Here is a 271,513-nt window from a genome sequence, read left to right on the forward strand (position 1 = left end):
CCTAATGCTTATAACTCGTTCCACCCTGGGCAGCAACAACTCCCATCAAGTGTTTATAAACGGTAATAAGTCATACCCATTACTGTGGAGAAATTTAGCAGTAATAATCTTAATTCAGATACATTGAAAGACAAATCATTTTGTAGTCCCTTCTCCACAGGCTTGGCTTTAACCAGATCTGTCACAGTCAGCAATGGCCAGATTTGTAGATCCTGCCCGCAGTTCTAACTTCCTCCTCCACGTTTTAACCATTCCTGGTGTAGTACAAGCCAGACCAAGCTGATTATGAGTACCATTCTCCTTAACACTGATTTGCTGTAGCCCCTGCAGCAGAGAAAGACTGTAGATGTTAGATTATGTGGTAGTTCACACATGTCTAAGCAAAACCTTCCTAGAAAGGTTGCAGGTTGTTCAAAGTGGTTCTGCATGGCTTCTGTCAAAACCCCGTGTCCCAAATCTTAACACGTGGCTCCAATAGCGATGCAATTGCAGTGACTTTCGATTTGTTTTAGAGAAATTTAAGATTCTTTTCTCGACCTGAAGAACTCTTCTTGGACAGGCACCACACTCTATCAAATGGGGTTTGTGCCCGTGTGTTATAATAACGATGATAATACATCTAATTTGCATTGCACCTTTCAAAACAGAATTGCAAAGTCCTTTATATTACTTTGCAAAATCAAAACACACAAAATACACAAAAATAAACATGCAGAGAATCAACAGTTAAAAGCCAACCTATATCTGAGTTTTTAAGAGAGATATAAAGCAGGGCACTGAAGAGGGTAGTCTAATACTAAGTGGCAGGGCATTCCATTGAAGAAACGATCTGACCATAAAAACTCAATAACCCTTAGTCGATTACCTCTCTCAGCACAGAGAGTGCCTAGAGGGGTCAGATGACTTAAGAAAATGACTTAAAATCATTAATTGATTTAAAATCTAACTTTAAAACCTTAAAATAAGCTCTGGACATCACAGGTAACCAGTGCAAAAAGACAAGAGTTGAAGTCCCTCGTTCTCATGCGACATCACACTTCCAGGAACTTTGGAACTAACAGCCATCTTGGCAGTCAGCCATTTTCTTTTTGTTGGTCTTGAAACCATCAATCATCTAGGATGTACGCTGCACTTGCCTCCTAAGCAGGCATGAATCACTTCTGGTTCAGATGTGTAGGAACTATGTATGGGTTCTAGTGAGGACTCTATCTGCTGTGTTCTGTCCTAATTAGAGACAACTGAAGGCTTTTGTGCAAGACCAGTGAATAGAGAATTTGTAGTAATCAAAATGACATGAGATAAAAGAATGATACAGGGTTTGAGCATCAGAGATAATCGATCTTATATTGAAAATATTCCTAATAAAAAGCAGTTCTGTTGACATTTAAGTGTAATAATGGCAAAACAACAGTGGTTTAAAAGACTAAAAATCAACATAGTATCAGAATATAAAAATGTAAAGGGATCTTTACATTTTTATATAATGTAAAGAGACAGTTTATTAGATGTCTGTTAGATATCTAATAAACTGGGAGATGACTTTATGCCGTTAGTTATATAAATCAAATCATATTGTGAGAGGATGAAGTGAATCAAAGGGTTGTTTTGTCTCTAAACAGTGCATACAAACTGAACTCTATTTTTTGGAGATTTTGCTCAAACAACGAAGCAAAATGATTCACATTTTCCAGTAGATGATGTTTCATTCATAAGAACAAAACAAAAACAATTAGAAAATTGATAGTCTTAAAAAGCAGTTTTAGATTGTAGGGAGAGGAGGCAAGAACTGGTGAAAAATACATAGAACTTTCTTGGTTTTATTGTTCAAGTAAAAACTTTTTGGAAGGTTTTGCATGATAGAATAATCAGTGTGTAACTTTTCTAAAAAAATTTTTTTTAATATTTCTCTTGAAAGTGTCACTGTCTTTGTTTATAAACTTTTATAAAAATATATTTTTATATATCTCTTGAAAGTGTCACTGAAAAAAAATCTGTGAGAAAAATTGAGCTCCTCTGCATTCTCCCAGTGCTCCCTATGCTAACTATAAACAACCAATCAGAGTCAGGAGGAGGTTCTTAGTGCTATCCATCACCCTCCTGCTCATCTCCCCTCCCAATGACGCTCTGCTATGCTGCCTCTGGCCTGTTGTGAATGCTAAAGCTAGTTAGCATTACCCCCCATGATGACAGCTAACTGATTTTCAAGTAACTTAAGTTGCAAATTGTTTCTCCACCATTTACACATTTAGCAGCATATACACAAGACTGACTGACATATGTCACGACATGGTGACAATTATAACAAACATGTGAAAAACATATTTTTTATGTAAGTTACATACTGCCTGCGACAGACTGGCGACCTGTCCAGGGTGAACCCCGCCTCTCGCCCGGAACGTTTGCTGGGGATGAACCAGCAACCCTCCCGACCCCATTAGGGACAAAGGGTGAATAGAAAATGGATGGATGGATGGAAGTTACATACTGCACCTTTAAATGAGATCAAGAAACTGTGACGCAAGTCTGTTAAACTGATCATCAATATGGATTTTAAAACTACCTAATAGCAAAATGTTTTTATAGTTTTTTGTAATAATTGAAAGAAAGTGACAAATTCTGTTAAAAAGTCACCTTTAGAATATGGATGCAGCATAACAAGCCAATAAAAACGCTATGACTGGAAGAAAAAAAGGTCTAAAGTTCAAAACAAGTTAATTACCTCCAGAAACAAGAATATATTTATGTTTTATTAAAGGTAGAATAGAAATACCCCTCAGTGGGACAAAGGTTATGAAGAGACCACTGCACGGAACCCCATTGAAAACTGCCTGGCTATTCCAAAACATTAGTAATGTTGTTTCTGGTCAGGATTTTTTCTGGACGCCTCCCTGGTGAGGTTTTTCAGGCACATCCCACTGGGAGGAGACCCTGGGGAAGACCCAGGACACGCTGGAGGGATGATGTTTCTCAGCTGGACTGGGAACGCCTTGGGATTCCCCCAGAGGAGCTGGAACAAGTGGCTGGGAAGAGGGAAGCCTGGGTCTCCCTTCTTAGGCTGCTACCCCCGCGACCTGACCCTGGGTAAGTGGAAGAAAACGGACGGATGTTTCTTAATGACTATGAACTGGTTTTCTTTGCACTATTTGAGGTCTGAAAGCACTGCATCTCTTTCATTGTTTTGACCTTTTCTCATTTTCTGCAAATAAATATTACATTTTTGCTTGGAATTTTGGAGACATGTGTCAGTAGTTCCTAGAGAAAAACAAAAATAATAATAAGAATTTTACTTAAACATGTAGCTATAAAAACATCAGTCTCATAGTATAATTGCTTAAGCGCCATTTAAAAAAATTAGAACTAAGGTAATTATGCTATTAGGCTGATGAAAAGTAAAATTAGAAAAACTGACACTTTTAAGTGGTCTCTTAATTTTTTTTCCAGACTTGTATATATTTGCAAAACATATGACATTTTGTATTAAAATATCAGGCACAATAAATCTTGTGAAAAATTATCATAATTATATCAATCATAATAAATAGGGACATATTTTTAATAAAAATATGTGAAGCATGTTGAAAGAGATCACCAATACAAAAGTAACAAAAAAATCTGTTCATCTTCTGCAGTTCCCCCTCGGTGCCTCCCACCCTCCCGACTCCCAGTGGTCTGTTCGATTATTGGTACATCAAAGTTCACCTGTATGTGAACATGGCCTTGAAATGGGATCAAGAGTTGAGGGCAGAAAAGGGGAAAAAGAAGAGACAGCAGGGTGAGGGTTGCATGTCATTTGCACTGACAAAAACTCATCATTTTACATGTGGTTATTCACAGGGGAATCAACAATTTGCATCTTTGAATGAATGAAAACCTAAAAGAATTACAAAAGCAACAAAGCGATAAGAAATGTTCCCATGTTCAGGCTGTTATATCAGTCCTGCTTCACAAATAAATAACTAGAACAACATTGTTTAGGTCTGTTAATTTGAAAATAATATGCACCTCGGAGAAGTTGAAGAAGTTCTGCAGAGTTTGAGGAGTTTTGGTTTTACAGTTTCTCTTAGTTGCTTTGCTGCATTTCTCACATCACTGTTAACATTTGCACACAACTGGTTCAATTCTCAAAGTACTGGTAGTTGGTGCAAACTTCAAACCTCCAAAAGTGGGCCACTTGCTCAAAATTGATATTTCATATCTGACACCATGTCTGAGCAGCAGAGTCAAACAGCTTTGTCATGTTTTCATTATGACAGTTTACTCTGTACGTGTTTTACAATGCAGAAAGGTCCGGTCCAAACATTTTCAAGACAGTATTACAAAGTATTAGCACAGCTATTATAAAAAGTCAGGTCAGTGAGTAGCAGACATTGAATTTAATGTTTCATTATTTTACTGCTGATGGTCTTTGTAGTTCTAATTTGGTCACAGAATTTTGCAAAAGCAAAGTTCAAACTTTGATTTTACAATAACCATAAGAGTTTTGGATATGTATTGTATCTTGGTATTCATAAGTTTCATACTACAGGTTGAAAGATTTTGGTGAAATTACAAGGTAATATTTAACATGCAAATACACATTTATTATGTATTATGTGAGATTTGAATATATATGTATTTAACATTTGCAATCATCACTTTTACAATTCCTTACATGACAAAACACTTTTGATCATTATATAAGTCCATCTAATTTGCCTCTACAATTGAAGCCATGTAGCTAACCAGAACTGGTGAGTTTGCGCAAAAATTTTTTATGCTAAAACATTCTTTTCAATATACATTTTCTTAAAACTGTATGTTCACTGCAGTACCTTAAATTTGCCAAATGTGAAATAAATTTCATAATATTCCATGGACTTTATGATTGCATAAAACAGAATGGTGAAACTGGAAGGATTTAACTGCAATAAAATGCAGACAGATCCTTTAGTTGTAAAAACAGGTTGACACCAACAGAGAGGTGTGCATCCCTTTGCTCAGGTTCCACAGGTGGGCTCACTCCAGGAGAACAGCCTGTCCTGTCCTTGCCCTGTTCCTGACTGCTGGTTAAAGATTTTTCAGTGCAGTGGACAAGATTTCTCCTGGCACGTTTTGGGTCTGTCCAGCTAACCATATTAAACAGTGTACAAAAAACATGAGGTGAACCTTATACAGACATCTTATTAAGTATATCTGTTTTATTTTTTTTATTTATATGTAATTTTTTTTCAGTGTTTTGGGTTTGGAAGAGGCATGAGGGATAAGCTGCTCGCTCTCTGTAGCTGTTGAGTACTTTCCATTGGCTTACATTCATTTTATTCACTGCATTTATGCCTAATCCTCACCATTACTACCCCATTTCTAATCGTAACCTCAACCAAAACTCAATTCACATTATACCCAGGAGAAGACAGTGGAACTGCAAAAAATAAAAATAAAATTGAGGAGTGAGAAAAGATGCTCACTTTACACAGATGACCTTGCTTTGTTAGTTAATTGTGAAAGTGGTGCTCTACATGTAGATTTCTCATATAGCACACACCCACACATTATGTCTACCTTACATTGTCTTCCATTCAGTTTTATTTTTTTCTACAGCCTAACTCTGACATTACCCTAAACCTAGCCTAACTTTATTCACACCTTAGTCGTAAACCTAGTCTATAGTCAATCAGTCAATCATACTTTCTTAATCCCAAAGGAAAATTACATTGCATTCCTGCACAGTCCGTCTGAAGAAACGCAAAGAGACACATAAGATAAGGGTAGACAGGTGGATGAGGCTGCAGCCATTGTGACAGATGCCACCCTTGAGAAAATACAATACATTAGGTGAAGGCTGACTTATTCGTGACCCCAAAACTGCCATTCTTCTTAAGAGGTCCAGTCTTTGGGCCCCTTACAGAGTAGTTGGTCTCTACCACAACTTAGCAGCAACAGATAAGACTGACAAGATGCATGGAGGTGAAAGGGTGAAGCAAGACTGTGAAAATATTTTAAAATAAACATAAGAAATGTAAAATAGACCCTAAAAGGACGGCAGTCAGTTAAGTGATGCCAGTACAGAGGTTATGTCGTTTCTCCTTTAGTTCCTGTTAAGTCATGAATGGGTATTTTGAACAAGCTGTAGGTGCAACAGCAGTGACTTTCCCAAAGTGAGTTGCAGTAATCTAGATGAGATTAAATAAAAGCATGGATCATTGTTTCAAAAACGTCTGGAAGGAAGAGATTTCTCTGTTGCCAATTGGCCTAAATGATAAAAACTGGTCGTCACCGCTCTAATTTAGAGGTCCAATTGAAAATCACTTCCCACCTTAAAACAACGATCAGCAATGATCTCTCACTATGAACAAATTCATCAAACTGTGAAAGGGTAGATATTAAACTGTTGTGCTGTTAACATAGAACAGATTCTTTAGAAGTCATTACAGCATTTTCCTGTAATGATTTGCTTCAGTGAAATATTCTTTCGGGTTTGGCATACTCTGTAAAATTAAAGTTATAAGGAAATACTGCCATTTGTTCACACTAAATGCATGTCAGCACAAACCACAGGCTATGAAGATAAGTAGGTCTGTGGATTTTTTTTCACAAAGTTGAAAATTTAGTAATGACCTTATCACTATTTAATACCACATCAGATATGAAATCTGAGAACTGATCTGAAAGTAGAGTAAGGGCCTGGGGATCTACAGAAAAAAACAATCAGAAGTTTTAGCACATAGCAGTTTGGATGTCAAAAACCAAAGGCCAGATATTTAAAATCATGAGAACTATGATTTAAGTATGTGTATGAACATAGCCTTTGGTTCTCTAGTTTTAGCCTCTTTTCTGTTTGTTTTCATTCTGTCTATTCTAGCATCTTCCTAGGTGATTTACCCAATTAATTATTTTATTATAGATTTGTCAGATTTTGGGAAACTTCTTTAATTTGTATGTATACATTGGTTTTGTTGATGCCTAATATACTGTTGACATATTTAATGATACGAGACATTTCTCCCACTAAGTGAACTTTATAAAACTGAATGATGCCTAGAATAAAGTTCAAAAATGACTGGAAAGAATAAATAATGACTATACTTGAAAAATGTCTAATTAGTAGTTTTAATTTAAAGCAAATCACAGATTTAAAAAAGCTATATTATTTAAGTTTAGTTTAGTCACAAATTACAAATATCCATTAAGAAAACGCTGTCATTGTAATTACTGGTGCTCTTTTTATTTTTCCAGATCAAGCAAACTAAAAAAAACAAACAAAATCTAATCACTTAAGTTTGAGAACAATACGAAGGAATCATGTTATAATTTCTCTAAAAAATATATGCACTAGATGAGTCTGCAGTTAGAAGAAAGAGTTTACAGACTGTAATGAACTGTTGCACCTGGAGGACAGAGAGGAATCGAACCACCCAACAAGAGGGCTTTTGGCTGGAACAATGGAAGGGAATCCAAAGCTCCTTCAAGTCAGTAAATCAAAACCCACTTTGGCAAAATATGCTGGTTGTTTCCAGTCACTGAAGTCTAAAACTTGGAACAAAAACAAAAAGCCTGTAATGCTTCCATGTATTTTTTTTTTTTTTGTATTTGTTGCAGAATTATCTAGAAGCATGTGGCGTTCTGTCCATTGGGTTTATAAGGTCCCTCTGATGAACAAAGATAATAACGATGAATCTGACCCTAATAAATCAGAAATTAAAGAGGAGAAAACAAGGAAAATATCTGATTGTAGCATTTTGTCTTGTAGTAGTGAACTTTATATTCCATGAATTTGATTGATTTAGCGTCTTTGCCTGACCAGCTTGTTTAATGCATTGTTTATTGTGTAATATAAATAACTTATATCATAGCCCACACCCTCTGAAGCAGATGTAAGATGTGACTTTAAGTGACCGCATGCTGTGTGGTGCTTAGCATTTGTTAGTCATCAGATGTATTTTGCTTCCATGCCGTCTCCCATGCTGCCTCAGTCCAGTGTTCCCCTGGTCCATCCCAGGTTTTTTGTCGTCGCCTCCTCTCTGTCCTGTTGTCTCTCTCTCCATCTGTTTAGGACAAACCTCCAACCTTAAAGGTCTGGCTTCTGCTTTCGTCAACTCCATCCTGCCCACCGGACATTTTGGATTTGGAGATGGTAGCGGAAGAGGAAACCAAGATACCAGGTAGTTTCATCTTTAAGAATTTTGAGAGATAATTCTTGTCATTACTTTTTTCTTTCTCTTGGGTCACTAGAACATAAAGACCTCTAATTTTTTCTCCTACATTCATCGTCTGAAAACAAAGATCTGCAAAGAGCCTGAAAAGCCTTTGGCTCAGTATCTGCTTCTAAAGTGAAACAACATGAAGGTTTTATATGCTAAATTTTATATTTCAAACCATCCAAACATAATCAAATCTTCCTAAGGCTAGAGTAATTGTTCCTTTCAAAATATGGCTCTGACCAAAAGTTAGCTTAATGTGTTCTGGGTCCACCAGACGTCGGATTCAGAAGGCATTCTTCCCGTTCTTGTGGTCTGACTGAAGTGCCATCCAGCCATGGTGAAAATAAACAGTGATGCTATGGCAGCTGACCTGGTGAGCCCGTCTTTCTCTGATCTCTTCCACCTATAAATAAAGCATCTGTGTGCAGCTGAGTGCCCACTCCCTCCAGCTACTGGGGCATTTAGTTCTGGCAACTGTCAAGTAATGTTACAATCAACAACAAGACACCAGTGAACACACACAAAGTGTGGGACACACACATGAACACGCCGAGTCACATGAACATGTTGGTGAACAGGGACTAAGTGAGCTGAGGAAGGTTTGAGACCAATGCTGAGTACTTTGGCTGCTGTGTCATCACTGAGCTTAAGCAAATACTGAGTCAAAAAAAATGGAAAACAGAATGTTATAAAAAAAAACAACAACAAAGGAAGAACAGAACAATACATTTAGAAGTCAAATATGTTTGGTGGTTACAGATGAAAACATCCACTAATGTCATTCCTCATTTAAAAATTAGTTTGTTCACTAATACATATCAGCAAATAATAATAAGCAATTGTCAGTGACTGTTTTTTAACCTGGGCTCCCTCTCCCAGATTTCACCAAATCTACATTTAAACTCTGTTACTGATGCTGATTTTCTACAAAGAGGAACCCTGGTAACCCCAACAGCCCCTGTAGTCCTGATAGCTCCTCATACAAACAAACTTTTCAGTGCAAAACTCTTAAGAGGGGTTGTGAATGACTTAATGGATCAGCAATGTGTCATGATGTGCTGAAGGGGGAAATAACAGGAGCTTCTTAAAGAGGTAGAGGCCCATTGCCATGGCTTGAAATTGTGAAATCAAATGACTTTTAAGTCATGTTTGACATCTGTAGCATTTATTTGGGTTTGCTTGGTGAGAATGCTAGCATTTAGATACCTCCCAATGGTTGTTGTGGGAGATTAAAGGATTTCTCAAAAATGCATGAAAGAATCAAAGCTACACTCCAGGCATGTTTTTGAAGGAATAACATTATAACATGATGTAAAGCTCAAAAAGTAGATTTTTCGAGCCTCTTTTCCAATGTCAGCAGACATTTCATTCATTCCAAACCTACTTGCACTTTAACCTTGTATGTTGAAACATCACCTGAAGAAAGTTGGGCAGCTCAGTGGCTCCACTTTTCCTCGTCGGTGAGGAGGTGAGATTATACTTAATATACTTAAGTATATACTTGTCTAGATTGGGTATTATTTGAGTTTTGTAATTCTTTAGGATACTTAAATTCTGTCAATCTCAACTGTTTATAGGTTTTGGGTAACTTATTTCATTCGAAGGCTTAAAGAGACGGCTGGATTAAAAATAGAAGTTTAGTTTTTATGAGTACGATTTTAAGGGGAGAAAATTTGGAGGGAGGAGGAGACTCAGATCTGCTGTAGGGGAGGTAGTAGCCTCTCTTTGCCCCCCTTTAGATCCACTCATGCTTTGAACTAAACCTAAGTGCTAGACAGAAGACAATGAAACTTGTCTTTATCAGAATTTCAAATATTACTTGAATCCTACAGACAATAGGGTGCAAGCATGACCATGCTAACTGTGTTTCTCTTACAAATGTGCATCAATCCTTGCCTATATTCTGCTAATGTTGACAAACTGAAGTTTGCAGTTGTGGTGTTTCCATTAAAAGAGAAATTAAATTAAAATCACACCTGAATAACCTCGTTCACACAATAGGTCATAGGTCACAAAGGTAAATCGTTACATGAGATATATTCATTATTCATTCATGGTGTTATTATCATCTATCAGCCAATCAGAAGAGACGTCAGAGGTGTTGGAGCAACAAGCCCTTCCTACGTGGGAGTGGCTACATATGCAGCGTTTTAGGGAAATTGTAGTTGGTGATTTTACAGAGGAGTTATGGATTCAACATGTTGGAACAACACACAACCTTTTATGATCTGTGATGCTGTGAGAGCTCTGGTGGAGCCAGCTGGAAAAAAAGAAAAAAACCATCATCCTACTACTACTTCCTGTTGTCTTCTGCAGTTTTACAAAAGACGTCGCTCAGCAACTTCAAGTTTTGTTTTTTTTATTAAATTGGTGTGTTTTCACGAAGCATATTTATTATTATTTTTGCAATCTCAATTTGTGCAATTTTATGGTGAATAGAAACATGGCTAATTATGCAACAAGCATGGGAAGCAGCACTGATCAAACTGCACAGCAAAACAAAGCTGCACAATGAAAACTCACATGTCCTCTCAGCTATCATCTACAAGGGAAGCTCTTTATCCGAGAAAGACCAATACGGAATACAGGACAGTAAGGTCAAGACGTTCCATTTATAGTCAAATATTAAACTAAAGGTGTTTTTCATAGGATCCGTACCATGCTTAATCAGTAACTTTTGAGACAACAAGGAGCAGCAGCTGATATTAAGAAAAGATTTGCTGAACAGTCTGAATGGTAAGATGACACACTAAGCAAGAAGAGAGCAACGCAATTCACTGGAAATGATCTGTGGAGATGAGAAGATTAGACAGAAATGATACGGTTCATGGCTTGTGTTCTTACTTTGTATTAGCAGCATGGAGGAAATGCAGAGAATTGGGATGTGGTTACAGCAGGAGGAGGACAGAACATGGGGATGAGATCTGGGGAGGAACAGGCGAGAAAGGGGCTGAGCGCACGAGGGAATCCTGTGGATGAAGGTAGACCTTCTAGGTTTTGTGGGTGTGGTGGAAACATAGATTATTGCAATGTCATATGGACCCACTTGGTGGTGCTGTAGAGATCTGCTAGTCCACTTGTACTGTTGTGGAGAACAGACACCATTTTGGATCAAGATCACAAGAATCCCTTTAATCTGTTTGAGGATTTTGCTCTTTCCAAAAATGCTTCAATAAATCTGTGGGCAAATATAACTTTACAGAGACTTGCGCTAATTTGTTGATCATATGAGCTTTTTTTTTTTTATTCTATTTTTTATTGTGAGCTTTTCACCATGAGAGTCTAGAAACACCATGTGTTGTTTTGAACCTGGGTCTGCTTATGTGGAGTTTGAGTCTCAGCCGTGGCATCTGTCCCAGTTATTTCCTTAATGGTTCCAAGTTCAAATGCAGAGGCTGTAAACATGCCTGAAACAAAAACCAGGGTGTTATCCAACATCACACTGTAGCAACTCCACAAGTTAGAGTTCTGCTTGTTAAGAATGATTTGAATCCAGGCCCTCATTTTCTCCAGGTACAATTATATTCCTGCACTCTCAAGGTTGAGCATAAGTACTGATAATAGTGACTGGTTATCATCGATATTCTTTCAGAAAACAACATTACACAATTAAAAGAAGCATTAGTTTTATGTTTTTATCACACGGATTGAAAGTTTTGTGGTCCCAATGGGTAACAGAAAAACACCCACAGCCCACTGCTACCACCAAGTGGTTGTATGTTGGAACTGAAACTCCAACATGGTTAGAAAAAAGTGAACATTATAAGAGTTTTATATTTTTTGTTGCTCATTTCCGAAAGTCAAACTGATACTTCACATATATTAATTTTACAAAATGACATATTCCAAGTGTTTGTTTCTTGTAATTTTGATGGGGAAGGCTTATAGATAATGAAAATCTAAAATTCACTGTTTCAGAAAATAGGAATACTGCGGAAAAATGAAATAGTGTAAACTCATGTTGTACAACCCAACCAGCTTATTAACTTAAATTTGCAACAAAAATTTCTTGAGCACTTTCTGTGTACCTTCTGTGGCAGTGTAATAAGATGAGATCAGAACCACTCAGAGCTATGACTGAACAATACTCAAGGAGCACATTGGAGAAAGAGACATTACATGGCACCAATTCCCCTTGACTGCTAGAGCTGAAAGCTGACCACAAGCAATCTCCCAGAGCAGGTGTTAGACTGCACCACATCCTGGCATGATCCATACGAAGCTGACAGCTCTTCCTGAATGCCTGGCAGCATGATGAACCAGCTGTTCATCGATGCAAACAACCCAGAGTGGTTGACCCCAGGCCGGGCAGTGCTCATCTGAAACGGGCCTTCTATCCAACAACCAACCAATGACATGACTCTGGGGCATGTCACTGGTCCTGTTCTGTTGGGCCTTATAGCAAAGATGAACCAGCATGTGAGTCAATACATGATCGACATGTAAAAGGAAACCAGCAGTGCTACCAGAAGAGCCAACCTACTGTTTGACAGATCGGTCAGCTAGGAATACAACACCAGATGTACTGCCAGAATTAACTACAAGAAAGCCTATGATTCTTTCACATCAGACAAGACTCACAATCCAAGCAGTGCAGAAATGCCTCTAAAATAGTCCAACACGTATTTGCAGGGTAAATGATTCTAACAGATATGTGTTCATGTGAACCGATCACCAACCGTCTAGTGAGGAGGTGGTGATTGGTTTACCCCACCGATCCAAACAAACTTCTCTTCTGAATAATTGATAAACTAAGATTCTGCCCCAGCAGCAGGGCTAGAATCCTAGTTTAAACCAAGAGAATACTAGTTTTGTTTTAAACTAGGATTCTACACCTGCTGATGGCAGAACTGCTTTGTTCATTGATCCAGAACTGTAAAAGTAACAGGCCGTTTATTTTCTCCTTATTGCTATAGTTCTTTGGTCTAGTAACTTTCTTTGTTTTTCCTCTTGAGCCTTATAAACACTTGGTTGGCAGGCATTGAGGGTTTTTATGTGAAATTTGCATTTACAATATCTCAATCTGAGGTTTCTTGACATGAGAATGTTCCATCTTTGATGGAATCGCCTCTGTTGTTTAACCACTAGAGGGAGTAGTTGTTCAAATTTCTGTAACAGGATTCCCCCCACCCAATATCCAAGCCATTTTCAGGAGACCCTGCTGTATTGTGTCGTTGTCTTTCCTGTGTTATTGTTTCCCATGCTGCCCTCAGTTTGACCTCCACAGCAAACCCAGATGGATTGTAAACCCAGTGAGCTCACACCAGCGACTGCTGACAGAGATAAGAAATCACACTCCATAGGCCCAGCCCCGACAATCATCCATCTACACAGAGAGGTGTTGTTCTCAGCAAAAAGCTTTGAACAATATCATTTACCTGGATCATTGTGGAAGGTGAGCAAGGAGCTCAGGTAAAGCTAAAATCATCTCAGAGGGGAAGGAAATGGATGATCCGCCTGAATCTGACGCTGAATGAGGAATGTGGACGGTTGAGATAAACTACCTCAGTCTTTTCAGGTTTATCTGCAGAGATTCATTCAAGGATCACAGCTTAACAGCTTTTCCCTTGACCCGTCCTGCCAGCCATCGCTCATAATAACAAAAGTTCACAATGTTTTCCACCTTGCCTCAAGATGCCATGTTCATTTCTGTATGATCAAGTTAAAAAGGGAAAAAAAGTTTTCCTCTTTTTTTGATACTGAGGACTGAATTCTCAGGAACAAAAGAGGGAGTCAGAAATCTGTTACAAGTTCTGAGGAATGGAAAATTGAACACAATCAACAACAACAGTTTAAAAGGAAGGGTGAGAGCATCTTGGTGTGTACAGGAACTGAGGTGGCTGTGTTTGTAGAAACAATCGACGTTCACATCATGGCAAGTTCAGACAAACGAGCTGTCCCAAAGACCGAGATCTCAATTCGCTTTTTCTGATGAGGTCATCCATGGCCTTCAGTATCAGATCTGAACATGATACAGATTATATGTGCTTAATTGTTTAACACTGTCAGCCCGGACATATGGGGGAAAGAACACACTAACACACATTGGACTGTCCAGTAAATATAGATGGTTTAATTTACTTCTGGTAAACTGACTCAACTTTGATAACTAGGCACAGACAAGAGTATCTGAAGATAGATTAGAGCAAACCTACTGATTAAACAGCTCCTAAAGCAATAAACCTGGAGATGTAATGAAGACCCAAATCATTGCCTAGTTGCCTTTATTAGAAGAAAAAGATCAATCTGGATACTCTTTAATCACACATTTGGTGAATGTTTTGTCTAGATTGGGTATTATTTGAGTTTTGTAATTCTTTAGGATGCTTAAATACTGTTAATCTCAACTGTTTATAGCCTGTTTTATTTCCACATTAAGGCACAAAACAAAACTGGACAGATAAGAGAGTTTTACAGATAAATAACTGATAATTAGTCACATTTGTGTATTCATTTTTGGCAAATGTGATGGAAGTTTTTTTTTCTTCTTCTTTTTTTTTTTTTACATCATCTTTGTATTTATTTCCAAATGGATGCAGCCATTTTCTTCAAGCCCTTGCTTTTCTCTTATTTCAAGAGGGTCTTTCTACAACATGTATGACTATTACTTTACAAATTATTTTTATATGTTTTTAATTAATGTTGTTATATTATAGATATTGTTATATTTTATCTAGAAAATATAACAATGCAGTAACCTATTAGGTTCTAGAATATAAAAAATAAAAAATAAAAAATTAAATATGTGAAACACTTAATTCCCCATGAACAGAGAGATGTAAAAAGATAGAGTAACATTTAAGTTAAGGATTAAGCTCTTTGTTGTCCAGCCAGTCCCAACAATCAGTGGTGAGAGCGATACGTTGTGCTTTCAGTTCAGCTACCGTCTGAGTACAGTGCCTCTAAACAGGTGGTTATATTTGCTCTCAAAAAATAAAAAGTTAAAACTTGGCCCCATGAAATCCATTAACTCCCAACAGCTTTCACTACGCTTATTAGCATCCTGTATTTCTTTAATCATGTTACAATTTTTCTGTGTTATCCCCTCCAGTTTTCTGTGTTCACATTCTCACCTTTGTAACAAATCAGTCAGGTTTGGTTGAGAAGTTGACGCTGCTAACTAGCCTGAGCCTTCATGACAGGCTCTGCTATTGGGGTAAAGCTTCACCATAGCAGAGAGCAAAGGTGGTGGAGGTTGAGAAACACATATTCAAGGATGATTGACAGCACAAAGACCCTTCTCTTGGCTCTGATTGGTTGTTTCTAGTCATCATTATGATCACTGGGAGAAGAAAGAGGAATTTGATTTTTGTCATAGATTATCTGCATCATTCTATACTTTCATGACATAGTGACACTTTTAACAAATATGTAAAAAGTAAAATAAAATTCATAAAAGTTATAAAACTCAGTTTTAAGGAGCCTGTCAAATATACTCCAAAACTGAACCACATAAAGAACATTTTGAATCCCACATCTGGATGGAGGCCAGACTAAAAGAAGATCCATCTAAGTCAGAGGTGGGCAACTCCAGGCCTCGAGGGCCGGTCTCCTGCAGCTTTTAGATGTATCTCTACTTCAACACACCTGAGTCAAATAATAAGGTCAATAGTGACAGTGACAGTGGACTGCACTTAGGAGGTGATTCAGCCATTAGATTCAAGTGTGTTGGACCAGGGATCTAAAAGGTGCAGGACACCGGCCCTCGAGGACCAGGATTGTCCTCCCTTGATCTAAGTTATTAGTCAAGTGAATGGAATACATTTTACTCCAATAAAAGCATATATCCCTAACTTAAAGGCAATTTTCAAATTATAACCTGTCTTTGTTGATCTTGATTTAATTTATGACATCTTCCTCTCTTCTAGGATTGTTTTAAATATTGCAACCAGAACTCAGAACTCCTTTCCTTCCTGATCAGTATGATGTTGGAGGTCCGGTTATTTTCCTGAGATTCTGGCTGACTCTCAGGAATCAATTTCCCAAAATCAAACAACAGGTTTGAGGTGTTGCCTTGAAATACATCCGCAGGTAAACATTCAGTTGAGACAACCACGCTGACTCCTCTGCTATTTTTAATACCAGAGAGGCTAAACTTTTGAATTTGAAGGAAAAATAGAAAAACTCATCAGTTTGACCAAATTATTTAGATCAGTGGTGCCCAAAGTGGGTCCTGGAGGGCTGGTATCCTACGTGTTTTAGTTCTCTCTCTGGTTTAACACACCTTCATCAAATGATAGCTCATTAGAAGGTCTAACAGGAATGTTGACATGCTGAAAAGATTATTACCACCAGGGAGAGAACTAAACCATGTAGGATGCCGGACCTCAACGATCCTAAATGATCTAAAACAGAAAAGATTTAATCTGGTTTGATGTTTTTATGCTACACAAGCTGTTATCTGGGGCTAAAGGCCAGAAGTGGGTTTTTCTTACAACTCTTGTGAATTTTCTGGGTCAGCTTCTCTGTGTCTCTGAGTACTGAGTGCTAACAGAGTGAGGAGGAGTGTGAGAATAATTGAGTGACTGAGCTGCAAGAATAAAGGCAGCCTGGTAATCGTCTGGCTCAGCAGCAAATAGAAGCGATAAGGAGCACTCAGTTGATATGGTGTCAAAAAGAGGAGTTTCCTTCCTCCTTACTGCCATCACTCTTCTCTTTCTCTGACTGTCTGCTGAGAAAGACACAGATAATATCTTCAGGAAGAAGAATGCCCACTCAGCCCTTAGTGCTGATAACATCATAATCTTTCTCCCACTGAATGAGAAGAGTGTGGCATGGACTACATTAGGATGTCACAAGGTAGCAGTATAATGGCTGGCCCGTCTGCTTGTCTTTCAGCACAAAGAAAACAACAGTTTGAAGTAGAGTTGAGGGAATTGATCTAAAATATCAATACCAAATCAGTATCAGTGTCAGATTGTTGTAATTTTATTTTATTTTGAATGGTAGTTTCTCAACCTTAAAACAGATATTGTTTTGATTTGCTCTCAAATGAAAAGTTTATGCACTTTGTTTATTTAGGAAAATGCACACCATACATGTTATTATTTTATGAAAGTATTTTGTAGATAGCTATAAACTTTATCTGAATTCTATCCTAGATTTGAATAAAAATAATTCTAAGAAAACAATGAACCTGGAGGTCAGGAGTTTGATGATACATCAGTCTTAGTTGAAAAGTATCAGTATCCGTATCAGTATCAGTATTGGTGTTACTGGCCTGATTTTTGTAGTGCATCAGATTGATACCAAAAAAATGCACCATTACTCACCTCTGGTTTGGCCTTTGAAACTTAGAGGGACTGATCTGAGAAAAACAGTATTACTATCACATGTTACCTCATTATTCCAATAGAAACAATGTTTAAGCTTGTTGAAGAGCATAACATTTTCATCAGAAAAAAAAAAAAAAACATTATTTGGCCACAAGTGTTTCATATAAATCAAATATCCACATCATGACTCTCTCATCCAAGACAGTTTCGACATTGTTTTGATCTATTAAATCCTGAAAAACTTTGAAATGAGACCTCCAGGGATTGGACTTGTTTGACCTGTAAACACAGTTTTTTTTTTCCTTAATATATGAACTAATTTTATAGGAGTTTTTTGTCTTATATTAAAATGGGCCTAATGGAAAATTAAAGTGTGACAAAACAGATTAGAACAGAAGTAGACTGTAAGGGGGAAAATATATTTTTACAGCACTGTATTATAACAACAAGTCATATAATTATTACCAAAGTCAAAAGATATGTCATAATGTTATCCTCCATCTGGGAGGCTAGTGACAGTAAATGATGAGTCTGGATGTATCTGATCTGGAGAGGAGGAAATATTTGTTAGACTGTAAACAGGTTGACCACGTATAAGCTCCCTGTATACCAGGAATTATATCAATGTTATTCCCCCACAATCATTTCTGAAAAGGAACATTTTCAGAAGTACTTCTGGTGGCCAATTCTACAAAAATCTCCACAGCAGTTCTGGAGAACTCCATTTTTAGAAGCATCCCAGAAGAACACAGGTTTTCTCATTGTTTGTGACTCAAAGTGTACTTTCATAACTGCACCAATCTCACTTTCTGATACTCAGGCTGACTTTGCTTGAATATCAATGTGATACTGATAAAATATTTTACCAATAAAATGTTATAAGTTGAATTTGTAAGGTTCTTGGGGTGTTCTGGACCCCAGGCAGAAACATTTTTGTTTTGGGTCTGTTAAACAATCTTTACTGACCAAAATCATGAGAATTTGTCAGCAGGAATGGGGCTGCTGCTTTCAGGTCACAATCTGGAGTTTTGACAGAGAGAGACAGAGAAGAACGTGTCAGTTTATTGGGGATTGTTTTACTCCGGCCGCCAGTTCAGCTTGTAACACTAACTGCTGCAATGATCTGACTTTACCAGTGGAATGGTGCAAACAGTCCAGGTTGAACACAGGACAGGAAGAGCAGGCAGAAACATCCAATATGCGAGGAGCAACGACCTGAATTCAAAGACTTGAAGCAGGCGTTGAAATCGAGTCAGAGAGCAGGCAAAGGCTGACGATCAGGAGGCAGAAATCATATCAGGTACACTATCACAATATCAGACATGAACCCTCAAAGGCTGTGATAGAGGTTCACAACAGAGAAGTGAGTGAGTGCAGGAGTTTGTACAGGGCAGCAGCACAGGTGACAGGAATGGAGAGGATCAAGAGTGAATTGTTTTAGCTGAAGGTACATTAAAAACAAATATCATTTATCGTCCTGCAGTGGGAGCATTTCTGTACAGCAGCAGCAAAGGCAATCAAAGCATGTAGACTCTCACAAATATAGAATATAAGAGCTGAATAAAAACACTGTACAGTAAAAGCAAGATCTTAACATGAATAGATGTGTACTCCAGTCCAATAGAATGTGCAACTTAGTTGGTTAATTTAAAAAATGTACTCAATATTCATGTCTGAGTGTAAAGACAGAGTATTTACAATTAGTGACAATATAAACTGTGCTACAGCAGAGATGGACAGATGACAGCAGAAATGTTATTCAGAATCAAATGAGTGAAGTGGTACAGATAACCGCATTGACGGTGTACAGGCCACGACACACTTCACCAGGCTGCATCCTCCTTTGTCTTTAGGGAACACGCCGCACTTCAAACAATCCAACATGGGGAGTATCTCCAGTTTGAAGTTGGAGCGGTCCTGATGTCCTTTGGAGCAGAGTAGATCAATCCTAACACACCACAGGAATGTTTCCATCAGGATAATCAGAGCATCCTTAAGATTGTTGGAAAGGGAAGGTTGGGTCAAAAATCAACATCAAAATATTATAATGTGATGCAGGCAAAAGACAAACTGGTCCATATTGTATAGGCAGAATCTTGGTCAACTGAACCAGCCAACTACTAATAAAGTCAACAGATGATAGATAACCGTCTGTCTGTCTGTCTGTCTGTCTGTCTTTTGCTCGCCCTAATCAGTCTTGCGGCGGATGAGCAGCGCGCGTGCGTGTGAGTGTGTGTATAGGCTGGTGTCATGCGGTTAACGGTGTCAGTTTAACCCGCGCTCCCATCACGCTGGGTGAGACCCTGTGTTCACCACGCTGCGGTAACGCGCCCGTTAGGAATACAATCTCCGTCTTTGAGCTGCGGCTGCGGCTCGGTCCGCCGGTAACTGAAGGACTTCACCTCTGCCTCGGCTGCCTGCATGGGAGGACCTAACAGCTGCTCTCCTGTCCTCTCCACTCGCTCTCATGCTGGGGGAAAAAAGACATTTGTCTCCCGAAAAGTAACCTCCAAAAACGACTCACGTCTCAAACACGGACGTCAGGACCAAGTCGTAGGTAAGTTTTCTGCATGCTTTCAGATGTTTATGAAATTCTGACGTCAGTTGTAGCATTATTGATGTGTGCAATTTAGGAAAAAAAAGAAGAGAGAAAACCTTCAGAAAGTTGTGTAAAATTTGCAGCATGTGAGCCTGAGATAATAAAGACTGGTTTCATACATTCTGGCGTTTTAGTTGAGTTTTGGTGGAAAAGAATCAGTGAGGATGGATCAGTGGCTCAGTGTGTCTGATGATGGTTGTTACTGTTTGTGATGACCCCTGTCAGGCTACCTGTTGCAGCCAGAGCTGACCAGTGTGCCAGCTGTTGTCAGATATTGATGCTTCTTTGATTCATGTAGAATCCGGATGAGCAGATCTGACACCATCCAGCTCAGAGCATCTCACTGTGGTGGAAACATTCTTATTCCTCACATGGAAAATAGTTTCATTTCTAAAAAAATACATTCATGTCAGCTGCAGCTGCAGCTCTGAAAGTAAAGCTGCATTATTAGTCAGTCTGCAAGCTGTAAGATGCAGAGAGAGGACAACAAAGGACAAGCACTGAGTGTTTGAGGTCTTCTTCCTCATGCTGCTGGAGGGAATCTGAAGTCTACCTGAGAGGCAGCGAGTCCTTCCTCCACCCCCACCTCCTCCTGCAGCCTCTTCCTTCTCAAAGCTCATTTCCCATGCTTTTCATGCCTGCAGTTTAAACCCCTTTGATGTTTTCTCACTCTGAACCCTTCACAGTGAAAGAGATCCCTGGTATGTAAATGTTCTCTGATTGACTCTTGAGTCTTTTTAATTAACCCACTTGTATGCACGCTGCAGCTTTGTCCTCTGTGAAATGCCATCAGGGCTGGAGGTGGAGCCGTGATGGAAGAACATTGCTGTCAGTGGGATCTTCAAAGTTAGCGGCAGGTTGTGTTTCAGATGATGCCCGGTTTGATATTTTCTGTGACTTACTTCTGCGTGAAATCCTTGGCGATGATGTTAAAAGCAACACTTTGCACAGCGGCGGTGCTGCAGCTGGCAAAAAGGACTGCAGCTACATGATTTAATATTAATGACTTCGAAGATATCAAAAAGGAAGATCTGAGACGCAATATCCTGAAGGGAACTTATATTGATAAAAAGCTTAACTCTAATTGCAATATTTCTCCAGAACCTTCATGTTGAACCTTTTGCTCAAAGTAAAGTGCTTTATTAAATCCATATTTTTCTTTTGTTTTATCAGGTGTGAAAGTTATAAGATTTGTGCTATTTTCTACTATTGTAAAAACTATTTCTGCAAAAAAAAAAAAAAAAAAACAAAGAATAACAAAACAAAACAAAACAAAAAAAAACAAACAAACAAAAAAACAACTTTCCAATCATAGAGGACTTTGTTCCACCGTACAGAAACGAGAAGCTGAGGATGGATGCGCCCAGCGACTAGCCATGTGATTTCCACTTTCTGTCAGTAGGTGGCAAAATGCTCTCAGGGATCAGGAGAGACCCTCCCACCTGCTCCTGGAGGGGCAGCTTCAGCAGACACATCGCTGCTTCTCTGCCTCACCTTGGAGATTTCTCTGTAAAATATATCAAAGTAACATTCAGCCTGACCCCAATGCTCAGATTTAAAAAAATTTTTTACCGAAAGTGACAGTTTTACTCTTTACATGGTCAGACCAATCTTCTGAAGAAGTTTTTTGGCATGGGGACCAGAGTTGGATTCCTTCACACCTCCCCAAGCAAACAAGCCAGAGTTTGATTAAAGCAGATCGAACAGGGCTGCTGTGGATCAGCCTTAAAGGACATGAGAAAAATAAAACATAAATATCTTCTCCTGAGAAGGAAGGCTGGCCTGGTGACTTCACACATATTTGTCATATTTTTAAGCTATTGTGGCAGAACGTATCAGTGCTCATAAAGCTGAGTTCTCCTGCTCTGGAGTCAGTTTGGCCCCAGAGACTCATTTACATCTTGAACATCCTTATTTCTGAACCAGATCAGCCCAACGCTGTGAGACGTTGAATAACAAGAGATGGACTGAGTGAACCTGAGCTCAACGTTGAACTCCTGAATGTCTAAGTTCTGAGTTTGGTTCGAAAGGTGAACCTGTGGCATGTTGCGTCCCGTCCTCTGGGTCGTCCTGCTTACACTGCAGACTGGTGTGACTGTCTCGCAGAAGACCTTGTGAAGCATCTCGAGAGCTGTTTGTGTTGTCAATGTTATAATTATTGTAACATTATATTCTAATGTTATGATTATTTAATGTTGGTGTCACTGAAGTCCTGTGTAGCATAGGGAATTAGTTTTCTAACAGAAACAAATTACGATTTTATAACTTGTTTTAAAAAAGAAACCATTTATTAAATTCAATATCCCACTTCAATAACTCAGACTTAAAAATTCTATTGTGTATGCTACTCAAAAAGGTTGGGGATATTTGACGTTTGGGTGAAATTTATTGGAAGTGTGAAAAGTTCATGTTTGTTCATGTTTCTAACCTTGTTACAACTCAATGTTCAGTTGTAACAACAGTGGAGCTGTCATGAAACGGTGTGGGGGAAGTGATGAGGTAAATGCTGCAGACCTAGGTTGAAGTGAAGTGGTGGTTTTTAATGGTGAGAATATCCAGAACGGTCCAAAACAGCCAGGCAGCACGGCTGAGCGGAAGCCAGGGCTCAACTGGGGAAACAAATGGACACAGTGCAACACCTAGACAGAACTGAACACAAACAAACGACAAAGACCCGACGGAGACGCTGAGACACAGGTGACATTAAATACACAGGAGGTAATCAGGGAACGAGACACACCTGGGAACAATCAAGGGGAAGACAGGACAACACAGAAACTCAAACACACAGAAAAACTCAAATCAAAACAGAGAAAAACCAGTTCCTAACAGGAGCAGGTCGTGTTGTCCTTCAACATTAATTGCAGCTTTACACAGTTACCAAGGTGACTGATAGGCTGCAAGTGTTTCTCCTTCCAGCTCTCAATCCAACATGAAGAACTGCTCTGAAGAAAAGCAACCCCTCAGCATGATTCTGCCTGCACCATGTTTCATGGAAGAGATGATGTGTACAGAAGATTAATTGCTATGGATGCACAGATATGAACATTTGTGTCTATTGCTGATATCAATACTGCTGTTATGGCAGAATTTATCAATATTTTATTTCATCAACATTTTTATGTGATTAATTGTCAGAATAATCTGTAGATTACTCAATTACTAAAATAATTACAACAGCACCATAGCCACTGCATTGTAATGAATTGTAATGACTTGAACTGAAACAGTCTGCTTTGTGAATGAATATGGATGTATATAGATTACACTACTGGTTGTGTTTTGTCGTTCTTGGTAGTCGGTGTTGTAATGGATGTCAGCAGCAGTCAGAATCATTTTTTGTTGGGCAAATACTAGAAGAATTCTTCTTCTGTTGAGGTTTTTACCCATTAAAACAACTCAAACATGGGTCAGGTATGGAGAACCTTCACCCCCGCTAATGCCCAGGACCTGCTGCAGTCCTGCTGTGTTTCACTCTGTTTTCACAGCCTGCTCCTCAGACTAACAGTTCTACATTGTAAGTTTATGTCTGCTGCAGAAATTGCTGTTAGAGCTTCTGAAACGCTGAAGCTTCTGAGCACTGAAACCCTGTTTCATAGTACGAATGCATTAAGACTGAATTAGATCTTTGTTGGTTGAAAATCTAAAATACCCAGAGGAGTCAAACCTGAACTGTTTACACTGGGCATACAGTTAGGACCAAAATTAGTCATTGCCCCAGCAGCGTTAGGTTCATAGCAATATTGACGCAATATTGACTAATTGACCAATATGTTCCTTGATGTGATATTGCCTTTTCGTTGAGGCCCAACCAGAGTTCAAACTTGGAACTGATGGAGAATCTGTAGAGAGAGTGAGAGATCGTTGTGATGGCAGAGAATCCTTCAACCTGAAGGGTTTGGAGTCAACGATGAGTCATCACAGGAACAAAGATTTATACGCTGTGAGACCATTAAAGAGTTTTCCATTGATTACTTAGATTACATTGATTAATATGACGAGAATAAAACAAAGATTACTAAAAAATGTGACAGAGCAAAAACTTGTTTATTTCATTACTGCTGATTTATCTGCTTCAGCTACACCCTCTCTTACAGCCTCACTCCTCTTAAAACACACTTTACTATTTCAGTTGCTTAATTGTGGTTTTGGGTCAGATGGAGTGAACAGTATGTCCAATGAAATCAGATGTTTTTTGTTTGTATTATTATTCAGGATAATATCGTTTTTAAGACATCCCAAAATGAAGCTGTTGATTTTTCCATGCTGCTATCAGGATACCACAATTAAACAGATACAGTGAAGGAAACAGTAAATGAGAAAGATGGAGCATGTAATGTGGAACGTTGGGGAGCGATGGGGTGAGAAAAAGAGAAGACACGATTACAGGGAAGGCTTTGAAGTGGAGTTTGGCTATGGGAATCCTAGTGTGCCTTCAGGGGAAAGCTCCTCTCACACAACATCAATAATGAATGAAAGATATCTTGTTCAGTAGAAGATTCAACCTAACTGGCATACTGATTTGTTGCCATGGACCTTATGTAAAAATTGCATCAGTGTGTTTGTTATGCCTCATTAGTTAGATTAGACTAAAGACAATGAAGGAGAATTGATGAGGTTTGAAAGCAAACCAAAGAAAAATATGGCGACATTTTCACCAAATCCATAGTATGTCTACAGAGTGGCCATGTTGTTTTATTTACAAACAGCATCTGGACTCATTTCTCCTCAAGACACTTAGAACACTCATGATGAAAAACACTTTTGTGCATAGTTAGCTTTATTCAAACAAAAACCACATTGCTGACGGTTATACATGCAGTGTCTTCATTGTGTCTGAACACAGCATGCACAATGAATGAGCATAATATGAACAAAAGCATTCATACCTGTGTGATTATTTTCAGATTTTGTTTCATTACAGTCTAAAACTTTTATGTGTTTGACTGGATTTCTGACAGACTAACCTAAAGCAGTTGCAAAACGATTTACCCTGGACTCAATGTTGACCCTAGTGACTGAGATCAACGCTTAGTTGATTTTTATTTATTTTTTAATTTCATTTTTAAAAATTTAATAAAATCTATTATTCTTTTAAATTTAATAGACTGTTTTTTTGTTTCATTTCTACAATTTCCCTGAGGGAAAATCCCAAGGTTAAATAAATAGATAGATAAGATATCTATCTATGTTAGTAAGACATAGTTTATTAATGTCTGGGCTTAAATAAGATGATGTGGTCGTCTTTCTTTTATGTGTTTGTTTAGTGTTGATGCTCTCTTGATGCTGCGATCTGTTTGAAGAAGTTGAATCTCTACTCCAGCTTCAGGTCTTCTGCAGCCTCTAACAGGTTTCCCTCCAGGATTATCCTGGATTAGCTCCATCCTTCTTCTAATCAACTCTGACCTCCTTCCCTGTTTCTGCTGAAGAAAAGCAACCCCACAGCACGATGCTATAAATAAGATGTTTCACTGAACATTAAATTCAAATAAATTCTAAAATATTTTGTTTATCCTGAGGCAAAACTAAATGTTGTTATATCTCATACTCATATCTTGTTATGGATGGTGGTGCTGTGAGCAGGAAGAACAGTTTCCCAGTTGCACCAGAACAAGTTTTTCATTTTTTTGTCTACTCATCATTTTTCCTGACCCCTGGACATGGTGTTGACCTGACCGACAGAGATCAAGGCAGAGTAAGACTTAACTTTATTGGTATCTGGGATCAAATAGGAAGTTAATTAAGACAATTATTCATCTTTCTTTTATGTGTCTGTTTAATGCTGTGAGATTTTCTTGACGTAATGCAATGCAATCTGTTTGAAGTGATTTGTGTCTAAGGCAGAGTTTGAAAAGCTCGCTAAAATCAAGCTGGGCGTTCATATCTCCGCCTCTCTCCCTCTTCTTCTCTCTATCCTTTTTCTCTTCTTTCCTCATCCACATTCCCTCCATTGCTCTCCAGAGCCCAAATTCTCGATCCTGTGTCCAGCTTAAGATCCAGCAGTGGCAAAAATGTGAATTCTTGACAATTTCCAACCCACCTTAAGATTTTGATCAGGAATTCTTATTCTTACTATGTATAGTTGGGAGTTGAACATTCTGATCCATAATCTGCTCCAATATGGTTTTTTTTTTTCTTGGTTTAGTTTTTTTTCTAGATCTACTCCTACTTTGATGACTGTCAAGTCAGAAGTCGGTTTGTTAAAGAGAATGGGCCGAACAAACTAAGTTTTAATTTAACAAATGAAAAAGCAAACATTGATTATGATGATGCAGTGATTTACAGTGACAAACTAAATGCTTCATGGGTTTGTTTGATTTTCAGTCTGTGTGGGCAGTTTTTGTTTGTTTTCTTTTGTGCTTTTGTGTCACAGGAAATTGGTAGACAAGACAGGATTGGGAATGAACCTTTGGACAGCTGCATCAAGAATGGAGTATAAAAATAATTTATTGTCCCACAATGGGACAATGAATCAAACACCAGAAGCAAATTAAAGAGAAGTGAAAGCATGCGTTTTCAACACGAATGTGAAAATAACAAATAAGAGACTGTAAATAAGATAATAATACGATGCAGTTATTAAAAATAGATTATAAACATATTCAACTAGAAGAAGGTAAAAGATGTGTATTTTTATTCATAACCTTGTTAGAGTGGAGGCTGTTTTCACACAGTAACTTAGATGAATGACAGACGTCTTTGTGAAGTGAGGCAACTAATTTCTGCATGATTTTAATCTTTTTTTGAAGCTGAATTTCTATTGGTTGGTTTCCACTTATCAAGCAACCAGAACAAAACATGTCAGCAGGTGGTAATATTTACACTCTAACAAAGATGGACATTATAACAGGTATGAGGCAACATTCAGATTTTCAGATTGTCGTGTGAAAATTGACCAGGATAGAACTGCATGCCGCGGTTTATGACCCATGACCTGTCGCTGTCTTCACTCTTTCAGAAAGTTTGCAGTGAACGATAGCGTAGCGTTACCCTGGGCTCCTTTAATGCCATACATGGGGATAGTTTTGCGTCAGGCTCATCATTTTAAATCAGTGACTTTCTGCTATTTGAGGCAGGAAAGCAGTGAATCTCTCAGGTCCATGTTCATCGTCTCCAGTCTGTTTCCCAGTTGTTTTGCTTCAGTTAGCCTAGCACCTTGATTACCAACGTCCTTACGGACCTCCTCCAGCTTCTTGTTCTCTTCACTCTTAAAGCTGCTCACACCCTGCATGATCTTGTTTTTCATTGAGATAATGTCATTTTGAATTCTGTTCATACTGTAGTTTATAAATTCTTATTCTTACTAAACATGGGGAACCAATAAGTAGTTCTATACTTCTACCTTTTTATAAACTTTTTATACTTTTCTTGCTTTTTGTTGCTGAAAATGTGCTCTATAAATAAAATGACCTTACCTTGTTGCATATATTTTGGGTAGCCTTAGCTGTCGTTAGCTCGCTCTCCTGCATCATGCTGGCTTTGTTTTTGGTGTTTGTTGGATCTTCCCTCATCTCGTTGTAACTGTTAGTACACCGGGTCTCTTTTTCAATCTGACTCCAGGGATAGTTGTCATTATGAAGACAAACTGAATCAGTTTATCGAGTTTTGTAGCGTTTTCTTGTCTCTGATCAGGACGGCTAAAAGTTTTAAACTACCATCTTGGAAATGCGCCAGGAAATAAAAAACATAAAAGCCCAAAAAGCAAATAAGCATTCTAAGTCTCTTTAAGTTAAAGACAGCCTGAATGAATAAACTTAAGCTGTCAACTGATTCAATACAATCTATTGAAAATAGACTAACTGTTCTTTGTATTTATTTACAGTCTCCAACTATCCAAGCAGTTTGAACATATGACCGTCCAGGTTCCGCCCTGCAGCTCTCCATCAGGTTCAGAAACATGCTTTTTGTTCAAAGGAATTATTTCTTTCTGTCAACTTTTCAGCCAGCAGGAGGAACAGAGTGATTTCAATTAATTAAACACGTGTTCAATTCCCCTACAAAACTCACCATGAAATAATTATGACACAGTCTGCCGCAGTCTTGGGGACACAGCTGAGATAATGTAGTCTGATGGTGATGGTAAGCATAGAGGAGCAGACTCTTTCATGTTCTCAGCATCCGGCCTTCTGACTATTTATAGGGCCAAGAACAGGGATTTCTCTGGAGAAGAAGTTACTTGAAGGGCAGCTGACTTCGATTTAATTACCATTTTAATAAGCATTGTAAATTACATTATTCTCATGTGTATAATCCTATTTCTTACCAATATTCTTGGATCCTCATGTGTCAGTCTGTTAAGGCTTTGTGACAGTTCAATAGGTGAAGCTGTTCTTCATCATACTGAACTTACAGTAAAAACTTGTGTCATTTAAAGACTTGATATGTACTAGTGTGATGCATGCCAGTCACACAGCACAGCAATTAAAAGAGTTTTTCCAGGAACTTGTGTGGTTTCCAGGGGTAGACCCCATCAGATTTGTTTTTATGCCTAGATAGCCAAAGGCCGTCGTTTTTTTTTATTTAGCGCTGAAGTTACCAACTCATCAAGGCAGAGGCCACAACACACTTAGTCACAGCAAAGCTAATCAGACCAGGTCTCTAATCGTTCTTGGTTATTAATGGGGTATTATTATGTATTTTTAGGTAGGGATGTGCGATACGACATAAAATTCATGTCCCTACATCTATGGTAATGGGTGGCAGTAACAATCTATCACAATGACTTTGGCATAAAACTAAAAATATATAAAAAATCCCATACTAATTGGAATGTATTTATTTATAGTGTTAAAAAGTTTTTTAGGTTGTTTTTGTGGATTCATTTTTTGCAATGTTTTGTTTTCTTTAAAATGACATTTTTTGAAGTGAGAAAGGCAGTGAAAGTGTCAATGGAAGGCAGGAGCATCTCAATGGTGACTACCTGGTTAAATCAAAGCTAAATAAGTAAAATAAGTGAAAAACATACCTCTATTTAGAAATCATCAGAACTCTTGCTGCAGCGTTTTGGATCAGCTGAAGGTTTTAACGGCATTCCTGGACTTTCTGATAGTAAAGAATCACAGTTGTCCAGCCTTGAAGTAACAAATGCATGGACTGGTTTTTCAGCTTCACTCATGGACAGGATAATTTCAATTTTGGTAATGTTCCAGAGATGAAAAATGAAATCTCATAAACCCATTTAATATGAGATTTAAATGACACAGATGTTCTTAACTTCATTATTGCAGGCCAATTAATGCTATGTAAATTAGATGGCTGTCTAAGCAGTATCTTTTTTTAAAGACTGGTTCAGAGACATTTATATTGTCTGAATTCAAAAGAAAATAAAAAGAAATTAATAAAAACATCTAAGTTTTCATTTAGGGTGTACTGATTTCCTTAATTTTGGGAGATTGGTGATCGGCCAATACTTACAAGTGAAGCAGATCTTATCCACTGATCTTATCTACCTTGGATAGTCACTCCACTGTTACAAACTCAGTGACTTTACCAACATTTCAGAAAAAAAATTGGTATCAACCAAAAGTGGAATCGATAGGTCAGGCTTTTTAAAGATTGGTATTATGCGACCAGCCAGAAAACTGCAATCAGTGCACCCTAGTTTTTATATCTTCAAAACATGCCTGTAACCTATCTAATTGATTTGATTCATCATCATTTTATGGATAAATACAGCTGGATATAATCAGCATAACAGTGGAAACTTATCCCATGCTGACTGATAATATGAAACATAACTAGCAAGGGGAATTGGCCCAGGAACTGAATGGAACCATTGGGTGTAAAGAAGATTTATGCATGAACAAATTCTAGAATCTGCCAGAATTGAAATCCCTTCAATTCTAGGGATATTGAAGGGATTTTTGATTGCTGTAGGAAGTAGAAGGTCTTCCAAAAGCAAATTATTCTGAACAAGTAAGATTTCAACCAGCCTAGTGCTGTTCCGCTGATACTTAAAGGATGTTGAGTTTATTGTGACTGTATTAAAAGCAAAAACAAACACAACTGAGCTTTGAAACCTGCAGGAATCTCTTCAAACATCCCTGTTTGAAGAGTCATTGCTGTTCTCACACAATTGATTAGCTTCAATTTTTCAAGAAATCTGGATAAAAAAGGTGAGATTTAGATATAGGTCTGAAATTCGCTTAGTCAGAATGGATCCAATGCAAGTTGGATGTAATGTACTTTGAGCTGTATCAAGGCAGCAGTAACTTCAAGCATGTCAATATTTCACTAAAGTGCTCGCTCTCAGTGACTTCAGCAACAGGTGACAGAAAAATATAAGTGCTTACAAGGCAGCAGATGCCTCAGCTAAAAAACTCAGAAGATGCTGTGAATGCAACATCTGCCCTTAAACCTTTTCACTGGACCTGCTGGAGTGGCTGTTTGACACCGGCACAGACCACTTCTTATCCAGCTTCATCTGATTGTAATCCTCTCAAATTTGCTTTGCAGGCTGTCCTGATTGCAAAGAACAGCCACACGCCACAGAAAAGCTGCAAGCCTTCAGAAGCCTCACTCCATTTCTGTCACATTGGGGAATGCTTAGCACTGCAAGTTAAAGTTTACCAAAGTGACAAACTTTTGTCAAGCTTGTCACTTGCTCCGTCTCAGCAAGAGGAGCACAGGGAGGGGTTCTCCTTCAACAGTCGCAAAATCACAATCAAACACCTATAATAAATAAAAGCAAACAAACTAATAACATTTTTGTTTAATCTTCTTAAAGAGGCAGCAACATGTATTTTCTTGGCATATAGTGCCAATTGTTTAGCATAAACAAGTAACTGTTAAATTCAATGAATGGAACTTAATTTTTTTTTGCATTTTCACACCTCAAAATTGGGCCTCTGTCTCTTTAAACACTTCACCTCTTTCTGAAACTCCACCTGCATTAAGTCTTCACAACATGGCTCCTCTGTTAACCCTTTAACAACATTTTTACTGAGAAGGAGCTTGTTTACTGAGCAAACCAGTGAACAAGCTACTGGTTGTTTACTGTAGCTTGTTTAGTGCTACAGTAAACCAGCTACTGCTGCTGGCTAGTCTGAAGGAGCTGAGTGGGGAGATTATGGAGGAGGGCTGCTATGTGAGTTGAAAGCTCAGAAGCTCAGAGGAGGAGCTGCGTCTGGAAGGCGGGGCTAGGTTGGGAGAGACAAACCCTAAAGACTAGCATCTGGAATTGGAGCAGAAGATGGTTCCACATAGTATTGACTCAGGGAGGCAGCAATCCAGCGTCTCATGTTTTGCACATCAAACTTTTCAGTTTTATATCAATAAAAGTTTTAGAGGCGCATAGTGTTCTTTACACTTCACAACTGTATACTGCTTTATGTTAGTTTTCCATATTAAATTCCAATAAAATATATTTATATTAGTGGTTGTGACAAAATATGTAAATGGGGTATGAATACTTTTGCTTCTGTAAAATAAAGAAAACTTGAAGGTTGCACAATATGGACTCCTGCAGCTTATAGACAAGTGCACCTTCTATGTGTATTTTTCTTCTTTTTTTTTTAAAGCTTGCTGGTGCAGCGTGTATTTCAGAGTCACTCAATAGTCTGGAAATTACAGTAACTGGTTGGGCCATCCTTCGCAACAGTAATTGCAATCCAGCGTCTTCTTTGCAACGCATTTTGTGTGTCATCATCATAAACATGGCGAGAAATGCTGATTGAGTCTCCTTCCAGCCGGCCCGCTGCAGCCCGGGGCCGATCAGTCCAGTCACGTCTGCCGGCCCTCAGAGCTGTCTTAAACACCACACAGATCAGCTTGTCTCAGCCGCTTTGATCTCTTTCAGATAGCGGGAGTTCTCAGAGGGAAAATCCATAGTAAAGCTTTTGGATTTCACAGTGCTGAAGCAATCTAGTAAAAATGATGCTGGTATATGAGGCGCCTTCTAAAAGGAGGTCTGATTTTCACCCAGTGAGACAGACTCTGCAGGGGCGTCCCAGGAGGACAGAAACAATAAAATGAGAATATCTTCGCATGGCAAACAGAATACAAATAATTCTTTTAGATTTGCTCATGAAGAATTGAACTGCTCATGTACATCAAAGCCACAGTGATTTGTGGCGTGCTACACAGAGGAGCTTTTGACTTTAGACACCAGCTTCTTGTTTGGTCAATAGCTCTTAGAATGAGTTCTAGGGATATTGAAGGGATTTTTGATTGCTGTGGGAAGTAGAAGTTCTTCTAAAAGCAAATTATTCTGAACAAGCAATTACTTAAAGGGCCAGGATTATGTGCTTTCCATGCACATTGTGCAATTTTATAGCACAACCAAGTTACTATGTCAACTTGAGTTGTTATAAAATATTTTATAAATATCAAATATGACTTAAAATCAATTTGACTTTGTAGTTTAATGCCTTGAAATTGGGCCTCTATGTCTTTAAAAGCACCTGCTCTGTCTGAAACTCCTCCTTCAGGAGCCATGTTGTGTTAATAGAGCACAGCATGGCTCTATTAACCCTTTAACAATGTTTTTACCAGTGTTGCCCTGAGAAGTAGCTCAGTGCAATACTTGTAACTGTTGATGAGCAGTTCCACGAGATGTTTGCTAATTGCTGCTGGCTAGTCTGAAGGAGTGGAGTGGAGGAGTCGACAAGAAGGGTTGCTCTGTGAGGAAGAAACTTGGAAACTGCAGCTCTGAGAAGGTTCTGCGTCATGAAGGCGTTGGTTGCCATGGGAGAATATTATAGTCATGCATGAAAGAATTAAAGGTCTAGTGTTATGCAAAGTTCACTTTTCTGTAATACCACCGACTGCTTCTAAAAAAACCACCCAGCTGTTTTTTGGGAATAAGTATTTTTTTTGTTTTTGTCTAAATGCTGAGTCAGGAGGGCGTGGCCAGTAGCAGCTCATTTGCATAATCATGACATAACCCTAACACAGTGCATTCCTTGATGAGCTCAGAACTGGTTGGGTGAAATCTCAATATCTGAAAATGATTTTATGTCTCAAATCTAATAAACATGTTTTGTATAGACCACAGACCTAACCGAGCTTGTTCAAGGAAGAAGCATAATAGTGGATCTTTAACACTTTACCTACATTCTTGATGAGGGGATAACATTATACCATTATGTCAGGCTCTACAAACTTGATTTTACTTCACACTGCCCCATTAAAAACAAATGGCTGAGGGTTTTAAAATTACTGTTATTTATAAGTTATAATTCTGACTGAACTAGGAAAGATTCCACACTTGTGAATTTTGCCACTCCTTGTTAGAGATCAGCAAGTTGTGGAAAATTACTGGAACATTGAACAGTTGGACATGTGGATTCAGATACGTAGAGAAGGTCACTTTAAGGTCATCTGTAAAGGTCATAGTGCCTTTTAGGTTCATCCTGACATGTTACCTGAAAGCTAAATATCCTTTACTTTTAGTTCCCAAAAACAAACATCTTCTCAGGACGAATACAAATGGCAAATGGTCTGGATTAATATTTCCAATTATTTTCACCACTCAAAGCGTTTTAAACTATAGTCACATTCACCCATTCACACTCACAAATGCTCACACCTTCATATACCAATACGCAGATTGGTAGGCAATTGAACCTACAACCTTCTGATCGCAAGACAACCACTCTACCCACAGAGCAACAGTCGCCTAAAAACAAGTTAACTCAATAAAGGCAGATTCATGATTATTTACATATTTGATATTTGTCATTAAACAACACATTCAAACTTAGTTTGCTTTTTCAAATTGGCTAAAACTTCTCTGTAGAAGGAAACCTGGCAGATTGCATTCAGTCACTGAGTTCCAACAACCCCTGCACTGTGCATGCATGTAGCGACAGTGGAGAGAAAAACTCCTTCAAGGTGAAGACTGAGGAACACAGCAGAGCGGTCAGACCAGCAGAGAGATTTAAATCAGGGTTAGGTTTAAAAAACATTTTCCCATCATCTGAAATATGGAAACAGGAAGATAAAACTAAACGGACCAGCTGGGCTGGGAAGCAGAGAGGACGACCATGGAGGAGATGCAGAGATCCACAGCTCAGGTGGGAACATCTGTTGACATGGAAACACACAACCACATTCAGCATACAGCTTGAGTCATGAGCATGAGCTTCAGTTTTAGTCTGTAGATGTTGTTTCTGTGCAGCTCTACAAAAATTTACCAACTTCTGGCAGTTTGAAGATAAAACTGCAGATAAGTGAGAAGCAGAGAAGAGCACTCTTGTGAACACACCCTTGTGTGTGTGAAGCACATCAGAGCGTGGAGCACTGTATGCCTTTAATTAGAGAGTAGCTGTTACAGTATGTACTTGTAAAAAGGCTGTGAAGCAGCCTGTTTTATAAAAAATACATGGAAGTGTTTGTTGTGGAGCTCTCCTGTGGAGGATCTGTCGGTGTGTATTTCACAGAGTGTGTGTGTTGTGAGAGGGAGCTCTTTTGACCTTGCTGTCGTTCCTTTCGATTTTTACCACTCACACACTGTCAGGCAAATTTAATGCAGTGCATTGATCAACTTCATATTGAAACCAACTATTTCTGCCTCCCCCATCACTCAACAGGTTTCTACCCCGCTCACACACAAGCGCTAACTAAAATTGCTGATTGATTACATGTTGCTATGGATAATAGATGGTGACCTCCAGTTTGCCTTTGCTGCTGCTGCTGCTGTTGTCTCAGCTTGAAGAATAGCCACAGGATCCCAAACCAATGATCTTTTCCCCATCCTGCCCTAAAGCCTCTAAGTCTGAATAATTCAATTTGTATCCACTAAAGCTGCATTTGTCAAACTGGGTTTGCGCTTGCAGCTCCTTTAACCAGCCTGCTGCACTCCACACATTTTGATTCACAAAATTCCAAAGACATTTGAAGTGACTGTGTATGGAGGAGGAGCAGGAGAACTTCTCCAACATCCTGAAAATTCATTATGTTCAGTTCTAGACAGCATAAATTGTGAATGCAATTTCAAGCATGTTTCCTCCAATTAAAAGGGATTTCAGTGGCATTGAACACCATTGAATGTTGCTTTGTTCCAAAGGTACCTCTGCTTTATTTGGGCTTTTTAGTACAACTATAACTCCGTATAAAATTCTTATTTATTGAAAAATTAAAAGGCTTCTTTTAAAGTGTGGCAGAAAAGTCATTATTAAAGAATTTCCTCTAAAACTCTGGGGAGCTTTAACAAAGATGAACGTCCATGACACACAGTTGAAAGCAGATGTTTACATTTACTTTATGAAAAGAAAAGGTTGATAGAAAAAGCAACATTTGAAAGAAAAACTTCCTGCGTTATACTAGAAAGTTTTTATTGTTGCTTTGGTGGTTTTTGGTTATTCAGTAGCCACTCCTCCGTTACTGTGCTACAGAAGAGATTGCTACATCAGTACTTATTCTGCATCAGCATTTATTCAGCAAATGTGTTTCAAACTCTCCCATCCACCCGTGGCTCTGTCTGTAAAACCTGGAAAATTTTCAAAGTCCAAACTTCCAGTATTGATGGGAGGACTGAGAGGCCTCAGCAGTCACATTAACCAAATATTTTCAGTCTGGTGACAGAAAAATCAGATAGCCATCCATCATTGACTTGGTGGGTTTATGATGAGTTAAATTTCACAAGGTTGCCTTGCAGTGAACGGGCCATCTGTCCGGGGTGTACCTCACCTCTCATCCCCCTCGCTCCTAGATGATAAGTGTGTTACATAATGGATGGATGGATGTAACATTGGGGCTGCACATTTGCACAGTTGGTAGCACTGTTGCCTTGCAATAAGAAGGTCCTGGGTTCGATTCCCGGCCCAAGGTCTTTCTGCTTGGAGTTTGCATGTTCTCCCTGTGCATGGTGGGTTCTCTACAGGTTCTCCAGGTTCCTCCCACAGTCCAAAAACATGACTGTCAGGTTAATTGGTCTCTCCAACGTCTCCCTAGGTGTGAGTCTGTGTGTGTGTGTGCATGGTTGTTTCTCCTGTCTGTTTTTGTGCCTGTGACAGACTGGTGACCTGTTCAGGGTGACCCCGCCTCTCGCCCGGAACGTTAGCTGGAGATAGACACCAGGACCTCCCGACCCCACTAGGGACAAGAAAATGGATGGATGTAACATTGAGGCGTACGTCTGGATATATTTTTAGACATCTCAAACACACTGCTTTCTTGTCTGATATCATGAGAGAATAAAACATCTCAGCCAATAACTGAAGAGAACTCTGGACCCCCACCAGCCTGGTTCATCAATGGGTTCACATTCAGTTGTTGAAAGAATAATATGCAAACAGCATGGGGATGTGGTGCTGCTCAGGAAGGAGACGGGAAATGCTGTAAAGACTGGCCCTAATGTCCCGTCATCATTAGGACTACACTGCCTTCGCCACATGAAATGCATCTAGACAGTTCAGCTAAACTCTTCCCTAATACAAAACTCTGAGGAAAGTTGACCTTTTGTCCACAGGTTTATTGAATCCAATGAAGTGTGAAATTAAAAGACACAAAAGAGGATACATCACTTTACATTCTTTTTTATAAACATGTACATGTAATTTTAGTGTAACATAATTAAATACTGTCCCAAATGAATTAGCGAAGTAGTGCAAACTTACAATAAACATGCAAAAATATTTAACATCACACTCAACAAACCAGAGATTCTGCAAAAAATAATGATGTACAATAATGTATTAAACATAAGTTACCCAAAAGGCTTCATCAGGACAAAGATGTATGCAGATGGGACTGGACTGACTAAATACATGGGTGATTTATACAATCTAACTCTCAGCCTGGCTTCCTGGCTGAAGCCACATGACATGCAGGTTGGCTGCACCTCTTAAAGGGAAAGCCCCCACATATGGACACACCCACAAAAATCCCCAACAACACATGGATTAGGGGTAGGAGTTGTGGTGTAAATGAAGCTTAAGTCAATGTTAAAAATATACAAGTAATTATTAAAGTTAGGAACAAGTTGAGTTTCTAAAATAAACTGAAATAGAAATATGGAGCTGGATAGAGTGTGATTTCAAAATAAAATTCTCATTTCTTTGTGTTTACATTATTGGGTTTTTTGGGGTGAGGGTTTGAACAATGGGAGCATATGTAAGCAGACAGGCAGTTGTAGAGTCGAGTACCTCCCCGGTGTGACAAGCCAATAAATATGTCACTTACATTTCAGGAAGTCTCTAAGGAGCAAAGCACACATCTGTTAACAGTACCTCTAAAATCCTCCCTGCAGACATCATCAAAACTGTGTGGGAGGAAGGGAAAGATGAGTCCTCCACAAAGTCTGCTGAAAGAAGAGCTCACAATATCCAGATCACCCAGAGAGCTCACTCTTATTTACTGTGTAAAGTGCCAGCAGTGATAGCTGTGATGTGTCCTCAGGGTGAGACTTTATGTATCATTTAGCACCTTAAAGCCAATTGTCAGTCTTATCTAGACTGAATTATTGACTCTCACAACAACTCCTGCAGCTGGCTTTTGAACTGAACTCTCGATCGTTTCCGTCACTCTTTGACTTTTATAGCACTGGCAATAACATTGAAGCAATTGTAATGTACACTTAGAGGTATAAATAGCTTGGAACTGAGTGGGGTAGTATATTCTCCAGCTTTACAAGGGCTAGATGTCTCATATCCCCAGGGGTAACTGTGTATACAGCTTGGTTAATTGAGAAAACAGCCAGTTGCTCATTGGCAGGATTTAGGAGCTCAGTTACTTAGAGCCATAACGGCGGCAAATTGGTTTGGTTTTTCTTTGAGAGAAGCTGGAAAACCTGATTGCAAGAGTTGCCAACAATTTGTGAAAAATGTTCCAGTTTTGCCTTAACCTAAATATACAGATGAATTTGAAGGTCAAATATTTTACTTGACAAGCATATTGAAAAGAAAAACAATGCTTTTTGATGAAAAAAATTGTATTTGTTGAATTTTTATTTAAAATCCAGAGAAAATATTTGTGATAGTCCCTCCAGCTGTTGGTGACCTTAACCCTCCACCTGAGTGGTTGTAGTTGCCATTCAAGATGAATTCACACCACCTCTGTTTAGTCCATTTGAATCCAACTCCGGTTCATTTGCAAGTCCTCTTTGTTTGTGTAGGTGTGAACATGTAATCGAACTCTGATGCAGATTCAAAAATTGAACTCTGGCTCACCTACATACCTTGGCCTGGGTTTGGTTGAAGTGATCCAACCAAAGTGACCAGAGCGGTCTCCGGTCACCGCTCCACAAGTAGGAAGCAGTATAGTGCAAGGCATTTTGGGTAAATACAACCAAAACAAACATGCCTATCAAGTCTAGTGCTAGCTGGAGCAATGACTTGGTCTTTTACCAACATCAAAAGAGAAATCCTTCAACTGCTAAAATCTGACATCACTCATTTTACAAAGACTTATATAAAGATAGTAACATTGCATTTTACAAAGAAGGAAGCTGTGCTCAGTGTCTTCAGAGGTTTTCATGTGATTTCCTTTAGTAGATTGTTTCTCTCTTACCATTCTGCCAATAAGCACATTGAAGTAACTTTGATAATTCCAACCAACATAAAACAGGAAGGGTTTGCTCTCATTTAGTGTTAGACAGTGAGAATAAAAAGGTTGTGTATTTTCATACCGAGCGTGTTAACTCATGTTTTCAGCTATTTATTTCCCCTCCAGCCAGGGAACATGAACCTTCTGACCCCTGGGAGAAGGTGGAGGGTGCCTGAGTTTAGTTTAAATGAACGCATCTTTTTACATTGTTTTATTATCTTTAGAGTTTAGACACTTGCCTATGTATGAATAATTTTGAGCTTAGTTACATTTTCTATAAAGAAACTCTGAGCCTCTTTATGTCTCCATCTCCAAAGATCTGCTTTATTTCTCTGTTGATTTTCTGCGAAGCTTCAACTCTTATCAGTCAGCGAGGCTCTGATGAAACGTTGGGTCTAAACAGGCCATTTCTCTTAGATGATGATTTGTGTCCCATTTAAATGAGCATTAAGGCGTGAGGTTTGCTCAGAGGCTCGGGGTGGGAGACAGATGACACCCCAGAGGGGGCAGGAACACTGCCTGGATTCATCAATGTGAGGGGAGCTGTCAAACTGAATCAATAGGGGGAGGAGGGATCGAGGTTGCAACACACTCCTAGCACCATCATTTCACATGTTCTCATTTTTCCTTCAAAATACCAGCACTAGACTTATCTTTAGGTCAGAATCCATTTTTAATTTTGCATAGTAATGATGAACAAATTACTGAATTGCATTATTCTTCAAAGTTACGTTTCACAAAAAAAAAAAAAGAAGAAAATGAATGTACTTTTAGAGCAGGCATCAGAGCTCTTAGCAGAGACTTTGTCACATACGGCAGACAGAAGAGTAAAACTGTTGATGTATGGATGTCAGTAACTAAACATAAACTTACTTAGAAATTCAAACAAACCCAGAGGTCATTTGGTTTTCTGAACTCACTGATTTCATTTGTGGTTTTACTGAGGAGAGAAAGAAGTCCAGTTAGTGAGCCCACTGGGTCTTCTGTTCCCGTCCAGAACCACAAGTGGTGCTAATGCTGCTTCACCTGCAAGCAGATACTCAAATAGATTTAGTGCTGTGACCAATAATAAGGCAGGTGGAGGTAAATCTGTGTATTTATGGAGGTTCAGTTTTAATCCAGTCCATGTTTGGGGAACCCAATGTTACTTTCGTAACATATGCTGCCTATAAAATAGTTTTTTTTCAGTTAATAAATGTTGTTTCTCTTCCCTGATGGAGGGTGAGATGCAGTTACAGCAAACACTGTATATGACTAAAACAATTTTCAACATCAGTTTATGGTTTTTGTTACTTTGAGAACATCTTAAGGTAATATGTTGATAATGACCTAATAGTGAGAGTTTATCCTCTCAAAAAAAGAGTAAAAAGGTTTTATTTTGTAAAGATTACTTAACACTGGAACTGGAAGATATCTTAAATATCCAAAAACACGACAACCCGAAAGAATGAATAAAATGGAAATAAAAACCACATTCAACAGAGACCATAAATAAAATGCATCATGATGTTTCTGGAAACGCAATAGGCCTTCAGAAAATATTAATCATAGCAATGGAAATGATCAAATTAATTTTAATTTATCATGCGATTAATTGATTCATTGCTTATTGTGACAAGCTTACTTATCGGGCCTTTCCTGAACCATTCCAACATCACCCCACCCCTCTCATCTCCTTTTTCTCTTCTTAAAGCAGGCTCTATGTTGCAGCCTAAGATTTCTTCGAGTGTGCAAAAACTGTAGAAGTACAATTTATGCTGACTCTGACTTTAAACTTATTTCCCCAACTTGGATTCAGAAGAAAAGTTTCCCAGTCGTTAAACATGGTTTATTGATGCCTGTGTTTTGATAGTGATGGCTGTGGGGGAACATTTCCCTGTCATTAGAATTGATAATAGGAGGACAAATATTTGTTGCATCAGTTAAGATGGAGAGATGTTGCAAATTTTATACAATGCTCTGCAGACTGTAAATAAAAATGCCATATGTTCTCACTCTTCCTTGTTTCTACATTTTCTCCTTCTTTTTCTGAGCCAAGTATTCTGAGACATGGTGGTACATGTTAGATAGTATTAATAAATACATTAATTTTCATGCATTGTTTGATATAATTGATTATGACCTCAAAGAAGAGTTACGATTATTCCACACAGTTGAGAATGATTTATGTGTGGATTGTAAAATGAGAAAACATTCACATTAAATAATAATAATTATGCTGCTGTTTAAGAATGAAAATTTGTAGAATCTCAGCTGCTGTTTTTCTGACTGGATGTTTCCTGCAGGTCTCCCTGCATCCATGCAAAGGTTCAGACACGTCATAAGCTCATTTTGGTTTGTGTGGTCAGAAGAGAAACAGAGAAAAGAAACACGGGAGAAAAATTACTGAAATATATTAGAATATAAAAAGCTGGAGAAAACGTGTCAACGTGTTCTGTTTGTATGTCTGGGTTTGTATGCCGTTTTTATTTCTAGGTAACATATTACTATGGCGCTCAAAATCAATCATTTTCAATAAAATATCCCAACCAAGATGTGAACGATGTAGTTCATGTTGAAAATACTCCAAAAAAACACATAAATAGCTCAAAAAAGTTTGACATGAGGAAAGTAGCATTCCCAGAGCAGGGATTGGCTTGAACTGGATTTCCTGAATTTCTAACTCTTATCAAATCAGAAAGAATTTGGGACTTAACACATAAAAACATCAGTGGAAGCAAGCAAACTGTTTATATTCAGGGATTTCTTAAAAGGTTGCATGTAGCCTCACAAGGCTGCATGCAAATATTCAGACTTCTGACTGAATAATCTCATTTGAAACAAGAGAAGTCTACAGGGGCTAAAACCTTAGAAAACCCCCAATATGCAGTTATTGTGGGTTTTAAACCTACATCTCTGTTTTGGAAATGTTTTTATGTTGCTTCAATGTAATATTCTAGTTTTACATATAATGCTTTAATTTACTGGAGCAGAAAATGATCTTCATTAGTAACAGAAATAAAGTCTTGAAAACATCAGTGGTGGGTTTACTGCAGTAACAAACTCAATGATATTCCGATGTGTTGAATCAGACTGACCTTTGATGAACAACAGATATATGCTCTGTGTTGATTGGGGTGATTTTCCTCTTCATATTATCATGATTTTTCTCTGATTTCTAATAAATGATATTACAGAGAAACAATGGGAAGGTAAAAAGTTCACTCAGAAATAGTCTATGACATTGGTTCATAGTTGTGGAAAAATATAAAAGTTTACTTTTAATCTGTGTGGAGAATTATCCTTTCTCCATTTAGGCTCTTGATTGAACAAGAGTCAGTGAGTTGAATTCATGAATTTCATTTATTAAGACTAAAATGCAGCGGTGGTCCATTTTCCATGCTAACCTTATGGGCTAACACAGCAAAATGGCCTCTAACAGTTTCTAGTTCTTTTAGCTGGCTTCTATCTAAGCCAGCGGTGGGCACTCCTGGTCCTGGAGGGCCGGTCTCCTGCAACCTTTAGATGTATCTCTACTTCAACACACCTGAGTCAAATAATGAGGTCATTAGCAGGACTCTGGAGAACCTGACTGCACTTGGGAGGTGAGTCAGCTGTTGGATTCAGGTGTGTTGGACCAGGGAGACTCTAAGAGTTGCAGGACACCGGCCCTCCAGGACCAGGAGTGCCCATCCCTGTTCTAAGTTATGCCTTAAAGGAGGCGTTCCCTAGCGTGTCATTTCCTTAGACATTAGCTTTGTGCGCGTGCTCACTGTGTGTGTGTACAAACATGCAGATAGCTAAAAGAGACAGAGGCAAACACAGAATTATTTTTCCCAACATTTGCTATTTTGTCAATTAGTATTTAGTCAGCTGCACATTTTATTGTTCATAATATTAGAATATTTTTTCTATTCCTCCAAAGAGGTCAAACCAAAACTGGTTTTATTCTGTCTAATATGGAGCATTAAACGCCCCAGACCCAAACAGCCTGGTGAATGTGAAGTCTTGACTCCTTCCTTCCCGCCTACATCCTGCTGTTAATGTGTTGACTCTGTAACACCTTGGAAGTGACACTAATGACGAACGCTGTCATCAGCCGCGCGGTTAATGACCTCAGTCATCAGAGCCGTGGATTAGGCCATGCAGTTTCATCACAGTTGAGTTGTAAATGTTGTGTATAAATATGCACTGGGAGGAATATTAGCTTCTCTCGGCACTGTCGTTCTGATTTCATAAAAAGGTAATGAATTGTTAATAGCATGATTACGCTGAAAATAGAATAAGTGGAAAATGGAGTTGGCATTGTGGCTCCCACTGGTTTCCCTCCACCTCGTGAAATGAGAGCCTGTTCATTATGTGTCAATACTTGATAGTCCTTTTGTCTAGCTGTGATCAAATGAATAATCTCATTACTAATATGAGACCCAATTGCTCCAGTTTAGGGAGACGCTCAGGTCATTTATCACTGTTCAAAAGTATTTTCTCTCCCTTTATGTCACAGATGGATTTGACTTTAAGCATCTCAGTGACACACTGTTAAACCAGTTTATTCACCTTTGTTCACGGCTTTGTTAATTAAATTCCCATAATGAAAGAGCTGCTTGTAAAATGACTTTATTTTACTTTTTAATAACATGACACATTCATATCTGTTCTTACTGTGCAGTACACGACCCAATGTAGGTTCTGAACATTATCTAGCTCTCTAATCACATCAAATATTGTGGCATTCAGAAAGCTAAATGGTAAAAGCAGAGACGTTTTAGAATAAAAAAGTTTAAATTAAACTAGTACTAAAACATTTCTCTGTGTATCATCAGTCATACAGGGAGTCATTCAAAATGGTTTAAAAGAAAAACAAAAGAAAAGAGATAAAACAATTACACTGAAATTCAAAACACATGTGCACATAAAAAGAAACATCAAATGCAGGTTTAGACAAATAAAAATTTAATTAAATACAAAAATGAAAAGTCTTTAATTAAAAAATAAAGAGACAAATTAAAAGTTGAAATCCAGTCATCCCCAGAACAGAAGCAGCCTTCTTTGATTCCAGGTCTGGTTCTGATGCTGCTGCCACAACAGATGATAACAGAAGAGATGAGTCTCTTAACAGACTGATAGAAGATCTGCAGCAGCTTGCAGGTCCAAACTTTGATGGACCTTAAGCTTCCTCAGAAAGTACAGTCTGCTCTGTCTCTACTAGACGATTTATTGTTGTGAGTCGTTGCAGTGACAAACAAACTGGTTCTGATTGATCTGTCTTCCTGGTGTTGGTCAGAACTCTGGCAGCAGCATATGGGATGAGCTGCAGCTGATAATTGTGATAGAAAGTTGATTTAGTAATAGAATGCATGTGGATGTTAATACTGAGGTCTGGGTCAGTGAACACATCATAGGATGGACTGTGCTCTGTATCATCATCGTCCAGCTGAGTGCTGATGTCCTGGTCTGGGGGTGACATGCATCTGGATTATGCTGATTGATTTAGAACACAATTTGTCCCTCCAGATTTTATTCAGGAATACTGAAGTAAAAGGTCTGAATATAAAATCCCCAGGTGTTCTGATATTTAATCATAGTAACATTCGTAAAACTATGTATCATTTTATGTATGCTGCAAAGGTTTGAGCTATTCGTGTTTATGCACTTCCCATAATGCAAGTTGGAAGATTATGGTTGTTATGACAATATCCATAAACATTCAAGTGTGTAAGTACTTTTGCAACATGCTGTATGCAATGCTAGAGCAAACATCTTGGGTCTTCTCTTGTAGGAAAGAGTTTAAATATTTAGAGATAAATGATTGTCAGACGAGCAGAGAGCGAGCTGCTGATCAGAGGGATTTTATTCCACTGCTGCTACGTACGGGATGGAGGTTTGTGGAATGTGTTGAAGGTTCATTGTTGAGCATAAGGTGTGTTTGTATATCCAAAATATCTTTTTTCCCTTTCAAATTTTCTATATAGTGTTTATATATGGATTTATTTGTTTGTAAAATAGTCTATTAGGCAAAAATAAAGAGTCTAATATCAAGATGGCGCTACTTGTTTGGAAAATATTGTTATCGTCTCTTCAAAACCCCCTCTGGTTGAAACCCAGTCGAGACTCTTCAGGTTTTCCAGCAGTGTTGGGATAAACGTTCTAACAGGCAGTAATGGAAGCCAATCTGAGAGCCGACAGCAGAATGTCTCCATTTCTCTACGCATCTTAATATTTCAGCAGCTTCCCCAGCAGTTTCTGCAGGTTCCTCACTGCAGGCAGCTCCTTCCAGCATGGGCTGACTGGCTTTAATTAGAGGGGGAGGGATCTTATCACAAGAACAGCTGCAGCCGTTGCTGCAGCAGCAGCAGGAGCAGCACTGGGCTGGGAGATCCTGCTCTGAATGTTTTACCAGACCTTGGGCTGGCCGCCTGGGTAGACGCGTCAAACAGAATGTGAAAAAGTCTGGAGATGTTTCTATCAGCAATGGAAGATGTTTTTACTCCTGGATGTATTTATGCAGCCTGACATGCTTCCAGTTACACAAAATGTACATTTATCCACTGAGCTGTTCAAGGCCCATGTGTACATGTTCAAAGTTGGGTCAGTACAGAATTCTTAAAAAACTAAATTCACTTTAAGCCTCCAACTCTTTGGAACTTATTCATCTTTGGAACAGAAATGGAAACATATCTGCCTGTGTGCTGCAAGCGTAATGAGCGCTGGTGCTTAAATATGACCTGAACGTAGCCTTGAGGGGAAAAACAGTGTTTTCAGAAACAAAACTGAGTGGTGTTAAGTCTTGCGACTGCATGGATAACAGTTATTGCACATTTATCTGATTGTATTTATAATGACACAAGCTATAAGTCTGCCATCACTGGCAGAAATTTAACAGGAAACATTATGGACAAAGGAGGACTGAATCAATTATTTAGGCTAAAACTGAAATCACAAAAGGAGCCATATCACCGCCTGCAGCAAGCTGGGAAATTAGGTCAGTTTCATAATGTTGTGGTAGAAGCTCTGCAGCTGCGGCAGAGCCTGGAAACAGAAACACGTCCAGGATGGATGTCGGTGAAAATCCTGCGATTGGCAACATGAATCGTGTTTAGGAGCTCCAGAAGACTCAGTGGAGAACTTCAGCTTATTCTTAGACACATTTAAAAGGTGAGCAAAATGCATCAGAGTTAAAGACAGAGGAGTTTTAACATTTAGACTTTTCTTCATTGTGTTTTGATAATAAATTATTCAAAGGATTATAACCTGCTCAGAGCATCAAACTTTAAACATGGCCACCAGTTTTCATGTTCTAAACACATTCAACCCAAATTCAAACCTGATTTTCATTGTTTTGGACAATAATATTGTTGATGCCAAAGAAAATATGGCAGAAATGAAACCAGGGCTCATAACTGCACACTGCTACACTACATACAGTTTTATATTCATTTATCTTCATTGTCAAGAACCTACAAAAGCTTTTAGCATTTGATTTGAACTGACTGAATGTTCTAAGTGTCAGCTAATATTTTTAATATTTTCATATTTCACAAAAGAAATTGTGACAAATGCAAATGTTTGAGAGAGTCTTCAGCCTTTAGTTCTAGTTTTGACCAGTCAATAATTTTGCTTTTCCAAGTATTTTTACTTTGTGACAGTAGAGTTATCTTGTTAGAATGTGATATAATACTTCTTTAGTTTACCTGTAAAGCTAATTATTCAGTTGTGGAATTCTACAGAAACACATCTAACAAATTAAACCTAATGTTGAATCCATAAAAAGAGATCTATTTGAATGATTTTGTAACTCCGTCTGTCAACATGACAGAGAGCTGAGCTCTGTGAAACCAGGTAACGCCAGGTACGGGAGCTGCAGAGGCCAAAACACGACTGAAGCTACTGAAACTGGTCAGCTGAAAACCATTTATGCCCTGACCCGTTAATCTCTAATCTTAAATCTGGGAATAACATCAGCCCGTATCCATGGATGCAGGCTGCTTGACCCTCGTACAGACATACACACATTCCAGTTTTTACATCAGCTGAATGTTTCACTTAAAGACATGCAGTTTTCATCACCAAGGTGGTGATAATGTGCTGGTTTATAGATGCTCATAGGAGAAGATGGAAAAATTAAGTGCTATTTTTGATAGAGTCTGTGGTTCATGGGACAAGAGAGTTAATGAATTAGTCTGAAAATGTTTTTGTTCCTTGTTTGGAAAACCTTGGTAACCAGACTGCATACTTCTATTAGCAATACAAGGTAGAAATTACCTTCAAACATTAGCTAGCCTTATGTTTACTAAGGCAATGTGTGAAGGAAAATGCAGCTAAGCAGTTTATTAACAATATGTTTTGAAATGGTTTGAATTCATGTTGTAAGCTACCGCTTACGTAGAGAGACAAGAGAAGTTCTTGGATTTAACAGAGCCTCAGAAAGGAATCTTCAAGGCGTACCGAGATGCTTGCTTTATCTTTGTGATCCAACATCACAAAACTCGGCCGATAAGTCTTAATCTCTGCCAGTTTCCCACCGTGGTTTGTCTCTGTGTACTGTGAGGAAAGGACACAGTGTGCCAGGGCCTGTCTGGACTCTCGGCTGGGGTTTTAATGAGGGCTCTTGGACTGGATAAAGGCCCTGGGGCTGCTATCAAAGTGGAGAGGGATTGGAAGCTGATTATCCTGCCATCAAAAGCTGGATCTTCAGTCAAACACTCAACAGCACGTTGTGCCGAACTCAACTCCTCACACTGTGTCAGCTCGATAAAGACTGGGTCTCCACTGAGTCACGGTGGTACATCCATTACTGGGATTAAGATGTTTAATTAACAGCATTTCCTGAATGGAATCTTGTTTACATTGGTTGAACATTGCAGCAAGGCAGCGGAAAGAACAGTTTTAAATTCTGTGTTATCTTCTACGTGTGCTGCTAAAAGGAGACGTGCTTTCAGACCAACACTCAGGAACTAAATGACAACCTGGTGGCAAACAGGAAACACAGCCCAGTTTTTCTCACCTCTTTACATATTTAACAAGAGGAAGAAAACTGAAGGTACCAGAGAAAATCCAGAACACTAACCTGGAGGGCAGCATGAAATCATCTGGGGCTTCATGCATAAGAGAGTGTGCAACTGCCAATAAAACCTTAAGGAAAAAAAAAGGGTGCACAGCTTTCACACTAGAAGTTGGCAGTAGAGGCAAATACTGAAACATTTGGTGGACAAAAAATTCAGACATATAAAAGCCTTGCAGACTCATGTGGCAGGACTCCTTTTCTTCATGCATCCACATTTGCAGGTGCTGCATGCAGCGCCCGGCCCCGGCACATAAATATATGTTATGCAGATTTGCATAAATCAAATGCAGACTTCCAGCTTCTGTCCAAATAACTGTGACAATGGCCCCTCCTTGTTTGCTTCCAACAATGCCAATAACAAGAGTAATGACAATGTATTTTATTTAAAAGGCACCTTTTAGGGTACACCAAGATACACCAAAAAATACAGCAAAAAAAGTGAAGTTAAACATTTAAAATAAAAACAAAAGAAAACTAAAATGATGTAAAATGAAGGGATGTGTTGATGAATCATAGTGGAAACGACTGAACAAAGGAGCTTCCAGCTAGAGAATGAGATGGACATTTACATCTACATGTGAGAAAAACTGAAGAAGTTTAGTATCTACATTTGATCATTGATGTGTTTATGTTACTGTAGGGGCTAAATGTGGTTTAGATTCATCATTTAGATTCATGATAAGAGAATAAAATTACACAAAAGCATTGGATTTGATTAGTTAAATAACAATGAATGAGTTAGTACAGTAGAAGAAACCAGAGACACTATGTGCTGAGTTTCCTTAGATAGGAAACGTTCTTGAATAAACTGAACTTCACTGCATCGGTATCGATGCTTGACAACTTGTATCGGTTTGGATTGTGTGCTCTTGACTTGGAATCTGTCAGCTACAGATTCCAAATCTGTACCTAATATGATTTGATTGAACTCATGCTTTTTTGCTATGTGTTGTGAACTTGTATTACACAAATAATCAATCAATAATAAGTAGATCAAGTAATAATTATGGCTATGTTCACACTGCAGCCTGTTGTGACCCAAATCCAATTTTTATTTTTTGCCTTGATGTGACCTGTATGTGATCTTTTAATGACTGTCTGAACAACACAGATCAGATGTGTTTGTATTATGCAACCCAGGATATCAGATCCAATCTTTGGAAATGTGACCTAAATCTGAACGGCCAGGTCACATCCATCCAGCCTGACCGTCATTGATACTCGATATTCTGTATCGAGTATCTGATATGCAGAAGTGGGACGAAAAACAACAACAAACAACAAACAATAATGAGGATTAAATTGTTAACGTTCTGGCTCTAGTCAGACAATAACTTCAAAACTGTAAGCTATGCGCCGCTGTTAGCATCCATGTTTACGTCCCCAAACACTGAGCACACTCTCTATGTGTGACGTTATTGCGCCCTCTACATTTTCAGGTCATTTGCAGTTCACACTGGAGATCGCATACAGATCCAATATAAATTCAGAATTGTGACTGACCACGGCAAAAAAGTATGATTTGACCAAAAAAAAAATCAGAATTGGGTCACTTCAGTCTGCAGTGTGAACACAGGCTGAGAGAGATATGGATGATGAGCCTCTACACTCAGAGTTTCAATGATAAAGTCACAATAAGTTTCTCTGAGCTCTTTAACCTTCTGAAATCATCTAACATAAAAGGAGCCAATGGGGTTGAAGAAGGAAATAAAAGCAGGTTTGGGTTATAATAGTGTTGGTGACATCATCACACACTTCATACTCATCACTTCAACCCACTGTGTCCTGCTCCTTACGCAAGTCAGATCCAGCTCAAAGGTTTCTTGTCGAAGGGATTGCTGATGCTTCATGCAGTGATTCTGTGTGGTTCATGCCTCTCACAGCTGGGATCTGCCTCCATTGAATTATCCCAAGTTCCATCTGCTACATTAATGCAAATGTACTGTCACTGGCTCTGTTTTCTTTCACAGTCAGTGTGTATACAGTTTTTGAAGATAGTCAAGGGCAGAACTGACAATAACTGGTTAGTGAAGTGAAATAAAAACAGACATTTTTGTACCATCCAGCAGATAACTAGTAGTAAAATAAACTTCTATCAAAGCATCACTCATTGAGTTTCACTAACAGACTTTGTACTGTGAATAGATTAGGGTGCCAGTCTAATTTGCTTCCCTGTCATTGCTAGAGAAAAGAAAGCGAAATATGCTGAATGAATGTTATAGTTAATAACTAACTAATAAGGAACATGTTCTTGTCAGATTTCTCCCTATGTTCTGGTGTTAAGAAGTTTGACACTGCAATTACCATCAACACAAATTACATCTGTAATATCAGCTCATGTCGTCTGCAGAAAGAGAGCAGATGAATAAGGACTTTAGAGTTTAACTTTGACAAAAAAAAAAAAAAAAAAAAAAAAAGCTACTCAGGGAAGCCAGTAAGAGGATTAAAGCAAAATAAATCTCTGCTTTTCTGAGGATCCAACATGATAGTTAGCTGTTTTAGCCCCGGTTGATGCAGCTTTTTGAAACACCGAGAGTGAAAAAATGGAAATGAATTTGTGGTTCACAGAATGCTGTTGCCACTGTTAGATCTCTGCAGCATTTTAGCACGACCACCACAATAACAGCAGCAGAAAGAATTCCTGATTCCAGCTGCATTTCGTTTTAGCTTTTTAAAGTCTATCAAAGCAGAGCATGCCTCTTCAATACGTTGCAGAAATGGTGGCAAACATTCAGGAATGAGGCCCTTCAGATGGCACCAGCTCAGTTTATAGATTTCTTTTACAAATCAAAAAACAACCAATACCAAACTGACACAAACACTTGATGAGTGTGTTTGTGTTAGCATGCTATTACTGCTCAGGAAGTGGGAGCAGTTTGTCTTGTTTTACATCAGATAACAGCCGTTCCTGCGCAACGATGACTTTTTACCAAAAGACAGTAATAATTCAGTGTAACACTGCAGAGCCTGTTCAGACGGGGCCTCCGCAGGCCGAGGGTTCCAATGCTGGAATGGACGGCTCATTCATGGTGCCATAATGAGAACTCGTCAGTTCCTCGAACCCTTTGTGGTGTTGACCGCTATTAAAACAAACAAATAGCTGAAGTTGTAGCTTGTGGGGCGACGTTGGCTGAGGGGGATAGGAGTTCATTCTGGAACCGGATGAACCGGGGAGGTGATGGTGTGAACCCTCACTCCATCTGTCTCTGTTGTTGTGTCCATGAGCAAGAACATTTCACCTGCCTTACCTGCTGCTGGTGGTCAAAGCACCCAGGAGCCTCACCTCTGTCAGTCTGCCCCAGGAAGGTGAATGAATGAATGTAGAGCAAAACACTCTGGAGTTCTTTGACTTGATAAAATGCTATTCAACTGCAGACCATGCACCATACAGTTTATTTATTTGTTTAATCTTTATTTTACCTGTAAGTTGGTTGAAACTAATTTGTATTTCCAATGCCAACCGAACCGGGAAGGGAGAAAACATCATAGAGCAGAACATGTATACCTGAGCATATGATGCAACAGACTGCATCCCAACCACAGGTTGTGGACATGAAGAAGTCAAAAGGAGACAACACTCTCTACTTTTCTATCTGCATTATATACTGACAAAACCAAACAGGATGTCCAATCAGAGGCCCAAACAGATCAGTACCAGAACTTTCCTCCACACACAAAATACATGGTTTTATGTTTTACTTTTATTTTTCTTTCATCTGAATTTTCTAACAGTTCTTAAACATTCTTAATAAAACCTATGTCCTTAGCTTGAATCGTACCCCACTTTGAACTAACTGAACAGAACCAGAATCTGCCAGGGCTGACCTGGAAGCCTGGACTTCATGTCCAAGGCCAGAGGATCCCAGGACTCTGCAAGCTGCAGCTTTGGCAGAGGAAATTCTCATCTTTGTTTTTTGTTTGCTGTTTCCATTTGGACTCCACAAATCAGTCACATATTCCCAAAAGCTCCTTAAAAACATCAACACTACATACACAACAGCTCCCCTCACACTCTGTGGGACAATGCCTGGTATTGTTTGGATGTTATTGTAGAAAGACCTTGGTAGACAAAGAAACATTCATTAACTGCAGGGGAAGTCATTAACAGATTACTCCTCTTATTGCCTTTTAATGAAGGATTGCACAATAGAGCCCCATCAGTGTTTGTCCTTAAATAGCATGCCTAAATTACACTGCGCTGAGCTGTCACACGGCTGCTGCTGATTACACACTGTACTGTTTACATCAAGGCATGAAGGATTTTCTGAGCTGCTGCTCCAGTGTGCTGCACAGCAGTTCTAACATCTTATTTTTACACGAGTTATGTTCTGCAGCTTTCTCTCTTTGTCCATTTTCACCATGCATTGATTTCTCCCCCGAGCCTCGACACAGCTCATAACGAGTGTCAGCGCCCGGCCTGATCCACATTATGTTAAATGGTCCGACTGAACTATGTTATTGATAATCTCTCAGCAGACCGCCTGGCCTGTCATGACTTTCCCTTTTGGCATTTTATGCTTCAGTTAAAGCAGTCAGCACTTTAGAAATCTCCAGAAGAGAGATGTGCGTAGCTGCACTGCAGAGAAAGGCTGTCATCTGTTTGTGAGGCGGAGCACCGAGGCGGCAGCAGCCAGAGACAGACTGGAAACATCGCTGTTCACTTTCAGGAATTTAAAGGAAATAAATATCATTACCTTTCAAAGTAACGGCCTATGTCATTTTTTATGCCAAAAGTGATTTTGGAAAAACTTAATCACCACTTTCTACTGACAGAAGATGATTTAGAAAAAGAAATTGAATTTTTAGCAAGACTTGGGGCTCAGGGCATTATTTTAGGAAGGTGATAAAGTGAAACCGTTAAAGAAATAATTTTAAGCGTTTCAGTTATATTCTGTGTTTTTGTTAAATACACAAAAACTCAATTAAATATGCACAATTCATTTGCAATGTTTTCTATGTACCTGTTCAACAATAGACTAAACACAATGTGTTAATGAAATAATTTATTTTTAGAAAAGGGGCTCTATAAATCAGATCTAAACACAATGAAAATCTGTCCTTGAATCACTTTGTAAACGTAAAGACAAATCCCACATTTTTTAGATTGTTTGTTTTTTACTTGATCTAAACAAATGTTCTCAGCAAATATTCATGATACTGAAAAGGTAGAAAGATATGTGATCAATAAAAGACAGATACTGTGTTTTGCAACTTGTGTTTTCTATTTGAGATGGTTTTCATTTGTCAGCGAAAAGGTCACACAAAAAGAAACACAATTTTCCCTCATTGAGATAAAAAGTCATGTGTTAATCAACTGACTGCATTCACACAGCAGGCAAATGATGCCTGACTGAAGATTAAGGTGATGAAGAAAACCAGTTGAGCAAAAAGGCTTTGAAAACATTCTGTGTTCAGACTGCATCTGATCAGTCAGTTAAAGAATTACTCAATAAATACCAGGTAGTAACACATTTGACAGCTGCAGCCCATGTATCAAACTTAATGCATCCTGGAGTCACAGTTGATAAGAGTGTTGTCATAAATTAATGAGTTGGACTTCTGAAATGATGCTGGAAATTAGAACAGCCTGACAAGAATCACTGATTACTGTGGTGTTACATTTTACAACTATACTTTAATCAAACTCCTTCAAAATATTTAGATTTTTTTACACTAGGGCTAAAGCTAAAAACCAACACCAGTGTTAATGTTCTACCACATAGAAATAACTCCACTCACCAACAGTTCTTTTATGAGTTACACCAATATATTTGTATTAAACACTTATTTACACCCAAAATGTATTTGGTCATTTACAGTAAATGCAATGGTGAGGCAGTCTGTTATTTCTACATTAAACAGTTCAAAAGTGTTTAAAGTCTGTCAGGACACGTTACCTGTTTTGTACAAAACGAATGATCAGGAAATCATTCAGATTCCTCCAAGTCACCATCAGTTAAAGTTCCCTGACCTGTACAGACAGGTGTTGTGATGACTTAGAGATCCTCGGAATGGTGGAATGCTAACAAATAGCCTTTTTGAATTGATTTTTGCAATCTTAAGGAACTCCAACTGTAAGTGTCTATCTGCTGGCAGATATTAAAGCTATTAAACACTCAAGAGAAAGCTTTTCTCAGCCCAGCGGCGTCCATGTAGCTGCTCTACAGAAACACTGGTTGATGCTGCCGGCTGTATTGATCTGCCTCTTCAGGTGCAACCAATCAGTCTGATCAGAGCGGGTTTAAAGTCTTTATTACCGCGGCTGCATCAAACACCGTATAACTCTATGCTTTTCCCAGCCTGTTGCTGTTGGAAGTGATTCACAATGAGCAGATCAGGTGAGTCAGGTCCAGCAGGGTTAACCAGAGAGACTGTAGTATAATTACACAGAAGTTGGCTGAAAAATATTGATGAGTCTACATTAGTCTGTAATACGGCTCATGTGAAATACAGTTGTATCCATAAGATGTAGAAACAATCATGTGCAAAATATACTTTGTGCCTTAATAAGCTGTTCTTCACTGTCAGCTCTCTGTTTATGGTATTAAACAACTGCTGTTGGTTCAGTTTGATGTGTTTGATATTTTCCACCACATTCTATCCCAGTGTTTTGGAGGAGGTGCCTCTGTATTACTGCCAGAGGTTGTTTTTGACATCCGTCCCCCTCCTGACATGTCAGGTTCATTTCTCACGTCTTCTCTCTGCAGTGCAGTCATCAGATCAACAAAGTGAAGTATGAAGCATGAGAAGAAAGCAAAAATGAAGCCAGGTTTTTTTTATTTTTTATTTTATCTAATATCCTTCTTGCAGGATTTTATTGCTTCTAACTCTCTGGCACAAATCAGATGTTTCTAATAAAGTTTGTGAACTGGGTGGTATTACAATCCAAAAAAAAAGAAAAAAGAAACATTGGGAATGACACAAACTCAGCTGCTCCTCCTCAGTCCTGACTCTGTATCTGAATCCCAATGGGAGCAGAGACTTCAGTGAGGAGCGTCTCACAGGTTTTTATAAAGTCCATAAAGTTCATATGACAACCACGTGTTCGTCTGTATGAAAGTAACTACAAGCAAATCTCCCATTTTTTTTAATCATAATTACATCATACTGTTAATGGTTAAATCAAAGCTTAATGTGTCACACTGGGTCCAAAAGAACAGACCAGTGCTGTGGATACAAATGTTTATGGTTTCTTGGAAAGAAGTAACTTTTCAGGCATGTGGTACAAATATTCATACACGGGCTGACATGCGTGATCAAAATATTGTTACAATTTTGTTTAAGACAAGTTCGTTTATGATTAAAGATTTTAAACAAACAGCAATTCCTCATTCTGAGCATGTAGTCAACACGTTGCTTTTTATTGTTGCTGCTGTGTTGATCAGCAAAATGAAAATGAGCTGTTTGTCTTATAAAGGTACATAAAAAAGCTGATATAAAAGTGGTTCATTTCAATCAATGAACACATTGAGCCCAACATTTAAAGTCATAATATTTCCCATGCTTTAAGAATATCCACGAGATATTCTTAAAATAATTCGCTCCTCTTCTAGAAACTGTTCAGCCCATTTATCCATTTTTCAGTTCTCACAGGAACAAGTCAGGCTGCGATAAGCCGATATCTATATTTAAATTTCTGCCTCCCTTCTCCTCTCAGAAGTGGCCTAATAAGTCACTCATCCTCTGATTCCTATCTGCCTGTCAGACTGCGGCCCGGTCCAATCAACAGGGCGGCGTGAGGAAGGGAGAAGGCGAGGCGCATCGAAGTGAGTCAGGTGGATACGGCTGAGCCTGTAGGGCTCACAGGAATCTGTATGCTGCATGTCAGAATGAAATTTTAATGATGGCGACTGGTTGGGCATGTGTGCTGAAACGTCTGTATTAGGAGCTTCAGCGCTTGGCAGACTGAGAGTCCTTGGAGAGACAGATGAGGAGCTCATCCAGAGGGGGAGAGCTTTGATCAGCTCCTCTCATTTCCATATCGCTATTCGCCAACTGCTCTTCCAGCTAAATGAAAAGCGACATGGATTATGAGTCAGTTGGCTCAAGCAGCAGAGCTGCTCGCTTCTCGGACGAGGATAAGAATGATGATGTGAAGTATCTTATTTGTTTTTGATTTGACTTTATGAAACTTGTTTGTGCTTCAAATCCGGTAACTCCTTACAAACATTTGTTGTGACTTTGGCCGCTGTTTAAACCTGATCTTTTTTATTCATCATTTACTAATCAAAGATGTTTATTTCTATACATTTTATTATTTTCTAAAACAAACAGAAAATTAAGTCTTTATCGTCTCCATCTAGCGAACTGTTTGCATCAGTAATACTGAGTGGGGGTGGGAATTTATCATATCATTTGTCATTTGTTGTGATAAATTTCTTGTCATGATAAAAATTTTTGATTTATCGCTATGACAATACCTACCAATTAATTATGTTTAAAACTCCCCAAACTCACACACAGGTGAGACGTCTGTATTAGGAGCGTTTAATCGCTCCATGTAATCGCTGTTTGAACATTTAATCCCTGTTGGTTAAAGAGCAACATTTGTGTTTATACAGTTACCTAAAACAGAAGCGATTAATAGTTTTTATTGTTAACCACAAAATATCGCGATATAACTTTAAATCCTTTGAGTCCCAGCCACAGTACTGACTGAAACAAAGACAGACCGATTTTTGAAATCTGACCTTCTAATTTTCTCAGTCATTTTGATACAGATACAAAATCTTCAAGTTACTTCTGTACTTTTATTGATATTTATTTATATTTATTATATATATATATCTGGAAACTGACAAGCCAAAGTTGAGAATTAATCAGAGGAGCAGGCAAGTCCTGGTAACACTGGAGGAGCTGCAGAGAGCCACGGCTCAGGTGGAGAATCGGCTGAGCTGGTGTGAGGTTTGCAGAGTAGGACAGCAGCCATCATGTGGAAGGACGAACTCTATTTCACCGTGGTTCACTTTGTGTTGCATATAACATGAGATCTTCATGAAACTTATTGAAGTTTGAGGTTTTAATGTGACAGAATGTGAATAAATTAAAGTTGTGAGAATAATTAAAGCACCGTATTTATCTATTTTTATTCTTCACATCTGGTTTTGGGAAATATTCTGAATTAAAATAAATATTTGTAGCAACATAGCAAAAAACTGACAGAAAATATTTGACATCAGTATTTTTTTTTCATCCATATCTTGAACCATCCTGCATTATTCCATACAGACCAGTCAAAGCAAGCCTGGAGCCAAACCTGCTCTCAGACATGATGTTAGTGTGCTTGAATTAATAACACACACCCACCCGGACCATCATGTTGGGGGGGAAAGTGTTTTTTTATTGCGTTTGGAATCACATATCCCCCATTTCCAGGAGTGAGCTTCTTCCCTGAACACACTCTTGTGTCTTCGGCGTAAACAAATGCTTCGGCTCTTTCTGCTGTCTACAGTAAACACCCAGCTGTACAGAATGCATGTCGGCATCTTTACTGCAGCGAGCTCAGAGTGTTTTGATGAATGAATTCCTTTATTCCTTTCAATGCTATGCTAATCCCCTTCCCACTGCCTCGTTATTGTTTCAGTTCCATCTTTCCTTGTGCTGTGGTGTTGAGCTGGTGCTCTGTTCCTTGGGGCTGCAGCATGCATTGTGCGCCCCTAGCACTGGAAGACTGGGGGTGGGGATTCCAAAAAGCAGCAGTGAGGGGGAAGAAGAAGAACTGTGACAGTTGTACGACCCCCAGATTTCTTTCTTTCTTTCTTTTTTTTTTTTTTTTTTTTTTTTTTTTTTGCAGAAGCTGCAGTAACAGAAATGTTTCCAATAGCCTCTTTACTTTGGTGCAATCCATCCACTCCCCCGTTCCCTTTCTCTACTTTGTTCTGAGTGTGACACCTTGAACGGATATTTCTCCTGCTGCCACATCACACCATCTCTGTCCCTCCAACCCAAATTTCACAGCTCCACTTGGCCTACTTTTCTTGGCCATCTAATCCTGGAAGCTGCAGTGTTTGCTTTTTGTCCTATAATGATGGCCACAATGATCACCAAAGCATGTTGTCAAGTCACTGTGAGCTACTCACTTCGAAAATGAAGAGACTAAAGAGGCTTAGCTGCTTGTTTTTAAATCATAAATTCACCATGAAAATGAGTCAACAAACTTGACTTGAGATGACAAAGTGTTCTAATGAGTTCCCCTGACACTCAGTGTCTGTGTCAGTTTTACCAATGTGTGTTTATGCATCCGTGCAGATCACACTGGTAAACAACCAGAACATTGTCTGGGGTTTTTCATCTGTTTTAGGCTCATGTTGATGAGCTGAATCCACAAATCACAATCAGGTCAAGTTTCTGAACTATGGAGCAACATGAGCATCAAAATGCAGGACTTGTTCTCACATCTGGATCAGTTTCCTGAGAATCTGATCAATGAGTGCCGAGCAGGAGGAGAGATTCCATCAGGACAGGAAAGAGGCGGAGAATTTTACACAAGGAAGACGTGATGTTCAATTTACATGTACTTACCTTTATCAGTGTTTATTATTTAATTTACAGTTTTTCTGAAGTCCAGCCTACTAAGAAGCTCCAGAGCGCTTCCTGCTTCCCTCTGTTAACAAGCTGGATGGACCTGCTGATCTGATTTTCCACACTGCCAATGGTACCAACAGCTGCTTCAGTGACCATGGAGTTCCTGTTTCTGATTGGCCAGCAGACTCCCCTGACCTTTAACCCTTAGAAAATCTCTAGGCTGTTGCCAAAAAGAAGATGAGAGACATCAGACCCACCAAGGCAGATGACCTGAAGGCAGCTGTCAGAGGAATCTGAGCTTCCAGAACCACAAGCTGCTGTCCTCCATGCCACGCTGCATCGATGCAGTAATTATTGCAAAAATCTGAGTGAATATTGAGTTTATTCTTTTCAGATGGTTGACAGATGAGCTTAAAGCATCTGTTTTGATTTGGTCTAAAGTGTTGTTCTAATGCTCTGACAGATTTTAGGTTTTCTTGACTATAATCACTAAAACTGCAAAACAGATAAAAGCTTGAAATATTTTATTCTGTGAATGGCGACAGTCTCACTTTCTGAGAAGACTTGCAAGAAGTATCACTCATTTACACAATACAATTTTTTTTTTCAGATGTACTAGTTATGTTCAAAAAGTCATTCTGGTCAGCAGTGACTGGCAGAAAATATGGTGCATAACCAGAGATTGCTCTCTTTCAGTTAAAGTATGATTTATTAAAGGTTTGAGCATCAGTGCTGTGCAGCAAGAAGGTTCTGGGTTCAGATTGTGACCTTTAGTGTTCTAGAATGTATAAGTTATCCTTGTGCATGTGTTGTTTCTCTACAGCTTCCTCCTACAGTCGAAAATCATGACTTTTCTCTTAACTAGTCTCTCAAACTGGTCGTGGTCATGTGCATGTTTGTGTGTCCTTTTTCTGTGTGTGTTGGTGTGTGTGCGTGTGTGTGTGTTGCCCTGCCATTGAGTGGCAACCTGTCCAGGGTTCCTCCTCCTGCCCCACTGTCTTGATTAAACGTTTCTGTTGGTGCAAATCACAGCTTCATGCTGGACTTGACGGGTCGGTTTGCTGCTGCATGTATTTAACTCAAGTTCTTATTTTTCAGTCATAAAAAATGCAGCAGGAGGAAATCGGTTGCAAAAATCGGTGTAGATTAAAGTCAATTTAGTGAATTCCCCCCTGAGATCAATCATAGTGACTTATACTCAGTAAATGGAGACAGTGCCTTGTTTTACCTTTAACTGGTTCAGTTATCTATGAAAAACTTGAAGTTATTGAGATCAAGGTAAGGTTCATATTCTGTGTGATGTGCAGAGGGAGAGTTTAGCTGGACGAAGCAGATCTGAGCTGACAGCAGGATGGAGAGAGAAACAGGAAACCAAAGACAGAGCCTGGTGACTGTTCCCAGATCTGTTCATACAACCAAGCTGATGAGATGAGTTGCTTGATTCCCTCAGAGAATAAACATGGCTGTCCTGACCTAACCACAAGTATTGATTCAAGTCAGAAAGCAAGTCTACAGACAGCGAAATGTAGCTGGGTGCACTTATAGCTACGTATTAGTATAAAAAATATAGATAAAGAGCTGAGTCTGGACATCTGTGAGTACGAATGAGGAGAAAGGTTTCTTTCCTCTGAAACCTCGGTGAGAAATGAAACAATATTGTAGCCGGCTTGGCTCCAGGCGCGGTGAGGGAACAGACATCTCAGGGTGGCTGAAAGTTTATGAAAACAGCAACGGATGTGGCGGTGATTTAACGCCTCTGAGGGATTTCCCTCGGACCTCCTTCATCCCTCTTGATAAGTGGTGCATGCCCCTTCACTCTCACATACTCCAACTGGCTCTGAGCTTTTCACAATCGGCTTTTACATGTAAACATAATCATGAGTATTATTAAATGAACCAATGAATTGATACATAAAGGACTCACTAGCTCTTTATGTCCTTGCTTTTCAAGCCGCTTTTAAATAAATGTTAGTTATGTGTTTGTTATTTAGCACACTGAATGGAGTTTTTGTCCCAGTTTGTGAATGAGGTAAGGCTGACAAGCACTTCCAAATGCAAAGTAAGATTTCTGTGATTAGACGCTGTTTCAAATAAACCAAAGCTTTGAATGTTTCACAGTAAATGTTGGATAATATTATTAATTGCATATGCTTTTAGATTTTATGTATATCCACATATTTTGATTTCCACTGTTTAATCCAACACTGGTATATTTGTCATTTTACCACAACTAAAAAGTACATATTTCTTGTGACTTTTCACTTGTGAAGTCTAAATAAGATTCTGAAGAGCATTACTCCAGTACAGTTGGATGGAAGCTCAGCTTGTCTGGATGTTTTTGGGACAGAGGAGTAACAGTAATGAACAGGAAGTCTCCATATGACGGACAGGAAATGATGAAACGAATGAGACAATCCAGCTGCCATCCATAGATACAATGAGATGGTTTACACCAGCATAGATTTATGGGATAGAATGGCCTAGTCAAAGTTCAGACTTAAATATGAAATATGGAGCAGTAAAATTAAGATGTATTTTTTACAGTTCTTCTCCATCCAACCTGACTGAGCATGAACTGTTTAGTAGAGATGAACTGACAGAAATGAAAGTCTCTTCATAAAGCTGGTAACCTGCTCCAAAAGAGCTGCAGGCCTAAGTGCACTGAAAAAGTTTTGTCTTAGTGGAATTGAATAAACTAATAACAAAAACACACCACACCATTGAGCTTTTTATTTGTAAGTAAATCTGGAACCCACATTTCATTTTCTTTCCATTTCATAGTCACTCACTGCTTCATGTTGGTCAATTCTAATTCCAAGAAAATACATTTTAGTTGAAAAATTAAAGTTCCAGTGCACTGCACTTCTGACTATGTTGGTGAGAGACAAACTAGGATATATGCCCACATCATATAGCATAAGGTATCAAGGCTCATTATTACAAGCAAATGTTTAATTGTAAATGAGCAACATCTTAGAAACCTCAATACGCAGTATGTTTTAGTATTTTGTGACTTACAGAAGGAAACGTTTGATCAAAACAAAGAAATAAAAGCCATGTTTGCCCAGGATGGAAGTTTCACAAACTGCAGGATGAAATGAGTCGTGAGTGAATCCTTTCTGTTTGGGATTCTCACATGTGAAGCATTCTGCTATCATTCACTTCCTGCTGTGATTGCTGCTCAGTCTCACCTGCACTTTGTGTTGTCTTCTACTAAAAGGGCTTCAGGAAAAAACAGACCACATGAGAAATTCTGAGATGTGTGTGTGTACTGTCTTGTTATGCATGTTGGTGTGTGTGCGTTAACAAGGCATACCTCATGCTTCCAAATATCTGACGCTCAGGAGAAGTCCCATGGCTCCTGCTGCTGCAGCCCGCTGCAGCCCGCTGCAGCCTGCTCCAGCACTCTGAAGAACTCCTCTTCATGTCGCATGATGAATAATGTACATAATGAAAGGGGGCAGAAGGTGATGCAGCTCCACAGCTCTTCTATGAATAATGAAAATTGTTTTTGTGCTGTCGAGCTGATTAGGTGAGAGGATGTCATTTATCTCATCCCTTTAGGGAGAATAAACTCCCTCTGATTGGCCTGAAAATGATGCAGCTGAAAATGATGCAGAATGGATTCTGTAATTGATCCTGGTATGACTGATGTGCAGTTGGTTGATGTCGGAGCCCCTCCAGCCCCAGACGGATGGCGCTGTCAATGCACGTTCCTCCATTCAGGTCTATTGACCTTTCTGCGAGGCATGTTAGCACCACTTGGTCTCGTCATTACAGCTATGATCTAGACGCAGAGGGGTCAGCATCTGAGGGACCCTCATCCGTCAGAAAGATACCAAACAAATAGGAAGGAAAGACGAGGGGAAATGTACAAGAGAAGAAGAATAATCCGACCGGGGCAGATAACTAGAGAATGTTCAGCAGCTGTAAATCTCTCACTGCGTGATAACCTGCAGCAATAAATGCCAGTTTTGGTAAGATAAAACAAAGTATAGCACATGAATGATCACTTATTGGTGGAATTACAGTAAACAGCAGTAATTATTCCCACTGTTTGTCTGTAACTTGTAGCTTATAGATCTTTTAAAAACATTTTTTAATCTTTCTTTTTCTTAGTTTTAAAAGTCATACTTTAGTGGGAGTGAGGGATGATGCTCCTTTAGCTTTCACACCATAACTGTCCACGGTTTTTGTAAATGGAATAATTTCCAAAGTTGTCTTCTATATAAGGAAGGAAGAAGTGTGGAAGTCTTGTTTCAGCTGACTGCAGTGTGCAGCAAGCTGAGCTGCAGTGTGCAGCAGGCTAGAGTCAACAATCTTTTTGTATCTCCGTTGGGAGAAATTCTTCCTGGATCGAGGAAAGCTGCTACAGCAACAATACCATCAGACTATAAGAAACTATAAAATAAATGAATAGAATAAATAAATGAAAAAAATGATTCTTCAAACAATTATCCCAGAATCGTTTACCATCTTCCCTCACAGTCTACTGACTCACAATCAGTCTTATTCATTAATCCTAAACATCAATGCAAAATAATTCATCAGCAGGCGCTCAAAGGCTTCCTGGATTCCAGATCTGGTTGATTTGGGTCATTAATTAGGTTGACAGAACAAGGCATAAATTAGTTTTTATATTGTGTTTGCAAAGTGGAAACTTAAACCATCTTCTTGATTTTAAATATATTCAGCTTGTGGTCCATGCGGCTGTAAAGCCTCCAGTCATCCTGGCAACTTGATAAAAGTATTTTAAACTTCAGCCCAAAGTTTTGCAGTGAAACTGAAACTATTTAAAGCGGGTCCAAACCCACTGCTCAGTTAATGCTGCAAGTCAGTGACTCCATGGAATCTACTGGGTTTTCAAACAGAAAACTTTGTAACCAAGTAGACTAATAAACTCAACCTGATTGTTGGATTAATCAGAATTGATGTGATTGATTTGGAATCTGTCTGTCTGAACTCATGGTGAAAAGGCCATTCAGTCTGACCCGACCCAATGAGGATCTCTGATTTTTTTTTTTTGCACCTTTATTTTTCGCATCTTAGTGCTGTCAACCCATCCGTGTACATGCTGCTCACATCCTTTTAATAAAACTGATATGAACCAAAGAAGTGACCTCTAGTCTGTCTGGGTTCGGTTAGAGTGAACTTTGATGAGGTTCAAGTCCAGAAGTTGACCAGGTTCTGCTCCAGAAGCAGGAAGTGGACTACAGGTCAAAGCATGCTGGGTAAAAACAGCCCAAACAGATACGTGAGTCTGGCTGTCATCAGCTGAAAATGGAGCAAGTGTTGCAGTTTTGGACTCCAGTTGAACCGAGTCATCAGGTGTGAAAACAGCCTCAGGAGCTGCGAGGAGTTTGAGGGATTCCTGAGTGAGGAGGAGCAGGCTGGTGGTCGGTTTGGAACCCAGAGTCAGAAACAGAGAAACATGTGGGGTTCTCTCTGCCTCCATCTTTCTACGCTGATGAGCCTTCATGATGGTTGAGCCTCTCAGCTGTCATTGACACACACACTGACACACACTCAGTTCTGCGGTCAGACTGGCACATATATAAAACCTCATGCTGTCTCTCAGGTTCTATTTAAGTGACTCCTTCTTTCTATCCAGACCCAGACAGGTCTGGATAGACAAACTGACACTGCAGTGTAAAAAAACCCCTCCTAACCAGTTAATCCGTGATGTAACTGACATGTGGGCGGGGTTACTCCCTCACCACCAGGTTGGATTGGACAATTTATCTTTGATTTGTTTGAAGTGAAACATTTAAGAGTGACAAAAAATGTCAGAAGAAATCTGTTTAGGGGTAAATGTTGTGAGGATTTGGTTTTTCTGTGTGTTCATTTAGTTTCTGTGTCGTTCGTGTTCCCTGATTCCCTATTGTGTATTTCCAATCTGAACTGATTGACAGCTATACGATCAGTTTGAATATATGCATGATTTCTGTAAATTGCCTTGAAATAACATGTTGGGAATAGGTGCTGTGCACAGAAATATCTATTTATTTTATCTTTTTATGATTAATGAAATAAATCATTTTAATCAGTCTTGTAACAAAAATATGGAGTGTTCAATAAGACTGATTAATCCTTTAATATTATACAGAATATTTTGCTCTTTAATATTAAGGGGGATGGCTGATTGAGCACATCAGGAATTATTATTATTACTATTTATTAAGTATCTTGGGCTTCTGAGGAAAACAGAATAATTCCACAAATTCTGTATCTGCAGTTTTGCTGTCTTAATATTCTAAGAAGCCTCTGCTTTTGACATTGGCCCTGAAACGAGTACTTCTTTGGAACAAGTAGTTTTTCTTTGAATGACTTGATGGCCTCTCTCTGTGCTCCTTGTCTTTTGAATGATGATCATTAGAGCCGTACTATTCATGCAGGCATCCGTTTTGTTTTTATCTTCCGGTAGCATCTTTAAGAGTCTTTGTTCAGATCCACATTATATTGTGATAATGACTGGAAAAGCATTAGCAGGGTCCTAATATTTTTGATTATTTTGAAATGCTAAGTTTTGGTGAACACGTCATCCTGTCAATGCAAAACTCCAGTGAAGTCTCTCATCCAGAAGACTTCGCCTGCGTCTGAATGTTTACTTCCTTTAAAAAAGCCCTCAGTATTTTCTTTGAAGTGATTATGTCTAATTTTATCTCAAAAGTATGTCTGTTTATACTAATGAGTGCACTTATTTATATAACCTGCAGGATATTGCTATAGCAACAAGTTTTTAAGAAGCAGAAGAATATTTTATTGATGCTTGTCTGCTGCAGCCTCTGCTGACGGAGCAGGGTTTTTTTCTTTCAGCAAAAAATAAGGAACAAAACCTCTAAAAGTTTCACATTCGATTTTAGCGTTATAGTTTTATCAGTAACTTTTATTTGGCTTTTAAAGCTGGTACACTGTGTGACTGCCAGCTTTTTGTTTGAATAAGTTAGAGAGAAGTTACTGAAGATAAACTCTTGAAATGGGACAAATGGTTGATGGGTCACAATATAAAAAAAAAATAAAACTAAGATTCAAGGAGCATGAATACTTTCATTGTTAATGTAAAAGGATGTGGTCCCCACCAGGCTCTGAAACAGTTTAATTCTACCCTCATGTAGCATGGCACTGAAAAGCTCAGATGTTTATGTCAGTCTGCAGTTCATGGAAGTGAGTCTGTATACTGTAAATATGCTGCAGTTGAAAGGTGTGAATGAAGGAAAATCATAATCTTACCAGAACAGCTGACCTTTATTGATGTAATTAATTATTAGAGTTCTCTGACTGATGACTGAATCCGATGTGAACTCAGAGAAACTGAATAAAGATGAGCTTTAATAAGTTGCCAGTTTAAGCTCTATGAAGCCACTAGTTTATTTCAGGTTTTTAAAAACGTGTCTTGTCTCTTTGTATTGGATTTTTCAGAGTATATTTTTGATTAATCAGATGGAGGGAGTCGTCAGCTGAGATGATGCTGTAAACAGCTAATTGCTCTCCTTCTCTTCTCTTCTGCTAACATTTTGCTTTTCATTGACATAGAAAATAATCCTACATGAGTTGATTTGTTTCTTCCTGTACATTCTGCTCTGTCTTATCAAACAAGTTCTGGTTCAGCTTTGGGTTTCTTCCTGTTTAGAGACTTTTTTCTCTCCACTGTCACTCCATGCAAGTTCAGTGAGAGGGAATACTGGAAAGGCAAACACAGCGCAAGTGGTGGCTACATTGTCATTCAGGAGTGAAAGACTGGATGCTCTGCTGGGTTTGTTTAGACAGAAACTTTTTGGACTGATCTGAACGGTGAACTGAACTTAATGTACTGACAACAAGGATCAGTTGGGATGTATGTTTGGTTAAATAGGAATGAATTGTTTATAAAGTTTCTTAATGTGTCATTTATTCTGAAATTGTGAATTTCAGCTGGATGAAGTTCAGAACAGTTTTTCGTTTAAAATTTTTCCGTCCACTGTATCTTACATTTGGTTCTGTTCCATAGATTTCTCTTTGACGTTATCTTTGTGTGACGGAAAATGAAACCAATCAGAGATGCACCAATGAGTCTCTTTGCTCCTGTTACATATTTCAGTTTTTTTAATCTGCTGTCTGACCTGCTGACCCTAATTTTGACTCATTTGTTTCCTGAGGACTGTAACTGAAGAGAGAAAATGTGTTTGTGTTGCAGGACTAACAGAAGGAAACCTGTAAGCCACCCTGCAGGACACAGCCCCCTGCCCCCTACCACCACACCCCGTCCCGCCACCAGGCAGTGTTGAAGTGCTGAGGTTGTACCGAACATTTCCTGACACAGTGACTGCAACCAGGAGGTCACCTGATGGCCTCCCCGGTCACCTGCTCAGAGCTCAGTGTGCCCTCTGCCTGTTGCTGTGATGAAGACCGCCAGCCGTGCCCAGTCCCAGAGCAGTCCTCCTCTGGTCCAGATGAGGCACTACGCACCGAGGGTTTACCCCTTCCTGTTCCCCTCCGTCATCAGCTCCCTGCCTCAGCTGCCACCAGTATTGCCTCACAGGCTGCAGATCCAGCAGCCGTCCAGCAGCACACCTTCACCAGTTGGTGAGTTCAGCTTTCATTCCAGTAAATGCTCCTGTGAAGAAGAGGCTTTCAGCTTCAGGAGAAGTTGTGTGTTAATTAGTCCAAACTATGTAGCTGTTTTGGTGTTAACAGTGATTAGCTGGATCAGCATAATGTGTAAAGATGCAAACCTTTATCTGAGGACATTTACTCAGTCGGCAAAACATGCTAAGAAATAATTAAACCTCAGGAGGAATAATTATTGACACCCAACAATTTCTATCTAGCACAGTGGCTTGCAGAAGTATTCATACTCCTTGAACTTTCCCATATTTTATCACATTATAACCACAAACATAAATAGCAAACTGCAAAAGGATTCAACCCACGCTGAGTGAATTGGTGTGGAATCACCTTGTGCTGCTATTGCAGCCACTAGTCTTTAGGGTTTGAAACTCTAGTGACTCTATTTTTTGCTCATTCTTTTCTACCAAACAGCTCAAGTTCAGTCAGACTAGAAAGATTGTGAACAGCAGTTTTCTGATTTGCCACAGATTATAGATATATCCGGACTTTGACTGGGCCATCCTAACACATGATTATGTTTTATTGAAACCAGTCCGTTGTAGCCCGGGGTTTATGTTTAGACTGGTTGTCCTGCTGTAAGCTGAAGCTCTGCTCTAGTATCAAGTCTTTTTCAGACAGCTTTTCTTCCCACATTGCTCTGTATTTCTTGCTATCCATCTTCCATCATCTATGACCATCTGAAGTGAAGCACTCCCATAGCATGATGCTGCCACCGCCATATTATTGGCCTAAAAGTTGACCTTTGTTCTGGTCTGACCAGAACTCTTTCTTTCACACGTTTGCTGTGTCCAACATGACTTCTGGGAAACTGCTGATGAGATATCTGATGTTTTGTTTTGTTTTTTAACACTGGCTTTCTTCTCACTGCTCTTCCATTAAAGCACATTTGTGCTGTGATGACCAATAGTTGTCCCGTGGACAGATTCCCCTCAGAGCCGTGGATCATCTGGTCCAGACTCACCACGGGCTTCTTGGCTGCATCTCTGACCACTGAGCTCACATCTAAATTTACTCAACACACTAGCAGTAAAGAGGATTTTGAACAGAAAATGTTCCACTTGCACGTTGAGCATCTTTTCACAGTCAGTGTACAGATAAAAACTGCTTTGATTTGCGAAACTATTATTTAACCTCAAAACATATTATGTTGAAAGTTCTTGAAATAAGAATACACAAAAAGTCATGGCGGTCTGGATTTGGCCCCGGGGCCTTCAGTTTGACATGTGATCTCAGCCTGTGTGCTGCAGCCTGGTGATGTGTTACAGTCATACTGTTGTCCTATCAGTATGAAACATTACCAGCAGACACCAGAAACCACAACATGTCACTGGTGATTTTATTAAAAATGTAAATGCTTGAAAACAGAATTTCAGCTCCCATTAAAAGATTCACCTATTTGAAGGTTTTCACCATCTTTACCTGGAGAGAAGGCTCCGTAGACACCAGGTTAGGCAAGGCTGCTGCATCATTCATACATCAGGTAATATAATGGGATTGGGTGAGTTCCCTCAACTCTTCCTCAGCAGTGTGTGTGTGTGTGGGGGGGTGGGGGTGTGTGTGTGCGCGTGTGTGTTTGTAAACTCGTAAACCACATCCGCAAGGTGTCCCTACAGTAAAATCCCCATTTCTGAGCTGAACAGGAGCAGGTTGCCATGGGAACAGACGCACACTGCCTCACAACACTTCCCACACAGTCAAGTTTTTCCCAGAATTTTTCTAACTGCTGTTGAAATCTTTTGACACGGTTTGGTTTCAGTTGCCTAAACCTGAGCTCAGCTGTTTTCAACCTTCAGCTCCACAAGTTTACTCTCAGCTTTTTTTTTTTTCTTGCTGCCTGAAAACGGCTCCTGATGTAAAAACCACAGGAGCCGTTTCCTCCTGGGAGCAGCTCCAGTCAGCGGCTCCCTCTGCTTCTCAGCTCTTTGGGGTTTTTAAACTTCCATGGATGTGAGGAATTAAGCAACATTTATTTCATGAAGACCTTAGAGCATGTTTTTCTGCAGTTTGGGCAGGAAAATCATTTCCTTAAACTCATTGTTTGCATTAATAATATTTCTTAATTTTGCAATAATATCAACCAACTTGAGGAAACTTTCATTCAGAAGTCATTTTCTGTTATTTGACATTAAACCCTCCAGTATTAAGCTCTTCTTCAATATTTCAGTGTTTGTTGTTTAAATATTTGTTGACTTTTTCAGACACGTTTTCCTAGCATTGTGTGTTATTAAAATGATGACTAAAATGATGTAAAATGATAATTCTTTCTCCTTTACTGACTTTATTCTGATGTAACATATTGGGACCACAGAGAGAAATTCATTTGTAACAATTTTCTTCTTTCCCAATATTAGTGCAGTTGAAGCTGTTTATGGTAGCTTCACTGCTTAAAGTCAACACTTTGGAAGAAGACTGTGATATTTGGAGAGCTGAAATTTTGTTCAACCTCCAACTTTAGTATGTTATTAGCATATTGTGATGGACCAACAGAATAAATGCAAAGTATTAGAAAAGTGTGGCCGGTGTCTGATCCAATACCTTTTAGAACCACATGTCTGAGACTGAGTGTACTGATGGAAGGCATCTTGTGAGATCAGACAGGTTATGGTCCTCTGTTAGAACCTTTTCACTGGCTGCCTGAATATGGGTGGGTATTTATCATATTTAATTTTATGATGAGAATTTTGATTTATTGTTGTCATGATAAATTCCAATTAATAACATCTAAAGAATAAAGACACAACTCTCCATATTGTCGGGATTTACATAGTGTGTTCAGTGAGAACATCAATTAATGTTCTCACTGAACATACTTAGTCAAATATGACTAAATGTAGTGACTGTGCAGTTTAGTGACACATAGCACACTTCTTTATGTGACTGGTGTTCCGAAGAAACATATTACAAATGGGAATGTTTTTCAAGAGATATATTTCAGTTTGTGGAGCTTTGAATGCTCCGTCATGCAGTCGCAGCTGTACAGTTACCTAAAAAAAATTCACATCGTCACTTTTCTCATTATTACAATAGTACCACAAAATAATGATAAAACCTTAAGTCCATTTCATCCCACCCTTAAGCCTGACACATGAGAGGGATTTTCATGTCACTGTTGCAGGTTGAGTTTTCCATTCTCCCTCTATTCTGATCCAAAGTTTTCTTCTGTATCTGATCCATCGTCAGTGAGACTTTAAGACTTTATGAAGCCCATTGAGATTCAGTTCTTTTACATTTTCTCTCCATGGCCTTAAACCCTCTGAATAAAAACATTAAATTAGTCTAAAATGCTTTTATTTTCACAGCAGACCAGGGCCTAATGAGGAAATCAAACATGAACCAACTTAAAGGGTGTTTCTAACACAGATTTAGCGGTCATGTCTAATGTTTAATTTCTACTTTGTTAGTTGAAAAAAAAGATCTACTGCCCAAAGGGAGGTTCTGTGAGAATTTCACCTTCCTGACTGGTTTAGCGCAAAGTTTAGGCATGAAATATGCAGCAGCATCCACGCAGAAAAAGATGAAAGAACAACTGCTATCTCTGTTTTGATCGTCCTTTGAAAAGTAAAAACAGACCAAATCTGACACAGTCTTCTTAACTTAATTATACACAAAAAGACAAAAGTGTGTGTTTGCTTAAGGGAGAGACATGTCTGCACACATCTGAACTTTGGACATTAAACATGCACAAAGACATCAAAACAACTGAAACACACTCAGAGGTAATGAGCGGAGTGCTGTGTGTGTGTGAATTACATTTACATGAATGACAACTGCGCCAGCGGCCCCTGGGGAACGCATGCAGACACACACATGCTACTGAGGTCAGGGGTCAAATTTGCTTCTACCTCCGCTGGGGTGTTCACAAAAGGAGCTGAACTCTGCTGCATACATCACACACCTCCTGGGAGGCACTGTGGGCCCCATCAGGACTGCTGGGTTTGTCTGCATGTTGCTGAGTGTTGCTGTATATTCATTAGAGATACTGACAGAGAGACAAAGGAAGCCTTAGAATATACCTTAATAAATTAATTTCAGATATGACACCAACATTCCCTTTTTCAACATGAAAACAGCTCAACAGATGAAATTGTTTTGATAAAAAAGTGGCAGCATTAAAAGCTTTGGACTGAAAGAGCCTGTTGTGTTCATTATGATCCATCACAAACTTCCTTTTAAAGTTGCAGTATGTACATTTTATAAACAATGTTTTTTTTAGTTGCTTTTATTTAACATACTACTTACTAAAACTGTCACTATGCCAGCATAATATGAGACATATAATCTGTCAAAAAGGCTCCTCTGCCTCCTTCCTTTGCTGCTACTGCAGAAATACATCAACCAATCAGAACCAGGAGGCAGGACTTAGCGCTGTCAATCATCCTCATGATTGCTGCCCAATTAACTAACTAGCCTAGCATTCAGGACAGACTCCATTTGCGGGGAACTAGCTGCACAGAGAAAGGCGGTTGGGTATGAGAAGTGCATACATGAAGTGATTGACATCTCTAAGACCCTCCTCCTGCCTCTGATTGGTTGTTTCAGACTGAGCAGTGTGTTCCTGGAGATAGCAGATTATCTGTCTCATGTGGGAAACATGGGAGCCTCATGCAGAATAACCTCAGGAAGCAGAAATCTTAACTTTGCTCCTTGTGTGTAACCAAAGAAGGCTTATGAATCAAATTCAGAGCACAGTACACATCAAGTTGTCAAACAGAAGAGCAGGCGTCATTAAAAAAATCTGCTCATAACAACAAAGCAACACATTTTCATGTCAAAAAGTTGGTGGATGGAGCATGTCAGTCAGACTTTGCCAGCCTCTCCCCATCTGTCATTCCTTTTGCTTGTGTTCTCTTCCTCTCTGGCCTTTAGGGGCGGGGGAGGGGATACCTGTCTGAGCCCTACCTGTTTCTGATCCCAGCGAATTATCAAGGCTTTCATCTGACAGGGGAACGTGGGCACACTCCTCGCTGTGCGCAGAGATGACTACGCTCATCAGCCAGGAAATGTTTTGTTTTTCTCTCTTCTTCCAAAGCATTACTTGTCTGCCATTGTGAGAGCATATAATTTGCATTTAAGAGAAGCGTAAGTAAAACCCAACTGGATAAAAGGAGAGAAGAAGAAAACAGGGTGACTGATAGCTCTGTAACATGGTGATCCGGTGAATGTCCTCTTTGTAATGCTGCTGCAAAGTATTTTTAGCTAAAGGTTCAGAGCAACATGTTTCAACATATCAAATGTTGTTGACATCTTGTACGTAACACATACTGTGAAAAGAATAAAAGACCAATAAATATTCAGCTGTTTTGCTGAAAAAGTTAAAATAAAATAATAGAATCTTACCAAGAATGTCTACTCTAGTTTCTACACCATGTTCCAAATTACTATACAAATTGGATTTAAGTGTCATAAAGATTACATTTTTTGTTGTGCTATTACATTTCTAGATGGTATTGTGTGTCAGGGCTCTTTGAATCTCTATAATTAATTTCAGAGAGCTGGTTGATTAGTTTGTCTGGTGAGCTCAATTAAAGGAAATCTACTTAAGAAGGATGTTCCACATTATTAAGCAGGCCACAGGTTTCAAGCAATATTGGAAAGAGAAAGGATCTCTGCTGATGAAACTCATCAGATAGTGTAGTGCCGTATAACAAGGTATGAAAACTTTAGATATTTAACAAAAATCTTCGTCTCATCCTGGGTCTGCTGCGTTTCCCTCACCATCTTCCACCACCACTTCCTGACAGTGCAGGTGATATCAAAGAAGGTCCTATGTTAACATGGGACTGGGTCTGTTAAGATGTTTTTGATTAAAATAGCTTTTGATTTTAGTACATGTGAACACTAAATCCTGCACATTCAAAGAATGACCATTTGGAGTTCTTTATAATCCATAAAATGTCTAGAAAATATGCTGTGCATAATAATTTGGAACACGGTGTAGTTGGTATATTTTAGTACAGTAAGACGAAACTAACATATAAGACACTTTCAGCATGATAAGCTAGTTTTAAGTCAATAATTCGCTAATATTGATGAAAAAGTAATTCTTCCATTGGCAGATTATTTCACTTATAAAAATGCCTTGTCATATTGTTAGATTTTTATCAATAATAAGGAAAGACTGTCTTAATATAATGACCCATATCTTGCTGAAAAGTTACTTGTAAGTTAGTTTTGTCTTATTTCAAGTGTATCAAAACATTTTCACATAAAAAACAGTCAAAACATGTACATAATATTTTGTAGTTTTGCTGTGTTATTGAAAATGCTGACATTTGGCTTGGGTCGTTCTTGGTCTCCACGGTTTCATCGGATTGAAAGACATGATTCCAGAATTCACAGTCCTTCTAATCTTAAAGTCCTTTGTTCTGGCTTGAAGGCATTTCTTCTGCAGAAGTGAAGTTTTTCTTTGTCTGGAGACCTGTGCAGAGTTTTACTAAGAGTCCTCTCAGAAGCAACAATTCCTGACTTGGCCAAGTCATTCCTCTGCATCTCGGCAGCTCTGGGGCCTTTGCAGATATCTCTGACTAGTTTTCTTTTCAGTGTCTTTGAAAATGTTCTTCTTGTGGCAGGCTTCTTTTGTGTCATGTGGGTCATTGTGAGTTTCTTGATGATGCTTCTTTCCCCAGTTAGTAACACTGTGATTGGCTTGGTTTCTCCTTTTGCTGCTTTGTGAGCCACTGCCATTCTTTTTCACAAGTCTAAATGATTGATTTTGGTTCTGCTGTAATGTTTTCTCAGTAGACGGTTCCAACCTTTAGAGCAGTTTTTATACTATGCAAATTCGGAGAAAAACACCCAACTGTGATTCATGCCAAACACGTACAATTTTTTCTATTACAAATACAAATGTAATCTTGTTTGTCCTTCATCATATTGACTAGTTTTTCAGTTGGCAAAACAGACAGTACGGGTTGATGCTAGAGCTAGAGGGAGAAAATGCTTGTGGTCTTTTGCTAAAGCCAAAAGAGAAATCTGACAAATAATAAAATGGGGTGTGTGGTGTCAGGGCAACAGCTGGTGCATATTTATTGATAGAATGTAGCATGATGCACCAGATGTTCCCTTTAATAAAGACATGAAATCTAGAGTAGACTGGATTGTAAGCGTCATGTTTAGAAATTAACTTGGTTTTCTAAGCTTTCTTTGTTGACGAGAAGAGAATCTTCGATGGCCAATGTATTTTTATGTTGTGTTAATTTTAAAAGTCAAAGTGGATGGCTGGAAATACATATTTAATAAAAAAAAGTCCCCACCTCCTCCCTGGAAGACGAGGCTAAAGAGGCCTTCAGTGTTTCGCCCACCAGTGTTGGTCAAGTCACATTGAAATAGTAACTTAACTAAATTACTAATTTCTGATAACTTCCCCAAGAAAGTGATCTAGTTAGTTTATTAATTGCTTGTTTTCTGGAGAAATTAGTTACTTAATTACTTGTGACATGACAGAGTAATTAAACCGCCACAGGATGTTTAATCACGTGAGCGTTGGAGTTCCCCAGCAGATCGAGGCAGAGCCCAGCATGGGCTTTCATGGGCACCTTTCAAGGGCACCAAAATAGGAGGTAATCTGAACAACCATTTGGTTCATAGGCACAGACACACACACACGCCTACCCGCACCCACACACACCACAAGTAGGCAAGGGAGGCTACCCACCTGTTCACCAGTGTAAACCCCAACATACAGACACCAAGATGGGGACAATGAAGATGCCCACTCTGCTTGGTTTCTGAGCGTTGAGGTGAGTGTGACTGCAGCCAGAACCTCTCAGCCTCACACTCCAGCTCAGGCTCCTTCCCACCAGAAAGGTGCCATTCCACGTCCCAAAAGTCTACTTCTGTATCCGAGGATCACACTGATCCAACTCCTTTGGCTCCTCCCACAAATAGCGTGTCCATGGAGCCGGACCCCATGAGTGAAAGCCTGACCAACAGGTCCTCGCCCCCCGGTGTCCCACCAGCAGGGAAGGCTCCATAGGGGGTCCCCAGTGATCCGGGTCAAGACAAGCGAACACTGCTTCTACTGTAATGTCTCATCATAAGCCTCCTCAGGCTGAACTTTGTCTGATCTGCCACGCAGAACCTGTTTGCCATGACTGTGTAGCTCCAGGACCATCAGGTCACCCAGACCCCTCCACCGTGATGAGGGGGACGAACAGAACGTCACAACAAAACAACATCTGCTTTGGACCACAGGAAGAGAAAACACTGTTTGTCCTCAATTAAACATTTATTATTTTAAAACAATACTTAATCATTTATTCTAAATCCAATTACAAAAGGAGATTTCAATTTTTTAACGAAAATCTTTTAATTAAAAAAAAATAAAAGATCTTCAGCATTATCTAATATTTATTTAGCCCTGAAGTATCATAAACTCATTCTCTCACCTGTTTTGCTGCCCATTCAGAGGTCAGTGGGAACAGACCATCTCTATTTTCAGTTAAATCTATAAACACCATTTGCAGTTCCAGTATACACGCCATCGATTTTTGTTTCTATTGCCATGTGGTGTTAATAAATACTGCCTGAAATGTCCTGTGCTTCATAAGAATGGTCTGAGTGGTGTTCAAACTATTTTGAAATAAATACGGTGTTATTAGGACGTTGATTTGTAAGGATGGCGAGACAAAAACTGATTTGCATCAGGAAACTCTTTTCCAGTAATTAAGATTACATCAAGTACCGCCTGGACCAAATGTTTTTAGAAAGACAACATGACAGAAATGGTTCTCTGTTTGTGGAAAATCAGACCTGTTCTGAGCTGTTTCTTTTTTTTTCTCACACCTACACATCCATCTATTTTTTTTTCACAGCCCCCTCCTATTCTATTCTCTTCCTTTGTGTCGCTGCCTGACTGTCTGTCAGGGTTTCCTGTTGTTATTTTAGAATCCAGAGTATTTAGGTCACATGTATTTTTTTATTATTATTTTTTGAATAATGCTGATTTCTCTCGTAACACCGTGTATCTCAGTGGGCCCTCAAGCAGCTGGCAGAAGATTGAAGCTGAATTTCCGGCCCTGCTGCAGAGAGAGAAGTAAAGAGGAGCAAGACATGCTTCTACCAGAACAACCAAGGGCCTAACTGCATCTCTATTTCTGCATTTGCCAAGTTTTATCAAATATAATATGCTTTTCATCTGCCGTCTGGCACATCTTTTATTCACAGAGGCATCATGTGATGTAGTAAAAGGCTCGTGTAACAAAAAAAAAAAATCTCGCACAAAGAAGTCTGGTCATCGACTATTCATAGAAGAATGTCTAAAAAAACCCGACCGTTGTATGAGCGATCGAAAAAAGGGGGCCGGGAGATTTTCTTACCCCCACTGTTTTTCATTCTTTGAATGCGTTCCCTCCGACAGTTCAACCACAGTTCACAGAGTCTGTCTCAAAGTACCATATGCAGCGCTGGGAGAATCCCAGGAAAACACGGAAGCATATACATCACACAGAGGCTGGAAGCGCTATGTATGACAAAATCCCAACCCGTCTCCTGCTTGGAAATGTGCCCACTCTACTACAAGTTATGCTAACAACCCGCTGCCATCACATCGACCGCTGAGGATTTTTTTAATGGTGTTTTCCTTTTTCTTTTTTTATGAGAAAGACCCCTAACATCTGGTCCACATCTGGAGCTCTTTAATGAGCGGCTCAGTCTGCCACAGCTCTTTACTCCGAGCCGACCACCAATCTGATGGTTCTCAAGGCGCCGAGAGGCTTCAGCCATCACGTCCTTCCAGCCAAAAGCTGCACTATTTGGATTCATGAATGTTAACGGCATTCGTGTGAAAAAAAAAAGATGAATAAACTGAGTAAAACTAATTGGGGAAAAGCTTCAGTTTAAATGCAGCTTCTTTTATTTATTTTCCAGGCTGTGTGATGTGTCCTGTGATGATGGTAGAACTTGCTGGGTTTTATTTATTCATATTATTTTAAATTAGTAAATGTATTTTATGTTCAAGGGCAGATCTGCTGCTGCTTGCATCTGAAAACCATAAATAGCGGTTTGTAACAGCAATGAAAAATAATCTTTTTCCACAAAGGTATCGCTCTTAAATAAGTACAATGAGAAAAGTCATTTAAAATTGCATGAGAAAATGTTGATGTTACAGAGGTTGAATAGTTCTTAATAACTGATAAGACTGAGAGGCTGACAGCAGAGCTGAAGATGCTCCAGAAATATCTACCAACACCGTCTGTGTTCCACATGTGACACTGAGTTCATCTCCTCCATGTTCATGGACTATTCAGTGGCTTCCAACAGGAAGCATCCAAGCCTGGCCCAATTTCAAGGCATCTAATTGCCATGTCAAATTTTGTTTAAGTCATGTTTGATCTATACATTATTTTCTCAACAAATACTGTGTTCGCACTGCAGCCTGAAATTCTGGTGTTTTTGTCAAATCTGATTTTTTTTCTGCGCAACTGTTCACACATCCAAATATATGTGACCTACATGTGTTCTCCAGTATGAACTGCAAACAACCTGAAAGTGTCCCACATGCGCAGTAGAGGGTGCAATGATGTCGCACATAGAGAGCGTGCTCAGTGTTTGTGGAAGTAAACATGGATGCTAACGGTGGAGCACAGCTTATGCTTTTGAAGTCATTTTGAAGTCGACCAGAGCCACAACTTAATCCTCATCCGTCATGAGGATGGATGAGGATTATCAGTCCTCAAAGCCCAAGCAGGTTTTTCTTTCCGCCTGGGGGTATTGGTGCACAGAATAGTGACATTTGTCGAGTATCAATGACATTCCAGTCATTGATGCGACCTGGACATTAGGTCACATTTGAATCAGATACATATCGGATATCCAATTGGTCTGGGTTGCATTAAAAAATAATCTGACCTGTGTTGTTTAGACCGTCATGAAAAGATCAGGTGCAGGTTTTATTAAGGCAAAACAAATTGGAATTGGGAAAAGTCCGGTTGCAATGTGAACCCAGCCATGGTTACTTGAGTGTGCTATAAAATGCCACTATGTGCTTTGAAAACACATAATACCGCACCTTAAGAGTTTTGGAATGGACTAGTCAAAGTCCACATTCGAATCTGACTGTATGGCAGTCTGTCGTAATTTGATATATTTGGAGAATGTTTTTCTAGGAGAGTGGACAAATAATGCCAAGTCAAAATGGTGGATGCTGACAGAATCCTGCAACTTAGGGCCGTGCACTTAGGCAGCTTGCATGTAGCAGCTTCCCTCCTTTCTGTGTCCTTTTTTGTTTATTTTCTTCCTTCTGTCAACATTCTGATGGAGAAACACCATATACACAGTGTGTTCACTCACCAGCTGATGTTTGGATTCATATTCTCTATTTTTTCATAATCCAAACATACCATTTTGTCAGAAATACCTTTTTGAAAGTTACTGTAGTTTTAAACACTGGATACAAACTCATGTTTACGTCTAATTTTTCTAGCCAAACCTTCTGTCATTTTTTTGAATTAAGTTCTCTTCCTGTGGTCTCGGTGCATTGACCTCTGCAACAATTCATGAATCAAGAAATAATCTATTTTTATGTTCATTATTAGGCAGAACAAGTGTTTATACAAAACCACAACTGCTCTCTGAATAGACTTTGATTGAAAGCCAGCCCTTTTAGTAATAACAACTTACCAGCTTCTCCCAGCAGGGGGAGAGTCAGAGGAACCAGGAGTCGGTCAGAACAATGAGAACTTTCTGGTGCTACACGTTTCTCAGAAGATTCTCTCCATTCAGGTTCTTGCCCATCAGAACAACCACCATGCAGCTGAAGTTGAAGATTTGAATGATCAAGTGAGTCCATGCTAACGTAGCAACAGTGAGGTGGTGATGGAAATACAGCCTAATGGTTTTAGCAAAAGTCCAGTTTTCACACTGTTTCCCTGCATTTGATCTGGACTCAGAAATGGAGGCTGCGGATGGGAATCACTGGCGATTCCTAAGCTTCACACAAAGAAGCGATTTACTGTGTGTCTGAGAGTCGTGTGTATTAACCTGCAATTATCAGGCAAAGAGCCCAAGTCTGCATTCAGAGATAAGTTGGATGGATGTTTGCTCTAATTCATGGAGAGCCAATGCGCTTTACTCTGCACAATGGACTACAGGGACGGCCCACAACAGGCAGCCTGACTCTGGAACACACACACACACACACACACACACACACAGCAAAACATGAGGAGATGTGTAAAAACCGCCTGCAGTGTGTTCACACTCATATTCCTGTTTTTAATTTTTAGATACCAGCTGCATTCTGACATTCTAGAAATACTAAATTGAAAGAGTCAAGCTTACAACAGCATGGATCTTGTGTATATAAATACATACAATATTCCTCTCTATCTGCAACATGGTTCAGGGTTTTTATTGCGTTCAATGAATAAGTTGCAGCTGCACAGTGGCACAGTTGGTAGCACTGTTGCCTTACAGCAAGAAGGTTCTGGGTTTGATTCCAGGCGCAGGGTCTTTCTGCATGTTCTTCCTGTGGGATCTCTCTGGGTCATCTGGCTTCTTCTCACAGTTCAAAGACATTCATGGTAGGTGAATTTGCCACCTTTTGCCTGTTGACAGCTAGAGAGAGGCACCGACCCTTCTCAGGAGTGGCCAACCCACCAAATCTAGAGCAAATCAAATACTCACCCAGGGGGCCACAAAAGACCTCTAAGAAACATCTAAACTCTCCCACAGAGTCAGAGAATAGGCAAAAATGGCCTCCAATGGAAAGATCTAAGGACAAAACTTTTCTTCTGCTGTCATCTGTTGGGGCAGCAGCATCAGAACCAGTGAAAGAAGGCTGGCTCTGCTTCTGGTTCCCTACTGGTTCTGGTTTTGTTCTGGGGATGTCTATGGAACCTCTGAAGGTGATGATGAAAAGAAGGATTTTACATAAAAATCAAGAAAATTATGAGCTACTCTGATCATTCTCTTCATGAGACTGTCTTGGGAAACCAGAGTTTCTTCAGTCAGAAGCATTTTCAGATTCACTGTAATACAGACTGCTACAGGAGAACCTGCCAACAGCCATCACTTTCCACAATAACTCTTTAACGAACTGGAATCAATAGGATTTACAACATTTCATTTTCCTTTAGGATCAATAAGAAGTTTTTGAATTTGAATTTGAAACCAGTGCTGGAAAAATGGAAACCAGCAAAGAGAGGAAATGCTCTCCTCTGTTTTAGGAGAGCATTTTTGAAAAGAAGCAGATCTATTGATGTGTCTCACATTTAGCAAAGAAAAAAATGATGCTCTTCAAGACTTTTGTGAAAATATTCTGTGGACTGATGAGATAAAAGTGAAACTGATAAAAGTGACCATAAAACTGCCACTTATGCTTAAAAACCCTTTAGATACTTTTTCATGCCATTGTTGATGCTGAAAAATCACACCTTTCAATCTTTTTTTTTACACCGATACTGGCAGAGCTGAACAAGGTCAGTATGCACACTGGATACGTTTTTCAGTCTGATGTAAAAGTCCAGCTGGCAGCAACACGGCAGTGGGATTTATTTATGAGTAAACTCAAACAAGCTTCAACTTCTGATAGTTTATTTCAAATATTTCCTGTTGTTTGCTCTCTTCAGTAAATATGGCAACATGGAATACTGTTGTCATGGCAAAAGATGAATACAAGATGAGTACTTGTGCACTGAACATGGATATGATGATATGAGCCTTCAGTGTTGATTCCTGGACGCTGCTCTTGGCTAACTAACAGGTAAATGGGATCACATTAGTAGTGAACGTTGCTGTGAGCCCTGCTGTCTCTGCTGTGATCCGTCACGCTGCGCCACACACACTCAGCTGTTGCGTTTGCAGCGTGTCAGAGTCGGTTCACCTCTTTTGTTCAACCCCGAGACTATATTTAGCCTCTTCTCAGAAATACTGTCCTCAAACATGAGTTGTGTTCGTTTTTTTCAGCATTTCTGAATGATTACTTGATGGTACATAGAAAGGATTAGGATGTCGGATTATTGGGACTTTAAAGAAATTGTATATTTGCTAAGCTCCTTCCTCCAGCCCACTCCTCTTTGGCTGCTGGCTCTTGGTCTTCCCCAGTACACACAACCCATGAAAGGATCCCTTTACTTGAGAGAGTTTCTCTTGGGGGAAAAAGCCAGCAGACTGGAGCTTTTTTGGGAGGTTTGAATGGTAAATGGTTGTTTATACGGAGAAGCTGTTCTTTCTTAAAGAGTACTGGATTTGTTGTACCTGTTTATTTTGATTCAGGTACTCATTCTTTGAAAAGGTGCAAGGCCCCACTCAGTACTCTTGAGTTCTGCAACGCAGGAGCTCAAGACAATAAACTTGAGCATGAGGCCTGCAATGATAAACTCCATTCAACGTATTTAAGACAATAAAGAGTGAAACTGAATGCCAGGAAGACTATCATGTTCCTTGTGTCTTCTTTAGCTCTGAGCATTGGTATAAATACTTCATGTTAGAGCTGGAACCCAGTGCTTTTACTAGGCTGATGCCTGGGAAGCTCTACGATCATCACTGTCTGCTTTTATTATGTTCTGATTACAAAAAACAGAGCTCAGCTTGTACAAATATATTTTTGTACATTCTTCATGCACAAAAATATATATTTGTACATGTTATCAAATATTTGCTTCTTCTGTACAGTTACGGTAGAAGAAGACTTCTTTCTTTTTGTGTTGTCCACATTAAAAACAAATCCATCCTTCGTCAAGATGAAAAGTTAATTTTGAAGTAGATGGAGGCCACTTGAGTATAAACTCATCTGCCCTGCATGTGATGAAGGCCTTAAAGGTTTGATGGAGAACCCTGGAAAACAACCAGCATCATAAAGACCAGGGAACACAGCAGACAGGGAAACTGTGGAGAAGTTTCCAAGCAGAGTTAGGTTCTAAAACATATTCTCAAGCTTTGGACATCTCCCACAATTCTGTTCTCATCTAATCATGGAAACAGGCTTGACCAACTGCAGATCTAACAAAAGGCATGGACATCCACCTGAACTGACAGGAATAATGTCACCAGCTATTAACACAAAGGGTCCCATCTGGGATCTGAAAGAGTCCTGTTGCCTGCCTTCCTCCTTCAGAAACACTCAGCCCCGCTGTGAAGGCCATGGTTCTAGAATCCTTTGCCAGACAGAGAGAACAAGATGGGTTGGAGCAATCTCCCACCTTGCATAAGATCCTGAGATCAATAAGGCCATACAGGTTGAGTGGATTGATGTGTCATTATGACTCGTCTCCAGGTCTGTAGACAGTGTGTTCTTATCTCCAGTTGAAAAATCCTTACAGTGCTGGGAAACAGATTCAACACAAAGATTCAATACAAATTCAAGGCTTAATGGGAATGGAAAATAACTTAATTTATAATTTAATTAATGTTGGACTATATGACACAGATAAACTTATTGCAGTAGTTAAATTGAACAGCTAATATAAGATCAACCAACAAACCTCTGAGGTTTTCACTAAACAGCTGTAATTATACTGAGATGAAATTATTCACATTTGGGCTCTAACAGGTAGGTGACGTTTGAAGACAAGTGGCAAAAGTTTTTATTTTATTCCATGTAATATTTTATTTGTTTTGATATTTTTGATTTAGTCAATCATATTAAATTCCAATCAAATAAACTAAAAGTTGTGGCTGTAAGGTCACTAAATGTAGAAAAGATCAAGGAGTATTGATACTTTTGCAAGGCTCTGTAAATAGAACAGAACAGAGAACATTGAGATGATTAGTCCGTGACATGTTTCATGTGAACTTGCCAGAGTACGTATTTTTTTATTTTTCTATTGTGGTTCGCAGTTAACAAACACTAACATTACTATTCCCACGTCACACAGACAGACAGACATACACACACACACATGTAGCATTCAATGCTTGGGAGTTATTTTCTTTAAACACAAAAGGAGGAAACTGCTACAAGGGAGCTCAACTGAAGAGTATTGATTTTCTGGCACCGCCTCGCCTCGATCAAGAAATGCCAATACGAGGATTCCTCCCCGACTCTCTGGTTCATGTTGAGTTCACTTGTCATTTTCTATAATTCTGACAAAATCAAGATGCTTAACCGGGATGTAGTTAGACATGCTGGGCCGCCCTCAGGCTTTCTAATTGAATTAGGTGTCTGCGTTCTGCCATTTGGTACCAGTCTAAAGTATCCCCATGATTCAATCGGGACAGAAGTTTAGTGTTTAAAGAGGAGATTGGGGAACAAGAACAATGCTGCGGTTCATAAATCCAGTAATTCGATGTATCTAAGCTTTTCCACAGCTAACATATCACTTTTATAGATATTTAATTAATAAATAATTACTGGGAGAAGCTGCTGGTCAGGTCAGATAAGATGAAAGCTGAACATCTGGATGTGGATGCACACATCCTGACAGAGGGTGGATTGTTCTGTCAGAATCTCTGTCTGATTATTTGCACTTTTTGCTCCTTTGTTCTTGTTTGTGTTGCGGGTCGGATTTTCTTAGGTCTCTCCGATAGATCTCATAATATAGATCTAACAAAGTATTCATATTTTCATGACTCTTTATTTGCCTCTCATTAAATTATGATAGGCCTTTAACTATACCATTAAGAGCTGAGTTAATTGACCCAATTTGGTAGCTGATGGGCAGCTTTCAGTCACAAGGTTGCAGCCTCCTCCAACTAACAAGTTTGAGAACTTTGTCAATTTTGCAGCAGAACCTTCCAGAGGAAAACTTCTGTCAAACTCCAACAAGAGCTGCAAATCCAGTCTGATGTGTCGACTGGATTTCTGTTTTCCTGTGGACTTGTCATTTGTTTAGAGTGAATGCTTGATGCTATGCTGGGTTTCCTTAGATAGGAACTTTTAAAATTATTAGGAACATTTGCTTGAGCACACTGTACTGTTTGATAACTAGGGTCACTTGTGAGATTGAATTGAAATGATTTAGTGTAAAGTGTCTTGAGTTGACAGTTGTTGTGAAGTGGTGCAACATAAATAAGCTGAACTGAACTGAACTGAACTAAATATGTTCTGGCATCTACCTGTGCTTCTGTTATGATGTCACCACCAAACTTACTACTGCTTTCCTGTTGCAAATCAATATTTTTACACCCCTTGGTGTCATTAAGTTTATTAACTCCATAAAGAAAATATTGTACTTTTTTATGGTTATTGTTTGCATTGGGTTTCTTTTGCTGACCTTGCAATATAAAACACTTGTAAACGTTCATTTATACAGCACCAATTCACAACACATGCAGTCTCAGGGTACATACATTGTTTGTATTTTTAATTAGTTTTGTTTCAGAGCAGAACCTTCAAACTGATAAATCCAAACACGTTTCATAGTTAATTGTGCTGTCTTCCAGAGATAATCGGTGTTCTGAAAAAGCGATCATAAAACACTGGACAGTCATTTTCTTTGCCGTTTGTGTTTTATCACACTCCCCGGCCATCATATTCATGTTTAAGATGGCTATCGATGCAACAAGAGTGGAGGGAGAGATTAGCTGACTTTATGTGCTAATCCCTGTGAAATGACAGGCCCTGGAGGTCTTTCTGATCAGACGGACTGTGCCTCACCGTGTGAAGCCCCCTCAATGCCCATTAATCCCCCCTCAAGCCACAGAGAAGTCTGCCTGACTGATGGGCAGCTCCCTTCAGTGCACACACCAGAATCTGCCTTTCAAACTGTTGATCATGGGCAGGACTGGGGAGACGGCTGCTGGGTTAAGGGGCTGAGGGGCTGAGGTGATGGTTTAGTGGGGATAGCTGAAGAGAAAGCTGATTTCACACAGAAATGCTCCTTCAACTTTCTGAAAACTTTCTTTCTTTATGGCTAAATTCATTTAAAAACAAAACTCTGTTTCATATTTGCGCAACGCAATATTGACTAAACCATCAGACTGATCTCTGTAAATGCCCATTAAAAAATAATAAATTAAATGAATGCTCAATAGAAAAGCTAACTGTTAGAAGAGTGGCTATATTCTAGCAACCATAGATTTACCTCCTGAACATGGCAGTCACTTTGGTTTCAGGAAACACTGAGTGCACCAGGCAGGCAGGCAGCCTGCACAGGCAGTAAACCTCTGTAAGCCGTCCAAACAGGCAGCACAGTTTGAGATGGAGGAAAGTGCTGCATCAAGATGTGTTTGGGTTTGTACCCTGATCCTGGCTGAGGTTTGGCTTGGAGAACTAAGCCTCTCCACAAAACCCTGCTGTCCCCGGTGAGAGGGAGAAGTTAGAAGACTACACCGCAAAGTAGGGATAGGCAACCATCCTGTAGTTAAATAAATACATTTTGTGATTTATGTATTTATTTTATGTTGTTGTCCAGCAGTTCAGCAATCAGAATTTTTCTCAGAGTGTCTAAAGCATTACAGCTTTCATCACTTGATATTTAAACTTTATTATTATCTGCTTTAGGTTTATTTCAATTGCAACAAACACGGAAAACAAAATGGAAAGAAGAAAAGAAGTGGGGAAGAGATTCAATGTGATGAAAATAAACGTATCAAATGTTAGCAAACCCCAAATCTGTCAGTGTTACTGATAGTACTGTTCAAGGAGTCCTCTCAATTTTTTAGTTTTCTGTCATTTTCACTGACAGTATCAAAATTTAAGGTTAATTGGTTGCTCTAACTGTTTGTATTCTTCCTCTCACTCAGTGACTGCTGGAGATCAGTTGCTGCCCCAGTCGACCCTCTACCAGGGGTGGACAACTCCAGGCCTGGAGGGCCGGTCTCCTGCAACCTTTAGATGTGTCTCTATTGCAACACACCTGAGTCAAATAGTGAGGGCATCAGCAGGACTCTGGAGAACCTGACTGCACTTGGGAGGAGATTCAGCTGTTTGATTGACGTGTGTTGGACCAGGGTCACATTTAAGAGCTGCAGGACATGGGCCCTGGAGGACCAGGATGGCCCCCACCTGCTCTAGTTGGTCATGACTGCTCACATTGAACCAGGTTCTGGTTCTGCTCAAGGTGTTAAAGGGGAGTTTTTCCTCCCCGCTGTTGCAACATTCATGCTCAAAGTCGGTATGAAGAATTGCTGTAAGGAATGGTTACATTCTGGTCCAGAAGGAGTCAGTGACTCGATGCAGTCTGCTGTCTTTCCAAAGACACGAAACGTTTTAACCTAATTGCATAATAAACTGAACGTGACTGCATTGTTTGATAACCAGCATCATTTGGAGTGAATGTACTGGATTTTGATTCTGTCTGTATGATTGGATTGAATTAAGAACCTGAACAGCTGCTCTGATCTTAAAGGAAACTGTAAATTAGCTGACTGATGCATCGCTGGCTGAAAGGCTGTGAAGGTTTATCAGTGATCTGTAAAAATTCAGTTCACCTAGCAGGGCTTCTGTTTTTCCACTGGGTTATTTCCAAGGCCAGACCCTTCAAGTTCTTATGTGTCCGTTGTCTTGGTGACCCATCTCAGTTCGTTTTGCTCAAAAATAACTCAACATATTATCATGTTAGACGTATTATCAGCATAAGACTTTTGTTTAGGAGTTAAGAAGTATGTCGATTTAGGACAAGATGTCACACATCTCCAAACACAGATCTGACTGGAAATGAAAACCTGCCAGTGTTTCACAGGAGACACTAAGACAGAAGTGCAACTTACTGCTTCTCCATCGACCCACATTGTGCTGAAGATGATTTCCTTCTGTTCACCTGTTTTGAGGTGGAGCAGAGTTTGCTTTTTGGTTCCCATCAGAGTTCGATTATCCATTCACATCTCCCCAAACAAACCGGATTTTCTAGACAAATAAACTGGAGTTTGATCTCAGCAGACTAAACAGGTCTGCTGTGAATACATCCTAAACGTCCCAGTTGTTCCCTAGCTAGGCGCTGACCTCATATAGGCTTGTTTGTCCTGTTCCCTGCATCATCAATTGCTCATTATTTCTTGTATTTGCTCATTAAAGAGATAATTAGCATTTGAATTTAGTAAGTCAGAGAGCTGGCAGCAGTTTGAACCGCTAGAAGCAGCTGAAAATGGAAATCACTTATCTCCATGCAGATGACTGCAGGAACTTACTGGCATCAATTCAAATTACTGAACAACATTGTTCAAAACAGATGAGATTTTTTACCCTAAACTTTAAACTCTTACACTGACACTGTGCATTGGTATTTGACAGGGAATGAAAAGAAAACTTAATTTTAAGATTTTTCTGAATAAAAACTTCAAGTGTGGAGAGCATTTGTATTTGTACTGATCATTCAGTTCAAATAGGCGAACTAAAGGATGAAACCACTAGTCTGTCATGATGGTTCTCAGCCACGTGTTTCTTTTAATTAATATTCCTTCAAGAACAGGCTCAATATCAAAACTAATAAATCACATAATATCCTCTTCATTACTGCAAACATTTATTTTAAGACATAAGGCCCTTTTGTAATGGTGTCAATAGTACAAAATCAACAAGCAGTAGGCATGTAGCAACTATTCAGAAAAAATCGACAATTCAAGTGCAGCACAACAGAAGATAGTACTGGTTGAAGTGTGAAGTATGAATATTTAATTTAAACAATCAAGTCTGGTTGGAAGTTAATACATAAAATCCCAATAAAATGAATTCAAGTTTGTTGTTGCAACCGGTCTGAAATGTGAAAAAACTGAAGGGCTGTGAATACTTCTGAAAAGTACTGCTTGTCCTAAATCTGAATGGGTTTTATTCTAAAAGGATTTCAATTTTTTTGAAAAGGAAATGTATTAAAACCCATAATAGGTCCATTCCTCTTACAAAACTAAGAATTTGTGCTGAGGATTTATGCCAAAATTAATCCTAATCTCCTGTTTCACTGTGTATCCTGTTACAACACAAAGGCTGATTCCAATACACATTTTGGCATGATACTCAACCTGAGTGGAAAATACGGCTGCTTCTGCCACGCGGCTTCAATTAAGTTACCAATAGCATAAGTGCAAGTGTAACTAAATATAGCAGTCTGAACAGGGTTTGACCCAGTGATGAACTGAGAGCACCAAATTCAGATGTGCTCATAAATATGCCATGAAATCCAGCTTTCTTGTGCAAAAAGAAATTGTAATCAAAAAGTTTCCCCGATCCTCCTGCTGCTGTTTTGGTTTAAGCTGTTAGCTTCCTGGTCGGGTTAAAGCGCAACAAAAACAGGAGCCTGGACACGTGTGCATTCCTCAGAGCTGCTGGGCTTTACCTGGCCTTATTAACTGCTCATCTACGGCATGTACTGTCACAGACTGCTGAGTGTTGGCCTCGGCTGCCACGGCCACTGAGGCATGGATGCCAAAAAAGCAGCTTATCTTGATGGATGGATTCATTATCACCTTCTAATTACAGGTGGATTTTCAGGTGTATTCATTACGTGGGCTGAATAGTGCGGTGTGTATGTGTTTATCCAGGGGTTACTGTTACATCGGTGAAACTGCAGGGGGTCAGCTGGTGTGTGTCGGGGGGTCCAGAGGTTCCTATTTCAGCTCTGCTGTTGGCTCCTTACAATATTCATTAGCTCTGTGGGGATTGGTGTGCTGTGCAGTCAGCTTGGTTCTGCTCTCAAATCAACTTGTTCACTCCAGTATTGATATCAGAGAGAGGCTGTGCATGGATAGAGTGGATATCTTCATACACACATAAAAAGATAAAACCCAGCACTTAGACATATGCTAAATGCAACATGAAATGATCAACAATATCAGGTATGTTACTCTGCACAATCATATAACACACAAATACACACACCTCCACTAATTTTTTAAAGAAAAAAGTAAATGGCAGATCTCTTTTATTTATTCAGAACCTGATTACTTTAAGGAATGCTAAACATTCTTGGATCCCCTGCATCTAAAAAGCTGCAGAAACTGACAAAATCTAATTTTAACTCTAATTGCAGAGGATTTGTGACAGTTGGTGGGACGTCTACTCTAATGGAGCTTTCTTTTAATGCAGGCCACCATCTCAAATAAGTTTCACAGACACAACAATCCCTACTCTCTACAGTGAGTCCTAAACAAAGTGACAAGGTCACAAAAAGCAGGTAGATTAGCTCCATATGGGCATCTCATCTGTGCCAGTTTTGGATGTGTGGTTGCCAGGGGGTTGGATGAACCACATGAGTCACACCGATACAAAAATAAATAATCTCTGGTAGCATATAGAGCAGATCACTAAGAAGGACTTATTATTAGTTACTGATGAAGTGACAGATACTGGAATCATTATTTACTATTCAGCTGGAATTATTACGTTCAAGAGATGTGTGGGCACACACGCACATGCGTGGGTGGGCGTGATGGTGTGCGTGTGAGAGAGGTGTATGTAGCATGATGTGTTAACAATCAATCGATAATCGCTGTTGATAATCAACAGTTTGGCTATGAACAACCATAAATAATTGCTTTAAAGGGTTGGTATTAATGATCTTACAGGTACATGAAGCCATATATATATATATATATATATATATATATATATATATATATGTATATATATATATATATATACAGTACAAACCAAAAGTTTGGACACAACTGTGGACACACACAGTTGTGTCCAAACGTTTGGTCTCTACTGTACATATATATATATGGATTACCATACTTTATTTATATGGTAATATTCTTTGGTTGGCAGATTTTCACCACATTTATGAGGTAAAATTCTGGCAACCACAGCTGCCGACATTTTACCATAAATTACAGATGTTTTTTTTTTTTTTTTTACAGTGTAATAAAACAATTTCTCATTAAATTGCTGACTCAGATATTGCTGACTCCCTCCCCTCATTTATGCAATGTGGAGGTAACAGCTGAAAATCTTTTTAGAAATAATCAATTTTATCCCGATATTTGTGTTCAGCTGTGACTCTGGAGGAGCTGCAGAGAGCCTCAGCTCAGGAAAAGGCTTGGCCAACATGATAGCTATCAGTCATAAACTCTGGTCAGAACTTTTTGTCCTACCTGTATTGCTGGAAACGAACACATGAACAGTCATGAACACACTATCCTCACTGTTCTTTTTATCTTCCTGAATAATGAGGCTTAAGATAGCAAAGTAGGGATTGGTTTGCATTGAAACGTTCGTTGACTGTATTCAGCTTGCCCATAGCAAATTATTTCAAATCCAGGTTGCACGGTTCGAAATGACTTCCAATTCAGTGTGACGGCTTACTTGTTGAAGATACCAAGAAGGTCAGCTGTCCAATTACATTTCAGATTCTGAAACATTTCTGTCCTACTAAATTAACGCTGAGACAGTATGCATCATGGACAGATTTCTTTGGCAGCCAAAGTCTCAAGAAACACAATTTCTGTACACAAACATAACTCTGAGTCCATTTAGGAATCATTATAACGAAGCAGAGATATCAAAGCCATGAGAGGAGCCATTTCCCATAAACTCATTAATGAGAGATTATGTTTGCTGCTAATTGTAATTCTCTTGTTAGTCCTCATTCTGTCCTTACAGTGTAATGCCAAACTGGTGCCATTAGAAGAGTCATTTCTTATGAAAAGTTCCTGTTTTTAATGGAGCCAAGGATGTGCAGAAAGTCTTTATATACATAATATTCATTGCTACTTTTGTCACTACAATAAATCAGTTCTGCTCTGATTATGCAATGTTTTTAGACAAATAAAATCACAACATTTTGTGACGCTATTACAAACAAAATCTTTCCTCATGAGATTTCAATATAGAGGTGGTGTGTGTGTGGTGGTGGTGGTGGGGGGGAGGGGGGGGGGTTGGGGTGGAGGGTTGGCCATGTGGTTTATGTTCACTTAGGTTTCATTGATAGTGAAGCAGCGGGATTGTGGGGTGTTTAACTGAAGCAGAGCAGCAATAGGTGATGTGGCAACTTTTGCATCCTATCTAAATACATGCATACAAATTTGATAAACATTGGTTATCAGTTATAACAACAGCACTAGTATCAGATATTGATATCAGCCCAAATTTTTATAGAATTCCATCCCTAATTATCATTGTCATTTTTATGTCCTTAAACGTTGAAGAGCAGGAGACAGAGCAGGAAGCAAGCAGGTGATCAAAACAATTTCACTCAAAAAAGGAAAATCAAAAAATATAATCCTGTGGAAATTCAAAGTACGAAATCACAAGAGGAGCAAAAGGAAACAGGCTGGTGGGGATGACAAAGGGAGCTGACCAAGACCTGGCAGACTGCTGGACAGCAACCTGCAGCTGTGAGGGAAGGCCTGGAACTGAAGCTGGACTGAGGAAATGGGAGAAATGGCTGACAGAACACACAGAGAAAATTAGAAATACACAGTAAATACTAAAGCACAGTGTAAAAGCACCAGGACTGTTAAGATAATGAGGAATAAAGGAATGAAATGAATATGATAAAATCCTAAATTAAGTGAAAACAAAAAATTAACTTTCCAAAACTTCTTAAATTTTATGCATATATTCAAACACCAGCTTATGAACTCAGATAGCCATTGGATTAAAGCATATCCACTAATCTGTATTTATTTAATAAGATCAACAACCTTTATCAAAGTATGCATATGTTTGGCTGCTTCGATTCATCACACAAAATGTGCCAAAAATGAAGAGCCCCACCGATACGATGGTAACAGGAAACATGTCGAGAATATTAATATGTAAGTTAACGACTAAATATTAGACACAAACCAAACATCAACCAGGAACTGATTTTCCTCCAGCACTGTGACAAATACAACTGCAATGTAGTTGGAGAGTCCATAAATACAAGGTACGATTGGTGTGCTCCACAAAACAGATTGAATTATATTGAAATAATATATTTTGGTTGTATAACTGTACTACATAAACAGATGAGCTCAATGTGTTTTGTGTCACCTGATTGTCAGCTCTGTAATAAAAAGCAAATATAAATAAATCCTTTTTTACAACAACATTCATGCACAGAGCAGACCAATGTGCTTCTCTGGAAGTCAAAAGAAAGGAAAATGGAAAATAAAGCCTTATGCTGGCAGTTCATTAGCTGCTGTAAACAAAACTGTGATTTAATGGAACCAAGAGTTTCTGCACATTTTACAGACAGTTTGTTCCAGAGCAGAGGAGCATAGAAACTTACAGATTTTTGTTTTGTTTTACAGAGATCAGTGAAGACATTGCTGCACTAATCTAACCTAATGAAAATAGATATTTACAATATGAAGCTAAATTTAATAGATTCAAACCTGCAGTGAATCCAGAATTTTTTCATAGCTCTTCAGTTTTCCACATTTTGCAACCTCATTCAAAATTGTATTAAATTAATCTCTGTCCTCAAAACATTCTACACACAAGTACCACATTATGACAATGTGGTACATTTATAGAAGTATTTACTTCACCTTTACGTCACCTTTACTTCACCTTTACTTCACCTTTACTTTACCTTTACCAGTAAAACTCAAAACTGAACTGTTTCCTCTGATCATCCTTGAGATGTTTCTACAGGTAAAATGGAGCCACCTGTGGTAAACTCAGTTGACTGGATTGATTTGGAAAGGATCACATCCATCTATGTAAGGTCCCACAGTTGCCCGTGCAGGTCAAAGGTCAAACACCAACCATGAAATCAAAGGAATTGTCTGTAGACCTCATTCACTGGATTGTCTTGAGGCAGAAATCCAGAGCAGGATCCAGAAACATCCCTGCTGCGTGGAGGTCCCAGTGAGCTGAACGGCCTCCATCGTTGGTCAGAGGAGAAAGTCTGGAGGAAAATGTTGAAACATAAAATGTGGATAAAATTAAGAGCTCTGAATACTTCCCAGATCTGAATGAAATCAAACATTACAGAGTTTTTAACTGTTTCTTCTGTCATCAGCTTTTTCTTATGATTGATTTTTATTTGTCTGATAAGAACTGAGAAAAATATTCAACATATTAAAAAGTCAATCACAGCGGTTGGTGTAAATGTAAAATACATTAGATAGAGAAATATTTGCTCATTTTTATACTCTTTATAGATGATCAACAGGAATTTCATGCCCAACATTTTGTAGTTCAAACTATAAATTTCCGACATTATTTGAAAATTAAATAATTAAATTAAATTAAATTTAAAATTTATTAACAGGGAAAATAATTTTGTGTCAGAGAGCATTTGGAAGTGCAGCGTGTTCATATTTATTTCCTTGAGTGGTTTTCTTAACATCTAATGTTTCAATGCCTGTTTGATGTCCTTCATCAAAATCCTCCCCTACAGGAAACAGGAAGGCATGATGTTTTACCTCCTGTCTTCAGTCCCACACTGAACCCCAAACACCAACATGTTGGCGTTAAACAAGGAAGGTCCTTCTTGTTGCCAAAGTTTAGAAGGTCTCCAGATTTTTCAGCCTTTATTTGTACTTCCTGTATGGGGGAGAAACAACATAAAACTGACCATATTTGTGTTTATACATTAGATTAGGGAATTCTTTAAAAGCCTTTATGAATCTTATCCCAACAATCTGCAGATGAACAGTTTAGTTGACATTGCCCCTTTTTTTTGTTAGATACTTGATGATGAGTAAGTTTAGGTTCAAACTGGAACTATTCAGAGGAATACTGTCGCCTCCTCTCTGCATTATTATTCTTCTCACCAGCAGCTCCAAACATATCTGCACTGCATCTACCATATACTGCATAATGCATTACAGTCTCTGAAGGCAGCAGCACAATGCAAACTCCTTTCAGATTTCCAAACACTCATTAATATTACACAATGATCAATGTGAAAAAAGTTCCTTTTATTCTGTTATTGATGTGATTACATTGTTATATTTTAGAGGCTTCAGGATTTGTTTCCTCCTCTTTTGTCTCTTTCTTTGACATAATGTTTCTGAATTGCTCTCGATCATCTATTGGCAGAAATGAAGCAACATGCTTCACTTGATCGTTACGACCAGGTTCTTTGTTCGCTAAAAAATGTTTTAAATATAAAAAACACTGTATGCACATCGAACAACAACAAACTACTGCAGTTATTCACAAGATCCCTTCAGTATGTGAGTTTTGTATTTCTTTTCCGCCCATACCTTCATAAGCAGAAACATAAAGAAATCAGAGACAACATGGAGCTTCATGTCTCACCCACGAACATGTGAACATCTTGAATTGGGAAGTTGAGGTGATACCACTGGTCTTCAACCTCTGAGATCATTTCCTACAATGCTGCTGTCCTAACTTGGTAAAAAGCAGCTCCTGGTTCCACACTTTGCTTCTGGACCCTCACTTAATGAGAAGCCATTGGCTTCTGGAGGAATGGACTCTGTTGAAGTTTTAAATGACTGGATCTGATTTTAATCAATCTCTAACATGTGGCTGTGACTTACGTAATGCACCGTTTTGATCATGAGGGAAGTTACGTCATAAGATTTCCCAGGGTTCGTGTGCCAAGCCAAAAAGGGCCACAGTGTATTTGTTATCATAAAATAACTTAGACATTTCTTTTGCTTTGACTTTAATGTCTCAAGCGCGACCGACACAGACTGAATGGCTTCCTTTGCTGAAACAGGCGGACTAAAATGATAAAACAGAGCAGAAAATCAACGCCATCGTTCACGACCCCTTCTTCTGTTCACTGACAGGCCAGAATCCTGAAAAACCAAACTGAGTGGGACAAATCCCAAACATTTCATGAGATAAAACTGGTCCTAACAGTTCAGCCAAGCCATACGAACACATGATCCAAATACATTTCAATGGGAGAAGAAAAGATAAACATGTCACCCGTATAAAGAGTGGCTTGTGCTCACTGTCTCTGTCCTCACACACAGCTACTTGAGCCAGAAGAGCACGCCACACTTTTCAGATTTTTGCTTTGAAAAACAATTTAAAAAAAACAATATCTCAGTTTGGTTTCACTTCGCAGATCTATTCTAATTAATTTTGGTTTACCATAAAATCTATAAAATACGTTGAAATCTTCAGTTGTAACACAACGTGGGTCAAAGTTCACAGGGTGCAAATACTTGTGTAAAATCAGAACATGGTGCATCACAGTGCATGTTGCTGATGGCTCAGTTTCCAGACAGAACATGATGAGAGTTCTACAGTTTTACTGCATTCAGGGACTAAAGAAAAAATTAATAAATAAATAAAATTGGCTTTCCAATTACGAGCCAGATGAACAGATCAACAAAAAAACGAGCCAGTAGCAACTTTTGGTTAACTGACAGATGCGCTTGCATATTTCTTCACTGTACAGAAAACAAATGATAACTATTATAACTGTCATCAATAATAGTTAACTGATTAATCGACTAATTTGTTTATTTGTCAAATGACCAAATGTAAGTGAATGAACTGTTTCCTGTAAATTTACTTTATCACAAAATTATTTTAAATTTGACATCAAATTATTTTTCAACAACATATAATTTTGCGATTACTTATTTACAATTTCCTGTATATTAAATGTTTTCTCTCTTTTTTTAAGCATTAAATGTCCGGAGAAAATAGGAACTCTTTTCTGCGTAAAGGACACAAACAGGAAAAGGAAAGAAAGTAAGAAAGAAAGAAAAAGAAAGAACCCGCACAGAATCGTTGTGGTGGTTTGGTATGAATTCCAAAAACATGGTTTCATATTTTGGAAGTCGCTCTGTTTTTCAAAAGAAAAAGGGAAAAAAAAAATCTTTCTTCTTCCCCCATGCGCTTCTTCTCGCCGCCTTCCTCTGCGCTGCAGAGCTGCAGTGATGTCAGCCTGCCTGGGTCATTTGAAGGTCAGCAGCCTCGGAAGGGTTCACCCAAAGTTCACTCGCATACATTAGGCAATTCAATCTTTCATTCTCGGTGGCAAAACTAGTTGGAAATGAGCAGCACTGGTGGGACGGATAACCCATTCGTCATCGCGGAGGGGAACGGCTGCTTTTTAAACACCGTTCGTGATTATTTTCTGCTCTTAGAATAATAAAGAAGCTCCGCTCCGAGCAGGCGGCAGCGCGAGCGCTTCAGCCGAGAGCCGGGACGGGGAGATCCGCTGCGAACACGGCGGAGCGGCGCTGGCTATGGAGGAACCCCGTCCGGAGGTCCGCTGCAGCGCGCTGACCGCTCCCGGTGCCAGAGACCCGAGCAGGGGCATCTAGGACAAGCTGCGGGACCAACGTAATTCATGATTCCGGTGCGGGACGGAGGAGAAGAAGAGGAGAGAAATCCGTTGCGCCGAGAAGAAGAAGAAGAAGACGAGAGGGGGAGGGAAAAAAGAGGAGGAGGGGTGAAGAAGAGGAGTTTGATGGAGTTGTGTGCGTCTATGCCGGCGATTTTCCTGCAGAACGCACACGAGTGAGTGGACAAAGTGGTCATGTTTGACTGCATGGACATGCTGGCCGTGAGTCCCGGGCAGATGCTGGACTTCTACACGTCCAGCCCGTCGTCCTGCATGCTGCAGGAGAAAGCTCTGAAAGCCTGCATCAGCGGACTGGCGCACAGAGAGTGGCAGCACCGGCGGAGCGCACACTGTAGGTCCAACTTCTCATCCTCTCTTCCTGTTGCTGCTGTTGTTGCTTCTGTGACTTAAAGTGAGGGTGAGCTCTTAATGCTGGTGTACCAGTGAACCCTGACTGAGTCATCCAGATGACCAACATGTTGCTGTTCATGGCCTGCTGGTGGGAGAACCAGGGAATGCTTAAAAAGCAAATTGCTCTTTAGCTCATTTCTAACCCCTTAAAAAAAGAAGAACGAAAAAAAAACCTCAGTTTATAACCAAACTCACTAAAAGTCATAAGAGCAACATTAGCTTACTTGTCGGAGGAAAGTTTAGCATGCTGCTCTGACTCTGAGTCATTTTTCAAGCCTCCATAAATCCCCGGCAGCGGAAGCAGCTCCCTCCCAGCCGCTGATGGATGTCTGGTCTCGGATGAGCTGATCTGTGAGAGCTCCATGCTGGCTGCAGGAATGCAGAGAGTAAACACGTCCAGAGGCCGGTGGGCCTGCGCGCATGGCAGGGTGGTGGTGGTGGTGGGGAGCCGCGACCTGCGCCCACTGACACTGATTTAGATAAATGACGCCGCGGACTCCTCAACAAGATTAGTGGCCTGTTATCGGAACAGGAATTGGACAAGGATGATCGATGGGCGGCTGCTTGTTGCTTGGATGCGTCAAGGCCAGTGACATTTGAGGGGAAATCGGGTATTTTTCTATTAAAACCCTCCTGAAACATTTCTATTCAGTAACATTTTGAATTAAAAAAAAATCATAGAAGCGATGCAGTTATTTTAGGAGAAAACACGACAATATGTGACATGAATCCCAGCGTCATGCTGACAATGTCATTGCGCTTCAGAACCACTTTGCGGTGTTTACTTTGGGCTGACAGCTGCTGCTTCTGGTTTGGGATTTATCCCCATTTGATGACGACTGGCCTCTGGCCGTTGTTCCTCTACCAGCCTCCACCCAGAGGGCTCTGCGGCGGAGGGGCCGCTTATCTGGGCTGGGAAAGTGCGAAAGTTCCTGCTGCGACCTTTAACCCGCAGCGGTTAGAGGTCAGACTCAGAGGGTGAACAGGGAGCCCCTTGGAAAGAGGGGCGACTGTGTCCTCTGGTGACGCTGTCTTTGGTTTAGATATGACTTTATTTTAACAATAAAATAAAATAATGTAAACCCCACCAATAATAATAAGAAAAGCTATGCTAACAGAACATCCAAAAATAATTGTGGTTAAGAAGAAAAGTAAAAAATAAATTATATTAAAAAAAAATAATTATATATATCAGAAGAAGAAATTTTTTTTGGACCTTTAAAAATAAGCTGATCTCCACGCAGACTGCTCTGTAGTTTTACTTCCTCTCCATCTTACAGCCGTTTGAGCTCTTGGTTCAGGTTGGAGTCTCCTGTCTGGTCTCTGGAAATGATTTAATGCATGCTTTATTTTTTTACATGGTTTGCCAAATTTCACATTGAACCAAATATACACATTTGGAAGTGTTAGACATATTTATACATTTTGAAGTCTGCATTATGGTTGCAGTGTTTTGTGGGTGTGCGCGTATGGGCGGGTGCATGTGTGTGTGTGTGTTACCCACAGCAATTCAGTAATTAGTGAGGAACACAATGTTTGGATGGAAAAAATGACTTTTACTCACAAATTAAATATTTTCTGATATTTTAGTTTTCTATTTGTGAATTTTAGATGATTCCGTTTTGTCACATTTTCATTTTTATTTCCTGCATAGATTTTTAGCGCGTTAGAGAGGCCACTCTCTCCTAGCAGAGGACGATTACTTTTCGACATTACGCCTTATCTAGCTGTTTTAGAGATTTAAATAATATTTCCACAGATCTTTTAATCATTTATTAATGTAGCAATTGATACTTCAAAGCTCAGTATTAATTATTGTTATTTTACTGTTCTTTATGGAAACTTTTTTAGAGTTCATGTCTTGCAAATGCACCATATGCAGATTTTTTTTAGGATGTAAACTATTATCACAGCAGATATTTCCTCTTAATCTAACTGAACCATAAATTTCACAAATATTCTGACAGTGAAAATACGTAGCGGTGGAGGCTGTTCAGAATTTTGTACACATTGAGATCAATTTCCAGGATAAAACTATTAGTTTCTAAAATAAATATGTTGACATTTATTGTTTTATTTTTTAAACACTAATTATAAAAATGAAACAATTATTTTCAAAAAGTGACAAATAGAATTCAGATATTTTTGGTAAAATTTCCCAAACACACCATGTCTTCAAAAAAGCGTCTTCAAAAAGATTCATGTTTGTCGTTTTTTTCTTTTTTTCACACAGCATTTCTAAACAGATCAGAAAAAATGTTTGTGGAAAAGAATAATTGTAAATTTGTAGTTAAAAATAAATTCATGACTCCTTTCAGTAGTAAAGCCGTTACTTTAAACGCTGCCTGAAAAATAAAATCGCAACTAAAAATAACCACTGTGGCATCTTTCCCTTTATCTGTGAGACTACCAGTCAGGAAAAAATCGAACCAACATTCTTTCCATTTCATTTCTCCTACAATCTGATTGGATCACAAAGTGAAGCCTTTGTCGCCATGCAGACCAGTTAGCATAACATTTAGTTACAGTTCTGTAGTGACGATATATTAGTTCCATCCTTCATTCCTAATCCTGTGCAGCACACCGATCAGCTTATCTGTTTAATTAGTGACTCGTCTTTTTTCACTTATGTCCACAGTTTTAAAAAGGCAGGACTCAGGAAGAGCTGAAGAGGACAGAAGGAGACGCCGCTGCTCTATTTCTAAAATGACAAAAGCTCATTAGGTCCCTGCAAGCTGTGGTTTGACCCACTGACCTGTCCGACTGGAGAACATTAAACTCCTTTTTGTGTTGTTGGAGTGCGCTCTGTTTTTAACCAGGACTCAGATTGAGAAGCCTCTCAGGGTCACAGGATTGTTGGTTTCTTCGTTTATTTATTAGGGATAATGGAATCCTCCTGGGTGTTAATTAGCAGTCTGACAACAAGCCCACCATTAATGCATTTCCTCATCCAGTTTGGATGTTAATTAAGAATGATCAAGGACCTCCTTAACGTAGATGAAATGGGCTTAGCGGGCTGAAGAATGGCTGCGTCTGATGCTCACACCGTAGCAAGGAGGATGAATGCGATTTAATTGCATCAAAATATAACTAAAGATAACGCTAAATAAATCAGAGCAGTGCTGTCTGTGATGCTGCATGGGGATGAGTATAGTACAAGTGAGATGTGTGATGGGATAATTGGAGCTTTTTTTTTTGTCTTCGAGGCTTAAGCGTCTCTGATGTGGACATGAGAGACCATTAGCACAGCTTGCTCACCACGATAATTTAGTGGGTGTGTGAAATGAAAGGCGGACGGGGAGAAATAAAAGTCGTGTTCTGCGGTGAAATGAAACGAGAGCTGTCTAGTGCTGGCCGTGTTTAATCAACATGATTAGGATGGCGTTGGGGTCCCACCAGGGTTATGTACTGATACTGTGTATCGCATCTAGATTCCAGCCTTTTATCGTATATCAAACACCAACAGGCTTTAGATAAATGCATATCTTCAAAGTTCAGAACAATCACAGAGATTCATCTATGAACTTCTCGCTGCCTTTCATGTCACAGAAACCTTAAATAATAGCCCGGTGTGAACTTCTCCTGTACTTTAACAGGGCTGCCTTGATGGGAACAGTTCCTGCTTTCAAAATGTACGTTTTGATATGGATTCAAGTCCAGGGCGTCCTTACATTAATAGTGTCACAAACACGCATAAAAACAAACATCTGTCAATTAAACACCAAGCAACATCTGTGTCACTTGCTTTCATGCGTAGTTACTGCGAAATGTAAGTTAGCCTATTAGTGAAGCTATTCAAACCTAAAATAGCATCTGAAAGCTAAACCTGCAGCAGCTAACGCTAATGTCAGCATTTACACTCCACATTTCTAAAGACGTTCCATGAGTGATCAGCCTTTCCTGAAACTCTGGAAAGATGAATGGACAGAATAACATTTTTATCAAATGTGATGGTTGAAGAACGTGGAGAACAGCCTAAAACAATAAATATCTTTGTTGTTGAGCTATATCTATTTCTTCTATGATTCAGTCCGGAAAGACTCAGACGGAGAAAGAAAGCGATTAGGAAAGTTTATTGACATTCTTTGGCTCTCGGGCCCCGGCTGAGGACATCGAGCTGTGATTTGTAAAGCTTGGATGAGCATTCCGATGCTGATCAGGAATGTCATGGGCGTGCTGTGGTGGCGTAGGGGATAGTGCAACCCACATTTGGAGGCCTTGAGTCCTCGACGCGGCCGTCGCGGGTTCGATTCCCGAACTCAACTGACGTTTGCCGCATGTCTTTCCCCCTCTCCTTCCCCCTTTCCTGCCAGCCTACTGTCATATAAGGGACACTAGAGCCCACTAAAGACCCCCGGGAGGGGGAAAAAAAAAAAAAAGGAATGTCATCCCCCGGGACCCGACACTGGGTCTGAGCCTGAAGAGCCGGGAGAGAGGAGGTGGAGAAGGGGTGGAGGTGGGTTGAGCGTGGCTGGAAAGGATGGAGGTCCTTATCATCTGGGGCTTGTTTGGTGATTGGACGTGACGTGGCTTGGTTAGGCGTTGATAGGTCGTCGATGATGAGTAGGACACACCCATTGGATGATGCGGGTGGGGCTAAAGAGTCTTCCAGTTTGAATTTACGCCCAGGCTTCATTTTAGCAGCAAAAAGCTTTTTTGAACCGTCGATGTATAGTTTTTGATTAAAATGTGATTAATTAATTGCAGACCTGGCAATGAACTCAATTAAAAATTTTAGATCTCTAAAAGTAATTGTTAATCTTCTATGCAGTTTTAATCTTGATTAATCATATTTTATTGTATGAAAATAATTTTTTCATGAAAATGGATTTTAGTGGATGACTGAATCAAACAATAGACAAGGCATTGACTATTGTAAAGCAGAGCTCTAATAATCTTTGGAAAGAAAATGCATTTAATTGCTTTTAAGTTCAAAACAGTAGGAAAAACCTGGCCAAAACTGAACAAACCTAAAAATTATAGTGTATAGTAAATTATATATATATATATATATATATATATATATATATATATATATATATATATATATATATATATATATATATATATATATATATATATATATATATGTACTTTGAGTTTTTATATATAATAAAAACAAAGTACAATTTCTACTTCTTTACTTTTCCGAAATTTAACCAGATGCATAAATAGTCATTTGACAGAACACCTAGTCCCAGCAATCAATAGAGGGGAGAAGGAAAGCAGGCGAAACCAGAATGATCAGTGTATGTATTTAAGCCACATACATTGTCAAGTCGAATGCTATCATAATTAAGAAAAGTGAAGAAAAATGATCCCTCACTGACACCACTCAGAACAAAAATATGAAATTAGGATTTCTCCCAAATACCTTTCTGCTGTACCCAAAGCGCCCAGCTTAGAGAGAGAAGATGTTCTTTATGCTCTAAAGAATCAACTTCATTTCAGCAGTCGGATTCTTTGTACTTCTCCTGAACTGCCCACCTCTTCATCTTCTGCTGGTTTCACCATTTGAACTTCCTGGTCACCTTTTTGAAAACACCTGAGGTGGTTTCACCTGATGAGCTGGATGCAGACTGTTGGCTTAACCCTGATGTTGCAGTTGCTGCTGACTTGCTCCAGTGTTAAACTATGGCTTGACCTTGAATCTGATAACTGAATGCAGGTACATTTTTTAACCTGAATAACTTGTCAGATTTTCTCCTTCAGGTAAATCTTGACTGGAATTGTGTAAAAATGATGTGAAACATATATTTTTTTTCTTGGACAAATCCAATGAATGTATCATTAACTCTGTGGACTTTTTTTCCCATAGAAGTGATCCTAAGCCAGTCTCCTGTGGGTTTTTTTTAACGTTTGCCTTCTGTCTTCTTAAACCCCCAGTCTGTCATGGCAAACAGACTCTCACAAGGAGTTGCATTAACCAAATATTTTCTATTTTTGACAATTGGTTTTGAAAATTGGTAATGAAAAAAAATCTGAAAGCCATCCGCCATTTTTGACAGATTACAATTAACACAGCAGACCACTTGGTGCAGATGTGCAGACATTTTCAACTTTACACAGAATGCATCGCAGAGGTCACGAAATCAATCAATCAATCAATCAATTAGACAAAAAAATCCCACCTGAGTAAATTCTCTGATCTGAAGTCAATGCATCTCGCTATCCAGGTGCTAACAGTGTGTTGAAGAGTTATGGGCAGGAACGTTTGAAAGCATGTCTGGTCAGTTTGACCACTGCTGTAGGATTTCTTCCTTAGAGGGGCCGGGAGAGTTGCTGGTTCCTCTCCAGCTGCGTTCCGGGCGAGAGGCGGGGTCACTCTGGACAGGTCGCCAGTCTGTCGCAGGGCAACACAGAGACATACAGGACACACAACCATCCACACACACACTCACACCTGAGGAGAATTTATAGACCAATTAACCTGACAGTCATGCTTTTGGGAGGAAGCCGGAGAACCCGGAGAGAACCCACACATGGACAGGGAGAACATGCAAACTCCATGCAGAAAGACCCCGGGCCGGGAATCGAACCCAGGACCTTCTTGCTGTAAGGCAACAGCTCTACCAACTGCACCACTGTGCAGCCCCGCAGCCTGTGTTGAATATTAATTAAACCAAATGTAAATTAAAAGCACTTGAAAATGTCGTTATTTATCATTTAAAAAATTGTTGGGTAAAAATAGATTATGACAAGATATTAGTGACCCAATCGAAATGACCAGTATGAGTGTGTCACTCACAGTCATACTGGTTCCTGCTTCCTGTCACCACATGCTCACTCTGGAGGAAGGATTGCTGTCAATGACTTAATGCTAGTCTCAGCTTTCTTACATTGATCAAATGTTTGCATGATTAACTAAATTATTCTGTCATCTGTTGCATTTACAGTCAGCTTAGTGTCACTGATTCTAATCATAGTGGTATGAATTTGATTTATTGTGTATTTATATATAATTGGAAGTAAATTGAACCCATTTTTTTCTGTGAATTAGTGCTACTTCAGTAAACTGATCTGAATTAAACCAGATTTTCTTTTTGTCCCAATTTTTGCTCCCCTCATTTCATGAGATCAAATGACTCTTAGCTCTTCATTATTTCCGTGTTGTGAGAGCTTGAATGTTAAATCCTCCCTCTCTGTGAAATGTGTTTGCGGAGTAAAGCTGGTTGTAATTTGGTGTGCTTCGGAGGAACTTTGACCGTTTCCTTTGACTGTGACTACTGGATGTGAGCGGCGCTCCTGCAGAGAAGACACTTGTAAACTGAACCAAGTGTCAGCTACAGGGAGAACAAGGTGCACTGACTGGGAGTAATATTCCTCTAATCCTCTCTGGCTATGCCCACCAGTTCACACTCAGATTACCAAAGCTCTCTGCTCAACACAAACCAAATAAACAGATACCCTGAGGAGCTTCAGGAAAGGCCTCCCTTCCTCTTTTCATCAACACCCCCCCCTAAATCCATACACACTCTCTCCTTTTTCTCTCCTGCTTCTGGCAATCTGTTAATTTGTCAGGTTTAACTCAATCATGTGATGTATAATTCCTTTGAATTTCTATTTTATTTAAATTAAAGTCAGTGTTGGATTTAAAGCACACTTGTCCTGCCATTATCTGCAGCAGAAGAGCAGCTTTGTCCTAATTTGCGAAGTGGCGTCGTTGTGTTAAATTGCCTGTGTGCAGCGACAGACTTCGCTTCAGGTTCTTTGCCATCTGTTGGTCATGTGGAGCATGTGGGCACAGCTTTACATGTCACTGGTTTTCTGACTTGGAGAATGAGATACAGTAGAAGCACACAGAGGACAAAGAGAGGACAGCGTAGGATAACCGACAACTTTCATGTACGTTAGTGTTGAAACTATTTTATGTAGTTTAGTAAAAAGAGAGCACAGGAAAAACGGAAAAGTTACCAGACTGTCAGTGTTCGAATCACCTACTGCACAGGTGTCAAACTCCAGTCCTCAAGGGCCGCTGTCCTGCAAATTTTAGATGTGTCTCTGTTGCATCACACCTGAATAGAATAATTAGGTCATTAGCAAGACTGTGGAGATCTGATCTACACAAGAGGAAGTAATTAAACCATTTCATTCCAGTGTTTCGTACTTATGGTACATCTAAAAACTGCAGGACAGCGACTGGAAGACTGGAGTTTGAGACCCCTGACCTACTAGGATGAAGCTTGAATACTTTGACTCACTGATGACATTCTTCGGCTTAAAACAGTTTAGAAAATCCACAATGCAAAATAAATAAATAAATAAAGGAATTAGACAATACAGAACAATATTTAAACTATCTCTGCCTAGACAAAAAGCCTCATTTTTTTAAAGCAAAACATTTTCTCTGAGGAACAAAAGAGGATTTTTGTGGTGGCAGTGGAGGCAAAAGAAGAAAAAGGTTATTGCAGTAGATGGGAACAATGTGAGCCTTTGCAGTGTTTGCTGGTTGAATAAATCACAGGGGAAACCAACTGCGGCTGCCGCTCTGCTAGCGGTGGGCAGAGGTTTGTCTTCTCTGAGCTCCAGGGCCGCTCTCCGGCCCGGACCGAGTGCAGTCAGAGGGGCTCTTGCAGGGGAAGTGTTGGAGGTGTGTAGTGCTGCAGTGCTTCTCTGAGAACAATGGCAGCAGCATCGGTTCAGTGACTGAAAATGTAATGCAAAGCAGGAGGTAGGCAAGGAGGCCTGTTTGGTTAACCGTGTCATGTGACACTCCAACTCTTCCTCCAGGAAACTGAAAGGAGGTTAATGCAGTGTATTCTGGGATTAATAATTTCTATTCCAGTCTCTTTTTTTCTCTGTATTTATTTCAGACCTTCATGGCTGGTCCCAACAGTTTCCACTCAGGAATTTGTAGCTGTGGCTTTTTTAAAGTCATGGTATCTCACGGTCCACGGCAGGCGTAGATGCTGCTGCTGCTCTGCAGATTATTCCTACATTGGAAGATAATCTCTCACTGCTGTTTTTCAAACATATAGGACCTGCAAAATTGTTATGAAAAATCCACAGGAGTTTGTTGACTAGAGTTTTAACTAAACTTTTCCTATTCCTTCACAAAACTCAATCCAATTTTTAATGTAGTATGAAAGTTTGTGTCATTAGTTTTAAGCTGTTATTTATTTTTGTTTCATTGTACCAATTTAGTGTACAATAAAATGCAATACTTCATGTGACAGCTCACAGTCTGCAATGACATGCTGTGGATGTCACTGCATGTCGCATGTCACTGCTTGTCACTGAACGGCATGCAGTGACACAATATGTCACTTCACGGCATATTGTGGCATATGAAACTGCATGCTGTGAAGTTTCACGTGCAGTGACACAATATGTCGCTGCACGGCATGCAGTGACATGCGACATGCACATCTCTGTATGCCATGCGGTGACGTGCATGTCACATGTCACTGCTTGTCACTGCACGGCATACAGTAACATGCAATGACATGATTGTCACTTCATGTCAATCTGGTGTGTACAGTAACATGCATGTTAAACTGTTGGGCACATTGAACCATCGCTCTCACAGGATTTCAGACAACTGCTACTCCTGGAAAAATTGACAGCTGTCTTTAATGTTTTTTATTAATCCATAATCATTCTGACTGGAGAGTGATGGACTTCAATATTCATGAATAGTTTTATTGGCCTTCCCAGCTTGATGAATACCACCAGTTGTTTTGCTAGCGTTTGTGTTGAAACATCGGTATCCACCTGACCAGCCAGCTGCCCAAACGCCTGCTTTATAGAGGTGAAATATGTTTAGTGAAATATTTCCCAAGAGGAATCTGGTGTGTGTTTTTGCACCATTGAGGTTAACTTTACATCATACACCCCAATATGTCAAACATCTGAAATAAAAGAAGGTCCACATCCTTTCGACTATCATATATGCACAACAAAAGCCAGTGTCTGCAGTGGATCACCAAACAGCTGGTGCTCCAGTGGATTGACCAATCAGGATAGCTGCTTTCTCTAGGCTAGTGTGTGCTTTCCTGTCCGACCCCACTGGAAGGTTCACACAGAGGCTACAAGAACCGCTGCAGCCACACATTTTTCTCTGCCTGCTCCAAAAAAAAAAAAAAGAAAAGCCATACTAGTTGCTCATGCTTGTCTGTCACCAGTCTTTCTTTGTCTGATACAGCTTTCTGTGTGTGTTAACATGCAGCGAAGTCAACTCAAAGTTTAATCACCCAGAAAATGGAAAAAGGCTCCTTTCTCCTGATATAGCCCATACAGGTACCCAATGACCATACACACACACACACACGCACCCCTGCGCACACGCACTCATACACACACTCACTCATACACACACTCACCCACGCACACATACCTGCATACGCATGTCCACCCACGCACACAACATACTTGTGTGACCCGTCTGTCTGCAGGTGGCCATGCTGCCTTTTAGAGGCAGCCATCAGCTTCAAATAGGCAGCCCGTCTTTATTGTTGCCCTGCCTTTCGTCAGCGTGGAGCCACCCAGCCGTTACAAATGCACCAGAGGAATATCAGCAGCCAAAAGTATTTTTCCTCTGGATGTGTGTTAAAGTGCCTGCACCACCTGGTGAAGGCTAATGCATGTTGCTGATGTGTGCTGTTGGCCATTCATCATCACCACCATATGTTCACACCCTGTTACATTTACATGTCTGAAAGGAGATAAACTTTGGATCTAAGTTTGTGAAGAGCTTACACTTTTCTGTCTCCTGCTTGTCTTAAACCTTGATTAGACGATAGCCTAACAAGAGGAAATGTGTGACTGCAAAACAGTTATTAAGTTGTGCCTTTTGAGACCCTTTGTGTGTGCATTAACCTGCACTTAACCCAATTTCCTTTTTAAAACATACTTGCAAAATAGCTTGATGATTAGAAATTTGTCTTTTCATGTGGTGGTATGTATGTTTAGCTTTGGCTTGGGTTCCAAGGGAAGTCTCTGATTTGATTTTTGTTTCATTTTCTTACTCTGTGGGACTGTGGGACAATTACACACTGAAATTGGGACTACACAAATAGTTGTGTACTTCTACACAACTACCCTAAAAGTTTTGGATTATTTTGAGCAAATTCATTGTTTTTAAGTCTTATACAAACTTTGTTCAGATGGTTGTCAAACAGGATCGTACTGTAATCTCTAGGAAGACTAGAGTTTGCTTTTTGGTCCGTACCAGACTTTGATTACGCATTCATACCTCCTCAAGCAAACCAGACTTTCTAGGCAAATGAACTGGAGTTGGATTATAGTGGACCAAACAGAGTTGGTGTGAAAGCATCCTGATTTAGTTCTGGGAGTTTATGTGAATTCTTGCCTCAATTTCCTGTTCTTAACTGGCGTAATTTGCACCAGTTATGCAAATGGGATGGTATTCAGCTCAAAGGCCCTGCATGCTGTGAAGTCAGAGATGTTATTCTGCATAGCATGGTGGTTATTTGATCTAGTTGAATAATGCTGTTCTACCATTGGGAACAAGTTCATTCCTTCTCTTCTGTTCTCTGACATCATCAAGGTGTTTTGGACCATTCCTCTGGTGCTCATGTGTTTTAGCTAACTGAACATTGTTAGGCAGTGTTCAGTTGAGTAGGCTTTAGCTATATTTGGTTATTACCAAGCATCAAATGGCTTATTATTAAAAATAACATTTAATCCGGGCATGCAGAGGGTGAATGCACGGCCCATGTGTGACAGTAAACTAACATCAGTCTGTTTTCATCTGAATGTCACAGAACAGTTTTTGAAACAATGTATTATGCCCATTATGTAATTCTGACAATATTTATTCTCAGGTTTGTATCACTTTGAAGTCAGAGCAGCAAATTTGTGAAACGCTGATCTCCACTGCGTCAGTTTTCTGAAAGTCTGCAAATTCACGGAGCTTTTTCTGCAGCTGCTTCAGAAAAATGTCATTAATCGGACCCTGCAGATGAATGACATTTTACATGTCATTTTTCAACACTTCTCTCAAAGCAAGTGTTGAGAAAGACCTAGGTGCCATTTAACTCCATCACAGTAGTTAACTTACTTCTCAGTATTTTTACCATAGGACAGCATTCAGACTCCCAGTTAAACCGATGTGCTGCTGACTTTTTAGAGCTTCTCTTGTTCCAAAGTTGTATAATTGACACACACAGAGTGAATGTGTAATCCAGGTTAACATGTTTTCCTGCTGAAAAAACAGTGGATTCAGAGAAACGGGATTAACCCTTTAGGATCACCAGAGAGAAAAAACATTGATTTGAAGTTATTTGGTCTTTTGCTGGATTGTTTCTGTTGTGTTTTCTTGTTTTTTTTTTTTTCTCGAACCACATTCAATATCCATTGTTAGTGTGTGGAATGTAAAATTGTTTGTTGGGTTATAATAGAAACAAGAAAAGGTTAAAACAGGAAATTAAAGAACCGTAACTTCTTAAAAGAATTCTAAATAACTAAAATAGATTTTAAAAACATAAAATCAACCAAACTGTAAATTAAATAGATTAACAGCATCAACTTGAACTTAAATAGGACTATAACCTAGGTTTAAATAAATAGTATCCTTTAATACCTAACATTAGGTAGCAAGCAGAGAGTAAGAGAGAGGGGGGCTGGGGTGCACAAGCTTGATTGACAGCACTAAGACCCTCCCCCAAGCTCTGAGTGGTTGTTTCTAGTTAGCACTGGGAGGCAGAGAAGCTTGATCTTTGATTTTCTTGACACAGTGACATATTTAACAAGTACTCTCTAAGTGATACTTTGAAGAAATATTGAAACCGATTTCAGAACATTTTCGCTGCTATTCTTTAAAGATGATCAAATCAACAATAAGAAAGTTATTTATTTAGATGTGGTGGCATGTAGGACATATTCAGACATCCATACATGAAATCATGTGGTCCTGATATGCCCACTAGTATTGTTTCTGAAATAAAATAACTTGAAAGCTACAAGTTGGTTTTGGTGCTTAGACTATTCCGATTCACATAACTCTACACTTCAGTGGAGTGGAACTACTGAGACAGGAGGAAGCGTAACGGCCTTTTTATGTCTTCACATAAAAAATACAATGTACTGGGACAAGAGCACACTGGAGCAACATAGTCAATCCACAGATGAACTGCAAAGTTGTCCTAACACGTGCTGCGCGACACGTTTTGTAAAATACCACACAGAGAATTTATTTTTCATCCCATTTGTGTTGTATGAAGAGAAAACAATTTTGTCAACAAAGTCTTGTTTTGCCTTCAGGTGAAAATGAAAAGGTCCGTTTTTAGTTTCTAGAAGCCTAACTGAGTTATTTAGTCATTTGAGCAGAATCCTTTTCATCCTCCTCTCGTTTGCTCTCCCTGCAGCCATCGAAACGCAGAGCACCAGTTCTGAGGAGTTGGTCCCCAGCCCGCCGTCGCCACCACCTCCACCCAGAGTCTACAAGCCCTGTTTCGTCTGCCAGGACAAATCCTCTGGATATCACTATGGAGTCAGTGCGTGTGAGGGCTGTAAGGTAGGACTGGCCTGCTGCAACACACATCAACAAGCTGTGTGTGTTCAAAGCCTGTGTTGTCTTTTCATTACCATGCTGACATAATGCAGACATGAAGAGCTGTAGAGTTGTCGCTTCATCTTAACCCAAATAGTTTTGTAAAACCTGCTCATACTGTCTAGGGAGGGTTGTAAATTACCCTCAGAAGTGTGTGTATGTGTGTGGGTGTGTGTGTTTGTGTGTGTACACGCATGTGGCTTTTATGTTTCTTACTTTGTAAGGTTTATTTTTCCAACAATTACGTTGTGAGGATCAGTGAAGTCCTGATGTTATCCCCTTATCATAAACACACCTGGAGTCTTACTTTAATTCTTTGATGCATGTTTGAGAAATCCTTGAGTTTTCCATGGCAACCATTCAGGATTGCATAAGCACTTCCTTTCACAAAGTTCTGCCTAGTTCCACAAAGCTCCTCTTCAGACCTGCATTCTCCAGGTTTGAGAATCCACGTCTGAATGCAGGACTCTCCAGCTGAGCTGGAAGCTCAGCTTCCACCCCACAGAGCAGCTCTCCCCTGGCTTCTCCACTCAACTCCTTCAGACTAGCCAGCAGCAATCAGCAAACACCTGTTGGAACTGAGCATCTGTTGAGCTCATTATACGTCTCTGTGTAAAACTCCGAAGAAGAGTTGTAAGCGGCATAACAACTGAGTCAGATGTAAACCAGCATTCTCAGTTTACATCTGACTCGCTCTGCGATCTGCCACATCTCTCAAATAACATAGGATTTAATCTTTCAAACAAACAGAATCATTACTTTTGGTACTAACAATTAAACTTTTAACAAAACACAGATAAGATATTTGAATTACCGGTACATGTGAATTATACTTAGAATGTATAAAACTTTCTTAAATGTGCCAGCATATGACCGTGTCTTTTTTTTAACAAATCTGTTTACACGGTTTTTATTTTTAGAGAAGGCTTGCTTTACTTTTAAATTTGATCCAGAAAATCTGATTCATTTTGATACTTTAGTTCCAACCCTCACTGCAGTTCCTTCAAAGCAATTACCCATCTACTCCTACTTTCAGAAGTTGTTGCTAGGAAACTGTATATTTAAACATCCCCTTAAAAAATATTCATGCAACTTGGCCTTGTCCCATTTTGTCACATTACAAATAGAAACTTCACATTTTGTTGGCATTTTTGTAACTGACCAACACACGGCCGTACACAGAAGGATAATCAGTTATTTTCACCAGTTTTACATGTAAACATTTTAAAAAGTGGGTTTGTATTTTTGTGTAATTCCAGAATCAGTACAACAACCTTTTAGCACACCTATCAAAAAATGTACTAGTTCCATTGGCAGATAGTTTTTTTACTTATGACATGGAAAGTTTTGTTAAAAGTGAAAAAAAAAACTGCTAGCTGAACTAGTACTAAAAGATACATATTACAGAATCATGGACTTAAAACAGGCTCTTGTATTTTGCTGAAAAATTACTTGTAAGTTAGTTTTGTAGAATCTAGAAAAAGAAAACTTGGCAAGGTTTTCTGTTTTTTCAGTGTTGACTTGAAATCTGGGTGTATGACTGGATTGAAAAGGAAGTTTACTGTGGATTGGAGTTAAATAAATGAACTGAGTTGAATTGAAAATGATAAGGGAACATGTCTGATTTGTGTGTACAGAAAGTGAGTGGTCTATTCCAGGTGCTTAGTTCCTGGATGGTTGGCTGCTGCTGTTCTCCTGTGCAGTCGGACTCAGATGTGTGTAAGTGAAGCAGAGGAATGTCAGGAATCCTCCGGAGGTTTTGGCCCAGTGGCAGGTGGTGATCTGCTCACTCATCGCTCTCTGGGTCAAACTAAGCTTTTGGTGTTCCGTTAGAAGCCAGCAACAGTTACAAAGGTCTACCATGACCTCTGACCTCGCGGAATTGTTCAGGGTCAGTGACAAACAGCACGCTGGACACACTCTGTGCAGATACGTACATAATCATCACATGGCTGTGGTCGAGTCCATTTTATGGCAGATAGTGAATCCAGTTCATCTAATGGAAAGTTTCTGATGGAACAAACATGCTGCTGGATGATGCTGATGTGGAAAAAAAAAAGCATACATAAAATATCTTGGATTGATTTATGTGACACTCTGTTGCAAAAGGAGAATGTTTTCATCTCTGTGTCTCCCTGGTGAAGCCATTGTTGTGTGTTGTGCCGGGGCCGAGGCCTTTCTGTTGAGCAGAGGCAGCCGAGCGTTCTGCACAGCTGTAGGCTTTTACACAACAAGAGGAGCCTTTTACTCCCTGCTGAATGTGCCAATTAAAGCCAGATATAGACTAAAGGCAGAGTGGGGGCTTCATCTGTGTGCATGTGGAGGACTTGTTGAAGAAAGCTCAGACACATATCGTGATATCTGCCAAGCTGTGGATTAAACTCCTCCACTGATCAGTGTTCAAACATTACATCATGTTCTGTACATTCATTGTGGAAGGTCAGGCAAAGAGCCACTTAAGTTCTTCCTAAAATGCTCTGAATCACTTGAATGAGGGAAGTCTTCTGCTCCAAGGATGCACATATTTATGTTTTGACTTGGATTCCTCTCATATTTATGTACATTTATATTTTAATCTCTATTGATATTCACTCAATCACTCATTCAGGTTTGATCAGTCTTATTGCTTATTCAAGCCATGAAAATGACCACAAGCTTTAATAAAATAGTGTTTATGATCATAACATTGAATAAATGAAAACATTGTAAAGATACACTAACAGGCCTCGGCCCCCGGCACAACACACTCTTTTCTTAAGAGGAGTTCCTCTTTAAAACGTGTTTTTATTTAGGACCTTAAACTTTTGTAGAGGTGTAGCAGAGATTGGATCAGTAAGACTGAACAAAACTTGTTTTTAAGCAACATTTGAATTTTAGCTTTACTTCTCAACAGTTTGCTTACTGAAAAAAACATGTTTGATGTGCATTACTAGTCATTTTTGGTCCTGTAGCCGGAATTTGGTTTAAGAACTTTTTAAATCACATTTTATGTTACATTTCACTGTAACTTTGCCAACCCCCCTGTCCCCCCCCCCCCCCCACCCCACCCCCATAATAAAAAATAATTGCTCTTGAGAAATTTTTCTGTTTATTGTCCCTCCCAATAATGTGATGCGATTTACTGCCTTGTTTACGCCACATCAGGCTAGAGCATCTCCATCAGATGTTCAGATGACTTCTGATCATTCTCCTGTATCTCCTGATGATCTCCTCTTTTAGTGCTGTGTTATTGTTTTTAATACTCTTTTTACCTAGTGGGTTTTCCATGTTATTGTTTATACGAATGGGAGTGATGAATTGCCACAAGACTTTCTTCTTGATCAGTAAAGTATGTGTTTATCTATCTGCTGTATAAATCTAGGGTGTTGGTTGAGCAGTGATAGCCACACATTTTCCCTTCAAGATTTTCTGCTACATTTTCTGTTACAAACATGTTGTTACCTCATGATGATCTGCTGAAGTACCAGAAGTACAAGTACCAAAGTAAACGTTCTGTGATGAACAATACAGTGTGTGTTTGTGATATAAATGTATTGTAAATATATTTTTGAATTAATTTTGTTTTTTGATTTATCTAAACTGTGACAGACTGGCGACCTGTCCAGGGTGAACCCCGCCTCTCGCCCAGAACGTAGCTGGAGATAGACACCAGCAAAACTCCCGACCCCATTAGGGACAAGGGTGAACAGAAAATGGATGGATGGATGGATGGATGGATGGATGGATTTATCTAAGATCATGAAACCAAGAACCGTTCATTATAAAAACTGTTACTTCTGAGATGTTGAGATTGATCAGATTCACTGATGACAGAAAACGGAAGAGAAAACAGTTGCATAGTTGCATTTCTGTTATTACACATCAAAAATACATGCAGCCATACACATGTTGCATGTATATGTACATGCATGTTTCTGCATCTTGCATGAAAACTTGTATGCATACAGAGACACCACTGGTTCATTCTGGTTATGGGATTTCTTGATTCTCTTGGTTTGACAGAAATTTCCCACAAAAAGACAACTTTGTCTTTTTGCAGGATATGGGTGCTTTGTACTCTGAGCCCCCATATCTTGGAAATTTGAGCCCCCTACAGCACATCAAAAGAATACCAGGCCTGCTGATGGATTTGTGAGTGAGACTCTGGTGGTTCTTGTCAAAGTCACTCCAACTGTTGAGAACAACTGAAGGAAATCATGGGTGGTTGAGCAGACATGCCCAGAGCCACTGAACTGCTCTCTAAATTCTGAACGGACTCATAAGCACTGTAAAATGTCTGTCTTTTTCATCCTGGCAAGTGTCGTTTAGTGTGTTTCCCATCCTGAGCTGATGTGTTTTGTTGGACAGAGCTCATTTGAATTGTTAAAACAGAGCCGTGGCATATGGACCTCCAGAAGCACATGCATATGCAAAAGATGACAGTCTCATCTGTGTTGACCCAAAGTCAAGCAAATCTTACAAAGTCAAGACAGACTTCAAATTGTTTCCAACCCTCACACTTAGTTCTGACAAGAGACAGAACTTCCTTTGGAAAACCACAAAATTCTTTTAACAGAGTGGAACAGTCTATTCAGCCTTTCCTGTTATCAGGTGCCCTCTCTCTCTCTCTCTCTGGCCACCTGACTGAGCCACACACACACACACACACACACGCACGCACACGCCCACACACACACACACACACACGCACACACACACAAACACACCTATCTTGGCATGTTGTAGAAAACACTTCCTTTTTCTTTTTCTATGTGCTTCCTCTGACTTGCTTCTTAAGCAGTTCACAGAAGTTGAACATTTCTAACTTTTCTCGTTTTCCCTCAGTAACACCAAAGACTGTTATGATGAGCCCAACCTGGTTATACTTAGAGATGATATTCTACAGCAGCATTACCTGGATGACACCATCAGTTGTTGGCTAACTAATCCACCTTATTTGCTTGTGCCACCCCTATTTCAATCTATGTCTGTCTACGACGCCCAGCAGGGTTAATTCTCTTTACCCACATTGAACAGTAAAAGTGAGAAAGCTTCTGCTATTTTCTCAATGGAAAATTGGCATACATAAGGGGCTCAGACAGAAAACCCAGCTCATCTCTGGAGCCTTTCTATAGAGAGCAATGCAAGCTGCAGCTGAATCTCCAAAAAATATTTTAAAACGCAGCACCGGCAGCGGCTGCTTAGCATGGATTTCATCACAATAATTCTCCTGGCAGAAAGAAAAGCAAACCTAAGCATTCCTTTCACCTTTCAGTTAGCAAGCAGGACGTTTGTAGTGTAGGGGCAAAGCTTCACATTGCTTTCCTGCTCTTTTCTGCTAAACTAAGTAATAGAAACCAGAGCAGGTATACGTCTCCAGTAAATCTGTCTTCGTTAGTGGAGCAGTATGGGCAGTGACGTCGTGGGACTAGTTTGCATAAGATGTCCAGAGAGGAGGGCGTGATTCGGCACGCGTGTCGCTCGCGCTGACAGCTCTGAAAGCATGAAGACAAAACTCTGAGCCGTGAATACTCCTCCCCTCTCTCTCCTCTTCTTGTTGGGTCCCGAGGTGTCGACTCAGTGGGATTAGCTTGATGGAACTGGTTTGACAAGCGAGGGACCCCAACCCCTGTGAATGAGCGGAGCATTCTGAACGCTCACACTGGCTGACATACTGTTGTGTTTCTGAACTCTCGGCGCTGTCTGCTCCTCTTTTCTCCCCAAAGCCACACACCGGGATGGAATGTTGGGGGAAGTTTAACAGTTCAGATCGCTTCAGCGGCTGTATTAAGTTGTTGCGTAGATATTTTTTCATGCTGCTATAGAAACTCATTTCTATTGTTTCACTGTTTTGGTTTGACCTGAGCATGACGTTCCCTTTACTTGTAGAGTTGTGGATGCTCAAGCTTGACCCTGTCCATTAAATGTTGCATTGCACAGGCTGTAGAGCATTTTGTCATACTGGCTGCAATTGCCCATGCATTTCTAAGGCAAGAATAAAAATAGAGACTTTAGGAGGAATGATGAAGAAAACTTCTTACTTAATTTTTGGTTCTTTTCATTTTTTTTCAACGTTTTTCCACAGCCTCCCACTCTTAGCTTTCACTGCAGCTCTGTCAGTGTCATGGCTCCCAGTTTAAGGATGGATTCACACCAGCCCAGTTTAGTTCACTTTAACCCAACTCCAGTCCATTTGCCCAGAAAGTCCATGAAGATCTGGTTCACCTAAAAGTCTGCGTCTCATTCTGGTCCTTTCTTTGTAAGAGGAGCATGACACACACCCCACCCTCAAACACACACACACACACACACACACGACCTCCATCCTTGTCACAGGGTATTTTGCAGATTGCATGTTATTTTAGGTCTCTTGCTGACTAACACAAAAACAATGCTAAAAATATATTCCAATTGGTGAAACAATGAATAATGCATGACATTTTGGAGGCGATAGGAAGACTGCTTCTGCAAGATGTTTCTTCTGTACCACATAGTTTATTAGAATTAGTCATTAATCACAAATGAATATCTTCTGTTGTGCTTGTTTGTGGCTGAGTGATCACATGCAGCAGCCTCTGTGTCCCTATACCCTCCTCATATCCTTGTTTCCTTCCTGCCACCAGCTGGTGGCACAGAGTGCTGATGACAGAGATCCTGCTTCAGCTGACAGTTTAGTACAGAGAAAGAAAAATGTCGCTCCATATTTCTCATCCTGCGACCATAATCTATACGGCTCTCCTCGGTGCTCACTTCATGGTGGGATTTGTCATCTCTGTGCAACAAAAAAGGCCTGGACTAACAGAGGAAAATCTAACGTAGAAGGTCAGTCTGGCAGAGGCTCGGGGGGAGGGGGATTATTACAAAGGGATATTCTTCTACTCTCTCTAGGCTGCTGTTTGCTGCTCCAATGATGAACTTACTTCATATTTCAGTTCATTGGTTAATGAAGAGAAGAAATCATACAGCTTTACTTAACTCAGACAAGGTCAATGAAAAGGGGAAGAAAAAGGAGGACAGAGTATAAAACAAACATATTCAGTCTGACTTGGGGCTTGTAGTTATACAAGCTCAGTGTTTCCATCTTATTGAATAAATTTGTTCTAAATATACCAGGAAGATTATTTAGAAATGTAATTATTCAGACACATCTCATTAAATTAGAAAATCTATTGTAATGACGCTCAGATTTAAAGTACCTTTTGCAAATAAAACCTTTCAGAAGGTAATAAATATACTTTTCACTAAGCCCACAATTCTGTATAAAAAGTGTTTTTTATTTTTTCTGATAATATTCTAACGACTGGCGTAACCCAAATCTTAACCACTTTTTCATTACTGTAGTCTATAAATAGTTTGTAGAAAAATAATATTAATCATCAAAGCAAACATAAAAATGTCCCCAGAGCAACAATGAATCAACAAGGGTGAAAAATGTTTTGTGGCAAAAGGCTCCTGGGTCATGCCCCAAAACGGGACACAGTCACAACAACAAAGGTACTAAATGGTCAACTATGGTGTGTGTGTGTGCGTGTGCGTGTGTGTGTGTGTGTGTGTTTCTATGTGCCGCAGTGAGGAGGAGAGCATAGTTTCTTTCACAAAACCCTTAATTCTCCCTCTTTGCATGACAGCAGCAGGCTGACACAGCGTGGGGGTTGAGCTGTTGACCTACTGCTGTTAGTCCTTACTGCAGCGAAACAGATAGTCAGAACAATGCTGAGAGCTGACTGCAGAGCTCCACTCTGGTCCTGTCAGGTTAGGGATGTCAGCCTCATTAATGGAAGCATGTCTTTATGGGATGTGTTCTGCCTTTTTACCAGAAGGTTCCATCATATAACCGCAAAGAGGAGCCACTTCAGGCCTTTACGTATTACTTGGATTTTGAATGTATTTGCAAACCAGCAGCAGAACAAACCATGCTATGCTTAGATGGAGGGGAAGAGAAAAAACACAAGGATGGAATAATTAATAAATAACTTTTCTGCGAGACACAGAAATTTGTTTTAAAATGGATTTATCATGGTTTTAAATCCTTCCTTTTCACATGTAAATCATTCACTTGTGATCTCTATAAAGTAGAACTGCAATGCGTTGGTCTGAATTTCTGATTATTGTAGCTCCACAGACCCTGGTTTACCTCTGATCTGAGGCTCTTTCCAGAGCAACTTGTTTTGTTGATATTTTTTAAATGTTAATGAGACATTTCATTGTTTACCAGTTAGATTTTAGGATTTATTTTGTATAGCACCGCAGCAGTGGAAATAATATCACAATGTACTGCAGTGAAAGAAATATAAACGAGTTAAAAAGCACATTTTTCCACAGGACCTCTGGAGACGGGCACCAGCACCTGAGTGAGGTGTTGGTTGGTTGGATGGTTGGTTGGTTGGTTGGATGGTTGGTTGGTTGGTTGGTTGGTTGGTTGAATGGATTTTTCCATCAAAGTGACTTATATTTGCGTAAGATTTCCCCTTATAATTACCTAACTAAGTAATAATTTTGGCCTTTAAAATATATAAATGACTAATTGTTTACTTGCATATTTAGATATTTCTAATTTTAGATGTCATTTTCAGACTTCCACAGCAAGAAAATCATCTACAACCTGTTCTGAAGAGAAATATTTTTAAAAAATCTGTAAATATAATATGAAACAGACATGAGGGGGAGGAAAGTAAGAAAGGATGACCAGCCTCCTCCTTTCTTCTTCTCTCACACCACTGAAAAAAAAATCACAATAAAGATCATAAAGCATATCTTACATGCTGGTTAACTTTGTTCACCCTAGGTAACATTGAAAACAATTTAACCAAATTTGTTTTCTTCCTCTACTGAATCAAATGAACGTAGATTAATGAAGAAACTGTTTCAGTGTGGGATTGTGCTGCTGCAATAAAATATAAATCCATTAAGATGCTTTTTAAACACCCAGTAGGTCAGCAGCAGGTCTGACTACAGAGGAAACAAGCAGACTGTCTCTTTTTTTTTGTTGATTTGTTATCAAGCAGAATCTCAGTGGGGAGCAAGGGACCCTTGTCAGGTTTGGGCCATACAGACCTACAGAATGGAGAGAAGATTGATGAAACAGTGGAGCATCTGTGTTGTGGTTGTGATCTGAAACCTTCTCATTCTCTTCTCTGTTGCCTTTCTGCCTCTCTCTTCGTCTCCAGTTCTCTGTGTGTAGTTATTCAGAGCGGGCCGGGGTGAGTCCCACCGCTCCTTCTACTTTCCCCTTATTCACTGCTCAGGGCCTGCAGTATCTGCTGCTCCATCTGGGCTCCTCAGGTGCTTGGATGGTCGGGTTGGGACTGATTGGGTTTCAGGGGATATTTTGCAGCGAGGAACACAACAGATGACTGGGAGTCAGAGAGTTGTTTTGTTTTCCAAGTTGTAGCTGTTGACTGCTGTTTGTGCCTTATCTGTTAAGGTTTCATGTTTGCCACGGTAACAGAGCAGGCCTTTGTGCAGCCACTGCCTCTTTTTGTCTAATTGTCCCGTGTGTTCTGTTGCTACAGCATGTGAACCACACCGTCACCGCTGACCCCATTCTCAAAAATCTACTTTTTCTTTCAGGAGACCTGGCACCCTCAGTCCATGACGTGTTCACTAGTTTGTCTGTTCATGCAGGATTCAGCATGAAAATCTTGTCTGGTTGGAAAGTTATAACATTTAACAGTTGGAACCCAACGCTTTTTCCCTTTGAATTTATTCCAATTCAGTTTATCTGTATAGCACCAATTTATGACTAACACCATTTTAAGGCACTGTACAAAGAACAAGAACAACAAAAATATCTAATATAGAATAGAATTCAACTTTATATACAGAAATAAAATTGTGCTCATAAGGTTTCATATCCTATGTTTTTTTTAATGTTTTGGCCATTTATCAGAGAATATGAATGATAAAACCTTTTTTCTCTCTCATGGTTAGTGGTTGGATGAAGCCATTTACTGTCAAACAACCGTTTACTCTTTTGAAATCATAATGACAACAAAAACGTGGTATGATGAACTGGGGGTATGTAAACTTTTGATCTGGGTCAGTTTGGTGTTTTCTGAGTCGTTATAGTTTACGTTATAGTGAACTCAAAAAGGGTATGTAAACTTATGAGCACAACTGTATCAAGGTAGCTTCAGTTGAGGGACAGCATTAGTGACATAAGGCTTGGAATGGTTCAGATACGTATAAAGGATGGATAACGGATATATTGGACACATGCAATACAGGACTGCAGGAGGAAAAGAAGAGACCATCAGAAGGTTTATGGAAGGTGTGTGTGTGACAGGAAAAGATGCAGGCATAGAGTGATGCAAGTGGATTGTCTTGCTGTGAACATAGTCAATCAGAGAACATTCAACTTGCAGTGAATGGTAGATTTTAGAATAACCAATAGTTCAGTCATTTTCTGCACTATCACTGAGCGTTTGCACAGTCTGCCCTCAGGGTGAACTGACTGAGACGGCCACTTCTAAGAAGATTGGCGGCCGTCTTCAGGGTTGTCAGCTATGGATCAGTGATGTAGTGTCGCCTTTCATTTGGAAGCTTCAGGGTGTAATACCCAGCCAAGTGTTTGCTTTAATGAGAAGCACATTATAAATGCTTAGTGTAAGTTACCTGAGGGTAAAAAAGTCCTATGTAAGTCTGGCCTAATTACATTTTCTTATACGCATCATTCTCACTGCATAAGAGTTGACTATTGATTCACTTGAGGTTGTACTTAAAATGTGTAGCACATATACTGTTTTTCCTGGCTCTGCATGTAAAAATGAGAACATTTTAGAAATGGACCAATCACAATTTCCTGGCTGATTGACGATCTCAGAATTTTTTTGAACTTTTATAGTAAAATGAAGGAACTGACATGCAAGTAGTCAAGTTCACATCCTAAGCTGGTTGATTGTGGATCTCTGCCATATTAATTAGCTGAACTGAATTAAAATTTAAACTGGTGTTAGCATCTGTGGCTGCCCAGTGCCACAGGTGGCCTGGGTTTGAATCCCAGCCTGAGAGATTTCTGCATGGAGTTTGTGTGTCTCTCCAGATTATCTGTAGATATGAGTGTGTGTCCCTGGTTGCTTGTCCTCTGTGTGTCTGTGTTGCCCTGTGATGACCTGTCCAGGTCCAGGGTGGACCCCACCGCTAGGGAGAATAGATGATGGATGAACGGATGGTGTAGTTAGCATTACTTACAAACTGTGTGTATTTCTTAATTAATTTACAACTCTGAGATTACTTAAAGCTGTGTAATATTTCTAAGTCAAGGAGTTCCCATAAAGAATTAAGATTAAAAGGCCAAAAGGATAAAAAAAAACTTTTGTGTTCTGTTTAGCCTTTTTAACTGCTGAATGTCCTGATCACTTTCCGTTTTTCACAGCCTTATTGAAATGTATTTACAAAATAGTTAGATTATGATAATAGAGGTTTTGACTTCCTTTTCAACTCCCTGCTGATGATGAAATTTTTTCTTTCAGTAAATCCTTCCCCACTGAAGATTGTTAAAATGCTTCAAAAGCTGTTCTTAAATGGTATAAAGTAGTTTTTCGAGGGGAAAAACTACTTTATTATTTGACAGGTCAAAAATGTATATATGCCACTTTAAGAAATATTTGTATATATTTTTGGATTCCAATCCAGAAATATATATACAAATATTTGTGTTCATATACATATTGACCAATTCCAATCCGGAAATTGGTCAAAAATGTGATTACGTTGTTATATAAAATGCAAAATCTAGTCTGAAATGTGAGCTCCGTAAATATGTTGCCTTAATTTTAATCACTGGTAACACTTTGCTGTACAGAAATTTATACCACTATAGGATTTATTAAAACGAAATAAAAATTTGTCAAGATTGGTTATGTTTTGTTCTAAACACTTCTCACATTTCTTTGCTTCTTTTCAAACACTTTACTGATATGAAAAAGAGCTATCTTTGAGTTTTTTCCAGATCAGAGAGTGTTGTTGTCAGCGCAGCCAGGTATCACTTAGCATGCTGTGTTCACTGACAGGGAAAAAAAATCTGACTTTTGAGTTTGCTTTTGTTCAACTCTTGTTCCACTTAGGGCTAATAAGAGCTAAAATTAAAATTTTTGGTAACCAGTTAATTTCTCTGTACATATAGAAAAGTAATGTAAGCTTGGAATGAAACCTGTATTTTGATGATTGTTTTGTGACGATAGCCAGTGGCATTTTTCTGATAAACATCTTCAGAGGTAACGAAGACGTTCCAGGAAGCATGTGCCTCCTCTCTCCTCCCTCTCACCCGCACGCTGCGAGTCCTTTTGCTGAACTTTGAGGTGTTTTTCACCAGCGAACCCGAGGTGTAAGTAATAGCCTGCACTGGATAAACTGGATAAATATCATCCCTCTTTTACACACACATGCACACACACCTCTCCTGTTCCAGGTCCCCACTCTACCTGTGCTCGTTTTACTGGAACCCCCCCTCCCTGCCTCTCCCCCAGGGTCTCCAGTGTCCTCTCCACTTTCCACGGCAGTGATAAGATGTCAACACGATTAAGAGCGAAAGCTAATCCACCACCAACCCACCGTCCCCCAACACCCACGCACACACGCATACATGTGCACACGCACACACACGCACGCACACACACACCCACACCCACACACACCACCATGGCTGTGCTGAATGCTTAAGCAACCCAAAACAGCGTGGTCCCGGCCTCAGAGCCGGGCCCGGAGCGGCAGGCCGCCAGCTGATGTCAGGAGCACAGAGAGGGTGGGAGAGAGAGCGAGAAAGAGGAGGAGGCCAGGTGGACAAGGAGTTGGATTGTAGCTGAATAATTCATGGGCCGCACTTTCGTTTTTTAATCTGTAAATGAGAAGGCCTAAGATAGCAGCGCTGCGGCTCTGTTATCCAATCCCCCGCCCATTAAGATAACAAGATGTTGGATAATGATCTCGGTAAAGGTGCAGTTTATCAGTCCAGAGGGAAGTGGCCTCGTTTCCCAGGTGGCTGTGGCTGTGTCCGCTACTTCAGGTGTTTGTATTGCTAACCAGCATTAATAAAGAGCTCCATATGAAGAGGGCTCTATCTGTCACAAGATCTGGGACTTTTACCTGGTGTTTGCTGTTCGGGAGCTACAGCAGCAAGCTTAACACATTATTTACCTTTGCTCTGGCTTGGTCCGCACTTCGGATTTAGCATTCTTCTTCTGTTCTTTGTGGCTGCATTTAGGCTATATGCATTCACCCGTCAGTCATCAACGACTCTAGACCTGTTTGCCTGACTTCTAACATCATGGAGGTCCTGGAGAACCCCTGTTGGCACACCTGAGTAAGCAGCCAAGCACAGATCAGAACCCCCTGAAGTTTGTTTATCACCATGGAGTTGGAGTTGATGATGCTGCTACCTCACTAACTGACTACAGTGTGTGAGATTGAAGAATTGAGTGTCTAACTGCTGCAGATCTTCTGTAGCTCTGTTGTTGAGAGTGTCATCTCATCTGCAGTCATCTGGACCAGGGACCTTAAAACAACCTGATAAAGAAGACTGGTTCTGTTCTGGTTCTGTTCTGGGAATGACTGTGAATCCTCTGGAGAAGATGACACAAAGAAGGATTCTTCATAAAGTCAATAAAAGTACAGTACAGGCAACTCTGACCATCCTCTTTGTGAGACTGTCTTGAGTCAGAGGTTTCTTGAAACTCACTGTAATAGAGACTGCTACAGGAGAGCTCTCCTACCAACAGCCATCTCTATCTGCAATAACTTTTTGAAGAATTTTAATGAATATGAATTACAACATTTAATTTCTTTTTCTCTTCAATAAAGTATTTTTGAATTTTGAATTTTTTCACTTGACTGATTTTTTTGTAAACTTTTGCCTCAATAATTGACATTTTTGAGTCCATTGCTGTAGTTTGTGTGCAACTTTTATTTAAAGTTAATTTCCTTTAAATAAAAGGTTCACTATTAAAGGTTCTTCTTGTCCTGTTTTCCCAGTGGTTTTTAGGTGGTAGAGAAACATAAACACCTCTGTTAATACTATTTCAGATAGTAGAACCTGTCTGAAATCCTGCCAAACTGGAGACATGACCATTCATGTTTTATCCACAGTTACTCCAAACCACTCTTTTTTAATTTTGAAGCCGTCATGAGGCACCGTGGCAAAACCTGAAACTGTTGCTGCGCAAGATACTCAACAAGTTGTTGCTAGGTAAACACAAGTTACTCGACGGGTTGTTGCTAGGCGATCAAAGAGTGAGGGCGTTAGTTGATGCCGAGTGTGACCGACAGAGGTTGAGTGGCTAAGCCTTTCCTCTGCCTACATCCCCCAGAATGCTGTGCGCTTCTAGGTAGGAGTTCAGAGAGTAATGTATTGAACATTCTATCAGATGTAATATTTATTGATATTGACAAGTCTACTGCTGCATATATAGTTATTGACTTATTATCCAGCTCTACTCCACCACATACAAAATTCTGCTGCTCACCTGCTCACACACACTTGCTCCTGTGACCAAATCATCCTGAATCTCCAGAAGCTCCCTTGGGTCCCTTTCTCTCAGCACATACCTCCTTCTTACCTACAGAGCCCTCCATAACCAATCCCCATGCTACCTCACCAACCTGCTCTACCATTACACTCCTTCCCTCTGATGCTAACTTCCTGTCTCCAGCAGTCAGACCCCAGCTTTGGCCCTGGGGTGACAGAGTCGTCTCCATGACAGCCTCCACCCTCTGGAAGCCTCTTCCTAAACACATGTACAACTGTAAACACCTATCAACATTCAAATCACATCTTATAAGAGAACTTTTCTGAACAGCTTTTAATTTATGATTATTGTCCTGCTTTATGCTTGTCTTGTGTTTTTCAATGTCCATTGTTATGTTACTCTTATTGTTATAGACTTTAGGTGTTTTCCTTTTAGTGTTCTGGTTGTAGTTTTGTTTCCTGTAACGTTCTTGAGGGATTTTTAAGTAAGTGCTACATAAATAAAATGTATAACTACCATTTTATTTATGGTATGGTATGGATCCTCCATGTGGCAGGAAGGATATATTGCAACTAGATCCTGGTAACATGACAATATGTGAAAAGAGAAACTGTTCCATTTGAACTGATTTCCTGTAGCAGGTATAATACTTTCCAGAAGTCCCTCCCTGAATAAAACATTGTGAGTTGTGAGTGCACAGCTATATTGTCACTTAGCAACAGTTTTGGCTCAGTTTAAGCATTACAGTGGAGTAAGCAGCGTTCCCGTCTCTTTACTTCCTGGCGTATGAAGTGGGATTCATCCTCAGCTTGTCCCCACAGCGCAAACCTCTGATCCTGTCATTTATGTAGCGCTGCAGCTGCCTCCCAAATCCCTCACTGCACTTTACCGAGGTAAACACCTTTGTACAACAAGGAGCTCAAGGGTGTTTTTTGTTTGCACATTCTTAAGCCTCCAACGAGTAAACCCGCAGGACGCACACTGGTAAATATCAGAGCAGTCTGCTGTCTTAGTTCAGCACTCGTGTCATCTGTCCACTGGAGGGAACTACGAGACTGCAGGTCAACAAAAGAGGAAGAGAAGAAGAGGAAGAAACAAGAAAAGGACAAATGAAAAGACCTTAAAGGAGACACGGTGGTTGTGGATGATTGTGTGTCTCTCGTGATTGGTGATGCCCTAATGAGGGAATAACATTTTAACATAATGTACAGCTCAAAAAAGTCACATAGTAATCTCCCGGCCTTTAAAGTCAGCACAGGCTTCAGCCATTAAGCCTTTTTTAAGAAATTTTAAATGATAAAAGTCAGAGTATTTTACTGCGATATCATTTGTCATTCAGTTCTAATATTCTCGCTCTTGAGATGTAAAAATAAGTTTAAAATAGGACCTATAAGGACATTCTACAACATGAATAACTGGTAACACTGAAGAGGTTTGTAAAGTTCTTTCTGCTCTGGTTGGAGGCAACAATCTGTGTGTCTGTGGCAACGGAATAAAAGCCGTAGTATTTGTCACTCTGGATTTTGTAATGACGCTTTATGGAGATCCAAAACTGTTTGTTAAAAAAGTACTTATTACTATTTTATGGTCTTTACCCTTTCAGTCAGGATTTATTCTTGCTTAGTTGTCACTCTAACAGTAAAACCTGGACCTCATACTGCCAGTAAATCTTTTTGTCTTGAACACTTCAGCCTCACACAGAGAATTAGTCTTGGAACTGATTCTTTTTCAGGAGCACAACACAGCAGCTCCTCAGTCCGACCCTTCGCCTTCAACATCGTATCTTATCCCCCACACGGAGATTTCTGAGACTAAGTGACCTGCATCCTCTCAGCTCTGAATGACATAAGTACCAGAGTAGCCTTGGTTCCTCCAGCCGACCTGAACACACTTCTATAGCAGCTGATGGGAATGCAGGATGCTTCTATTCATCCATCAGAGCTCACGGGGAGTTTCTACCAACACACTCAGCCTGCATCTCCCAAGATAAAGGCCTCTATTAAAAAAATGAGTAATATCAGCTGATGGTGGGGTGGAGTTGTGTGTGTGTGGAGGGTGGGGGTTGACCTCGGTTTGGTCATATGCCACAGCGGGACACAAAAGGCTGCATCTGACTAGCGCCTGTGTTGCTGGGAGGTTGGTGTCACTGTTGACAGATGCTTTAGGCCGATGGAAGATGGGCTTCAGAGTCAGCCATTTCAGTCTTGTGATCTAATCTGTTACCCATCATGCATCCTGGCTCACTAATGAAAAGGCAAGGTCCTATCCATCATAGACAGCTATGGTAAATGGAGTTTTAACCCTCCCATGGCCTCATAGGTGTGAACTCCTCTGAACATGTGCAAAAAGGCCTGAATGATGGACGGTGATTTCAGTAGACCTCACAGTAATGGCAAATGAATACAAAGTGAGGAACAAAAATCTGCCAAGGCTCAGCTTCCTGTGTGAGGCCTTGACAGTAAATGATCATGTGTTGTTCCTCTGTTTCTGAGACCCAGTAATTTTAACTACAATGTCTTCATTATTGATCTCCAGCAACATACTAAGGATGAGTCTCAAGGGCTCACGTCTGAATATGCCGTTTATCTCTCAGGGTTAGCTTTGACTAACACTGATAGAATGATTGTTTCTTCAATAGAAACGTCAGGATCATTCAGGAGAATGCAACAGCTCCTTTCAGTTTGCTTACTGACAAAAGTTGTTATACATCAGCTTGAAATTACAAAGTTTATTACTGTCATTACATGTCATGTCTGTCTTCTTTTATGGTAGCTGGAAAATGTACATTTGAAACCAGAAGTTTACATACACCATGTACAAATACACATTCATCTTTTTTTTCACCTTTTGTTTCTTCATTATTTCAAGACAATGTTCTTTACTCATGATGCCATCTATTATAGAAGGTGCACCAGTCATTCCTGCAGCAAAGTAGACCCACATGATGCTGCCATACTTCACAGTTTGGTTTGGATGGTAAAACAAATCCACATTTTAGACCAAAACACGTTAATCTCTGGGACACCAAACATGTCTAATTCCTGGGCATTATGATAGTTGGACATTCCCATCATGTCTCAACTTGCATATAATGGACAGATGAACATGTCATTCCACAGGATGACCCAGACTGGAGCAGCTCAACAAATCTCTTCCTGATTTCTGCTGACTTTACCCAGAAAGCAGTGTGTTCCAGGTGTGGCCTCTAAATACATCCACAGGTGATAGGGTTTTTGTTTGTCATGTAAAGCAAGGACAAACAATTAAAACAATTAACACAATAGAAAGTGCTCAATGTCTTATATAACATCTGAAGATGTAAAATGTATGAAGGGAGTATGGTAAAGTGGTAAAGCTGCCACTATATTGCTTTCTATGCAGACAGATGTCAGTTTAGACAAGGCCCAGGATCTGCCAAGCAGTGTTTCAGTCATGTGAGACTAGATAGATATTGCTGCTATAACATTTGTACAGAGTGATAACCTGAAGGAGCAGTATGACAGAAAACTGGTGTGTGTTATTTTAATCTGTTTTGAAAACCATGGATGTCAGTAACAGTGGCAAAGTTACACCTCCTAAAGGAGAGTGTGTGCAGAAAGGGAACCCTGAGCTTAGACCTGTCACAGGATGTGATGTAAGAGTTCACCCTGCAATTAGAGGGTTGCTGGTTCAATCCCCGCTCCACCCTCCTCTGTCATTGTGTCCCTGGGTAAGTCATTTCAGCCACCTTGCCTGCTGGTGGTGGTCAGAGGGCCCAACAGGCCCAACAAAAAATGATTCTGAGTAAAAACCTCCAACCCACAAGGGATGACTCTGTCTACTTGTCTGAGTTGTGTGATCCTTGCTAGTTTGAGACATCTGCAGCTTGTTTATTACAGCCACATCTGATGAAATTATGCTCTCCGCAACATGGCTGATTCACTCCAAACCAGTAGATGAAAATCCGTCTAATTTGTTTTTTATCTTTGCTGCACCATTTCAAAAATTTGCCCAACATTTGCGTGTTAGTTGGATGCAAACAAGACTCAGAGCTATTGTCATGCCCATGTAGGTAATGAAACCCCTGAGCTACATCTGAACCCCCGAGGCAAAGTTACAGAATCTGTTAAGAGTCCTACCAACACAAGCTCTGCTCTAATGGATTTCTTGTCTAAGCCACCAATAACTCTTAACTAGGGTTCAGTTAAGATCTTTAACTTCTCTGCTGTTTCACTGAATTACAATGACAGCATTCACTTGGAAGGGGAGAAGCTTTGGTCTTTCACAGAACTCAATGTCACCTTGTCAAGTTCAGAAGTGGTGCGTCCCAGCGCAGCTAAACCAAAGTCCTTGGTTAATCTCCCAAACAGCGCCAGCAGCCTTTCTGTCTGATACTCCAAGGTTCTTCCTCTCTGTTCCCACCAGCTCTCTGTGTCTGAGCTTAAATCCAACATTAGAGGCTCTGCAGAGCTCCCAGCAGGACTCTCTGAGCAACAATGGCAGCGAAAGACAAAACAGGCGGCACATGGTTATCCAGACTGCTGTGACATTATGTTCATTGGAAGGAGAATACTTTGTAATTGCGGAAATTTATGAATAAAAACAGGCATCTTTGAAAGATTAAAAGAGCATTGATGTTCAGAGGGGCTACTTCACATGAAACTTCTTACTCACCTCGCCATTCCCCTTGGTGTGTTTCCTCAGGGCTTTTTCCGTCGAAGCATTCAGAAGAACATGGTGTACACATGTCACCGGGACAAGAACTGCATCATCAACAAAGTGACGAGGAACCGCTGCCAGTACTGTCGCCTGCAGAAGTGCTTCGCTGTGGGAATGTCCAAAGAGTGTAAGTCTCTGATGCAGCTGCCTTGTGACACAAGATTTTTGTCTTCTGAAAATTCCAGCACATATTGCATGATGGTGTATATTTGTGAAAACTAGCTTTAACTAGTTTATATTACAAATATTACTTGGAAGCAAAATTGAACCTCAAATATGATGGAAAATGGGAAGAGGAGCAGTTATGTGGAACCAGTATGTGATTTGATTATATATTATACCTGGACCAAATTATCAACGCCCTTGGGTGTATGTGTGGACTAAAAAAAATAAATCCCATTTCATGTTCAGCTTCCTGGCAGACACCGGAAGGTATTTGGAGTTATTCATCATTTCATCCACCTTGACGAAACCTCCAGTTCCATATGAAGAAAAACAACCTTAGACAGAGGTGGCTAGAGTAGCTAGGAATGGTGCTCTAGTAAAAGTAGCAGAACTTAAGCATATTTTTAATCAAGTACAGTAAAAAGTGACAGGAAAGAACAAAGTACAAAAAAACTGAACAACTGCTCAGATTACACTTGGCTTAGAAGCAATGATGATAGTTTTGATGATAGTTTGTGAAGTATTTTTAAGCAAGAAACAAAAAACTATACAAATAGTATTGTGATGGTGTAAGTCACTCACTGTAGGCTGACAGGCGATGTCCTACCCTGTAATATATATCAGTGAAGTCAAGTATGGCAAAAAAAACAAACTGACACAATGTCTACAGTATTCTCCTGTGGTGAAATACGGAACATGTTGATGGCAGAGTTTATACTGCATAAAGATATATTTTTTTAAATATCATTTTCTCTCAGCTTGTGTTTGTGTATTTCACTAAATCCCAGTGAAATACATTAAAATGTTTGAGCCTAATGTGACAAAACATGTGGCTAAATGCAAATATTTTTTATGGACCTGCACTGTTGATGGAAGTAGGACAAGTTGATTTATTTGAATGATAATGTATCACTCATGCTGGTTTTGATGACATCCAGAATGATAATGGGACAGCCTTTAGATCTGACTTCTGTTTGCTAGTGTGGTCTGAGATCTGCACACCAACAGGTTCTGGAGACATTAAACAGTATAAATACTGGAATGAATTGTGGTTTAATTTGATTTGGCTGACTCCAGTTGTGGGGTCCTGGTGTTGCTCTGTCTGCCACATGCTGAAGGCTGACTGAAAACAGCCACTGTGGATGTTTTTCTGAAGCTGACAATTAAAACTGTCTGCTGTGAAAAAGCAGCTAAAGATGTGCCCTCATGCATTAGAATGATGGGACGTTTCTCGCTGAATGAAAATAGACTCGGTACTGTTTAAAACACACAAACACACACACTTCTACTTATATACTGAGGAAAGAGAACAGGGTAATAAATGCAAATGAAGTGCAAAATGTTATGTAGCTTTTCATAGCAATGAAACAACGTGTACAGTACACTTCAAATTATGTTCTATTTTTGAAGGTGGTGGCCTAGATTTGTTCTCTGCTTCTCCATTGTCCTGTTTTTTTGCACTACAGTGACTTTATCAGATAAAATATCGAACAGTGAATGTGAGTGGATTACCAGCAGTATCAGTGCATCGCTATCAGTCTTACAGGTTCTGACTCCTGCAGGACTTCACACTCTAGCAGCAACACTCATGTTTCATTCACTTCTGTTTTCATTCTCTGTCTGGTATTTCAACCAGTCTGGAGGAGTTGCATCAGCCACAGAGGTGTGTTGGACATCCTGTTGGTTTCAGCTGAGAAAGTCAGACCCTGTGGACCAACGATGACCGTGTTCCACCGTTTCTCAGTCCTGATCCCGTGCATGTGTTTACTTACAACTAAGCAAAGAGCCACATTTACAATGCAGCACAAACATGCAAGTCAAGTGAGCAAAATATTTTATTTGAGCTTTACCTTGCAGTTGTCTTGGCACATAACTAAATGTGACCTTTGGCCCCAAGATTGGCAGACACATCATGGGTTGAGTGAATAAGTAAAGTAAACTTTAAAAAATGAACCTTAAACTAAAGTATTGATCATACATCCTAGTAATGATCCAATACTGATACTAACTTGCCGTCAATATTATCAACATTTCATATCAGTGTACTATTCACAAACCTCATGCTAAACAGATGTTAGCATTAGGTTCAGTGCCATGCTAACATTTGATAGCAGGAAGCTGGAATCAAACCCACAACCTTACAATTCCTCTTTAACAATATTAATAAAGTTGTTAGAACAATATTTAAGATTATTTTTCCAGTTTTGTTGAAAACATAAACTGTACATTTGGAGCAGAGGTCACCACACTGCATGAGAGCAAGCAGTCACTGTACAGTTTTCATTAATATTTTGAATATTAGATTAAGGAGTTTATATTTCAAACTGTGTAGCATAGCTTATTAGCATAAACGGTTGCTTTTGGAATTTTTCTGTAAGTTCTTTTGCAAAATCTGGAATTAATATCTACCATCAAACTATTTTTTTTTTTTGTTTTCCATGTTTAGAAAGAAACACAAATTATTTTTCTTTTGTAAAGGATGATTCATTTTGTTCTAAAATTTGGAAATGGATAGATTTTAATTTATTTTCTTAGCTGGCATAAAACATTTTATTTAGTACATATTTAGAAAACAGAGGTGAGTTTTACTTTGTGTGGTGTAGCATCTGTTGGCTATTAGCTTGATTAATACAGGTAGCTGTAAGAATCAGTTTAAATTCTACCCTTTATGAAAGAGTTGAGTTTTTTTTTCTTTTTGGATTATGATTATTAAAAAAGTAAATAAATCCGTGGAGTGGCAGAAGACTCACAAGCCAGTAAATGCATGCTTCATCAGTCCTCTTCATCAGCTGATTTGACAGACCCACAGTCTCATTCTACTAGTGAAAACACAAGTCCCCTATTAGAGAAATTCTCTGTAAGTGTTTACTAGGTATTCTAATGATCTTCACTATTTTCAGTCACTGTCAGATATTAAAATCATGTATTTTCACATTTGATGTTACTCAAGATGAGCAAATCAAGTTATTCACAAACGTTTTTACCGGACCGTCTGTTTCAGTCATTCTACTAATCTCTTTTTAAAAAGCTACAATTACACTAAATGTTAGATTCCATTTACAAACTAAACCCACTCAGACTTTCAAAGCTTCTTCTCATTTGATTTTGACACATTCTTTGAAATTTGAATAAACTGTCAGTTTTCCTGTCAGTTTTCCTGTCAGTTCTGCTCCCTCTGCTATATTGTCATCTATTAAGAGAATGGCACAGTGACAACAGTTTGCATTTCACAGGTTATTGGCATCCTTTGATTGCATCAGCATTTATAGCTCAGGCCCACTTCATGCTTCATTAGTCCTGGTGGGAGGTGTCACTCCTTTCATTTATGCTGTTTCACACCTCAGTGGCGGCATCATAGAAAAGATGATATCTATATATCCTCAGGCTAAACCTCCCACAGGGCCGCTGATGAGAAAGGAGACTTTTCTCCTTGACTGCTGTAGAAGATCAACACCAACTGGATGCCCACTTCAAGGCCTTCTTTCATTCGACTGTTTTTATCGCAAAGAGGAGATCACCTCCAGAGCTGACTGTTACTGTCTCCTGCAAAACTTTGTAGCATTTCAAGCGCAGTCTGTGTTTCCTATCTGCTCAAGGCCTGGCAGCAGTCATTGACAGACGGGAAAAGTGGAATTTGGACAATTAAGAATTTTGATATGCTGATCCCAAGCTCAGCTGATTTTGGTTCGTTTACTGCACAAATTACAAGATATTAAAAATAATTACATCAATTAATCACTTATTTTTGTAGTTTTCTATACAAATATCCAGAGACAGATGCTCTCAATTGTATAAACAACCAAACTAAATCTGACCAATAAAAAATCTAATGAACTGTACTTCAGTCTCAGTGCTGGGGTGTTCTCTGTAGTAACAGAATCATTGTAACATTTTTTGCATTTTGCAGTTTAATCTTTGGTGTGTTCTTCAGGTTAAAACGCTGAGGCCTTTTTCTTTTTTCTATTTTGAGGATGTGGTTCTCCTTGTGAACTGGATTCAATTTGCCTTCCTTGTTTCACAGGTTTGAGTTTCACAACTCGTTAGAGATTTGCTTCCTTCTCTCCCTTCTTCCAGCTGTGCTCTGCTGTTTTTGTTTGCCTGTGGATTTTCTTTTCCTTTCAGTGTACCCTCAGTTTTTTATTTATATCCCTGCTTTCTGTCATAGTTCCCTTCCACTTTTTCATCCAAATGTTTTTATGCTAATAGTCAGTCTCCACAGCGTTTTAAGCCTCCAGTTTCATCTCCTTGTCAGATTGTGTCCTTTACCCAGCCTTTGTTTCCTGCATGCAGCTTTGAATCATCATTTCATTCAGCTTGTGTTGCTACAAGTCTTTCTTAACTGTTTCCTTAAGATATAATTGAATGTAAATGATAATTAGTTCTCAGTTGATCCACCTGGATGAACATTGTTTTGTCTCTTTGTTTGGGTCAGCAGCAGTCGGTCAGAGCCAGAACAGTCTGCTGGCCCAGTTAACAGTTTAATGGATGATTGTGTAGATCTTCACATGGCCATGACTAAACAATTCTGTAATCATCTTTGATTAATTCTCCTCTTCTAAGAAAGTGAATGTTGGGTTTCCTTACTGTAACCCTGAACCACCAAATGTAAAGAAATATGGTTCATTCATCATCACTGAGTCATTTTTATAAAATCGAGCTATTGAAATAAATTAAGATTTCTATTATTTCTCTAATTTATTGAGTTTCTGTTTAATAAATGAAACAAGGAATAGGTCCAATATGGATATGAAATCAATAAAACAAATTGTTCAGATTTGGTTATCTTGGCATTATTATTTCAGTACATTCCATACTGAACAACATCATCATAGAAAATGAACGGCAGCACCTTTAGGTTGGACTTCCTGCAGCAACTCTCTGCTGGGCCTTCTGCCAAAATGTGTCTTTGGTTCAGACTGGAGGCTGTTGAAGCTGCCAGAGGAGATCAGCACAGTATTATGCAAAGGCTGTGAATTTCCTGGTTTTCTACTTTTAATAAATATGCAAAACACTCCAAAGGTTTTACCCGCATTTTCATAACAGAGTGTTTGTGTGTTGATTCATTTAATACAACTTGGAATAAGGCTGGAACACAAAATGCGGAAAAAGTGAAGCGCTGTGAATCCCTTTCAGGCACTCTGTAGGTTTGCTGCACAGCTTCAGATGATCTGTTATAGCAGGTGTTCTCACTGTGGGAGTGGGCACACTGTGACACACTGTGACACACTGCATAGGGCTTCCACATATTGAGAGTTGGGGCCACTTCGCAGTGCAATAGGTCCTGGCTACATCAGCCTATCTGCTGTACAGTTCAGACTTCTTTCACACCTCTGAATGTCTCTCAGTCTTCCCCATTTGCAGTTGCTATGGTACATCTTCTCCGTAGTAGATTATAAAATGGTGTCTCCCACGCTCTCCTTTGCTTTCCCCTAAGTACCATTAAGCTTAATCTCAACGTTGCGCTGGCAGCAAAGACTTATTGTCATTCCTCGACACCCACCTGGTTGCTGTTGGTGAGCTGCCATGTTAAGTGCTGTGGCAAGCAGCCCGGGTGCCGCAGCACTCCAGATAGATGGTGTTTATTTACCGCTGCATCTGTTTACTTGCCCTGTGCAGAGCTTGGCAGCAGGCAGATGGCTGCCAGCAGCTCCTCACAACGACCACCAGCCATGCAGCAAGCGGAGAGGAAACAAAGTCACTCCAACAGCCATAAAAACTGCAACAAAGAGATGAACAAAAAACAGGGAGCAACCTACAACACTGGAGGAGAACAGAGACGACGCTCCTGAAAAGCTGAGGGACATTAGGTTGTTGTTAGGCACTTCTGTGTTTAGCATCTTGTCAGAAGGCCGGTCGATGATCCTTCATCCCCTCATGAGAACTCTCCAGAAACACCTGACACTCTCCCATTCACAGCTCTGGATCAGAACCTGGCAGCAAACAGCAACATCCTTCAACTGTCATCTAACAGCTGAAATCACAACCTGTAATCCTGAACTCATCCTGCTTACAACTAAACTGGTTTTAGCTAATGTAACAGCAGATAAAATGGATGTTTAACTACGAGACCCAGATCAAATCTTTCCCAAAGCTTAACTCATTGAAACTTTCACTTCCCCTGACCATCTCCTCTGTAGAACATGATGCTGAGTGGTAACTCCTGCTGCAGCAGTGTGGCTCTCAGACAAATACTCTGATTGGGAAATTATAAGCTGTGATCTTCACCACTAAGAATGTGTCTCCGGATTGGAAGTAATATTAACATCTTGGAGCGGCTCAGTCCTGACGTTCACCTGATGGAGAGATGAGGAGGAAGCTAAAGATTAGGGGAATGGTAGGGAGTCCTTCCATCCTCAAAGACAGGGAAATCATCATCAAGGGTAAATAAATCATCAAAATAGTAAACATGCAAAAAGCTGCTCAGCAACTGCAGCAAGGATTTGACTGACATGCCAGTTTTTGCACAAAATGTAAAACAAGACAGTTAAATAATTGATCTGAAAATTGATTCTTGTTTTCTTTTGGGAGCTGCAAAAACGATGCAAACAGTGCAGCAGCAGCTTCAAGTTTCTTAAAAATCTTTTTAAAAAATAATCATCTGCAAGGATTCAGTTGATTTTATTTCAACCCCTCCATCTACTGATATTAGTGTAATTATATCTGAGCTGACTGACTTGTATTGTTGAAAAAATTCAACCAATTCAATATCATTCATCTCCGTATCATTCCAGCACATTCCTGCTAAATGAAGATGTTCGACGTCACTATGAGGAGTCTTGAGGTTAAACATAATCTGATCGTTTCTTTTACTGCAGGAAAGGCAACAGAAAACAACTCTGTTTCCTGAGAAAGTTTCTGAAAAAAGGTTATCCAGTATTCAAAGTAATCTTGACAGAGAGTTCAGTTCTACATTTATTATGTTCCAACCTCAAAGTGAAGTGGAAAACTGCATTGGTAGAGAAAGAACTTCACTGTCCAAAGTCCTTCTGTGGCCTTTAGGATCAGATTTACTCACTGGTGTGAAATATTCAGTACATACAAAATGTACACACAGATTCCTACACTTCAACATCTAATCTGTCAATTTCTCATTGCTTTAATATTTTTTACTTATATTATTAAAAGTGTGGTGTGCATATCTGTTCAGCATTCTCTACTGGAATTAATAAATTGGAACTAGATTAGAATTAATCAAGGATCCAGTTATTATTAGCTAAATGTAACTTTAAGCAAATGGGTTTTTAGCCTTGATTTAATATTCTTCTCTGTGCTGCAGTCATTAATTCCACTTTTACTGTTCTTTCTGAGTTTGGTTGTGATCTTAATTCACTTCAAGTTTTATTGTTTCTGGTTTGCACAGTTTCCAGGTTTCTGTGTCATAGTTTCTTTTGTTCATTGTATATTTTGTTTATTAGGGTAATTAGGTTGTACTTTGAGTTTAGTTTCCTAATTTCAGCTAATTTGAGGTTTATTTTTAGAAGGTGGTTTATTAAGCACTTTTTTTCATCCATCCATCCATTTTCTGCCACTTTATCTGGGGTCGGGTCTCGGGGGTAGCACTTGTTCCTGCTCCTCTGGGGGAATCTCAAGGCGTTCCCAGGCCAGCTGAGAGACATAATCCCTCCAGCGTGTCCTGGGTCTTCCCCGGGGCCTCCTCCTGGTGGGACGTGCCCAGAACACCTCATCAGGAAGGCGACCAGAAGGCATCCTGACCAGATGCCAGAGCCACCTCAACTGGCTCCTCTTGATGTGAAGGAGCAGTGGCTCTACTCTGAGTTCCTCCGGGATGACAGAGGTTCTCACCCTTTCTCTAAGGGAGAGCCCAGACACCCTACAGAGAAAACTCATTTTGGCCGCTTGTATCCGAGATCTCGTTCTTTCGGTCATGACCCAAAGCTCATGACTAAAGATGAGGGAAGGAACCTCATCTGTAGATCGACCAGTAAATCGAGAGCTTCACTTCTCGGCTCAGCTCTCTCTTCACCACGACGGACCGGTACAGCACCAGCTTCACTGCAGATGCTGCTCCAATCCGCCTGTCAATCTCCATGTTGCCCTCAGTTGTGAGCAAGATCCTGGGATACTTAAACTCTTCCACTTGGGGTATGACACCCCCCAGAACCAGGGAAGGCACTTTGCAATTCTTTAAATACAAAAGTAAAATTCTAACAAACAAGAATACCAACATTTAAAATTTTCCCTAAAAAATATCTTAGATAACAGAAGTTCTAATTGATTTGAACATATTTCTCAGTCTGTTCTTAGCTGTGATTATTTTATGTGATGAGACAGTTGAATGTTGAGCTCAGCTGCCATGTGGGTTTATGGTGTCACTGCGGGCTCAGGGAAGGCTGTGCTGATTAGAACAGCAGAGTTGGGGGGTCTGTAGAGAAAAGCTGCTACCACTGAATGAAGTCAGAGAAGGCAGTAGAGGGATTTGAACTACAGAAGAAAATCACTGCACAAACTCTGCTACATAACAAGTGCTTCTTCTCAGAAAAAGAGGAATGTGAGAAAATCTTTTCAATGTGTAATTGTATGAAGTTAAACTGAAAAACAAGTTGAACTAAAGTAGCCTTTATATTATCTACAACAGAAAATAATCTAATTTAAATGTAGTTTCAATGTTTACAGGATAGCTTTTGCTGTACTCTCTTGGATGGTAGTTGTTTTGAGATGATAGATGTCAGGTTTTGCCTTACCACCATAACTACACATTACCTTTGACCTCTAGAAAAATGTAACTTGGATAATTTAGTCTGTCTCACTGAAATAAACATGTTTTTACTCTGATATTGCTTGCATGTTGAAAGTGTCCTTACGACGGGACGTCCTCAAACCAACATGCATGCCGAATACAGAATAATGCAAAAATCGGGATGGTCCCCCATCTGAGTATGGAAGTGTCTGGGTGTAACAGAGTAGAGACGAAATGTGACTGACTGGAGGGTTGCAGTGTTAACACGAGCTGGCGAGCCACGAGATGTGATTTACGAAGACAGCAGCTTGGTAAATACATCTCACCCCAAGCTGAGGAAATCAATTACCACTGCACTTGAAGCAAATTACTGGCAGCATGAGCAGATACATCCAAATGATGCATTAAACAAGAGGCCATGGAAATATATAGCTTTTTAACACCTTGTACTGGGTGCAGAGGGAAGCAGTGGAGCACCAGGCCTGATGTAGAGCCTCTAATCACTGCTTCTGACTTCCGATTAAGATAATACTTAAATGTTTAAGTATTAGATTTATCACAGTTATAAAAAAACAATAAAAAAAACAACAACAATCGTGTTTAATTTCCATCTATTCAGAACCGATGCTAGATCCAATCAAACCAAAGGTGAAGAAAATGACTGAATTCTACTAACTAAGGCATATAAGCTTAGAAGAAATCAAGCTCCTCCTCCTTCAATGTCTATGCTCCCAATCTATATGCTCCCACTGGCTCGAGTTGTAATAGGAAATATGATTTTGCTGCTGATAGTTATCTACATTATGATGTCACGAGGTGACTCTGAATCATCCAATCACTGAATAAATGTGTGGATGTGCCAAAACTTTCTCCAGATGAACAGAAACAAAACTGAAGTTATTATCTTTGGACCCAAAGAGGAACGACAGAGTCAACACTCAGCTTCAGTTTTACAGATAGAAACTAAAAATCAGGCTGAAATCTGGGTGTAGTGATGAACTCTGACCTGAACATTCAGAGACACATAAAGACAGTTACAAAGTCGGCCATCTATCACCTGAAGAACAAACAACCTTAAAGTGTCCCACATGCACAGTAGAGGGCGCAATAACGTCACACATAGAGAGCGTGCTCAGTGTTTGGGGAAGTAAACATGGATGCTAACAGCAGAGCATAGCTTATGATTTTGAAGTTACTGTCTGACCAGAGCCAGGACGTTAGCAATTTAATCCTCGTTATAGGCGGCCATGATTGTTGTTTTTCTTCCTGCTTGGGCAGGATACGGACATTTATCGAGTATCGATGTTCCGGTCAGTTGGTTGCGGCCTGGACGTTAGATCACATTTGAATCAGATACGTATCGGATATCCAAATGGCCTGGGTCGCATAAAAAAAAAAATCTGACTGGTGTTATTCAGATTGTCATGAAAAGATCAGATACAGGTCGCTTTATGGCAAAAATAAATAAATGAAGAAAAAATGGGTCGCTTCAGGCTATGGTGTGAACTCAGCCATGATTACAATTTTTTTCTTAAATTATTATTATTAAGATATATTTCAAAATTTCTGACATGTTAGTGACACAATACATCTTAAATATAAAGTGAGCGTCAGGGATGTCAGCTTTGGAGTCTGCCTTGCTAAACAATATCTGTCTCCATTTTTATCTACACTGTGCTCAGTTTCTTCTTCTGTGGTTTTTGCGCCATTTCCTTCCATGGTTCTTGGTGCAGCACCACCACACGTGAGGGGGGAACAGGTTTTCCAAAGGGTTTGGTTGGTTCAACACAGTGCAGCGTGAACGCGAACTGCACCATCTGAACAAATGTTGTAATTTTGGTCCCCAATGGAACTGAGTCTACTGGACCATGTTGGATGTGCTTGATCCTCTCAGGAGATGTTTTACCGTCTCCACTTCCTAAGCTGCACTGTCAGTGTAAAAGTCTCAGGATTAACCTGAAAGATGTGATTTGTTCTCCTCCAGCTGTTCGGAACGACCGGAATAAGAAGAAGAAGGAAAGTCCGAAGCCAGAACTGGCAGAGAGCTACGAGCTGACGGCGGAGCTGGAGACCATCATCGAGAAGATCCGTAAGGCCCATCAAGAAACCTTCCCCTCCCTTTGCCAGCTTGGCAAATACACCACGGTGAGTGCTTGGCTGGTAGAGAGACACACATTCCTCTTTACTGTTGGATCAATGGGGACCTGGGTGTTTTCATTTGTTTACAGTGTGTTATCTGACTCATGGAATTGTGCTTCTTGGATCCTGGCTGACAAATTTGCCATCAGCATATTGATAATCAATTTCTTGCAGTTCGTTCTTAATCCCCATTTAATTCAGCTTGAGCTCCCAGTTGTAAGGTTATTACTGTCTGGACAAATCCTCCACAGAACTTTTTATTCTGTGCCATTAGGAATTGATTGGACATCAAGTGTGATGGAAGGCCAGTGGACAGGATTTTTACATAACTGTAAACATTTTGACCTCAGGGTTTGTTCCTCCCACTACGGAGCAATAATTTAACTTTTCTTTGAACCCAGAACTTACTGAGACGCAAAAAAGAAAAAAAATATAGTGTAGCAAAATAGTATTTTCAGATCCTCTTCAACTCCTCTTCAACTTTTGACAAGTTGGAAAAGTTTGACTGATGCATGAAACCCAGCTTTCATTATTACCAGCTTATATAAATGTGCATCAGAGCAAAGCTGGATGTCAAAAATGCTTGTCAATGCTGGAAATGGCTTTATATTCCACTGATGTGAAACCCCCTAAACATGAGTCCCACCAATGAGTGATGGAAAGGCCTGATAGCGAGGTGAAACCAGGGTCTTATAGAAAGATCTCATCAGGGTCTGATTGTCTCTCAGTGTCAAACTGTATAGAGGAAATATCCAACAATGCCCTATGTGGATCTGCTTTCCTTGTCCACCCTGAGGGGCGGCGCTGTGCTGGGTAGAACTGTGAAAAAGATTGAGGTCATGAAACTAACAGCCTCAACACCTTGTTATGCCTTGACAGGAAAATGTTTGGAGCTCTAAGATGGCTGACAGCTGGAGAGAAAGTGGCGAGCAGCCGCTGACTGAGACGCAGACGCAGCAGCATTGAGACGGAGCCGACAGTCTAATATGCTTGTTTTCCAGCTGACTTACATATAGATTACAAGTGACGGCTGTGAGCCATGATTGGCACCCCGCTCTGCAGTGGGATGGGCTGTGGGGCGTCTGGGGACTGATTTGGTGATGTTAGTTTGTGAGAAAGCTCACACACCTGTCAGTCATTAGGGCTGGTTGGCCTACTAACCCCACCCTAAACATGTTTATATGAAAGTAATCAAACGCAACAGAGGCCCTAATGAGCAATAATGTGTCTCTTATTACAGTGATGAGATCCATTCAGTCAGTGACAATAGGTTTCACGGCAGAGCGGTGGAAGTGATGCTAAAGTAGGGCAGTCAGCATCTTTTAGCTCTCTGCTGCGCGCAGCTGTACGTCGTCTCAGCGACAGTCAGCTTCCATCTTCATAATCACGTATTCCCCCTTCTCAGTACAAACACAAAGCTCTAATCACTGTAACCCTTCTTTGCTCCACCCTCATCCGTCTCTCATGAGACGTTTCTTCCATTTAGCCACGTAAACAGCCTGCATTGAGCTAAACTCCAAGGCTGAAAATAGTCAAACAAAAGAGAAAATATTGCTTTCCAGTCATGATACATAAGCCGGTGTTTGTTGTTTATTGGAGTCGGCAGTCGGGCCTCCGATAACGCTGTAATCTGGATCAGTGGTAATTATGCTTGCTCTCAGGCGTCGAGGAGTTCCTCATTATTTCAAGGGATTGGATCCTGATGCAGCTTTTGACTTCTCCTCAACAGAAACAGAGGAGGAGCTCCGGCTTTTCCGTAGATTAGGTTAAAGCTCCAATTATGTGGTGAAATATTCAAATCCTAGTCTGCGGTGATTTAGGAGTTCACTGGCGGGTTAGCAGAGTTAGCTCCACAATGAATAACCCTCCGCTGACAGTGATGGTGATGAAAAACGAGCCTGGCACTTTCAAAGACAAACTAAAGCATTAGTCGTCAGCGAGGAGGCCGAGCGCCCGCCGCTGCAGAACACGCCTCGGCCTGCAGATATTAGCCACATTACGCTTTGTCTGCTGTCTCCATCCATCTCAGGTGGCGGCTGCCTCCACAGCCGTCCCCCTTTCTGCATGTGTGCACTGGAGCCTGCTGATGTACCTCTTGGTGCTCGTTTCTACACTGCTAGGCTTTTTTTAATGCAGCAACTTGTCTAATTTGTTTGGAGAAATGAACTTAAATCAAATTAGGATTCCCCGGTAACGTCCTTGTTTCCCTCTATTGAATTATGGGACTGGTGTAATTGACTGAGATTGCAGGGTGGGGGGAAGAAGGTTGGAGGAGGTTTTTAAAAAAGCCTAATGGTAACACCTCGTCCCGCCCGGCTCAGCCCTGTTTTTCATTGGGCTTTCCCTCCTCAGCCAGAGGGCACAACAAGATAAGTTGCTTTAATATCTGCCACTGTCACGTTCTTCACCCTGTCCATTGAGAAACAAACACTCTGTTACCCACATCGCATCTCCACCTCCTCCCTTCCCATCAAACCGGACGTCAATCAGTGGAATGGGCTGTTGTGTCGACTGCAGCTCGTTGTCTGTGATTTAACACAGCCCTAATGTGGCTCTCACTTAAACCCTATCATACTTAATGATCTTTTTCTCTCTTAACTGTCTGCTGCCGCCCTTTTTCTTCCATTGTCTCCATGGTGGCCTAACAGTAGATTCTTTGAGTGTGACCGTGTCCAGCAGCTGCCTCAGGGGGCTGATGTATGCAGCTGTCTGTCTCTGCAGTCACTTCACTGGCTGCTGTCCTCAAGCCCCCAGATTCCTCCATGGGCTGGACCCCACATGCTGGTTACACATTGGATGTTATTTGAGTTTGTCGCTTTTTCCAGTTGCTTCTTCTTCAGTAATATATTTATGATGAACAAAAACAGTTTCAGAGCAACCCTGGCTTGTGGGAGAATGTTCCTGAGGTCATTTTAGTTTGTAGAGGAAAGGGGGCAGTGTTATGTAAAGTCCTTTTTTTGGGGGGGGGGGGGGTTAGTTATGTAATTCCCTCATCAAAGCTTTCATGCATGTTTGAGGAATCATTTAATCACCTATGGCAACCATTGAGCTAATCATTGAGCTGTTCAAAACGCCTGGCTGCACCTAGCTCCGCCTCCGGGGTGCAGCTCCTCCTCAGAGCTGCAGGTTCCAAGTTTTCAAGCTTACGAGCTGCCGCCTCACTGAGCTGCCCTCCCACACTAAGCTCTTACAGACTAGCCAGCAGAAATTAGCCAACATGTAGTGGAACTGTACCTCTGCTGAGCTCATCATATATGAGCTGCTTCTCAAGGTTACACTGGTAAAAATGTTAGACGGTTGAAAGAGGAATGATGTTGTGATGACTTCCAGACTGCAGAGTAATAAAAAGAGCAGGAGCTTTGTAAAGTGACAGAGGCCTCATTTCAAGACGTTAATTTACTAAATCAAACACAATAATAATAATAATAATAATAATAATAATAATAATAATAATAATAATAATAATAATAATAATAATAATAATAATAATAATAATAATAATAATTCCCAAAAAATCCATGAAAGAATCAATATAACACTCCTGGTATGTTTTTGGTCAAGGAATGACATTATAACCTGATGTAAAGCTGAATCAAGTTTATTTTTCTGCCCCTTTAAAAGCTTACCTTCCCTCTCTCATCCCCTGTTTTTTCTCACTGAACTGCCTGAAAACATTTAGCTTCCACTTTTTTCATTTTCTTCACTGTAGCTTCGTCATCTCCAGCCTCCGTAGTTCCACTCCTGTACTTATGTCGATTCTGTGCTGCATAGCTGTGCTAATGGCAGTCCCAGCTCACTGCTACCTGTCATTGCCGTGTCTCTGTATCCCGCCCCTGCTCACTGACACTGTTACCCTCATTACCGCAGGGCGCTGCCACCCGGCTCAGTGTTTCTGAGAGCTCAGGTCATATGGAACCTCTTGACTGTATATTACTATGATGTGAAGCAGAGGCATGAGGGCGCAGTGAGCAGATCGTTAGCGGCAGCTCCTCGTCTTGACTCCCTGTGTTTGTATGTTGCAGAACTCGAGTGCAGACCACCGTGTGAGGCTGGACCTGGGCCTGTGGGACAAGTTCAGCGAGCTGGCCACCAAGTGCATTATCAAGATCGTGGAGTTTGCCAAACGAGTGCCTGGCTTTACAGGGCTGACCATCGCTGATCAGATCACACTTCTGAAAGCTGCCTGCCTGGACATACTGGTGTGTGTTTGAACATATTTATACACAAATTGGCAACTAACAGTAAAAATTTTGCATCAACATAATATTGTTACATTTTGTTTTGGTGCAAAGGGACAGGTCAGAGATTTGAAGGTGGGTTCTATGTTAAGGTTATCTGGTTATGACCAATAAATATGGTTCATGCAGCCATATTTACCCGTAGCAACCTCCATTTGATGAATCTAAGCGGGTCAGACATCCATCGTCTGTACTTGCTTGTCCTTGCAGGGTTGTGGGGGGCTGGTGTTAATCTTCAGCTGTCATTGGGCGAGAGGCGGGGCCCACCCTGGACAGGTCACCGGTCCATCAACACAGAGATACACAAGACAAACGTCCATGCTCACTATTTAGAGAGACCAGTTAACCTAACAGTCATGTTTATGGACTGTGGGAGGAAGACGGAGTACCAGGAGAGAAGAAAGACCACAGGCTGGGTTTCAAACCTAGGACCTTCGTCCTGGAAGAAAAACAGTAGGACCGACTGCACCACCATCTAGACTCAAACTTTCAGTTGGTGGGTGATAGACTGTTGACAGGCAAGGTCTTCAGTGTAGATAACCATGAAAAAGAAAATACAAAGTTGTTTGTTGATATAAAGAGCATTTACACGAACTGCTGTGACATCTTGTAGGACTTTGCTCCTGGTTCTGCTCTGAATCTTGTATCTGGAATCTAATCAGTGCACTTGAAGTAAAGACTCTACAGCTTTATTTATACTAGAGCACCTGGAAACTGCTCATATTTTCACTTTTGCACAGTGCCACCATGTGTGAGCTGTATTGTTATGCCAGACCACTATGTGGCGCTGTGATTTTAGCATGTCATTGAATGAACATGCACTTCTGATTCTCAGCTTCCACCTCACAGTAAACTGTAACCCATTTCTGTCTCACAGGAACCAAGTGCTCATGTAGCAAATTCCTCATCAGAAACTGAACAGGTTCAGTAAGAACAATGCAGCACTATGAGATCCTCCATGTGTAGAATAAACCCCACGGCCGTGTGTAGGGTCACACCTGCGGAGTGCTTCACACCTTTATGGGAGGTTTTACAGAAAGGTTTCACTCAGACCTGATGTAAAAAATGCTGATGTGAGAGAATCCAGTCGCTGGCGTAAACAAGCCACTGGGTCTCAACTAAAATGTTGTTCAGCTGAAGAGCAGCTCCATGTAAACTGTTAGCTATCGATGGTCAATACTTCTCAACAAAACTACTATTCTGGATGCACCATTTGTCTGATTGCTTGGTTAAAACAGACAACAGTTTGCTTGACTGTTAGAAAGTCGTTTTTTCTGCCCTCATCCGTTTCCTCATCTATCTGTGTTTCCTGATTGGATCAGACTGACAAAAAGCCCAAATAGCTTTTAATGATGCAACTAATCTGGAAAAGTGGAAATCTCCCTCAAATGTCACTTCACAAAAATGAAAACATTTTTTCTTTTCATAACAGAACAAGATAAACTTACTTTAATGATAATTATTAGTACATTAGCAAGTTTAAACTGCACTTCACAGGGGATAGCACTGCAACGAATTGGACTGTATAGAATCAGACTGAGTTTCTTTGTGAGTAATGGGATCTAAACTAGATGGCTCTGGTTTTAGTGCGATGCCCTGAGGTGACCTTTGCAGGGAACTGCCTCTGTCTGACTGAACTTAACTGAACTGATTAGGGTTCTTGTTCTCCCTCAATTTGAAACAATCTTTTCATTTCTTCAAATAGCGTTCTAAGTTAATTGCTTAGCTCTCCAGAGGAAAGGCCATTTATCATCCAACTCAGCTCCCATCAGGCCGTCCTGATTTGGGGTTTGTCTGGGCTGACCAGCCAGAGTCAGACATGTCAGATTACTCACCACGTCTGTCAATTCAAAGCTTTATGGAGAGTAGACGTCTGTAGTGAGCATTTTCTCTGTCTAAACTGATTTAATATTTAAGATGGTTTGCGTGTGCGTGTGTGTTTCTTACATTGTCACTGATGACCAGTCAGTGGCTCTGTGTTTGTTAATGAAAGTGTGTTCTTTATTGAGCACAGATGCGGAAATGTCTGCAGGCTGCTGGATGATTGTTTGCCATTTAGCAGTTGTTAAGTGAAGCGACATGCTGTTGTAATGGAGCTGCAATAATGAGATGGAAAACGGCAAATGGCTGATTCTCTTCCCCTCTTGCTTCTGTCATGCATACTGGAGTGGGAGGCGGATGGGGGGTGGTTGGTGGGGTATTTAACAGTCACTGCACAGACAGGGTGAGGGGGGGAAACACTGATGACAGGTTTGATATGGATTTTACATTTTTGACCTCTAGGGCTCTATTCTATTTTATTCTATCTTCCGCTAAAAGAGAATGTGTCTGCCATATGACAGTATGTTTAGTTTTGCTTCTGCTCAAAGCGAAATGCAAATGTTGGTGAGATTTGTTGAAAAAAGAAATGCTTAAGACTTCAAGGTGACGCTTTCAGAAGCTCAGAAACAGGTGGATGTCTAGAAGAGGTGAGATAGAGGTGTAAACGTATCTGACCTTTTGAACACTGTGCTTCCTGTGATGTGGGGAAGTGCATTATGCAGTTTAACTGTATAAACATAACTGTGGCTTTAAAAAAGAAGAATGCCTCCCTTTTCAAGATAAAGCCAGCGAAAGACTTTGAAAGAAAGAATAAAATCTCCTGGCCTCTTTGAAGATGTCTGTTGGTTTTAAGTCTCCACTCCCTGATTGTTGAGGACAGTGGAGGCCTCTGGTTCAGAGAGGAAGGTTAAAATAGAAAGTAACAATATGCAGCATCGTATATCCAAGGAGCAAATTGGTGTTTCATGAGAATGTTTCACTATAAATGTTATGGCCAAGAGAGAGGAGGACAGAGATGAAGAGGAAGGCAAAGGCAGACAACTGGTTGGCCGACAGGAGTGACCGGGTCAGAAAAGGTCTGAGTTCATGGCCTCATCCTTCAGCTGCATTCAGCAAAATTTATTTACTGTTTTTGTGACTCTGAACACAAGTGGTTCTAGTGGATTCTGTTTGTAGGTTGTAATTTTTCAGATTTTTGTTTGTGTTCCCCTTTTCACCTTGCAGTAATACAATACTTTGTGTTGCTCTGTCACGTAAGATCCCAAAAATATCACAGAATGTTGTAAAATGACAAAATGTGAAAAAACTGAGGATAGTTTTGTGCGGCTCTGTACTGACGCCATCTTTTTTCAAGCATTGTGGTTCATTTCTCACTACAGTCTGAACAGCTGGTGCATTTCTCCAAACAACTAACACAAACTGGATGGATGGATGGATGGATGGATGGATGGATGGATGGATGGATGGATGGATGGATGGATGGATGGATGGATGGATGGATGGATGGATGGATGGATGGATGGATGGATGGATGGATGGATGGATGGATGGATGGATGGATGGATGGATGGATGTTCATAGTTTTGGGTAGGGTTGGGCAGAGCTGCAAACTGGAATTAAATTGGAGCAAATAACACAGAAAACTGTAAATCATTCTTACACATCTAAACTGAAATGGTCACTTAGAGCTAAAGTCATGGGATTCATCTCTATCATTGCTTACAAGCTAATGCTTCACACACTCCTCCTGATCAGTGAAAGGTGAGATTCACCTGAAAGGAATTCTTCAAACTGGGACACCTTTTCTGGAAAGGCTGCTAATGAAACACATAGAATTACCTTGACAGATTTTTACCTGTTTTTTTATTTTTGTGTGTGAGAACTAAACCAATGTAATGAGGACTTTATAGCATTTACAGTAGATAATACAGATGTGCGGAAGCTCTGGAAATTTCTTGGAATAAACGAGAAGCTGATGAGTAAATGTTGTGCAGGTTGAACTAATAGTTATGAGAATTGAACTTCTGCTCAGCGAAATGCACCAAACGTCTGAAAAGAACCGTAAATAACACCGCATGTGTTTTGAAAGGATGTCAACCCAGTCTGCTTCAGACTGCTGTAAGAGAGCTGTGAAATGGCTGACAATAAAATCTATAAATTATTCACAAAGATGTTTATTAATAACAACTGGAAATGCAAACAGATGAGCCCAGTCTGGACAAAACTGGCAGCACATGCAGAGAACATTATTCTGAAAATGGATTTTTATTGACCTGTTCTGGTCGTCCAGGCAGTGGCATGTTGACGGATGGTGTGGGAGCTAACACTGACCTGGTCCTACTGTCTGATGAGACAAGCAGTGGTGGAGGGAAGAACTGGGAAGCGGGGTTGAGAAGTTGAAGGCCGACTGTGATGGCTTTCTGGCTGTCGCTCAGCCATCATCATCTGTTCAGCAGCACATTTCCATGGTGAAGGATGCAGCCATTGTGCTGGGTGGGGGGCGTATCAGAGGAGAGATCAAACACAACGTGTATGGATGTATATGTGTGGGACAGAGCCGGAGTGTGTCTGGGAGCAGGCCTGGCCAGCCGGTGAGAGCCACCGCCAGCAGCCATGTTTTATTCTGTTTCATGTTGCAGACACGCCTGCCACTCACTGTCAGAGGCAGCCCACTCAAACCGCTTCAAAGGCTCCACGCTCACAATCAGCTGCATTATTGGGTGCACACACACACACATATACACACAAACACAAGCACACATTCAGAGCAAGGTGATTCTGCAGGGGTCAGTGGAAGGTCACTGTTTTGCTTCTCTGAGGTTTTCTGGTTGCTAAAGCAGCTAGCGGCAGGCTATGCTACATGCTCAATGAGAACATTATTGGTTGCACATGGGAGATAGGGGAGTGCTGTCTTCTGCTTTGCCTTTCTAGGAAAGTGTGTGTGTGGGGGTGGGGGGGTGCCACCCTATGGGTATGGTGCTAATATAATATGCTATTATATTGATTTATTATATATTCCTCTAAATGTTCTTGTATGCTTAAGGGACAGAAACCGATAAAACCAACTGAACCTGCTTCATATTCGTGTGAGCTAACTGAAGGTTTGCCCAGAGCCTGGCTCAGCTACAGAAAGTGTTTGTTCAGATTTTCCTACCACATAATTTTCCTCCCCTAAACTTTCCATTGCTGTCCTTGGATGCAGCCAGCTGCTTTATCATTGACCTCTTGTTGCTCCTAGTGACTGATTATATTCTGTGGTTCCTGTTTATTGAGGTTGTTCTGACCATTTCCTTGCCCCTCCCTTCCTTTGCTCTCAGATCCTGCGTATCTGCACACGGTACACTCCTGACCAGGATACCATGACCTTTTCAGACGGACTGACCCTAAATCGGACACAGATGCACAACGCTGGCTTCGGCCCGCTCACCGACTTGGTGTTCACGTTTGCCAACCAGCTGCTGCCCATTGAGATGGACGACACAGAGACGGGTCTTCTCAGCGCCATCTGTCTCATCTCAGGAGGTTTGTAGACCAGAACTCAATGCCTCTTACCAAACCTCTCTAGTTTTGATTTGATGCAGTAAAGGGTTTAATAAATGCTGTAGCCAGAGTCCTGACCAACACCAGGAAACTGGCTCACATTACATGAGTCTACTGGCTCCCAGGCTGGTGTTTCTGGTTCTGTATGAGCCATAGAGAACCGGGAGGTCAGACATGTTTTCACTCCCTGATCCCAGAACCTGAACTAAAGACGAGGCTCCGTTTGGTTCCTGGGCTCAGCAGCTCTGGTGGAAACCATTTCTTCCTTCAAAGCAGTTTAACCAGAAACACAGATTTGTCACTTCTGTTCAGTTGTAGCTTTTTTGCTTGCTGAAATCTTGTCATTTTAAAATGTCTCAGGTTTTAACCACTTCTTTATGAATCTTTTTTTTTCTCTCTGTTGATTTGTTCTTCCTATAAAACACTTTGAAGTATTTTGTGAGCGAGTGGGCCTTTAGTAGGTATGCAAATTATTTATGACTTAATCAAAAATTGATTGATCTTATCAATTGACTAGCAATTAATTGATAAATGGACATTTTTTTGAAAGCTTGAGTTCTCTCATGTGTCAGGAGGGTCGACTGTCTTTCCAGAACTCGAAGGGATGCATTTTGTATAAAATGCTGACTTTAAAAAAATGAAGCACATCATTATAGTTCTATAACTTTTTGGTGTAAGCTGTATTAAAAACTGACTGAATAAACAGAAAAGTGTGGCTTTTATCACATTATAAGACTCAGACATATTTGTAGATAAGTTTATTAGAACCTGAACAGAAAAATAAATTAATAAAATACATGGAACACGTAATCAGCCATGGTGATTTGGACGGCAGCGTGTGCTGTCCATCCTGATCCAGCTCTCTGCTGTCAGGTCAGGCTACAGTCAGAGGTCAGAGCCACACTTTCTGCTGTTAGTCTTGGTTCCAGTTCAGATTCCTTCTCGTTGGTCGTCATGGTTGCTCCAGAAGGAATGTTACAACTTTGCGCATTAACTCACAACAGACAGAACTCAAAATCAGCCAGGCTTATTGGCATCAAGTTTCTTTTCCAACGCGTTCTAATTTTCCACTTTTCTGTCATCACATCCTCGTCTCAATGATGTTTAGTTGAGAACCAGACGCTGCTCCGCCATGGAGCTCTGCTGAGTGAGTGTTACTAAGGTGACACATAAGGAACTTGTCAAGTGTGTACATTTTAGAACAGGACGGCATAAAGAACGTTTTCAATCCCACAATATAGTCTGCTTAGACTATATTACTTTACCGTTCTGGGATCTCGCAACATCTTTGTTTCTGTATCAAGTGAATCAATATAAGAATGACCAGCGGCGCTCTCTTCTGGTGGACCTTATTAGTTAATCCAGTGGAACTCATTTTGCTCAAATAAACATTAATCAACAAGTAAGTACAACATCTGTGACTGTCGGAAGCTTCGTAACAGTGGAACCAGTCTGGTGGGAAATGTCTGAGATTTATGTTCAAATCAGACTCTTGGCTGCTGGGGTGGAGGAAGGTGGAGGAACAGGGGCTGTGGGTGAGGGTTTGGGTTTGACTGCTTTCCCACCTGTCAGATTAACTTAGTTCAGTCTGAGACAAACTTTAAACAGTCTGGAGCCTGATTAAACCACATCATTAGCAAAAACCTGATTTGAGGACAATAAGTAAATCTTCAAAGATTGAGCTAATTCACAGCCAACTCAAAGTGCTGGACTGCCCTTTATTTAACTCAGAGGAAGCCTCTATCGATTCCTCCATTTACTACAGAGTAAAGCTGCAGCCACGTTTTGGATACAGTGAACTAGAATCAGCTGCTGTTACTTAGAGGAGAAGGGAGGTGGAGAGGATGAGCAGGTATGAGACAGCTGAGCTGCATCAGTCAGCTGGCTGCAGGAGAGGAGTCTGAGGAGGAAAACCAGAGCTCGAGTCCTTCCATCACGTCAGGATGCACAGGCCTTAATGTTGAAGTAGAAGTCCTTCTCCTTCAGTCGCATAAAGTTTCACTGGAGAGTTGAACACGTTTGTGTCTCATTATTCCTCCGTCTGTCCCTCCCGCCTGTCAGTTTGTTAGGAGATCCGTCTCACTCTCTGCTGGGCTCACTCCGCTTAGCACGCTTTTACTCAGGCCTGGGAAAACATTACAGGCTCTTGCATAATCCATGAAAAGTAAACCACACCTCTGACTGCACCGTCTGAGAGCGGGTCCAACACTCTCAGATTCCAGAGTACACACTGCCACCTCCTGGCCAGCTGAGGTACAGCTTAGGTCCAGTCTGTGGGAGGGATGGAAAAATAGATCTTACACTTCTCTAAAATAGTTGAACCCAACAGGACCTCGCTGTTTCAACAGGATGACCACAGCGCCACCAGGTTTTGTTTATATATTATTGTAAAGCCTGATTCCTCCAGAAGTCAGACATTCGCATCACTTCACATTATTTCATTTTGTCAGCTGTAACAGTTGTAAAAACATTTAGTGCAAACTTTTGGGGGAAAAAAGGCTGAAATTTCTATTGAAAAATGAATGTTGAAAATCATTCTGATCAGATCTCTTCTGTACTATGACTAACCCCAATCATTAGCCTGGTAAAAATCTCTTTTGATCACATAGTAGACTTTAACCTGTCATACAGGTTGACCGTGTGTGTGTGTTTGTGTGTATCAGACCGTCAAGATCTGGAGGAGCCCTCCAAGGTGGATCAGCTCCAGGAGCCACTGCTGGAGGCTCTGAAGATCTACGTGAGGAAGCGCCGACCAAGCAAGCCACACATGTTCCCCAAAACCCTTATGAAGATCACGGACCTGCGCAGCATCAGCGCTAAAGGTAGGAAGGCCATCAACATCTGGTGGACGATGAGAGGATCAGGCCTAGAAATGCAGCAGAAATGGTTAATAGTCCAATAACAGTCTGTAGAGGTAGACATGTTTGGATTCACATCCAACTGTATGAGCTCAAATTGAATGTACCAATCAATCAAGTTTATTTGCACAGCACGTTTCATCAACAAAGCAGTTCAAAGTGTTTTAGATCATGAAAACATAAAAACGTCATAAATGCGTCATGTAATCAATAATTGTGAAAACCAGTAACAGACTCTGCATTTTGTCAAGGAAATGTTCTTCAGGTGATAGAAGGCCGACTTTGTAACTGTCTTCATGTGTCTCTTAAAGTTCAGGTCAGAGTGGTGAACTCTGACCTGAGAGATCAGATTCCAGTCTGATCTCTAGTTTCTATCTGTAAAACTGAAGCTGAGTGTTGACTCTATCGTTCCTCTCTGGGTCCAAAAATAATAACTTCAGTTTTGTTTCTGTTCATCTGGAGAAAGTTTTGGCACTTCCACACATTTATCTTTTCTAATATGGAAGCTAATCTTATTTCCTGTTATAACCTGAGCCAGTAGGAGCATATAGATATTAAGAGGCGTCCTAGGATTGAACCTCAGGGTATTGAACCTCAAACGTTTCCTGTTGAAACAAAGAAATCTCTGTTCTTTCTGTAAGACTCAAACCAGCTGAGTTCTGGACCGGAGAGTCTGGCCCAGCTCTCCAGTGGTTCCAGTAATATGTCATGGTCAATACTGAGGTCCAACAGAACCAGCACTGTGGTTCTTCCACAGTTTGTGTTTATGCAGTGCAACTACAATGACATTCAGCCACTAAACTGTAAACTCCGCTTAGCTGAACTGGTGTTTACAGTCTTAAAGTGGTCTTGTTCTGCTTGCTGTCCTCCAGGAGCCGAGCGAGTCATTTCTCTGAAGATGGAGATTCCAGGTTCCATGCCTCCTCTCATCCAGGAGATGCTGGAAAACTCAGAAGGACAGGACAGTCAGATCAGCAGCAGCAGCAGCAGCAGCAGCAGCAGCAGCACGTCCACTGAGGCCGGGGCCAGTCCCAGTACCAAGGACAACGAGTCGCCAGAGTCCTCGGACCCCGACGAGGCCACGCCCCCCCCGCCCAGCACCGAGCCCTAGGAGGCACCAGGTGTCTCTCTAACTCGTTCAGACATTCCTTTGCACAAAAAGATCAGCCAACAAGGAGCTGACCCTCTATAACCTCTTTATTCCTTCTCTTTTGCTTGGTGTAACATTAACTTTAAATCCTTCTATTTTTCTCTCCAATTTACTCAAAATTTTTTCTCCTCAAAAAGAAAACAACACGGAGGCCTCAAAGGATGAGTGCTCTGCGTTTGGCTGTGGGTGGAGCTGTAGTTTGGGGTCAGGACTCAGGAGGAGGGCCCTTGGGGGCCTCCCCAAACACCACAGATGATACTCCTCAGGTCTCCTGTGTAAATTCGTATCTGCATGACAGGAGTTTGATAACGATTTCTCTCTCTGTGTTTCTCCGTCATCTCTGTCCATCAGTGGTACTGCTGGCATACACACACTGTACATACCATGATATGGTCAGGCCTCTGTTTGTAGGATGAGTTTTGTGGTGCTTGTCCCATCATGTTGATTATTTTCAAGGTTTAAAGCAGAACTAATTTTAAGTTCTTTTTTAAAAAAAAATATCTAGAATGTTATTGCACATAGATATGACTGAGGTCAGACATTTTCCATCTGTTTGTATATTTAAAACTGCTCTTCAGTCTTACGTGACGTGTGTGTTGTTCATGGATGTGTGTGCATCCACACCGGCAGAATGCAGCGCTTCCCTCCATACCTGCAGCTGAGTCCGTTCAGCTGTTTCCTCAGGGAGGGAAGCTAACAGCAGAGGCTTTGATACACACTCATCAGACTGACCGGGTCAGACCTGAGCGAGCAGATTCACATACACACATGCCTGCGGACGCACACACACATGCACAAACAGAGAGGCTGTCTGCCCAGAAAAACAGCCGAGACAAGAGGCTAAAACGCCATCAGCCTCATCAAAATCTGACACAATTCTTGCACTTTATGTTTTGTTACTGACTGCACAAAAAACCAAAATCTACTTTTTTGTAAAGTTTGACCTGTTGAAAAAAGTTGCTAATGATTCCAAACACTGTTTGAGAACTATAAGAGGAACAGAAATGTTTTGCTAGCGCAGCAGCAGACGCACTTATCTTTACCATAGGAAAATGCAATTAAGGCAGCTAGCATGATTAGCATTAGAAATGAAGCCCTCTATGTGTTCCCTTGGAAGTCAGACATAAACTTTCTGAAATCCTACCAACATTCACAGATCCAACATGTTCCTTGACAACAGACTGGAAGCGAAAGAGGACAAAGCCTTTGTTCAGCCTTCCTGTTATCTGCTGAAAGTCTTTCTCTGTCTTAGATCCTAATAGAACTGCAGACTTAATCCTATTAGGGCTGCATCGATTGCAGTTATTTTTAAAAATCCTCACCTCCCGATTCCAATTTTGACTAATACCAATATTTTTGTCTGAAGAGTCACTAAATATAGAGACAAAGTTTCTAAGTTGTCAACAGTGGAGTGAGTACTGCTAACCGCTAACGTACAGATGTGACCCCTTTGGCTGACAGCAGCTGCTCAGATTGTCAGTCATCCGATTTATCAACCGGCCAGTTTATTAGTTCAGCTCTAGTCACTACCTCTCTGCCCGGAGAGCAACGTTTCATATTTATGGAGCGTCATACAAGTCTTCTGACTTAATCTGAAACTAACTGAAAATGTTTGAGTGTTCTCCAAGTAGAAACATCCACACCATATGGAGTACAGATGGATTTCTAAGAGGCACACCACAACCCATCAATCTGAAGACCATCTGGTTCTGGTTACCAGCTGATGTATCGATGATTCTCTGGGATAAAACCTTTCATATCAGGGCTGAATGATTCAACTATGTTCATCTGGAAGGATTCAGCTATCTCATCTGTAAAAATGAGATAGCTTCTTTTTTTTATTGCAAAACAAAGAAATCAGGTGAGATTTAGGACTATTCCTAATCTAGGTCATTGTTCCTGGCAGATCCAACCCAAAACCCTGGTCTGCCTTCATAGTAAATGTTTCTGCCTCAGTGATCGAACTGTTTGTTTTTTTTTCCTTCCATTCTGACATCAGCCTGTAGCTGGTTTATATTTCCCAGAATGAAGTCGGCCTAATGAGTGTGTATCTGCTGCTGTCGACGGCGCCGGAGCTCTGCTGTGGCCTTATGAACAGAGCTCTGCATCTCACCTTCCTCCTCCCTCATTAAGTGTCTTGTTTGAACCAGTGAAACACGGGGGGCAATGCAATCCTTAAACACACTAAACACCGGAACACCGGGCCGCATGGGTCCGGATGATTGTAGCTAACGCAGAAAGCACACTGTGGGGTGGGATCTGTAGCTCTGCTCCAAATGTTTGCCTTGCTCTTCTGACCTGACTGTGTAAGCTTTACCTAACGATGCAAAAGGAGATTCCAGATGACCTCTGACCCCTCCAGACGGCCAGCTGAGTAAACGCTTCCTTTGGGAGGCGAATCCGGCTGAGCTGGTATGGAGGCGTTAGGAGGTTCCTCTGAAACTAAAATCCTGGAGAGCTGCCTTTCTTCACAGCCAAGGTCACATGTGAAGCTGAACCTTAAGAGAAAAGACACTGTTATGTCTTCCTGAAGGACCCAGAGCCTCCACTGCCTCAGGGTCCATCAGCTCTGGTGTGGTAATTCATATCTCAGCACAGATTATATTTTTTAACGCATTAACTAAAAGCAATACTTTTTCATGTTGAAAAGAGTCATATTCACTTCTTTGTTGACAGTAAAGTGACTGAATCTCGTTTTAAAGTCTGTTTTGCTGAAGGAAACGTTTTTTTTAAGCAAAATTCCCACTGAAGATCTATAAGGAAAACATCGACTTAGCTGCAAAAAATTAACAAGAAAGAAACTTCCACACTACTACATCTCAGAGTTAAAGGAATGGATTGGATTTTGGGAAGTGGGGTTATGTTGAGAGGTTGTGGGTAGAAAATATCTCACCTGAAGTTGATGGTTATATTAGCGCCTACGCTTCAGTGAAGCAGAGCCTCATTTTAGAGCTAAACAGAGCTAGTCAGGTCTGATCCAAAACACCAGGACATAAGTGCCTTCAAACAACTCCAGTCTCTAAATGTGACTGCAGGGCTTAAAATGAATTTCATTTACCTCTAAAGAGTAGAACAGACTTTATTGATCCTAAAAAGGGAAATTGCTTATTTGTTGTTGACTCCATCCAAAAGTGTTAAATATTACACTTCAGATGCTTATGGTTATACACACATGACCATAAGCATCTGAAGTGTAATAGTGTGATATTATGTTGGTAAAAAAAAAAAAAAAATACCACAGTTTCATAGTAATAAAAATTTAAACCAGAAAAGCAATAATAATTCCTATTGTTGCTTAATCAGTCTATGACACTGAACACAGTGGAGCCCCAGTATTGGTGGAGGTTAAGGACCACGACCGCCCCATCTGAACATAACTTTCTATTTCAATAAGCAGTTATGTTTATTACTGTTATCTCATAAATGTAACTCAATATGCGCTATATTGGAAACCGTCTTAGCACTACAGCAGAAGCTAACTTTCATCATCTTCCTAATCTTCACTCTTAGGGGTTCAGCCAACCAGTACCAAATGACATAAATGGCCCTCCTGGATTGGCTGCTTTGTAAACTCCAGCCAGTAGAGTTTCAAGTAGCATTTCGCCAGTGTATTTTCTTTCGAATATTTCAGATAAGCTCTACAAAAATCTCTGTGAATAGGTACATTTTCCACAAATGACAGGAAATTTTGTTCTACAGAAAAATGTACATATAGGGGTCTTCTGTTTTAACTTGGTATTAATGTTATAACATAGATTTATTTTTTATTTTGGCATTTAAACAAGCAAACAAACACCTAGAATGTGTAGCTCTGTTCCCTTCACTGCAAAACCACTAAATCTAATCCAGTATTTTTGTTGTGTTTTTAGAGTAAATATTTTAAACTCATTAGACAAAATGAACCTACCAGTAACTTTTCAGCAAGATACTGGAGCTTTTTTAAGTCAAAATATTTCCTTAATCTGCCAGTGGAACATTAGTTCCACTGGCAGGTTTTTTCCATTTATAACAAGTTATAAGTTTAAACTTGTTATAAGTTCAAAAATCTGGCAGTGGAACTAGAACATTTTCATCAATACTAAAAAATTAGTGATTTTAACCAAGCTCTTATATCCTCCCTATTGTTTTCCTATTGTTAAAAGCTTTAGCTAGGATCTGTAATCATTGCAATAAAGACACTAAAAGCTTTTTTCTATTTGCTGGTCAGAACCTCTACAGAACCCCACTTCAGAAGACCTGAGCGAATCCTTTAACTTGGTCTGCTTCAGTTTTAATACAGGGTGATGATATACTCTTTAATTTTATGACAGTTATTTAAATATGAACATGATTTCAAAATCCAAATTGAACTATCGAAGTGTTTTTCCCTATACATCGCCTCTGCTGATTCATTCTTGTATTTGATGGGAAGCAGCAAAGCGAGTCGACTCTAAGGCAGCGACGGGTTCTGGGTCTCCAAGGCGCATAACAAACATCCATCTGCATTCCTTCCATCCCGGCTCAGAAATACATATCATAAGGGAAGCCAGAGCAGTTTCAGCTTTTTGATTTTTTTTTTCTTTTCTTTTTTGCTTGTTTGAATGTGAATAATAACACGGAGTGTCAGAAGAATGATATGCAGTGTTGAGTACTTACACTTATGTCTTTGAAACAGAGGAAATTCTCTCTCTCTCTCTCTCTCTTTCTTTCTCTTTCTCTCTCCTGGTGAGAGATGAAGGGAGAGGTGCTGGTTTTTGTGTTTGGCTAGTTTTTATCTTCTGTAAGCTGGTAAACTTTAACAGCTGAAGAATGTCCACAGCTGCCCCTGAAGCGTCAAGCGGCCCTGAGGCATTGGGACTGATCGCTGCTTCCTTTAGGACTCAACTCCACCGTCTGGATTCCTCGTCCTGTTCTGCTGAATGTCGTACTGCCGTAACTGTAAGACTCTACTATCTAGCTCACTGCAGAGATGTTATATAAATGCTGTGTGCTTTGCATTCCAATTGGCAGCTCTGTGGGAAAAGACGCTCACTCGTCCTTGGAAACACGAACTCTCACTGAAGGAAAGGAAGCAACTGGAACGTGGAGAGCTGATCTGAACGCAGGTGTGACATGAATAGGACAAATGGACCAACACTCTATACCACTGACTTGTTCTGTTTGAGGCACTGTTGCCCCAAGATTTCAAACTGCTGTCATCAAACAATCAACCCAATCAGCTGACAGCTGTTTGATCAGAGGGTTACCTTCTGCAGGGCGTGGTCGGTGTGTGGCTTCGTTAGCAGAGTTCAGACATCAGACATCTCCTCCACACACATCTTCCCCTCAGAAGAGATTCTATAGATGATTGTTCAAACTTTTAAGTGTTGAGGCTGGCTGGTCACAAAAGCAACAGAATATCATTAAAATAATAATTTATTTCAGTAACTGAATTTTTTAAAAAAATGGAAGATTGTATTACATTCATTACACATACATTCCTTAGCGTGTGTTTCTGTTCATCTTGAGGATGAAAACCCAAAATCCAGCTTTCAGAACTAGAATTGTACACAAGACAAATAAAAAGAGAGGCTTTTAATTTGAAATGGAATTAGCCTACACAAGTGGTTCCCAAAGATTTTATGGGCCCCCTGTGGATTACAATAACATCCCCCCAAAAAGGAACAAATAAATCAACTGGACACACACATTGTTCAACCAGACGTAAACCTATGTACATATTTTGTTTTCAAACTCCACTGAAGTTTATTTCACACTTCAGGTTGCAACAAATCACACTACAAACCATCTTTACAGTGAAACACTTTTGTGTAACTGTTTTTTTTTCAATTCATCCATAGCCCTTCCTGTGCCCCCCCCTGCAATGTCACTGCGACCCCCTAAGGGGTGCGCCCCACACTTTGGGAACCACTGACCTACACCATCAGGGGTGGTGTAGGTTGATAGTTGTCCACCTTATGGAAGGTGTTGACTGTCGGGAGCTGGCTGTTCACAAGAGGAAGAAGAAAAACATGGCAGAAGTAAATATGGTGCTCAAGTAAAATGAATGGCTGATGGTTGAAAGGATTGTGAAACAGAGAATGTTGAAGAGTTTGAAGTGCAGGAGTCAGAGCCTCAAAGGCACCACACATAGAAACATCCAAGACATGGACTACAACTCCCACATTCGAGGTGTGGAAGCCATCCTGAGCCAGAGACAGTGGGCTGTTGTTTGGTGGTCCAGTGTCCGGTCAGATGAAAGTAAAGTCTACTTTTCATTTGGAAGTCCAAGTCCGAGTCAGTGACTGTTTGGGTTTCCATGTCATCTATCTGGTTCTGATCCACTGGGCTTGATCAGGTCAAAGAGCAGCCCTCTAGGTTTCCCTCTGCCTACAAGCTACATAGAGATGCTGATTTTTCAGCAGGCTCTGGTACCGACCCAACTACCGACTGCCAAAAGTATCAGTACCTGCTATGGCGACCATGTATTACCAGCAAACGGGCCCGACCTGAACGCCATGGGCTGTCAGTGGGGAATGAGAGACAGCAGAACCATCATTACCAATGAGTTGAAGGCCCAGAACACTTCAGCAGAACCACAGGATTATCTCCTCCATGCTACACTGCACTGATGCAGTAATTCATGCAACAGGAGCCCAGACTGGATCTGGATTAAAAAGTCTTTTTTATTGGTCTGATGTAATTATTATACCTTTTTTGTTTTTGCTGCTATCTTGAAAATGAATAGAAAACAACTTGGAATCCATCTTTATGTGTGTTTTATCTATGTGGGTGAATGTACATTCTTTTCAGTTCAGTGAAAAGCTTAATCTCTAATACAAATTAAATGTTTTAAATCCAACTAATTTTTTTTGTGTAATGGAACTGAAGCAATGAAATAAACCATCTTTTTAATGATATTCCATTGTCTTGAGGTGAACTTACATAGAATCTCTGCATCCTGCCATCAGTGGGCTGTTCCTGCTGCCGGCAGTCATGATGCTGCCACTGCCTGGGTGGCTCAGAGGGCTCCACCCAGCAAATGCCTCACTGACCAGAAGGTGTCATATACATTACATAGGTCCTGGAAACATTAATCCAATGTTTCCAGGACCTATAGGCTGTCAAGTCTGTCACTGAACAGCTTCTGTGAGCCACGTTGGCCTCGTCCTGCACAGGAGCCATTGGGTCCTGACTCTGAGCTTCAGTACCAGTCTATAAAGCGGCACTGTGTAACTTGCAGAAACAATATGTTTTTCACATATTTGTTAAAACTATCTCCATGTCGAGACAATCAGCGACAGAAATGGAGCTCCTCTGCCTCCTGCCTGTGGTCCTGCTGCCATCTGCAGAGATACTGTCAGAAACAACCAGGAGGCGTGTATTAGCGCTGTAATCACACTTATGTACATACCGCTAAATGTGCTAATGGTGGAGGAAAAACTTAGTGTTACAGTAATCTCTGCCACCATCAGTGGCTATGCTAATTAGCCTAGCATTCACATTAGGCTCAGTAGTAATGAGTGGTGTATTTCAGCAGACAGTTGCAGCACCACAGGAAGGAGGCAGCCTTTTTTTTTTTTTTTTTTTTTTTTTACAGATTGTCTGTCTCATAATATTAATGCTTTAACAAGTATGTAAAAAAGAAAAAAAACAAAAACATATTGCATATCCGTTGCATACTGCAGCTTTAGCATCAGCTCTGTGTTTGTTCTTGATAAACATCCCAAAGTGTCTGCAGTCGCCTTCTTCTGTTCAGATTTGGAGAACCTGCCTACTGTCATGCAAAGTCTCTGTGACTGAGACATGACGCTCATATCTTCATGAACACCAGTTCCACAGGGAGCCGTTGGCCCCGCCCCCTCCTTACAGGGTGACCCAACCAAGGCATGAGCTTCGACACGTTCTGCCCTACGTATTAAATATTGTCTTTGTTTGTATATTAACATATGCTTTTTATGTTCATGTACTGTTTAACTTTACCATGAACTGTCCTTGCAAAGTAATAAAATATATTTATTTTAAACTTCTTGTTTCTGAGTGTGGGAACACTCCAGGTGGGGTTTGGAGATGAGGAACATGATTGGATCTGCTGCTGGGTTTGGATGTTTGCACACACAGAGAAAAATAAACACACACAGAAAAAACATATTTCAGAAAGGTTGTTGTACAAGAGTGGCGGGAAGAATGACTTAAGAGGTCATGTATAAAAATAAGGCTGTTCAATGGGTTGAGGTCAGATCACAATACCAGACCTGTGGTTTAACAAGGTGCTGGTGGCAGCATCATATTGTACATATGAATTTCCACATAAGGGACTGTGAAGCCAGTCAGAGTTGATGGGAAACTGGGTGGAACTAAATACAGACAGTCCTAGAAAAAAAAGCTAAAGAATTCTAACGACTGGGTGGAGGTTGATGATTCAGCAGGATGAACTCAAACACCCAGCCAGATGGCTGGATCAAAAATATATCCAGGTTAGAAAGGTCTAGTCAAAGCGCAGACCTAAACCCAACTAGGAATTTATGGCAAAACTTGAAAACAGATCTTCTGCATTCAGATACCAGTACCAATATTATTTAGGTTTGATATGTCAAACGTCTGACCGTCACGTGTTTTTTTGGTTTTTCCTTTTTGTTGATTTTGTAAAAACCTAGGACTGAATTTTATGCCAACATATTAACATAATAAACAGAAATTTCTTTTGCATTTTTGCCCTAAGTAAATGAAGTGAAAAAAAAAACCTGTGAGCAAATCAAAATATTTTTTTTATTATAATTGAGAAACGATTAAAAAAATGAAAATCAATATTTAAGACGGATCGTCTTGGGACCTATATTACCAACATTTCCGGATCGATCCGTCTACCTCTATTGAATACAAATGCACGCCACACTTTTCAGATTTTTAAAAAAAAAATTTTAAATGTAATTTAGAATAATTTCTCTTTAGTTAACATGTCAAACGGTGGCCTGCACTATTTTTTGATGGCAAGGAAGAAAATGCAGCTGGCAGCATCTTACCTGCCACGTCTTTAAGTCAACATTAATATTTTAGTGAAGGGTTGAGCTCAACAATCATGGTCTTAATGTAGTGATGCTGTTAACTGTTGAAACTGCCACAAGGTCAACTTGTCAGTTAGAATATAGATCAGCCAACAAGAAGAAAACGAGGGTAAACATTATGACCACCAGGAGGCGACAACCCTGCTGTTTTAGTCCTGTCTACTTCCTGTTTACCACCTGCATGTCAGCATTGTTTACCAGAGTCAAAAGTCAGAGAAGAGAAGGACCAGAACTGTGAGCATTTTATTCTTTACTTTCAACTTCATGTTCAAAAAGTTACATAGTATCTTGACAGTTAAAATGTGCTAAAGAACAGCGCTCTAAATCCCTAAAAGCTGCTTCAGACGAATACGGAACATTTCAATGAGCGTAAAAAAACAAACCTGTATATGTATATTAATAAAAAGTGTAAAACACCGACACATTAAAAATCATTTAACGCCACCATTAATGAAAAAATAAAACAGGAAATGTACAAAAGTCTGAGGGAACACAGGAGGAGGAACCTTCCAAACAAGCAGGGTGGATCAGGATGGACTTTAATCAAACATGTCGTCGTCGTCTTCCTCGTTTTCAGAGTCGTGGTAATACTTGATGTCCTTCCTGGCCCGGCCCGGCCGCTCGCGGGACGGGCCCTTAGCGGCGCTCAGGCTGTTGTCTTCGTCGTCGTCTTCATCCTCATCGTCGGACGGAGGTTTCTGAGGCTTCTGCACAATGAAAACATTGGGACTTTAAAAAAACTGCAGCACAACAAGCTATTCAGAGAAGGTTGTCTTGTCCTTTAGAAACTGACATAACTGACAAAAGCAATAAAGAAACTATCTGTTGCATTTAAACAGATTTGGAAACCTCTTGCAGTTTTATAGAAGTGCCAAATTGAAGAAACTTCAGTATCTTAAAGGTGATATTCTGTCCATCTGTTGGTTATTATGTCTGTAATGTAAAGCTGTGCATTGATATCCAAACTGTGTTTTAAACCTGAATTATGCAGGAGTTTTTAGTTATTTTACAGCTGAAAGCAGATATTTACATATCATCAATATTTTACTGGCCAACACTGAATCGGACTGTTAGCTGATGAGAGAATTTTTAAACAGACGTTTTTAGATTCTTCAAAGTCATAAGTTTATATATATTAAAACTTATGACTATACACTGCTTGATAGAGCCCAGATGATGATGCCATGGCTTTGGAAGCCTCTAATAGGTTAATTCAGAATATCTAGATTTATTTCAAGGCACCACTTCCAAAACTCTCCATAATTACAAAGAGTGGACCCAGATATGGTGATGTGAAAACATCCCAATGTTTCTGCTCCCTGTGGCCAGAAACTGGGCCCCCAGGTTGTTTGGCAGCATTTTTGGATTTCCAGCAGGAACCATAAAGAGTAATAAAGTGACAGACACTAAGTAAGCACAGAAAGACATCAGTTTGTTGGAGTTTTAGATGTGGTTACAATGGCTTCATGTAGAGGAACAGACCAGAGAGCTTTCCTGTTCTGCTGCAGGAGGAACAAACCAGACGCATCGTGAAGAAAGAACATTACGCAAAAATACTGAAGCAGCATCTAGAGACATCAACCAGACAGTGAGTGTAGCCGTGTGATGTCATAAACTCACTTTGCCCACAGGTTTTGGAGTTTTTTTCATCGGACTGTACTCGTCTTCAGACCCAGAGCCCTTCCTCTTCTTCCCTCGAACTTTACCTGCAATCACACCAGATGGTGACCAGACCTCACCGTCAACAATGTGACGTTTTCAGCCCACAGTAACGTAAACACCCAGTACCTTTAAGAGCTGGTGCTGGCTTCTTGGTGCTGGTGTCTCCGGTATCAGAGTCAGAGTCCCAGATGGATTTATCTGGTTTCTTTACTTTAGGTGCTGCTGGTTTCTTAGCTTTGGGAGCATCAGAGGGCTTCTTAGGTGAAGCTGGACACAAAAATAAAACGTCACACACAGCACACAATGCTACAGCGCCCTCTGCTGGATGCTTCTTAGATGTTACCTTTCTTTGCTGGCGAAGCTTTGTCAAACGCTGAGCTGCTGGAGTAGGTGGAGAACTTTGGGCCGGTGTCATTGTTGCTGTCCGACCTGGAGCCGTCTGCAGAACAAACAGGACCCAACACGTCAGCAAACATGCAGCAGTAGCTGCACTTCCATCTCAAATGTGCACAAATCTTTGTCTACATTCTGCGAATGTCGAAAAAACACAAGCCTGCATTTGTTGTGTTTACATTAAATAAGAAACGAAATTAAAATCCAACGTGAATGACGTGGTTTTCAATGTAACTTGTCATTAATAACCACGGCACTGGCAGATGTAAACAGTCACATAGGATATGTTCTTAATTCAGCCATGGTGCTAGTGCTCATCTTTTATCAGCCAATCAGAGGAGACGCCAGTACGTTGGAGCAACAAGCCCCGCCTACTTGGGAGCGGCTACGTGTGCTGCATTTTGGGAAAAATGTAGTTGATGATTTTATAGAATTATGGACTCAACATGTTGGAACTTTGTATGAACTGTAATACTGTGAGAGCTCTGGTGGAGCCAGCTGCACACTATGAAAAAACAAAAACAAACCATCATCCTAATACTACTTTCTGTCTTCATCTTTGTTGTTTCCACCAGTAGTAACATCCAGCTGTTGATCATGTGACTTGTGTGAAGTGAATAAAGTGTTTCCACTGCAGTTCTGTTTCAATACGGCTGAAAAACCACCTCATCTTCCTTGTTTTTGGGATTTTAATTTAACCAATTGACTGATAGGCTGCTCATTGGCTGGAACTCACCACTGTCATTGCTCTTATCAGAGAAGGCTGACTTGGAGGAGAAGATGCTAGGTTTCTCCTTCTTCTTGGCTGCAGGTGCGGGCCTTGACAGGAAGAGAAACGGTTAGCTGGCAGGATTTACCAGGACAGGAAAGAGTCAACCGTCAGCAGCTGACTTCTAAATCTTACATGGGCTTCTTTATGGGTGAAGAGAAGGAGTCTTCGTTGTTCTCCTCCTCCTCCTCTTCGTTTTGGTCGCTGTCGCGGTCCTTGGTGTCTGAGAAGCCGAAGTCGTCTCTGACTGACCTCACCGGGGACGAGGCCACGTCGTCGTCTCCGTTCTCCTCCTCGTCCGCCTCCTCCTCGGAGAAGTCAAATGTGTATTTTGGCTTGGAAGCTGGAGGATGAAAGCAGAGTCCATGTCAAAGAATATTACAGTTGCCATGGATTCCAGTGGTTGCGCTCTTTTTATTTCAGTTGCATTCGGGTTGCATCAGACAGCTGGAGCCGACATAAGCTAATGGGTTCTTTTTTGGCCGGTGGCAGTTTGAAAGCAAAGTGCTCACTGGGAATTAAGATCAAATGCTGCCAGTCATGATAACAAAGTTGGCCGATGTTGACTGGAAGTACAACACAGGAGCTCTCAACTGTTACTATGTCAGAATACACAAGCGGTGGAAGCTTTGGAGCTAAAACACACTGAGGACACACACCATGTGACCGTCCAGCTGTCACATGATGGACGGTCTGTTAGAAATGTGTGAAAAACAAAAGATGCATGATGTGCTGCCGGATAGAGGAAACCTTTCAGCCAGAGACTCAATATACCATAATGCATCACAGTAACATGAGAGCCACAGGAGATCATTCCTCCCTGGAGCCATCAGACTTTGCAACGGCCAACTCTGACTGTCTTTATGTTGAAGTTTACAAATTCATATTTCCATGTACATATTTGTTCTTAATTTATTTATCCCTACTCAAAAATCATCTTTATGAAATTGCTTTTATTGTCTGTTTTTTCTGATTGCCTGCAGTTGCTGTTCTTGTTATTTTTATTCTTTATTACTGAACAGCATCTTAGCTTCATAAAATGTTATTTATGTTATTTTTTATATTTAGATCATATTTATATTACTTATAATTTCACACTTGTGTTATCACTTTTTTTTATTACTAACTGTTACATTTATATTAGCCAATATAAATTATGGATGTGAGTAGCTTTTAAACAAATAAATTTCCTGTTAGAGAACAATAAAGTATATTGCAGTTCTGAAAACATTTTCAATATTCTGCTAATAATGAAAAACACGAGTTTACAATTGAGGTGTTTCAATTAAAAAGAAATTAAATAAAGTCAATGAGTCTGTTTACACAGTAAATCCTAAAAATTATGGCTGCAACGGATTCAAAGACTAACATGAGATATATTAATCGGAGACATAAACATCTTATTCAGGCTTATTCATGAACTATTTTCAAAAGTGCTGTTTCTATTGAATGAATGTATTTTTGTAATTCCAATTTAAGCTACTTTAAGCTAACCGGCTACTATTACTGTTTTATTGAGATTTTATGCAATAGTTCTACATTTTGAAGCAGAAGGTGCACAGTGAATATGTTCAGGTGCAGCTCTCTGTTGGTTGGTTAGCCTGTTCCTGCAGCCTGCTGCTGTTTACCTGTGGCCCTCTGAGACTTGGTCTCTCTGGGAATGATGGGTTCGTTGTCCTCCAGCTCGCTGTCTGACTTGGACTCATCATCAGACCAGGGGTTTCTCTTCTTCACCTTCTTAGCTGAAGCTCCTTTGGGAGTTGGAGGCTTCCTCACTCTGGGAGCTCCTGAGCAACAGGAAACAGGAAGGAGAGTCAGAGCGTTTCCTGCAGACGGGGAGTTCCCCACCATGTGGCGCTCTAGTACTGACCTGGCTCCTTCTTCTCCTTCTTGACTCGTGGAGCTTTGGGTTTGGCTACAGAGTTCTCCCCAGTTCCTCCGTCACCGTCATCATCAAACTCCAACTTCACAGTTGCATCCAAGTCACTCTGACAACCAAACAACTTGTGACCATCCTGGACGGCAGATGTTTTTACGTCTGCATGTCCACAAACAACACCAGCGTCATTACCTTCTTCTTCTTGATCAGCTTCTTGGCAGCATCAGACTTGATTGGCTGAGAAGGCGGGTCCACCCTGCGGCCGAACGGGGAGGGCAGCGTCTCCTCCAGGTTCATCTTCTTCACTTTGGGCTTCCCCACTTTGCCCTTCACCAGCTTGATGGCCCGTCCTGCATTCTGCTCCTCTCTCTCCTGGCTCTCAACATTCTGCCCAGGGAAAAACAGAAAATAAAAACTTTATTATCACAAGAGACAAGTTACAGTTCATCCACTGTGGCATTTTAAAATGCCACAGGGTTTTAAAAGCAGAAATAAAAATGGTGGTTCTTTAAAAATTATCATAGATATTTATTACAACTATTTAAGTTGTCTTTTCACAAAAGATTATGTAATACTTGCGGCTCTAAACCAGTGTTATTTAGCTTCTAACAGGCATGTGAAACTTATTGAGTCAGTGCTCCCCCTGCTGGTCAGAAGCTAAATCAGCTAAAGAAACACCAGAGATAAAAACAGATTACTGATACCCAATGAAAATCAACAAAGCCACGGATTTAAACGTTTGTGTTTAAGAATTAGAGAAAAAGGTCAGAAGACAAAACTTACATCGAGCTCTTCGATGAAGACGGCCAAGTCCTCCTTCCATAGATCCTCAGAGTTTTTCCTCTGCAGGTCATTCAGTTCACTTCTCTGCACAGACACACACAACACACCCAAACTCTGATCAGCTAAGCAGTCAGAGAAGAAGATTTCTTTTTGAAACCAAATAGATCTAACAAAAGGCATTTACAGTCAATGACTAACAACTAACAAAAACTAGAACTAAAAGAAAAACATTTCTTACTACCAGAAATAAGTCTAGTTTCTGCTAGTTTTTTATCTTGCTGTCCCACATTCTGCCAGCAGATGGCAGTATGTAAATCAAGTAAACCATGTTGCTGTTGGTCCAGCCACACCTAGTATCACGTCAACAGATGTTGGGAGAAAGAGTCAGAGTCCAATTTGGGATTATTGTGAATATAAATATTTAAATAAGAGCGAGATCAAATATGAGGGACTTTATTAAAGGGGAAAATCCTCATTAAAAACTCACTAAAGAGTTTTGCTGCTGTTGGGTTTTCTGTAGGCTAAGCCTTTCTTGTTTATGATTTTAGGAAAATAATAATAATTAAAAAAACACAATTTTTTATTATTTTTTTTTATGTCGGGTTGCAAGCGTCTCTGTTCACTGGTGGAGCAGATTTATTCCTAAAAGGTATGTTTATAAAGCAAATGGAGCTCAAACTCAAAGATTAAACTCACAGCATCAAACTGTTGCTATGGAAACAAAACATTAAACTATGAATATTATTCTTTGAACTTTTACAAAGTAAACTTGCCAGCTCCTTAAAATATTACATATAAATGTTAAACAATTTAAAATCTCTTAAATGATGTAGTAACATTGATCATCTCAATAAACAAATGTTACATTGATGTATCTGTGGTCTGTGAACCACCCTGACTTCATTTGGATTAAACAAAAGTGCAAATAATTAATATTCATTTTAATTGTGTTTTTTGATTTGTTGTTTTAGGTTGTGTGTTTAAATATCGTTTCACTGGCGATGTCTTCCTGTAAAATATAATTATCCAGTAATATTTTTACTTTTCCTGTCTAGTTAACATCTTTTAATACAAAAACACGGTGGACCACCAGTAGACCACCGGGGTGAGTAAGTTTTCTGGGGGAAACCTGCACATGTCTTAAAAGTTGTGATGGTTTGTGATTTCTTTATTTTTGTTTCAGTCTTTCCCCTGGTATGTAACTGACATTTCAAAAAGCTATAACCGAAATAAGTGAAATCTGAACTAAACTAGCAAACAAATGGTTAAGAGCTAATGAAAAGAAAACTGAATTGAAAACGATGTCAAAACTAAATAAGTTTAAAACTAAGAAAAAACTACAGAACTATTAAAACCATAACGTCATAACTAATTTGATGAAGGAACACAGATTAGCTGACAGAGGAAAACGAGGAGGAGGAGCAAGAGGAGTAGTACCTTGTGGTCCCTCTGCTTGAGCAGCTCATCCACCTTCTCCTTAGTCAGGCACCACAGAGGCATGTTGAGAATGTAGTTGAAGTTGGGACCTGAAGTGGAGCTGGAATCCACTGAGCTGTCGCTCTCATTCCCATCAGGAGCGTCTTCTTCCTGAGCCTATCAGAGAAGTCCAGCATTCCATCACCTAGAGCCTCAATCTCACCCAATATCTGGTTTACTAGCTCTCTAGAGTAACAGGTCACTCTACAGCTCTGCTGTACCTTCTCTTGAGCTTTGGACCAAGCAGCAACGGGATCTGACTCGTAACCTTTCTGCACCAACATTCGGATGAGTTCACGCTTGGATTTATTTTCTGTTGAGGAAAGAAAAGAAATGGAATCAGCTCCTTTCAGAAAGCTGAGCTCTAACCGAGTCAACAGTCCATAGCTCACCAATGGAGATTTTCCCTTCGATTTTCTCTAGCACAAAGCGAGCCTGGTTGGAAAGTTTGGAGGCCTCGGCCCCCAGGCTGCCTAGCAACCAGTCCTTCCTCAGTTTGTAGTAGTGCAGACGGAGCTCAAAGAACTCCTTGAGGATGTCTTGTACAGAATCATACCTCTTTAGACAGCCCATGTGGTCAAACAGCACCTGGAAGTACCAACATTATTACAGTGTTGGGCACTGTGAGACATCTGGATCAGAAAGCAGGAAACTGTCTGTGAAAAGCAGGGATGCTGTGGTTACCATGGAGTTACAGGTGAGGCTGGACTGCAGCTTGAAGACCTTGTGGAGGCCGACGGTCTCGGCCTGGGCCAGCTTCTCCTCAGACATGCGCACTACAAACTTCACCGTGGAGTCTGTGTGATACTCCTTGTAGTCAGAGATTAGAGCTGGAGTCTTGTCTGTCCCCTGCAGCATGGGCTCCAGCACAGACTCCTTATAGGCCTGAATGCATCATAGACGGGTCACAGTCACTGGCAGGAACACGCAAATCACACACCACCAACGAAACACACAGCAGCCACCATTCAAGGCTAGTCACTCTGCTACCCACCCATCAAATGACACACAGGTACAAAAACACTTCCTGGTTCAGGAACATGAGCCGACGGAAGCCTGGTTGTACCTGAGTCCAGGTCCGGACGGGAAGCTCTGTGATCTCGATGGTGTTTTTGTCGATGACAGACACTTCTCCACTGACCAGGTACTGGTTGTGGCCCAGTTCATGGATCAGCCCTTTGAAGTTTTTGTAACTGGGAAGCTGGGTTCACAACACAACAAGCACATAAAAGTATTAGTCAGGGAACAGCTGATGAAGAAATGGTCTTTTTTCTAGAGCTGTAGCGAACAGAGTTTTCTAACCGAGCACTGATTTTTAAAACGTCTCACCTGCTGATACTGATTTTGGTCAAAACCATCTTTTTCATAACTGACAGTCTCAGAGGGGTGTGAAGTGCCAATAAGTTGATAACAGTGGATGACTGTTGTTAACCTGTTACCTGCTGGGGGGGTCAGTCAGTCAGCCCTCTCTCACAGCAGAGCTGATTCACAGAACTCTGCAGTGTAGATAAGATCGGCTTCACATCTAAGAATCAGTCGATCACTGATCACTGATCAGTGATCGATTGGTGCAAACCTAGTAGCACGAAAAAAATAACTGACAATATGTTGCCTGTTACCTAGGATACACTGTAGCTACCTGTTTTTTTCCCAGAGCATTTTGCTTACATTTGTTTCAGAAAAAATACAAATATCTTGAGGAAAATATGCAACAAAAAATAAAATACATAAATAATAATTGGTACTTTCAAGAACCATATTAACAATTTCCACATTACTACTGACATTTAAAATAAGAACATCCCAAGACTACTGGACTTGGAGATCCTGGAGATCCTAAGATATCTTCTGGAGTGTTGGTTATTAGCTTGTGATGTCATTAAATGGGTCACATTGAAGTTTCATTGGACAAAGTCCAGTGGTTTCTCTTAAAAAAACAAACAAAAAAACAATAAAAGCTGTTTCTTTCTGTCTGTTGTGTTGTTTAGTTTTACCATGGGTAAAGGGTCCTGGTGGTTGAGCATTCTGTTGATGTTGTTAACGATCTCCCTGGGGTCGTAGTTTGGGATCTTGCAGGCCCAGCCTGTCCCGATGCCCTCTGCTCCGTTCACCAGCACCAGGGGGATGATGGGAATGTACCACTCTGGCTCCACCTTCTGGTTGTCATCATACAGGAACTTGAGCAGATTGAAATCCACCGCTGGGAACAACAGCTTGGCCAGGGGGCTGGAGGGAGAAAAGATGATTAGGACACCAGGAAGAGCAGGAACATGTCTAGTCTCTTTCTGGATGTGGAGAAAACTCAAAACTCATTTAATAATATAGTTCAATAAAATACATAGTGACTAAAATATTGCTAATGTAATAAATCCAGCCAGCTTCAGTATGAAGGCTGTGACTAAACAAAGATACATGCACTAGGACTGCTCCACATTAAGAAATAATGGAATATTATATTAATATTACATGGATGTAATACTGCATCTATTGATTTCACACCTGTGAAATCAACACATCCAACCCTCTCTTATCTAGTACAGACAGAACATATTACTGATGTAATTTTTGAAACATTGTAACCAATAAATCCTGCATTCCAGGCGATCATTCTGCTATAATGGAATATTTACAGTATGTTATATCATAAATCACAACCAGGTAACTGTTTGTGATGGATCTTTTAATAAACAAAGAGGACATAAAAAAGATCAGAATTACTGTAATGAATCCATTATTCTACGGTGTCTGCCTTACCTGAGCATGGTGAAGATGTAACGGGGGCTGGCAGCATCTTTGCCTCCATTGATGCGAGTACCAAACTGACCCAGAGGCTGCAGGATGTTCACGTTGTTGCTGCCCACAAAGTTCTGGGCTAAGTTCACGATGGTCATCATGAGAGCTTGCTGCAAGGCAGACAGGAAGTAGAAGCTGACTTACTGAGCACAACTACAGACTACAGGCTAGTCATGGCTCCTGACTCCTGCTCATGTTTCCGTGAATAGGAAGAGTCCAGAGCTGCAGTGATGCACAGCTAAGGTAAGAGTCGTAATCTCCAAAACTCTTGTAGTTAAGGGCGAAAAATGTTAAAGAAGATGTAAGGTAAGAGAAGTATGCAGCATCAGAAACATGGAGGACAGTTCTCCCACTCTGCTCACCATATTTCCACTTCATTGTTATGCCTTGAAATCCCAATCAAAACACTGAAGTTCTCTGTGAAGCGGGATTACGCTTCACAACATAACCTTGCTTATTCCATGAGTTGCCTCTACCTCTCCATGATGGTAGGCAGACATCTCAGCCACAGAACCAGCCAGCTGGGCCACCTTCACTTCTCTCTTGTCATTCCTCTTCAAACAAGTGAACAGAACCTTCCTCTGACCCGGTTTCAAGCCTAAAACAACACACACGTCCAGATCATCACACATGATCCTAACATCGTGTTAAAGCTCAGAGGCAGAGCGCTGACGAACCGTCGACCAGTGATGGGATGGACCGCTCGTTGTCTGAGTTGGAGAACAGAATCAGCTCCTTGTTGATGAAGTCATTGTACGACAGATGTTTGGCCTGAGTTCCATAAAGGTATTGCTGAAAAAGAGAATTATTGTTACGGCCAGTTTGTTTTTGGTTTTTAATACTGTGTCTGAGTGTGTGTAGCTCAGAGCAGCTGAATGACGATGCCAACCTCCGGCAGGCCGTGCATCCTCCTCTGCCGTCTGTCCTCCATGAAGTTGGTCAGCCACTCCTTCCTGTCGTCTGTCTTCTTCTTACTGAAGGCCTGGACACACAGTCACACACAGGTTAGCAGCTCTCACCAACAACACCTGTTGGATTTTAACTAGAGATTCACCCATCTGATATCAACATCTGGATCGATCCAGATAGTGACAAACATTCTAGATCAGGTGTCAGTGACAATACGCCTGGTCAATGAGGGCAGATCTATTCAGTCTAATTCTACGCTTTATGCTCTGGGTGATTGTGAGGGATTTACCTCCTCCCTAACAGATGTTGTTTTTTGTGCTTCCTATATTCTTGTTTTATTTAATATTTTGTTTTAATCATCCTCTCTTCTTTTTGAGGTCATGTGTTGCCATGGAAGCGCACCCATGAGCAGCGCTGACAAGGACCTGGTGTTTCAATCCACCTCACTGGGAAGGTCCATTGTTTGAGAAGGAGGGGAGATGTTTTTTGGATTTAGTTTGGGCCCAGCTTGTTTTTGTTTTGTTATAAAATTGTTAGTTGTAATTCTGTAAATATTTGTCTAGAAATATTGTTTAGCACAAATGGTTTTTTTTTCTTCTACCTGGAAATGTAACTGTTGTCTCCACCCCTTAATTAGTCCTGGTAGGAGTCAATGCTTTAAAAGCCAGGTGGTTTGGATCAGAGGAGGACGCCCCCTCCTGTTATTTGGAATGCAAAGGTTCAGAGCTCTATAACTGCTGAACTCTGTCTGATTTTTCATCACAAACCAACTGTGATGTCATGCTTTATTATCTATCTTATAGCAGATTTAGAATTACTAATTGGATTTTCTGAACCATTTGAAAGAAGGTTTGTTGCAGTTTATTTTTACATGTTTGACCACAGTAGTTCCCCTATTAATTTAATCAGTTTCTGTTTCTTTGTTATTCATTTTCCATTGGCTGTTATACAACCAATTACATCGACTGAACAAACTAAAGTTTCTGTTTTTAGAAATTTGACCAAGCTTGTGAAGCGACTGGTTGATTGAAGTGTGTTGTACTGGTGTAGAGTTATTAAAAACATTTGTAAGTTAGTATGTTTAAGTCTGTATTTAAAAAAAGGAAATGTTTTACGTCAACTCAGACTTGCATATTGATTTGAAAACTCTGCAGTACAGCATAATTAAATCCAGCAGTAGATTCACAAGCTTGTCAAACATGTAAAAACAGCAACTTTAGTTTGTTCAGTCAGTGGATTTAGGAGTAGAGTTTTAAGTCAATTCAGCTGTTTTTCTGTATCGACCAATTCTAGACCTCAGATATCTGTACCAGTAATGGAAGTGAAAAGTGGGTCAATGCCTCCCTAGTTTTTGACAGTCTGGTTATTCTTTGCACAGCAGCAGCAGTAGATGGTCAGGTTAAACTTACCAGGGTGATGGCAGCGTCGTCCTCAGCACCGTTGTATCTGAAGGTGATTCGATGCCTCTCCATGTCTGCAAAGTATTCCTTTGCCTCTTTGCTTGTACTTGTTCCCAAACCTGAAACACGGGTTGGATTATGAAATTAAAACGCAATCAAACTAAATTGTTTGCTTGGGCACTGAATTAAAGGTAACAAACCTTTGTAGTACTTTATATGCCAGGTTTTAAAATTCTCTGTTTGTTTCTTCCACTCTTCAAACTCTGGGAGGCTGTAGAAGGCCAGCTCCTGTTTGTTTTTGGTCGCCTGCAGAGCAGAAAGCCTTCAGTCACCTGCATGACCTGCTAACATGCTCTGAAGATCACCATGACATCCATAAACATCTTACTTTCACTATAGGAGTGATAAACTGCTCCAGGAATGTGTGCTTCAGCAAGGAGGGCCAGTTGTGGTGGAAGAAGTTAATGAGTAGACCCTTGATGTGGGAGCCATCTTGGTCCTATCAGAAGACAACATGTTATGATTTGCAGAGCTGGTGTTAGCCTTTCAGCAGCAGTAAGGTCCAGAGGAAAATCACCTGGTCAGTCATGATCATGATCCTGCCGTAGCGCAGAGTCCTCAGAGACTCTGGGTCATCGTAGCTCTTCTTGTACTGCAACCCAACGATTTTGATGATGTTGTTTATCTCTGCATTTTCCATTATCTGGTAAACAGAAAAAAAATGTCATTCCAAATACTACAGCATTTTTATCTATTCAATTTTTTTTTTTTTTACACGTAAGGTTCAAGATGGTTTCTTTGTTGTTCTATTTTGTTCTATTTTATTACTTCATTTTTAGGTAACTGCATGACAGCATTCATAGAGCCACAAACAATAATATTGAGAAACCTTTTCATTTGAGACAGGCTTCTTCAGGACAGCCCTCACTTAAAGAAATGTTATCTATGTCACTAAGGTGCACTATGCCTCTTTACAGAAGCTACACTTAATCTTGGTTTTAATTTTACTGATGTTTATTGACGCTCTTCTGGAACAAAGTACAAAAATAGCAAAAATAATATTTCTGATAACTGTGTTTTTTATTTTTTACATGAATCAAAATTTGTTGAAACAAACAAATTAACACTCATATGATAAGTGCTGTTCATATTAAATGATAAACGATACAGCTCCCTACTACCAGCAGACAATGTTCGAAATCAATACCTTAACTATTTACTACATGTCCAGAAATAATGTTAATACTACCACTGGTCACTGAGGAATTTACTGATGGGATGCTAGTTTGATTATTGGTGTTTATGAAGCATAAAATAGGCTTGAACAGCTAAAAAAAAAGGTAACAATAAATCACATAGCAGGTCAGAAAAGTACATTATTTTGCTATTCAGAAAAAGGCTTGAAACTTCGTCAAAATTCTAAGAAGTCCTGACAGTAAAAATCTTTGACTTATTTATCTCAGTTTTCTACTATACCTGCTTTATGCTAAATAAAGAAAAGCAGCTCAGGCCAACACCAGGAGGAATCCCGACTGTTTTAATGCTAGCAGCTCTTGGATAACCTTGGTCAGACTTTGTTGTTATTCCCAATGTATCAATTATGATCCAATGTGCTGTGTATCACACAGTCAACCTAGGCGTCGTTCTGTCTTTGATGTCTTTTTTATGTTCCAAATCAGCTGGACGCCTTCTGTGAAAACATATGATTTTACTTTGGTATGGCTGTTTTATTTACCCTTAAATTTCTATTGTATTTTCCTTTTTAGGATGTTTTTTAAAGGTGATACTTTCCCAATGATTTTGAACATTTTACCAAACAATTCACCAGGCCTTTCCCAGCTTGTTGGTCACTGAACATGATTCGCTCTGGGTTTTATTCTGCAGGCGTCCCCACGGGGCCCCCCACCTGTTTGTGAGTCGCTTCTCGAACGTTCAGGATCTTGCCTCTCAGTGGGAACACTCCGTAACGGTCCCGACCGATGACTCCCAGACCGGACACGGCCAGCGACTTGGCCGAGTCCCCCTCAGTGAGGATCAGAGTACATTCAGAGGAGTGTTTGCCACCTACAAACAACACACACCGACATGAATTAATTCAGAGGAAAGATGTGGGACTTGAAGCCATGCAGCTGGGTCAGATAAAGACGACGGCGGATCGTTCCAGAAACCACACCTGCATCGTTGGCGTCATCCAGCTTGGGGATGCCTTTGATCTTGCTGTACTTCACAGATGAACACTTCTTGTTCAGCTGTGTCTGAGCTTTGAACTTCACCCAGTTCAGTATGCTCTCCACGATCCCACAGTTGGTGGCCTGTGGGTTACAAAGGCAAGGCGTTTCAAGCTCTAAACTTGAATCAGAAGCCTGTGGAACTGAAACTTAAGTCAAATGATCCTTACAGCTCGTATGAACTTGTCAGACAGAGGACACTTGGAGCCAAAGTTCTTGGTCTGCAGAGTCATGTTTTCTTTGGTCTGTGAGTCGAACGTTGGATTCTCAATCAGTGCGTTCACAAAAACCCAGATGTGGTTCTTTACCTGATAGCCAAATAAAAACGCAGGTTAAACTGTTTTAAAGGCAAATCTTCCCAATGATATGCCTTTAAAATAATTGGGAAGACGATTTTAAAGATCTTCAATCTCTGAAGTACTCTGTGGAGCCACCTGGAATGGTTTCACTGACACTCCAGCCTTGTTCTTCTTCTTCACCACTTCGATAAGCTTCGCCACAATCTGCTCCACTACATAGTCGATGTGTCTGCCGCCCTGAAACACACAGTCTCAGCGTTAATCCATCTTTTCTTAACTTTCCCACTTTTCTGTCTGACATGTCCATACTTTTGTTGTGGCGATGCTGTTCACAAAGCTGATCTGCTGGAAGCCCTTCTCGCTCATGGTGAGGCAAACTTCCCAGCGTTCATTCACAGTTTCATTGATCACCTTCAGGGGAACGCCCGTCTCGTCCAGTTTGTCCTTTACGTACATATCCACATAGCTGCGGAAACCGTTCACCTTTAACGAACGAGAGGATAGATGGAGCGCACATCATCAAACGTCTGCTGCTCTCACAAATGGAAAGGAAGGACTACTCGGATTGTGAATACATATAATCAGCTAAGCAGAAAAAAAAAGGTGCCATTAAATCACTGGATGGATAGATGTGGTGAAAGAGAGATCTAGAGAGGAATATACATTGAGAGAGACTTACAGGTAGCTTCTTGCCATTCAGTGAGACTTTAACTCCTTTGCAGGAGCCGGCTACATCATACGCTCTGCGGGTGAGAAGGGCTACGATATCTTTGTCCAGCTTGTCCATCTTGAACTTGGCGAGATCTGGCTGGAACGTCACACAGGTGAAGTCTTCGCCGTCGAAGAATTTGATCTTGGGGTCAGATGTCTTGGTCATATTGTTCTGCCATGTCTGAAGAGGGGTCACACACACTGTAACACACCTGTTGTTTCTGCAAACAACTTTGACACACAACATGTTAAACCTGCATACACATCAATGTGCACAATTCTTACACACCCTAGATTTATAATGTGCAGTTTGTCCACTTCTCATAAATAGATAGGAAAACACCCTGTGACACCCACAGCTGTGCTGCCTTCAAATTGTGACAAGAACAGTCTTACCTTAAATCTGACAGCATTTCACACGCCTACAAAAACAGTAGTTACTTCACTATTATGAAAGTATTCAAGGACTACATAGGCAAACAACCGACAAGACCCTGTAAATCAGACCTGGGCATTATCCGGCCCGCTGGATGACCCTGACTGGCCCGTATGACAGACCTGGGAATTGTACGGCCCAGACCACATATCCTTACTTGACTCTTACTGCCGTGTAAAGTTAACTGGAAATTCCAAAATAAACACACCTTCTAATTTCACCTCATTCATGGACTAAAGCTGCACTGCTTTTATTCTGAGGTTGTTGTTTTTCGTATTCATGCAGGACATGCAAATGATTGAACGTTATCAGAAGACTATTTTAGCCCTCACTGTCAGCTCTGGCTAAAAAAAAGAAAGGTAGATTTCGAATGTAGAATTTTCAACAAAAATTGAATGGCTAAGTATTTATTTACTGAAGTTGGAGGTAAAGTTGTGTGTTTAGTTTGTGGGGACCAGATCGCTGTGTTTAAGGAACACAATCTGAATCGACATTACCAGACGAAACACGGGGAGAAATATAAAAACTTGACTGACGCCGAAAAAGGGCAAAAATCTGAATCTTTGTTAGCTAAACTGCAAACCTAGCAAAGCTTTTTTACCAAGCTCCTTCCATTCATCCAGAAATGCAGCAACCAAGACCAGCTTTGTGATATCCCACAAAATAGCCAAAAACAGTAAGCCATTCTCGGAGGGGGAGTTTGTGAAAAAGTGCTTGGTAGACTCTGCAGTGCTAATATGCCCTAAAAAAACCTACATTCGAGCAAGTCCAGGCGGTCTGTGACGAGGAGGATCGAGGACATTGCTGGGAATCTGGAGCTACAGCTACAACTTGAAGTGCCAAGTTTTGACTTTTTCTCTGTGGCTTTGGACGAGAGCTGTGATGTCCGTGTCACAGCCCAGCTACTCATATTACTCTATGGGATAAGGTTATGAAGGAGCTGGCAGCTGTGCCGTCTTTAAAAGGGACAAATTGGCAGGTGTTACCACAGACGGTTGTCCAAAGCTCACAGGACAAATGTCGGACTTTTCAAACGTATGCAGGATAAAATGAGCAAAATTGACCCAGATCAGAAATTGGTATTTTTAGATTGTATTATTCACTGACATGTTCAGCCTTTTGGCCCGGACCTCCACAATATTTTCTATTTCTTATGCGGCCCCATGGAAAAACTAGAGATTACATCTTCTGACCCTGAGCGGGTCGGGCCCTCCTATGTCCAGACTGGGCCTGAGGTCTGGGGATAAACATCTCCATCCACTGCAATGGTGGAGTCCAGAGTCTGCTTAAAAATCATTCATGTCAGACTGTTTCAAAGTGACGATGGTTGAAGGCCACAAACTGCCAGTCCAAACTGTGTGAACAAATGTTTGTGGAGAGAAGTTTTGATGATCTGCTCCAAATCTCACTCTGCTCTCTGATTGGCTTCACTACCTAAAGAACCTAATTATTGCATTTTTGAAACAAAATTTAAATCATTTCTTACTACCAACTACTTCTACATGATTTCTGAAAAGGATTGTGATGTTATTGGAGAACATAGTAATTACATAGATTATGATTAACCCTCATTTTCAAGGACTGTTTTTCCTTCATGAGGGATGGTGTGTGTGTGTATGTGTGTGGGTGTGTGTGTGTGTGCGTGTATGTGTGTGTGTGCCTGTGAAGGCATCGCTCCTCTGGATGCTAACATTGCCAGAGCTCTCTCCCCTCCAGCTCACCTGTTTGAAGCTGTGTCTGTACTCTTTGCAGGCAGTTTCCACTGTGAACTTGGTACTGAAGATGTTGCAGAGTTTAGCACCGTAGCCGTTCCTTCCACCTGGACACAGACCAACAGTCAGTATTGATCCAGTTAAACTTTCATGGCTCAGCTGAGCTTAGTAACACATGCAGTAAGGCAAGAAAAACAAAATGATGTATTTATAATTTTGAATAGAAAAAATGCTGAAATGAAAAATCTCCAGTGTGCCATTAATGAATTCATCATCAGAATAATTAATAGATTAAATCGCTGTTGTGAGTTGCAGCCTTATATTTAGTATTTATACAAAGTTGAGAACCTTGATGGATTTGGATGAACTGACTAATGAAAGAATTGCTTTGACTGGACCATCCCTGTACTGACTGATGTTTTACCTGTGACCTTCTTCTCATCATCATCATAGTTACTGGAGGTGAGCAGGTGGCCAAAAATAAGAGCTGGAACATACATCTTCTCATCCTTATGCTCCACCACAGGAATGCCTTTACCGTTGTTCCAGATGCTGATGGTGTTGGACTCACTGGGGAAGATGGGAAAAAAAATCACTCAATCATCCACTGCAGGCTTTCACTTTTAATAATAGTAATAATAACCTGGAACTGCTACCATAAACAAAGTGCTCTAAGATTCATTCAGCAATTTGTGAAAACATTTAAAATGCTACTGCAGTCAAATCCTTACATGGAAAACCAAAATCAGACTGGAGGGGGAAATTGAGACCAGGGTAGGATCTAACAAATTCATAGTTCACAAGATTTTTAAAGTATTTTAATTAAAACAAGAAGAGTGTTCTTAAACAAATGCATCTGCTGCACCTTCAGATCATCTTCCTGTGTTTTGTTTTAAAATAGAAGCTAAAAAATCAGCACACAGAGATATAAAACCAGAACATTTCAGCATCCATCCCTACAGTCAGCTTGTGGCTGCAGGACAAATATGGAAAGATGAGAGCTAGTGATCAGATCTTTTCATAACTTGTTTTTATAATGTCTCTGGGTAAAGGGAGACATTACTACTATAAAATGAAAAGGTCTTTTTTTTCCCAGATTAAAGACAATTTAAATATGATCCAAGTGTTCACATCCACCATGCAGGCTTGGAAAAGTAGAAAAGAAGCACTAGCATCATTATCATCATCTCTGTGTAAGCACATCAGCTGCAGAGCCCAGGATGAGGCAGGTTTAATGAGATTATTCTTCAGGCAGCTCAAGAATCAGATGAGGACACACCTGGCACAGCAGCAGCAGCAACAGTTTTTACAGCTACTGACCAGAGAGCACAGCTGATGACCGATGGCACAGCAGTTTTTCTTCAACAAACAGATCTGCCCCCTTACTGATACAAAGCCGCTTGTGTTAATAAAGTAATGGAGATACTCACGGGTCAATGTTGACCTTGATGGTAGACATGTTCTTGTCCCTTTGTTTGTTATCTGCCGCATTGACTGTCAGAGGAAGAAAACAACATTTAGAGTGTAAAGTGGTTCTCTTTCTCTCTGCTGTGTCAAAACAATCTAACTTCTTGAAAAACCTGTTTCCCCACTTGCCTGTGGTGGCGCTGCACCAAGAACCACTGAAGGAAATGACTTGAAAACCTATGAAGAAGACACTGAGCGCAACTTCCTTCTTCACAGTATGTAAACAAAAACGGAGTGGTGTCAGATTTTAGCAGTTGGAGGATTTCTCTTTTGTATTTGATAAAAAAAACACGAGCCATTTCACCTGTTAGCGCTAGACTCACATGTTTGTTTTGGTTGTATTTACCCAGAATGCCCTGTGGTCTGCTTAGCATTCATATTTGCATTCAAATCGTGCAAGAATTCACTTTAACCAAACAGAGACCAATGTTTGTAGTGGAGGCCAGCTCAAACATTGTTAGGTCTTTTCCAGAACAACTTGTCACAAAATTGCTTAAGTAAATCCTGTATGAATCGGACAATATACAGGAAGATGACCTCATCACAGCGCCTGTGATGTTTACAATGTTTACATTTGCTATCAACATATGTTGTCAACAAATGTGATGAATTCACGAGGATTTAGTCTATGTCAGAACATAGTGACTGTTCAAAGCTCATAGTAGAAAATGTTTACCATTGTTAAAAACAGAAATCACACTGATGTTCTTTTATTCACAGATTCCTCCTGGACAGCGACTGGAGGAGAAATGTGAGCTAGAGTTTAGATCGAACCTAAAAATTCGAAGTCGACCCGGACCGAGTCCATGGACATTGTGTCTGAGTCCGAACCAATTCTAACTAACTATAATTAGAGCAATGAATGAAGAAAAAACACATATTATTTTAATTAAGGTTTTACTGCTTTCGTTTTCAGACCACCATTTTGGTGGTTTACGTTTCTCGTTTTCAGCTTTAACATCTTCCAGCTGCTTCTGCATCAAGTATGATCAAAAGTCAAAATGGAGACGGGCTTGAAATTTTTCAGTTGTACTAAAAAAAACAAAAAACTGCCAACTATGGAAAATATTTTTTAATAAGACCCCTGAGTTGTAAACATAACAGCAGCAACAGTAATTTATTGTATGTATAAAATTCTCTGTGTTTAAAATATATTGTAAAATATTCAAATGTTAGAAGTCACTGCAGTGTCCTCAATTAATTAGATACACAGCAGAGCCATGTGAGTAGTTTGTCCTCTGCATCTGTAAACTGTCCGGTGTGAGACACTTCCTCGTCTGTGTAGCTCAAATGTTTCTGTGAACTCAGCCTGAAACTTTCAATTAGCCCAGCTGCTGTGTGAGGATTCCAACAGCTGCTGAGGTTTTTCATGGCTGAAATAAAACCAGTGATTCTCAGCAATAAAACCGTACCTGAGCACTCTGTCACACTTTAGAACTTATCCACAGGAAGGAAAACTGCAGCTACTTTTCAAAGGGATTTTCACACTGAATCACCTCTGAGGAGTGGGGAAAATGATACTAAGACTCACTGTTCTAGTCATAAACCTGGGATCATTTCACAGTGAAACTAATATTCAACAATAAAAAAAAACAACAAACGAACACAATGTTTAAATTGCTGGCAATAACATTAAGTCCACCTGCACCTGTCACAATAACAAATTTTACTGGAAAATTGTGCCACTAATTATTGCTATAAACAATAATAGTGTTGTTTTGGCAACTTTTTCAAGTAAAATATTGACAATGGCCTAATAATGAGAGTTTACCCCCTCAAAAAGAAATAAGGTTTAATTTTGTAAAGAACACTTAACACTGGAACTGGAATATGTTTTAAATATCCAAAATAAGATGCACCAATTAAAAACAATTAATAAAATAAAATCCACACCAAACCTGAATCCTAAATAAAATGGATTGTGATTCCTGTAAACAAAAATGATCTTCAAAAGAATATTAATCATAAGAATGGAAATTCTCCAGCTCATTTTAATTTGTCATGTGATTAATTGCTTTTTGCGACAGGCTTCATTTAACCCACTGTTGTTGAGCTGTGCAATTAAAATGACAAATTAGATCAAAACTGGCAGGTAAACATAAGAGAGGGTAACGCTAGACTCAGATTCTCTTACCAAGAATTTCATCAAAGATTTTGTAGAGTCCAGGAACGTAGGTGATTTCCCTCTGGTTCATTCCGACATCTTCATCAAACACCCACATTTGCTGAAAAAGTTTAAAGGTTAAATGAATAAAAAAAAATCTAACTCAAAGAGTCAACTGTGTTCATATGCAGCAACTATGGAAAGGAACTGTTTAAGGTGAATTGACACAATTTCTCATAATCCGGTTTTACTACCTAAAACAGACAAATGAACCTGACTCTGTGTTAAGAGACTAACAATAGCCAACCTTCACAGAACCTTTAGCATTGTTTGCTCATTTGTTCTATGCCACCATCATACAGTAGATGGCTTTTTAAAAACTGCTTTAATAGACATTACACAAATTTTCCCTCTTGAAAAGTCAGAAATATTCTGAAATGGTGTGTGTGTGTGTATGTGTGTGTGTGTGTGTGCGTGTGTATGCGTGTGTGTTTGTGTGTTTGTGTGTGGGGGAGGGGTAGTTTGGGAATTTGTAACACTGAGGGGGAAAAAAGGACAGGAGAAGAATAGCTTGCTGCTGGCCTTTTCATTGTTTTGATCTTAATGTCCTGAGGGCCCTGATTGGTCCAGAGGCAGTGACAGCCTCTGGACCAATCAGAAGTGCTAATTTCACTGGCTTTTTCACTCTGACAGCCGGTGAAACAGCAGAGCATCAGCAGCTCACCTGAGTGACGGGCTCCAGGGAGCCGACGTATGTGTCAGGACGCAGGAGGATGTGCTCCAGAGGAGTCTTCTTCTGGTACACTCGCTCCACAGACAGCTTGGAGCCAGCCTTCTCTTTCTTCCCTCCATCAATCTTTCCAATGTCTCCTCTGCCATTAGCAGCCTCCTGTTTAAGACATTATCAGAACACAAATGATTTAAATACTGTAAATATTTCTAAACCAGACAAACAAATGAGAATAAAGGTAGAAATAAACTTTGATAACTATCAACTGTATGGAGTCTGTATGTAACCCTACATACAGACTCCTTCTGTATGGAGTCTGCCTGTTCTCTCTGGACATACCAGGGTCCTCCCCTGGTGCTCCTGCTTCCTCCTGTTCCCAAAGTCCAAAAAACAAAAAAAACAAAAAACATCTGAGGTTATTTCTGTTTGCCCAGGTGTGTAACAAAACACCAAGGAAGAGATTTATAGAGGAGCAGCAAGAGCAAAAGAGCTGGAGTCATCCAGGACATGCTGCTGTGGAACACTGTCTCTGCTTCCTGGGTGTTGAGCTGTTAGCATGTCACAAAGGTAATGAGACGATCAGCAACAGTCTTCAGTCAAAGGCCTCTTCAGATTGGTGACAAAACTGACTGCTACTGGAGATCTTTCCTGCCCACAACATCACCATCTACAATCATTCTTTCAAGATACTTGGATGATACCAGAGTTACGACAACATTTCATTTCCTGAACTGAATATGGCCTTTAGCAGTGACTGTGTGTGTATCTGTGTTACCGTTTGGTGGACTGGGTTCCTGTCCATGGTGTCTCCCACCTCTCGTCCAAAGAGCGCTGGAGAAAGGCACTAGCCACGTTCTGCGACGCTTCACAGGTAAGCAGGTATAGACAATGGATTGATGTTTTTTTTTTTTTCCTTTTTCTTTCAAGCATTACTCTCTAGATTGTGATAAATGGTCTGAAAAAATATGATTTTTCTTCACAACAAACAGGCTGTTTATGCGTATGAAGAGGAGAATAAAATAACCTAAGAGTGATTTCCCCGATGTAGAGATGCTGCATGAGGCTTCAAGTATTGCAGAGATTAAAAGCAACAGCATCAACTCAAACACTGCTTAAATGCAAAGATCATAGCACATTTGGTGACAATTAAATTGTAATAAATCAACAACAATTCACCCTTCAGGTGAAGACACTGAAGGTAGGATCTAATCAGCACTGGGGTAAAGCGCAGCTTCACTACCATCAGGAAATCTTTATTATTTTGGGGTTTGTTTGAGATTAAAATCTAAAATACCTGAACTGACCAGAACTGGTCTTTTTTGTTAAACAACTATCTTAATACAGTTTGTGATTTGGGAAACATTATCTTCAGGGGATAAAAAGAAGAAAATGTTCCATTTTTAATGCCTTTATTGGCAAAACCACCTGGTACAAAGTTCAGCTTGTAACATGCAGTAACTTTCAGTGTTCAAACATTGGATGGGATTATTCTGATTGTTATAAAGAATTTAATTAACATTTCTCTAGACTTTAAAAAAAGGTTTCAATTTCAGAAAAAAAAAAGTATCTTAGGATTCATGTCCTAATTGTAGAGCAATCTAGGACTTGGATAAAGGTTTTTAATAAAAATACTAACAAATACACAAAATTACAGTTGTCATGCTAGATCCCATTTAAGGTGGGTAACTTGCTAACAGTAGTCCTGGACCCCACCCAGCCATCCATTATCTATACCCACTGATCCCCACTAAAGTTCTTGGGCAGAAGGCAGGGGACACTCTGGACAGGTCTCTAGTCCATCGCAGGGCAGACAACAATAAACACACACCCCAACACACACACACACATAAACGCATACCTAAGAACAATTTAGAGACACCAATTAATCTCAGTCAGGAAGCAGGAGTACCCCGAGAGAATCCATGCATGCACAAGGAGAATGTGAAAACTCCATGCAGAAAGACCCCAAACCCACAACCCTCTTACTGCCATAAACTCAATTTTTTTCCTTACAGTAAAGATTTCTATCAATGTTTATAAAATTATTTTGGGTTTCAAAAATATCAAGGCTTTCACTGATGATAGGCTGAGTGTATTTGTTGGGTTGGAGCCGGTTTTGGTACCCCATCCACCACGTGAAAATTATTCTACTAATACAACAAATCACAATACATTAATAGGTAGTTCTATACATGAATAGAGGGATGGTAGGTTTAATACTTCCCTTGAGGAGTAGCTCAATGTTGTTCCCCAAAAATGGAATTTTGAAATTCATAATTTTGAAATAGTTGAGTATTGTTTTCTTTCATAGAGATGCCAAAATATGAATACAGTTCACCTGGTAGGGGTGAACTGTATTCACCCCTACCATTAAAGCAAATGAACGCATGTTCATTTGCTTTAATGAACATGCGTTCATTAAAGCAAAACTTTAAAAAATGGAAAAAATACTAATGCAACCACCCAAGTTAGTCCTCTCTAAAGTCTGGCCCAGTTTAGGATTTTCAGACAAAACCTCATCTAAAGTGGCCTAAATGCCAAAAACTAAAAGTATTTTAATAAAAAAAGGCAAACTATGTCAGAAAGAATCTGACATCAGTTTAGAATGGTTAAGATTTTGAACTGATGTGAAGAAAAACAATATTCCAGAAATCCCAAAAGGCAGTGAAAAAGCTTTTTATACCGGTGGTGAATCGGATCCAAACTTCAGCTTCTTATGTTATCCTCACTGTCTCTACTACACTTGGGTTACATTTGTAGTTAGCTCGGCAAAAAAACAAAACAAAAAAAAACAAAACACCCATGGTATTAAATGTTACTCGGCTTCGGCCTGTAGGGTCCAGGTTAGCCCTTTAAACGGACACAGAAGCCGGGGAGGGTACAGTGGGAGAACCCCTCGGACTGCCTGGGACATTTAAACGCAATTTACACTTCAGACTGAGCCAGCGTTAGGTTATAGTAAAACTTCTAAACGTAAAAACACAAAACAGAAAAATATTCTAAGTTTCAACGTAGGTCTAATCCTGAACTAACTTACCATCCAAGCCAGCCCCCCGTTTCCTGCGGCGCCGTTGGACATCTTCCTTTGTGATCCTTAATTTGTTTATGATGCAGCTCGCAAAATGTCTTCAGCTCCAGTCAAATTAAAAGCCCGTCAACTTTGCAAGGGTATTACATGCTAAAAGATACAAAAACTTGTGTATCATCCATAATCTTTTCTTCTGCAGCTTGAAACCCAATCCCGGGAATTAATCAAAACAAGCAAAGAAGCGCAGCTTATCGCAGCTATTGTTAAAATCGACCAGCGGTGGTACCGTAGGCCTAAACTTTCAACAAAGATGCTAACCGGGCTCAAGGCTCAATAATAAATACTGTACAAAACAAACGACTTAAATAGGTGTCAAATTTCACATACACGCGATGAGTAATAAAATATTACATACACTAAAAGCCTCTGAAAAACAGATCATTAAATATTTGTTTCATTTAATAATAAAAACGCATTATAGCTAACAGAAGCGCCCGATGTCCGGCTCCGCCATCTGCAACACAGACGGCAAATCGTCTTGCAGAGAAACTAACCAATCAGATGCTCGCTTTTCAAAAGCACCGGTATTTTGACCAATAGGAACTCTTTGCTTAAGTCAACAGCTGCTCTTTTCTCAACGCAAGATGACGGCAAAAAGCCGAGCTTATGATATACAGTGTTCTTAAGACTACTACGGACTTTTGACATTGGGGAAGTAAAACAGTTTGAAGGAATACAGTGATATTCAATTTTACATCGGCACTGACGACCTTAAATTTATCTTTGTTTTACAGCAATATGTCTTTCTCCTCGCATATTGCAATTAGAACACTGCCTTCATGAAGTGATGTCAATAATTATAAAACACTGCAAATAAGACTTTTATTACTAACAGGAAATGTCAGAGCTGTGATGGGCTTGCCCTTGAACCTCAAATTGTAAATACACTTTAACATTGAAAGCAAATATTCCAAAAATGTATGGCTTCTGGTTACATTTGTACCTCGTTTATGAGTTAATGCCCCATACCAAATAACTGAAAAATATGCAACAGGTATATCCATTCATTCATCTACTATCAGGTCACACACTTGTTTAAATATTGCACTACTCTCTGACAATGTTAAATGTATACAGATTTTTTTTGTTCCAAACTAGACATGAACAATTAAAAGTGAGAAAAAAAGGGTCACATTTAAAGTAAAAACAAATATTATGCATCTTGTAGTTGGATGACGACTTCAAATGAAGCCTCTTGCTCGTTCAAGCCCTGTCTGAATAGCTGAGAGTGCTGCCATGAGGTGTCCCCGTCTCCCCCACTGAGTTCTGCTGCCACAATCAGCTCTGAAGATCCAGACAGGCTGGAGAACGACTGGAGCCTTCCATCTGAGGGATCAAACACAGGAAGTAAAGGTTAGACAAAAAACTAAACGGATAATAAAATATCTTTGTTCCCCGGCCTTAAAGCATAGCACATAGATATACCGCCAGAAAACTCGGTTGTCATCTGTCCTGATTGCAAGCTCCAGCAGACATTCCCAGACTGGAAGGTTTTGCTGATGGCCATGACGGAGACAGAATGGATCTTCAACCCCGCTGAAGCAAAGTCAAACTTCCAGCTGATTCTTCCAACAGTAGAGCCTTCTGTCCGTGCGATGTAAACCTAAAGAAAGAAAGTCAATCAACCACAATTACAGCCACAAACTGTATACTGGATGTTGTTTAGAACTTAAGGCTCGAAGAGGAGTGCTAATAAGTTTACCAGCAATTTTGTTCAGAATCTAAATATATATGTACTTACTTTCATCTTATTTTTCTTTAGTATTAAGTTTTCAAATAAGTAAAAATCAAAAGTCTTGCAATAAAAATCAAAGGAGATCTTTACCCACATTAACCACTTGCAGCATAATAAATATATGTATTTCATTTTAGGAGTCTGAAATTGAGATAATAATGAATATAACAAAATTGCTTGTTGTAATTATTTAAAGCACATCTTTAAAGACTAAACATTTACTAAAAATTTAATTCTTTTTTAATCTTTTTTTTTTTTTTTTTTGCTATGTCAAGAATAATAAACACACCATCTTCCAATCATTCTCCACTTTCCTGAAGACAGACTCCTTTGTCCATACACACTGATCCCAGTGTGGGATTATTTCAGAGGAGCTGGACACCCGGCAGTACTGGTCCTTTGGGGCACTGTAGCGCACGTGAAGCAACCTGGCCTTCTTTTCTTCATCAGTCGGCGTAAACACAAAACCTTCAGTCTGAAACAAACACACGCATGGTTAAATAATAAAAAAAAATAGACACCCTCTTTGGCCCATGTGTGAGGATTGACCAACGGTTCCAGATGGTGTGAGGATCTGAACTCTGCAATAATGCACATCATTTTGTAACATTTCTGTTTATTACCGGTACATTTATTTTCAACAACTTTGTAAATGACGCACTACAACTGATATGAGTTACTGCAATATTTAATCTTCCTTTGGGCTCAATGCAGTATTTGTTCATTTGAATTCTGTCTCATAGTAATTACTCATAGTAATTTAGGACTCGATGTGAACAGTTGGGAGAGCTCAATGGGAGCAGTAGCTGTATTGAAATTGGAAAAATGTGGGTTTGCTTCCAGCTTCCACCTCTACCACGTGTCGATGTGCCCCTTGGTAAGGCACTATAACTGCATGTTGCCTTCTAATGTGTGTATGAATGTGGCTCTAAGGTAAACTATGTGGGACTAGAAAATCTCTAAATGAATTCAGAATATTTAGCAAACTGCACCAATAAAAACTGATTGAGTAAAGGTGGTATTTAAGCTCTTGCCCCAGCCAGCAGAAACAATCTGCTTTGATCTAACCCACTCATCATCTTGTTCAAGTGCATCAACCTTGTCTCAGTGAATTACTCTACCTGTGTGGATACCTTTTTATCAGCTGCTCTGGTTTCCCCACGTGCTATTCTCCAGGCCAAAGACCCAGAGCTGCGGCCTCCCAGTTCTCCCGGATTGGGTGTCTTTGGCGAAATGAACTCCACTAACTCAACAAGCAGCCTCTCCGTCAGTTCCCTCTTCCTGTCTGGACTCAGGGACTGCTGTCTCTTCATTGTTAGAGAACAAATACAAGGTTTAAGGCTTTTACCACTGCCACCACATTGATTCATCCTGAAAAGCAGGTTAGAAACCGCTGGAACTCACAGCAGCATTGAGGCCATTTATGGTGTGTAGTAGCCAAGCCTCCTGCACCCTGGTTCTCCTCGACAAAACCTCTGCATGTTTGCAGGAATATCTCCATGTCACATCAACCACCTGAAGAAGTAAAAAGAAAACCACACAAAACGTGAGTGTGCTCTTTGTTTTAACCATTATGAAGTGAAATGAATTTAATCTCTACCTTAGAACTAATGCTGAACCATAAAACATTGAATTCTCCACAATGAGAAAAAAAACCCAACTGGACCATGAACAGTTGACGAGATGATCAACTTAAATACCCTGAAGTATTTGAAACTATTTGTCACATAACCAAACATGTCTGTAGTTTTGTAAAAAGCAGATTTCTATGTGTAATTACTGTAATTTAAAATAGCACCATCAGCAATCCCTGATGGAAATGGAACCGGGCTGAGATAGAGATGCACTGGAAAAATCAGCTAAACACTAGAGTCAGACTGTTTCCAGTTGGCTGGCCCCTGATTGGTCACCAGTTAGACGGGAACTGGAAAGCAGAACTCAGAGAAACTGTGTGGGAGTCATGTTTCAGCCTTCTTCGTGCTGCTGTCCTTTGTGGACACAGATAAGATCAGTGAATAAGATCAGTTTCTTATGTTAGTATTACTTGATTGCAAATCTCCCAAAGTTAAGGACATCAGGGCTAATTTATCAAAGAACCTTAGCAATCATACACACAAAAATGTACCTTGTTTGGAATTGCAACACAGATTAACACTAGTAAAATATTCACACGTTCTTATTTTCCTGAAAGTATCCTCCATCCATCTAGAGTTCATATCGAGTCCTTATACACTGTGGCCAAGCCTGATCCAACTTAACTGATCAACATTCACTATAGGCCTGAGCCCACAGTAAACTCAACATCCATCCATCCATTTTCTGTACACCCTTGTCCCTTAGAGGGGTCAGGAGGGCTGCTGGTGTCTATCTCTAGCTAATGTTCCGGACGAGAGGAGGGGTCACCCTGGACAGGTTGCTAGTCTGTCGCAGGTAAACTCAACATATTATTTTAATTAAGATTTTGCTCATTTTGTTTTCAATCAACCAAACAAGCAGTGTAACTTTTACGGTGTGTTTAGCTTTTATTGAACATCCTCCAGCTCCACTTTGTCACTTGTAACTAATAACACAACAAGTAACTGGGTTGTGTGATTAAAAGGATCCCATCTCAGCAGCTGCTGATTCCATCTCACCTGCATGCACCATATCAGGTGCATGCAGTGTGCTGTGCTTGGTACAGTCTGATTAATGTCTGCACCCTGCTTACTTTATTTCCTCAACTGATGAAACTATCTACTCCTATAGCATAATAAGCAGATTAACACATCTTTACATCAAGCATTCTGGTTTGGCTTTCTCTGCACTCGACGTATTGCAGGTGTATTAAATGAGCCACAGAAGCCAGAGCCCGCCCTGACCATCAAGCAAATAATTCTGGCCTGAGCTCGGGCCTAATACCTAAACTCAAAATCCACTATAAAGGGCTGGGGTTGCTAAGGCAACAGGTCATGGAGAGGAGACTCCAATGCTGCCATACCTAGCAACACTTTCCAACTCCTCATCTTCAGGCATTTCCAGACCAGAAAGGATGCATCAAATGCACCTCAATAGAAAGCTTTCAATATGGACTTTTACACTCATTTTTAAAGTAGATGGAATTTTTTTTACCCTTTTTATTTGTGTTTCTCCTTTAATAACAGTTTGTTAGCTTTAGAGCTGACAACAGAAGGTGAGGCTTATGTCTTGCCAGCTAGCTTTATCAGTACTAATAGTGGCAGAAGCTGCTGACTAAGCGCTGCTCTGACCTGGTCCTTGGAGAAAGCCAGGATGTAAGCCAGTTTCTTTCCCCAGCCGATCTCGTACAGCAGCGGCTTATCACAGACGTTCTCACACGAGTCGCAGTGCAGCCAGCGATGCTGAGACACTGAGTAAATCTCTGTCCACACATGGTCTGCAACAAGACAAACGCTGCTTTGTATTCACTTCATTACTGCAAGCAGGATCAAGCTTTGGTTCCAGACCATAAGGAACAAATTGCAGGAAGCTATAATATACAGGGATATAACAACTTATGAGTGATGCAGTCCAGAGAACAGTCAAACTGAAACTAAAAGTTCTGCACAGTAAAAAAAAAAAAAAAAAGGAAAAAAAAGTTGTTTAGCAGGTGACACTCAACAGAATACTAAATGAGAGGTTACTGATGTACTGTCTGATCTATGGAAAATGGACATACCTGTACTGTCCCAGATGTACCTGGCCTCAAGGCCCATGGCTCTGCAGCACAAAGTAAAACAGTTGGCCCACTCTCCACAGCGCCCCCTCTTGGTTTCTAAAAGCTTTTCAGGGTGATTATACCTAATGTTGATCATAAGAGGCAAAAACCCACAAATGCTCATTAAAAAATGGAATCAAGTTTGTTAACCGAACAAGTTGTACTGTTGATTCAAAGAATTATTGATATGATCTACAGCGCTAAAAACAGCAATAATTAAAAAAATGCTATTAATAATTTGTGCATCTCTGACTACTTATTTACACAGCTATGTCATATTTCACACTAAATTCTAGTTTCAATGCCAGTCCGTACCACAGAACTTGTATTAAAATGTCTCTGTCTTGCTCACACACATGCACGCCCACACGCACACACACACCTAGGGAATCTGGTAGAGAGCTGGCAGCTCTGACAGTAGTGGTTCTCCACTCGCTGAGCTCCCCAGCGTAGTTCCTCCGCCGTGGGCCCCAGGGCCGGACCGTGTTTGGTGGGGCCCCCACACTGGCTGCAGGGCAAGCAGTCCACCCAGGAGAAGAAGTCGCACTTGAACCACCGGAGAAGCTCTAGCACCAAGCACTCTTCTATTCCCAGCTTAGATTCTAGACACAAGGACAGCAAAATGACTTGAGCAGGGTAGGCAAAAGCACAGGTGTGACAGAGTGGGGTGGGTGTGGTTGCTGAGGGGTGATCTCACCTGCATCAGCCTCCTTCAGCTCCTTCAGCTTGTGTTGAGCAGAGGAGGACAGCTGGTGGTGAGGGATGATGCTTCTGGCTTTCAGCTGCAGCTCGGGGTTTTCATACTGCATCACATGCTGGAAGTTGGACTGAAGAGTCACAAAGAAACTCATGCTGCTCTCCTGAAAGACAAAAAAAAAAACATCAGTTAAAAAAAAAAAAATCCAAGTCGAAGGTTAGTGTCCATGTGAATGCACTCTCAGCCATTTTCCATATCACTGAATGGAACCATTTATTTCTCCAAGCATTTGTAAACTCAAGATTCTATAACGCTTGGCTTAAAAGCCACTGTGTGAGCTCTCAGGCCCTCTGATGTACAGTCACTCCTCACACAGGGGGTATTTTTAGACATTTTACTGATTTCTACAGTAAACTCAGAAACTTTCCAACATCTTTGATCAGAAAACTGATCAAATGTTTCACTGAAGTCAATACTGGTTTTCATAACTATTACTGTAATTCTGTGTTAAATACTAGAACTAAACCCGACTGATGATGACCTATACATCTCTTCTTAGTATTTGGATCTAGCACGGTTAGTGAACATCCGTTTCTCCATCTCCATTTGGAGAACCGACTACAGATTCAGACTCAGATGGACAACCCAACCACAGGTCCAGGATCTCAGTGCTCTGATCTCTGAGCCTCTTGATTATCAGTTTTGCTGTGTAAAACGGCACTTCATCTTGTTGGAAAATCCTCTGATTCTCAGCAGGTTGATCCTGGATTGCTGGAAGAAGTGTCTACCTTAGATCAGTACCTAAACTCATGGCTGCTTTCCCATAATCTTTTCCAGGTAATTGATTTTGGACAAGTCCTATACAATCACAAGAAGAATTGATCAGAGAAAACCGTGATTCTGTTTCTGCTTTAAAGCTTGCTAGACCCTCTTTGACACTATGAAGTTGTTTTGTTGTTTTTTTTTTCTTTTTAGAGGCAATCATTCCCAACACAACAATTTCAAAAACAACAGTTAGTCAACTAAGTAGACTGAAAGTGACATCCGCAGAACTCTTTGACTGCTACAACTTGGTAGGGCACCAGTTTTGAAGGACTGAACAACATGCAGGAAGCAAAGAGACTGCTATGGAAGAGCCCAGAAAAACTTCCTCTTTTCTGCAGGGCTCTTCTCCATTGGGGAGGTGGGCTGTTCAAGTCGCAGACTAGCAGACCACCAACGTTAATAAGCAATTAATATAAGTATTAACAGTGCTGAAAAGCATACATGGTACTTTTAATAGATTGCAACATAGTGCCATAATGCTCGTTTCTTTGTATTCATTTTAATTTGCCATTTTAAAAAAAAAAAATCCATAAATATTTTAAGACTCCATCACAAATGTATTCCAAAATTAAATTTACTTATTTGAGATCATGGTTTGGAATGACTGTCAATGTTGGCTAAAAATATTATTTCCATCTTAACAAAGTTGTGTTTAGGTGGATCATGAATTTATGAAAGTTTCTAAAGTCCTAAGCAAAGTCAACAGTAGTCAGATCAGATAAACTCTGGAAGTGATGAACTACAGTAGTTCAGACAGTTTAGTCAAACTACACAGTATTTCAAAGAGACAACTTACTGTAGTTCCAGCAGCTCAAACCTGTATTCTCCACCACAGTAATGAGTTGGTCATTCACAGCCATAAATTGTGTAATCCTCTTGTCTTACTGCAGTTTCTTGGAAACATATGGAGTTAATAGTGACTTACTTTCAGAGTAAACAAGATGAACTTGTATTTGAGCAGATGTCATTGTTATCATTACCCCTGGTGGAAAAACCAAGCTAGCAGAGATTCCAAGTGATACATGAACTGCTTTCATTTCAGGTTTTACAAGATACATTTCAATGAATGCAATTGCAAATCATTTGGTTAGTGTAGCCTCAGTCAGCACTTTCAAACTCATCTCTGCTCCTGACTGCAATTTACAAACCACACAGTCTCAAGCTGGAGACTCAGCTTCATACCACCAGATCAGATGGAACAATGGCAGTTTCCATGACTGGCTAAGACATACAGTAGACAGGGCTAGAAGACCCAAAGTAGAAGTTAATAAAAAGTTGAGCAGTGTTGATTTACTGCTGCTTCTTCTCTCCCAGTGAGCAGGAAGAAGGCAGCGGTGGCTCAGAGCTTTGAGTTTACCTGCTGTTCACGGTGTTGCTCTGGTCTGGGGCGACAGGACAGAGCAGTGCAGTGTACCAGTTGACAAAATCAGCTCTCTGTTATGTCAATGTTCATCGTGTCAAAACAAGTCAGCCTTCAAAAGTCAAACGCTTTCGCTTGTACCCACTTACCAATCTACTCCATCCTGTTTGATGGAGTAGATTGTTCCATTCCAGTCTGACTGGTTGCACTGTGACTTCACCTTCCCTGCTGCTGCTGATTGGACGACTGTTCCTACCCATGTGAACCAATCAGCTCCGCCCTCTCCCGGATACTACATTTGCCACATTATGCAGCACACAGCGTCAGATTTATTTATTTCAGTTTTAGAACATTTCAATTTGCATAACATCTTTATAACCATAGACTCCAGTTATTACACTTTTAAATTCATATTCAACATGGCCTGTCATTTTAATAATGCTGAAATAGAAACTTTATGCATATTCAGTAGTTTAATGAACAAATATTTGTCTAGATTATGATGTAATATGCAACAAGTTCCAAAGCTGACTGTTTACAGTACAACAATATTACCAAATCTTTAGATTTTATCTCTAAATAATTGAATCAATAGACTGGTTGATGTAAAATGCTTTTAGAAGCAGTCTTCCAAACATGTCAGGAGCACCAGCTGACCTGGTTTACCACAACACAGTACCATGTCCGCATCACAAAACACTGACATAAAGCCACTGAATTTAGAGAATTGGTGAAATACAAAAAAACTTAATTAAATTGACTTAACAGAGGGGCATTAACAGGTATGTGGAATTGAATGTGGTCACTGATAATCCATTAAACATAACGTAAAATGCTTGAACTCCATGTTGCGGCTAAAATGCTTGGCCGTCTCACTGTGCAACAGTTACTAAGGAATCTTCAACCACATTGCTCTGCAGAGGCAACTGTGATGGTGGCCCTAGAGCAGGGGTCTCAAACTCCAGTCCTCAAGGGCCACTGTCCTGGAGTTTTTAGAGGCGCCACAGGTACAAAACACTGGAATGAAATGACTTACCGTATTTTCATGACCATAGAGCACACCGTACTAAAAGGCGCAGTCTCAGTTTTGTGTGCCATTACTGTATTTAACACACACATAAGGCGCACCGTGTTATAGGGCGCGGGTTTTACATCAACAACACACACACAAGCATACAAGTGTGTATTTAAAAATAGAGTGGAAGCAAAACTGATTTTGGTTGTGCTTTATTTAAGTATTAATTACAAAGTACTAACATCAATCATCAATGTTTTACCGGTAATGTCATCAGTCAAACCCCTCGAAGTCCTCATCCTCTGTGTCTGAATTGAACAGCAGCGCTAAATTTCTATCTAACATGACAGGCTCACTTTCCTCACTGTCAGACTCACTTTCCGTGCCGTGCTGCTCCTCGGAAATGATGCCGGCTTTTGCGAACGCTCGAACAACAGTGTCAGCAGACACGTTAGCCCAAGCATGAACAATCCATTCACAAATTGTAGCGTAACTCGCCCGCCGCTGCCTTCCACTCTTGGTGAAACTGTGGTCTCCATCGGTCATCCATCGCCCCCACGCCGCTCGCAGTCTGACTTTGAACGGCCGGTTGACACCGATGTCCAGCGGTTGTATTTCCTTTGTCAGGCCTCCCGGAATGACAGCAAGCTCAGAGTTCATTTGCTTTACTTGTTTTTTGACATCGGGTGTGAGATGGGCACGCATGGAGTCACAGACCAACAGCGATGGTGATGCGTGGAAAAAACCACCTGGTCTCTTTACATACACCACCCTCAGCCACTCTTTCATCATTTCCTCATCCATCCAGCCCTTTTCATTAGCCTTAATGAGCGGCACCTCGTCCATGTTAGTGATGTGGCTGGGCTGGATGTGTTTGTCGGCGATGTGTTTGCGGCAGTAGGAGCGGAAGGCGGCCAGCTTTTCATTATAATCCGCTGGAAGTTGCTGCGCTACCGTAGTCCTGGTCCGGATGGAAAAATGGCACCGTTTCATGAAACGAAAGCACCAAGACGGACCTCCTTGGAAATGTTCGATTTTCATTTCTTCTGCCAGCGATACTGCTTTTAGTCGAATGGTGACCGTCGAAACGCTTCTCCCACTCGTTCTTTGCTCGATGATCCACTGCTCCAGTCTTTCCTCCAACTCGGGCCACCTCGCCTTATGTCCGCGGAAACTCAGCTGCGTCTTCTTGACCTGTCGGAGCTCGTTTTTCAGCTTCCTCCACTTGCGAACCATAGATTCATTAATCTTAAATTCTCTTGCGGCTGCACGATTCCCATGTTCCTCCGCGTAGCTGATGGCCTTCAGTTTAAGCTGAGCTTCATATGCGTGTCTCTTCGCCATTTTTAGGGGTTGTTAAAACAACAATGTTCTGCATAACGCACATACCCGTTCTTTTATACACAATCCACGCCCACTTCACCCTTTAACGTTCTCATGGTGTTCTCTAATACGTCCGCCTTACAACACACACAGGGCGCACTGCACTATAGAGCGCACCTCACATTTTGAAGAAAATCTAAGACTTTTATGTGCGCCTTATGGTCGTGAAAATACGGTAATCAGTTCTCCAGAGTCTTGCTAATGACGTAATTATTCTATTCAGGTGTGGTGCAGCAGAGGCACATCTAAAAGTTGCAGGACAGCAGCCCCTGAGGGCTGGAGTTTAACACCCCTATTTTAGAGGTTTCCCTGCTTTAATGTGCCTGATTCAACTGATTGCAGTTCAACAAACACCTGTTAATCAGTCATCAATTGAAATCAGCTGGACTGACGCAGGGAAATACCTAAAACATGCAGAGCAGTGAGCCTTGAGGACCAGGGTTGGGAAACACTGATCTAGAGGATTCTCAATAACAATATACCATGCAAATTAATTAAATTTGAATTAGAATTAATACGAGTTTCAACAACATTTCATTTTGCATTAATAAAGTATTTCTGAAATTGAAAAGTTGTTCATGATTATAAGAACAAATAAATATTTCAGTTTGATAGTGGAACCCAAAGAAAATCAAAGAAGAATGCATCCGCTTTACTGTTAGAAACAACGCAGAAGCAGTGAGTGTATCTACCAGGGATGAAGGTTGTTGGGTAGATGGCACTGCTGGTGGGCTGGAAGCAGCAGTGCAGCTTTCCGGTGCTGATGCTGAGGCTACAGCAGGCTGAGAAGCAGGTCGGACAGGACGCCCCCCATGCAGTCTCAGATCCCGCTCTGCAGCAATACAGTCCCTGATGTGCTTCAGCTGCTCCACTGATGCAGACTGGGGGAAGACCAGATGGGTTTCAGCCTGGAAATGGTTAGAGAAATCAGCTGGTGAGAATGTTACACAACAGGAGCCGCAGCTTTAGAATTAGTGACATTAATGATAGTTGTCCATTTACCTCCTCAAATCCCATCTCAAAGAGACATTCCACAGCTCCTTTGACAGGCAGCAGCTTGGTGGAGAAGGTGGGGTTGCCGATACGGATAGACCTGTACTTTTCCTCAGTTGGACACCTGTTGGCAGTGACATAGAAAAAAAGATGGCAGAATTAAATTTCTATTCAATGAACATTTTACTACATATTTAAAATTAAAAGTTAGTGATTACAAATGTTTTAAAGGAAGCTGGTGTGAGTTTTAATACCAAACACAAATCTGCCGTGATCAATAGGTGGGAAGCTGAAAGTGATGATCTGTGAGGTCCACAGATTGTCCCTTTTATATTTGAAAACAACTAGGTTTTATTCTCTGATAGATATTCAAAATGTAAAAATGGGTCAGTGCTACATATACAACTATAAAAATTTGATATTAAACTTTCTTAAGCAGTCCAAGAAAAGACCTCTGAAGACTCAAAGAGAGAATTACCTGAACCGCTTAGGTACCAAGGCATTTAAAGCCATAACACTCTAGATCGGAATAGAAATAAATGAGGACGTTCAAGAAACATATAGGAACCCCCAGGATGAAGTCCACAATGAGCTACAACTTGCTGAAACACTGCTGTGACTGTCCAGACCTCCTTGGGCTGAGAGTGTGCTGATCAATTAACTTAACAGTCACGTTTGGTTTTAGGACTGTGGTAGAAAGCCGGAGTACCCGGAAAGAATTTACGTACGCACAGGAAGAACACGCAAAATCCATGCAAGAAAGCCCCAGGCTGGGATTCGAACCCTGCAACAAATTTGCTACAAATTGCGCCACTGTAAATATATAAACAATCCTATAAAACTGGCAAATATATAACATTGCCATTTGTGTTTTGCGTGTTTTCGGGAACATGCAAGAAAAAGCAGAATTTATCTCCGTCTCTACGCTGATCCCTAATGATGACACGTACACACAAATTACCCTGATAAAAAAAACCTTCGAGGTCTGAAATTTTTGCATAAGAAAAAGTGTATCACCTTATTAAAACCATCACAAATACATGCCGTACAGAGAATATAAAGCGGGATGTTTATTTTCGTTTGTTTTCTCGTGAAGTTGATAAAAGAAAGCAAAGCAGTTAGTGTGTATTTTTCAGGAAGATACAGTAAATCCCGATGGACCTTGACACATTCCACTTGACACGTTTACTGGACATACCTTATAATGTTGTCCGCATATGTAAGCAGCAACTTGGCTACATCCAGGAAGACCTCGTCAGAGTTGTCACACAGTGTTGTGACCGCCGGAGACAGAGACATTTTGTTTTATAGCTTTTGGTAGAAGATGTAGCGCCAACGACTACTGCTACTTTCAAATGAGAGCTAAATTGCTTCCGCCTGGGGTCCTCGAGGAATGTGTCCCACAAGCTGCCTAACAAAATATCAGGACATTCAAAATTGCACGGAAATTGTGTTTATACTTTTAGAGTTATATTTCTAAACTATATGTGTATTTTATTTCTTAATTTTAAAACAGCTAATGAGGCAGTTTATTTTTTGTTATTAATAAAACTGAAATGGCGTCCATCATTGATACCTAAAACAAGCTAAAAACAATCAACTCTTAGCTTTTAAGGCTAGCTGCTTTAGTGTTTTTCTTCGGTCAATCGGCTTTGTTGTGGGAAATATTAAAATGTCCGCTTTATCTCTGTCCTGTCGGACAAAACTCCAACTGAATCTTCATTACAGCAGAACTCTGCTTCATAAGGCTACCTTTTGTTCTAACCAACCCACCCAGAACTCCCAGTATGGACAGCACTCTCTGAGGAGGGTTGTTATTACTGGAATAGGACTGGTGTGTCCCCTGGGCACAGGCACCGCTCTGGTGTGGGAGCGCCTCATCAGTGGCCAGAGTGGGATTGTCGCCCTGAACCCTGAGGAGTACAGGACTGTCCCCTGTAAGGTGGCTGCTGTAGTACCTAGAGGGTCAGATGAGGGTCAGTTTAAGGAGGAAACATTTGCAACACGTGCGGAATTGAACAGCATGTCCCCGGCCACCGTAATGGCCCTCGGGGCTGCTCAGCTGGCTCTTGAGGACTCAGGGTGGTGCCCCCAAAGCCCAGAGGAGCATCTTAACACGGGAGTGGCTGTAGGAATGGGGATGGTGTCACTGGATGAGATTGCTCGCACTTCCGCTGCTTTCAGGGAAAAGGGCTACAACAGAGTGAGCCCTTTCTTTGTGCCGCGCATCCTGGTCAACATGGCAGCGGGGCACATCAGCATCAAACACAGACTGAAGGGCCCTAACCACGCTGTGTCCACGGCCTGCACAACCGGTTCTCACGCCATTGGTGATGCAGCTAGGTTCATCGCACACGGGGATGCTGTTGCTATGGTTACAGGTGGGACAGAATCCTGTATCGGACCATTGTCAATGGCCGGTTTTGCCAGAGCACGCGCCCTCGCCACCAAATGGAACGACGACCCTCCGCTGGCCTCCAGGCCTTTCCACCCGGAAAGAGACGGGTTTGTGATGGGAGAGGGGGCAGCCGTGGTCCTGCTGGAGGAGCTGGGTCACGCAGTGGGAAGAGGGGCCAGGATCTATGCAGAGGTCCTGGGCTATGGGCTTTCAGGGGATGCCAGCCACATTACGGCACCCTCTTCAGACGGGGATGGAGCATTTAGGTGACTCGTTAGACCCATTTATTTATTTATTTTTGCTCAACATTGAAATTAGAAATCAAGTAGAAAGTCAGATCAGCTTTTTTACCTGCTTAATCTCCTGCTTGATGTTTCAACAGGTGTATGTCTGCTGCCCTTAGAGATGCTGCGGTCTCTCCAACAGAGGTCACCTACATAAACGCTCACGCCACCTCCACTCCCTTGGGTGACGCTGCAGAAAATGCAGCCATTAAGAGGCTCTTCCAGCACAGCACTGACAGCCTGGCTGTTTCTTCTACTAAGGGAGCCACGGGGCATCTACTGGGTGCTGCTGGGGCTCTGGAGGCAGCGTTCACTGCTCTGGCCTGCTACCACGGAGTTCTGCCCCCAACCCTCAACCTGGACCGCACTGAGCCTGAGTTCAACCTAAACTATGTTCCTTGCACAGCACAACCATGGAGGACCGAGGGCCGACGGCTCGCTCTCACAAACTCATTTGGATTTGGTGGAACTAATGCTTCATTATGTCTCAGCAGTTTTTCATGATAGACTGACTGGATGACATTTGCCTCAAAAATAATAAACTACAGTTCCACATCTTTTATGTTCTAAAATAACCCAGTATTCACTAGCAAATGTGATGTCTTTAACTGAAACTTCTTTCCAAAATGCTTTAATTCATTGGTACAGATGCCTCTGTCTTTGGGAGCGTTTTCTTGTCTTGACACAAGTAAAGAACAAGAATTAGGACTGTTAAATATTTTCAGAGTTCATGGTTGTCTTAATAACACCCAGGTGACTTCCTCCACTGCTGAGCACCGCTGTTAATGTGTCTAACGTTATGCTGTGTTTGGGTTTCTGCTAAAATGACACTGAACATGGCAACATTAGTCCAGTTTGTATTAGGGTTGTTATCACAGATGTGCTTTCTTTTCTGAAAGAACAAACTTCCAAATATGTTTAAATAAAACAGGATTAGAACCACTACCTTTGGAAAAAACACAACTTCGAATTTTTGGCAAATATCTCATGAATTTATAATAATAAAATTTATAATTTTTCCAAATTATAAATTTGGAAAAATTTATAATTTTTTCCAATGACCAAGATTTTATTTCTATTTTTAGGTTTTGAAGTAAAGAAAAGCTTATTTTTTACAAAAGGAGGATGGATACATTTTCTTCTCTGGAATGTTAATATTTATGATAAATTACGGGGGAAAAAACATATTTCAAAGAAATGTCAGGAAAAATAGATCTAAAAACATGTTACTGACACTGTCGGTCTATTGTGAAAATTTTATTCAATTACCATAAAAAATCTGCTCCTTCCTGGTAAAAAAAATTATGCAGCCACTGAAAAACTGAACTCTCTCCATATTTCTCCCTTCACCACTAGATGGCATCAGGTCACAGTTGATCCCACACGTTCCCCCTCCTTTTCTATCGATGTACAACCGCAAAGAGAACAATTGCTTTTGAACTCATAGAAGATATGTGTTCATTACTCACATCTCATTTATTGCAAAACTCTTAACAACCAAGTCCATTACAACATTATTCATAACAAACAAATATAATTTTTTTTGTCTTAGAAGTAAGGTTACCTGCAAAGTCTTAAGACTCTGACATTGACATGAAACGTCTTCGTTAGACGTTTAGCTTAGCTTCGTTGGAGGCTTAACTATAATTATATATTTTTAATAAGACCTCCTTCTGTGTTTGAGGGACATTGGTGCAAAGTATGTATTTTTAAATATTAGCTTAACATTGGGACATTGAGCTAATCAGTCATCTGTAAAAGTCAATGCTCAATACACTTTTGTTGTTGCCTAGTTGTACTGAATGAACCCACAAAGACAATCCCAGTAGAAGCTATAAGTTTTACTGAGTGAAAACTGTCTTCAGCAAAAGATATTAAGTCTGACCCTCGAAAAGGTGACTTAAAAGGCAACTGAAGAGAAGGGTCCAGACAACCACAAAGGAGTCATTGTGATGAGACACATTAGGGGAGAAGTCTGTTGGAAGGGCATGAACTGAGTGGTAGCAACAGACTGCAGCAAAGGTATTGGACAAATCCAAAGATGCTTTATACAAAGTTCAGGGGCCCACAGCAACTCAAATCTAGAATCCATGAGGCAAAATATACCAGACACACAGGGAGACAGAGTATAGGTCAAGCAATGCAATTTGATCTGATCCAAAAAAAAAATCAAAATGTAAAAATCCAGCAAGGGAGAGGCAGCGACAGAGTAGGAACTGTCCAGGTTAGATCCACAGGAATCAGAATCAGAACCAGCTGGACGGCTGAGTCAGACAATCTGACAAACAGCTGAGATGATAATCTGGAACACTGTCAGTTTTTTGCTTATGGTTATTAGTAATATTGTGATCTGAAAATAATACTATTTATAATAAAACACCTTCCTCATGTTTTCTTCAGAGTCTTTACATTCAGCCTGTTTCTGTGTTCTCAGCTTTATAGTGGAAAAAACAAAGAAATCTCCAGAGCAGAAGAGAGAAAAGGAAGGTTAATTAGAGTTGGTGTGTCAGGATCTGAATGGAAGTAGTGGTGTAAATTGTTCACTGCTCCTCCACAAAACTCTGCTCTGCAATATGCAAACACCTTTTCAGGTCTAATTATTCTGCTGGATAAGGAAGGATAGTCAGATCTGGTTTTTCTTTTCACAGATCACATGTGGGTAAAATCTCAAGTATTCTAATAAATTTATGCTGATATTTTAGGTTTTAGGGTCATTTTGTTCTATTGCTGAGGTAATACACATCTGTAAACACAGCACAAAAAGGACATTTGTCTTTGAAGGAATTTTGTATTTGTAGTAGTCTCACACTGTTAAAAAGGCAGTTCATTCCCCATTCAATAGAGACACATGTCTAAATCCCCTCCTCCATTGTCAAGTCTCACTCTGGCTGTTTAATGTCTGGTTCTGTTCTAGTTACGGTGGGTGTGTCTCCATTGGCAATGTGTGTGGGAGGGCTGTGAGAGTTGTGGAGATACTCTGATGATGTCATTTTGGACATTTACCTGTGGTCTCCTGGTCATCATGGAGTCCACCATGAACTCCACTGTGTGTCAGAGGGAGCCTGGGGAATATGTAACACCATCTGTAAAAAAAAATAATTTAAAAATCAAACAGAAGCAGGACCCTGAAACATGACAATACCAGCACATCCACCAAGGACTGACTGAGAATGAACAAGTGGACAGTTTCGGGCCTAGTCAAAGCCCATATCTGGGTTCATTTCCCAAATGGAAGTTAGGACTAGGATAAAAGTAATTTGAGAAGATCTCAGTTTTTAGTGTTTATGAACCACTTCTTTTCCAGAAACAAAATAATTATCATTAGAAATCAATAAGTGAACATTTCTTATTAAAAGATGGCAGAATTAAATTGTTAATTCTGCCATTGGTGTTTAAAAATTAATAGTTGGCCTATTAAGAGTTAATCTGAGTACTGACAGCGGTTGGGTTCTCTTTGGGATATTAACTACCTATAACTGTCTGCAGAAGCCTGTCAACAAACCTGAACTTTAACACACTGTGAGCACAAGAATCCAAATTCAGTCAAAGCCAGAACCTGTGAGCTCCTTTTCAGCACTGAGAGGCCATTGTGCTCTTCTTTTTCTGTAGGTCTGTATTTGATGAATAGTCTCTGATGAATTTAACTACATTATATAAAAACAGCCTCAGATGATGGATCACTGTACTGGGGAATATCTGTCCAGACCCATTTTTAGAGATTATTTTCTATTAACTGCTCTGGATGTCAGTGGCAGCAAATGAATAAATCAATTATTCATTTATCTTGAAATTATTCATCTATCTTCCAAAAAGGGACTAACCTGACACTGATGAATGAACCGAAGTAGCACAGAAGGAAACCTTAGCATTTTATTGAGGATTCTGTTCCTGCTCAGAGTTTCCATTTAAAGTACATCTACAGTGTGTTTTCCCTCTACACTGGCTTTAAATGAATCTCTACACATAAAAGAGAAGTGTGAAAGACAAGCCTTTTACTCTAGCTTTCCTTCAGGATTGTCAATCCACATTTCTCTCGTTGTGTCTCCTATGTCAGAAGTGGCCTTGCTCCACCTTTCCATGTCCTCCTCAACCAGCTGGTCAGAAACTATTGATTTTTAGTGCTGGAATTATGACTTAAGTTCCAGTTGCTCTTGCTTTTATTCTTTTGTACATTCCTGCCTCTCTAATTAGGAGAAATCCAAGTTGAATTACAATCGCCATGGCAACAGTCAGGGTGATATCCCTTTGATATCACCCTGTCCCACAGGGAGAACCGCTCATCACCACGTTCTAAAAATAGAGCGTCTCTTCTTACTCTGTGGCACACGCTTGATGGCCTTCATTTCTCTGCTCTGTCCATTATTGAAGCCAGCTGAAGCAGCACTTTGTGCAGCCGTACTGCAACAAAATGACATTTTAGTTGCTTTCTTAAACTGTGATTCCTGCTCTCTGGGCAGGAGTGATAAGCTGTAGGAGTCAGGTGATGACTGGTGGAAGACTTTGGTTTGAGAAAAGGAGGTTTCTTCTGACTTCTGATGTTTTTACATGAATTCACTTTTTTTAAAACAGTTTTTTTTTTCAGGTGAATAAATCAGCCAGGCACCAGTTAGGAAAGAAAACAGAAATTCACATTCTGTAAAATCCTTCCTTATTTTGTAGATGAAACAAAAACATGATTGTTCACTTGAAGAGATTCAAACTAATCCTGAAAAGATTTCATCACACCAACCATTAAAGTCCTTGACATTCTGTAAGCGACTGTCGCTACGTTTGTCCAGGAAGAGTGAACCCTGCAAGTCAATGACTTGATGCAATCTGCTGGGTTTCCTGGGATAGAAACTTTTTAAACTACTTACTTTGAATACTGCACTGTTTGATAACTAGGATCAAGTGGAATGTATGTGGAATTGAATTGGAAGGACATTTTTGCTGACGTTCCTCAAGACATCATTTGTTGTGAATTAGTGCTAAATTAAGAAAATTGAACTGAACTGAAAAATACTTCATGAAATATTCCCAATCTGAGGAAAATCAACAGTCCTCAGTCATCTTGAGTTTCTTCCAGCTCTTCTTTGTAAAGATTGCACCAACAGGTGTTGCCATTTCACCAACAGTTTGCCTTTTTCATTTTACTTCCTTTTAGTTGGTAGAAATAAAAGACTTAATGTTTTTAATCATTTAAAAATTATACAGTATAAGTCCCTTGTTTTTTTTTTCAGATTCTGTCTCTTGCAGTTGAGATGAAACATCAGATGAAAACTACAGACTTCTCCATTGACTGGCAGGTAGCTCCTCATTTTAAATAAGGCTTTCCTCTGTTCCACTCGCTTCAGTAATATAGATACGTTTGTCCATTTAGATCTACCTGTGCTTTTTACATTATCTGCAGCAATAGAATAAGTGCTTGAGTTTTTATTTTTAAAACATGATCTCTTCAGCAGTTACTTTAAACAAAATAAAAATGTGTAGATTCAATTTCTATTTACTTTAAGAAAGCTGCTTTATTTACGCAAAAATGAGAAAGAGTTTTGCAAACATTAGAAATTTGTAAAATAAGGTATTGGATAACTGTTTTAGTCCTGCTGAAGAAGTTTAGCGTGTTCTCCTTCTTTTTCCCTGCAGTGACAGAGGCAGTATGTTAGTCTTGCAGTCTGGCCTTTTAATTTTTGATGTTCAGCTTGAGCTCATCAGAGCAGACTGATGATTCAGTGAGGTGACAGCTAGGTGAGGGCCGGTCCCTGTGTAAGAGCACAACACGATGCACACTGCATCAACATCACAGATGTCTGCTCCAGTGATGACCATCACCACGTTTGGTCACTGCTACAATTTTTGCTATTACTGGAAAATGATACAGCTATTTTTGTTTTATCCATATCTGTAAAGATACATCAGAAAAAGCAACTGAAGTCAGTTTTGATAATTAAATATATTCTGATAATCATCAAGCCAGAAATCTTCCCTGATAGCATGTTTCCAGTTAAAAGACACTAAATTAAAACATACATGCCATGCTTATTTCTCGTGCCATTGTATTTTATAATTAAAATGCAACAAAACTTCTTTTGTTTTCAATTTGCTAAATGTCACAATAATGAGAGAAAAAAATATGACAGTGATTTATTTAACTATTTATTTAAAAATCACAAGTTTACACACATTTCTTTGATGGTGCTGTCTTTTTACTTGGATCAAATGTTTTGGGTTTCCTTCCACAAGCATCTTGCTCTCACATGACTTTTCAGGTCTTCCCACAAATTCTCTTCAACTGAAAAAGTAAGTTTTACTAAAAAATATATGTTTTTAGCATATTTGATTCAACTGTCACTGTGTCATGACAGCATGGTCTGAGACAGACAACCTGGGAAAGGAACCAGGGACAGCTTTACACTGTGGAACTCTGAGAAAGCTCAAACAACTTGCTAAGGTTTTTAACTTAAACAAATGAAATCATAAATATAGATGAGGGATTTATAAAATGATTTAAGAGATCTGGGTCTTCTTTAACGAGGGTCTTCCTCGTTAAAGAAGACTTGGGCTTCTTGGGCTCTAGAGGTCCCAGAACTGCTGAGGCAGTTTGGCTACAGTTAAATGAGGTATGAATTTAGATTATAAGACGACCAAGCTCATGTAAATCAATGTATGGAAATCTTTGAGAGGGCAAAAATTATCAAAGGCCACTTACAGTAAATTATTCATTGGTTCTTGGACTAAAACTGGCGGCATTTATGATACAGAAGAAAGAGAAAAAAGTGCTGCCAGCGAAACCACAGCAGGTAAAATCCTCTGTTGCCTCGTAGCAAGAAGGTCCTGGGTTCAATTCCCAGCCTGGGGTCTTTCTGTTTGAAACCTGCATTTTCCTTCAGGAAGGAGCACAAGAGAAACACTACAGAAAGGGTGTAAGCACATAAAGAACACCTCAGAATGAGTGATACCACATGGGTCCACACTCAGTGAGGAATGATCAGCAGCCTGCTCCTGTTAACCTCAGCTGATGGCTGATGATCAGCAGGTAGGACCCCCCTGGTACACCTCCACCCCCCCAGGGGGAAACCTGCAGCTCCACAGACTGCTGGTTTCCTCTGCTTTTCACACCTAAAACTGGCATTATGTCTGATTGTGACGATTCTGTATTTCCCTGGTTGCTTTTCCCTTGTGTTTCTTGTTTTCTTTTTTCTTAAGGCTGTGTTGGCTCCAGTGGCCCTTGTTTGACAGTTGTCAGACAGGCAAGCAGATTGTGAGAGATGGGAAAGACATGAAGGGCAGAGACATGGAAAGAATGAAAGGAAGAAGTCTTTGCTCTCTAAGAACAGACTGACGTTTTCAAGAGAGACAGAAACCAGGACTTCTGGAAAAAGTTCTAAAACTGATCTGACACCAGAACAGAGGACATGTTGGACAGGAACCAGATCCAGTATTCCAGAGAAAGAACTGGAACCAGTGTCATGGTTTGGGGATGATTTGCTGCAGCAGGTCCTGGTCAGCTCTATTATATCAGAAACCCTCACACCTGTTTATCCCTCTAACCAGTTTACTCAAACATAAAACATGTTGATGAAAGTTATAAATGTGTCAGATTGTACAATGCATCTGTGAAAGAAATAAAAATATACTGCAGTAATTTTTAATATACAGGACTGTGCCTTTGCAAAATACTCCTTGGACCTCTCCATATTTCCTTATATTGTGGCCACAAACGTCAGTGTACTTTATTGTCTTGAGTTCAATATTATTTATTATACCCTGATCAATGATCAGGTGGTAAAAGGGTCAAACAGCAAATAGAATGACTATTTTATTAAGAGCAATTATTTCTTAATGTGCAATTTTTCTCTTCTTAATAAATGGAAATTTCTCCTATCAAAAAAACTCAATTCCTTCTGTGACACGCTGTTTTCACCTCTACCTGTGACTTCACATAGCGCATCAAAGTGTTTGAGATTAAATCAGCCAAATCAAATTTCAACAACTGGGAACAAAACTGTTCCATTCTCTTCATTAAAATACTGCTCACAGTGTACACTACCTTTGTCCTACAATTTTTATAAAATAATTTAAGCTTTCAAAAACAACCCTTTTTTATTAGAGTGAAAGATTTTCCTAAATTTACCCAGTAACAAGCTTCAGTCGGCCTTGTTCTCAAATTACCTCAGATGGAGTGACTGAGAGAGAGTGGGCAGAGCAGACTCAACAGACACAGAACATGAGGGCTGGGTTGGAGTTTGTTCATCAAGAATTAGAGTCACGACAAAGTGGTAAAGAGAAGGAACAGTTAGAGAATAACTGGTACAGCACCCCGAGAAAAAGGGAGTTACATCTGGCTCCTAAGAAAAGCAATTTCAGAGAGGGAATGATATGGAAATACAATTCCTGAGAAAAACCAGATGAGAAATGAGACGGCAGCAACACAAATGACAAGAAATAAATTGAGCTGGAGTGTATTAGATATGCAAATATAATGACCCTGCAGAGTAAACAACTGGGATGAAAACTCAGATTTTTAACAAAACACTCCTGTAGTTTATGTTGGCTCTGTATTACATTACTGATTAGTGCATTAAGTAATAAACCAAGCTAATGCCAATATCAGAGCAAACAACTAAGTATGAACACACTGCTACTGATGAGAATTAAAGGGTCTGAGATAATGAAGGAATGTTCAACAGTTCTATTAGGGGACATTGATGGAGTTCAAAGAGGGAGATTTCATTAGATTTTCCTGAAAACGTGTATGACAGGAACCTCGCTTCTCCCTCTGCTTTCTTTTCTAACAGAACAGAAATTAATGGACAAAACTTGAAATTCTTCCTCTGACACATTACTCCTTGTGCTGTTGAAAGGCCAGAGCAGATGCTTCATTACCATAGAAACGATGGGCTCCTAGTGAAACCCCCTCTGGAACATAAACCTTCACCATATTCCATGCATCACCACGCTCTGCCCGGATCGCCTCTCTCCCTCAACACATGGATCACTGGGAGAGCGATGGCCAAGAGTCTTGGGTCTTTGTGTGACTGTGAAGGAGGATCATACAGTGTAGACATTTACTACAGGAAACCTGTCTGATCACAGTAGGGAGAAAGTTTTGCAAAGTTTGTTGGATTGTTGGATTGAAAAAGAGGATTGAGGTGAACAGTAAGCTTGGTTAGCATGAATCAAACAGGACTAGGACTATGAAGTACAGGTGATCTGGATGTAAGTAGACTGCTGGATAATTAGAGCTCTGGTTGAGGTGAACTTATAACAATATGCTAGATCGGGACCTTCTGGTGTTTTTGTTTTCCATCTTTTGAAATTTAAAGGTCCTTGAAACACAAGAATTGTGACTGGCTTGAATAGACAGGGGGAAATGTGTCCTCCTGGCCAAATCCACTACTGCAAGCTGCAGCTTCATATGGTGATCCCATCTGCATCTCTCTGGAGTCTCCACTGTGGTTTTGTCATTTTCTCTCTGCAGCATCTCTTTGTTGATCTTTGCTCATACCATCAGATCTTCATTTTTATAGTAAGATTCTTACATTTTAAGTAACATTTTGTGCATTTTTGGAATAAAGTGTGGGACGCTCAGTCTCAGCTCATCTGCACATATAATGAGATGAATCTTACATTACAGAAGCTCATGTTAAGAAGCTATTTGTATTTCCAGAGCCAACTTCAGTTGTGATTTCTGAGATCACTGTTCTTGTATTTATCTTGACAGAGTCACCGAAGCTCAAATCACTACATCAGTTAGCATGCTGCATTAGCTACATTACTTCAGCTAAAACTTGTGTGCTAACAGAAAGTTATATTCTTGCTTCAAAATGCTTAAGACAATGAAATGATACACAAAATATTTCTTAGGTTACTCTTTTGGAAGTTAAGTCTGATGGTAATCTGTTATTTTCTAATGTATACTTACCTATATATGATCAAATCTGTTTATCTGAATGTGACTGTGTTACAATGGCTCCTCCCACTAACCTCTTACCACTGTAATGGTACACTAGAGGGACCCAGAAATTCAGCCACGACACAGGAGTGAGCAGTAAATCTGATATTTATTAAAAGGCAGCTTGAACCGGGCACAGGATCGTCAGCTGCAGCACTGCGAAGGGGGGGCGAAAAGGAGAGGTTGATGACCGGAGAAATAGCAACAAAGGGATCAGTTAGCGTATGTGTGAAGGGAAACACTAACCTGGCGTTCAGTAAATGTGGGGATCGGCTGAGGAACAAGGAGTGGAGCAGATGCTGCGCTGACGCAGAGCTCGGGACGAAGTGCCTGGGGAGGGAAGCGCTGATGCAGGGCAGCGTGCCAACTTGTGGGGGAAGCAGACGAACCAAATCCAGATCCTGAATCCTAGTCAGACGGGCGGAGGTCATACACGATCGGGACAGAGAACAGAATCCGTGGGAGTGGGCGAGAGCGGAGTTACAGTAACAGGCGTGGGTCGAGATCCAGAAAGGCAATCAGTAATAGTCCGACAAGGGCGAGGCAAAAGGGACAGGTCCGAGGAACAAGGCGTGGTCGTGATTATAAGGGCGAGGTAAGAGTGCTGGAAAACTACTAGCTGAAAGCGTTCGATAATCTGGCAGCTTGGTTGTGACTGAGGGAGGTTTAAGAAGGGAGACAATTAGGGAGAAACACAGGTGCGAGGAATAACGGAAATGAGGGGCGTGACTTGGATTGGCTGAACAAGAAACACAGGGTACACTGTAAACATCACAGTACCCCCTCCTCAAGGTCCGGCCCCTGAAGGACCACCAGGCTGGTCGGGGTGATCACGATGGAAATCTCTGATAAGGGTTTTGTCCACAATGTGGCGGGAAGGAACCCATGAGCGCTCCTCCGGCCCATAACCTTCCCAGTCCACCAGGTAATGGGTGGCACGGCCCCACCTTCTGGATCGGAGAAGACGCCTCACAGTGTAGACGGGACCCCCAGCAAAGAACCGGGCGGGAGGAGGGGGTTTGGAGGAGGGCATGAATCTGGAAGTGGCAACAGGCTTGATGCGTGAGACATGGAAAGTGGGATGGACCTTCAGAGAAGAAGGCAGCTGGAGGCGGACGGCCACAGGATTCACCACCTTGGAGATGGGGAACGGTCCGACAAAACGTGGCGCCAATTTCTTGTTCTCCACCCGAAGGGGAAGGTCCTTGGTTGACAGCCACACCCTTTGACCTACAAGGTAAGCAGGAGCCGGGATCCTGTGTCGGTTTGCTGACCTGGAATACATGGCAGACGTAGTTAAGAGAGCCCTGCGGGCCTTTCTCCACACCCTGAGGCACCTCGCTGAGGCATGGGCAGAGGGAACCATGGCCGACCGCTCCTGCAAGGAAAAAACAGGTGGCTGGAAACCATAAACAGTGTGAAAGGGAGACAACCCAGTGGCACTGGAGGGAAGGGAATTGATGGCATGCTCTACCCAGGGCAAGTTCTGTGCCCACTTGGTTGGATCCTGTTCACAGAGCATGCGGAGCTTGATCTCCACTTCCTGATTAAGACGCTCAGTTTGCCCATCCGTCTGTGGATGGAAACCTGAGGAGAGGCTCACCTGGATCCCCAGCTGCTTACAAAACTCTTTCCAAAAACGAGAGACGAATTGAGGGCCACGGTCAGAGACAATGTCCCTGGGAAGCCCATGAAGTCTGAACACCTCTCTAGTGAGGATCTCACCTAATTCCTTAGAGGAGGGCAATTTCACAAGGGGAACCAAGTGTGTCATTTTGGAGAAGCGATCGACTATCGTGAGTATGGTAGTGTACCTGTTTGAGGTGGGTAATCCTGTGATGAAATCCATCGAAATATGCGACCAAGGCCGGTGGGGAACAGGTAGAGGGTGAAGAAGCCCTGCTGGGGGTCGGCGAGAAGGTTTAGCCTGAGAGCAGACCCGGCAGGCAGAGACAAACTCTTTGACATCCTTTCCCATGTTCCTCCACCAGAAGCGTGACTGGACCACTCTTAGAGTTTTGACTACACCAGGGTGGCAAAACAATTTAGATACATGGCAAAGCTTTAGTACCTCAGGGATAAGATTGTCAGGTACGAAGAGGCGTTGGGGAGGACAGCCTGGGGGGGGCCGTTGCAGTTGGTTGGCCTCCCTGACCCGATTCTCAACCTCTAGCCGAGTTACCGCCAGAACAGACTTTGGAAGGATAAATTCTTCTGAACAAGTCACTGGTTCGTTCAGGGGTTCATGAATCCTGGACAATGCATCAGGCTTCACATTTTTGGAGCCAGGCCTGTAGGACAAAGTGAATACAAAACGAGAGAAAAAGAGGGCCCACCTGGCTTGCCTGGTGTTGAGTCTTTTAGCTGACTTGAGGTACTGGAGGTTCTTGTGGTCAGTCCACACTAGGAAGGGTTCCTTAGCTCCTTCTAGCCAATGTCTCCATTCCTCCAACGCTAGTTTAACTGCCAGCAATTCTCGGTCCCCACGTCAGTTGCACTCAGCAGAGGAGAGGCTTCTAGAAAAGAAGGCGCATGGATGAACCTTATCATCCTCATACCTCTGGCTAAGGATTGCGCCAACACCAGACTCCGATGCGTCGACCTCCACAATGAACTGTCTATTCAGGTCAGGAGAATGGAGAACTGGTGCAGTGGAGAACAGGTGTTTAAGTCTTTGAAAAGCCTTTTCCGCATTAGGGTTCCACTGAAAACGAGACTTGGGAGAGGTTAGAGCATGAAGGGGTGAGGCAATAGAACTGTAATTGCGAATGAACCGCCTATAGAAATTAGCAAAACCCAGGAACCGCTGGAGTTGCTTACGGTCTTGAGGGGTAGGCCAATTCAGCACAGCGGAAACCTTGCGGTCCTCCATGGATAGCTGGTTGGGGGAGACTAGAAAGCCTAAGAAGGAAGTCTGGGACACATGAAATTCACACTTCTCAGGTTTAACAAACAGGTTATTCTGTAGTAAACGAAGAAGCACTGAACGGACATGGTTGATGTGTGAGGGTAGATCCTTAGAGAAAACCAGGATGTCATCTAGATAGACAAAGACATAAAGACCAATCATGTCCCTAAGAACATCATTCACAAGGGCCTGGAAGACTGCTGGTGCATTAGTCAACCCAAATGGCATCACTAAATATTCATAATGCCCAGTAGGGGTGTTGAAGGCAGTTTTCCACTCATCTCCCTCCCGAATACGCACCAGATGATACGCATTCCTTAGGTCTAATTTAGTAAAGATGGTAGAGCCTTGGATGCGTTCAAATGCAGTGTCTGTGAGTGGGAGGGGATAACGGTTCTTGATGGTGATGTCATTGAGTCCTCTGTAGTCGATGCAGGGGCGAAGTGAACCATCCTTCTTTCCTACAAAGAAAAATCCTGCACCAGCAGGGGATGAGGAAGGACGAATGATTCCTGCTTGGAGGGCCTCCTTTATATAGTCTCGCATGGCTTGGTCTTCAGGGACTGAGAGTGAAAATAGACGACCCTTGGGTGGGCAGGTGCCAGGAAGCAGGTTAATGGCACAATCATAGGGGCGGTGTGGAGGCAGAGAAGTGGCACGATGTTTACTGAAAACCTCCTTAAGGTCATGGTAGTCCTTGGGGATCCCTGAAAGGTCAGGGTCCTGAACTGGGGAATCCAAGGGAACTGGCCCTGGATGATTAGCAGCTTGAAGACAGGTGGACAGGCAATGAGTGCTCCATCCAAGGACCAAACCATGGACCCAGTCAATATGTGGGTTATGTAGTCTCAACCAGGTGGCACCAAGAATTAACGGAAGGTTAGGAGAGTTGATGATGAGAAAAGAGATGGATTCCTGATGGTTCCCTCCCACAATCAGTCGGACTGGCTCTGTCTCCAGCTTGACCTGGTGTAAAACATGACCGTCAATAGCCTGGACCTCAGTCTTCCGAGTACTTTCTCTTAATTTCAAATTGAGTGAGCGGGCTAACTCCGCATCCATAAATTCAGTGTCGGCTCCAGAATCAACAAAAGCTGCTAAGGAGTGGGAGCGACCACACATAGAAATCTGGGCATTGATGGTAATTAATGAAGATTTAGTAGTTGTATGTTGGTTAAGTAGAGCGCTACAGACTGAAGGAACTAACCTCTTGGAGGGACATTGCCGAAGTTGATGGTCATCACTGCCACAGTAGAAACAAAGGCCCTTCTTGAGCCTGCGCTCCCTCTCCTCGGGTGTCAGCCTGGAACGACCAATCTGCATAGGTTCTGGTTGGTCCTGGGAGGGAAAGGAAGGTGGTTTGGGCAACGATGACCTCATTGTGAGCCGGGAGGGGACTCCCAAGGATGTAGTCGGGTATAGTCGGTCGGAAGCCTTCTCTAGCCTTCTTTCATGCATCCGTTGATCGATCCGTGATGCCATGGTTTCGAGGTCAGCCAGATCCTTAGGGGGGTCACGAGTTGAGAGTTCATCTTTAATGCTTTCGCTCAGACCTTGGTAAAAGGCATCACACAAGGCTTCATCATTCCAATCACTGTCAGCAGAAAGGGTATGAAAGTCAATGATATATTCATTAATACGCCTCTTGCCCTGTTTTATTCTCCAGAGCCCTCGAGCTGCCTCTCTCTCAGGGAGGCAAGGATCAAAAACACGCGTTAATTCCTTGGAGAAATCATCAAAACTGTAACAGATGAGCGAGTCTTTCTGCCATTCAGCCGTACCCCAAATCTTAGCTTTGCCAGATAGTAAAGAAATCATGTAAGCAACCTTAGCTCGCTCAGAGGGAAAAGAGCTGGGCTGAAGCTCAAAATGAATCTCACACTGGGTAATAAAGGGCCGACATTGGCTAGGCTCACCACAGAAAACCTCAGGGGGGGAAAGACGGGGCTCCTCTTGGTGAAGAGGTAACCGCACCAGCTGAGGAGGAGCTTGTCGGGGCAGCCGAGGCACTAGGAGGCGCTGTTTGTCAACTTTGACAGCATAGACATCATTTCCTCCATATTAGCTTCCAATTTAATAATGGATTTCTCTACTGTAGCGCGCCATTCCTGTGCGTGCGATGGGTCCATAGTGGCCAGATTATACTGTAATGGTACACTAGAGGGACCCAGAAATTCAGCCTAGTCTCTGGAGTGATGAGTAAATGTGATATTTATTAAAATGCAGCTTGAAGCGGGCACAGTATCGTCAGCTGCAGCACTGCGAAAAGGAGAGGTTGATGACCGGAGAAATAGCAACAAAGGGATCAGTTAGCGTATGTGTGAAGGGAAACACTAACCTGGCGTTCAGTAAATGTGGGGATCGGCTGAGGAACAAGGAGTGGAGCAGATGCTGCGCTGACGCAGAGCTCGGGACGAAGTGCCTGGGGAGGGAAGCGCTGATGCAGGGCAGCGTGCCAACTTGTGGGGGAAGCAGACGAACCAAATCCAGATCCTGAATCCTAGTCAGACGGGCGGAGGTCATACACGATCGGGACAGAGAACAGAATCCGTGGGAGTGGGCGAGAGCGGAGTTACAGTAACAGGCGTGGGTCGAGATCCAGAAAGGCAATCAGTAATAGTCCGACAAGGGCGAGGCAAAAGGGACAGGTCCGAGGAACAAGGCGTGGTCGTGATTATAAGGGCGAGGTAAGAGTGCTGGAAAACTACTAGCTGAAAGCGTTCGATAATCTGGCAGCTTGGTAGTGACTGAGGGAGGTTTAAGAAGGGAGACAATTAGGGAGAAACACAGGTGCGAGGAATAACGGAAATGAGGGGCGTGACTTGGATTGGCTGAACAAGAAACACAGGGTACACTGTAAACATCACAACCACAGTTTATTTTCACATTAGAAGATTCATAAAACAGCAACAAATCACTGCAGATTAAAGCTGCAGCAAGTCCAGCTGTGTAAACATTCCCTAATTAACCCTAAATTAGTTTGATTCCTGCTGAGCACTAAGACCGCTAGGAAGCTTTAGTGAGGCACATTCTCTCTTGGATGAAGCCAAGCAATATCTTTCTATGTTCTTTCTTTTAATCGGAGGAACAGATTGCAGTGAGTAAAACGTGGCAATCAGAGGCCTCAACCATTTGCTTCACTTTTTAAATGGAAGATCTCATTAGACCATCCAGGATATTGTTTTAATGCCAGCCAGCTCACTGTCTTGTGTTCTCCGTCTTCTCCATGTTGGAATCAGTGTGATGGACAAAAATGAAAGGTTTGTTTTCCCTCTGTTTAAAAATATACTCAAGAAAACAAAAAAAATTAAAACATTTCCAGTTTGCTATTCATGAAGCACTGTTCTAATTGTGTTGGAGAAGCACCACTATCATGTTTGTACAGCCTCCACAAGCTGTGGAGAAATCAACACTTCTCACACAGTGCAGATGGAAAGGTTTCTCAAAACACAGTGGCTCAAACCAGAACCACCAGCAAAGGAGTGGATCACTTTATAATGAACTACCTGGTAGCAACCAGAATCCATCAAACTGTAATAATCATTTATGGTAGTTTGAGATAAATTACAGTACAAGCAGGAAATGCATCAACAAGGAATAAAATTAAGTCACAAGTCCTTAAATAATTGAAGAAAATGAGAAAAGTACCCTTCACAATGCACAGATTGTTGTCTCAGTGTTACTCCAACAACATGAGAATGTATACTAAGAGGACTGAGGGGAACCAATGTCCAAAGAGCGTTAGAACCAACAACCAGGACGACACGGCAGAGAGCCTCCAAGACCAAACATGTAGAAGTCCACCTGTAACCCCATCTTTACCATCTTTGTGTCTGATTGGGACAATTGGTAGACGAGACCTGAAGTGTTTTCCAAAATGGAGAGTCTCATGTAAAATCAACATTTTTCATCTTCTCTTAATGTTATTCACTCATGGTTGCTTTGATACTTTCCTGCATATTTGAGAAATCCTTGAATCTCCCGCAGCGACCATTCAGCTGCTAGTTCCTGTAAAAGGAACTCTGAACATGTCAGCACAGCAAGACATTTTGGACAATGTCATGCTCTTGTCTGTTTTGTATCTGTTTTGGACGTGGCCCCTTCCTGTTGCAACATGACTGTGAACTAGGCCACAAAGCAAAATCTATTTTCTTTGAAGCAAATAGTTTGGATGAGTTTGGTGTGGAAGAACATTACTGTTCTGTAAATGACTCTGGATCTCCAGCTTACAGATCAGCTTTGAGATGAATTAAGGCAGCTTAACCAACACTTTTACTGATATGGTCAGATATAATGATGTCCTCTCTTCAGAAAGCAGCTCAAAGCAATTGATTCCGACGGTCCACATTTGCATGTTCACATGAAATATTTTTTATTACAATTTTATTTAATTTATAATTTATTATTTCTAACACCAGCAGCTGTATCTCTAGTCCAGGTGTTACGTTATGAGGAACAACGATGGCAGCACACAGAATTCAGGCTGAACTCAGCTGTGAAAAAAAGAGGAATTCTTGTTAACTCACAGTCTGTAAAAAATTGTTTCAGAACGTACTTTATCAAGAACATCCTGCTTAACCTGGCACAAATATAGAGGAGTTACAGGAGCACTATGCATCATGAAGAAGAGCCAAGAATCCCGACCTGATACTAAGAATGGGAGGAGAAACATTTCCATGCTGTTCTACTGTCAGTTTTTGTTCCACTGCTGTGTGTGTGTGTGTGTGCGTGGGTGTGGGTAGGTGTGTGTGTGTGTGTGTGTGTGTTACCCTCAGAGGCAGCAGAGGATCCAGGACCCCATCTAGTCTCATTCTGCATAAATAAAGAAATAAAAAGTGACCTGTGGGAAGATCCCATCTATTCCTGCTAATACCCAGTCACTGCTCTGTGTCTCTCCCTGGAGTGTCGATAGGGAGGGACAGTTAATGAAGCATCTGATGTGGTCTCTCTTGGACTCGGTCAGTCATTGTCACGCTATTCAATGAAAAATGCACATTCTGGCAACTGTGGCTGCAGCATTCTGCTTCGTCTCTCTGTGGCTACAACTGGCCAAGCATTTCCCCGTCAGAGCAGCCTGCATCGTCTGGGGGGTCCCACAGGCTGACAGGTGGCATGTTCTTGGCTCCATCAAGAGATCAGAGATACAAACAGAAAACAGCCAAAGAAAATGACTTATTACAGGAAGTGTGAGCAGTGTTACAGACGTAATACATGCAAGCAAGATTCCTGCTGATAATTACAGCTTTCTTGCACGAGTTTCTAACACACAGCCGGTTGGTTAACAGGCGCCATGACTGCACCGTGTCAAAACAGCACCCTGCAGCTGCAACACAGAGATTTTCTTAACACCTCATGTAATCAAAATCAAAATCAAATCAAACTTTATTTGTATAGCACATTTCAGCAACAAGGCATTTCAAAGTGCTTTACAGCAAATCAAACACAGAAACACAATGCAACATAGAATCAACAATAAAAACACAACATCAAGTCAGATTCCATCAATAAATTTGCAACTGATTACGTTTCAAATACAACTCTAAACAAGTGGGTTTTTAGTTGAGATTTAAAGGAAGTCAGTGTTTCAGCTGTTTTACAGTTTTCTGGAAGTTTATTCCAGATTTTTGGTGCATAGATGCTAAATGCTGCTTCTCCTCATTTGGTTCTGGTTCTGGGGATGCAGAGCAGACCAGAACCAGAAGACCTGAGAGGTCTGGAAGGTTGATACAACAGCAGCAGATCTTTAATGTATTGTGGTGCTAAACCATTCAGTGATTTATAAACTAACAACAGTATTTTAAAGTCTATTCTTTGAGCTACAGGGAACCAATGGAGTGACTTTAAAACTGGTGTTATGTGCTCTATCTTCCTGGTTTTAGTGAGAACGCGAGCAGCAGCATTCTGGATCAGCTGCAGCTGTTTGATTGATTTGTTGGACAGACCTGTGAAGACGCCTGTGTCTTCACACAGTGAAGATAAACGCATAGATGAGTTTCAATGTTTATTATGAGATCCAAATTAAGGTTTCTACACCTGAAATTGACAAAAATTCAATACAGTTTTGGTGAATAATCTAAAAGAAATGTTTCCAAATATTTCTACTCCATACAGCTCTTTTCATCAAAAGTTTAATCAGACCTGATGCCTTTTCCTCACATCTGTCTTATGTGTGAAAAGAATGTGGTGCGACTCTGCTAAACAGTGTCAGTGACACAAAGAGGACATCAATGCCATGACAGAATGTGTGACTGACTATATAAACTTTTTTTTTGGAGAACATCATCCCCAGTGAATGTGAGCAGTTCAGCTTTCCTTTGATGACCTAGTAACAAAGCCTGGATCACCAGCGACCTGAAAGAACTGCAAAACAAAAAAAGGTCTTTCAGGGAGGGATGGGTGAGCTGAGGGCTGAAACAAAGAAACTTTAAGTAAAGATTAGAGACAGGATGGCAGAGTACAGGAAGAACTTGGAGAGCATATTACAGTGGATCAATAAACCCTTCACCAAGACAGAACATTGTATCTTTCATCATTAATAGAGAAGAAGAATAACCCTAGGATTCTTTTCAGTGCAGTTTCCAAACTTACAGAAAGTCATATCACTGACATGCCATCAACCCCCCAGCTTTTAATGACTTCATCGAATTATTCTTAAATAAAATTGATTCTACTGAAAATCAAATTGTTGGCATAAATTTAATCATGATCAAGTGTTGATTTAAAAAACATTCTCTGATTCATTCCGAAATATTTCTAAGACGTTTAGGATTGGATTTATGGCTGAGGATAGACATGATGTTATTATACAATGGTTGGAAATATAAGTAGAAAACGTTCAGTGTAGTGTGAAGTGGAACATGTTAAAATTTTTGTCTTGTTCAGGACAGTAAATATTCTATAGAGATTCGTCTTTGATTATTGAACACTTTTGAAAGTTATTTATTAATCATGGGCATAATCTTTTTCTAAATGCATAATGGGAAAGTAGCAAGGAAGAAAGGGAGAAAGGAAGGAAGGAAGGAAGGAAGGAAGGAAGGAAGGAAGGAAGGAAGGAAGGAAGAAAGGGAGGAAGGAAGGATAGAAGAAAGGATGGAAGGACGGTAGGAAGAAAGGAAAAAAGGGAGGAAGGAAGAAAGGGAGGAGGGATGAAAGAAAGAAAGAAAGGAAGGACGGAAGGGAAGAAGGAAGAAAGGAAGGCAGGAGCATCAATGAAGTTTCTGGAGCACAGATTCAGAAGTACAGTAGATATTGAACATTTATGTTCTTTCCTTTTCAATCCTGTTTCCTAGCAAGAAAGAAAATGAAACCAATCTATAGATGCATTACAACAAAATCAATAAAGGCTGCTGTGAAAGGACCCATACAATCAGTTTGAAATGCCAACGACAACAATGAGTGAATATTAATTGTACATGAAAGCAGCAGAATCTTTGAAAGAGCCAAGCCAGTCTCACTGAGGTCATATTTTGTCAAGTTAGATTGCATCACTTGCCATCTTGACAGCCTACTGACCCCCTATGTGGGGCCGTCATGCAAAACCCGACTGGGCTCCTTATAGTAGGCAACCATGTCAAGAGCTATTAATGTAGAACCCAGGAAGGGAGAGCACAGCTGCAGCTGTCAGTGCAGGCGATGTGGGGACGATTACACTGAGTACCAGGGGAGGCAGCCTGCAGTGTGTCGGTTCTGACCCGGTCCAGAGCCTCCACAGGCTTAACATGTCTTCATAGCAGCATGTTCCAGATTGTTTTAATAGTCTGGGAGAGCTTTTGCTTATTAGTGCCATCAATGTTTCTGAAGCTATCAAACTTTTAGTACAGAAAGCATGTAAGAGTACGCTCACTGAAAACTGGAACCAGCAAAGGAAAGCTGAACTGCCAGATTCCTTCCTTACTGCTGGAGTTTTCTACAGTTATTTCCAATAACATGCATGGAGTTTTGTTTAATGAGTGAAAACGTCCCCTCAGAATTATTATTATTATTATTATTATTATTATTATTATTATTATTATTATTATTATTATTATTATTATTATTATTATTATTATTATTATTATTATTATTATTATTATTTAAATGACAGATCCTAATGCAACACAGGTACTTTACTGCAGCATGTTTCAGTACTGCAATGTGTTAATTAACTGTGACAGTAAAGGTGTGTCTGTTTCCATCAGAGGGAATAATCCTGAGATCCTTCCCAGATGAGATGAGAAGATCAACAGGTTAAATGGTTGAAAAATCCTCTTTTCTTTTCATATGTAATTGCTGCATAATAAAAGCCCATTCTTAGCCTGCATACCAAGTAACTTCAGCTGCAGACTCTGAATTATCCATTCATTCACCATGCAACTGTTTAGAAAATATATGACTTTATAGTCTCTTTCTTCATAATGCTAATAAGCTGCAGAGAAAATAAAATCCTGTAAAGAAAAACATTTTTCCTCATGCTGAGGAGGAAAACTTTTGTCTAAGGGGAAAACAGTTTTCAGCAGATGTCCAACTGGGCTTCAGGAGGACAGTCCAGACCTGGCCCAGAGCCTCCACAGGCTTAACATGTCTGTGGAGGCTCTGGGCCCCTACTAGGCTCTGGCCCCCTGGCCGCACTTTGGACACCCCTGACCTACTGCATCCAGTCATCATCTGATTTCTAGTTGAAAGGACCAGCACAACTTTCACCCTGTGCGGTAACCACAAAATCCAAGTATTAAACTCTTCTGAAGGTTTCCACGTACAGAAACATGTGCTAACTCAATAGAATGTGCAAACCTAATATACAAATAGCACACAAACAGGATATTGCATCAGCAGAATGAGGCAGGGGCAATACATTCATTCAGGAAGGAATGAACTTATTGCACATTCACGAATATGCAAAACAAAATAAAGTGCTAATTTGATTGATTTTTAAATGTTCACTGTTTTTTGAACTACATTAAACGTTAATTTAAATGAAATTTATTATTATTATTATTATTATTATTATTATTATTATTATTATTATTATTATTATTATTATTATTATTATTATTATTATTATTATTATTATCATCATAATACCTCCAGCATAATGACATTCTAGTTCATCTTTCCTTCATAACCACTCTGCTCTCTGACACTCAACATAATGAGCACAAGAAGAATCCTCATTAAAGAGGACACGGCATGCCATTTCTTTTGCTCATGTAATTTAGCACTTCTTATGTTGAATCTCTGCAGATTAGGCCCCTTATGTATAATTATATTCTAATATATCCTTGTATATAATTTAAATAGATAAATTACAGATTTATCTGTTTAACAATATAACCTCAACTGAACCACAATTCTTAGTTCTCAGTTTGTTTTTTTTCCTATGAAATTAAGCTTTCAAATCATAACATTAGTAGTACCAGAATCTGAAAGAACTTAGTGTTTCCCAGTCAGAGAACCATTGTGTTTATTGCTGCTCAAAGGTCAACATTTTTTTCTTCGTCCAGAACTTCCTCACCTGCAGGCCATCTGTCTTTAAAAGAAGTCTGCACAAGTTGCGTGTCTTTTATTTTGTGAGATTGATCCCTGAAACCTGGCTCAGAGTAAGTAAATTTAAGACAAAAGCCTATTGTGCTGTCACTGAAAGAACTGCTCTGATTTTACAAAATAAAATAAAGTAAATAAAATCATATTCAAAGTTGATTCAAATTCATAAATACTTTCTTAGTCCCAAAAGGAAATGAAGTGTTGTTGCAGCTCATTAATTCAGATACTTCAAAGAGTTATTGAAGACGGTGATAGACCATACCTTAGACCATAGATACCCTGTAAATCCTTCATTTCCCATTGAATATTAAGCCATGCAGTTCAGCCTGATGTCTATGTTACCAGTAGGTATGAATGTGAGCATAAATGGCAGGTTAGAAAAGAATAGAATAGAATAGAATTTAACTTTATTGTCATTGCATTGTCACAAGTACAAGCAATGAAATGTAGTTTGCATCTATCCAGAAGTGCTATACAGGATATAAATATTATAAATAGGTTAGTGTTCATATCAGCGCTTTGATTGACTGTGAAGTGTCAGCTGGGACTGATTCTTGCCCCTGAGGACCCACTTACTGTTAATGGTTGTTTATGACAAAGCTTTTAATGAAGATAGTATGTCACTGCAGGAGCTTCAGACAATGTATCTACAGTCTTTCCTTTTAAGAAGAAAATGGACTTGATACGAAGCTCATGTCTTATTCTTTTTATTGGAATAATTTCCCCTATAAAATAAAAAAACAGCTGACTCTAATGTCACAGGTCATTTTGTTACAATTATACTGATTTAGTCTGATGATATTAGTATAAGATTAGCACAACATGTGGACTTGTTGGGACTAGGGGCATCAGAAATCAATGTAATGGAGAAGTGGGAAGCTTCAGTACAGCAGTTGTCACCTTGTATCATTTAAACAGTAATCTGACAGACTTGTCTCTTTAAATAAATATCACACTTGATGGGAACCTTTGCTGTTGCTTTGGATTCAGGGCCGTAGGGCTGAGGATCTACATGAACGATCACACATTATAATGTTTCTTGTGGTGGACAGACCTTTGTGTTCAACAGTGCTCAGTGATCAGCTCCTCTTCTGTTTCCATCAATTCTTTTCCTTTATTTCACTTACATTGGCTCATTCTTACTCTTATTTAGCATCACATGATTCCAGGCAGGAGCTTCTGTGTTGTACAGACGCAGAAGACTGGTAGGTAATGAGGCGGTGTTGCTCTTCTCTGGAAAGTCTTGATTGGTTACTAGGATTGAACCTCTGGAGTCATTCTGGGTAATTATTTCTCAATTTTGTCTCAAGGTTGTCTCTAGAGTTAAAACTAAACTAAGTTGAGTGCTTCACCTTTCCTCCATCAGAGTTATGGATGTTCAGTTCTGACCAAGGACTGTTGACTAGAACTCTCAATGAAAGCAAACTTGTAAAATAAACATCTCAGTCTCTCTGAGCATTGTCTTCATCCCTGGAGATTTTTGTTCTTGTTTGACATTCACTGGTGATCCAGGATTTGTAATTAGGGAGCCATCGCACTGTTCTGGTGGGGATGGTGTTGTCCATACCGGAGTTCATACAGTCAGTCACACACCCTGTCGTGGTTCTCTCCATGTGGCTGGCACAGACTAATCCAGTCTGCAGCCAGAAAACATCACTGCATGGCTCCTTCACCTTCATATTAACACATTCTCACAGTTCTCTAATTTACATGGTGTCTCTGAATAAAGGATGTTGGGGACAAAGCACTGGGGTGTTGTGTCTGAACTGATGGGGTCACATGACGTCTGTCGACAACAGCTGAAGGTACAATGGTAAGCAGTTGCCTAAATAAAACTGGTGAACTCTCTTGGTAAATAATATAGATGGAAACGCAATGCTAGGAGTTCAGTAGAGAACACACTCCACAGTAACATGTCCTGGATGAGACCATGTGTTGTTGACGAGCATTGCTAATCCACCTCCTTTTCTTATGCTGCTGCTCATAGTCAGGAAACCTGGCAGAGAGACACTGGAGTCTGGGATATGATCCTGCAGCCATTAAACACAAGAGGCTGCATCAGGGATACTCTGTCTGAGTCCTTATGAGGGCTTGGAGTTCATCCAGCTTATTAGCCAGTGATTTCATATTACCCATTATAATTAATGGAAGAGACCGTCTCAACTTCCTCCTGCTCTCTCTCCTCTTTGATTTTGCTCTTCATACATGATGCTTCATATTTTGTTTCATCACATAAAATCCCAATAAAATAAATTGAAGATTGTGCTGTTTATTTTACTTTACTTTAAAACTAAAATAAACAATGGAAAATTTCAGCTGGTATGTAAACATTGCATATCTAAAACTAGGTGAATATTATAATGAGCTATAGCTCACATAAAAACCGTTTTAATGATTTATCTCTCCTCTGGTCCCCCTCTCTATGCGATGCATTACATTATAATTATCTCCAAGTTGCGGGAATACTGACCTCTCGGTGAAAGCAGGTAAATGAAACTGACTCGGCTGCTATTATCTGCCTCTTAACATCAGTGGAGAAGCACTAAATGATGTGAGCTGCAGCAGGGTTTGGTCCTCTCACTCTGGAATATCAACTCATCTTGTGCTAATGATGTTTTCACGGATGCAGTTGTGATAAATGAACAGTTCAGCTGAAACACAGGGAACATCTAACAGAGTTGCCAAAGCCTTACTAAGCATCATGATGAGCAGACTGTTGTATTATGATAGAAACATCTTCAGACATTGTTACAAAACCAAAAGGAGAAATTAAGGTGTCGTTTTCATTTGTGGCAAAAATGGAATCACAGATGAATAATAATCACTCGTGGTAGACGTCTTTGTCTGAGACTGTAAACCAGTCAGAAAACTACATGTGTTTTTCTGTGTTTTGTTTTCTTAAAGCAGGCAACATAAAGTTAGCATGTTAAAATGTACATCACAGCACAGGTAGACAGTTAACAGGGGGAAGGAGTTTCTGCCTTAAAAAATTGGCAGGAAAACTTACATTTGGATGGAAAACAATATCCGTTGGACAGATGAGACCAAAGTTGACACGCTTGACAATAATGCAGAGAATCCTGATTTTAGAAAACCAAAACCACACACCTCAAACCAGCTGTCAAGCACAGCGGCTGGCTGATGATTGGACCAAAGGAATGTTGAGTGTCATCCAGCTTTCTTTTCAACAACATTTTAAATTGGGTTATTATAACGCTGAATTAGTGTTTTTAGAGAAGTGGGCATAAACTTACTAAACATACCCCACAACAACAAGACAGACTGATAAAGTCAAACAGAAAATTATTATTTTGAGTTTCTAATTCTATTGGGGTTCCAAAAGAGCTTCAATCAATTATGTAGAACTTTTTTGCACAACTGTTGAATAATACTGAGGATACTTACACTTAGTTTTTTTTATGTTGGTTTCTTATGTTCATAGTGCAAAGACCATCAACCTAAGTGGCAATTCTACAAACCTGGAAGCAGTCTGTATTATTGACCTCTGTGTTTGAAAGAGTCTTCCTGCTCCTTGGTTTGTACACAGAAGTTCTCATTCAAGAGTTTGAAAGTAGCATGGAGAACACTGATAAAGGAGAACAGAAGAATGTGGGAGGGAGGAAAGGAAATGACAGGCTTTTAACTTCTAGAAATGAGGCTGTATGACATTAGAAACAGTGTGAGACTGGGAAGCAGCGGGAGGAAGGAAACTGAGAGGTGGTAACTAATAAACACAGAGAGGAACAATGTGAATAAAACAGAATGCAGAACAATCAAAACTGGAGCTAAACACTACTGCTATAAGGAAATGCAAACCAGTGTAAAAGAGCAGATACACAAGAAAAAACAAGCAAACTGAACCCAAAGTATTGAACTGGATACTGATCACCCCGAACAACAATAATCAACAAACGAAGAGGTTGATCTGTGTAAATCAGATGTTCACTTAGAACAGACCTGGGCATTTTAAGGCCCGCGGGCCAGATATGGCCCGTTGGGCATGCCTGTCCGGCCCGCGTCCCCCCAGTCAAAACAAAACACCGTATTTTCGTGTGCATGCGACACAGCTGTCTTTTATTTTGAAACACCGTTTATGAATACGTACGTAAATGCTAACGCACAGCAACAGGTGATGCTAGCAGCCGAATACACGATCCCCACAAAATGTCATCTCACGGTAAAAAAAAGAAAAGTTGATTCCGAATTCTGCATTTTTAACAAGGCATGGACAGCGAAATATTTCTTTATTGAAGTCAAAGGCAAGGCCGTGTGTTTAGTTTGTGGTGCGCAGGTGGCTGCGTTAAAGGAATATAATATCCACCGTCACTATGTGACCAAACAGAAGAGATACAAGAACTTTTCAGAGAAAGAGCACGTCACTGAGTCGTCTGTACTCGTAGCCAAGTTGCAAGCTCAACAAACACTTTTTACAAAACGCCTGGCATCTAGAGGAGCTGCAGTCAAGGCAAGTTTTGTCATATCCCACAAGATTGCTAGGAAGAGCAAACCTTTCTCTGACGGAGAGTATATTAAGCAGTGCTAATATGTCCTGAGAATAAAGACGCTTTTGAGAACATCTCCCTCTCCCGCCGCAAACGTAACGAGAAGGATTGAGGACATCGCGACGAACCTGGTGCTGCAACTGAAAGACAGCGTGAATGATTTTGAGTACCGGTATTTTTCCCTGGCTTTGGATGAGAGCTGTGACATACGGGACACTGCCCAGCTGCTCATCTTCGCGCGGGATCAATGCAGAATTCAGCATCACGGAGGAGCTGGCAGGCATGCGGTCAATGAAAGGGACAACAACAGGGAGTGAGCTCTTAGTAGAGGTAAATGCGTGTCTGGAAAGCTTGGGTCTGAACTGGGACAAACTGGTGGGCCTGACAACAGATGGGTGTCCAAATCTCACAGGAAAAAAAAGTTGGTTTATTAAAGAGAATCCAGGACAAAGATACTTGAAGCTGTCTATTCCTTGTAGTATTTCAGTTTTGGTTCTTACAAGTTTTCAAGTCATTACAGTTTCATTTTGTAATTACATTTTGTAATGAGTTATTTTAATGTTGCCTAAAGTGTTTATTGTGTGTACCTCTTTAAGTTTCTGCTGCATTTAAAGTACTTTGTGGTACTTGTTTTCCCATTCATTTGCATCTGATTGGAGGTACTTTTGTGTTAGTCCTTCAAGTTGCAGCTCTGCAGGTTCGTCAGGCTTTTTCCAACACTTAAAACCATTTATTGCTCATATATGCAGTTGATCAGTTGATTAATATAACACACACCATTTCAATTGTGGAGAGATTAAAAAGTTAAAAATAAATTCACATGTGATATTTTTTTAAACTATTAATTTGATAGTATTAATTCTTACTTCAGCCAAACCACAAATTAATTTTTATTAATATTTACTGAATATTCTTCTTAACAAAAGAATATGATTTAAATATTTTATTACAACAAGAGGTATGAGAAAATGAATAATGAGTCAAGATTAAATTTGAGTCATTGCTGGATCGGCCCTCCAACATATTTCAGATTTTTCATGCGGCCCCCTGAAGAAATTAATTGCCCACCCCTGACTTAGAAGGTCTGGAAGGAAATGACCCTGAAAATGACAAAGTATTAGAAAAGCAATTATTAGAGAAGCACCAATATAAAAGGTTTTAAACAACACTGACATACAATATTCATACAGCTGCCATTGCAGTACTTCATATTAATTACCAGTACTATATACAGTATGTTATATATAAGTCGCTACACTTTGAACAAGGTGTTCATCTGGACAACAGCCTGGACTGGAGACACAACAGTGAAACGTTTGTAAGAAGGAACAGAGCAGACTGGACTTCTTAAGGAAGCTAAGATCTTTCAAGGTTAGAGGCATCTTTAATAACCTTTAATAAGCTATAATCATTTAATTTCCCTTTGGGATCAATAAAATATTCTTGAAATTGAATTGAAAAAGCAACCTCACCACCCACATTGCTTCTCTGCTTCAGTTACACAAAGCAGATCCTGTGCTGCATCACAATCACTGTCACAAGGCTTACTAGATAGCTACTATATATTTTTTAACTTGACTTGCGAAAGTCTATCTTAAATTTGTTATTTAACTATTCTATCTATCCACATACAGCTGTGGAAGAAACAAAGAGTCCACTGCACTGAACCCCATTGAGAACCTCCAGGTTATTCCACCAAATATTGATTTCTGAACTCTTCCTGAGTTAAAACATTAGTATTATTGTTTCTAAATGAATATGAACTTGTTTTATTTGCATTATTTGATGTCTGAATGGGCTGCATCTTTTTTTTGTTATTTTGGCCATTTCTCATGTTCTGCAAATAAATACTATGTTTTTGCTTGGAATTTCAGAGACATGTTGTCAGTAGTTCATAGAATGAAAGAACGACGTTCATTTCACTCAAACATAAGAAGTCAAATCAGAGAAACTGATCATTTTAAGTGGTGTCTTATTTTTTTCCAGAGCTGTAGAGAAAGCACACTTTAAATATGCTAAGCTCAAAAGTTCTCCATAAGTAAACAGAACATGATGAGTCTGATCATATAGTATCTACCATTTGATCAAAGTGTTTCAGGATTGGGCCAAGTGTCCTCTTCTGTGGAAACCAAAATATCTGTTTGAAGAGATTCATGCAAGAAGTGCCACATGCTGATTGATTCTACCCTAAACCCACTGTGAACTAAATCAGTGCTTCAGCTTGGCCTGTCATTGTTGACAATGTCATTTTGAATTTGCTGGATTTAAGAACACCTTGGGTGTTTCGTCGTGACAGCTGCTTCGGCTGAAAGCTCAGCCTGGTTGTCTTTGTCATACGGTGACTTCATGAACGAACCCCTCCCTGTCTTGCCATTCAGTCCGATGCGGTGTTTCATAGTGTGAGGTATGGACTAAAAGATGAGAAAGCGCCGAGCTACTTCTTTATTAGGAGGTGGAGGACACCTGAAGCGCAAGGCTGCCATCACAGCTTTCAGAACATCCATGTGAAGAAGAGCGTTTTGCCTCAGCTGTTAGAGCCTGACAGCAGGTGAGCGGTCTTGTGTCGCCTGTTGCTTCTTGTCTGTCTCTGCTTTGCTGTTCTCTCCCGTCTGTGGTTTCTCAGATGCTTGTGTTGAAGAATTGTTTCTTGAAGCCCGAATCTGATCTGATGACATTGCATGTTTCTAAATCTGATGTCTGTTTTTAAACAACTTGGCATTTCTGCATTTAGCTCGCGTTTCACCTGGGCAACTAAAGGCTTTTATTTTTGGGTTGTCAATTCGAGTTTGATGCGTGATGTTTTCATGGGGATCAGCGGACCCGGACTCCATAGGAAAAAAAAATACAATTGTATTTTTATTTTTGTGCCTTCTTAATAATCCAACATTTTGATTCTTGTCAACTAATTATCTGAAAAGAGCAACGCAACTGCATGCATTCGGCGCTGATTACCATCAGAATAAACACGTTGCCTTTGCACAATTTTAACTTCCACCTGGCTTTAGCCGCAGTTTCTTGGCGATCCTTATTCGGCACAGCTCACCTAGGAGGGTGGCAGCGTCCGATACGAACCATCCACAAACGTGCAGATATTATTTAAATAAGATGTTACAATTTGTGTTTTCTTACGACGAATTGAAGGGAATTTTTTATAAAGCAGTGAACCTAATTTCAAATGCAGTTTACCGTTAGAAGTGTGTCTGTGTAGAGCGAATTTGAAGAAATTAGTCATTTTTTAAATGAAGGGCTGCATGACGTTGTTTGCCAAGCTTCAGTTCCAACTACATTCGATTTGGTGAATAGGAACGCAGTGTCTGGCAGGTGATTGTTCTTATTCTCATCAGTTTACCTCTGATGAAAGCCTCTTTCTGCTCCTTATCACTCAGTCTGTAGTTCTGAGGGAGCGGCCAATGCATCAAATGCATGCGGCAGTTAAAGAGGCATGAAGGCGGCTGTGTCCATGTCAGACTGCAGGTGGATGTTCCAGGAATGTTACCGCTGCATGCTGCTCGGCAAGGAATGAGATTCTTTCACTTGGACCTGGACATTTCATTGAGACGATCACAGCCACAAGGCGGGGACCTGTCTGTTGACGGATGATGTAAACCACTACAATACATCCACTGCCTTTTCGCATTCATGTGTGTGCAGAGAGCATTATGTTTAAGGGTTGCATGTAAGTGCTGTTGGTCTCTTTATGTTTGTTAGAGTGTAATCTTATTTAGCCCAAAAAGGGTCAAATCTGAGACAGCACGTGAAGAAAGGATGGAAATAATTAATCACTTCTGTTCAATCAGAGGATATTTTTATTTTTCAGAAAATAGAAAACAACCATGGAAAATGATGGGTGTACGCAGCATACAAAACCGTTTCATCTATGGTTATATTTTTTCCTACATACCAACTTAAAAACTGCAATGAGAGAAGATGCACTGAATAGAGTTTTGTGTTTATGTTTTTACAGTTAATTTTTTTTAATTACAATTAACCTAGGGGAGATGCAAGATTCCCACAGTACAGGCGTTACTGGAGTAAAATAGCACAGATGGTAGAGACAAATCATGTCTCTACCATCTGATCAAATGGCTTTTGTTTAAAACAAGAGCATCTCCTATTACTCTGTTTCTGCTAAAATATGATGCTGTGAGTCCAGTTATGTTTCATGACAAGGTATTAGATATTGTTATTCTCATATTTATAGATTTATTTTTCTACATCAACTCTAGTTAGTGAGATGCAGTGAGAATAAACTAAAACAAAATATCACATTTCAGCTTTCAGCAGTGATGGAGAAGTAAAGCATGGAATAAACACTAAGTTCATTTAGTAGAAGCGTCTAAATTGGCATTTTAAATACTGATTAAACTGAGTACTATAACTTCCTGCTGTTCTACTCTTTATACATTTATCTGGCTAATTGGTAACCAGAATATTGATCAGTTACCCAGCCTGCACTCTATGTGAAGAGATATTTCTTCACACTTACCTAAAAAAGCAAAGGTCAGTTTCCACACAACGACTTTCTAAAGATCAAGTCTTCTTTCTTGTAAACAAGAAAAATGAGAGCAGTGTTGCCAGATTGGGCGGGTTTCTGCCCTACTGGGCTTTTTTTCAACACATTGGACCTGGACAAACAGCTTTGGGTGGGTTGGTATAATTTGGACTGTTTGTCAAAACATTTGGCAGGTTTTTAGGAAGTGCATATTAGAAAATTCTGTTGTAATTGTTGTGTGGCAGAAATACCCAAAACTTGTGAATTCTTATAAAATGTAAAATTTCTCAGTGAGATTTTTATATGGATTAATTGCAGTCCAATTAATTTCTACAGTTCTTTTGAATATCTAACCTTTAGAGTTTCATATTCTGTCATGTTGGTGTGGACAGAGGACCCAAGTGAAGACAGCCTACAGATGAAAAAAAAACAACTTTTATTGTAGAAAGTAACAAATATAAACAAATATTGAGGACACAGAGGAAAACACCAGAAACAACAGAGATAACTGGGATCACAATGGAAAGATGGAGAAAATAATGGAGGGTAATTCCGCCTCCCCACAAGATGCCGCTCTGGGCGGTTTCTCATGTCGCCAATATCAGAAACCGCCACTGAACACAAGGGATAAACTAAAACAGCAACATCTAAGTAAGTGAACAATAAAGAAATCTGAATGGAAACCAGAGTACAAACAACTGAGGATTATAACACCTCCAAATTGCAAATCACTAAAACCAATTCTACTTGTTGTTTTGTCCCACCCATCCAGGTCTTACACTCAATTTTTAAATCAGTTCTGATTTCTGATTGGATTTAGCGACACTGAAAGGAATGTAACTCAATTTTTAAGTTGCAAAATATCAAAGAAACACACCACAGATGGCAGAAGTTTAATAAAAAAAAAAAGAAATACCGGTAGCTGTTTTTTGTTTTTCTAGGTTTTCTTTCATATATTTATATTTTTGTTCTGAAATATGTGGCAAACAAGCAAAACAATATGGAATATTTAAGAAATCATTTTTTTAACACAGTGTGCCAGAGTTAACTTATTCAACCTTCGTTTGTGGTGAGCATCATAGCAATGTCTTTCACCTAATGAATTTAATTTTGTGTTATTTTAATAACAGGGATATTCCTGCCCTCACATATTTAACAATTGAGCAACCTAAAGACAGATCCCAGTCTTATGTGATCATTTTCATGACCACCACTACAAGGTCGTAGAGGTCACAGTGTATGTGATGCGTCCACCCTGCTCTGTAATTCATGCCACCAAGGCGACGGGGTAAAAACATGCAGCGGTGTACAGAAGCAGAAAGATAATGATTCCTGACTGCCAGCTCCTCCTGTCAGGAGAAATGCAAACATTTTGACTGAAAGCAGTTTTGAGGCAGCAGGTAAAAACATATTTCTTCAGATTCTTTCCATTTCTTTAGTAGCAGGAAGCGGTTGGGTGTACAAGTCCAACTGGTGTTCAGATTTTATTGTCAGCATGGCCATATGTTTTCTCTATATATTTTGTAAATTGTGATTCATAGTTTGAAGTGATTACTGACCTGCTCAGATCAGCTCGGTGGATCATTGAGGCCATGATCTTGTTTCAGCTCATCGTTGGTTTGTCGGCTACTGCTGTGTTTAAATTTCAGAAAACTCAAAGTCGCACGATGAATGATGTAAAAAAGAAAAAGTGAAGTGGTTACAATCTAAACCAAATGTGAAAGGTGATATGCTGTATAATCCTATTATACAGCATATCACCATATTTTATATGGTGATATAGCTGATATGGCTATAAAATATATGGCTATATTTTATAGCCATATTTTTCTCATGGTTGGACATTAAAATATACTAAACCACCTTGTGTTAGGTCAGTTAACATTCTGAAAATGATTCATGATGGTAAAAAACAGAATAATAGGAGAAACCTTTCATTTTTCAAATTTAAGTGTCCATCAATCCATCATTGGGGGTAGACAGTCTATCACAGGGAACACAAAGACACATAGCACAAGCAACCACACACACACACCCACACACACACCCATACATACTCATATCAGTTTAGAGAGACTGGTTCACCTCAGTCTTTTTTTTGGACTGTGGGAGGAAACTGGAGTACTGGAGTACTTTAGTTCATCTAAAGTACTCCACTGGAATATAACATTTTGTTCTATTCCAGCCTTTTTCCAAATAGTATTAAATTTAATTTTTTTTCTTCAAATCTACACACAAAAACCCCACTATGAAAATGTGGAAAAAAGTTTTTGAGTTTTTTGCAAATGTATAGAAAACCAAAGTATCATATCTACATACGTATTCAGAGTCTTTCTTTAGGACTTTGTTGATCTCCTCTGGCAGCTTTAACATCCTCCAGTTCAGCCCTCCCCTCTTCAGGCAGTCTGCTCCGTTCTTCTCCATCAGGTTGGATGGAGACGTCTGTCAGCCATGTTCACCTCTCTGCAGAGATGTCCAATCAGATTCATGTCTGGACTCTGGTTTGACCCCTCCAGGATGTTCACAGATTGGTTCTGAAGATACAGTGGAGCTGGTGTGTTACATATGTCACGGCCAAACATTAGCACTTGGGTAAAATCAGAAACCACACCTCAAGGAAGCAATTGTTTAGCCAAGGGATTGAAATGTGGTTATGTGATAAATTGAGTTGTATCAAAGGCTTTTGCTGCTTTTTCTGAGAATTATTTAATCTGCTAATCTGAGTTCTTTTAACCAGCCTGGTTTGGTAGGAGTCTTTGATGTACTTGGAGAAATTTAGAGATCATAAATAGTTGTAGAATATAATGAGAGGTGGAAAGACAAATTAAGTAATGCCCTGACTTGTACTGGTCAGTATGGTAATACTGAAAATGCAGCTGTGTAAGAAGATACACATTCTTCCCTACGCTGCATAACCTGTACCGGTGGTACACTTGACTCTATATTTAGCAGTGAGTGCTCTACAGTTTGTGAAGTTTATTTTGGACAGGAAACACAGATAACTCAGGAGGCGTTATCAGCGAAGACAACATAAACTGAAACTGTCTCATAAAACCGAGGAGATCGACTTGGATAAACTCCTGGAACACAGCCTTGACTCTTCTTCCTGCAACCATTTACACCTTGAAGCATGTCACTGAAATACTTCACGTTGCTGTCAGAGTGTAATTCAGAAGTGGCAACAATGACTATTCTGTTCATCAGGCAACAATGACATATTCAATATATTCACCACTTGTGTAGTTTGTCCCAAAATTTCTATTAATGGACTGATCACTTCAGGTTCATCCATCCATCCATCTTCTTGGGTATGTGTGTATATATATATATATATATATATATATATATATATATATATATATATATATATATATATATATATATATATATATATATATATATTGATATAGATACAGTATATATAGATATAGATATTTTATATTTATAAAGATGTCTATTTATTGATTTATAAATATATCTACAAATTCATAGAAATCTCTATATATATTAATTTAGATATTATATTTATAAAGAATATATATATATATATATATATATATATATATATATATATATATATATATATATATATATATATATATATATATATATATATATATAGAGAGAGAGAGAGAGAGAGAGAGAGAGAGGCGGGGTTCACCCTGGACAGGTCGCCTGTCTGACGCAGTGCAAAACAGAAAACATACAGGACACACAACCACTCACACACACACTCACACCTAGGGAGAATTTAGAGACCAATTAACCTGACAGTCACGTTTTTGGACTGTGGGAGGAAACCAGAGAACCCACCATGCACAGGGAGAGCATGCAAACTTCATGCAGAAAGACCCCAGGCCGGGAATCGAACCCAGGACCTTCTTGCTGCAAGGCAACAGCTCTACCAACTGCACCACTGTGCAGCCCCTGATAGATAGATATATATGAATATCTGAATGAACTATATGAATTTATAATATCTAAATTCATATATTATATTTATAAAGATATAGATATGTATATTTATCTATATAAATATAATATATAGATTTATCTATATATAGATATAGATATTTTATATTTATATCTATATCTACAAATTCATAGATAACTAGTTTTCAATTTGTTTTCCAATTTGTATAAGTTCAGACTTCTAAAAGTCTCTTTTTGTTCCATGTTTTTTGCATTTCTTTTTCCAAATCTCCCATTAATTATTAAAAGTGGTTTTCTCATTTTCTGTTTAGAATTAGAAATAAAACTCTTCCAATGGATGAACATGAGTACTGATGTTGTTGAACGTGGGGGAAGCCGGAGCACCCGGAGTGAACCCACATCTACACAGGGAGACGTTTCCCACCGTCTCCCTGGCTTTTTAATATTGAAATGTCCAATTAACAACAACTGTAGCTCTTTTTCCAAATCCCACCAATCACCCAACCCACACCCGGCCCCTCCAGTCTTTTAAATCTGATAATCTGGAGACATAAAGTGCTGTCTACGCTGGATGGCCTTTACTTCTGTCTTTAAACTGGCGCAGACAGGATGGAGTCAAAGCCTTTTTGAATCGCCTCCACAGTGAAATCTTTGTCTTGGGGCTCTCTTCTTCTTCAGAGACTTTGTTCTGTTCATCTGACTCTTCAGCTGGTTGAGTCTCTGATTGCTGAGAGGATCTTCATTTACAGTAACCTTTGTCTGTGGAGGCGATGTTCTCAGTTTTTCTGTAAGACCTACAGGATCCTTACCTGCTACATCTTTTGAAAGTATGACTGGTTTTATCTCTATTTGCTGTAAAGCTGTCTGTGGGATCTCTGGTGCTGTTTCTACATCAGGTTTTGGTGTCTCCGTGTTTTGGACCAAGTTTTGATCAGTCACTATTGGGTTTAAATTGTTTTCCATTTCAGATTTCACTGCTGTCTTTCTCTTTTTCTTACATTTTGATTTGGTCAATGGTCTTTTCTCAACCTGCTGATCCCCAATTGGTTGTTTTTCAGGGACCATTTCATCTTCAGTCGCCAGCTGCAGTTTATCAATCACTGTTTTATTTTTATGAACCTCAATAATGATGGTGGCTCTCTGATCCTTGACTATTTCCAGCATTGAAACTTCTTCTTGTTCCTTGTTTTTTACAGAAACGTTCTCTTTGTTGACTGTTTCCAATTCACAGGCAGCTTTCATCGCTGCCTTTCTCTGGTTCTTGCGTTTAGATTTTTTGGTTGCTTTTCTCTCGTCTCGTTGGTCCTCACCTTGCTGTGTTGTGCAAATCGTTTCTTCTTCTGTCGCCTGATGAAGTTTACCGATGATCGTTTCATTTGAGTATATCTCATTTTTAGCTCTCTGATCACCAACTGGTTCTGGTACTGGAATGCCTTGATGTTCTCTGTTCGCCTCTGAAACCGTTTCATTACTCAGAGTCTCCAATTCAGAGGCAGCTTTCTTTGCTGACTCTCTCCTCTTCTTACCTGCTGATCTCTTCAATAACTTGGTCTGCCCATCCTGATGCCCATCCTGTTGTGTTTCAGACGATTGTTCTTGGAGCAGTAAAGGGAGCTCAGTTTGTGTCGAGATTGTTTGATAAACTGGTTTTAACAGGCAACTGGATTCCAACACATCTACCTCAGTTTGAGTTGAAACTGTTCCACAGACTGGTTTCCAGTGACTTCTGGTTTCCAGCTCATCCATCTCTGTTTGAGTTGAAACGGTTTGAAGGACTGGTTTCAACTGGGAGCTGGTTTCTGGTTCCTCCATCTCCGTTTGCGTTGAAATCGTTTTAAAGACTGGTTTTAACTGGGAGCTGGTTTCTGGTTTCTCCATCTCCGTTTGCGTTGAAATCGTTTTAAAGACTGGTTTTAACTGGGAGCTGGTTTCTGGTTTCTCCATCTCCGTTTGCGTTGAAACGGTTTTAAGGACTGGTTTTAAATGGGAACTGGTTTTTGGTTCCTCCATCTCTGTTTGAGTTGAAACTGATTGATAACTGACTGGTTTCTGTTTTAGGTTTTCCTGTGAATCAGAAACTGTTGGTTTCCTGCTTTGTTGTCTCTCTGAGAGGACTTTCGTTAGCAGATCTTTCTGCTGTTTTAGTTTCGCACTCAGTTTTTTATTTGTATCAAACATTTCATCAAGCTGATTCATTAAATATTTCCTAAATTTGATGTATTCCAGTTCAGTCTCCATAAATTTAGCAGCACATGTACACTTTGGTTGAGTTGCTGTCAAGGAAGCTTTCTCATTACTTTTTTGTGCCGCCATTGAAACATTTTCCATTTCAATATTCTCAGCAATAAAAGTTATATCTACATGAGGTTCTGACTTGGGCAGCGTTTTCCAAAACATCTTATTTCCCCTGCTGGGCGAAGCTGCCTGAAGACTTTTGCTTTCCAGCAGAGGTCCATTATTAATGTCAGTGTTCTCAGTAAAAAACTTTTCAGTGTCAGACTTAAGGGGCTGTTCCTTCTCTGTTGTCTCCTGAGGTACGGAGATCAATTCTTGTTTGGTATCCAGTGAAGTTTCTTCCGTTCCAGTAATCTCAGAGGAAATCCTTTGATCAACAGGGGCGTGTGTCTCCAACCAGACACTGAATGGTATTTTCTTCTTCTTATTGTGCCTGGTCCTTGGTGGATGTTCCTCAGACATGGAGGGCTGTTCCTTCTCTACTATTTCTATTTTCTCCTGCCCTCCAACGGTGGACTCTTCTCCGCTGACCAGGGATTCGTTCTGCTTCTCAATGTTTCCAGCAGAAATCTCTTGGTCAGCTGGGGCGTGTTCCTCTGTCCAGGTTTTAGTCGGTACCAGGTTCTCCTCAATAGGCTCACTGTCATGTGTTGGTCTGTCCCCTTTATGATCGACTACCTCCAGAGGTTGGGTGATCGATCCATTTTCCATCACAGATGAAACCTCCTGCTGTTCGATATTTTCAACAGAAGTTTTCATCTCTTGCTGCTCCAACCAGACAGCAAAAGGCACCTTCTTCCTCTTGCGCTTGGGTCGGTTGGGTAGCTGCAATTCTCTTTCAATGATGTCGAATTCAGTCTCCTCGACCTTAGGCTGGTTGGTCTCCATCATAAGCTTTGCTTCTTTTAGGTTCTAAGTTAAAATCAAATCTCTAGAATCTCGGTTAAGATTTCACTGTAAGGTTGATGTAAATCACCAAAGGAAATTTGCACCAAACAAAGCTGTAAATCTGTAAACTGCTAAAGATATTCTGTATGTATCAATAAGGCTTCTAAAGGCTGTGATGAAAGTTGATGATGTGAGAAGCTTATATAATGGCTGGTGATGTCAGAATTCTGCCTTTGGAGTCACGTTGTGATGTCACAGTGTGACGTCACAGTGTCGTTTGATATTCAGTCTGATGTTTTTTTTTTTTTTTATTAACAGGATGGATGCGCGCACCACCTGACTGCAGAAAGAGTCAGTGGGCTTTTAAACTGTCACTGGTTGCCATAGTTACCAGTGATGTGCGGTCAGGGGACGCAAGTGAGCCAGTACTTTGGAGTAATTATTTTTTATTTAGCTTAACCAATTATGATTAATTTTTTCTTCAAAACTGCAGAAGTTTCGCATTTTCCCATTCAAATGCTCGGAAGCGAAGTGAGGCAGCAGCAGCTGAGCCTCACCTGGGATTAATCAACCTCTCGCTACCTGCCATTCTATGAGAGCATGCTCCTCCTGTCTGTACGTCACCAATAAAATGGTTAAAAACATTTCATATCTGAACTGATTTTTCATAATTTAGCTTATGTATATAATGTACAGTGTTTTTCTGTCGCCATCTGTCTGTGTAACGTGTTTCTTGTGCTGAGAAGCGATCAGAAACGGCAGAGAACAGATTCGAGGTTAGGCAGGCAGTTCTCTTGCCTCATGGCAGGGGGCGCTCATCATCCCAGGTATTGTGACTCCACAACTGCAGAGTAAGAGACAGTAACATAGCCATGGAGCTAGCCATGGAGCTAGCCATGGAGCTAGCCATGGAGCTAGCCATGGAGCTAGCCATGGAGCTAGCCATGGAGCTAGCCATGGAGCTAGCCATGGAGCTAGCCATGGAGCTAGCCATGGAGCTAGCCATGGAGCTAGCCATGGAGCTAGCCATGGAGCTAGCCATGGAGCTAGCCATGGAGCTAGCCATGGAGCTAGCCATGGAGCTAGCCATGGAGCTAGCCATGGAGCTAGCCATGGAGCTAGCCATACAGTAAAGTGCAGCAATATATTTATAGTTTTCTCCTCTTACCACAGCAATAGCTTGTTAACAAAATAAGCATTAAGCCTAAAAACATACCACTGTCACAAACTGAATGTTGTGAAACCCCCATATATTCGCGTAATATTATTGTTAGTAGTATTTTATATTTTATTTGTATTGGATTTTGTTTAGTAATTTAATACACCAGCAAATCAAATTTTAATTTAGGGTTTTCTTTTCCTACCAGAAACCGAAAGTAGGTGGCTTGTGAAGGTTTTGTCTTTTTGGACCCAACTCTTTTGGTTCTGCCACAATCTTAAATCAATCCATACCTCCTAGAAAATTAAGGATTTCCAGTTAGTTTCCATAATCCATACTCTACTCATCATCCACTGTAAAAGAATGGAGTTTTGACTCCAGTGAAAATAACTACCTGCAGGAGCAGAAAGTTGATCAGGAGCCATAATCTATCATGTTTCAAAAATGCCCCACACATGGATCAGAACGCTAATAAATGGAAAGAAATAATAAATGATTCAAAGGTGAGATTTGAGCATCTTTATAATTCACAAAAGCACTTAACGGCAATGTAAGCTGATGTGCAGTGGTTTATGTACTTAGGTAGGAAGAATTAAAAAGGCAGCATGGCACTGCATGGAGATGATGGGACAAATGAACCAGCATGTATTATGGTTTTAATGAGATCAGATGGATGGACATCTGATCTCAGTGATGGTCAGTGATGGTCAGTGATTGTATTTAAGAACCAAGAACTCACTAAATCCTTCCGCAGAATTAAAGCGGGTTTTCAGATGAGTGGTGGAGCATCTTTTAGTTCAGAAATCCAGTTTTATTCTACAAAACCTTAACAGACTGTCTTGGAGGACTAAGAACCTATAAAATATGACCAGATATGATCTTACATGGGTAACAGAATCACCAACCTGTTTCTTTGAAAGCAGGGAGTTTTATGAATCTACTTAGCAATAGCTTAAGAAGAGATGAAACTGGTCAGATTCTTCAGCTCATCTTGTTCCAGTCTCAACACCTCCATCATGTTTTAAATGTCCATTGATTTTTATCTATACAGCACTTTGTCACAGCTGCTGTTGTTTTTATTGCGCTTTATAAATAAAGTAGCAGCAGTAGTTGTATGGGTACAGAGATGCTGCTGTAATACAAAGCAAAGCCTAAAGGATTGCTTGCAACTCCATCAGGACCAGAAGCTGTGGGAACCCCGGGTGTTACTCTCTGTACCCTGGATGATCAGAACTGCTTTGGCGGACTGAAGGAAGCATGACCTCCAGCACCACCAGAGCTGTACTGAGGAAGCATCACATATAATTCACATTTTATTCTTCACCATGCCGGTTTCTCTGGGTAGGCGTTTGACAAAAGGAGGTTGATATTGTGTTTGATGAATTTCTGTGTTGCTTGGTTCATAGATATGGATAATTATCCCACCAAACTGTCAACCTGATTTAATTTGAGATGAATTGGAATGTAGATTATGCTCAGAGTACATTATGACGTCTTGGTGACCATTTTTCAAACATTTGCAGCAAAGATTATGCAATTGCAAAAAGCTGAATTCATTTCTTGGACTTTTTGTACATCTTTACCAGGGGTGTTGACAAAGTTGCCTAGATCTGCATTTTATTTCTTTGCCTTTTGACACAGAGAAACTTTTTCTGGTAATGTCGCAAGTTTTAGTTTTATCTGACATGAGTGAATTAAAGTTTAGGAGCTCAGACCCCAGCAGAAGATGTAGGTGCTGCGAAATGTGAGGTAGGCATTTCACGCCTATGACATACGCGTGAAATGCCTACATGACGAGGGTGGAGGAGGGGTGGAGATGGGTTGAAGCTCAATGGGAGCAGATGGAGCCATGGATGGAAGTCTTTATAAATGGAGGTTGGCTCAATGATTGGCTATGATGAGGTGAGGCCTGATGCTGATTGGCTGCAGCTGAGGTGTGTGACGCAGTGATTGGACCATGCGGGTGAGACTGAAGAGTCTTCCAGAATGAATTTATGCCTAGGCTTCATATCAGGAAGTGATTTTATGAGTCAGTGTACAGATGGTCTCAACTGACATGTTTAGGCCGTCCTTCTGTTTGTTAAACATAAAGCTAATTTAGCTGAGTTAGTACATATTAAGTGCTGTGTGTCTGGAAGGAGTTGGTTAGTAGCACTATTAATTTATGTTGCACCAGAACTTTGAGTCAAAAACCAGACTGCTGAGCTTTAGTCCAAGCAGTAAAAAACTCGGAACTGAGCTTCATTCTGCATGATTACATAAGTACACAATCAGCTGTAAGAGAGCATCTTACATGTGAGTGTTATTAATGTTAGACTTTCCCTTAAGTTAACTTACAGTATTACAGTATTTATCCCACATTTAATGTAAATGATAGACCTTATTAGCGCTGAACTGTCTGGGAGGAAGTTTATTATAAAGCAGCAGGTTTGTACCAAAACAAAAACAGATGGTCATTTTACCAGCAAAAACATTCAAGAACGTTTTGATGGTTTTCCCTGAGGATCCCTCACAACTCCAACAGGCCAGTTACGTTTCTAATGAGCATTTGAACACAGCTCCAGAAAAACATTTCAGAACCTTAATTTTGGGTTTAGTTCCAATGTCTTATGCTTATTTTCTTTTTATTCCCACATGTATTATTTTGTACATTTTGATTGGAACATTTTGTGTTTTTGCCATGCCAGCTCTGAATAATGAGGGACTCTCACTGAAAGACGCACAATCAATTAAAAGAAGAAGGATTCTTATCCAAGTCAAGACACCTTGTCAAGTTGGAGTGGATGAATTAATAAAATTTTTAAGTCATTTTGTTCTCCATCACTCAGTTTTGTCACTGGGTGATATTTGTTGTCCAGTCACTGTCCCAAGTGGCTCATGGTGACTTTTACAAAGAGTGACACAAATATCAACCTTCAGTCTTCATAAAGCTTGAAGGAAAAACTGAATGCATTACTAAAGAGAACACATCTGAATGGTTCTGACTGGACAAGGAGGGACTGCAGCAGCAACAGTCCTGCTCTAAAATGCATTCTTCAGAAAAATCTGCTCTTAGTTTTGATTTATTTATTTCTGTATTTATTTACATTTTAGCAACTTGAGCCAGTTTGGAAAGTTTGCAAAATATCCTCTTGCAACTCTGAAGTCTTCAGTTTGTTTTTTTGAAAGCTTAGACTCTAATCTCTAGGTTTTCAATTTCACTTCAGTATATTAACCTGAACTATGTAAGAGGGCACAGTTCTATATTTTTGTTTTAATTTATTATTTTTTTTACATATCTTGTGTTGTGGAGATAGTTTTACTTACCTCAGTGTAATAGTACTTTCTCTATACCCAGCTTAATAACTGTGCAGTCAAACAGCAAATTATGAACACCCATACTCAGGACTACACAAACGTAAATACTCTAATAACCAAAATATATTCATTATTATTTCCTTTCCAACATATTTATTTATTGGAAATAACCAAGATTCGTCACACATTTGAGAGGTAACCTGTTCAGTCAAGAAAACATTCCCATCAGAGCACTGAGCCTTGGATCACATCTGTGTCCACTACAGGTCACAGCTCAGGTCTCAGACTCTATTATCATCTTAAAAGTGATGGGTGAAAATAGATTATAACTCAATACTTATGATACTCCATCAAAACAACAAACAGCAAAACAGTCTCTGTGGTAGACTGATTCTTTGTCTCTATTCTAACTTCTTGTTAGCTGGGTTTCCATCTCCATGATTAAAGTCCATTCATTTTGCTTCTGAATGCTAAGCACATTAGCATTCATGAGCTCACAATTACTGCATTGTACATTTTAGTTAGAAATAATAGCATTCAATCATTTTATACTCCTAGGGCAAAAGGGTTTAAACTTGAGAGAAGGTTTTCTCTGTTTGCCTGTTTGCTGTCACACTGCCCACGCTTCCTGTATAGACGGTGTAGAAGGAAAAGTGACAGTTCTCATTTCTTTCTTTTGTTTTGCCAGAAAGCAGCAGCACATTCAACATATTTCTGTCTGCTCTCAAAAAGTATAGAAAAAGTTAAAAGTATTTTTTTGTTTACAGCAACAGGAAGACTCTGCTGTTCCATATGACACATCATCATCGTCACCATATGGATTTATGGCAATTTTGTTTTATAGGAATATGTTTCCAAAGACTGTTCTTCTGTCAGAAACTGGTGATTTAAGACCATCGATCTCCTGGGCAGAGTTAAAGATTGTAACACAATATATGGAGCTATTAAAAGAAAACATTTAATCTCTGTTAATAAAGGACAGCATTAAAGATAATTATCCAGCATATCATGTTCCTCTAATACAAATGTTTTAGCATTTTTTTCAGCTGTCCATTATCCTCGGCTGATCTTGTTTGAATTGGAAGGCAAACATATGTTTTAGATTTAGTGTGGTTTGCTTCACTATTTCATGGTAAACCAATTCACTGAACCAATGGTAAACATTAACTGAAGATTTTCTGTCTTTGGCTGTTTTTTTTCCTTCCTATTGAAATGGTGACAGAAAAATCTGAAAGTCATATGTCATCTAGACAGATTACAATTCACACAGCTGACTACTAGGTGCAGGCATTTACAAATTTATGCATAGAGAGCATCATGTAGCTCAGTAAATCAATCAATCATTCAATCAAAAAAAAAAAAAAAAAAGCACCCATCAGAATATTATTTAAGACCTGAACTCTGAGCACAGCGAGATGCTGACGGAAGGACTTGGGGAATCAGGACGCCTCTCATTTAGAAAGTCTTGTAGAACTGTGATTGCTTCACCGGGAGAAATGTTCCCTGATTCCAAAACTTTGGCTGAAGTGGTGCTTCTAATTCCAGTCTCTAGTGTGGCAGCAGAGCCCAGATTCAACCTCCAGATCATGATCGAAACAGCCTTAAGAAAAGTCCAAAACCTCACAACCTAGTCCTCTGCAGCAAGTCCCAAGTCAGGAGGAAGCTGTGAGAATGTGTAGTCAGACTGCAATAGGTCAGTTGTTCATATTTAAGTGCAATCATTTCATTTTGTTGTTTATATGTAGTCATTGGGTCCATAGTCAGAGGATTTTGTCACAGTGGAAAAAAAGTTTCATGTATTCATTTGCTTTATGTGTGATGAGACAATATGGATTCTTTGTTGAGCTTGTTTGGACTGAATATTAATGAAACCAACTGAAGCTTAAATGCAGTTGTTTATGGTATTATTATCATTATGAACGTTGTTGGGTAAAAACAGATTATGACTGAATATTTTTAACCCATCAATCAAAAAAAGGTTGACTTTCTTGTTGACAGACGACAAAAACGTCAACCTCTGTCCCTGATTTTGTCTTGTGCTCGTCCCAGGCTCTGATGTTTCTCTGTCTTCCAATCAGTGGATTGTGTTGTGTGACGTCAGTGACTCCGCCCTAACCACAATGTTGTAGGTCCATTCTCCTATGGACCTACAGCTGAACGGGTCCAGGAATGTTACGATGTGGGCTGGCAGAATGCGTCTATTTTACAATAAAAACAGACAAAGCAGCATAGTTCACTGCACCAGCCTGTTCCATACTGCTCAGTGGAAACAAGGCTTCTGTGAAGATTTAACTCAGTGCTTTCTAACAAATAGTTTTATTATTGTAGTTCTTAAGTAAGACCGGTATTGATTTAGGACTTCTGCTTCCACAATGTTTTACAGCAGTAGATCTCAGTAACAGGTGACTGAGATCTACAGATGCAGCAAGAACAATCATGTGAGCTGCTTTAACCCTACAGACGACATTGATTTGCTGTTGAAAAAATCATTTCCCCCCGCAGGATCAAGAATGTCAATTATAATCAGAGATATCTAAGTGTTAGCCACACTGTAAGCTCTGTAGCGTTTCCTACCTTCCTCTGTAACAGAGCTGGAAGGCAGTGGCATGCTCCCGTCAACCGACAGGCAATTCATGCTAATGGCTTCAAATTCCCTTTGGCACCACTGTTTTTAGTAACACAGTGTGTGTGGCGGTAATACTGCCAGCATGTATTCCATGGACTGCCACAGTTTAACTCTGAGTGGTGGTCAGCAGTTTTTAAATTTTTCACCACCCAAACTCACTGAAATGAAAATAGACAGGCGGAAATCTGCAGTAGGTGTGCGGTACCAGGTACGGTTCCCCATGGTGCTTCCAGGAGGGCAAAAGGCCCCTGGGCTGACCCAGCAACTGCAGGAGGGATTGGATCTCACAGCTGGGCTGGAGGGAGCAGCCATCCTTCTGCAAGTCCAACAGACAAAGACTTGGGCTCTCATCCAATATCTCAAACATTAAAATCAACAGTAGTTTGATAAAAGATGGAGGGTTTATTTTCATCATACTCTATAATGTCTTGGACTTATGGTATGTAACATTTTATCAGACAGGCTTTGTTAAAAATCAGCTAACGTCTGGATTGTCTCTGTCCTTAATAAGAATGATGCTAAAGTCAAATGTATGCTCCTTTTTCCTCCATTCCACAGATATAACACATTTGACAGAGAAGTAGAGAAGTAATGATTAGAGCAATTATTCATTTAGTTTAAAAAGTTTACTGTCCTCGGACAGATCTATGAATCTCCTTGGTACATAGAGATTTTTCTCATACCTTGTTGTTGAATCTTCCCTTTAGAATACTATAAACATAAATATCTATTTAAATATTACATATTTTATAATTTAAAAATTCTGTTTAAAAGAAGCGCAAATTAATTATACTAGGTAATGACCTTCACTGACCATGCTCGTTATGTGTTTTTGATGTCTTTGAATCAAAGCTGTTCTCATATGAACTGACTATTTGTTACATTGTAAAAATGAACTTAGGGGGTTATCAGATTAACAAAAGATTATCATGTACTTTTAACTAAATAATTTTATGTTTCAAACAAAAACGTGATTCAATCATGTTGGATAAACTAGAAATTCAACAACTTCACATTTATGAAATTTAATCATGTTGAGATAACAGGATTCATTATAGTCAGACTGATATAGTGCTGAAGCCGAGTGAGACAGGTCTATTTTTGATGAGGGAAAACCATTGTAGCATGATATATACCCTTTAAGAGTTTTGTTTGATTTCATCAGGGGATAATAATATGATTTGACTCATTGTGTAAGAGGAACACCAGTGTTATTTCTAAATATGATAGGATGAATTGTATTTCTGCTATATACAGCGTATTGAATTACTAATATAGTGTCTGATAACATATTATAGCTTAAGGCCTTGGGATTATTTCTAAGACAGAGCTTTGAGCAGAGTGACCAAAAAGATATGAATGCATAAAGATAGTTGAAGCCACAAGCTGCTGCACGAAAAGTGTTTGCCTGCAGATAAAACTGTGCTATAGATAGCTGCAGTTGTATGTTTAGAGGTAAACAAGCCAAATATGGGAAGCTGTGTGTGCACTGTTTGCACTCCTATTTGGAGTGTACTTACTGTTGAGAGTTAGAAATTTATTTCATAATTTGACTTTCGGGATGGGTGCACAGATCTATGATGGCCTTGTTTGTAATAAATTCTCCTTTATTTGTGTAAGACCGTTTAAAAAGAGTCTTCTCTAGAAAGTTCTCACATAGGCACAAAGACAAGATTTATGCAGTCTACACTTGGATCAGTTTAAATGTATTCAACTTATCTTTGACCATTTTCTCTTTTGACAGAGCAAACAGCTGCCCAGTGTTCATCTTCCAGAAGCTGTTGACACCGGATGCAGATAATTGGACAAAGAAAAGAACAATAACAAACGTGTAACTGGTATGTCAGGTTTTATTTGTTTTCACTCAACATTAATGTACATAAAACATATCAATGTTTGATGCATTAAAAACATTGGTTGTTTTTTTATGCACAAAAACAATTTTAGAAATATAATTTCTGAAAATTATATTTCTAAAATTGTTTAATATATACTAATATCCATTAGTATGTTTTCTAAAACAAACATACTAATAGTAGGTTGCCACACCCACCCTGTGGTAATCTGAGAGATATGCTTTCTACAAAGTGACTCATAATCTTGCAGTAAATCTCAACAAAGTAAGCAAAAATTAATTCACATTCAGCAAAGAGCAGAGGTGGCCTTCACACTTCCAACCTGTAATAGGTCAGCTGACCACCCTCAGGAATTCACTTGCAGTTTTCACCATAGAACAACAACTCACTGTGTTGGTTCATGACAGCTGCAGCACATGGAAGTGGACAGGGCAGACCCCTACAACCACTGAAGACAGTGATGTTTTCTACATGAAACCTTACCAGACTCCAGACAGGAGAAGCAGTAGTGAGAATCAACCTTCTTCATGGAGGTACCTATCACTGCTTAAATTAGAATACTTACTGACAGAAATACATTTCATAATCTGCATATAATTCAGCATGAATGAGGAAAAGAGAAAAAGGAAAATTGTAATATTTAAAAGGGAGCCAGGATTGTTTTTGTCTTTAAGGTTTATTTATTAAGCTGTAAATATAGACAGCCTTTATACTTGATAGAAAATTTTCTCCTTCTGTCGACTCCATATGGCAGAAATGTTGTGAAAACCTGAACACTGAGCTCCTGTTGTAGTTATCTGTTGGCAGAGGAGCAACACTGAAGTCCAACAATAGGTAGACAATCAGGAAAAAATGACACAGGGTGGTCTGTTTACTGCAGAGACCTCCCAGACCCACATCAAGCTGCTCGTCCAGCTGCTGCACTGCTATAAGGAAAAAAAGCTGCTCTACAGAGACACTGTCTCTATTCAATGTATAAAACCCACATGGTGCATACAGACCATTCACTATTATAGCACAATAATCCTTTAGAGTGATCTCAACTTGATATTAATTAGGACAAGTCATAACACCAGATAGGAAGAACAACAGGTTTGACCCACAGCTGCTGCAGATCCACCTCTTTCTATCATCTAGTGGTCATGTGACCCAGCGATGTTTCAACAGTGCATCAGTTTACAGAGTTCCCACCAGGATGACGGTAGCCTGGCTATTGCTTTCCTGGGCAATTCTACTCCATTCAAATCTCACTTTATAGACAGTCTGGGCTTTCTCCCATTTACTTGGATTCCCTTTGGTAGAATTTCTACCGAGCCAATCAGTGAACAGAAGGAGAAATTGTGAACAATGATGTCGATTTTCTGCTCTGTTTCAGAATAGTAGTCTGCCTGTAGTTTCAGCAATGGCAGGGGAGGAAGTGAAGGAAGCCGTTCAGTCTGCGCTTCCAAATATTAAATCAACATTAACAGCCGTCTCGTTCAGATCAGCACTTCTCTCTTCACAGTGGAAGATGGTTGTTTACAGCGCAGGCAAGTTCTGCTAAGCTTCATAGCATTGAGGCTAAGCATTAGTGATTATGTAAATTGTAAAACTTAACAGATCCCACACCTCCAGAAACCAATTGTTTCTCAATAGCTGAGGGTCCAGACTCTCAGGATGAAGCACACACTGAAAAAAATGACTCTTTGGATGAACAAAAAAAAATTCATGGAAAGGATTTCCACCTGATTACTTTGCTTTAATTCTGCACCATGTAATTCTGTTACTCCTATTGAAAGCAAATGAATCGCCTTGAAGCCGTACGGAAGTCCTTCTCCATGGCCTCTCCAAACACCTCCCACGCCCGAGTTCTTGCCTCAGCAACCACCCGAGCCGCACGCCGCTTCGCCTGCCGGTACCCATCATCTGCTTCCGGAGTCCCACAGGCTAAAAAGGCCCGATAGGACTCCTTCTTCAGCCTGACGGCATCCCTCACCAAAGGTGTCCACCAATGGGTTCGAGGGTTGCCGCCACGACAGGCACCGACGACCTTGCGGCCACAGCTCAGATGAGCCGGATCGATAATGGAGGCATGGATCACGGTCCACTCAGACTCCATGTCCCCCACCTCCCCCAGGACGTGTTCGAAGTTCTGCCGGAGATGGGAGTTAAAGCTCCGTCTCACAGGGGATTCCGCCAGATGTTCCCAGCAGACCCTCACAACACGTTTGGGCCTGCCAGGTCTGACTGGCATCCTCCCCCACCAGCGGAGCCAACTCACCACCAGGTAGTGGTCAGTGGACGGCTCCGCACCTCTCTTCACCCGAGTGTCCAAGACATACAGCCGCAGATTCGATGAAACAATGACAAAGTCAATCGTCGAACTGCGGTCTAGGGTGTCCTGGTGCCAAGTGCACATATGGACACAGAAGTCCGACAACAGAACACCACTTGAGTTCAGATCGGGGGGGCCGTCCCTCCCAACCACGCCCCTTCAGCCCTCACTGTCATTGCCCACGTGAGCGTTGAAGTCCCCCAGCAGAACAAGGGAGTCCCCAGGTGGAGCACTCTCCAGTACCCCCTCTAGGGACTCCAAAAAGGGTGGGTAATCTGAGCTGTCGTTTGGCCCGTAAGCACAAACGACAGTCAGGACCCGTCCCCCCACCCGTAGGCGGAGGGAGGCTACCCTCTCGTTCACCGGGGTAAACCCCAACGTACAGGCACCGAGATGGGGAGCAACAAGTATGCCCACTCCTGCCCGACGCCTCTCACCTTGGGAAACTATGGAAGTATGTCCAGCCCCTCTCAAGGAGACTGGTTCCAGAACCAGAGCCAGGCGTCGAGGTGAGACCGACTATTTCGAGCCGGAACCTCTCGACCTCACACACTAGCTCCAGCTCTTTCCCCACCAGAGAGGTGACATTCCACAACCGAGGATCGGACCGCCAGGGCCCCCTCCCTCGGCCGCCACCCATCACACAATGCATCTGACCCCTTTGGCCCCTCTCACGGGTGGTGGGCCCATGGGCGGGGGGCCTGCTCTGCATTCAGTCAGAACCAGTAAAAGGAATAACAATGGATAAAATGTCTCAACTGACTGTCTGTTCTTGTCATTCCAGATCCCAACACAACATAATGAAACCAGTTCATCCACCAGTATCTGTTGCGAGTGGAGTGTGAGGTCCAGCAGCCACTATGCCATGTGTGTAAAGGACCAGTGGTGGTGTTGTGGCCCCAGGCGGGATGCTACTGGAAGCCGGTCAGTATGACTCTGCTGGACTTGTGGCTGTCGCGCTCCATCCCCATGTGCCTGCTCCTCCAGAGCCTTGTCCTCATGGCCCTGTGCTTCCCCTCGGCCAGCATGTGTCCAAAGGGCTGCAGCTGTCTACGCGATCCCCATCTCCACGGTCTGAACGTCACCTGCAGTCAGTCCCGCCTCAAAGAGATTCCCCCCAACCTCCCAGTCGACACTGTCCTCCTGAGACTGGACCACAATCAAATAGGTGCTGTGCCTGACCAAGCCTTCCGTGGACTCCGGCTTTTGAGGGAGCTGAATCTCTCTTATAATGCAGTGGAATCTTTAGGGGAAGGTTCCTTTAGTGGCATCGAGGGGACATTACAGGTGCTGGACCTTTCCCACAACCGCATCACTAGCGTTCACAGGGATGCTTTTGCTCGACTGAAGGCCCGCATCATTGTAGATGACAATCCCTGGCACTGCGACTGTGCCCTCCAGCAGGCCATTGGAGGAATGGCTCACAACCACGAGGCCGCAGCCAGGGTCCTCTGCAGGAGCTCCGAACTTCTCGATCAGGAGGGTCGACCTTTCCTGGCAGTTGACACTGACCTGTGTAACCTGGCAAAAAGGACCACAGACTATGCCATGCTGGTCACCATGTTTGGTTGGTTTGCAATGGTTATATCATATGTGGTGTATTATGTTCGTCAAAACCAGGAGGACGCCCGGCGCCACCTGGAGTACCTCAAGTCTCTCCCCAGTAAGCCCAAGAAACCTGATGATGCTGATGACATCAGTACTGTAGTCTGACAGCAGCATCAAAATGGCTCTTCATCACAGACTCAATGAAATGTTTACGCATCAGGACCCACATTTATAGTGTTTACTACTTCAAACTACAGTCTCTGTGAGCATCAGAAGGGTTTGTACTTTTGAACTTTTCTCGTGTGTCTTTAGCAGGCTGAGTTTATGTTCAAAGTGAAATCAGGCAAGAATTGAATCAATACCCACACTATAACATTTTGAAAAATATAATCTCAGGTTGAAATATTACCATGGCAATGGCTTTTTAGGTAATGATTTGGATATATATATATATATATATATATATATATATATATATATATATATATATATATATATATATATATATATATATATATATATATATATATATATATATATATATATATATATATATATATATATTTAGTCTTAAGACAAGATATGATATACACCTTTAATCAAAAGCCCCTATTTTTCAGTGTCTAACAGCTGAAAAGTGTCATCATCTCTGAAACCATAGCATGGAAGCAGAGCACATTCAATTTATACTGTGTCTAATTTACAACACATGGGACAAAATATTTCTTATCTCTCTCCTCGCCTTTGACTAAGCAGGCCTGTCTCTTAAATAGACACATTTTCTTGCCATGCTTTTTTGAAAATAACAACTTAGGGTTATAATATAGAGTACTAAATTCCAATAAAGCTAATTCCTGCCAGAAATAAAAGTGTTTTATATTACAAATATATATGTTGGAATTTATGCAGTTCTGATTGTTGCAGCTCTTAGGTTCGTGTTGACTGGATGGAGGATGAAACTTTTATGCTAAGCAATTACAGTGCTTTGAATTTTTGCCTCTTTACAGATTTCTTTAGTGTTTACAGTTTTTCTAGCATGAATGTCCAGTCTAAGGTCATTCCACTGCATCTATGTTGGATTTAAATCTAAACATCTACTAGGTATGTCCTCGAAACTCTCTCATGGGTAAAAATTGGAAAGTCATTTTTGCCCATTCTTTTATTTTTATTGCTAAATTATGAGCCTTAGCTGAGACAGTGATCCCGGCAGAGTTCAAATGATTTTCTGTTTTTTATTATTTTTGTGAGCTCCTGGATGAGTGGTTGCTGATCCCTTGGGAAATTTTTGGTTGGCCAGCTACTTCTGGGAAGTTTCTTCACTGATCTATGTCTTCTTCATTTGTGGATAATGGTTTCCACTATGGTTTTCTGGAGTCCTAGAGCCTTACAATGGCTTTGTAACCTTTTCCAGATTGATTGATGTCAATGACTGTGTTTGTCACCAGTTCTTGAATTTCTTTAAATCAGGGCCAGCAGGGCAATGTCTTACTTTCTGAGATCTTTTAGCTTCATGTTGTCAGACAGGTCTGTATGGAAGGGAATTCAAAAGTCTTTTGATTGAATAGTTAAGTGTGTCTTGAAAGACAAACCATAAGAAATCTGTTGGGAGGCAAATCCAGTTCACAGCACTGTTCAACTGATGTAGCATCCCAGTGGTTTTAGTGTTTACTTTGTCCTTAATATATCTAGCCCCAGTTGAATCAGTAAACCCACTGTAATTTAACTCAGAATATTTTCCTAATTATTTTTACAAAAGTAGAACCATTCAGACAAGTTGGTGGGTTATTGGATTTTCTCATAGGAATGCAATCACATGTTTTGGTTTGCTGACTTTATCGCAGATCCAATCTGTCCAAACTGTCACCTGTGAGTCTGGTCTCTATCTAAGACTACAACAGTCTTTTTTTTAGAAATATATGTAGTGATACAATAAGAAATAAGAGAAAATTTGTCTTTGTGATAGTTTTAGTGGCCTGCTGCCAAACACAAGTCTTTGGTGGGATAGTGAAATGTTACTGCACTATGAATGTTTCTTTTGTAATAAACTAAGTTTTTGATCTGGAGAGGAATTAGGATTAAAACATACCAATATTCTGTTTATTTGGTTAATATTTTTATATACAATTCATATAAAAACATTAAATGACAAAACAGTTAAGCACAAAGCCTGAAGGATTAGACTGATTGGACATGCAGACCAGTGATTGGTACATAAAGGGTTCTTTTAGCAAAGCACCAGAGGGTCTAAGTAAAGTACATGTACATCTAGGTAGAGGATCATCTGATAGTCAAAACAGTAAGTAAATAAAAACAGAGTACTTTCATGTGAGATTTGATTGGAAAGGACAAAGCATAAAAAGAATTGCAGATAATTCAGCTGAAATTCTTTAAAATGTAAAAACACAACAGAGAGGAACTAGACAATTACCAGTCATCTGGATTGAAGATGGAAATCAGTCAATGATCATCCACCGGGTGACTGAGGAAGGCCTAGAGATACCTGTGAATAACAGTAGAAGATGCCTTTGTGAAGCCAAACAAAACCCCCCTGCAAAGTCTGTTTTTTAAAGAAAAGACTTTGTGAAGAAGCCAAAGAACACACTAACTGGCCTGAAGAGACATGGTGCAACATGGCATGGACTGATGAAGGCAAGAGTCTTAAGGCAGCACTCAGTTCATCATATAGCTCCTAATCCCACAATACACTGTGAAGCATAGTGGATTAGGTATCATGCTTTGAACTTGTTCCTTATTTATTGTGTCTGGCCTATTTATCATATCATTCAGGTCAAATGCATAATATTACTTGAAGACTAAATGTAAGGAAATAAGTATAATTTTATTTATATAGCATATTTCACAGATAAAATCACAAAGTGATGTCATCTTAGTGAGAAGAGGAAATGTCCTTATCTGGTTTTAACATGTTGACGACCCTAAGCTCAAGAAACAATGCTGACTCTAAGGCAAAACTAAAAAGTCCAGAGAAGTGTGTAGGCTCCATATAACACCAACTTATTTGGTCACCTTCAAACTGCTGCTTTAAAAATGCTCCAGGATCTGACTGGTGACACAAACTTTGTGGAACACACCAGAGCTATGTCCAAAATAATAAATATGTGAACCAATCTGGAGGAATTTCAAACAGAATGATGAAGAGTCCCAGTTTATTTTAAAACACATACACTTTTACAGACTTTCAGACAGCACATATACTGCACTATATTTGGCATAGGTTTAAAGACAGTATTTTTCATATGTACATTCTTTCCATATTTGGTGTCCCATAGTCTGTGACTTCACCTGTCTTTAAGAAGGTTCAGGCCCTCATGCCTGGCCTTTTTGGGTAACTTCTGGCCAATAACTCTGGCTTAGAAATGTTTTCCAAGCCCATTCTGAGGCATCAAGATCTGATGCATTATCAAACACAATGTTGTTTCAGAGAACAGTGATTATACAGACAAATATTCATCCAGTGATTCACAGGAAAAGTTAATCTTCAATCATTTTTACACAGCAAATGATTGAGTTTAGAAGGAAAATTGTCTGGCAGTGCTGTTTTTGGTGCAGCCTAATGTTCCTTGTTCCTCGTGTTCCCTAAAAGAAAGAACAAATATGATAAATATTTCTTCATGTTTTCCTTCGGAGTAGAATGTGCAGTGGTCACATCTTCTCTCAATTTGCTGTAAAAAGTTCACCTCATCTGCTGTGACGTAGCACAACATGATGCAAAGCTGAAATGCAGCTGCAGACTGGCTTCTTCTAACCAACCATCAAGCTCTGTCAGGCGGCCCTGGTCAAACCTCTGGTGCTGGTGTGAGTTTAAATCTGTGAACTGGTGTGCATGTTAACCAAATCATGTCAGAATCAGGCCATTAGTTCTGGGTGTGTAGCTTCCTGCTTAGAGCGTTCTTCAGTCAGTGAGAGTACCAACACAGCTAATAATTCATCATACATGGAACATGGAACATGGAAATCACAATGGTTTCCATGTTCACAATTGTAACATCTGAGATGTATTTGCTTTGTGTAGGATTACCTGTGTAGCAATTTATGATGAGTACGTTGTCAATAGATCTTGTTGAGGATTATTTAGTATATTTTTATGGTCACACCAAAAACTATGTTGTCTTCAGTAAATCTGAGACCTTCCAAATCCCAGCTGAACTGTGTGATTTGCCCACACACAAAAACACACACACACACACGCACACACACACACCCACGCACTCAAGAGAGGTGTCTCCGTGTAACCGTGGACTCACATCCCAAAGGATAGAGTAAGGTTTGTGCCAGCTCCATTTTACACTCTGGGCATCTAACCTGTTGATAAAGACACATAGACATTCGTATATTATTAAAATAAATTTTTATCTGTTTTTATGCATTTTAACACTTGAAGTAGTTATTTTTTGAAGCTGTGAAGAGATAGTCTGATAAGTTCTTTTTGATCAAAACTGAATAACAGATCAAATGTCACCAAATTCTAAATGAAATTGGCTTTCTGTAGAACGGCATCATTCAAATCAAAAGGAAATACTCTTTCACACAGAGTGAAAACCATCTTGGAGCTTTAAATTGTTCATGGTGGGTTTATTAAAAAAATAAATAAATAAAAACTAATACTGACCTTCACACCCATTTCCTGCTGTGATTGGTGTGAATGTCACAATGGATGTCTTCCTGCACACTGTCCAGAAATGTGAACTTTCATCCACCAATGAAAGCTGTCGTCCTTTTAATCTCGTCTTACAGTGACTGGTGATTTTACCCTTTCAGCCTTTAGTTTGTTTGATTATTAGATGACAACTTGCACAAACAACTTCCTCCTGAAAACTGCCCATGTGTAGGACCATTTATTTTAGCTTTCTACACATGTTGCCAGATGTGTTGGTCAGTTCTGACTGTTCAGCATGAAACTAACATACAAGAATCATTTTGTTTGATCAGTGACCAAACATGGACACTTGGAGTTAACCCATGTTGGTCCCGTTAAAGGGGTTCCAGTACTGAACCCAATTTTACTCAGCTATTCCAGCACACACACTGCAGTGAATATGAGGTTAGGGTTAGTGACAAAGATAAATGTGAAGACCTGAAAACCTTTCTCCTAGATTCTGTGATTGCATTAAATGGTCTAAATGTGTTCATGCCATTAGGTTATCTACAGCAGTGATTCCCAACCCTGGTCATCAAGGCACACTGTCCTACATGTTTTAGAGGTTTCCCTGCTTTAATGTGCCTGATTGAACTGATTGCAGTTCAACAAACACCTGTTAATCAGTCATCAATTGAAATCAGCTGGACTGGAGCAAGTAAATACCTAAAACATGCAGAGCAGTGAGCCTTGAGGACCCGGGTTGGGAAACACTGATCTAGACACATTGAAAACAGCTTATTAGATGGCATCTAAAAATGATTTGGAGAGATCAGTAACTTTCCAAAAAACAGTAAGACTTTAACCAATGGGAGAACAGAAGCCTCCATTTATAATTACTGCACACACTAAAGCTGTCCATAAAGAGGACACTGAGACAGAGACACCAGCAGCTACAAACCGACAGCTTAGCTGTATGACCAAATGTATAGTTTTCTGATTGTGGTGTCAATTGAATGACTAAACCAGTGCTTTTCAATTCCAGTCCTCAGCCCCCCCTGCTCTGCATGCTTTATATGTGCCTCTACACCAGAACAGCTGATTCAAATGATTGCATGACATCTTCTGCAGCCACCAAGTACCAGTTAATCACCCAAAGATTCAATCCAGATGTGTGGCAGAAGGGAAACACCTAAAACATGCAGGGCAGGGCAGGGGGGGGCCCTAGGAGTGGAATTGAGAAACACTGGACTAAACAACATAAATAACTTCTTTAAGCTACCTTGGTTTTTCACAAGTCACCAGTGCATCTCACTATAATGTGTACTTATGTAAATGAAGCTGGAACTGTTGCTAGCAAAGAAACCGTGGTTGGGATCAAACCCAAACCTTTTCAGGAGTTCAATGTCAACAGTTTGAAGAACCTCAGTAGGCGCACTGAGGACAAACTGAACGTTGCACAAACTTTGTGGTCAAAAGGTTGTAGAGTGGAAGTAGACACAAGTTCACTTCTGCTCAGTGCAGCCAGAGAGCTCTACGTGGATCCAATTGAGACTGCAAGACATCTCAATGGGTAGAATATGTCCTGTTTTGTCCTGGAAGTCAGTGGGTTGGTGCCACTGCTGAACTGCATTCTCATGCCAATACTGGATATCTTTAGGAATCTTTGAAGAATTTACTACAAAAACATGAACCACATTTAAACAGAAAATAGTGTCTCCACGTGAACACTTATCCATCATATTTGCATTTTATTTACATGGAGAGCAAAAGCAAAATGTAAAGATTTTGCTCAGGAGGTTGGTGGAAGAAGGGCAAGTGCAATTTTACCACCACGACATGCTGCCGTCTGTACAAACATGTTGCAGTGCATTTGGTACAGTATCTACAGTCAACTGCCAAACAAAGATTTTATTAGAAATAAGAAATCAAATGACGGCAACAAGTTTTTTCGTTGACAGCTGAATAGTTTACCTTATGACTGAGCACTTTAAAAACATGTAAAAATCATTAGATGGTTTCTGTTTTCTTTAAGTTGTAAAGTTTATGTTTGTTCATGTGGCCTTTAGCCAGCTGTTGTCTCTCAGAGTGAATTTTTAAACATCAATCCTGAGCCGAAGTAAGCACAAGACTAAATGTCGGTTTCAGTGGACTCTTCCTATTGGTGTTCTGTGGTTCTTTGGGTCCTTGGGTGTCTCTGCTGTTTCGCTAACTGTAAATGTTTGCCTTTTTCCTTTTGCTTCTTCTCACTTGCTCCAAATGTAAATGATGAACTTTGCAGACGGGAACATGACCACCCCAATCATGACTGATCATTGCAAATAAGCCTATTCAAAGTCATGGTGCCGCTGTATGCATCATTTCACTCTAATAACACAGAGTGTAGCAATGTTCCAAGCTGTGTCTCAGGAGAAAATTGATTGTGTCTAATGGCTTTCTGCTCCTCACAGACACATAGATGACCAAGTGAAAGAGGAAGGAAACAGGGATCTGAAAATGCCCAGGAAATTAGAGTTTCATGTGATAAATATCATTTTCCAAATTCCAATCACTTTAAATAAGAACCCAGAGAAATTCAACTGATAACTGGTCACTTTTCAGGTTTTGGATTCAAAACAAAAAAATACAAGAACTGAACAGAGTGGATGGTGTGAACCCAGTGGTAGATAGTCTGTTCAGCTATGGTGGTGAATTGAGTTCAGTGAAACACAATGAGATGTCCAGATATAGATATTTAAAATGATGAAATGTAAATACAAATGTTAGTGTTTTGTGGAATACTTGAATCCCTTTAATTAGTTGTTCTTGAATGTGCCGTACCCATAGCCTTGTCATGTCGGGACAACCTTTTCATGACTCAATCAGAGCAATGTGTAAAATGTAAAATGCATGTGCAGTGTTATAAAACACGGTAGCCAAGGAGCAGAGAGTATTTTCTAAGTGCCTGAATACCTCCCACATCTGCTTTTTGGTTTGAAACTCATGTTTTCTTTCTTCCACCTCTGGTTTTTGTCCTAAAACCTCCTTATTTAAGATTCTCCCAGTACAGTAAATTGTTTTGGAGGTTCTTCAACAACAGAATGATCTATGTTGATGTAAAGATCTGTTTAGAATCTTATTGTAAATTACCGCTGCTCCTTGTGCCCAGACAGAGCAGATGTTAGCACTGGCTATCATGGCTGTGTTGTAAAGGCATGTCATACCTAGAGTGAAATAAAGGAGAAATGCATTGATCTTTGGTGTTCTGTCTTTCTCAGCTGATTGCAAATGCATCCATATGTTTAAGGAGCAAATGGGACACAAAATTTTAATGTCCCAACTAAATATTAGTCAGTTACAGGTTTCAAAGAGGCCGCGGTATAAAAAAAGTCACAATTTCAAAATCACAAAAAATTCCTGTTGTACCCTTCCTGAGGTATGAGTGTTTTTTTATTATTATTCTTATCAGAAAGAGTGAGGACATGAGAGTTATGTCCTCTTAGCAGAGTAGAAAGTACATTTTTCTGCATCCCAGTCACAGTGTGCCTTCAGAGGTTCAGTTCCAGTGGACACATCTTCTCTCCTCACCACTCCAAGATAAACACAGGCAAAGTGAACAGGCATATACTCCTGTATCACAACTTGCACTAAGAGAAAAGTGTAGAACTGAGTGAGTCTCCATAAGTGTTGATATTGAGATTTCAGTTCATGTTTAAAATACATTAGGAACACATAGCCTTTCATGTATCTTCAACCTGCAGCTAATGGAAGGTCGGGTTACTAATGAGCTGCTGAGCTGCAACTTTAAGTTACTTTAGTCCAGCTGGAAAATGATGAGGACTCAACAAAGTCTACGTCATACTTCTCATTGCACACAGTTGCAGGTGTGTGTATATTTTTTTCATATCTGTTCTGTGGCATCTTGCAGGCTGCTGTCAGTTACTGTGAGATACATTTCTCTTGCTGGTGTCAAACACCGATGAGAGCGCACCCTACTGACGATGAATCATTTATTCTTCCTTCTATTTATATAGCAGCCAATTGGAGCAAACCGATTAGTGAACGTTTTCAGTACACACCATGGAGATCCTAATGTCTGACCAGTTACAGCATATGTCTGTCTCCAAGTACTTCCTGTTCCTAATCCTATCAACAAAAGCACACACACACGCACACACACACACACACACATATGCACACATGTCTGCAATGGATGATTTTGCTGCCTCATCACAGAGACCAGATTAGATGTATCCACAAAGGTATTTTGTTGTAAGAGTCTATTTTTTTGTCTTCTTGCCATGAATGCATTCTTAAAATTTAATAAAGCAATTTAAAAAAAAATAAAGATAATAATTCTATTCGTTGTCATCATTGATTCTCATGCATTGAAATAATGTATCCCATGACAGTAATACAAAAGAATTATTATGATTACACACTTTTGGTCTAATGATTGATTGGGCTCATGTTGACAATGTTTCATAACACATATTAAATAAAATTGGCATAGATTGTTCATCGATTCAACATTCTTCATTGATCTTGTTGCCTCCTGTTGTCTACACTTGGGTGCAGCTGATTAACATTTGACCCCATAAAGTTGACTTTAAATTTAATTAAGCTGTTTTGGTCATATCCCCAATGAAGTCCTACTCTGCCCCAACACCATAATATAGCAGAATAAAATACCTGGCAAAAGTAATCACACCACTTGATTTTTTTTTTTTTTTTTTTTTCCGATTTTGTCACATTACAACTTTAAACTTTAATGTCTTTATTTGGATTTTGTGTAATAAACCAGCACCAAGGTAGCGAGAGGAAAAACTTGGCTTTCTGATATGCTGCTAATAGAAATCTGAAAGCATGTGGGATGCATGTTGTACAGTGAATACACCCCTCCACTTTGACATTTCCATCCCTGAAGAAACTCTGCACTGCTGCTTACTTTAAGCCATCTGTTTATCAGAGACCTCCAACCACACCGTCCCTGTTGCTCTGTTTCTGCAGGTTGCTCTGCTGTGTGGAACTGGGCTGATGTTGCCCTTTGGAAACGTCTGAGAGAGGAGCAGGCTACACCGACTCCCACAGCCATTCTGTTTTTATCTCCTTTGTTGCTGCAGTTGTGTATAATGTTGCACCCATGCTTTCTCCTCAATATGAGGTCACAGCTTTTGTTCTTGCATTCTGAAGAGTACAGTATGTGGGCCCGGAAAGACAAATCTGTTTTTAGTTGCTTTCACACCTGATGGCTGTCAGAGCTCGCTTTGTTCCTCTCACTCCTGCAAGATTCATTTCCACAACTCCACTGAGGCTGCACATAAAGCGAGAGGTGCAAAACCTCATTAAGTGGAAGAAACCAAACAGAGAAACACTGGGCTGCTGTTCTGTTATTTCATGACACTTTGACAAAAATGTCATGCAGCTTTACAGAAACAATAGCACACAATGGTTAGAAACTGCAGTTTTCTGTTTCTGTGTATTAATGAGCGGACATTCAATGGATGTCCAGTCACAGAAGGGAAGGATTCCCTCTATGACCTTTGGATTAGAGCTGTGTGTTGAGTCAAAAGAATCTTCCAAGCTAACAGTTGAATGATGAAGAAATAAATCGATAATCTGCTGAATATCTTCTAAGGATTCAATTCACATGAATTTCATCCAAAATCACCTATTTCCTAATCCTCCTCATTTGCTTTTGCTATTCCTCTTTAAATTTCTGTCTGGCCGTGAGCTCAGACAGATGTTGGAATCGGGAATATGATCTTCACCCGTTATGCTAGATAATAGATAATCTTTCTGCTCTGTGGTCCTGCTGTGGATTCACGAAGCCTCTTTTTCAATGTCTCTGGTCTTTGGGGTCATAGTTCACATATCATTTGACATTTTGAGATAATTATCTGCTCTTAGTTGTAAAAAACAACACTTTGTTGTCATAGTTATGCAATATAACAACTGTCTAAAAGTTAAAAAAATATCTGATCAAAAATCCTTCTGGCTCCTCAGAGTTCAAAACCAGACAGAATTAATTGTCCAAATGTACAGCCAGTAAACATTATGAACAAAAATCTAGAAAATGAAAGTAATCAGATTAAACACCACAGAGCTACTCCGGTATGCTGCCACCTTCATTGCACTTCCAGATTCTCTAATAAGATGCATGAAGAGTAATATTGTCAGAATAACTAAAGCTGTATTTTGCTTCTAATCCTAAATACTTTTTGGAATAAGTGTCAGAATCATATTGTGTTTTTGTTGTTTTGAAAGCGATGCAGCCTCTGAGCTTGTAGGGCTGTAAGTGGCTTTAAAGAAGTCAGCGTTTCCTAGCAAGGCTCACTGACCTCACATGGACCTATTTGACAGGGAAAGAAATGTCATGGAAAATATGCCAGCTCTGACAATTCTTCTTATTTGTACATTTCTCAGAACTTGTATCTTTCTTTTGCTGTATTGTTGGACTGAAACTTACAGTGAGCTCTTATCAGCTTCTCTTCACTTCAGAGATAAATAACCAACATAATTCTAGCTGCAGCCTCTTAATGTGACATATATGAATAAATTCCTCTAATAAATAGATGAGATGTGATTTTGTATCATATCATCCAGTTCTGATCTAACACTGCAAAACTACTGGTCTATAAAAATGTACCATTATACCTGGTTTCTTCAGCTGAAAGATGTTTGGACCATGAATCCAGTTTGTTTCTCTTCAACAATGATCACATTAAACTCTGAAAGGTGTGTATTATTCTGCATCTCCTGCAGCTGAGTAGCGGAGAGCTTACAGACAGAAGAAAAACGACAGATACAATCACCAGATGCCAGGCTCACCTGCTCCTTTCTGCGCTCAGGAGGGATTTGAAAGCTTTGTAGTGGCTGTGGAGAAGCTGCTTCATGGCTTTTGCCTACTTGTCTTGAGGCTAGTGGAAGACAGAAACAGTCGTTCCACCTTCAAGGCCTAAAATGTTCAATTTTCAATAATTGGACTTTCCACACAGAAGCACATCAGCCTGAAGATAAAAGGAAAGAGAGAGGAAACTTTACATCTTCTGCAGTTTGAATGTGTTCAATTATTTTCTTAAAGTTATCTGGAAAAGCCACCTTTAATTGTTTGACATTTCCTCTCTCTCTCTCTCTCTCTCTCTCTCTCTCTTTCTCTCACTTTCTCTTTCTCTATCTTTCTCGCTGTGTGTTTTAACATTTCTTACCTTGTAAGACCCATTTTTTTTAACAAATGTTATGAGGACCAGGTTGCTGTGGTGGCAAAGGGGTAAAAGCACAACCCACATATTAAGGCCTTAGTCCTTGTGGCGGTGGTTGCAGGTTCGATTCCTGGGCTGGCAACATTTGTTGCATGTCTTCCCCCTTTCTCATTACCCTCTTTCCTGTCAAAATACTTTCCAATAAAAACCTCTAGAGCCAACATATAAAACATATATTATGAGGACCCAAAGCTCCTTATGGGACCCAAAACCCTGGCCACATCAGAAAGACTGCTGTATTTAGGTGAAGAGTTAGGTTTAGAATTAAGGTGAATTGAGTTTTGGTGAGATTTGGGGCTAGACATGCACTGGTAATGCTTAAGTGTGTGGTAAAGGTCGGAGCTAGGCTATATGAAAAATGAATGGAAGTCAATTCAAAGTCCTTGTCAAGATAGAGAGATTTTTGTAGGTGTGTGTGTGTGCGTGTGTGTGTATGTGCATAGGCACTTAATCCCTCAGTGAAAAGTGGATGATTTGATTTGTTAGTTCCAAGTCAAAGAGAACAGGCGGTGTACGTAACAGAACAGCTTTGCTGTTTAAGATCGCAGATGCAAAGAATGCTTTATAAAGATTGGAATTTATCACAGCTCAGATTTTCTGAAGTGGGGTTATGTTGACAGGTTATGAGCAATAACTATCTTGGCAGCAGCTGAAAACTTTGTAGAGAAAAGCGAAACTATAATTAAGCAGTCAGAACAGAGCCAAGACAGAAGCATAAATCTGGTATAATACTAAAACAACATAAACCTCCAAAACATCAAAACGGTTCATGGAACAAGGAATGGACTGCTTGAAGGTGATAAGGTAGTATTTTGTCATATTACAGAATATTTATGACCTCATTCTTAAAACTTATGAAGAAGATGTTATAACTATTAAATCTTCACCTAGGAAGGAGAAATTAGTTCAACAGAAGCAACAGAAATATTCATTTTCTACACTGAACACATGGAAAATAAATAATAAAATCACTGAAAACTCAACATTTTTGTTCCAAAACCTTTGATCTTCACTGTTAATGGCTCAAGTATCCAACATGTGACTTATAAACAAGAATTTGGTCAAATATTTTGTCCTTTCAACTATGACAGCAAATTACTTGCAATAGGTAAAACAGACACTATTATAATGTATGTATTTCTTTGAAGTTATATGAGAGAGCATTTGTTTTTGTTCTTGTCTCCTAATTTCAACCTGTAATGCACAGCTTATTTTGCTTCTCAGCTAATGATGTCTCAAACATTAATGATAAACCTCATCTCCTACACAACTTTGCCTCATTAAACTGAGATTGTGCCAAAACCTTTGAAGATCATTTCTTCTGTATTCTGTTCCCCACTGATCTCATTTTTTTCCTAATGTTGTCTTTAATGTTTCAGACAAGCTGTGGGGTGGAGTCCTAATGTCAACAGTTTTCTATCTTAAAGTTGTCTTTCAGGCAGGTTTAGATAGAAATGCATAATGCAGCCTGCCTCTCATAGTGTTCCTACAGGGGACTGCCTACAGACTGCTTCTCAAAGGGTAACTTACTGAGTGTCTACAGCATAATCACAAGATACTGATATACCTTCAAGGCACTACTACAGCACTTTCAGGCTTCTGGAAGGTTACAACTGGGCCACAGAGTAACTACAAAGTGAGTTCAGGGTACTTGATGTTGCTTATTCTATTCTGTTCAAAAATACATATATTATACCCAAAGGGAAATTGAATATTTTTGTAACTCATACAATTTTTTTCAAAGGATTGTTGCAAGCCAAGGATTGGCAGTCATTCATACAACAGACGATCCAAAGTGCTGTACAGGATGTGTGGTGCTCATGCATATCGAACCAACAGGGCTACCTGATAGATTCTGTATGAATACATGTACCGTTGCACTTCTGGGTAATACTCTATAGTCTTAGCTAGTAAAATAGCATACTAATTAAAAGTGACCCAGGAATGGACCCTTGTGGAATGCCACAATGTATTTTTGTGGGCCCAGATTTGTAATTACCATATGACATAATGTAGTCCCTCTCCCAAATAAGATCTGAACTGGTTTAGCAGAGCATCAAATGATCCCACCTGTTTCAACAGCCTGCCTATCAGTATATTACCATCAACTGTGCCAAATGCAGAAGTTCTAGGCCCATCGCTGTTAAGATCTATTTCATCCAAAGCTTTAATCAAGGTAGTTTCTGGACAGAAAAGAGGCAAATATGTTTTTTCAATTACCTTTGCAAGTTAAAATTATAACTATATAGTTATATTGCAGAGGTGTTCTCATTAGTGTAGCTTTTTGTAATGACTTCCACTCTAAATAACAAACAGAAATGGTCAGAATTGATGGAGATGATAATTGGAGCTTCTCCTATTCACCTTTTCTCTGCATCCATAACATCACCTCTGAGCTCATTTGTAAATTAGGGCTGTAGTTGAGGCATTATTGGAATATTTGAGATGTTAATCAGCTGCTTCTGGTAATGAAACAGTCCTCTTGTTACTGTGGTTCATTACAGCTTTCCAAAGTTGCTGCACAGCATCCAGAACCAGAGGGAATAATTATTTTTAAAAAGCTAGATATCAGCTAGCAAAGGGAGAGTAAATGTTTTTATTACAGAATAAATTCTGCTATCTTGAGTTTTGTTTTTTGTTTTTTCTTTCTAGGTTGCCACAGGGCGCTTTCAGGATGCCCAAAAGTAGATTTCAGGGAACCAACAGGGCACTCACAGGGTATTTACAGAACCTTCACATTCTAAACTAGAACTGACCACTCCCACCTGATTGCTTTTCTTTAAAATTTTCACAAGAAGAATACTCATTAGAAGGTGCCTACATGGTCCAAGTAACTTTCCAGATACGTACTTACAGTAATCCCTTCGGAATACAGATGAGGTACCTTGGACGTATTGATATGATAGAGTGATATTTACAGGTTATCTATTTTGTTTGTACAAGCATAACACAGGGTTAAAGGGGATTCATTTGGTTGTTAAATGGAAAAATGCATGGAATACTTTCAGGGATATTTGCACGTTTGCTTAAAGGTTACAACAAATGTTTGATCACCTCTACGATTCTCCTCACAATGAGTACAGGGCTGCCTATACGGACAAGGCTGGACTATGAGGCGACTCGTATTTATAATCTATGTGGGCATTCATCAGGCACCTACAGATTACCTTTTGGGTAACATAGAAAATCCTAAAGTGACTGACCTGCATTGTCAGATGAAGTGCTACCCTATGTTTATGGTATCCTCTGTAGGTACCCTGTACATACTGATCTGTTTTATATATTGCTGACATTTTCTCTTAGGAAGGGACACAGAAATGTGGCTCACAATTAACTCAAGATTTTTGCCTTACTGAGAGGGAGAAACTGCTTCTTTCTTTTCCTTCCTAATGAGCTCCTACTGGAGATGACAGTCATCTCATTCACCACCACCAAACATAATTCTCTTCTTCATACCAATCACACAGAGTGTCGACATTCGCTTCCCAAACACCCTGCTATAAACAGACAGTAAACAGATACAGCACACAAAATGAGCAGTGAGGATTTTGCACTAAAATTGGCAAACAGACAATTGTCTGTTGCTGAACTGTGACAAACAGTGTTGATGAAAAACAGAGGGAAGCTTCCATTTGTTTCAACACTACTCCTGCTTAATAAAAGACCTGAAATAAAACAGACTATTTGCACATATTGAGTAATTTGCTCAATATGTGCACAAACAGGCATATGAGTTCTAGTTTCAGTCAATAAGATACTAAATGTTTTAGAAAAGAAATGTCCATGCTGATGAAATTAGAATTGTGTGAAGATGTGAATAATAATTCACTTTTCTCAATCTGAAATTAGATTTCAGGATTGGTGATTTGGATGACAGATGGTTTGTTTTGTACAGCTGTTTCATCTCGGTGCTGGTATTAAATCTGATGGTGCTTCATGGTGGTAATCTACAATACACTGAACACTTTCATTCATACTTATCATTCGTCACTCAGATTTTTGATTTTCCAGTCAAATAATCATTTATGTGTTTTCCTATACAGCCATGCCATTATTGAATACAACACATCAGCCTGCTGGTTTCTCTATAACAAGGGCCACACTGACATCTTGTGTACACAAAATGCCACTGTGAATGATGGATAGTGAGGTACCAGACAGTCAGTTTTTGTCATTAATGTGATGGGATTAAGAGAATAACTGATTGCATCACACTAATTAAAGGCACAAATTTGGTACTTGTAGCATATAGCTTCATAAAACCACACGTAGAATAGACACATTCCTAATTCTTAAGCATTATTTCATATCCTGATCCAGACATCCACGGCAAACATTTTGTCTCAGAGTTGTTCCTATTTACAGTACATACCAAGAGTTTGGACACACTTTCTAATTGAATTCAATTAGAAGGTGTGTCCAAACATTTGGTCTGTACTGTACATCATTTCTATTGCTGAATGTCAGAATGATGATAGAGAGTATTATTTTATTACTATCTTCAAATTCAAATGCATTGAGCTGCATTTCCTAAATATTTTGTAGAAATGCCTTTTTAACTCTGACTTGGTTCAAATATTTTGTTTTTCCTTCCACAAGCTCCTCATAATATTTTGGAAGAATTTTGCTGAAACTGGATGAGGTTTGAAGGCCTCCTTAGTCACACACAACGTTTCGTCTCTGTCCCATTTATTTTCTCTAGAACTAAGATCAGTGACCATGTTTTGGATCGTCACTGAGAAACATTGACTTTGTTGTCTGAACTACATTCAGGGAACAAAGAAACTTTTGGTTCTTAGATCTCACAGCCTACAGAAGCCGCCTCACCGTCCAAAAAGAGACGAAGGCTCCACACATGCTGCCCTGCAGCTGTTGCTTGTCCTACCAACCAGAACTGCCACCACTGTCCTGCCTCAAGATGAGAACACTTGTCCTAATCCGAGCCAATGCTCACCTAAAGCCAAATGGACGCTTCCTCAGCCACTAGCCAAGCCACTAACTGCTAATGGTTTTCCCCACTGCGCTGCAAAGGTTCCCCTCCAGTCATGGCTACCTTAGTTTAGCCATGACTAGCTAGCCACAGCTAATCTGTAGGTTAGGCAAATAAGGTTTAGCTACTCCTTTAAGTAAGAGATGTATCTGAGCAGAGTAAATTAGTTAGGACAAAAATAATGTTCTGATAATGTATTGTATTGTATTTATGACATTTAGCAAGATTTAATACTCTAAACTGCTTGAGTGTATACAAGCCGCTAAGGCTGTGAGATAAACATTTGCATTCTATTATTAATGGCAGGCAAAAGTCAGTTCCTTCATTTAAAGTGAGCTTACTTTCTTGTCCTCCTTTCTCACTAAATATTATATAGTCCTTAAGACACACAGGAAATGAACTTCAGGTATCTGACTGGGCACAAAGGGAAGGAACTGCCCCCATACAGAAGTGAGTGGCCTTTGCTTTCTTGTGAATGTGTTGGGTAAACTCACCTGTGATTGTGGATAACGTTGATTTTGCCTCAAAGTTTATATTAATTTTACATAAAAATGTAGTCTTTATTACTATGTTGGATGATTATAAAATAGCTTATATTGAATTACAGAACATTAGCTCATCTTATTATCTGCAGTTCAACATACAGTAGTTAATAAGCAAAAGAACACTGTAATTTGACCACAGTGACAAACTCATACAATTAAATGGTGTCTCATTTATTATATTTTCCATATTAACTTTAAGAATACTTTTCTACACCCACTGAATGTTTGTATTGACAAAAACATGCATGTTAGTTATTTTTTATTGGCGAAACATTCGCTTTTAACTGTAACAGAAGCATTACAGAGATTTCAGAGTAATATTTTTATAACCACAACACCAGAGAAAATGAAGTAATGAAAGATCCATCCATCTATCTATTTTCTAACACACTTGTCCCTAATGGGGTCGGGAGGTGCTGGTGTCTATCCCCAACTAACGTTCCGGGCAAGAGGCGGGGTCACCCTGGACAGGTCGCCAGTCTGTCGCAGAGCAACACAGAGAAAAACAAGACAAACAACCATGCACACACAGAGACTCACACCTAGGGAGAATTTAGAGAGACCAATTAACCTAACAGTCATGTTTTTGGACTGTGGGAGGAAGCTGGAGTACCCGGAGAGAACCCACCATCCACCGGAATGACCCTGGGAACCCAGGACCTTCTTGCTGCTAGACAACAGTGCTACCAACTGCGCCACTATGCAGCCCAGTAATGAAAGATGAAAGAATATAATGTAATTATATTGTATAACCTTGCAGTGTCTAAGCTGCTAGTGCTAAACAGCTACAGTGAGGCTTAGGGCAACAACATCAGCTCCCATCTTTATATAACATGATACGACAAGCTCATTTTCCTCTTTGTTGCACTCCATTTCATTTGCTTTCACAGCCAGAGGCTTTTGTGCTCCATCTAATGCTGAGAGGGGGCTGCTGAGGTTTGGGCAATTGATTTTACTGCTCCCTCACTGCGTGGGGTAGCTCATGTCTGCAAAGCTCTTTGACTGTTTTTCTGTCATTTAAAACAAAGAATCCATCCTAATAATCTGCAGCTCATTATTGCAACAATCTTAATTTTCTTTAATAAAAAGGTTAAACATGATGAGTTCAGCTATGCAGAGTATATACTGTATGTAATATATTCATAGTATATGTGTATTCCATTAATGGGCATACATGTTTGGTTACTTTCAAATAAGAGATTTGTTGTTGTTATTTTAACTATTTATTTTATATGTTGTTGTTAATAATAATAAT

The 271,513-nt window shown here is 40.2% G+C and overlaps 6 protein-coding genes across 11 annotated transcripts; 3 read left to right on the top strand and 3 right to left on the bottom strand.

Annotated features, from left to right (window-relative positions):
• The first annotated feature begins 19,674 nt into the window (after positions 1 to 19,674).
• Positions 19,675 to 161,363, top strand: LOC122843512 (retinoic acid receptor beta-like). 2 transcript variants are annotated; one of them, XM_044138308.1, is made up of 9 exons: positions 19,675 to 20,009; positions 66,278 to 66,666; positions 109,481 to 109,629; positions 128,790 to 128,931; positions 139,652 to 139,812; positions 143,829 to 144,005; positions 149,183 to 149,387; positions 152,069 to 152,227; positions 153,136 to 161,363. In XM_044138308.1, exons 2-9 carry the CDS (start codon positions 66,483 to 66,485, stop codon positions 153,372 to 153,374), a joined length of 1,416 nt encoding a protein of 471 aa, XP_043994243.1. In that variant the 5' UTR covers positions 19,675 to 20,009; positions 66,278 to 66,482; the 3' UTR covers positions 153,375 to 161,363. The 2 variants fall into 2 exon arrangements, with proteins under 2 accessions (XP_043994243.1, XP_043994244.1); XM_044138309.1 differs by lacking the exons at positions 19,675 to 20,009; positions 66,278 to 66,666 and adding an exon at positions 93,394 to 96,093.
• A 1,306-nt stretch (positions 161,364 to 162,669) lies between these two features.
• top2b (DNA topoisomerase II beta) lies at positions 162,670 to 187,950 on the bottom strand. Of its 3 annotated transcripts, XM_044137769.1 has the most exons (37): positions 187,225 to 187,950; positions 184,963 to 185,050; positions 184,182 to 184,346; positions 183,488 to 183,578; positions 181,317 to 181,380; positions 180,311 to 180,456; positions 179,896 to 179,993; positions 177,707 to 177,919; positions 177,337 to 177,510; positions 177,163 to 177,264; positions 176,899 to 177,036; positions 176,674 to 176,812; positions 176,407 to 176,564; positions 175,078 to 175,203; positions 174,889 to 174,999; positions 174,701 to 174,806; positions 174,510 to 174,619; positions 173,081 to 173,173; positions 172,869 to 172,983; positions 172,668 to 172,789; positions 172,153 to 172,301; positions 171,393 to 171,624; positions 170,465 to 170,599; positions 170,083 to 170,283; positions 169,791 to 169,986; positions 169,620 to 169,711; positions 169,360 to 169,515; positions 167,923 to 168,006; positions 167,332 to 167,526; positions 167,131 to 167,248; positions 166,889 to 167,047; positions 165,396 to 165,603; positions 165,228 to 165,310; positions 164,442 to 164,537; positions 164,225 to 164,365; positions 164,057 to 164,142; positions 162,670 to 163,143 (listed from the first exon to the last, which is right to left on the bottom strand). In XM_044137769.1, exons 2-37 carry the CDS (start codon positions 184,987 to 184,989, stop codon positions 162,976 to 162,978), a joined length of 4,797 nt encoding a protein of 1,598 aa, XP_043993704.1. In that variant the 5' UTR covers positions 184,990 to 185,050; positions 187,225 to 187,950; the 3' UTR covers positions 162,670 to 162,975. The 3 variants fall into 3 exon arrangements, with proteins under 3 accessions (XP_043993704.1, XP_043993703.1, XP_043993706.1); XM_044137768.1 differs by lacking the exon at positions 184,963 to 185,050; XM_044137771.1 differs by lacking the exons at positions 180,311 to 180,456; positions 181,317 to 181,380; positions 183,488 to 183,578; ... (1 more) ...; positions 184,963 to 185,050; positions 187,225 to 187,950 and adding an exon at positions 178,135 to 178,160 and having other exon boundaries at positions 179,896 to 179,988.
• Positions 187,951 to 188,083: 133 nt separating this feature from the next.
• Positions 188,084 to 200,336, bottom strand: ngly1 (N-glycanase 1). 2 transcript variants are annotated; one of them, XM_044137773.1, is made up of 12 exons: positions 200,194 to 200,336; positions 199,005 to 199,119; positions 198,695 to 198,910; positions 193,420 to 193,582; positions 193,105 to 193,324; positions 192,684 to 192,805; positions 192,256 to 192,401; positions 190,415 to 190,525; positions 190,144 to 190,317; positions 189,300 to 189,485; positions 188,701 to 188,878; positions 188,084 to 188,601 (listed from the first exon to the last, which is right to left on the bottom strand). In XM_044137773.1, the coding sequence occupies exons 1-12, from the start codon at positions 200,292 to 200,294 to the stop codon at positions 188,429 to 188,431; spliced, it is 1,905 nt and encodes a 634-aa protein (XP_043993708.1). In that variant the 5' UTR covers positions 200,295 to 200,336; the 3' UTR covers positions 188,084 to 188,428. The 2 variants fall into 2 exon arrangements, with proteins under 2 accessions (XP_043993708.1, XP_043993707.1); XM_044137772.1 differs by having other exon boundaries at positions 190,132 to 190,317.
• A 331-nt stretch (positions 200,337 to 200,667) lies between these two features.
• oxsm (3-oxoacyl-ACP synthase, mitochondrial) lies at positions 200,668 to 202,656 on the top strand. Its single transcript, XM_044137774.1, has 2 exons — positions 200,668 to 201,659; positions 201,776 to 202,656. The coding sequence occupies exons 1-2, from the start codon at positions 200,668 to 200,670 to the stop codon at positions 202,179 to 202,181; spliced, it is 1,398 nt and encodes a 465-aa protein (XP_043993709.1). The 3' UTR covers positions 202,182 to 202,656.
• Positions 202,657 to 230,792: 28,136 nt separating this feature from the next.
• On the top strand, positions 230,793 to 253,288 carry lrrc3b (leucine rich repeat containing 3B). The gene is made up of 3 exons (XM_044138476.1): positions 230,793 to 231,085; positions 248,912 to 249,005; positions 252,122 to 253,288. Exon 3 carries the CDS (start codon positions 252,268 to 252,270, stop codon positions 253,048 to 253,050), a length of 783 nt encoding a protein of 260 aa, XP_043994411.1. The 5' UTR covers positions 230,793 to 231,085; positions 248,912 to 249,005; positions 252,122 to 252,267; the 3' UTR covers positions 253,051 to 253,288.
• On the bottom strand, positions 234,018 to 240,569 carry LOC122843612 (protein P200-like). Of its 2 annotated transcripts, XM_044138474.1 has the most exons (4): positions 237,772 to 240,569; positions 235,349 to 235,563; positions 234,589 to 234,682; positions 234,018 to 234,378 (listed from the first exon to the last, which is right to left on the bottom strand). In XM_044138474.1, the coding sequence occupies exons 1-2, from the start codon at positions 240,086 to 240,088 to the stop codon at positions 235,475 to 235,477; spliced, it is 2,406 nt and encodes an 801-aa protein (XP_043994409.1). In that variant the 5' UTR covers positions 240,089 to 240,569; the 3' UTR covers positions 234,018 to 234,378; positions 234,589 to 234,682; positions 235,349 to 235,474. The 2 variants fall into 2 exon arrangements, with proteins under 2 accessions (XP_043994409.1, XP_043994408.1); XM_044138473.1 differs by having other exon boundaries at positions 234,589 to 235,563.
• Positions 253,289 to 271,513: the final 18,225 nt, after the last annotated feature.

The sequence above is a fragment of the Gambusia affinis genome, linkage group LG14, assembly GCF_019740435.1.
Source record: "Gambusia affinis linkage group LG14, SWU_Gaff_1.0, whole genome shotgun sequence".
In the NCBI taxonomy this organism is placed as follows: Eukaryota; Metazoa; Chordata; class Actinopteri; order Cyprinodontiformes; family Poeciliidae; genus Gambusia; species Gambusia affinis.

What these genes read in the sequence shown, in the direction of transcription:
- LOC122843512 (XM_044138308.1), top strand. Translation starts at nt 66,483, where the DNA reads ATGAAGACCGCCAGCCGTGCCCAGTCCCAGAGCAGTCCTCCTCTGGTC. An exon ending in CTGCCTGCCTGGACATACTG is followed by an intron (nt 144,006 to 149,182) that starts GTGTGTGTTTGA and finishes CTTTGCTCTCAG; the next exon opens with ATCCTGCGTATCTGCACACG. An exon ending in CATCTGTCTCATCTCAGGAG is followed by an intron (nt 149,388 to 152,068) that starts GTTTGTAGACCA and finishes TGTGTGTATCAG; the next exon opens with ACCGTCAAGATCTGGAGGAG.
- top2b (XM_044137768.1), bottom strand. Translation starts at nt 187,266, where the DNA reads ATGTCCAACGGCGCCGCAGGAAACGGGGGGCTGGCTTGGATG. An exon ending in TGAATGGCAAGAAGCTACCT is followed by an intron (nt 177,511 to 177,706) that starts GTAAGTCTCTCT and finishes CGTTCGTTAAAG; the next exon opens with GTGAACGGTTTCCGCAGCTA. An exon ending in GCCTCACCTGTAACTCCATG is followed by an intron (nt 169,987 to 170,082) that starts GTAACCACAGCA and finishes TGGTACTTCCAG; the next exon opens with GTGCTGTTTGACCACATGGG.
- ngly1 (XM_044137772.1), bottom strand. Translation starts at nt 200,294, where the DNA reads ATGTCTCTGTCTCCGGCGGTCACAACACTGTGTGACAACTCTGACGAG. An exon ending in TATGCGGACAACATTATAAG is followed by an intron (nt 199,120 to 200,193) that starts GTATGTCCAGTA and finishes CACTGCCAACAG; the next exon opens with GTGTCCAACTGAGGAAAAGT. An exon ending in GTACATCTGGGACAGTACAG is followed by an intron (nt 192,402 to 192,683) that starts GTATGTCCATTT and finishes GTCTTGTTGCAG; the next exon opens with ACCATGTGTGGACAGAGATT.
- oxsm (XM_044137774.1), top strand. Translation starts at nt 200,668, where the DNA reads ATGTCCGCTTTATCTCTGTCCTGTCGGACAAAACTCCAACTGAATCTT. An exon ending in GACGGGGATGGAGCATTTAG is followed by an intron (nt 201,660 to 201,775) that starts GTGACTCGTTAG and finishes ATGTTTCAACAG; the next exon opens with GTGTATGTCTGCTGCCCTTA.
- LOC122843612 (XM_044138474.1), bottom strand. Translation starts at nt 240,088, where the DNA reads ATGATGGAGACCAACCAGCCTAAGGTCGAGGAGACTGAATTCGACATC. An exon ending in ACTTTCAAAAGATGTAGCAG is followed by an intron (nt 235,564 to 237,771) that starts GTAAGGATCCTG and finishes CTGTATCTTCAG; the next exon opens with AACCAATCTGTGAACATCCT.
- lrrc3b (XM_044138476.1), top strand. Translation starts at nt 252,268, where the DNA reads ATGACTCTGCTGGACTTGTGGCTGTCGCGCTCCATCCCCATGTGCCTG.